The sequence below is a fragment of the Narcine bancroftii genome, chromosome 1, assembly GCF_036971445.1.
Source record: "Narcine bancroftii isolate sNarBan1 chromosome 1, sNarBan1.hap1, whole genome shotgun sequence".
Classification (NCBI taxonomy): Eukaryota; Metazoa; Chordata; class Chondrichthyes; order Torpediniformes; family Narcinidae; genus Narcine; species Narcine bancroftii.
In genome coordinates, this window is record NC_091469.1 from 133,390,856 (window position 1) to 133,633,307 (window position 242,452).

Here is a 242,452-nt window from a genome sequence, read left to right on the forward strand (position 1 = left end):
GGAGGGGGAGGACGTGGAGGGGGAGGACGTGGAGGGGGAGGACGTGGAGGGGGAGGACGTGGAGGGGGAGGACGTGGAGGGGGAGGACGTGGAGGGGGAGGACGTGGAGGGGGAGGACGTGGAGGGGGAGGACGTGGAGGGGGAGGACGTGGAGGGGGAGGACGTGGAGGGGGAGGACGTGGAGGGGGAGGACGTGGAGGGGGAGGACGTGGAGGGGGAGGACGTGGAGGGGGAGGACGTGGAGGGGGAGGACGTGGAGGGGGAGGACGTGGAGGGGGAGGACGTGGAGGGGGAGGACGTGGAGGGGGAGGACGTGGAGGGGGAGGACGTGGAGGGGGAGGACGTGGAGGGGGAGGACGTGGAGGGGGAGGACGTGGAGGGGGAGGACGTGGAGGGGGAGGACGTGGAGGGGGAGGACGTGGAGGGGGAGGACGTGGAGGGGGAGGACGTGGAGGGGGAGGACGTGGAGGGGGAGGACGTGGAGGGGGAGGACGTGGAGGGGGAGGACGTGGAGGGGGAGGACGTGGAGGGGGAGGACGTGGAGGGGGAGGACGTGGAGGGGGAGGACGTGGAGGGGGAGGACGTGGAGGGGGAGGACGTGGAGGGGGAGGACGTGGAGGGGGAGGACGTGGAGGGGGAGGACGTGGAGGGGGAGGACGTGGAGGGGGAGGACGTGGAGGGGGAGGACGTGGAGGGGGAGGACGTGGAGGGGGAGGACGTGGAGGGGGAGGACGTGGAGGGGGAGGACGTGGAGGGGGAGGACGTGGAGGGGGAGGACGTGGAGGGGGAGGACGTGGAGGGGGAGGACGTGGAGGGGGAGGACGTGGAGGGGGAGGACGTGGAGGGGGAGGACGTGGAGGGGGAGGACGTGGAGGGGGAGGACGTGGAGGGGGAGGACGTGGAGGGGGAGGACGTGGGACGTGGACCTGTCCTCGGGCCTGCACAAAGGAGCTTTTAGGTGGAGTGCAGTGTGCGCAGTACTGGCCCCACCCTTTACACCCATGGTTCGTGTGCCGTGGCCAAGCAAGCTGGGACGTGGCAGCGAGGTCCTTGGTTCGTAGGTTTTATATCGAGTGGCCTTCTCCTATGCAGGTTTCTTACGGGCTGGAGGGGTCTGCCTCCCCTCCTAGGTCGGACCATATTGCCCGGACCGAGGCCGCCGCTGCTCTCCCTGTGCCCTGACTGGGGCCGCCGCTGCTCTCCCTGTGCCCTGACTGGGGCCGCCGCCTCCAACTCTGCCCAGACCGGGGCCTCGGCCTGCCTCACTTGACCGAGGCTGGGGCCGCCGCCTCCCTCTTGCTCCTGCCCGGATTGGGGCCGCCGCTGCCTACCCTTCGCCCGGACTGAGGCCGGGGCCGCCGCTGCTCTCCCTGTGCCCGGACTGGGGCCGCCATCTCCCACTCTCTGCCCAGATCGGGGCCTCCGCCTGCCTCACTCGACCGAGACCGGGGCCGCTGCCTCCCTCTTGCTCCTGCCCGGATTGGGGCCGCCGCTGCCTACCCTTCGCCCGGACCGGGGCCGCTGCTGCTCACCCTGTGCCCGGACTGGGGCCGCCGCCTCCCACTCTCTGCCCGGATCGGGGCCTCCGCCTGCCTCACTTGACCGAGGCCGGGGCCACCGCCTCCCTCTTGCTCCTGCCCGGATTGGGGCCGCCGCTGCCTACCCTCAGCCCGGGCCGGGGCCGCCGCTGCTCTCCCTGTGCCCGGACTGGGGCCGCCGTCTCCCACTCTCTGCCCGGATGGGGGCCTCCGCCTGCCTCACTTGACCGAGGCCGGGGCCGCCGCCTCCCTCTTGCTCCTGCCCGGATTGGGGCCGCCGCCGCCTACCCTCAGCCCGGACCGGGGCCGGGGCCGCCGCTGCTCTCCCTGTGCCCGGACTGGGGCCGCCATCTCCCACTCTCTGCCCGGATGGGGGCCTCCGCCTGCCTCACTCGACCGAGGTCGGGGCCGCCGCCTCCCTCTTGCTCCTGCCCGGATTGGGGCCGCCGCCGCCTATTAGTTTGTTGCTAAATGATGGTAGACAGTAAGCAGTGAAGCAGAGGAAATTAGTTAATGCCACCACTTTCCAAATATGCAGCAAAGGGCGAGTTTCCCAGCTCGGCGTGCACACCCTACACTAAGACACCTATGCTGCCCTGCTCAATGAATTTCCTAGTGTGCTCTCTTAATTTGAATACTTAATTTGAATACCTCCAAAAGACCCCATGGTGTGTCCCATTACATTGACACCTCAGGCCCACCAATTTATGCCAGGGCTCGTCATCTCCCGCCAGATAAGCTGGAGCAGCCGAAGGCAGAATTTACTGCTATGGTGGAATTGGGAATCATTCGACGTTCCAACAGTCAATAGACAATAGGTACTGGAATGGGCCAATTGGTCTGTCGAGCCAGATTTATCGGATCATGGCTGATTTTTCTCTTTCAATAACCAATCCTAGCCTTATCCCCATAACCCTTAACTCCTCTGCCCACAAGAGCATTATCCAACTCTCTCTTAAATATATCCAGCAGATCCGCCCCCACTACCCTCTGTGGCAATTTCTTCCACAGATCCACAACTCTGGGTAAAAAAAATTCTAATTTCTGTCTTAAATGGCCTTCCCTGTATTCTTAAACTATGCCCTCTAGACCTAGTCTCTCCCATCATTGGGAACATGTAGTCTGTCATGCCCTTTGATAATCTTAAATACCTCAAATATGTCTCCCCTCAGCCTTCTAAATTCCATTGCATATAATCCCAATCTTTCTAACCTATCTGCGTATGACAATCCTGCCATCCTGGGAACTAACCATGTAAATCTGTGCTGCACTCCCTCCATAGCAAGTATGTCCTTTCTTAAATATGGGGACCAGAACTGGACGCAATACTCCTGGTGAGGTCTCACCAGGGCCCTGTAAACTGCATGAGGGCTTCGCTACTCCTATACTCCAATCCCCTCTTTATGAAAGCCAACATACCATTTGCCTTCTTCACCGCTTGCTGAACCTGCATGTTAGTTTTCAATGGTTGGTGAATAAATACATCCAGATCCCTTTGCATTACCCCACTCCCTAGCTTAACTCCATTTAAATAATACTCTGCTCCTTTGTTCCTGACTCCAAAATGGACAACCTCACATTTACTCAGATTAAACTTCATCAGCCATTTATCCACCCACTCCTCTAACCTGTCCAAGTCCCCCTGCAATTTCCTGACATCCTCCTCTCACTTCACACTACCACCCAGTTTAGTGTCATCTGTGAATTTGCATATGTAGTTATTAATCCCCTCATCCTTGGGCATCGCCATTATACATGGTACCCAATAATACTGATGGATGGAGACCCTGAGGTGATTACTCCAGGCTCAATAATATAACTACGCCCGACAAATACTCCATTCCTCATATACAGGATTTTGCTGCCTATCTGTACAATTACTGTGTTTTCTCCAAAGTCAATCTCATTAAAGGACATTATCAAATCCAAGTCCATGTGGATGACATTCCCAAAACAGCAATTATTATTCCTTTCGGACTGTTTGAAATCCTTAGGATGCCATTTGGATTGAAGAACGCTGCTCAAACATTCCAGTGGCTTATGGACGTTTTGAGCAGGGATTTAGAGTTCACTTACATCTACTTAGATGACATCTTCATCGCCAGTCAGAATGAGCAAAATCAGCATGAAGCGCAAGGAATTTACTTGCACCCCAGAGGCAGAGCTTGTGTTCACAACTGCCAAAGATGCTCTGGCCGGTGCAGCAATGCTCGCACATCCTAATCCTAGCGTTGCCCTGGCACTCACCACTAATGCCTCAGATACAGCAGTGGGCGCAGTTCTTGAACTGTCTGTCAATGGCCATTGTCAATCCCTAGCTTTCTTTAGCTGCCACCAGAGGCCATCGGAAATGAAATACAGCACATTCAATCGAGATCTGTTTGCATTGTATCTAGTCATACAACACTTATATGTTTTGGAGGGTCGCCATTTCACCGCTTTTACAGACCATAAGCTGCTCACTTTTGCCTTCAGCAAAATACTGGACCCATGGTTGGCCAGGCAGCAACGTCACTTGTCGTACATTCTCTGTCCCTAAATCTGTATCTGACTTACAAGTAATCGTTATGCACTTCCTAGAAACAGCTAAAGCCAATTGTAAAAATTCAATTTGATACATAGTTAACCTTAATTTAAGTCTAATCACTTTAATATTACTCAACAAAAATAACATTGGGTCCTGTGGGAGTTTAACCCCTAAATTTTCTCCAAAAAATTCCTACCTCTAACCAAAAAGGTTTTACTCTAGGACACTTCCAAGTAGAATGCAAAAATGAACCCACATCCTGACCACATCTAAAACATTTATCTGATAATGTTTACTTAATAAAATTAAAGAGGTGGAATAACTTGCCTATAACCCTAGTAGGTAAAGAAAATTGTATAAAAAGATGAGTATTTTTCCTGGGGCTCAATATCTTTTTCAGTCATTTCCCTGTTGGATTTCTCAAAAAATACTTAAGATTTATATTTGAGTATTAGATCATTTTTTATGGAAAGGAAAGATGGCAAGAGTGTGTTTGGAAAAATTGACCTGAAAATTTGAATGGGGAGGTTTGTAATTTCCCCATTTTAAGAATTATAAACCATCTTAATTGAAATTTATTAATGAGATGTTTGATGTAGATAAATCTCCAGCCTGGGTTAAAATAGAAGTAAAATAGGCAAAAACAATATGAAGGACTTTATTTACAAATGGAATTCAAAATTGTTAATAGGAAGTAGAGATATACTTGTTTTGAAACATTTGATTGAATTATGGAATAAAATAAATTATGAAATGGATGGAAAAGATTAGATTTCTCAAAAATGCCTTTATATCAAAATAGACCCCTTCCTTTTTTATGGATAATCAATTTTTTAGGATTTGGAGTCAAATGGGGATTAAGAAAATAAGACTATTTTGAAGCTGGTAAATTTATTACTTTTCAACGAATGAAGGAAAAATTTAATGTCCCAAATAATACTCTTTTCTGTTATTATCAGGTTAAGGCATTCTTAGTTGATAAGTTTGGCCCTAATTTCATACCATCTAGGCAGAATGAATTAGAATTATTGATATGTAAGGGTGGCATGAATAAGTTCATTTTGGTGATTTACAAGTCACTTCAAAAAGAAGTTAGGAATTCATAAATCAAGATTAAGATAGGAGGTTAATTTAAATAGACAAATAGATGAAAATGATTGAATGCAATTATGTAAAGAAAATATGACCTAAATTATTAATGTTAAGAATAGACTGGTTCATTATAATTTTTTGCATCAATTATACTTAACCCCTCAAATTTTTTTTTTAATTGAACCCAATATTGGATGATTTTTGCAGTTCAGCGGTCGGAGGGTCGTGATTCTGCGGGGTCGTCACCAACCTTGAGGAGCGGGTTCTTTTCTCCATGACGTTTTCTTTCTTTTCTCCACACCTTTATCTGCTATTTGTTGTGTTTTGTGTTTTCTTCTTTTCTGGAGAGGGATAGTATTCCCCTTCCGGCCAGTACTCCATCACACGACTCCTCCCCAACATTGGACGATTGATGCCCTTTTGAAGCAGGTGGGAATCTCTGATGGCAGCAATGAGTGGTTGAAAATGTCCATGAACACCCCGGCTAGTTGATTAGCGCAGCTCTGCTTCTTTACCTCCAGATGCTGTCTTACATGCTGAATCTTTCCAGCATTTTAAGAAGGGTTCTGGCCCTACATGCTGACCATATTTCTCTCACTAATGCTGCTGGATGGCTGAGTTGCTCCATCAGAATAATTGTTGAGTGTAACTTTTCAGAAGAAGTTCCACTGCAGCAGATTAATCAATTGAAAATTAGCATAGGTTTATTAACGTGTCAAGAAATCTGTTGTTTTGTGGCCTCTGTATTGTTTCATCAAGGTACAAAATTACAATGTCATAAATGAAAGATTTTTCAAATTAAACAAGTAGTGCAAAAAAGAAGGGGGTGGGGGGAAATGAGGTAGTGTCCATTCAGAAATCTGAGCGCAGAGGGGAATGAGCTGTTTTTGTAACGGTGAGAAAAGGCCAGGCATGGCCTGGGTGGTGAGGGTCCTTGATGATAGAGGCTGCTTTCTTGAGGCACTGCCTTTTAAAGATGCCATTAATGGAGGGAAGAATGTTTCTGGAAGCTTCGGTTCTGGTTTTTTTTTTGGATTGTGTATGGCCTTGTGGCAACAACTTGTGCGTGAAGACTATGCGTCTGCAACTTCTGTTTCACTGTAAGATTATCTGTTTAGAGTCGAGAGGTCTTGGTTATGGAAAGTAATTTCAACGTGGGGAGCAACTGAGAAAATGCTCTTTGGCATCGTAGTTGTAATTTGAACCATCGTCCAGGGTACTGTGAGAAACAGAAGTACCTTCACAGAATTTGCTCAAGACAAAAATTGAGAACAAAGAACATTTATTATACAACAATGCAAAATTGGGTGCTTTCCCCTTACCCTGGGAATACACACATACACTGGGGCTCACCCAACTTTTATACAGTTTATTTCAGTATAGAAGTACCCTCCCCCTTACATTCTCCTGCCTCCAGGATGAGTTTGGCATTAGGCAATCCTGTCTGCCTACGTGCTGTTTCTGTGAACTTGGAGGACCAGGGGGTATCCTGTCGGTGTCCCATCATGTCATTGTCCTTATTCACACCTTCCCGACTCAGGGCTACAAACTTAATTCTTATATGCAGAACTTGCTAATTCTGTCTAAAAGGCTAGAAGACCCTTATCTTATTCAGACTAACTTTACTTCCTACATTCTAATATTCTTATCCTATTCATACTGGCTTTATTCATTACACATATATCCATACTAGTTTTCTTCATCTTTCATATTTTCATATTAGTTTTATTCATCTCTCACAGTACCAATTGCTTATGAGTGCAGACATTCCCGTCGTAAATCCACAGCGGCGATGAGAGGTCCCATCGTACTGCAAGCCGGGTCGTTTACTCGCCTTTTTGGTGGGTTGGCAGTGTGAAAGGGGCTCACAATTGATTCACTCTTAGGACATCGTTTAAAATGCTCCGCCGATACTTCGTCCACCAGTTCCATATTGTGCATTAGCTGTGTAATGTTACTTCATGACATTTCCATGAGGATAATTGATATTTAAATTAGTTGATTATTTGATTTCAACAATGTGTTTTTTTATATATAAATAACACCAAACTCGTCAGTTAAACAAGTGGGGTTTCTGCTTGTCTTTATATCTCTCTAAATATTCCAACTGGCTGCAACTGGTAAAATGTTTATGAATTCGTTTATCACATCCCCAAAATAGAACAGTTTCAATGTATGATTAAAACAGGCCATTCACTCGCCAGAAAGCCGGGCAGCATTTGTGGAGAAAAGAATCAGGTCAACCACTTGATCAATGAAGTATCATTGGGAGTGGGGTTTTTTTTAGTTAATGGGGGTATATGGTGAACTAAACGGTACAGTCTGGATTTAATATTCGAGTTTGGTCTTGCATCCTGATTCGGGGTCGCCACACGGAATGTCCACAATTCTCTCCCACCTTAGATGCTGCTCGACCCGCAGAATTCGTGTTTGTGCACACCGTTAATACAAAAATAATTAAGCACACAATTAATTAAAACTTTTTAGACAAGAAGAATGAAAGTGTGCCTTTGATGGTGTTTCTACCTCCTGGGATGTACAATGCCATTAAATTAGAGCAGGGTGAGGACAAAGAACATTTTAAATAACTTCAGGATTTTGAGATGTGAAACAGTAACTCTGACCTGATGTTCAACATTTTATGTTTTTTGTTTTAGATTTCCAGCATTTGCAGGGATTTTTTAAAAAGTATTTTATGTCTCTGGCGAACACTGGTGCCATCCATTTCTCTTTACAAGACTCGTTCATACAATGTAAGCAATGCATGCAGAACTGTTAGAAACAGAAGTACCTTCAGAGAAATTGCTCGAGACAAAAATTGAGAACAAAGAACATTTATTATACAACAATGCAAAGTTGGGAGCTTCCCCTTACCCTGGGAATACACACATACACTGGGGCTCACCCAACTTTTATAGTTTATTTCAGTATAGGAATACCCTCCCCCTTACATTCTTCTGCCTCCTGGATAGGCATTAGGCAATCCTGCCTGCCTAGTGCTGTTTCTGTGAACTTGGAGGATCAGGGGGTATCCAGTCGGTGTCTCATCATGTCATTATCCTCATTGTCATTCACAAACCTGTCTTTGTTCTAATTTACACCTTCGGGCTACAGCCTCTTCATATGCAGAACTTGCGCTAATACTTACTAATTTCATATGCAGATCTTGGTAATTCTGGGGCTAGGAGACCCTTATCTTCAGACTATTGTCTATCCTTATCTCATTCGGTGAACTTGCTGTCTGTCTAAAGAATTAGAAGATTCTTATCTTACTCAGACTGACTGCTTCCTACATTCTAATATCCATTTCTTATCCTGTTCATACTGGCTTTATTCATTTACCCATATATCTATATTAGTTTCCTCATCTTTATATTTTTATATCAGTTTTACTCATCTCTCACAGAACGAAAAGAGGATTCTAAACTGGGCAGCCGGGGGATCCGAATGCCGCGCTGTCCCTAACATGCTCCCCTTTCCCCCCCCCCCCCCCCAACCCAACCCCCGGGGGCTCCACTTTCTTCCCACCGTGGGCCTCTTATCCTGCTGAATGTCTAACAAAGGAGAAAGAGCGGAGTTGAATGGAAAGTTCGGCGAGGAAAGGCTCCCGTGGTTGAGAAGATCCCCGCGGTGTCAGCCCAATCACTCCTTGATCAATTGGAGGTCGGCTCACGTCTCCTGCTCGACCTTGATCGTCCACCACTTGTAAACGAAACGAATGGGTGGGGACCCAAAATCCTTTAAGAGTGGAAGGATGAGACCTATCGCAACAGGACCAAGTGGCCGCTGGAAATTCAAGGCTCAGACTGTATCCTTTTCATTACTGGCTGCAGGAGGGGTTTCGTTTCGGTCCACGCTGCGTGGATTTGGTTTCTATGGCGATCCTTCTGACTAGTTCACAGACAAAAAAACTCTTCGACCGTGTCTGCCCCTCCTCCCCACAGTTTGTCCGCGCTGCTGTCCGCAGCGAGTTCGGGATCCGCTCCGATGTGATCCCAGCGTCGCGGGGATTCCCAGACGCTTCTCTCCCGGGAAGTGGCCCTCCGACTGGGAGCGCACGTTCATGTTCCTGCTCTGTCCTTCGATGAGGGGAACTCGTCTCAACTTCTCGGTCGTGGATGGTCGTCGCAGGGGGCCGCTGGGGTCGATGTCCCAAGGTAACTGCTCTGTAAAACGCATCAATCCAAAACACATGCTGGATATTCCGATCCGACCAAGGACACACGTGAAATCCGATGTCGACTGTCTTGGTGCGTTTGTTTTGCAGGGAACTTCTCTATGTCAGTGGTTTGCCAACACGGGACTGACACTCCATATTCCATCGTGAGAGATAATAGAATAGAGGAAGTAAAGCAATGAGGAAGACTAGACTAGACTAGAGTAAGTTAAGTAAGTGCTGAGTAGGGATGAATTCCGATAAGAGTGTGAGGAAGGGTTCCGCAAGTATAATAGAATAAGGGTCTTATAGTGATAGAAAGAATTAGCAAGTTCTGCATAGAATTAGTCCTGGGGGTTGAGATGTGTGAATAAGGACAAAAGCAGATTCATGAATAAGGACAATGACATGATGGGACCCCAGACAGGATACCCCATGGTCTTTCAAGTCACCGTAGGCAGACAGAATTACCAAATGCCAAACCAATCCAGGAGGCAGAAGAATGTTAAGGGGTTGGGGGGGGGGGGGGGGGGGGGAAGGTACCTCTACACTGAAATGAACTGTATAAAAGTTGGGTGAGCCCCAGTATGTGTGTGTATTCCCAGGGTAAGGGGAAGCACCCAACTTTGCACTGTTGTACCACACATGTTCTTTGTTCTCAATTTTTGTCTCGAGCGAAATCTGTGAAGGTACTTCTGTTTCTCACAGTAAGTTCCAACATTTTTATATTCAGTTTGACTGCGCATCGGCCCGAGATGATTCACCGAGGGGGAGAAGGGGGCAAAGGTCCAGTGCTTTGAATCTGAGGAGGGAGAACCCCATCCCTAGTTTTTGCGGCATGTGGCATCAATATTCGTGACATCTGTCAGAAACACAAATTCTCACAAATGAGTCTCTTTAAGATCGGTGACACGACAAGCTTTATTCACAAGTCTGCAGAGTTGGACTCAACCGGCTTCTTGCCAAGTCAAGCCCTGATACATACAGTGCATTGTTTTTTATACAATTTGCTTGTCCTTCGGCATCTCCACTACACTGCTTTAATTGGTTAGTTTTTGCAGAATCATCCTGATTACTGTTAGTCACGCACACCACGATCATTCATGACCTCTGCTCACACCAAATTCTGTTTTTCACTCTTTATCAATCTTTGGCTCCTGCATGTCTCTCTGTAGTTAAATTTGTTGCAAGTCTGTTGTAACATTTTCCAGCTAAACTCTAGTGGTTAGCCCCCTTTTATGACTAATCATCACATTTTAACTTAAACCCTTTTTAACCCAAATTCTCTATCTATAGCAACATCCTTGCACAGGGACCACGGATAACCTCCGTGTGTTGCAACTTGACTCTGAACACGTGCGCGTGTTTCCCTGGGTTATCAATGGACCTATTGGGAAACTTTCAGTGCCGAATGTGGGACCAGGAGATCTTTAATCTGCAATATGGGGAAGGGTCATGGGTTTATAAATCGTGGTTATCAATCTCAGGGCATTGGCAATGATAATTTGTCATTGACACGGAAGTTTGAATGGACGCCGTTGGCAAAATGTGGTACCATGAAGCATAGGAGCAGAAATAGGCTATTCAGCACATTGAGTCTGCCCTGCCATTCACCCATGAGCTGATCTACTTTCCAACTCATCCCCCCCCCCCCGCACTGCCCAGCCTTCTCCTTGTTAGAAATAGAAGTACCTTTAAAGAAATTGCTCGAGACAAAAATTGAGAACAAAGAACATTTATTACAACAACAATGCAAAGTTGGGTGCTTCCCCTTACCCTGGGAATACACACATACACTGAGGCTCACCCAACTTTTATACAGTTGATTTCAGTATAGGAATACCCTCCCCCTTACATTCTTCTGCCTCCTGCTGGAGAGGTTTGGCATTAGGCAATCCTTCCTGTCTACGTGCAGTTTCAGTATACTTGGAGGACCGGGGGTATCCTGTCGGTGTCCCTTCATGTCATTATCCCCATTGTCTTTATTCACACCTTCCTGATTCTCGGGGCTACAGTCTCTTGGTATGCAGAGTTGGCTCATCCTGTCTAGGGTTGGCTAATTTAATATGTATAAATCTGTGTAAGGTTAGCTAATTAGATATGTAGGACTTGGTACTTCTGTCCAGGGCTAGGAGACCCTTATCTGATCCAGACTACCTCAACTTCCTACATTCTATTGTTCCTTACCACTCCTTATCTTAGTCTTATGGTGGCTCTTGTCACAAAGACTAGAAGATTCTTATGTTAATCGTGCTGACTCTGCTTTCTGCATCCTAATCCCCAAGCTCATCCTGTTTGTACTGGTTACAGCCATTAACTGATGTATGAATTTTAGTTTCCTTCATGTTCATAATTTTAAATCAGTTTTCCCATCTCTCACATCCTCATAACCTTCTGAAGCCTTGGCTAATCAGCAACCTATCAACAAGGAAATAAATACTCTTATGTTTTTACAAATCTGGCGCCCATACATTCAAATATTGGGATTAAATTTGTAGTGATCTACTTTCTATCCCTCTGTATGTTTATGTTACAACTGATTAGTTGTACTGCAGGACATCTCTCTCTCTCTCTCTCTCTCTCTCTCTCTTTCTCTGTGTCTGCAATCCAAAGATTTTTTTTACTTACTCTTTTCTTTTTATGCCTATAATTTTTTTCTCTATTTGTATATTTTTTTGGGGGGGGGGAGGTTGGGTGGGAGGGAGGGGTTTTGGAGTGGGCTGAAAATTTGTTCTTTTTTTGATATGTGTACTATTATAAGAATTGTAGTTACTGCATGTATTGGAATATTAAATAAAATATTCAGAAAAAAGGAGCCTATTAATTTCTGTCTTAAATACACCCAATGACCAGGCCTCCACAACTGCCTGTGGCAACAAACTCCACAGATTTATCACTCACTGGCTGAAGAAATTCCTCTGCATCTCTGTTCTAAGTGGATGTCTTTCAATCCTGAAGTTGTGCCCTCTTGTCCTACACTCTGCCACCATGGGAAACAAGCTTTCTACTTCTATTCTGCCATGCCTTTTACATTCTCCTAACTTCCAATGAGTACAGGTCAAGAGCTGTCAAACATTTCTCATATGGTAACCCTTTCATTCCCAGAATCCTCCTACAGCACCTCCTTTGTACCCTCTCCAATGTCAGCACATCTTTTCTTAATGAGGAGCTTGAAATTGCTCACAATATTCCAGGTGAGATCTCACCAGTTTCATATAAAGCCTCAACATCACATTCCCACTCTTGTATTCTATTCCTCTTGAAATGAACCTCAGCATTGCATTTGCCTTCTTCACCACTGTCTCAGCCTGCAAGTCTACCTTCAGGCTTTCCTGCACAAGGTCCCTTTGCATATGGGACAATTCAATCAAACTTGGAAAATTTCCAAGGGAAGCAGAGCTGTTTGAGGAGGGGGGGTTAATGGTTTTAGCAACTGAAGGCAATTGATAGTGTGGTAAGAGGAGGAAAGGGGCCCTGAATTGAAATCCCAGAGAGAAAGTGACACTTCTGGAACTGCTGCGAGCATTTGCAGCCAAGTTTTATTGGGAAGAGGTTTCAGTATTTTGATGCTGCAGCAAAGCAACTATTAATGACAAAAATCTATGGATCATTCTAAGTTCAGGGCAGGGAGGTCAATTCAACCATCAGATCACCAGATGGGTTACGGAGGGAGACGAAAGAGGACTTGACCATAATCTTCCAGGGGGAAAAAAAAGTAACCTGCTGAAGGTGAATCAGGCAATATCTCTGGAGGAAAGGAATTGTCGACCTGTCCGGTCAAAACCCTACATCAAGCTAAGACCTGAAAGAAATGTCAATAATTCTTTGCACCCCACATACGCTACTCAACCTACAGATCAGAGGAAAACAAAAACTGGAGATGCTTGAATCATGACTGAGCAAAGAGAATCTGAAGGGAGTCAATGAGCTGTCAGCATCCAGACGGTCAATGTTTCAGGTCCAGCTTCCAGCATCCGCACTTTAAAGATTCCTTCGTTGTCAAGTGCACACGTTTTTCCTCTATTTGCCCTGTAAAGGCACACAAGGAGCTGCCACTGGACCAGAGCCACCATCAAGGTGAGGGAAAAAAAGCTTAGAAAGACCCTTGTGTCTCCATAATCTACTGTGTCTGTGTCTGTAAGGGTGATCCCAGAGAATCGAAAAATTGCAATGTTCCACCCCTGAAGAAAAAAAAAAATTATTGAGACTAACGCAAAATCCATGCTATAATTAATTTAACTCCATTGGTGGAGAAAATTTTAGTTGCAATGATTAGGGGCAGGATTAGTAATCATTTGGACAACTGTAGATGATGGGGACTTTCTTATTTAACGTAGGTGGATTATAGATGTTTTAAAAGGGAAAGCATGTTTCACCTAGCCCCTTAACACCAGATCCATAGCCAAGAAAGCCCAGCAGTGCCTCTACTTCCTGTGAAAGCTGAGGAAAGTTCATCTCCCACCCTCCATCCTCACTACATTCTACAGAGGATGTATTGAGAGCATCCTGTGCAACTGCATCACCACCTGGTTTGGAAGCTATACCACCTCGAACCACAAGACACTACAGAGGAAAGTGAACTCCGTGGAAAAGATTACTGGGGGCTCTCTTCCTACTAGGAAGGACATCTACAACACACAATGTAGACAAAAGGCAATAAACATTGTGAACGACTCCATATACCCCTCATGTAAACTGTTCTCCCTTCTGCCATCTGGTAGGAGGTACTGTTGCACTTGGGCCCTTATGTCCAAATTGGGCAACAGCTTTTTCCCCCCCCCCCAAGCCATCAGACTCCTGAATTCCCAGAACAGATATAGGTAGGGTACCATCAACTTTTACTGTATTCGTCGTAATATTTTAATGTTTAACTTCTATTCTAACCTATATTTAGGTAAATGTGCTCCGTGGTCCTGGAGAAATGCTATCTCGTCTTTACTGTGCGAGCATGGTATGAACAATAAATAAAGGAGACTTGGACTTGTTTGGGTTTTTTGATCAAGTGACAATGAAGGTCAATGAGGCAAATACAGTTAATGTGATATACATATATATATATATGTATATAAAAGGGACATGATCACATTATAACTGCACACTACTCGTTGAAATAAGACATAGTGTAAGCAGGTTAAGGTCTGTGTTTTGGCTCAGACCCAACTTTTATACTCGCTGTGTTCCCGCCGTTTCCCCCTTTTACTCACGTCACAGTCCGCATAACAAAAGCAGCTTTCCCGTGCATGGGTACTTTTCTGCATAACAATCCTTTCTTCCCCATGCACTGTCCCTGACCATTTTGGGGTCACTGGCCTTTAAGCTGCCGTGACGTCTGCCCACTGGTTTGCTTGTTGGGGCCGGTGCTGTTGCATAGGCTGCTGGCTTTTAGTGGCAGTCGCCACCCGAAGCGCTGGCTTGATCGCAGTGGCGGTGTGCTGCCACATGACTCCCCCCCCCCCCCCCCCCTCACCAGAACCAGCGGTATTGTCCTTGGTGACCAGAGTCTCTGCAGGCTTCGGTGGCCTGCCTCTCCAGTGTGGTGCTGGTATCTCAATCGGGCATATCGGGTCCAAGTATGCCAGCTTTAACCTGTGTGTGGTGAAGACCTCCATCTTGCTTCTGACCTCCAGCTTGAACGTGGCTCCGTTGTTACCGATGACCTGGATCGGACCCTAGTATTGCCTCTGCAGCGGTGGACAATGTGGACCCCTGCGAATGAAAACATACTCACAGTCCTGTAGATCTGGGAATGGTGGTGCTCGCATGTCCGTGCCTGGAAGGTAGAGTCAGGGCCAGGTTGCTGACTCTTTCCCTCAGTCTGCGGGGGAAAGCGGCTGAGTCATCCTGCTGTCCACCTGGGGACGGTACAAATATCCCTGGGACCACCAGTGGAGCTCTGTAGACAAGTTCAGCCAAAGAGGTGCTGAGGTCCTCCTTGGGTGCCATGCAGATCCCCAACAGTGCCCTTGGTAATTCATCTACCCAGTGAGGTCCTTGGAGTCTGGTCATGAGCACAGCCTTGAGGTGCCTGTGGAAATGTTCCACCAACTCATTTGACTGTGGGTGGTAGGCTGTTGTGCGGTGCAGCTGGGCATCCCACAGGCTGGTGAGGTCAGATCACAGGCTGGAGATGAACTGGGCCCCTCTGTCAGATGTGATGTGGGCTGGTAACCTGAACCGTGCCACCCAGGATGAGGTGAGGGCCCTGGTGCATGAGTTCTGCCAACAGAACTGCCTCTGGCCACCTGGTGAAGTGGTCAACCATCATGAGCAGGTAGTGGAAACCCTGAGATACTGGTAAAGGTCCTACGATATCCACAGGGATGTGGTCAAACATTCGTTCTGCGGGCTCAAAGTGCTGAGGTGGGGTCTTGGGGTGGTGCTGTTTCCACAATCCATGTCACATGTATTTGTTGGCCACCAGCTGGACCATGGTCCTGATGGATGGGTGAGCCAGTCCGTGAATGGAATCGAAAACCTGCCATCTCCAAGCTGCCGGGATGATAGGTCTGACCTGACCAGTTGCCACATTGCACAGGAGGGTGGTGTTACCTGTGGCGACTGGGATGTCCTGGAGCTGCAGTCCTGATATGGCATTCCAGTTGGTGAAGAAAGAATTCAAGAAACTAGAAGAGCTCGGACTCGTACAGCGGTCGGGCAGCCCATGGACTTCTCCCTTGCATATGGTGCCAAAAGCAACTGGAGGCTGGAGGCCATGCAGCAACTACCACCATCTAGACGTTCATATTACCTATTCTGTTTGTGACACAAAGATCGATCAAAAGTCACAGGTAAAGATGACAAGATTAGGGAACCAGCTCAACATGGCCACAACACCGGATCGATACTCCATGCTGCACATCCAGGACTTTGCGAATGGCCTACACAGGTCAAAAATCTTTTCCAAAGTGGACCTTGTGCGGGGATATCATCAAATCCTGGTGCACCGCATGATATCCCCAAGATTGCCATCATCACCCTGTTCGGCCTGTTCGAATTTCTCCAAATGCCGTTCGGGCTGAAGAATGCTGCTCAGACCTTCCAGCGACTAATGGACGCAGTGGACTGAGACCTGGATGGCACCTTCGTATACCTGGATGACATCTTGGTGGTGAGCAGGAACCAACAAGAACACATGATGCACCTCCGCAACCTCGACTGAGCGAGTTCAACCCAGCCAAATGCCAGTTCAGGTGGAGGCCATCAACTTCGTGGGCCCCAAGATAAACAGGGAAGGAGCCATGCCACTACCCAGCAAAATGGAGGCCATCCAAAAGTTTCCTAGGCCCAGCTCAACCAAGGGACAACAGGTGTTCATGGAGATGATCAACTTCTACCACGGGTTCATCCCCTCAGCTGCCCAGATCAGCTTCGCCCCAGTTTGTACCTTAATGACCAGTCTTTCTCCATATCTATTTTAAAACTAAGAGTTGTGAACAGTGCATCCAAAGTGCTTCAGTCATGTCCTATCTTGTTCCCCAGAAGAAGGCCGGTGTTGCACCCTCTCCCTAGCAGGACCTTCAATATATTGATTGAGGAAGTTGTTTTGGACACACATAAAGAATGTGATTATGTTATACGTACTAAATCACCATTATCACCTCTCTGTATCAGATTCCAGCACAGGAAGCCTTTTTTTCATCTTATCACCCTCCATCTTGCAGACTCCAGTTTCACCTCTATGACTCATCTTCCTCCATTTGATCCCAGTATTTTTCTTTTGTCTCTTTCTCCCTCTGATGGCACCTGCCTATCAACTGCCTCTCTCTCCCAACTCTAAATCTCACCTTCCCCATCAGTCCCATCTCACTTCACTTCTCCCTTGTTCACCAATCCTCTACCAGCCACTCTTCAACCCCTCCCATTCTGGCCTCATTACAATGGCTGTCTCCCCTCTCCACTCTCTGTCCTGATGGAGGGCTTTGACCTGAACCATGGACCAACCTTTTTCCCCCAGTGATGCCACTGGACCGGCTGAATTCCTTCTGGACTTTTTGCTCCAGATTCCAGCATCTGCTGTCTCTTGTGTGTCCATTAATATCAACATTTTTTTAATAACAGACTAATATTTACTTTCTAAAAATTCTAACTAATGTCAGTAGAAAGTTGTTTGAGGATGTCAAATCTGGTGATTTGAAATGAAATGATTGAATAGTGACAGAAGGCCATGTGAACTCTGATAACAAAATATTATCTTTGCAATAATTAAATGTCAATGTGTATTGATTAAATTGCAGCAGTTCCTCATCAATGACAAGAAAATAAACAGTGGTGTAAGTATCTTGTTTGAATGCACCAGCTTTGTCTGATTTTATGTTTACTTTTCATGATGCAAATATCCTTCCTTAGAATCTCTAACGATAAACAGACCATCACTACTAAGGGTGTACCTTGGCGTTCAACTTCATCCTCACTTATTTTCATGGGATAATTCTGTTCATGGTAAAGTCAGTTGGGCTTTTTAAGACAGTGGACTGGAAATTAGAATTCTGGACAGCCAATTTCGAAACCTGAGTTTGAATCCCACATAACTTCAAACAACAAAATAAATTTGGAATTTAAACAAACCTGGCATCTACAATAACCACAAAAGTATCCCCTTATCATTCAAACTCATTGAGTTAATTCACTAATGTCCTACAGTAAAAAAATATACCTTCCCTACTCAGACTGGTCTTTAATTGTCTCCAGACTCTCAATGTGGTTGGCCTTTAACTGTCTACATTCGGGGGCTATTTGTCAGAAATACCCAAATCCACTTCTATCAACATGAATGGATAAAAACATGGAGCATTTTGACCTGGAGAGATTTGTTCCCATGCAGATCTATGATCTTCAGTTTCAAGAGGTGGGAAAGCATGAGAATTAATTGTGAGGGATTGACTATTGCTAGCAGATCATCAACTCTGAAGTGGCCCGCCAGTATAAGGTGATATTCATGCGCAAATGCTGGCAAGAACAGGAACACTTACTGAAGGGCTCACTGAAGCTTGCAACAGCTATCATGATAGTTCTGGGATGAAGGTATTCTGCTGCTGGGTTATTGGGAGGATGCGTCCAGAGTAACAGCCTCTCTCGTGCTTCAGGAATGCATTATTGAAGAAGAAAAGATCATTCACTCTGATGCATTGTGAATGAATGTATTAGATAGCTGATACTTTGAATGGAGATAAAGACGTATCCAGGGAGTCTTTACTGTATGTTTTATGAAATAAAGTATATCTTTGGGGGAAAAGGACAAAATAAAATGGGAGTTTAACCTCCAATTTTCTAAATCAACATTTTAAGTCAAATTGAGTGTGAGCTTACATTGACATAGAATCGTCCAGAGGGAAACCTGACAATGATTTTCAGTTGTACATCCTTTTTATGAACCACTGATGAATTTCTTTTTAACACTGAATTTATAGGGAGGCAGCAGACATGAATTTCATGAAGTAAATCTGCTTTTGGAAGTGGATTGGATCAACGACTTCCACTCCCTCTCCCTGGTGCTCCATGGAACTGGTGCGGAAGAATTACACGGGTGCCAAGGCATCGGGCAGGAAGAAAGAAGTCAACTTGAAAGTTTGTGGTCAGCATGCTGCAAAAAGAAGTTACGCTTCAAGCATGGTAAAAAAAAAAGCTGGTAATAGTGAATGAACAAATAATTAATGGAAGAACTTAGCAGGGCAGGTTACATCCATAGGTAGAAATGGTCTGTCCGTGTTTTGAGCCAAAGCCTTTATCAAGACTAAGAATAGGTAAAATGATGTACATGTTGAAGCTGGGGGAGGGGCCCAGTGGTGGTAGAGTATAGGACAGAAGGTGTGAGAGGTGGAGAGATGAGTAAAGAGAATAACCATTGGGGGGGAGGGGAGTGACCTGAAAAGCTGGAGAGAGAATAAAGCAGTCCATGAGCAGGTAATGAAGTGGAATCAGATGGGGTGGGGGTTACCTAAAATTAGAAAAATCAATCTTCATGTCGATTGGTTTATGGCTGTCCAGGAGGTATATGGTGTGCTGTTCCTTAAGTTTTTGTTTGGCCTTATCTTGACAATGAATGAGACTGAGGACAGACATGTCACTTAGGAATGGTTGAGGGAGTGAAAATAGTTGGCTCCAGGAAGCTCCGGTTTAGACCCATAAACTGAGAGTAGGTATTTGAAGAAGAGATAGTAAATGCTTCGTAAACTTTACTTGATTGATTGATGACCCAAACTTTTTTTTAAAAATCAAACCTGTGTAAATTTTCAGAGAAGAGGGAGGAGTGGAGAGGACACAAAGGATGTTTGTGATAGCTGATTGCACTGGTGTAGATATGAATAGAATTCATGGACTAGTACAACAAGAGACAGAATAAAATGCTGAAACTATGGGAAGGAACTTTGACTTGGAATGTTAACGCTTTCCACAAAATCTGCCAGACGTGCTCAGTATTTACAATCTTGTTTTTATTTCAAAGTTTCAGCATCTGCAGTATCTTCATTTGAGTTTGACCATACCTTCTGTAGAGGAGCATACGGTTAAAAGTTTCTTAAATACCAGGGCTGAAAAATGAACTAAAAGACATTGAATGGCATCATTTTATATTTATGTGGAATCCTGTTTTATTACAGACATATAATGTACCAATTTTAAAACATTATATAACCATATAACAATTACAGCACAGAAACAGGTCAATTTTGCCCTTCTAGTCTGCACTGATCCAAGTACCCTCCTCTTATCCCACTTAACAGCACTCTGCCCATATCCCTCCATCTCCCTCCCATCCTTATACTTATCCAACTCTTTCTTAAATGACAAAATTGACCCTGCCTCCACCACCTTTCCCGGAACCCCATTCTACACAGTAACCACTCTCTGAGTAAAGAAGTTCCCCCTCATGTTACTCCTGAACCTTTGCCCGTCAACTCTCAACCCATGACCTCTTGTATCCATCTCTCCTACTCTCTGGGAAAAGCCTTTCCACATCAACTCTATCTATCCCTCTCATTATCTTAAACCCCTCTATCAAATCCCCTCTCACCCTTCTACATTCCAAGGAATAAAGACCTAATTTGCTCAATCTTTCCTTGTATCCAGATGCTGAAACCCAGGCAACATTTTTGTAAATCTTCTCTGCACTCTCTCTATTTTGTTAATATCCTTCCTATAAATCGGTGACCAGAACTGCAGACAGTACTTTAAATTTGGCCTTGCCAATGCCTTGTACAGTTTCATCATTACTTCCCAACTCCTATATTCTATGCTCTGATTTATATAGGCAAACATACTAAAGGCCTTCTTCACCACCCTATCCACATGTGCTCCTACCTTCAGGGAACAATGCACCATTATTTCTGCTCCACTGCATTCCTCAATGCCCTCCCATTTACCACCTATGTCTTGCTTTGATTATTCTTTCCAAAATTAAGCACCTCACACTTATCAGCATTAAACTCCATCTGCCATCTTTCTGTCCACTCCTCTAAGCAGTTTAAATCCCTCTGCAATCTTTGAAAACCCTCTTCATAATCTACAATTCCCCCTATTTTAGTATCATCTGCATATTTACTAATCCAATTTACTGCCCCATCCTCCAGATCATTAATATATATGACAAACAGCAATGGACCCAATATCGAACCCTGAGGTACACCGCTTGTCACCGGCCTCCATCCTGACAAACAATTATCTACTACTACTCTCTGGTACCTTCCTTCCAGCCACTGTTGAATCCATTTGACTATCTCCAAATTAATACCCAAAGACCTAGCCTTCCTAACTAACCTCCTATGTGGAACCTTATCAAAGGCCTTACTGAAGTCCATATAGACAACATCCACTGCTCTACCCTCATCAACATTCCTAGTCACCTCTTTAAACAATTCAACAAGATTGGTCAAACACAACTTTTCACGCACAAATCCATGTTGAGTGTCTCTGATCAGACCCTGTCCCTCCATATACTTTTAGATACTATCTCTAAGAACACTTTCCATCAATTTACTACCACAGATGTCAAACTTACAGGCCGATAATTGCTAGGCTTGTTCCTCGAACCCTTTTTAAAGAAAGGAACCACATGCGCAACACGCCAATCCTCTGGCACTATACCCGTCTCTAATGACATTTGAAAAATCACTGCCAGAGCCTCCGCTATTTCCTCACTAACTTTTCTCAAGGTCCTGGGGAAAATCCTGTCAGGACCTGGAGACTTATCCACCTTTATATGTTTCAAAAGCTCCAGTACTACCTCTTTCTTAATCACTATAGTCTCCATATTTACCCCTTTTGCTTCCTTTACCCTACACAGTTCAATATCCTTCTCCTCAGTAAATACTGAGGAAAAGAAATTGTTCAAGACCTCCCCCATTTCTTTTGCCTCCACACACATTTGTCCTTTCTGATTCTCTATTGGAGCAATTTTATCTCTCACTTTCCTTTTGCTATTTACATATTTGTAGAAACCCTTTGGATTTATTTTCACCCTGCTTGCTATAGCCACCTCATACCTTCTTTTAGCTTTTCTAATTTCTTTCTTAAGATTCTTTTTACATTCAATATAGTACCCAAACATCTCCTTTTTTCCCTGTTTCTTATGTTTATTGTAGTACTCCTTTTTTTGAACCAAGTTTCCAATATCCCTTGAGAACTATGGCTTCCTCAAACTTTTGACCTTACCTTTCAACCTAACAGGTTTATAAAGATTTTATACTCTTAAAATCTCTCCTTTAAAAGACCCTCCATTTCTCTATTACATCCTTCCCAGAAAACAAATTGTCCCAATCCACCCCTTGTAAATCCTTTTGCATCTCCTCAAACCTAGCTTTTCCTCACTCAAAAACCTCAACTCTGGGCCCAGACCTATCCTTTTCCATAATTACCTTGCAACTAATGGCACCATGATCACTGGACCCGAAGTGCTCTCCCACACATACCTCTGTCACCTGACCCATCTCATTCCCCAACAGTAAATCCAACACAGCTCCCTCTCTAATTGGTACTATAAAAACTATCCTGCACACATTTTACAAACTCCAACCCATCCAGCCCTTTCACGGAATGGGTTTCCCAATCAATAATCGGAATTAAAATCCCCCACAATCATTACCCTGTGCTTATTACAAATATCTGCTATCTCCCTACTAATTTGTTCCTCTAATTCGCATTCCCCATTCGGTGGTCTATAATACACCCCTATAATTGTAATTTCCCCTTCCCCACTCCTCAATTCCACCCAAATAGCTTCCCTGAGATTTGGTATAAAAGGAACCTTATTATAGGTACAAAAGGCAAAATATCAATTCAGACTCCTTTATATCAAAATAAATTGATCCTTTTTTCGTTGAATAATAGATTTTTAAAGAAATGGCATATTAAAGGTATCAAAGTGTTGGAGAATTGTTTTGAGGAAGGTAAATTTCTTTCTTTTAATCAACTTAGGGTAAAATTTGGAATTTCAGCGAATTCTTTATTTGTGTATTATCAAGTTAGAGCATTAGTGAAAGATAATTTTGGAAGTTAACGAAATTTGAATTTTTGATTTTTCATTAATCAGGTAAGGGTTTCAGATATGTATACATTGTTGCAAGACACTATGGGTAAGTAAATTTGGATAAATCTTGGATTAAATGGGAAGGAGACTTAATTTGGGACATTGATCAGGATGACTGGGAGATTATATACCATGATGGAGTAACTAAATTGCTTAATGTAATGTAATTATAATTTTTTTACATCAGTTGTATCTGATCCCTGAGAAATTGAAGAAATATAGATTTAGTAATTCGGAATTGTGTTTTAGATGTGGATGTTGTATAGGAACATTTTTACATTCAGTTTGGCTTTGTGATAGGGTTCAACCATTTTGGCCAAAAAAATTAGAGAATTTCTTCAAAAACTGTTTAAGATTAAATTTTTATTAGATCCGGAAAAAAAATTTTGTTGGGTTATATTGCTCTATTTAATGATTTGGTGTTGGATAAGTTTCAGATCGCTTTTTTTCACCTAGCATTGGCTGTAGTGTGTAAATGTGTGGCGATTTCTTGGAAGGATGATGTAGAAGTGAATATAGCTCATTGGCATAATGAGTTGAGATCTTGTATTTATATGGAAAAAAATAACATATAATTTACATGATGATTATAATTTTTTTTTCAGATGTGGTCGCCTTATTTGAAATGTATGGGTTTAGTAATATCTTAAATCATTGAATATTTTTTTCACTGTTTTTTTTAATGCTCCTCTTGCGGGGTTTGTTGAGGGTGGGGGGGTGGATGGGTTCAGGCTATTTGTAGTTCTTTTTTGATTTTTATTCTATGTACTTTTTTATAAGTATTTTGAAAAATGTTAAATAAAGTTTGGAAAAAAAAAGAAATAAACCAGTAGTATGTTCACTGGATCCTAGAAAGTAGTGGAATCGATCAGTATAAATGAGTTAAACTGGCAATGTTACTCTTCCCTTGTCTAAAAGTCCAGACGTTCGTATTGCCTGTTATGTTTGTAACACAAAGATTGATCAGAAGTCACAGGTAAAGATGACAAGATTAGGGAACCACAGTTGATAAAGGATATTGAAGATTTGATCAGAAAAAATAGAAAACATATGGCAGGTATAGACAACCGGAATCAAGAAAGTCTCTTAAGAATATAATGTGGGAGAGCACAAGAAAGAAGTTAGGAGGCCAAAAAGGTGCCATGATATATCTGTAGAAAGTAAGATTAAGGAGTTCAAAGTTCAGATGTATTGTCACATACATGACATCATATACAACCCTGAGATTCTTCTTCCTGTGGGCCAGGTTGAATTGCTACTTATCAGTACCGCAAATAACTGTAGTCAAGAAAAGATACGTATGCAAAAGAGAAATATGTGAACAAAAAAAGTGCAAACAAGCCATTCAATACAGAAAATAAATATTCAATAATAAATAATGTCCAAAATGAGAATCCTTAAATGATTCTCTGATTGAGTTTGTTGTTTAGGAAGGGTAGCACCTATTCTTGAACCTGGTGGTGCGAGTCTTGTGCCACCTATAACTCTTTCCTGATGGCAGCAGTGAGAACAGGAAAGGTCCTCCGAAATAGTGACTCCCAGGAATTTGAATTTGCTCACCCTGTCCACCTCTGATCCGCCAATGATCACTTGATTGTACACCACTGGTTCTCCCTTCCTGAAGTCAATAATTAGCTCCTTGGTTTTGGTGACGTTGAGTGCAAGGTTGTTGTTCGTATAGCATTCAGCCAAGTTTTCAATGTCGCTCCTGAATGTTGACTTGTCGCCTCTTTTTATACAACCCACTACCATGGGATCATCAGCGAATTTGTAGATGGTCTCATTGTCGTCCCGAGCCACACAGTCCTAGGTGTAAAATGAGTAGAGCACGTGGCTAAGAATGCAGTCTTGTGGTACTCCGATCCTGATGGTGTTTGTGGTCTTGAACTAAGGAAATCCAGAATCCATTACAAAGAGTGGTATTGAAGCCCAGGTGGATGAGTTGTTGATTAGTTCTGAGGGAATTATGGTGTGGAATGCTGAAATGGAGTTGATAAAGAGAATCCTGATGTATGTATCTTTGCTGTCCAGGTGTTCCAGGGCTTGTGTATAGGTCCTGTGACATTCTATTTATAGTAGGTAGGGAAAGATCCTTAAGGATCACAGGATAGACATGTATGGAGCCAGACAATTTGAATGAAACAATAAATGAAAAGTTCTCATCTGTATTCACTAAGGAGAATGTGACAGATTATGTTGTGTTTGTTTTGTATATAGATATGTTTTTGGGAGATCAATTGGGGCCAGTTTTTTAGAGTAGGTCACATACAAACACTTTAAAACAGATCTTATTTAAAATACTGCTCATGCTAGACATGTTAGATCCAGAGCCTTTGAAAAAGCTTTGGAGAGTGCCCCAGAGACTTCACTAATGGATTGTTGTTTGCAAAAAGGCAGCAGATGAAAGAACTTGACAGAGCCACAGACTGCCTGCAGTGGAACTTGCTGTTCCAGGAGGGTCATGTGGTTTTGCAAGCAGAGGGAGTCAAACAGGCTATTTCTCAGAAAGAGAGAGAGAGAGAGAGAGAGAGAGAGAGAGAGAGAGAGAGAGAAAGAGAGAGAGAGAGAGCGAGAAGCTGCTTTCAGGTGGAATCACTCGGAGAATGTGGCTCCAGAGCAGGCTGCAAATGTCTGTGAAAGGACGTTCAGGTGGCAGCGCTGAAGGAGGTGTCCTGCCACCTGAAAGGTCTGAAGCAGAGAGAGGGACCACAGAGCAAATGCCAGCTCCTGAGTCCGGGCAGGGGCAGCCTTGTGACAGCTTGCCTCCCCGCTGCCTGACAACCCCCTCCCCAGTGCGGACACCTACCCTCCCCGCTGCCTGCAGCCCCCTCCTCGCTGCCTGAAGCCAACTGGTGCAGCACTGAATGGCTGGGGCGGCTGGTGGGGGAGTACAGGGCGGGGGCGGTTGGTGGGAGAGTATGGGGCTGGGGCGGCTGTCGGGGGAGTACGGGGCTGGGGTGGCCGTCCCCGAGAATCCTGACTTATCGAAAGCTCTCAACTTTTAAATTTAGCAGGATTTTGTGTGCGTGCTTAAGCCTGACTCTCCCCTGCCAGCCGCCCCAACCCCTACTCCCTCGTCCGCCGCCCCAACCCCATAGTCCCATGCCAGGGGACTGTCAAGCAGCAGGGAGGGTAGATGTCCGCAGCAGGGAGGGTAGGTGTCCGCAGCAGGGAGGGTAGTTGTCCGCAGCGGGGAGGGTAGCTGTCACCAGAGGGGAGGATAGCTGTCACTAGCGGGGAGGGTGGCTGTCTGCAGGTCGCCAGCTGACTGTCAACAGCCAACCCACTGCTAGGCACCTGAAAGCTGCTAGCAGCTTTGCTGGAGCTGTTTCAGGTGCAATGGGGGAATCTTGGAGCAGGATATTATTCCTACAGGAGAAGGGTTGGGTAGGTAAACCTCCTGGCCGGGTTCTCCACATTCAGGTGGCCACCTGACAGCCGCATAGGAGTACAATAGGCTGCTTTACAGTCGGGTATTGTGGCCACCTGAATGTGGCAAGAGAGACAGAGATTGGTTCTACAGTTCTTCAGTCAGCAGCAGCTGGGACTGGAATAGGACAAGCTGGCAAGCTTGTAGAAAAAACCCATTTGGAAGACGGATTATGAGTGCTTACACACACATAACGTACACATGCGCTTAGAATTGGAAGGGGGCTAAGTTAGGTTAGTTAAGTCATTAATGATAATTTAAAGTATGATTCTGTTTTCATGTTTAAAGATAATTAAAAACAACTTTTGTTTAACTAACCATTTGTCTTGGTGAATATCTATTTCTGCTGGGCTTTGGGGTCCTCTCAGCACGTAACAAGAGGATGTGTAAGATAATGTGTTCAGGGAAGGGTATGCAGATAATCTGGAGCAGGTCAGTACTAAGGTGTTAGATGTCTCAGAATACATAATGAGTAATAAATCCCTAAGATGGATGAGATATGTTCTAGATTGTGATGGGAGACAAGGGAAGGGAAATTTAGGGTCCTGCTGGAAATACTTGCATCTCTTAGTTTCTAATGTTGTTCCTTTATTTAAGCAGGGCAGCTAATTACAGGTTAGAAAACCTGAATTCAAAATGGTGAGAAAATTACTTAGGATTTATGTAAATTTGGAAAGGTAAGTCTGATTAGGGATGGTCAGTATCACATGCAGGAGAGATCTTGCCTCACTAATCCGATTGAGTTTTTTTAGTTGATAACTAATAAGATTAATGAAGACAAGGAGGTGTCTTCAAGGACCTTAGTAAGACATTTGACAAGGTCCCAACATTAAGTTTGAGATCCAAGGTTAGCTGATTACTTGAATTTGAAATTGCCTTGTGAAAGGAGGCAGAAGTAGTACTGGGTGTTTTTCTGTTCAGAAGTCTGTGGTCAGTGGCATACCACAGGGAATGGCTCTGAAAGTGTGGCTGTGTGTGGTATATAATAATTACTTGCTGGATGCAAATATAGCAGGTAAAATTTGTAAGTTAACAGATAACTAGAAGTTGGAGGTTTTGGAAATTCTTCAAGGCTTGAACAGGATGGATATCAGAAAGAAAATAGGTCATAGTGTTCACAGTTAGAATTTAATCCTGACAAGTGTCAGGCGATGCATTTTGGGAAATTAAATACAGGTCATATTTTTGGAGTAAATAGGGTGTGCAGGGATGGTCATGAACAGAGGGACCTTAGGGTTCAGGTTCTTTGTTCTCTGAAAATGGTAACATGATGGTGAATATGGCACACTTATCTTCATTGAATTGGGATATAAGACAACCTTACAACACACTGGTTAGACCACACTTGGCGTATTGTGTGTATTTCTGGTTGTCACACAATGGGAAGGATGTGGAGAAAATGGAAAGGAATTTCTTCAGGATGTGACCTGGATTGCAAGATTTTAGCTTTTGAAAGAAATTGGATGGGCTGTCCTTGTTTTCTGTGGACTGAAAGAGGCTGGGGGATGACCTGAGAATCATAGAAACTTGCAAGATGGATAGATTAGGTGGATGAAATCTTTTATCCATTGTAGGGTTATCAAAAACAAGAGGGCAAAAATGTCAAGATGAGAGGAAGGAGTTTTAAATAGGATTTCAGATTTTTTTTATATACTAGAATGTTTTGTATTAGTAACTCACTGCCAAAGGATAAGTTCAAAGTTCAGGTTCATTGTCAGAGTACATACATGACATCACATACAACCCTGAGATTCTTTTTCCTGCGGGCCAGGCAGAATTTCTACTTAGTGGTAGTGCAAAAATAAACTATACTCAACATACAAATGTGAACAAAGAAATGTAAACAAACTGTGCAATGCAGAGAGAAAAAAAATCAATAAAAAGAAAAAGAGTCAATAAATGAGCCCCTAATTTAGCTTGTTGTGGAGGAGTCTGATGGTAGAGGGGTAGCAGCTGTTCCTGAATCTGGTGATACGAGTCTTCCGGTACCAATGACCCTTTCCCAATTATAGCAACAAGAATAGAGCTTGATGATCACTGCTGCTCTCTGACAGCAGTGTTCCCTGTAGACATTCTCGATGGTGGGGAGGGTTTTGCCTCTACTGTCCTGGGCTGCATCCACTGCCTTTTGCAGGTCTTTATGCTCAGGGGTATTGGTGCTCTCATACCAGCCTGTGATGCAGTTGGTCAGCACATTTTCCATTACACACCTCTGCAAACTCCCAAGGAAGTCAAGGATGTTGAACAGTCATTACTCAAGAGATATTTAGACAGTCACTAAGTTAGTAAAGATGTGGATAGAAATATGCAAACCTGGCGCTGACAAATGGGATTAGTGGAGATGGGAAAAAAAGGTGGCATGGACATAAAAGACTGAAATGACCCATTTCTGTATTGTACAACTAAGACTCTTTGTTGGCAAGACATTCCTCATAGTAAAAACATAAAGGGAAAACCTGCTTCCAAAATCAAAAACTGATGAAGGTTGTTAACATATTTTGTCATATTTTGTTGCAAGTCAAAGAGGTGAAGAAAAGTTGAGAAAAGAACAAATAAAAACACAATGCTGGAGAAACTCAGCAGGTCAAATAGTGTACTTTATATAACGAAGATAAACCAACTTAAAAACCTACTGAAATGCTGGAGGAACTCAGCCAGTCTTTTCAGCATCCAGAAAAAGCAAAGCTGACATTTCTGGCCTGAGCCCTTCTTAAGATAATAAGCCAGGAAGTAAACAAAATGTCTTATGGCCAAATACAGTGCCAGCACTTCCCTGTCGAATGGTCTGTATTGTATTTCGGGTGGCCGCAGGTGTTTACTGAAGAAAGCTAGAGGTCTCTAGTGTCCATCAATTAATTGTTCTAATACTCCTATGACTGCAATATTGGAGGCATCAGCTGTGAGGGCTGTGGGTGCCTCTGGTTGTGGGCGTGCCAGGAGAGTGGCATTTGCTAAAGCAACCTTAGCCTTTTGGAAGGCCTCTGAGGCTTCTGCATTCCATTTGAGATCTTTTTGGGTGCCTGACATTAGGGAGAAGAGAGGACGCATGATGTGGGCTACTGCCGGTATGAATCTATGATAAAAATTAATCAGCTCTGTAAATTTCTGAAAGCCTTTAACTTTTGTTGGCTGTGGGAAGGATTTAATGGCCTCTACCTTTTCGGGTAGTGGCCCAGGAAGTTGATTACCTCTTTTCCAAACTCATATTTAGCTGGCTTGATAGTCCATGTTCACTCAGTTTATTGCACAGTAGCTTTAAATGAGTGGCATGCTCAGCCCAGTCGTGGCTGGCATTAGATTATCATCTAAGTAGACAAAAATAAAGTCGAGGTCCCTGCCCACAGCGTCCATTACTCGTTGGAATGTTTGGGCTGCATTTTTCAGTCCAAAAGGTATCCTTAAAAACTCAAATAAGCCGAATGGGGTGATAATGGCTGTTCTCGCGATGTCCTCTGGGTGGACCGGGATTTGGTGGTAGCCTTAGATTAAATTAATCTTCGAAAAGATCTGTGCCCCTTGTAGATGTGTGGTGAAGTCCTGAATGTGGGTTACCGGGTAAGCGGTCAGGCGTTGTGGCCTCATTGAGTCCCCGCATGGGCCTCCACCCTCCTGTGGCTTTAGCGACCATGTGGAGTGGGGAAGCCCAGGGGCTGTCAGAGCGGCGTATAATGCCCAGCTCCTCCATTTTATGGAACTCCTTTTTTGCGAGGCTGAGCTTCTCTGGTGGGTGGGTGGGAGGTGGCACGTTCTGGAATGAAGGGATAGTAAGAATATGGTTGATCAATTGGCCTTGGACGATGTAAATAATGGTGTTGTAATGGTGGGAAATTCGGATAAGATTTGCACAAACTCATTGTCAGCCTGCATCACTGAATGCACGTGGTAGGTGGCAGGTTCCTTCCCCTCTAGTTTGAGGGTGTGGAATGTTGTGCGTGCCTTAATCTGCAGCCTTTAACGTCCACTAGCAGCAAGTTGGCTCATAGGAAGTCTGCGCCCATGAGTGGCTGTGGAACTGCTGCTAGGGTGAAGGTCCATCTAAAATGGCTGTTCCCAAAGCAGAGGGGGATGGTGTGAGTGTCATAATTTGGTATGTCTGAATTGTTGGTGCCCTTTAGTGGCTGGGCTGCTTTGCCATTGTGGACATCAATTTTGGTCGGGGGAGCATGCTTATCTCCGCTCCTGTGTCCACTAAAAAATGGCGGCCGGATAGGGAGTCTTGGACATGGAGGTTGTTAAGGTGGCTGGCCGTCGCAGCCATTAATGACGGCCGGCTTTGGCATTTACTGGGAATGTGCAGGGGAAGAGACTCTCAATGGGCCTCTGCTCCCCACCACTGATGATAACGACAGTATTGCTCACTGGGGTGGACTGTTGTCCTTGTGGCTGGTCGGTCGGCTGGTCGGCATTTGGGTCATTGCTGCCGTGGCCTGCCCACATGCTCCAGTGCTGGGGTGGCGACGTGTTTGATGGGCGTGGTCGTCTCGTGGAGTGAGAAAGCAGTTTCATCCTTGGTCATCAGGGAGTCCGCCTTCTGTGTTACCTTTTGTGGATCGCTGAAGTCATCTTCCTGGACCATCATCCAGATGTTTTGTGGCAGCCTTTCCAAGAACAGTTCCTTTAAGAGTGAGCGGGGGCATGGCCATCATGTAGAGCGAGCATGTCGCCCATTAGTCAGATGGGGCCCTGTGCCCTCAAACTGTCCATATGATGCAGAAGGGCTGCGCACTTCCGCTCAGGCAGCCCGAAAGTGCGGGTCAACAGTTCTCGGATGGCTTTGTACTTGCCCTCCCGTGGCGGCTTTCTCATGAAATCTGTGATCTTGGCGGCTGCAGCTTGTTCGTGGCCGCCCTCCACGTGGTAGTAACGGGTGTCGTCGGAGGTAATTTTCCTCAGGGCGAACTGTGCCTCGATTTGTTGGAATCATACTTCGGGCTGCACTGCCCAGAGGTTCGGCAGCTTCAATGGACCGTCGGGGTCACCACTGTCGCTGACTGCTACAAGCTATGGCTCTACGGAGCTCATAGCACAGGATAAGTTATAGCTGTATGCAGGTTAGCTTAGAAAGAACAAGCTGTTCCCAGAAAGAACGACATGAACCCCAGTGGGGTATAGTTAACACACTCAGCTCTATTGGGCTCACAGCCCTGCTTTTATTCTTGAGCTAAGGGGTGTGGTCAAAACCCTCTTAGCACTGATTGGTGTGTTTCTGATCCACTTTCCCTGATAGACCAGTTAAGCTCTTTTGGTTGTGGCCAGTTGGAGGGCAGTGCTGCGGACCTTGTGCAGCCTCGTCCTTCATTTTGTGAGGCCCCGTGGGGGAGCTGGGAAGGGCCGCCACAATAGATCACTTAAAGGACTATCTCAAAATATTATTTTTTTCCCCTCAGTTACATCAAAACTTTTTCCATCTGATAATACATTCAAGTATCAGCATCCACCTTTTGCAGGCAAAAAAAATCGGCATACACCTTTGTCTCATTAGGTTCCGTGAAAAACCTATTTCTCCCTTCTGGAACAAAGACCTTCAAAATTGCTGGATATCTTAAGGCATAACTTTCCTTCCATAACACATTTTTAACTGCAATGAATTCTTTCCTCGTTTTCAACAACTCAAAACTTATATCAAGATAGAAAAAAATTCTTATTCCCATTATAACCATATAGCCATATAACAATTACAGTATGGAAACAGGCCATATTGGCCCTTCTAGTCCGCACCGATTTACATGAAACTCCAACTAGTTCCACCTACCTACCCCCTGCCCATAACCCTTCAACCCCCTCACATCCATATACTCATTTAACCTCTTCTTAAATGACAGAATTGACCCTGCCGCAACTACTTCTTCCGGTCATTCCACAACCATCCTCTTATATTACTTCTAAAGTTTTGCCCCCTAACCCTTAACTTATGATCCCTTGTTCCAATCTCCTGTTTTGGTTATTCTTCCCAAAATGAAGCACCTCACATGTATCTACATTAAACTCCATCTGCCAACTTTCAGCCCATTCTTCCAAGCAGTCCAAATCCTTCTGCACTCCACAAAAACCCTCCCCCTATTTTTGTCATCCAAATCATTAATGTAAATGACGAACAACAAAGGACCCAACACCGATCCCTGAGGCACACCGCTCATCACTGGCCTCCATCCTGACAGACAGTTGTCCACAGAGCACCTATTGGCATAGGGATTACTTAAAGTAGTATGTGAGTGGAAAGAAAAAGGTTGAGAACCACTGATTCGGTGTATGTTTACTACAATCACAGAGTCTGCCGAATTCTGTGTTTCAACCAAAACTCGCTTCTCTCACTGCGGTTTGTAAGAGCTAACGAAGTGAAAATGGGCTGCAGGTTATCCCAACAGCCGCGACAATGCTTTAACGATGGCACTTTGGGATCACCCAAGTCTGAAAGGAAATTTGAACAACAAGAGATGTTGGAATCTGAGCAGAAAAAAACAGACCTACTGGTGGAACTCGGTGGGTCAAGTAACATCCATGCAGAGAAATGGATAGTCGAGTGGAGGCCCTGTATCAGGTCTCGTCTGTGAGCTGCGAGTGAGGATAACCAGTATCGTTGAGAGAGAGAGAGAGAGAGAGAGAGAGAGAGAGTTGGGGTGGGGGTGTGGGGATGAGGTAGGGCCCTATAAGTGACGAGTGGGCGGTGGGTGGAATTATCTGATCTGAGGTGGTATGATATCACATGAGAGTTTATTGTCATGTGCATCAGTCCAATGTGCAGGGGCATCACAATTCTTATTTCCTGATGCCACACAAAGCTACAGGTATGCAAGATTATGAAAGGTACATAGAGGCTAGATATCCAGTGGCATTTCCCATGGTAATGCCATCCAAAACTGAAGGGCAGAGCCAGAGGACAGAGGGGGGAGAGACGCAGCAATCATCAAGGATCCACACCACCAGGTTCATTGCTGCTACTACTGCTCCATTATCAGTGTCCTCAACAAGAAACTCAACCAGGCACTCATTTATGGACTCTTACTTTTGAGCTTCATTGTTTTTTTTCCTCTGTGTGGCAATTTGTTTACATTTATTTGTTTATGTGTGTATGATGTGTACAGTTTTTTTTATACTACCAAGAAGCGGTAATTCTGCCTTGCCCACTGGAAGAAGAGTTTCAGGGTTGTTTGTGATTTCATGTACGAGCTTTGACAATAAATCTGAAATCATGAGTGGAAGTACATTTAAAGAAAATCTAAGAAGTTTTTTTTATTCCACACATAGAGTAGTTGGCATCTGGATGGAGCTGCCAGAGGGAGTGTTGGAGGGAGGAACAGTAACAACTTTTAAGTGGCATCTGGACGGGTACTTGAGTGAGCTGGGCAGAAAGGGATACAGAATAAATGCAGGGAAGTGGGATGAGTATGGATCGACATAGACATGATGGGCTTAAGGGGCAATAGAACTCTATGGCTATGATCTTGGAAGGAGAATTGGCAGTCCATTTTGTCTAAAATCTATTGAAATCAATGTTAGTCAGATGATGTTCCCATGTTAAATGCTGTATAGGACTAATGGCATCACTTCTACCATTCAGTAGTGGTTTTAATCTTTAGTTCACTGACCACTCCAGTTTCAAGTGGATATCAAGGATCCAAAAGCAATCTCAACTGGCTTCCTCTGTTTATTGTTCAAGATGCATGGAGATCATGTTAATTTCACTCTCACATGCATTCATCCATCTCCTGCCAGCTGATTTTGAATTCTCCCTTGTTCTAACCATTAAAAACAGAAGATGCTGAAAATACTCAGCAGGCCAGATAGTGGCTGTGGAGTAAATGTAGGAATGATGTTTCACGTCAATGACCTTTCATAAAATCTGGACTAAGGTTGAAGTTGTAGCAAGCTACTACAAGCTATGGCTCTGCGGAGCCTATAGCACAGGAGAGGTTATAACTGCATGCAGGTTAGCTCAGAATGAACACGCTGTTCCCAGAAAGAACGACATGAACCCCAGTTGAGTGTAGTTAACAATGAACTTCATTGGGCTCACAGCCCTGCTTTTATTCTCAAGCTGAGGGGCATGGTCAAAGCCCCCTCAGCCCTGATTGACGCATTTGTGATCCACTTTCCTTGATAGGCCAGGTTAAGCTCTTTTGGTTGTGGCCAATTGGAGGGCAGTGCTGTGGGCCTCGTGCAGCCTGCTGGATTGTCGTGTTCATCCTTCAGTTGTGGGCACCCCGAGGGGGCTGTGAGGGGCTGCCACAAAGTTTCACAGATTTTAAGACGTGGGCGAACTCAGGTAGTAAAAGAGGAGGCAAGAGACAATGATAGCACAGAGCAAAAGGATTGTGATGGAATAAGTAAAATGGCTAATGATGTGTCTAGAGGTAATGTAAATGGAGGGGACAGAATCAGTTACCAAAATTGTAAACCTGCATTATCAGAATAAAAAATGCCGAGATAAAAGATGAGGAGTAGGAAAGGCTCAAAACTCTGATCTCGGTATAAGTCTATATCACCTGTTATCATTTCTGCACTACCTCGTAGTAAATGCTAATTACAAGAAGGAACTAACTCAAATCACAAGAGTAAAACAAATCTGACTATAAAACTTGAACACAACAAAATATGGTGCCAATAGTTAAATGCACTTTATGAGAAAATTATATTCAAAACAATTTCTTTAGATTGAGTTTCAATAACCAATGTTACTCAATTTTAGATGTTTTAAGATGAACGATAAAAGTAATGGTTATAACAACATTGAGATTTATTGACGTAACTATTTGCAGGAAAACAATCGACTAAAAGAAGCCATAGTTTTACCCGAAATTGGCAAAGATCTGCTGGGAAATTCATTGTCTCTTGTAACGCAGAAAGTAAGTTGAAAATAAATATTTATTGTACTGATTTGTTCATGTAATAGGAAATAAATGTAGCACCAACTAAGAAAACCATTTAGTCAATTTTTCTGTGCCAGTGCATTTTATCCTTTATCTAATATTTATCTGTAGGCACAAGAATGATCAAATGGAAGGTACACCAAGTAAGACCAATGATACCAGAATCCCTGGTATCTGATTTTGAGCCTTGCTCTTCCTTTTAGGGATTTAGAGATTTAGATTTTTATGGCACTCATCTCCAGATCAAAATAAATGGCATGTTGTTGAAGAAAAACACATACAAAGTTGGATATACTACAGCTGTTGTCACCAGCATTGAGACCAAATTATTACCCTGTGGCATAACAATTTGTGTAATTGAGGACGATGGGATTAGTGCAGGAGCTGAGGTAGAAGATCATCCATGATCTCACTGAATGCTACAGCAGGCATGACATGCGGCCGTGACCTTCTTTTCTACTTGTGAAGTTCAACTGTCAATCTCTACTATCATAACCTAGCACAAATGGCAACAGTCACCTCCTTTATTTGATTTATTGGTACACAGTGCTAGGAGGGGTGGTAGAGCTAGTTTAGCTGCAGCAATGATCCAGGTTCAACCCTTACTAGTACTTTACATGTGGAACGTACATGTTTTTCTTGTTACTACCAGGAGTTTCCTCCAGGCGATCAGACTTCCACCCACATTCCCAAAACGTACAGGCTGGTGGGCCTGGTATATAGATAAATTGTCAAATCTAGAAGAGTTGGTGGCAATGTAGGGAGAATAGGTTATAGAGAAAAATTAGGGCCTTCTCAGTTAGCATGGACCTAGTGGGTCAAATGACCTTTCTAAGTTATAAACAAGTATGAAAATGTGGAAATTAGCAAACGTTCCTTGAACCTGGTTATTTCAGGATTGCCTCTGCTGGGGGGAAATGCTGGAAAGTTTCCACGTGATGCAACATTTTGTTTTAGCGTGAGAATCTTGAATGAAAACAAGATTTGGCGAGGTATTGGGTTTGGATCTGGCTGATGAATCTTTTAAACAAACATAAAGTTATGCAAGTTGTTAAAGCTTACGTTAAGCTAATGACCAGCAGGGAAGATGCCTGTGAAATGGAGTACTGGATCCAATTCTCGATAACTTAGCAATAAGTAGGCAACATAAAGGCAGAAGAACATGAAGGAGATGGTAACCATTAAAGTGAAAGTCTTCAAAAATAAATAAAAAATCTACTAGCAATAAGGAGGTGTGTTTGGAAATGAGCTCATTTCAAGAATGTACAAGAATATAGAAAATATGACAAATATGAGTTTAGATCAGTGGTTCGCCACCATTTTCTTTCCACTTACATACCACTTTAAGTAATCCCTATGCCATCGGAGCTCTGTGATTAGTAAGGGATTGCTTAAGGTGGTATGAGAGTGGGAAGGGAAGGTTTAGAACCACTGCTCTAGACCCAATTGTTACAGAAATATTTTGCTTGAGAAAAATTGTAATTGGCCCACTTCTTTTGGAGTTATGAAACCGTGCACATAATGAGTCAATTAGGTACAATTAACACAGTGATTTTTAATTTTTTTCTTTCCACCCACATACCATCTTAAGTAATCTCTTGCTAATTATAGAGCACCTATACCATAGGGAATACTTAAAGTGGTATATGACTGGAAAGAAAAAATCTGAGAACCACTGGTTTAGAATTTTAGAGAAGTAATTCCTTCCCTGGTTATCCATTTGCAGTGCAGTGAAGGGACTGAAGTAAGATGGGTAATACAAATTATTCCCTTGTACGTGTAATGGGTTTCCATAGGACGTAGAAGAAGAACCAACTCATGGAACTGTTTTCCAGTATTTATTCGCTCCCTTTTTGAGGACAAAATAATATAACTATTGTCTTTTGAGTTTTGTTTTCCTTTTCTCCCTCAGCAAGGTAACAGCAGTGTTAGAGACAGGAAGGGAGGGGCTTAGGAGTTGCACAAGAGGTGTGCACTGCCAAACTCTTTCCCATCGGTGACATTATTAAAATCGCTAACATACAATTGGTTGGAATTGAGCTACCATCAGTTTTACAAGAGTTCAAGGTAGGGATTTAATAAATAACAGCAGACTAGATTTTCTATTTTGTGATAAACTGCCTTCACTTGAGTTAAGAGATTACAGTAACAAATATTTTGGTTACTCTCCAATACCCTCTGTCTGCCTCTTTTAACCTCTGAGCTAAAAATAGGATGGTCACACCTACATCTGAGGTCAATCCATCAGCAGTCTAATGAAACGTGACTTCTGGTGCAGGTCATTCATTTTGACTAGTTTTTGTTTCAATGGTCAACCAACCAATGCCTTTTGCTGACTTACATGATGAACCCTCCCTGACTGCACTAAGAGAAGTTAATTTGACATCAAGCTCTGCTAAATGTCAACTGTCATCCACCTTCCCTTTTGATCTTCAACTAAGATTTGCATTTTCTTGACCTTGACAATAAAGGGATTTAGCCCAACTGTCCCTCCATTTCTCGGTCTGGTATCTGATGCCACCTTTGCACCTCTCTTGATGAAAATTTAATAGATGACATATTTAAAGTGAGATTAAATTTCAGATGGAAAAAAACATTTAGGGATACTGCATATCTTTTTGCAGACAACAATCTTCAAATTGAAATGGTCAATTTAGTGAACTAATCTATTGCCGTCAAAAAGTCTTATTGTGTATGTTGTTCGACTACAATTATAATTAAAATGTATTAACGCAGAATCATTTTGGTTTCTGCATGACTAATCTGTGAGTTTTATAATTTTGATGTTTAATACTTTCAAAGGTTGATGCCAACATATCGATAGTTTTTTAGAACCATAATTATTTCTCAAATGTTGCCATTTAAATCTTGTAATAGCTACCCCAGAGTTCAGAGAAGGAATGTATCAGTTAAATTCCTGTTTGTGTTTTGATGAGTAGGCTCGATGTTCCCTTCAGTCCTCAGCTTGCTGTTTAAACGCTCTCTATTGAGGCTGAGAAATAATGCTTGGTTGATCTCCATACTGCGTGAACTACAAAACTGCTTTCACCTTTCAGCCATCTGCTAATGCCTGGGTCAAAAATACATAGGGTTAAGCTTTGTGTTGGGGGGTGGAGGGGAGAGAGAAATCTCTCAGATCCTAATAAGTGGCTTATTATCTGTCAGAAGAGCAATGATGGGCTAGAGATCAAACAGTTCACAAAAGTGACCACCTAGAAAATAAATCAAACAGTTCTGTAAAATATCTAAAACCATTCACAGAAACCAGGCCACTAAGGCTAAATTTAGCAGCATCCCCACATTATAACAGTCTACATTTAAATTAGATGATTCCCAAATGTATCTTCATACTCCAAACGTATTGGAAAATTGGAGGAATCATGGGGTCAGCAAGAGCAGTATGACATGAAGGGTGAACACTTTCTGACTAATGGTACAAGATTTACCCTTCTGCATGTGCAAAGACATCAGGGAATAATATCAGAGACTACATATGCTGGAATCTCAGGCAAAATACAATCTGCTAGAGGAACTCAGCAAAGTCAAGCAGAATGAGGAGAAAAAGAATTGTCAATATTCCAGACTTGAACCCTTCAACTCAGTCACCCACTTAGTTCCTCCGGTGGATTGTGTTTTGCTTCAGGCTAATTCCAAATCTCATCCTCGAGATCTTTGAACAGCATATAATTGAGAACCGGCATGTTGTAGTCCTTTGCCTGATCTGCACCATCTCTGATCACCACAAGACTGAATTATGTGTGATGTCTTTATGCACCTCAAATGTCATTGCATTAATGTCCAGCTATTTTGTTCCCAATGGAGATTGGCTCCAAACGTCAGTCTATCTCAGACAGCCTGCAGGATCTATTCTTCACTCCTCGGATTTTGGATTCTCACAGAATTTCATATCGAATCGTTGACCTTAAAGGCAGTAAAGTAAGTTCGTGTAAAATATTCAAATTGTATTATTTGCAGAGATCTAGCAAAGCCAATTTCTGTTCAATATCATTTATTTTCAGGCAGCAGAATGGCATTGGAAAGTGCCTTACAGAAAACTCAGCAATGATACAGACTCGAAAATTAAGACACATTTAAAGGTATTGTCCATTTACTAACTTTTAAACTTAACATCTGTATGAGAACATGGAGTTTTACCAAATAGGTTAAAAAAAATCCATGTTAAAAAAAATGCATTGACCTGCTTTTTAAAAATGGGTTCTTATTTTTATATGCTAGATTTGCTGTGTTCTAATCTTCCCCATTTTTAATAGAATTACAATAAGTGGCACAAGAGGAAGCCATGTTGTCTCATGCTTGCACTTACTTTCAACTTATGCAGAACACATCTGATCCCACTGGTGTACTCTCTCCCATCTTTGTATCTTCCCACTGGTTTGGATTTCATTAAGATTTTCCCATAAATAATTCAATGGCCACAGCTCCAATGGCAAAATATTCCATTACCTATCTTCTTTTGAAATTTCTCCTCAGCTCTCTCCTCAGTGCCCTGTGACAATTTTAAGTTGGCAAGCATTTGTCCTCAACCATTCTACCAAAACCTCTTCAAAATCTAAGAATCCTTTGTAAAAGGTCACATGAGCATTTGCATTCCAGGGCAATAAATCCCATACTGCACATCTGTCCTTCTGGTTGTCTATTCTTGATATGATTAATAAAATGTACATTCATGACAATTAACATCAATTTGTATGCTGCCCTAACATATAAAAAGCACATCGTAGGAGTTTTAACGTACAAACAGTCAAATCTGGGGCCCAATAAATCAATAACCAAACTCTTGATCAAAGAATTACACAAGAAGCAGAGATTAGCATGACAATTCATTGATTTTAGATCTACTCCTGAGGTAATAATTAGAGAAGCAAGGATATCAAAGAAGATTAAAAGTCTGGAGGAGATCATTGAAATACAGAAGGGCAAGACTACACAGAGGATGATATATAGTTCAAAACATACATTGAGGCCAAAGATGATGCCAACACTGCAAACTGGTTCAGTTTCATACATCGAATTGGGGAAAGAATAAAGTTGATGAGTTTGTGAAGAGAAAATATGTTGTTGCTTCATTGCTCTCAATATTCAGTTGGAAGCAATATCGCTCAACCATGTTGGTCAGGCAGTCTGACAGCTTAGAGAAAATGGTGTCAAGATCAAGATAGGAGCAATCAAAAATAAATGCAATTTATAATAACACTAAAAGGTATTAGATTTTCCATTCCACTTTATTGCCAACACATAATATAATAAGTCAAAGGGCTAGAGTTTGCAGCTCCAAACTGACCTATCAGAACTTACAGTGTACCCCACCCATCTCAATCAGCCGTCCCTCCCCCAACCCCATATTATTAATTGTGTCTGGCAAATATGCTAATAATTTGGCTGTGCTCCTTCTGTGGACCTCATGAAGCTCACCAATGGAATCCAAACTTGCACAATTTCCTGGCCCTTACACTCTTGATTCTGCTCATTGAATCCACCATTTGAGGTCCTGTCCATTTGAATGAGGTTCAGGAGTAAATATGAGGCTTTTTTAAAAAAAAATTAATTAGGGTTGTGCTAACCTTTTAAATTATTCGCAAGTGACTTAAGTCTTATTTTTAAAAAAATGTTAGTGCACTTTTAAGTTGTTCGTGACAGGTTTTGATTCCAAAGTCCAAGAAAGCTTGGGATATGGGTTGGCCCATTGTCAGTTTAATGAGGGGCTGCCCTTGGTTTGATCCACCCATGTGATGGTCTTACATGATGGCCACCCCGCAATCTTGCAGTGTCTCACTAATTCATTTCAGAATGAGATTCCCAACAGGTCAATGGAAAGTTGGAAAGCTCTGTATACCTATAGTGATACACAACAGAATTATTCTGATATTTTGAGATATTTGGGCTACAAGGTACATGGATATTTTTTCGAGATTCTGCTCCTATAAAATCCCAGCTGATAAGCACGTTTCATAATTTACTTCCAATAATCCACGTTGTACCAAATGTGCTCCATTGGTTGCAGACTGAATATTTTGCTCATTTCAAATGGGATGGTTGAGGTAATAGGGAGAGCTAGAGCTAATTGAGGATGTAATAGTGAAGAGAATAGGAAGGTAAAATAATATTATTTTAAAAACAAGTTGTTTTTTTAAAAGACTATGTATGTGGCTTTAATTTGCCTAAATGTTTTCCTCATGTTTGGATTTGCTGTTTGCATTCAATACTCATAACCTTCCATTAACTTTCTAGCATCACCTCCATCAACAGCATTTGAAGGAGATCAGTCAGCACAAGATTCGAGACTCAGCATCAAATGAGGATGAAGGAAGCCACTCGGGCAGTAAACAAAGCTCTGTGGAACTTGAACAGGTTAATGGAGATACAATTGCCACCAAAGTGTTTTTAATAATTTTTTTATTTTTCACACTATGAACCATATTAACCAAAATACACACAAACATTTCCCTCTTGAATATACACAGGGTCATTTTCTCCCCTTTTTCTCCCCTCCCTTCCCACCCCCCCTCCCTCCAAACCCACTAAATGTTCAACATATACAATACAATAAACCCATTAAACAATGTCATCACACAATGAAAATAAACAAGAAAATTGTGTCATCAACTTTTACACACTGGGTCAGTTCATTTCGTCTTCTTCTCATTCTGTCATTTTAGGGCGGTGGAGGTCTGCGGTAGGCCCTCTCTGTTGTGTTCCATGTACGGTTCCCAAATTTGTTCAAATAATGTGACTTTATTTTTTTAATTATATGTTATTTTTTCTAATGGAATACATTTATTCATTTCCATGTACCATTGCTGTACTCTCAGGCTCTCTTCTGATTTCCAAGTTGACATTATACATTTTTTTGCTACAGCTAAGGATATCATAATAAATCTTTTTTGTGCTTCATCCAGTTTGAGGCCTAATTATTTACTTCTTATATTACTTAGAAGAAAGATCTCTGGATTTTTTGGTATGTTGCTTTTTGTGATTTTATTTAATACCTGATTTAGATCTTCCCAAAACTTTTCCACTTTCTCACATGCCCAAATTGCATGTACTGTTGTTCCCGTTTCCTTCTTACAGCGAAAACATCTATCTGATACTGTTGGGTCCCATTTATTTAACTTTTGGGGCGTGATATATAGCCTGTGTAACCAATTATATTGTATCATGTGTAACCTCGTGTTTATTGTATTTCTCGTAGTTTCAGAGCATAGCTTTTCCCATATTTCATTTTTTATCTTTATGTTTAGATCTTGTTCCCACTTTTGTTTGGGTTTACAGCTTATTTCATCATTCTCTTTCTCTTGCAGTTTGATGTACATGTTCGTTATAAATCTTTTAATTATCATTGTGTCTGTAATCACATATTCAAAGCTGCTTCCTTCTGGTAACCTCAGTCTGCTCTCCAATTTTTCCTTCAAGTAGGTTTTCAGTTGGTGGTATGTACCGTAAGTTATTTGCCACCAAAGTGTTGAGGCAATACAATCCTGTTATTTGTTATTACCACAGGGGCAAAGGAAAATGGAAATAATTTACTATTAAATAGGATCAGAATGCTAGGTGACAGAGCAAGGTAATGGAACAACGGATCAGAGTCAAGGACATGTCATGGCCCCTTTTGGCTTTCCTAATGCCCTGCTTGAGATCTTTCCTGCTAGTTAGTCAATCCTCTAAACATGCTAATGAAATTATTTCAAATGCCATGAGTTCTTTTTTGTTTTAAATTTTTTATTTTTCACACCATAAATCACATTAGCCATGATATACACTTTTTCTTTTTCACACATATACAGTGACTTTTTCTCCCACCCCCTCCCTCCTCCCAAGCCAGCCCCCCACCCCCCCTCATCCATTTTAGGTATACAATCTAGGTTGCATTAAACCCGTCAGACAATGTTGTCATTCAACAAAATTACACCAGAAATTCTACTGAGTCCATTCTTTTCTTTCCTTCTCCTTCCATCAACTTAGGTAATGTTTGTCCCCAGTAGGTTTTCGCTATTGTATTTAATGTAAGGCTCCCATATTTGTTCGAATATTTCAATATTATTTCTTAAACTATATGTTATTTTTTCTAATGGAATACATTTATTCATTTCTATATACCATTGTTGTATTTTCAAATTATCTTCCAATTTCCAGGTTGACATAATACATTTTTTTGCTACGGCTAGGGCTATCTTAACCAATCTTTTTTGTGCATCCTCCAAATCAATTCCAAATTCTTTGTTTTTTATGTTACTTAGGAGCTGACATTTTATCATAACATATCTCCCTGCTGGATCTATTATTTCCTCTTCTATTTTAAATGGCACATTTTTACTAATTAATATAGCCACTCCTCTTGCTTTTGAATTATACGATGCTGCTGTTACATGTCCTACCCAATCTCTCTTTAATTTCTTGTGCTCCAATTCAGTTAAGTGTGTTTCTTGGATAAATGCTATATCAATTTTTTCCTTTTTCAGTAAATTTAGTAGTTTCTTCCTTTTAATTTGGTTATGTATTCCATTAATATTTAAAGTCATATAGTTCAGTGTAGCCATTTTATACTTTGTTTATCTTCTCTTTCCATTTTTCCATCATTACCTTTCCTCCTTTTCCATTTCTGTTTTCTTATTTTAAACTCTTTATAAGACAACATTCCTACAACATCAAACATTTTCCTTATTCTCCTATTTATATCTTCTTTATCCCCAATCTCCCCTTCCCCTCCTGAGTTGTCCTTTATCCCTTGTCGGACAACCACATCTCCCCTCTCCATTTGAGTTTGAGAATTCACTCGCAAGCGTCAACTGATTTTGCAGTGACCGCTATTCCCCCCCACCCAGCCCCCCCCAGAAAAGATTTTGCTTTTCATATGTAACAAAGGTCACTCTTTTAATTCCCTCCTTATTCTCTCTATTCCATTACCTTCCCTTATTAATTCTTGTCTATACTATCTATATTTTCCTCTAAGTACAGATACATTCACGTATGCACATTGTATCTATTCACTCTTATACCTCTTTACCCACATACATATCAATCGTGATCATTTTTACTCTCATTACCCGTCTTCATCCCTCAGTCTATTTTTGTAATTGTTCTGCAAATTTTCGTGCTTCTTCTGGATCCGAGAATAGTCTGTTTTGTTGTCCTGGAATAAATATTTTCAATACCGCTGGATGCTTTAGTATAAATTTATACCCTTTCTTCCATAAAATCGCCTTTGCTGTATTGAACTCCTTTCTCTTCTTTAGGAGTTCAAAACTTATATCTGGATAAATGAAAATTTTTTGCCCTTTATACTCCAGTGGTTTGTTGCCCTCTCTTACTTTTTCCATTGTCTTCTCCAGTACCTTTTCTCTTGTAGTATATCTTAGGAATTTTACTTAAATAGATCTTGGTTTTTGTTGTGGTTGTGGTTTAGAGGCCAATGCTCTATGTGCCCTTTCTATTTCCATTTCTTGCTGTAGTTCTGGACATCCTAGGGTGTTAGGGATCCAATCTTTTATAAACTCCCTCATATTCTTGCCTTCTTCATCTTCCTTAAGGCCCACTATTTTTATGTTATTTCTTCTGTTATAATTTTCCAATATATCTATTTTTTGAGCTAACAGTTCTTGTGTCTCTATAGCTTTTTTATTAGATTCCTCCAATTTCTTTTTTAAGTCTTTTACCTCCATTTCTGCTGCTACTGCCCGCTCTTCCATCTTATCCATTTTTTTCCCCATTTCTGTTAAGGTCATATCTATTTTATTCACTTTCTCTTCTGTGTTGTTTATTCTTCTTCTTAAATCATTGAATTCCTGTGTTTGCCATTCTTTAAATGACTCCATGTATCCTCTAACAAGAGCAATATAACCTTTACCTTGCCTTTCCCTTCTTCTATTTCACTGTACTCTTCCTCCTCTTCTTCCTCTGGGTTGGCCATCTGTTGTTTCTTTGTTGCCCTTTTCTTCTCTTCTTTCTTGTTTCCATTGTCTTCTGTGTTCCCTTCTTGCTGCAGGTGTTCTGCAGCTGTCGTTGCCGGCTGTGGAGATCGACTCCCCAGCTGGTCCCCCCTCCCGTCAGTGTGTTTTTTTTCATGCGCATCGCGATTGCGCACTTTTACTCGACTCAGCGAGCCATTTTTGTAGTTCTATTTCTACCGACCTGAGGAAGCGGGCTTCTCTCTCCACAGCGGGCCTCTTCAGACAGGTAAGGCCTTTTCCTTCTTCCTCCGTTGTCTTCTCTTCCTCTCTTCTTACCGTTGATTTTGATTTTTCTTCTTTTGTCGCCATCTTCTTTCCACCTTTATACTCACGTTTCTTTAACTTTTATTTCTGTGCCTTTGTGTTTTCCCTTGTTTTTCCCGACTTTTCTGGAGAGGGCTGGAGTTCACCGTCCGGCCACTACTCCATCACGTGACTCCTCCCTGCCATGAGTTCTTAATATGTGGAGTGACTTTCCATTCTGCACCATGTCAAATAATTTTTGTAAATCCAAATATTTGACATCTATGGTTTCCCTTTTCTTTAACTTAATATCAATGAGATGCCCATAATATTTTCTTCAGAAACAAAGATGCAAGATATCTGTTTAATTCCTCTGCCATTTCCTTGTTGCCCACAACTATTTCCCTGCCTCCTTTCCTTTAAAACTCCACCTTTCTTTTTACATACTTGAATAGTCCATTTTCAAATCTCTTGGTAATTTATTCTAACAGTATATTGGTTCTTATTGAAGTTTTTGCCCTCTTTGTTGAATTTTCTTTCTTTTTCAATTTTTTATCAACATTGAAATTTTGTATCCAAAAATACAGAGTACATATGTTACAATTCAAAAAGATACATTACACTTAAATCATATCATTTCATCCAAGGTTCTCCACATTTTAATGAAACAGATTAGGTTCTTTGATATCATATTATTATTTTTTTTTAAAAAGAAAATCTAAACTCACTACCAAGAAAGAAGCTGTTTGGCCAAAAACAAAAGAAAGACAGAATTCTTATCTGAGTGATAAATTACCTCATTAGTCAACACTTCTACCTTCATAACAAATCAAAGATTATAAAAATAATTCAAAAAGGACCCACTGTGTTTGAAAATTTACATTTATATCAGAAATTGAGCATTTAATTTTCTCTAAGTTTAAACATGACATGACATCATGTAGCCATTGAGCAAGATTAGCCAGGGTTACATCCCTCCATCTGAGCAACACCACCCACCTTGCCATAAGAGAAATAAAAGGTAATACATGTAGTTCAGATGCCATTAATGTCATATAATTCTCTCCAACAATCCCAAATAAAGCAGTTAAGCGATTTGGTTTAAAATTAACTTTAAAAAGTGCAGAGAAAGTTTGAAATACTTTGATCCAATATTTCTCAAGACTCTGGCATGTCCAGAACATATGAATTAAAGAAGCATCTCCATTGTTGCATGTATCACAACAAGGAGATACATCCACATAAAAATTAGGTACTTTGACTTTGGACATGTGAGCCCTGTGGACTACTTTAAATTGTAGGAGAGAGTGCTGGGCACATAAAGAAGAGGTATTAACCAATTTGAAAATTACATTCCAAGTTTTTTGAGGAATTAAATTCTGTAGGGCCTGTTCCTAGACTTTTAAAATTTTTATCTGAGTGAGTCTCTCTTATTCCTAACAATGCACATAAATATTAGATATTGAACCATTATAGAAAAGTTGTAAATTAAAAATTACATCAATTAAATTTTTATCAGTTCTCTTAGGAAATGTATGTAATTGAGATCGTAAAAAATCTTTAATCTGTTGATAATGAAAAAATGAGTATTTGGTGGACTGTATTTAGCTGAAAGTTGTTCAAAGGAAGCAAGACTCCCCTTGACCAATAAATCTTCGTTGTATTTTAAATTTATTGTAATCTTCAGCTGTACCATTGAATTTTAACCTATTATTTGTTTTTCTCTTACAATTTAATATCTCCATAATTCCCTTTGTTAGCTATGGTTTGTTCTTTCCTCCCCCTGCCCCTCACCACCCTGATCCCTTATAATCTCTTTCTCGTGTTAGGATAAATGTTTGCAATAAATCATAAATTACACCCTTATATGTCTACCATTGTTTGTTTACGGTCTCATGTACTATTTTATCAGCCCAGTGCCTGTAGCCAACTCCCTCCTCATTCCTCAGCAATTCCTCTGTAATTATTTAAGTGAGCTTAGTTGTTTGAGACCAAGTTTTTCACATTCAACTGAATGCTAAATTCTATCACATAATGATCACTACTTGATGAAGGATCTTTTATTCTGAGATCATTTATTAAACCTGTCTCATGCCACATTATTAGGTTCAGGCTAGTCTAATCTTCGGTGGTCCCATAATGTACTGTAATGAGCTATGAAACTATCGCTGATGCATTTAATGAATTTAGCCTCATAGTTACCATTTCTAATTTGATTAATAAAATTTAGATGATGATTAAAGTCACCTGTGATTAATGTACTATTATTTATGTATACTCTTTGCTGCATGGTGAATACTATCTGGCAACTTGTACATTTCTCCATTCACAGACTTCCCTGAGCTCATTTTTACCTCTATCCAAATGGACTCAACATTATCTGAGCCTTGATCATCTATCACAACTATATCTGTTCCATGCATTATTAGTAGAATTATCCCATCAATTTTTTTTGTGATTTTCCCATCCATATAACTCTTTCAATTTTGTTTTACAGTCCAGTTATATTTCAATATCTGGACCTGGCAGCTGCCTATCATCTTGGCTCCAGGATAGTCCAACGGATGATTGTGAGACTATATTGTCCTCGAGTTTGGTGGATGAATTGATATGCGGAGGTGAAACCAAGATGATACCACAGTTGACCCAGAAAGATAACTATAAGGCCTACAGTCAAGCTGAAGATTTTGCATTGGTTTCTAGTAGTGATCTGGAAAAAGACCAGGACTCCAAATCACAACAAACTGGAACTTCAAGAGCAGATTTCTCAAGTTATTCAGAGACCAGGCAGTCAATGCATTCTTGGGTTAATGAAGGCAGATCCATATCAGCCTGTGCAAACCAACATCCAGTAATACAGCCACGAAAGCATCTCGGACAAAAGAAAATGTTCAGCTTGGATCAGATGGGAGCATCCAACAATCGACAGGATTCAGAAGCAGAGGGAAACAGCCCTCCAGCTGATCACAATCCTGTAAATGAAATAATGAAAGGAAACATTAACTTCACCTACTCACCCAAGAAGAAAAAGATTATGATTTACATTTGTGGTGGTTACAAAGGTAATTGGAACAGCCCCTTCGATGCTGTGCTCACCTAAACCTGCTCTACCCTTCCCTCCCACATACTCCTATAACCCTCTATTTTTCTTGCAGTTTTGTTCTTAGAATAATTGTGTCTAAAATACTTGCTGCACCCAACACATAAAAGCAGCAGATTAATTTGATATTGCAGTAGTGTAAGATGTGTTTGTCGTCAGCAGCCCAGCTACATTACTTCCTATTTTAATTTTGCTGAAGTGAAAGGGAATAAAAATCGAGAGCTGTAAAATTGACCTCAGTTTACGCTGCAAAAATGTCTCCAATAATGGAAAGGCAGCAAGTATAGCCACTTGATAATTATTTGGGCCATTTTTATTAATTGCATGTCTATTTTCTTTCAATAATTAGTGCAAAGAAGGCAATAAAACATGAGGAGTTCATATCCTGAAACTACTTACCTGGGCATTCAATATTTCATCAATTTCTGACTGGTACCAATGAAAGGCATTCTTTTTGAATTGACTTATATTTCATTCAGTTTTGTAGGGCACTTTGGAGATATAGAACATAGAACATTACTGAGCAGTTCAAGCCCTTCAGCCCACGATGTTGTGCCAACCTGAGTAAACCTATTCCACAACAATCTAATCCTTCCCTATCTCAATACCATAACCCTCTATTTTCTTGCGTCCATGTGCTTATCTTTTAAATGTCCCAATTAAATCAGCCTCTGTCACCATTCCTGACAATGAATTCCAGACATCTACCATTCCTTGTTTTTAAAAAAAAGCTTACCTCTGTCATGTCCCCTAAACTTTACTCCACCCACTTTAAACCTCTGCCCTCTGGTATTTACTGTTATCACCCTGTGAAAATGATGCTGGCTGTCCAGTATCTATGAACTTAGAAGTAAATCATGAAAATCTATAAACACCATGCTAGAAGTAAAACACAAAATGTTGGAGAAACTCAGCAAGTCAAACAACATCCTTTATATAGCAAAGGTAAAAATACGTAACCATTGTTTTGGGCTAGAGGCCTTCATCAAGGTAAGAGAGAATGACCCCTTTCTCCCTTTTCCATCTATCACCTCCAGCCTTTGCCACCCCCTTTCCACCCCATCTTTTTGTTTGGCCGCCTGCCTACATTCTCTCATACCTTGATGAAGGGCTCTAGCCCAAAATGTTGGTTATGTATTTTTTACCTTTGCTACATAAAGGACACTGTTTGGCCTGCTGGGTTTCTCCAGAATTTTGTGTTTTTACTATTCATGACTTTGTATATCTCAATTAAGTCACCTCTTATCCTTTGTCGCTTCAAAGGGAAAAGCCATAGCTAGCTCTGTCAGTGGTTTGAGTTAAAAACGATTTTTAATCCATTCATGGACTCATTGGTTGTACAGCTCAGAAATGGTCCTTTTCCGCCATTACACGATGTGATAGTACGGATACTATCACCAATGTGTATATGTATATATTGTGGTATAGGATGGTTGTGATTGGCTGAGAGCGTAGCCACGCCTACTCGCAGGTCTTAAAGGGTTGCTCCTAGCCAGACCCAGATCATTCTGGACTGGTCGACCTACATGTGATACGCTCCAGTCTTCTAGTTAATAAAAGCCTTGGTTTGGATCAATAAACCTTTGATTCTTTCGACGTGCACTACAATTTTATTAACTAGAAAGTTTTCAAGGGATGGAGCGTATCCTGCGACTGGAATGCTTTAACATCGACCCGCAGTCGGCTACAGCTCCGAATGACTTTAAGCAACAGGTGAGATGTTTCGAAGCTTACCTACAACTCTCTGACCCTGCCATAGTGGAGGACGGCCATCAGCTACTAGTATTGATGTCTATGGTGTCCCTGAGAGTCCATGCGAGCATCCAGGATGCAGCCACTTAGCTGCAGCCATGAAGGTGTTGAAAGGACTCTACAAGTGACTGGTAAACAGGGTCTACACACGGTACAAACTAGTGACCAGGAGGCAACTGCCCGGTGAGTCCTGTAGAGCTTATAGCCAAGCACTAAGGGCAATGGGCAGAGCCTGTGCCTCCTCAGACAGAACTGTTGCTGAGACCACTGACAATCTCATTCGGTATGCTTACGTGGCCGGGGTCCAATCAAATGAGGTGAGGCAGTGCCTGCTAGTGCACGGGGGAGAAAACCTAGAGGACCTGATCTGGATCGCAGAGACAATGGAGGATGAGGTCTTAAGTATGGATGCTTATTCTCAGGGCTGGACCCCACACTATGAAGTGAGTAGGATGCCCTCCCTCAACCCTACTACCCCACAGCCCACCAACGGCCTATCGGCAGCCGCTACACTGCCTGATGCGACCCCGAAGTGCTACTTCTGCGGGAAGGACAAGCACAGCAGGTCCCAGTGTCCGGCGAGGAAAGCTAGGTGCCAGACGTGCCTTAAAAATGGCCACTTTGCTGTAGTCTGTCGCTCCAAAATGGCCACCGTCAAACACAGTGCCTTGTGTGAGGCCCAACTGTCACCCTCCCATTCAAGCATCTCTTCTTCAGAGCTCTCGTCCAATGAGAGTGAGGGCTCCAACGCGTGGCAGTGCCTGACGTCACGGGGCAGGCACCGAGCGCAGAAGGTACAGCCCACCCTCGCCGCGATGACATTGGCCTGCTTGGACCTCCCACACGGAGCAATGACTGCCCAGGCCCCAGCCCCGACTTCAACGACTGCTGCCGCCGCCATCGCTACTACCGACGCTGTCGACCAGGGACCCGCTGTCACTGACCCTGCTGACCAGATACCCGTGGCCGCCGCTACTGACGCTGCCGCCACCACCAACGCTTCTGACCTGATACCCACTGATGCTACCGAACCGGTACCAACAGCCACTGCTGCCAACAACTGCCCGACTGACCACCCCACCACCGCCGACTGCAAGCAACAACCCCCAGCACTTACCATTGGCTGGCCGACACCCCCAGCAGGCTGTAGGCAGCAGCCCCAGCTCCTCGATGCTGACAGCTCCAGCCTGACTGCTTCTGTGACATCACCACACACACGTAGTGCTCTTCAGGCCCAACGCTGCATGACGTCATCATGTAAGACTCCACTGTTCCCAGCACAGGTCACTTCATCAGTGACTCTGGACCAGAACTGCCCCCATCCCCTTACAAAAGCAATGGAACTGATTAAAGTGCATGGACACCATACCAATTGCTTATTTGACTCAGGGTCAACCGAGAGTTTTATCCGTCCAGACCTGGCCCCCTGTTGCACACTGGTTATTCTCCCCACTGACCAGAGGATTTCATTGGCGACCAGGTCACACTCAACAGGGGTAAAGGGGTATTGAGTAGTGACCCTGAATGTCCAGGACATCATATTTACCGATTTTAAACTATTAGTCCTCCCCTAACTGTGTGCTCCCATAGTGCTGGGACTGGATTTTCAGTGCCAGTTCTGAACTGTTTCCCTGCACTATGGGGGGCCCCACACCCCACTTTCTGTCTGTAACCACTCCACCCCGGAGGCCTCCTGCCAGCGACAGCCCAGACCACCAGCCCCCATGCCCCGGCGTCCCACGTGTAGCCTCTCCACCCTCCCAGTTGCTCCTCCAGCACCAAAAGCCGGCAGTATAGTTATGAAGACAGGAAATTCATCACAAGCGAGGTGCGCAGACTACTGGACGAGGGCAATATTGAACCCAGCTCAAATCCCTGGAGGGCCCAGGTGGTGGTGGTTAAAAACGGGGAGAAGCCGCGGATGGTGGTTGACTACAGCCAGACAGTCAACCACTGCACCCTTCCGGATGCGTACCCCCTCCCATGGATCATGGATATGGTGTATCAGGTCGCCCAATACCGTGTGTTCTCCACCATTGACTTACTTTCGGCCTATCACCAGCTCCCGATCCACTGAGAAGACCGACTTCTCACAGCCTTCAAAGTGAATGGGCGGCTGTATCAATTCCTCAGGGTACCTTTTGTGGTCATGAATGGTGTTGCGGTTTTCCAGCGGGAAATGGACCAGATGGTAGACCAGAACGGGCTAACAGCTACTTTCCCATATTTGGACAATGTCACCATCTGCGGCCATGACACGCAAGACCATGATGTCAACCTCGAGAAATTTTTTCAGACTGCGATTCGGCTGAACTTAACTTAACCTACAATTTAACAAGTGTGTCTTCCAGACCACTCAGCTTGAAATTCTAAGTTGTGTGGTGGAGAACGGGGTGGTAATGCATCCCCTCATGGACTTGCCACCCCCCCCCCCCCCCACACTCAAAAGGCACTCAGACACTGCCTGGGTTTCTTTTCGTACTATGCCCAATGGGTTCCACACTATGCCGACAAGGCACGGCCACTTATCAAGACCACCTCCTTCCCCCTGTAAACCGAAGCCAGAGCGGCTTTAAACCACATCAAATCGGACATCGCTGCTGCAACGCTGCATGCCATCGACGAGTCCATTCCATTCCAAGTAGAGAGCGATGCATCCGATTTTGCACTGGTGGCCACTTTGAACCAGGCCAGCCAGTGGGTAGCCTTCTTCTCCAGGACCCTCCAGGGCCCTGAGAGCCAACACTCCTGTTGAGAAGGAGGCCCAGGCCATAGTCGAAGCAGTACGTCATTGGAGACACTACCTCACTGGCAGGCGCTTTACACTGCTGACCGACCAATACACGGTCTCATTCATGTTTAGCAATACCTAGCGAGGTAAGATCAAGAACGACAAGATTCACCTTCAATTATGACATACTGTACCGGCCTGGTAAATTTAACGACCCGCCAGATGCGCACTTCAGGGGGACTTGCGCCAACATACAACTGGACAGGCTGCAGAGATTCCTTGAGGAGTTCTGTCATCCAGGGGTCACTAGGTTCGCACATTTTGTTAAGGCTCGCAACCTGCCCTACATGGTCAAGGAGATTTGCTCCAGAGCCTGCCCGGTGTGTGCTGAGTGCAAGCCCCACTTCTTCCATCCGGAGAACACCCACGTCATCAAAGCCACCTGACCCTTTGAACGTCTAAGCATGGACTTCAAGGAGCCCCTACCATCAATCAACCGTAACACCTACATTCTTATGGTGATCGACAATTATTCTCGCTTCTCGTTCGCTGTTCCCTGCTCGGACATGACCACCTCCTCAGTCATAGAGGCCCTGCACAGCATCTTCTCCATCTTCGGGTACCCCAGTTACATCCACAGTGACCGTGGGTCCTCGTTTATGAGCGCCGAGAGGCGGCAGTACCTTCTGGAGCATGGTTTTGCTTCGAGCAGGACCACCAGCTATAACCCACGCAGTAATGGGCAGGTCAAAAGAGAGAATGCCACCGTCTGGAAAATGGTTATGCTTGCCCTCCGGTCCAAAGGCCTCCCCACCGTTTGCTGGCAGGGCGTGCTCACTAGCGCACTACACTCCATCCACTCCTTCCTATGCACCGCGACCAATGCCACCCCCCATGAAAGGATGTTCTCTTTCCCGAGGAAATCCAAATTAGGAATAACCATGCCAGCGTGGCTCACGGTTCCCGGGCCTGTCCTCCTGTGATGCCACGTCCGGTACTCAAAGAACGACCCTTTGGTTGACCGAGTGATACTGCTCCATGCAAACCCGCATTATGCATACATTGAGTACCCGGACAGGCGGGAGGACACACTCTCGGTAAGGGACCTAGCCCAAGCCGGATCAGACCCAGCAGTGCTCCCAACCCAACCTCCTCCAACTCCTTCTCCCCTGGGTCACATGCTCGAACAGAGGGATCAGCAACTCAGGCCAGCCTGTTGAGCGAAGCGGTGGACGCACCCAACGAGCCCGCCAGTGACACGACTCCAGCGACCCCAATCCCAGCACCACGGTGGTCATGCCGGATGATCAGGCCCCTGGACCGTTACAGCCCCTAACCTCACACCAGTTCCCCCTCCCCCTTTTTTTTTTACAGCCTTCCATTCACCCCGGGGTCAGTTCTCAAAGAAGGGGGTGAATGTGATAGTACGGATTCTTTCACCAATGTGTATATGTGGTATAGGATGGCTGTGATTGGCCATGCGAAGCCATGCCTACTGGCAGGTCTTAAAGGGTTGCTCCTAGCCAGACCCAGATCATTCTGGAATGGTCAACTTACATGTGATACGTTCCAGTCTTCTAGTTAATAAAAACCTTGGTTTGGATCAACAAGCCTTTGATTCTTTTGACGTGCACCACACACGAATCATCCCATTTGCTCATATTAGAACCATATATCCTCCATCTTGCCTATTCACCTATCTTTCAAAATCCTTTAAACAGAATTATACCAGATATCAACCACTATTTCTGCTTGAAAAAAAGACCTGCTTGATCTGTTTTAAAACACTTTCCTTTCACCTTAAAACTATGCCCAGCTAGTTCTGTTTACCCTACCATGGTAAAATGATTCTACGGTCCAAATATTTACCATATTGATGCTTCTCATAATCATTTATAGTACTACTGAGTTACCTCTTTGTCCTCCAATCCAGGCAGCATCCTGGTGAGTCTCCTCTGCACTCTCTCCTGCCATCCTCATCTTTGGCTTGGCTTCGCGGACGAAGATTTATGGAGGGGGTAAAAGTCCACGTCAGCTGCAGGCTCGTTTGTGGCTGACAAGTCCGATGCGGGACAGGCAGACACGGTTGCAGCGGCTGCAGGGGAAAATTGGTTTGTGGGGGTTGGGTGTTGGGTTTTTCCTCCTTTGCCTTTTGTCAGTGAGGTGGGCTCTGCGGTCTTCTTCAAAGGAGGTTGCTGCCCGCCAAACTGTGAGGCGCCAAGATGCACGGTTTGAGGCGTTATCAGTCCACTGGCGGTGGTCAATGTGGCAGGCACCAAGAGATTTCTTTAGGCAGTCCTTGTACCTTTTCTTTGGTGCACCTCTGTCACGGTGGCCAGTGGAGAGCTCGCCATATAACACAATCTTGGGAAGGCGATGGTCCTCCATTCTGGAGACGTGACCCATCCAGCGCAGCTGGATCTTCAGCAGCGTGGACTCGATGCTGTCGACCTCTGCCATCTCGAGTACTATCTCGAGTCCGTGAACTACTCCTGCCATCCTATACTTCTCATATGTGGCAACCAGAACTTCACTCAACCTTTTGAGTGTGGCCCAACTAGTTCTGCAAAGTTACTGTTCCAGAATATCAGTCCATCATTGCTTATAATATCCAGGTGAACCAGTGTTCATGCGATGATATAGTACTTTGCGAACCAGAATTAAGATATTTGGGATCTTTAAATAGCTTTCTTCAATGCCACTATTCTTTCGAGGTGTGGTTGATAATTTTCCACGCATTAATCTATTCTCCTTCATAATAAATTTGTGATTCTGCTTTTATTATCGCTACAGTATTATAATCTTGATTTCTTGCTTCATAGATGTATATCTTATTTTAGTTTTCTGCATAAACAACAGCATGAGTTAAAAAAAAAACAGTTCTCACTCAGTGTTGTTCTAAAGTATTTGTTTAATTCAAAGCTAGAGGCAGAAAGACCAGACTCCATACATACTATAAAAATATGTTTTTATTAAGAATGTATTTATAAAGTATCTTGTAAATCTGGGGGAGTCACCATAAAGTTCTATGTAGCCAAAGATATATTATAGAGTAGAAAGTATACCATGCAATCTGTACAAAGAAATCGCCCACAGGCTGCAATGCGATAAGGTGCACATCATCTTGGGGATATTGCACGAGAGCTGAGTAATGGAGGAGAGTGCCCTTCTGTTTATGTACACATATTAATTATGCTTAAAAGATAAATGTTTCAATCCAGAAACAACACATTTTAGTGAATTTTTATAAAGTGGAATAGAATTCTAATAATGGAGTTTTAAAATTCTAGATACAGAGCATGAAAGAAATGCACTAATGAAGAGAGCATACCCACAACTATACACCTATTGCAAAGAAAGGGGTTATGACATCATGATGGTAGATCTCAGGTGGGGAGTGAAGGATGGAATTAGTGACAAGCATATAATGACCCGACTGCACCTCGAGGCTCTTAAGGAATGCCAAAAATCGGAAGGTGTCAACTTTATTGTAAGTATTCAGTGTGAAAATTATCGATCGGGGTAAATATTTGTTCAGGTGTTTCATTACTCTCGACGAAGACCTGCTTTGCACAGCATTGGGTTGGTATTTCCACATTCTCTCCAGTAAGGCAAAACAATATCATGGAAATATTCTATTTAAAACTGTCCCTGTAACTTCCTAATGGGGTTATCGCATACACAATGTAAAATAACCTTGTGAATGACTCTGGTGTTCTCCATTGTCATGGAAGGAACATACTGAGCTGGGACAAGCTAATTACACTGAACAGCAAAGATTTTTGCTTCCTGAACATTTTTGGGTATATTTTATGGATTTTGTGCTGCTGATCACGAAAATCACCTTGCAAATTTTCTATCACATACCATTTTTAGATACAGTGTATAACCTATTTTGTAATTTCCTGTCATATTTTAAGTCTACTAGTATATAGCCCATAAAACAAGATGTTTTGGTCAGTCTGCACATGCCTGGGCATGCACTCAATGCAAATGTTATCTTTGGCCTGGGCATGCTTAGTCTGGATAGATGCCTGTTTTCTTGGAAACTAGAGCACCAAACCACATCCAGTTGATTAACAACAAGCTTCAAGCAAACAAAACCATGAAGTGCAATATGTCGTTGAAAATTCATTTTCTGCATTTGCACTTGGACGTCTTCCCTGCTGATCTTGGTGCAGTCGGTGACAAACATGGTGAAAGGTTTCACCAAGACATTGCAACCATGGAAATGCAGTATCAGGGCAATTGGAATCCATCAATGCCGGCCGATTATTGTTAGACACTGACTTGAGCTGCTGAGTACAAATGAAAATCAGTAGCAAAACATGTTTAGTTAATTTGAACGAACACAATGTGTCAGCATCATTAAGCAATTAAACATGCTAAATTCAATAAAAGTTCATTTAATGCTTCTCCATGATTTAGCAGATCTGAAATGATCAAGTTGTCTATCATAATCCCCAATTGTTTTTCAGGAAGCAAACCTCTTGAAAAAAATTTGTCCAGTGTTGTCAGCTGATAGTTCACCAGCTAACTTCAGGATACAGTTCAACCCAGTGCTCATTGATGTGTCTGTGCATTGCAATTCAGAGAACAGGAATGAACTGGAGGACACATGCCAGTGTCTCAAATTTTGGCTGGAGGCAGACTGATAAACATAACGTGACTCTGTTCATTTTTAATTACATTTTAACACTTGAAAAGTGAATTTCACCTTTGATTTTTTTAAATTATTACTATCATTTTAAACTCTTTATAAATGTACCCGATTATTGGTGATCGTGAAAGCAGTTAAAAGACTTTTGACAGCTGTGGGTTGTCAAAAAAAAATCAACAGAACAGTTGGGGTCAAGTCAGGATCTAAGTTATGGTCACTGTTCATGCGCTGCTCCACTTTTCAGCATGGTCAAGGCAGCAAGGCAACAACACTTGACTGAGACTGTGGGAACTGCACAGGTTGCATTGAACATGCTTAAGCCCGGTGTTTTATTTTTAAGAAGGTAGAGGGAGGGATGTCACGGTGGGGATTTACTCCAGGGAGTTACTAAGTGCTGCAGAAAATGAAAGGGCAACACAATCATACTGAAAAGTAGCTTATCATTGCACAAACTGAAAGCATAATTAAGAATTGCAAGAAAGCCAAATGAAAACTGGGGCAAGGGATTGGATTTCCTGCATAAGGGTTTAATAATATAATGTAAAATGTTCAAATCACTATGTTTGGAAGAGTTTTCCTTTAATGTGAACGGCAAAGAACAAAATGGAATGTATATATTGTACTTTTTGCAACATCGGATCAATATGTAAATTAAAGCAGGAATGGGCCATTTGGTTCCCAGAGCCTGCTCTGCACTTCCGTAAGATTTTGGTGACCTGAGTGTAACCCACCTACACCCAGCTCTAATTTCCAATGTACTTTCAGCCACAATCCTTTCTTGCATAGTGAGCGAAGTGATTTCAGCTGCTGTATTGGATTTTTTGCATGAGGGAATTAGCATGAGTGAGAGTGTGACCGACAGATTAGTTTGGGTTGATTTGTTGGGCAAAGCATTTTTGAAAGCGTTTTGAAGATAATGACATGTTCCGTATCCTTATGATTTAACTTCGTGAATAGATTTGGCTCTCATTTTGAACACTATTGTTTATGAAGCTATTGAACAATAAAGCCTTCTTTTGCTCATGCAGCTTTTAATAGGACAAAAGCACGACTCGCCTTACCTTCCTGACTGTATCATTAAAGATGATTTTGAAGCTATTTTTAACTTGATCAATGATGAAAAAATGGAGGCAGCAAAACAGAGGCAAGTAACTCCCGAACCTCATCTCCACACTCTGAATGAAGAGCCTGGATTCCACAAGGAAAACCACTGTGTAAAATCTGACCTAATCAACAGTTCCAATCCACTCAATAAGGGATTACCACAAGTCTGTGTTGACAGTGGAGGTTTAACCCTTTCCGTGCATTGTGATCAGACCAGTGACACAGATGAACCTGCAGTGCAAGCACTACTGTCTGCATCATTCGAGCAGCTGCAATCTCCTGCGTGTCAACGGTCTACATCAGACCTTGGGAAGGCAAAGGAGCTTCTTCAGCAGTGGTACGAATTAGACGAAAATTGCATCCCCAGTGTTTACAGACTTCAACCAATCAGGTTAGTTTAAAAGTAATGAGTAATTACAATAACAATTTGAAAGATTACCTATGTGAGTCACAAATTGCCAAGTTCCAAGAGGTTCCTGGTATTAACAGGGTTTACGAAGAGTGTAAGTCTTTATGAACTTGTGCTTTGTGTATCCTCATTCACGCTGCACAATGTCTGCCCTCTAATTATTGAATAATTGCTGTACAGACCAGTCTGTTTTCGCATGCCACATATATATGTTTGTTTTTTTTTTAAAGGATCAGCAGATCATTAAAGAAAAATCAACAAACATCACACACCTGGGTATTTCTTGTGAATTGCTACTTACCTAACATTGCATGTAAATGGTGCACCAGTTCCTTACATGGTATTCATTTTATTCAGATAACTGACAAGCAAATCAATGACCGTGGATAAATATTTTAAAACAGTTTTCCAATACGTAGTTTAATCACCAGGAGTATACCAAAACAGGAGATGATATTCGCCTAATGTCCCTCTTGGCTTCTGGCCACAAAGCTATTCTGCATGGAAGAAATCTAGACCTTATCATGGTAATTCTGAAAGGGGACGTGGATCTTGTGAGTCAATAAAGACCAGCAGAGGAGTTACATATTTTCATTTTTTTTTCCAAGGATCGAATAAACTAAAGGTACTATTCAAGGGAGGCAAGAGAAGTAACTTTACCATTTAGGGATCTTAAAATAAATTAAGTTTGTTTATTATCATCAGATTGCACAAGTACAACCTGACAAAACTGTTCTCTAGTCCATGGTGCAAAACCTGCAGGGACACAACCAGATATAACACTCAGATTTCAGATTTATTGTCAATACATGCAGGTCATCACATACAACTCCAAGATCCCTTTTTCTTGCAGGCACGGCAGAATTGCCACTAATTGGTAGTGCAAAAATAAACTGTACATAACGTGAACATGTAAACAAACAAATGAAATGCTAACAGGTAACAAATGTAAACAACTGACTGTGCCAAACAGAGAGAGCAAAGAAAAATCAATAAAGTGCATAAGTAAGAGTTCTTAAATGAGTCCCTGATTGAGTTTGATGTTGAGAAGTCTGATATTGGAGGGGTAGCAGCTGTTCCTGAACCTGGTGGTGCAGGTTTTGTGGCACCTATACCTCTTTCTTGATGGCAGCAGCGAGAACAGAACATGTCTGCTGGATGGTGTGGGTCTGATGATTGCTGATGGCAGCGCTCCCTGTAGATGTACTCAATAGTGGGGAGGGTTTTGCTTGAAATGGTTGTGTTCACTACCTTTTGGAGGGCTTTATGCTCTGAGGTATTGTCGGGTCGGGTCAGATACAGCAATGAGCTCTCTGAACCCTTCTCCATTAACAATGGCGTGAAGCAAGGCTGTGTTCTCGCACCAACCCTCTTTTCAATCTTCTTCAGCATGATGCTGAACCAAGCCATGAAAGACCTCAACAATGAAGACGCTGTTTACATCCGGTACCGCACGGATGGCAGTCTCTTCAATCTGAGGCGCCTGCAAGCTCACACCAAGACACAAGAGAAACTTGTCCGTGAACTACTCTTTGCAGACGATGCCGCTTTAGTTGCCCATTCAGAGCCAGCTCTTCAACGCTTGACGTCTTGTTTTGCGGAAACTGCCAAAATGTTTGGCCTGGAAGTCAGCCTGAAGAAAACGGAGGTCCTCCATCAGCCAGCTCCCCATCATGACCACCAGCACCCCCACATCTCCATCGGGCACACAAAACTCAAAACGGTCAACCAGTTTACCTATCTCGGCAGCACCATTTCATCAGATGCAAGGATCGACAACGAGATAGACAACAGACTCTTCAAGGCAAATAGCGCCTTTGGAAGGCTACACAAAAGAGTCTGGAAAAACAACCAACTGAAAAACCTCACAAAGATTAGCGTATACAGAGCCGTTGTCATACCCACACTCCTGTTCGGCTCCGAATCATGGGTCCTCTACCGGCATCACCTACAGCTCCTAGAACGCTTCCACCAGCGTTGTCTCCGCTCCATCCTCAAAATTCATTGGAGCGACTTCATCCCTAACATCGAAGTACTCGAGATGGCAGAGGCCGACAGCAACGAGTCCACGCTTCTGAAGATCCAGCTGCGCTGGGTGGGTCACGTCTCCAGAATTGAGGACCATCGCCTTCCCAAGATCGTGTTATATGGCGAGCTCTCCACTGGCCATCGTGACAGAGGTGCACCAAAGAAGAGGTACAAGGACTGCCTAAAGAAATCTCTTGGTGCCTGCCACATTGACCACCGCCAGTGGGCTGATATCGCCTCAAACCGTGCATCTTGGCGCCTCACAGTTCGGCGGGCAGCAACCTCCTTTGAAGAAGACCGCAGAGCCCACCTCACTGATAAAAGACAAAGGAGGAAAAACCCAACACCCATCCCCAACCAACCAATTTTCCCCTGCAACCGCTGCAACCGTGTCTGCCTGTCCCGCATCGGACTTGTAGGCCACAATTGAGCCTGCAGCTGACGTGGACCTTTACCCCCTCCATAAATCTTCGTCCGCGAAGCCAAGCCAAAGAAAAAGAGAAAATTGTGTTCCCATACCAGACTGTAATGCAGCCAGTCTTACCCAATTGATTCGTGTGGAGGCACACTTTCCACCATACATCTGTAGAAATTTGCCAGGATTTCTGGTGTCATACCGAACCTCTGCAAACTCCTGAGGAAGTAAAGGTACTGATGTGCTTTCTTCATGATGCCATTGTTGTGTTGGGTCCAGGAAAGATCCTCCGAGATAGTGTCTCCCAAGAACCTAAATTTGCTCATCCTTTCCACCTCTGATCCCCCAATGATCATTGGATTGTACACCTCTGGCTTTCCCTTCCTGAAGTCAACAATCAGCTCCGTAGTTTTGGCGACATTGAGTGCAAGATTGTTATTAGTGCAGCATTCAGCCAAGTTTTCAATCTCCATCCTGTATGCAGACTCATCCCCTTCCTTTACACAACCCACTACCGAGGTATTGTCAGCAAATTTGTAGATGGTTTTATTGTTGTACTGAGCTACACAGTCGAAGGTGCAAAGTGAGTGGAGCAGGGGGCTAAGAACGCAGCCCTGTGGTGCTCTGGTTCTGATGGAGATTGTGGAGAAATTCTTATCAATCTTCACTGATTGTGGTTTGGAGGTGAATAAATCCATGATCCAATTACACAGTAGGGTGTTAACTCCAGATCTTGAAGTTTGCTGATCAGTTTTAAGGGGATGCCACACATACAAGTAAACAATACATAGGCAGAGCAAATATACAGATATAAGAATAAATAAATCAATGTTGTTTGATAAATATGAGAGTCTCAGATGGTTAGTTGTCAGTATTCTCACTGACGACGGGATCTGGAAGAATACCAGTGTTCTTTTAATCCAGATTGAAGGAGATGAGTTAAGACATTGATAGTGGAATATAGAGTGGCCCTCTAATTCCATTTGCTCTGGATGAAAGATTGTTCAAAGACCTGATGAAGCTGATGGACTAATAAAGAAAACAGTAGATGTCAAATAACATTGGCTTTGGATCATAGCCATTCAAAGGAGACAAAAATGTAAATCAAACTAGTTCAAGAATGGTGAGGTGGGATTAGAATTATTCAAGGTAACCACTGAGAGAGAGAATATGAAGATCACATAAGAAGAGGTATGTTGAACTGTGAACGAGAATGAAGAGAAGATAAAGGATAGATTAAACAGAACTTTGACATCAAATCCATGTGTTTTTGTCACATTATGCTTAGGGCAGTGAAAGGAGTTATTATGTGAGCTGTCTTAACAAGTTTTTATTTGAGATATAATTAGAACCCCATAATTGGAGGGACAAAAGCAGTGAAGCCAATTAAATATCAATGTCCACTGCTTTTGTCCTTCCAGTGATCCATTTATTTCAGTTAGCTCCCACCCATTTGACAATTATCTTTCATTTATTCTACCTGGTCCCACTCTGCACATGAGAAACCAGTAACAAGAGTAGGCCATTCAGCCCATCAAGTCAGACCAGCTATTTAATGTGATAATTTCTGACCTCAGGTATCTTCAAATCCTCTTCAATGTCAGTTCCCCAAAACCATCAATTGCGAGATCTCTCGCCACACGTTTAGCATGGTAGTTGGCACAATGGTACTACAACACCAGAGGCCCAGGTTCAAATCCGGCGCTGGCTGTAAGGAGTTTGTACATTCTTCTCGTGACCATGTATGTTTCAGTTTCAGAGTCAGAATATATCATGAACAAGTCATGAAATTCATTGTTTGGTGGCACCATCATAGAGCAAACATTCATATTATAACCATCTTACAACATTACTATAAATGAAAATATAAAAATAGTAGTGCATGAAAGGTAAGGCAGCATCTTTGGTTAATTGATTACTCAGGAATCTGATGGCAGCGGGGAAGAAGCTGGCCTTGTGCAATTGAATGCTCATCTATAGGCTCCTGTACCTTTTTCCTGATGGTAGCAGAGTGAAGAGGGCATGGCCTGGGTGATGGGGGTCTTTGAAGATAGAGGCTGCTTTTTTAAGACACCACCTCATGTAGATGTCCTCGATGGGGTGAAGTCTAGTGCCTGTGATGTTGCAGGCTGAGTTAACAACCCTCTAGAGTTTATTCTTGTCCTGAGAGTTGGCGCCTCCATACCAGGCAGTGATGCAACCAGCTAGAATGCTCTCCATGGTACACCTGTAGAAGTTTACAAGGGTCTTCGGTGACATACCAAAATTCCTCAGAAATCTCACCAAATATAGCTGCTGGTGAGCCTTCTTTGTGATGGCATCAACATGGAGGCTCCATGGCAGATCCACGGAGATGTTGACACCCAGGAATTTGAAGTTCTTGTCCCTCTCTGCTACTGAGCCCTCGATGCAGACAGGGTCATGTTCCCCTGACTTCCTTCTGAAGTCCACAATCATCCCCTTGGTTTTGCTAACATTGAGCACAAGGTTGTTGTCATTACACCATTCAACGAGCTGATCTGTCTCCCTTCTGTATGATTCCTCGTTGCCATTTGTGATTCTGCCAACAACGGTGGTGTCATCGGCAAACTTGTAGATAGCATTGGAATTGTGCCTGGCCACACAGTCATGGGTGGTGGGGCACAACTTCTTTCACCACATTGAAAAGTAGGTTAATTGATGTATTTGGACAGAACAGGCTTGTGGGCTGGAAGGGATTGTTGCTGCATTGATTCTCTAAATTTGAAAAAATTTAAATTTAAAATATTTATCTCTCCACTTTAAATATATCTGATAATCTGGCCTCCACCACGCTCAGTGACAGAGAATTCCAAAGATTTACTATCTTCTGAGAGAAGGCATTTCAATGCACCCAATTTTTAAATGACTGCACCCTTATTTCAAGCCTAGATTCACATATTACATCATAAAATTATATTTTCCCATTGTTCCTTACATAAGTTCAAAAGTAAACATGTTCATGTTACATTCCCTAAATCTGAGCTTTACTTTGTTTGCAGTGCACATTTTAGAGACTTTTATAGCAAGGATCCTTCCCGGAGACAACAATCGAGGAATAACTGGACAAATTCTTCCCAGAAGCTATGGAGCATTCTCCAGAAATATGCACCAATGGCCCTCAGCAAAGAAGCAGCCTCAAATCTCTTTGAAACAGGTAATTATGGAAACGTCAGCAGTGGTAGGTTTAAGTATAAAGTAACAATTCAAAATAATCATAACACTTCATAATTAGATCCCCCTACCATCCCAAATTCCCATTCAGGGTGGTTCTTGAATTATGTGGCCTGCCAATCCATAAATATGGAATAGAAGCAGGAGGAAGCCATTATCCCCTCACACCTGCATTCAATAAAGTGTTTTTTTTTTTAATATCTTCACTTTTCTGTACTAGCCCCCATCCCTTGATTCCTTTAATGTCCAAAATCTATACTCAGCGACTGTGTCTCCACATTCATCTTGTGTAGAGAATGCCAAAAGCATCCTCAGCTTATGGGTGAAGACAATTTTTCTCATCTGAATGACTGGCTCTTTATTTGTCACTCTGTCCCAACCAGTGGAAGTATCATCTCCGAGTCAATTCTGTCCAATTCTGAAAGAAGTGTGTGTTTCAGTGGTATCTATTTCTTGTTTCCTTAATAAAGATACAAGATTCAATCTATTGTCATGTGATACAATAGTGTCACGTTACATGAGATAGCTTTTGCCTGCTGTAAGGCAAAAGAGAAAGAGAAGCAAAAGAGAGTGGTCCCCCCCCCCCACCCAACCAGAGTCACTGAGTGTCCATATATTCTCTTCCATTGCTTCCGCAGCCTTCGCAGCCACACAGAGAGTCCAGTCTAAACCATTTGCAACCTGAGCTCTAAATCTGAACCTCTAACATAGTTGGGAACCCTTCAACATATTTGGCACCCCTTTGAATCCTGGTTCTGATACCTGGTACATTTTATGCACATTTTCCACTAACCTACTCATCTCCATGTTTCCTTTTTCAAAAACTTTGATAGACTACATTCCACTCATAATAATAAGACTCTTCTTGGTCAAATTAGTAAACTCATCCCTTGGCTACAGTTGCTACATAGAACAGAGAAGAGAACAGTTTGGAACAGCCACTTCAGCCAGCGTCTGTGCCAAATTAATGTCCAAATCATAATTGTTCTCGGACATTATAGATGGGAGTTTTCTGTTCAATAAAGTCAGAGACACCTTGATTTTTTTTGTCTCCCAGATGATCTCTTCTGTTCTAACTACCCTCCCAACTCACTCCAACACATTTGAAAGTTGTGATGCAGTTTATGGCTTCCTGTTATTTGCTTGATCAGCAAATCATTCATTCAATGTGTATTACAATAAAAATTGAATATTTCAACTGTTGTTTTCTTTTCACATAATTTAGTTATAGAAAAGGAGGTGAAACAGGGTCTGAACACCGAAGGAATTCCAGAGAACCACTGCCATTGGTTTAAAAGGACCATCACTGATATTCAATACAATCTCTCAAGTGAAAAAGCTTTAGATTACATTGACATTTTTCCTCGGAAGCGACAGCTGAACACACGATTGTGGAAAGCCCACACAACATTTCTGGAAAGCATCCATGCTAGGGTAAGAAGTTGTTCGTTTATAACTTCCTGTGTTATTAACTTGCACTATTTCTATGTGATACTAAATCGGATGCAAATATACTAATGAACTAAGATATCTTCAAAGATCTGCCTTTTATACATTTTCATGTTGCTTATCTTTTCACCATTCTCCACCCCATTTATTATTTCTATGACTGCATATGACTTCCTTTCGCTTAAATCATAACTTGGTTTATATTTATGCTTTCTTTTTGATTACTGCCAATCAAACTCTAGCTAATGAATAGTTCTGTAAGTCATTAAAGTTCTAGTATTGTGCAATGAGATACGGTAAAACAAACAATCTAGTAGTTAGGGACCCTCTTGGTTAAAGCGATCATAGTATAATTAAATTTCTCATACAGATGGAGGGTCCAACAGTTAGATCTAAAACTAGTGTATTATGCTTGAACAAGGGAGACTACAACAGGACGAGGGAGGAATTGGTCAGCGTGGACTGGGAGCACAGAAGAGTTGAGGAACAGTGGACGATTTTCAGAGATTTTTCACAGGGCTCAACAAAAATACATTCCTTTCTGTAACAAAAATACATTCCTTTCTGTAACAAAAATACATTCCTTTCTGTAATTGCTCTCAATAACTCTTCACTTAGTTATTCAACATTATTCAACATTAAGGGCAGTAATAGAGGGAAGAGTCAGCCTTGATTAACTAAGGAAATAGAGGAAGGTATAAAATTAAAAGCTCATATGTACAAAGTAGCCAAGAGTAGTGGAAAACTGAAGGATTGGGCAAACTTTAAAGGGGAACAAAGGACAACTAAATGGGAAATAAGGAAAGAGAAGAAGGATTGTGAAGGTAAATTAGCACAAAATATAAAAACAGATAGCAAAAAATTTTATAAATATTTAAAACAGAAGAGGGTGGCTAAATTCAACATAGGTCCCTTGGAAGATGAGAGCGAGAGATTGATATTAAGTAATGAGGAAATGGCTGAGGCGTTGAACAAATATCTTCTGCCTGTCTTCACAGTGGAAGACAGTTCCAGCATGCCAAAGAGTGGTGATGGGGATGTGAAGGGAGGTGAGGGCCTCGATAAAATAATTGTTACAAAAGAGAGAGCGATGAGCAAACTAATGGGACTGAAAGTGGACAAATCCCCTGGTACTGAGGGAAATGGCGGGAGTTATAGTCGATGCGTTGGTAGTCATTTACCAAAATTCTCTGGACCCTGGGCAGGTCCCGGCAGATTGGAAGACAGCAAATATCACACCACTGTTTAAAAAGGGATGTAGGCAGAAGATGGGTAACTCTCAGCCAGTTTGATTAATGTCTGTAGTCGGGAAAATGTTTGAAGCTGTCATTAAGAATGAAATAGTAAGACATTTAGAATGAAGGGGTTCCATCAGACAGACGTAGCATAAAAGGGCAGACAAACTTGCTGGAGTTCTTTGAGGATATAATGGGTGTGGTAGATAGAGGGGAACAGGTTAATGTTGTATATTTGTATTTCCAGAAGGCATTTGATAAAGTGCCACACTAGAGGTTTATCAATAAGATACAGATGAATGGAGTCGGGGGGGAGTATATTAGCATGGATTGAGGATTGGTTAACAGACAGAAGGCAAAGAGTCAGGATAAATGGATGTTTTTCTGATTGGCAGACAGTGGTGAGTGGGGGGCCGCAGGGGTCGGTTCTGGGCCTGCAGCTGCTCACCATGTACATTGATGATTTGGAAGACGGGACAGAGTGTCGTGTAGCCAAGTTTGTGGATGATACTAAATTGAATGGAAAGGAAAATTGTACAGAGGATGTGGAGAGACTGAAGAAGAATACAGTTAAGTTAGGTGAGTGGGCAAAGGTCTGGCAGATGGAGTACAACGTTAGCAAATGAGAGGTCATCCACTTTGAAAGGAAAAATAGAAGAGCAGGTTATTATTTAAATGGTGAAAAACTGCAGCATGCTGTAGCGCAGAAGACTTGGGAGTGCTTGTGCATGAATCACAAGAAGTTGGGTTGCAGGTACTACAGATTATTAAGAAGACAAATGGAATGTTGACCATCACTGGAGGAAATGAATTCAAGAACAACTGTATAATATACTGGAGAGGCCGCACCTGGAGTACTGGTACATTCTGGTCTCCATACTTGAGGAAGGGTATACTGGCCTTGGAGGCAGTCCAGAGGAGGTTCATCAGGTTGAGCCTGGAGATGAGGGGGTTGACTTACGAGGAGAGACTAAATCGCTTGGGATTATACTGACTCGAATTCAGAAGAATGAGAGGAGATCTTATAGAAACATATAAAATTATGAAAGAAATAGATAAGATAGAGGCAGGAAAATTCTTTTCACTGGTAGGTGAGACCAGAACTAGGGGACACAACCTCAAGATTCAGGGGAGTAGATTTAAGATGGAGATGAGGAAAAACTATTTTCCCCAGAGAGTAGTGAATCTATGGAATTCTCTGCCCAGGGAAGTAATTGAGGCTACTTCATTAAACATATTTAAGGTTCAATTAGATATATTTTTACATAAAAAAGGAATTAAGAATTAAGGGATATTGCACAATAACAGAAAATACTGGAAGTCCTCTGCAGATCAAACAGCATCCAGAAAGAGAAATTGTCACGCTTCAGGTTGAAAACCCTTCATTAGAACTGGGAATGAGAGAAAACAATTTGATTTTAAGTTGCAGAGAGTAGGTGGAGTTGAGTCAATGATCAGGTCAGCCATGATTAGTAAATATGATTAGTAAATATGGATTAGTAAATATGCAGACGATACTAAGATAGGTGGAATAGTGGATAATGAAGAAGGTTTTCAAGGATTGCAGAGGGATTTGGGCTGCTTAGAAAAGTGGGCTGAAAAATGGCAGATGGAATTTAATGCTGATAAGTGTGAGGTGCTTCATTTTGGTAAGAAGAATCAGAACAGGACATACGTGGTAAATGGGAGAGCATTGAGGAATACAGAAGAGCAGAATGATTTAGGAGTAACGGTACATCGTTCCCTGAAGGTAGAAACTCACGTGAATAGGGTGATGAAGAAGGATTTTAGTATGCTGGCCTTTATCAATCATTGCATGGAATATAGGAGTTGGGAGGTGATGTTGAGACTGTATAAGACGATGGTGTGGCCTAATTTGGAGTTCTGTGTGCAGTTCTGGTCGCCTAATTATAGGAAGGATATAAACAGAGTGGAGAGAGTGCAGAGAAGGTTTACCAGAATGTTACCTGGGTTTAAGCATCTAGAGTATAGGGAGAGATTGGACAGATTAGGTCTTTATTCTTTGGAGCGTAGAAGGTTGAGAGGGGATTTGATATAAGTATTTAAGATTATGAAAGGGATAGACAGAGTGGATGTGGATAGACTATTTCCGTTAAGAGGAGGAAAGATTAAAACAAGAGGACATGAGTTAAGAATTAAGGGGCAGAGGTTTAGAGGTAACATGAGGGGGAACTTCTTTACTCAGAGAGTGGTAGACCTGTGGAATGAGCTTCCGGGAGAAATAGTGGCGGCGGAGTCAATTGTATTATTTAAGAATAGGTTGGACAGGTATATGGATGAGAAGAAGATGGAGGGTTATGGGCATTGTGCAGGGAGGTGGGACGAGAGAGGGGTGTTTGGTTCGGTGTGGACTAGAAGGGCCTAATGGCCTGTTTCCGTGCTGTAAAATTGTTATGTTATGATCTATTGAACAGCAGAGCAGCCTCGACAGGCCTGCTCATATTTCTCATGTTCATCTTTCATTTCTAAGATTAAGCTGATTTCCTTTTGGAGTGTGTGGTGACACAATAATCACATTGACATGATGGAGTGATTAAATGGCTTTAATTACCAAAAACCTGACCATTACTGATACACTACTTGGCCAGGTTCCAGGTACAGGAGCAAGAGGGGGCAAGTCCAGGCATGCCAGTCTTAATTGGGAAATCTGGGGAGGAGTCAAGAGAGGGGTTAGGGAAGTTAAGGGAGGTTCAGACTGGCCTGTCCATGCATCTATGGAAATGCTTTTCAGCACAGTGTGATTTATCTGCAAGATTCCAAATGAGAAAAAAAAAACACATCAAGGGGAAAATATCCCACTGATTGGAGTGTATCTTGCACCACGGAATGTGTTTATGGTTGTTGGAGGTCAAACATTCCAGTCCCAAGAATTTGGATCACATTCCTCAGAGCAGTGTGTAGGCCCAACCAACTTCATCAATGACCTCTCTGAAGTCAGACATGGTGCACTCATCAGTGGAAATCCTACAGTTCAATTACTTCCATAATTCCCCCCCCCCCCCCCCGCCTCAAAAAATGGAGCATGAAACAAAATCTAGGCAACATTAGGCTTGCACAAAAACAGAAAATACTGGAAGTCCTCTGCAGATCAAACAGCGTCCAGAAAGAGAAATTGTCACGCTTCAGGTTGAAAACCCTTCATTAGAACTGGGAATGAGAGAAAACAATTTGATTTTAAGTTGCAGAGAGTGTCGGGAAGAGAATAAGTAAAGGGAATAAATATCTCCATTAAACTAAGGCCAGGGTTGCCATGGGGATGTTATAAACAGGGTTGTGCAGCCAATGGATTAATGGGGAAAGTTAGGGAGAGGGGAAATCTGAACAAGGGAATACAAAAGCTAAGAAATAAGGACATTTAGAGAGTGTAAATACAAGCAGAAGAACATAAAATCTACAAAATGTAGAGATATTGGGCGTTCCTGGCAGGTCAGTCTCTGTTGATGGAAAGAGGAAAACCAAAGCCACATCTCCATTGGATTGGTTGGTTCGGATACAAAGCAAGTTGCCTGAAGATATAAAAATTGTCTTTATGCACAAAAAGCTGCAGAATGAAGGTGAGATACTGATCCTCCAATTTATATCATTGCCTATTTGTAACACCACAGGAACACAAAAAACAGACAAGCCAGAGTAAGATTGGAAGCACAAGCAATTTGTTGCCTCACCTGGAAGGTCTGTTTGGGCCAAAGGAAGAGGGGAAAATACGGATGTTGTAGTTTCATGGGGAAATGCTGTAAGAAGGGAAACATTTGTGAAAGCTAAAGAGCAGAGCAGAGACTCACAAAGGGAAAAGATGAGCGGAGGGGAGAAACGTGTGATGGGGAAATCTCATTAAAGGTGGTGGAAATTTTGAAGGATGATTCATTGAACATGAAGGCTGGTGAGATGAGAAGTGACAACGAGAGGGACTATGGTCAAGCTAATATTAGACAAATCCCATGAACGCATCTGTTGCAGTAGACTTAATATCAAATTCAATAACCAGATCATTCATTTTGTCTGTATCAGCACTGGCCAATCCATCTGTGTGGTGCGCTGTTAGCCAGAATGAGACACACACAAGGTAAAGACTGTACAACAGGCTTTAATCCGCAAAGACCCACAGAGCCAGGCTGGCTGTAGCTGCAGTAACTCTGAGTGAGGCCTCAGGAGGCCGGCGCAGGCTTATATCCCGGAGGGTAATTGACAGCCGGCCAGGTGTTGTCCTGTCCCCTTACACTTCTGCAGGTACAGAGGTTCCCCCCTGCAGTAGGCCGGTGTTGTACCACCACATTCACCCGCTTCTTTATAAATTGTCCTGGGGTTTGGGGTGGCAGCAACAAAGGAATAGCACCCACTATATACATACAATATTTACAGGTTGAGATGATCAGGCTTCTGGTCACTGGTCGGAGGGGAAGTAGGGGAGCTGGCGGCAGGGGTCTGTGTGGCTGATATGGTGCCGTGTGGAGGGGTGGCCCGGGGGTCTAGGGTCAATGTATGAGGGTCGTATTGGATGGGTGGGGGGGCGAGTTCGTCTCCCAAGGCTGAAGCGGGCCCCTGGTGGTCAAGGAGGGCCTACGAGCCCCATAGCTGCCTGGGGACAGGGATGTATGCCCGGTCAGCATCGTCCTGGGCTGGAGGGTGGCGTGGTGTGGTGGGTGCTCCTGCTGGGGCCAGGTCCCTGGTTGAGACGGTGTCCTGCCTACCACTGCCGAACCTAACGTAGGTGTAGTTGTGGTTTGCATGTAGGAGGAAAATCTGCTTGAACAGGGCTTCGGCCTTGTGTGTCCATACATGCTTACGCAGGAGCACTGGTCCCTGGGACGTGAGCCATGCTGGGTGGGACATTTCAGTCACCAACCTCCTGGGGAATGAGAACAGACTTTCGTGAGGGATCTCGTTGGTAGCCATGCACAGCAGCAACCGAATGGCATGGAGCACCTCGGGCAGGGAGTCCTGCCAGTACTCAACGGACCACCCTTTTGACCTGAAAACCAGGAGGACTGCCTTCCAGCCCACCCCGTTCCCACATGCCACTTGCCCATTGCTTCTCAGGTTATAGCTCGTCGTGCGACTGCTCACAATGCCCCTCACCGTCAGGTACTGGCGCAGCTCACCACTCATGAAACTAGACCCCCGGTCACCGTGGATGAAGGTGGGGTAGCCAAACATGGTGAAAATCTGTCCCAGGGCCCTGATGATGGTGGCCGTGGAGGTGTCTGGGCAAGGGATAGCGAAAGGGAAACTTGAGTACTTGTCCACTACCATGAGGAAGTAGATGTTTCAGTCCATCGAAGGCAGGGGCCCTTTGAAGTCAATGCCAAGACGCTCGAAAGGCCGAGTAGCCTTTACAGTATGGGCCTGGGACGGGCGGAAGAAGCGAGGTTTACCCTCCGAGCAGACCCGACAGGCCTCGGTCATGTCCCTGACGTCCCTGATGGTGTACGGCAGGTATCGGGACTTAATGAAATGATACAACCGGGTGACGCCCGGATGGCAGAGGGACTCATGCAATGCCTGCAGCCTATCGTCCTGCATAGATGTGCAGGTGCGAGAGAGGGCATCAGGGGGAGTCATTAAACTTCCCAGGGCGGTACTGGATGTCGTAGCTGTAAGTTGCCAGCTCGACTCTCCAATGCAAGATCTTGTTGTTCTTGATCTTGCTCTTGTGGGTAGGTGTCTTGGGTAAACTTATACCTCTCATTTTGTTCATTTTAGATTGGTCACAGTGTTTGAGCTACCGAAAGAAAATAGACACACACACCGAGAGCAGTTCAGTTTATACAAATGTTTATTACTAATTCAAAAGCTGATTTCACACTACAATATGCAAGCCCTTCCCAACTATACTTATCAACGCTTGGACTGGTCCCAACTGCCGAAGCGAGGCAACGACTGCACACTTGTAGTAGGTTGTCAGGGCGCTGGTAGCAGCTTCTCCACCTCCCCCGACCGGGACGTTGCTCGGACTCTGGCTGTTCTTCCTTCTTGACAAGGGGTGTTCCCACCCCTCGGAGAGTCTAAACTTCAGCAGCAGGACCACAGGCTTATATACCCCAAAAACAATTAATCATGCGCCTACTCCTTCTAATATTTGTCAGTCAAAATCAAAACTGAACATTACATTCTACAATTTAGAAGATTAATTATTATGGAACCAGGATGTTATGATTTCCTGGTTTATCTCGTAGATACAAAGACTTATTAAAACTTCTTGAGCAAGACAGGTTGTGACCAATTCGTCAATTTCAGAGTGTTGCATTTGACAACTGCTTTCCCTGGGCCTCACGGTGGAATTCCATTTCAAAGTGTATCTTCAGATAAGTCCCCATGGCTGAGTTTAATTACATCTGCTAGTTCTGAAAGTAAGGTGACCTGCGTGTGGACCCAGTGTCGTCAGTTCCACATAAGCAAAAAAGCATCTGGGTACATGGTTTTAATCCTCCATTACATTCCACCCCTTGGTCACAATCTGTCATTTGCGAGGCCTAACCAGTATTTGAGTACAGAGGGAGCGAAAAAAGAGAAATCAAAACAACAATTACAAAGATAAGCAATGACGCGAGCAACCAACGGAGGATAGTGTAGCCCACTCCCCCAAATGTAGCAGTTAGCCATGAGAAAGGATTCCAACCAAGGCTCAAATTATCCTTGTTGGCCACAATACCCAGATATTGGAGCTCACGAACAGATTTTGAAACATGCTGAACAATAACATATTTATATAAGCTGCATTTGAGGCTGGTGACCGAGGACTTCCTTGGTGTAATGCATCGGACCGTGTTTCCCACGGGGAGCTCCCTTGGAACATCCTCGACATTACAAATCCAATTGCTGGCATCAAAGCAGCTGTTAAGCCAGATCACCAGGAGTGTAAAATGGAGAACCTGGAACAAAGAACCCTGACACATGTCACTCACGATACCATAAGCGTTCAGTATTTAAACAGACTAAATCATCCTGTCCTTCAATAGCTACCCACCGAGTGTTAACCTGGGCAGGTGTCACTATTTCTCCTTTTACAGGAGGGCCACTACCTGGTGGTGCCACCCATACCTTTTGTCCAACATTCTCTAGTTCGGGAATGGGGGGCAATGACTGTTTTTCCTCTGGAATAGGCTGTAATTCAGGAGCGTGAAGAAGTCGGTGGAAAGGTGTACCTCCTTTTAAAGGGCGATGATTCAAATTGTCGACTGCCTGCTGCAGCACATGGCACCATCCCTTCTGGGTCCCCAGTGATGTTAACAAACGAATTTGTTCCTTCAGTAAGCCGTTCATTTGTTCAACTAATCCGGCAGCCTGCGGGTAATAAGGAATATGGTGAACCCATAAAATACCGTTGTAATTTGCCAAATCACAGATTGCTTTCCCGGAGAAGTGCGAGCCATTATCAGAGTGAATCTCCTCTGGAACATCATAACGATAAATCAAATGGTTTAGTCCTTGGATAGTGCTAGCTTGGTCAGCCGTCTTGGTGGGAAAAGTAAAAACCAGGCCCGAAAAGGTGTCAACCATTACTAGGATGTAATGTTTACCCATACAGTCTAGCATGGGGCCTATGTAATCAATTTGCCAGACCGCAGCTGAGTGAGCACCCCGTTTTATTTGGCCATGCGGACCAGGTGGAACGGTATGGAACTTCACAAGCTGACATTCTGGGCACGTACGTACGACCATGCGGACATCATCCTGATGGACGGATAAAGCATGTGTACGGGACCACATAGCTGATCCCTTCTCCCCCAAATGACCACTCTGTTCATGTGCCCATCGAGCCAGGGGGACGGAATCAGCACAGCTGATAGTGGCAAGCTGATCTGCTACTGCATTATGTTGAGCCATGTTAGTCGCCATATTGGTATGGGCATCAACGTGATAAACGGTTATCTCACGATGGTGGGAAGCATCCCACAACAGCTGCCACAACTCTTTGCCCCATATTGGGCGGTCATGTATCATCCAGTTGTTCTTTTGCAAATCAGGCATCCATACCACAAGTCCATTAGCCACAGCCCAGGAATCAGTAAACAGGCGAAGAGGGTGATCATGGGGATCTAGTGGTAAAGTGACTACCTTCAACTCAGCATACTGACTGGAGCCACCATCCCCCTCCTCCGATAACTGAGTTCCTGACCTAGGATGGTAAGCCACCTGTTCGTGTACGCGGCCCACCCCTTCAGGCCCTCTGGTCGCACGACTCTGAATATACCACTTCCATTTAACAATAGAAGACTGCTGAGCCCGCCCGATCTTTAGATTAGCATCATTAGCCAGGACCCAATTCATCATAGGAAGTGCAGGTCGCAATTGAACATCTGCATCACCTGTCATTCTTTTAGTCTCCAGCAGGGCCCAGTTACAGGCTAGTAACTGTTGTTCAAAAACAGAATAACGAGCGGCAGCCTCAGGCATGGTACGTGACCAGAATCCAAGTGGGACTCGGCGACCCTCTTGTTTCTGCCAGAGGCTCCAGGAGGCCACATCATCAATATAATGGTGAGTTGAGAGGGAAGGCAATACTGGAAGGTGGGTGAAGGTATACTGGCGCCCCTTCCAGGTAAAGGCGAACTGATCCTGTGAGTCCTCAGCTATAAGAATACTGAAGAAGGCGTTAGCGAGATCAATGACAGCATACCATGTTCCTGAATTCCCAGTAGCAATGTTTTCAATAAGGGTGACGATGTCCGGAACTGCTGAAGCAAGTGGTGGGGCATGTTTGTTCAAAAAACAATAATCAACTGTCATTCTCCAGGAGCCGTCCGGCTTCTGGACCGGCCAAACAGGGCTATTAAAGGGCGACGTTGCGGGCCTCACTACCCCTTCTTCTTGCAGAGCATCGATGGTGGCAGTAATCTCTTCCTGCCCCCCAGGGAGACGATATTGTGGAATGCACACTGGTTTCATGGAAGCTGGCACCATCACAGGATCCCACTTAGCCTGACCCACTACTAGTTTTTTTGTAATAGTTCGAATTCCAAATTCAAATCCCTCTTGGCTAGTATTAAGGACCATACCGGCCAACATATTAATACCCAGGATACACTCGTCAGTAGCAGCCACCAGGGCATGTAACCAGACAGGGGAAGGACTATCACCCACCATGGCACAGACTTTTATTTCCTTTGCCAGGGTGACCGCTCCTCCCAACCCCTCTATTCGAAAGGCCGGTCCAGTCCAGAGGTCGGGATTACCAGGAATCACCGAGTGCTCTGCATCGGTGTCGACCAAAGCCAAGTATTGGCGATCATTACCCCCACCCCAGTGGATTGTTAACGGTATGTAGGGCCGCGGATCCCCGTGTGTGCGCCGTGTCTCGATGGAGTAGACACGGGAATCCTGCCCACACCTTCAGGCTTCAGAAGGGTTCGGGGGCTTCCAGGACCACATGCTATTGTTATCTTTAAGAGCCTGTTTAACCCATTGTTTTACTTCATGACGAGTAACTGGAGCAGGAGAAGCCAGCTCGATAGAAGCAGCAGTGGGAGCAGAAGGCACAGCTGGGCCAGGAGGACTCAGCAGCTGGGGATGATGTTCCCCTGATTTTCTCTTATAAAGGGCATAAAGGACCGCAGTAGGTTTCCCATCAATATCACTTTTAGGTACGCCTAACTTTAACAAGGTTAGAAAAAGGTCCTTCCTTGTCGGTCCATTATTACCAGCAGCCCTTCTCTTTTCATCCTGCTTGTCTGATTTAATCTGGGTTGTATGTGAATGGATTTTACCTCCCAGTTCTAATTCTCGAAGCCAAGATAAGGCGTGCACCGCCTCAGACACAGGATGCCCAATTAGCGAACTAGTTACGGACAGAACCAATCCCCATGTGGTGGGTTGGGCAGAACGAACCAATCTGGTATGCATTCCGGCAGTGAATATCTCTTCATCAGGACTCCCCCCATGTACCCACAGCCTCAAACTCCCTCCATACAAGGCAGAGGCCAGGGCCTGTTGACGAATTAATGCTATACCCTCCTCTGGGGTTCTCCAATTGTTTTGCAAATGTAAATCCCAATCTATTGGTGATGGGTATACTCGTAGCAGGGCATCCCCTAGAGTAGTAAGTAAGTAATCCATCTCTCTCCCTCTACCCCGCAGCTCAGCAGTGACCCTGATATCAGTAGATAATGTTCCTAATCCCAACAATTCCTCAGGGGTTAAAAATACATTACCCCCTCCTTGTTCCCAGACACGCAGGAGCCAGGCCGCCAGAGTTTCTCCTGCCTTTTGCCTAAATTGATCTCCAATGGCAGCCAGCTCTTTTACAGAGAAGTCACATATCATTGACTGTTTCCGACCCCTGTTCCCACTTTGGCCCACAGGGCCCTCCACCCAGTCTAGGGGAGGAGGTCGAGGACATCCAACAAAGGGAGTAGGCCATAGAGCATAAGCAGGGGTTTGGGTATTTTCCCCTGGGTCCACATGGGAAACTGGGGTATCTTACCCTTACATCATCCCCCCTTCTGTCTGTTTGGGAAATCTGCTGCCTTATAGGGCGGGTGTGAACAGCAGATGGAGAGGGTAGTATGTTAGACACATGCTGAGGAGAATCTGCATTATTACCATTCTCATTCCAAATATTCCCATCCCAATCCTCAATTACATCAGGATCGTCACCATTCCTTATCATGGCATGAATACGATATGGATCGGGTTCTACTCCATGCCTTTCCTTATCTGCACAGAGCTGCTGCCGGAGTTTAATATTACGGCAAATCATTTGGACATGCTTATCTTCCCATTCTTTGGCTCTGCCCTGACTGGTGCGAACAATCTCGCTCATCATGGAACAGCATTGTCGCAGGACTTCTAGCTCCTCCTCTAATTGCTTTCTTTTGCACTGAGATTCTACTTCTCTTTGAATTAATTCTGCTTCACGCTGAACGGAGTGGCGTAATGCTGTGGCCAGCAACCAAAAACCATTCGTCAGCGTTCCCTTTTTATCAGGAAATTTACTTTCTCGAAGGAGAGTGGCAACCCGCTCTCCCAGAGGTGCACTTGATGGGTCTAACTTCTCATCCCAACTAATGGGTGGTCCCAACAAAGACAGGGTATTGGCCAACATGCCAAACCCATCGTCTTTGGAAGTCCATCCAGGAATCAAGAACTGCTCAGGGCTCACCTCTTTCTTTCGGCGAAACATCTTGAGACCAACCCTGCTCGCTGCGCCAATTGTCTTGGGTAAACTTATACCTCTCATTTTGTTCATTTTAGATTGGTCACAGTGTTTGAGCTACCGAAAGAAAATAGACACACACACCGAGAGCAGTTCAGTTTATACAAATGTTTATTACTAATTCAAAAGCTGATTTCACACTACAATATGCAAGCCCTTCCCAACTATACTTATCAACGCTTGGACTGGTCCCAACTGCCGAAGCGAGGCAACGACTGCACACTTGTAGTAGGTTGTCAGGGCGCTGGTAGCAGCTTCTCCACCTCCCCCGACCGGGACGTTGCTCGGACTCTGGCTGTTCTTCCTTCTTGACAAGGGGTGTTCCCACCCCTCGGAGAGTCTAAACTTCAGCAGCAGGACCACAGGCTTATATACCCCAAAAACAATTAATCATGCGCCTACTCCTTCTAATATTTGTCAGTCAAAATCAAAACTGAACATTACATTCTACAATTTAGAAGATTAATTATTATGGAACCAGGATGTTATAATTTCCTGGTTTATCTCGTAGATACAAAGACTTATTAAAACTTCTCGAGCAAGACAGGTTGTGACCAATTCGTCAATTTCAGAGTGTCGTATTTGACAACTGCTTTCCCTGGGCCTCACGGTGGAATTCCATTTCAAAGTGTATCTTCAGATAAGTCCCCATGGCTGAGTTTAATTACATCTGCTAGTTCTGAAAGTAAGGTGACCTGCGTGTGGACCCAGTGTCGTCAGTTCCACATAAGCAAAAAAGCATCTGGGTACATGGTTTTAATCCTCCATTACAGTAGGGTTAAACATGAACGCCATGGCCCGCTGGTCCATGAGGAGGGTGAATTTCCTGCCGGCCAGATAATGGCGCCAGTGGCAGACCGTTTCCACAATTGCCTGATCCACAGCCTGCATCGTGGTGGATGAAGGCTGCCTGTGCCTTGGGTGGGAGGGGAATGGTTGTAGCTTGGGCCAGTGGGCGGACCTTGTCCGAGAATTGAGGGACCCACTGCAAGTGATAAGAGAACAGGCCCAGGCACCTGTGGAGGGGCTTTAGCGTTGGGGGGAGGGGTAACTAAATTAATGGGTGGATCCTTTCTGGATCTGGGCCAAAGACTCCATGGGCCACAATGTACCCCAGGATGGCGAGGCGGCTGGTGCTAAACACACACTTCTCCTTGTTGTAAGTGAGGTTCAGCTCCGCAGCCATCTGGAGGAATTTTTCCAGGTTAGCATCGTGGTCCTGCTGGTCACGGCCGCAGATAGTGACATTATCCAGATACGGGAATGTCGCCTTCAGCTTGTGCCGGTCTACCATGCGGTCCATCTCCCGCAGGAAAATGGAGACCCCATTCATGACTCCAAAGGGAACTCGGCAGAACTGGTACAGGCACCCATCTGCCTCAAAGGCGGTGTAGGGTTTGTCCTTCGGGTGGGTGGGGATTTGTTGAGACACCGACTTCAGGTCAATCGTGGAAAAAACCCAGTAGCAGGCCATCTCATTGACCATGTCGGTGATCCTCGGCAGGGGGTAGGCATCCAGCTGGGTGTACCGGTTAATGGTCTGGCTGTAATCCATGACCATCCTCTGCTTACTTCCCCCTTTGACCACCAGGACTTGGGCTCTCCAAGGGCTGTTATTGGGCTCGATGACGCCTTCTACCAGGAGTCGCTGCTCCTCTGCCTTGATGAAGTTTCTGTCTGCGGTGCAATAGTGCCGACTTCTGGCGGCGATCGGCTTGCAGCCTAGCGCAAGATGTGGGAAGAGCGCCGGTTGGTATGCTGTGTAATGTGAGTGGAAGTTGGGGCCCCTGAAGGCAAGAGTGACCTCTGCAGGTGGCACTGGAAATCTAGGCCTAGGAAGATTGGGGCACAGAGTTTGGGCATGACCAGGAGCCTGAACCATGTGTAAGGCTCCCCTCCCACAGTTATATCAGCTGAGCAGTGCCCAAGGGTAGCAACGGTTTTATCCTTGACGGCGAGGGCGATGGAGCAGGTAGTGGGGTGGACTTTTAATCCCAGGGAGAGGGCCACGCTCGGGTGAATGAATCTCTCAGTGCTGCCACTGTCGAACAGGCACTTCGTTAGCTGCCCGTTGACTTGTACATCCACCATCAAGCGCCCGAGGTTGTGAGGGATGTCCCTGATCAGTGTGGTGGCGGCCAGGACCATCTCAGAGTCGGAGTCATCGCTTTTCGGCTGTGCGCAGCGATTTATGGCTTCCGGGGACATAGGGAGCGTCGGTAGGGTGGCCTGCTTATTGCCTGTGTTGACCACATAATTGTTGGTCAATGGATGCAGCGTGCAGCAGCTGATGGCACCTGGAGGCGTGGGGAGCATCAGTAGGGCGGCCTGGTCATCGCCCGTGTTGACCACGTCGACATCAGTCATGGGATGCAGCGTGCAGTAGCCGATGGCATCCGGAGGTGTGGGGAGCGTCGGTGGGCTGCCTGGTCATCGCTGGTGTTGACCACGTCAACGTTGATCACCGGAGGAGATGAGATGAGCGTCGACGGGACAGCCTGGTCATTGCCCGTGTTTACCACGTCATTCTCAACATCGTCGGGGGCCCTCCGTGTTGGCTGCTGCCTGGCCCAAGATGGCAGCGGCGCGTGGGGTCCCGCTGCGTGGTTGGCCTCCTTCCTCAGCCATGTCCATTGCGCCGGGGAAGTGACGTATTCGTGGCCGCTGGCAGTGACGTCATTACGTCAGCCGGAAGTGACGTCATGCCGTAAGCCGGAAGCGATGTAGCTGTAGTTCTCGGTGAGCGGTGCTGGCGAGGCCGGGGGCTGGTGCAGGTGCTCGGGGCACACGCTGTGACAGTCGCTGGTGGGGCCGGATGTTGCACCGTTGAAGTCAGGGAAGGCAGAAGTCGTCACAGGGACAATGGAGCTGCCTGGCATGCGTACGTGGAGGGGACCACAGGGGAGGCGGGGAAGTCATAGACGGCCGCTGAGCTGCCAGCAGGTTGAGAGAGGCACACTTTTGCAAAGTGGCCTTTCTTGCTGCATTGGGGACAATACTGGTTCCTAGCTGGGAAGTTTCGGCGCGATCGTCGGTCTGACCCACACCAGGACTCACAGGGACGTCGGGCGCCTGCCACAGCGATGTTTTCCTCCCCACCTCGGTCTGGGGCTGCAGCTGCAGTGTGAGAGGGCCATGAGGGAGCCTGTCCAGGGCTGCCGCTTCCAGTTGTTTGGACCACTTCCACAGTCTTGGTTAGGGCGTAGATATTGTCTTCCAGCAGCTTCTGCCGGATGGCCCTCGAGCGTACCCCTCAGATGAAGGCGTCCCTGATCAGCCTCTCAACCTCTTCTGTACCTACCTTGGGTTCAGCCAGACACAGTCAGGCCAACTCTTGCAAGTGTCCCAGGTAAGACTCAGCCGTCTCCCTGAGTTGCTGGGCTCGGGTGTTGAGGAGGTACCTTGCACAGACCACATTCATGGAGGGCTTGTACAAGTTCTCGAGAGTGTCCATTGGAGCAGCCTTTGGTTGCCTGGAAGGCGTGGGGACCCAGCTTTGACCAGAGTAGGACCAACTTCTTTCGATCAGATTCCAGGATGCCACCTTCGTGTGCCTTGATGATTGCCTCGACCGTGTGCTGCCAGATCTCGAAGTGTGTCTGGGCTTCTGGGGTGGCGTGGGTCAACTTTGAGGCTCCCTGCGCTCAGGAGTTTTTCCATGGCAGCCGTGGAAAAATTTTGTGGATTAAATTGTGGTGCGCTGTTAGCCAGAATCAGACACACACAAGGTAAAGACCGTACAACAGGCTTTAATCCACAAAGACTTCCACAGAGCCAGGCTGGCTGTAGCTGCAGTAACTCTTGAGTGAAGCCTCGGGATGCCGGCACAGGCTTATATCCCAGAGGGTGATTGACACCCGACCGGGTGGGGCTTGATCCATTCAGGTCAACTGATTGGCAGCCGGCCAGGTGTTGACCTGTCCCCTTACTCTCCTGCAGGTACAGAGGTTGCTCCCTGCAGTAGGCCTGTGGTGGACCACCACAATCTGTGATATCTTCTCTTATTCTCTTTCCTTCAGCACCATTCAGTCTGCCGGGCATGTCCTACAGCTCTGCATTCTCACTTTCTTATTCTGTAATTGTTCTCAATAACCCATCACCTAGTTATTCAACAATATTTTTTATTGTCATGTAGTGAAATAGAAAATGTGATATTACACAAAATTTCCTTTACCGTTAGGCAGGCAAAGATTCACTATCAGCAAAAATTGTCTGCCGCCCCTTACAGCCAGAGAAAGAGGAGCAGAAGAGAGTCCCCCCAGGGTCACTGAATGTCTATGGCTTGGAGATCAGTGGTTCTGCAGCCTCCACAGCCACACAGCCTTCCATCCAAACCATCAGCAGCCTGAGCTACAGATGGACACCTGGCATGATCAGGAAGCCTCCAGCACCCTCTCGCACCCCATTTCCCCTTCAGCTTGTCTCAAGCCAGTCTCCAGCTGTCTGCAGCCTGGTGGGAGTCCCTTGACCACAGTCAACAGCAGCCTGAAGCCTGAGTGAGTTCCTCACCTCAAGTCACCTACAGTCCACCACCGGTGTGTTATTCAACCTCAGAGCCCCTCACTGCTCTGCTGCCATCATCAATGTCCCATGGATCATCTCTTCTGTTGCTCCTTCTCAAATGGGGTTGGGTAGGGAGGGGGGGTGGTCTCCCCTGTTTTCCGGTGCCCTGCACCAATCCTCCACTTCCCTGGAGTCTGCAACCCCTCGAGGCCTCTGCTGATCATAGGGGGCCAGTCCATGCAGTAGCGGGATTTAAAAATAAATTACAGTTGAGTCCTTTAACAGGACGTTTAAAGCTGTATGGAGCCGATGGCAGTCGGACTGGATGGTTGGACCCGCGGAGGGTACGCAGTCGCTTCACTCCTCGCTCCTCCTGGGTCCACACCAGTGGCAGCACTGCCTTTATGGCAACCCGGTGAGACTGGACGATTTCTTTCGGGTCCTGCACAATCTGGGGCGAGAATACAGGGGAAATAGCCCTGCCCCGGTATCGGCAGACCAGTATGTAGAAGAGCTGATCTGGGGGGCTTGCATGGTTGGGGAGAGGTCTGATCACATCCGCCAGCAACTGCTAGAGGAAGACAGGCTGCCGTTGCAGAGAGCCCTCCAGCTCGCTAAGACTTTAGATTCAGCCTATCACACTGCAGCAATCGAGAATGATGAAGAAAGCTAACTTTGACTAAAACTGTAAAAATATCCCTGCAGTGAAATGGAATTCACTGAGTGTTGTTCTCATGGCTGGCTCTTCCCCTGGCTCCACCCTCACCTACCCCAATATAAACCTTGGTTTTCCTGCCTTACCTCAGACTCACCTGAGGACTATTGTGTCCGCCGGCCATTGATTGTAAGCACTTAAAAGAGTGTTGTACTCCAGATGAGTGCAATCAGTCACGTTACAATCCCCTCTCCCCCTCCCCACCCTTTTATCATATTTCCTTCTGGCATGGAAGCCATACTTCAGCCCATTGAGTCTATGCTAGTTCACAACACTCTTAAGCAATCCCAATCCTGTAACCTTTTATCCCTACATTGCCTTTAACTGCCCCATCACTCATCACCACACTGTTGGCAATTTACAGCAAGCAGTTAACGTCCTGACCCATATGTGTTTGGCAGGTTAGAGGAAACTCACAGTCACAGGGAGAACCTAAGAACTTCCCAAGGTCAGGACTGATCTTGTGCCACTGGATCAACTGCAACCAAGGACAGGAGGCTTAATGAAATGATGATCTCTTTCACCTGGTGATCGTGAGTGAGGGAGAATGTCTTCTCAACAGTGACAGGAGTAATCATTGTTAATGGGTCAGGATGGAGATCAGGCCCAAAAAACAAAGACCATCTGGTGTGCTTAATTTCAGTTACATTGAAAGACAAGAATGACGGTGTTAAAATGAAGCAAGTGGCAGCAGTTTGTTTTTAGAAACAGTATACAACCTTGCATAATTTATAAGCAGCATACAGCAATTATATCAACACTTTATCCAAATTTTATATACTTTTCTACACTTAAACAATAGGCCATACATTCCAGTCTTTCATAATACATAGCTGTGGTGTTTCTTGTCTAATGCTCTGCTTACGAGATAAATATTCTAGTCAAACTCCACCAACTGCTGGCAATACACAAAAGTGCTGGAGAAACTCAGTACATCATGCAACATCCACTGGAAGTGAAAGTGGATGTTTCAGGCCTGAGCCCTCCCTCAGGAGTGCCAAAAATGAGGCAGATGCCTGACTGGAAAGGGGAGGAGAGGAGGGGGAAAGAGAGGAAGGGGGAGGAACACAGGCTAACAGTTAGGGTAGAAGAGAGAAAAGCTGAGGTGATAATCTCCTATCCTGAAGAATATGAGTGAATGAAATAGATCTTTACAGTAATTTTTTTTACAACATGTTAGAAGCTGATTCCGGCTATTGAGACTCAAGCCACCCAATTAACCTAGAAAGACCTAAGTTTTGGAGGGAGAGAGGAAACTGGGTCACCCAGGGAAAACCCCACACAGGACACGTGTGAAGGTACAAGCTCCTTACAGACAGCCCTGGATTCAAACTCAGGTTGCTGGCGCTGCAAAGGCGCCGCACTAACCGTTACGCTAACTTTGCTGCCACGCTAAAGTGGGATTTTACGGACAAGATCAAAAGTAACTTATTAAAGTTAATAGTTTGCTGACTAGTCTACAGACACTGTGATTGTAGTGCAATATGCAGAGGTTCATGCCACATCGGTAAAGGCTAACCAACGTTTCGGGCCTGACCCCTTTGTCAAGGTGAAGTGCCAGTTGATGACGTAGACAAAGACGATGTGGGCAAACAATAATCGTGGCTTTTATTAGCAGAAACTCATGGTACAATGATGGAATTAGGGGATATGGGGAGAAGGCAGGTAGGTGGAGTTAGGTCATAAATTAGATCAGCCATGATCTTATTGAATGGCGGAACAGGCTCGATGGGCCATTTTTGGCCGACTCCTGTTCCTACTTCCTATGTTCCCATGTTCCTATGAAAGACAATAGATGCATCTACAGTTATATCCAAGGGGAGTGTCCTCAACAGTAGAGATAATGCACAGCCAATGTTAGTACAGCAAGGCTCGCCAGAGGGGAGACAGGCAGCTTGGCACACATTCACCACAGTCTCCCACCCCGGCAGAAGAAGGGTTAAAATCAAAAGGACATCTGCTAGGAAAGACTGAAGCAAGCGATACATGGATACCATGTTTGACCTTGAGATACTCTAATAGCCAAAATACGCCAGTATCTAGCAAGCAATCGAAATATAATGAGATGTTCTATGAATATGTCAGCCTATCAGGTTGTTTACAAATTCTGGTGCTTCGTCTCAAAACAGGCGGCTCCTTTGCAACCCTGGGAACTGGTACAGGTCCTGGGTCTGTAGTGTGGGAAGGACTGACTTCTGGACTTCTGGAGGATTGGTGCAGGGCACCGGAAAACAGGGGAGACCACCCCCCCTCCCTACCCAACCCCATTTGAGAAGGAGCAACAGAAGAGATGATCCATGGGACATTGACACACCGGAGGCAGTGGAGCCTCTGCATGGCCATCTGAAAGCTTACGAGGGGTCACAGGCTGGGGGGGGGGGGGTGAGTCCAACCTCTCAAGCTCCCTCTGAGAAGGGGTGCGAGGAAGGGGGGAACCAGGCGAAGCCAGATCTCTTAAGGGTACAGTGTCACTATTCCCGTCTGGGAATTTAACATGAGCGTAGTTGGGGTTAGTATGCAATAGCTGAACTGGTTGGACTAGGGCGTCTGTTTTACGCGCCCGAGTGTGGCTCTTCAGCAGCATGGTTCCAGGCTTAGATAAACAGGCTGGCCAGTCCATCACAGTTCCTGATTTCCTAGGAAAGGCAAACATACATTCATGAGGTGTTTGATTTGTTGCAGTACACAGTAAAGACCGAATAGAATGTAGCACCTCAGGCAGCACCTCCTGCCACCGGGTAACAGGGTAACCATGTGTTTTTAAAGCAAGATTAACAGTCTTCCAGACTGTAACATTAGCCCTTTCAACCTGCCCATTGCCCTGCAGGTTGTAGCTTGTGGTACGGCTGGTAGCAATCCCCTTTCGTAACAGGGCTCGCCGCAGTTCAGCGCTCATGAATGCTGAGCCTCTATCGGTATGAATGTAATTGGGAAAACCAAAAATGCTGAAAATTCTGTCAAGTGACTAATGACAGACGCTGATGAGATGTCAGAGCAGGGTATCACAAAGGAAAACCTGGAATATTCGTCAATTACTGTAAGGAAATATACATTTTTGTTGTTGGAAGGTAACGGCTCTTTAAAATCTAAACTAATCCTCTCAAAAGGTCGGGTTGCCTTGATGAGAGTGGCCTCTGGAGCTTTGAAGTATTGTGATTTGCATTCTGCACAAATAGGACAGCTTTTAGTCAGTTTTCTGACTTCTTCCAGAGAGTAAGGAAGGTTGTTAGCCCTTATGTAGTGGAAGAATTTCATCACTCCTGGGTGGCACAGTCTGCTATGGATCTCTTTTAGTCCCTCCAGCTGAGCACCAGCAGCAGATCGTGACAATGCGTCAGAGGGATTATTTAACCTGCCCGGTCTGTACTGGATCTCATAATTATAAGTTGAGAGTTCTATTCGCCAGCGTGTCATCTTATCGTTCTTGATTTTACTTTTGTGTTTAGTACTGAACATGTAGGCTACAGATTTCTGATCAGTGACAAGAGTAAATTTTCTGCCGGCTAGAAAGTGTCTCCAGTAGCGAACAGCTTCAATAATAGCCTGGGCTTCTTTCTCAATGGCAGGATGTTTAAGTTCAGGTCCCCCCTAACGTGCGGGAGAAGAATGCCACAGGTCTGCCCTTTTGAGTAAGGGTTCCTGCCAAGGCACAATCTGAGGCATCAGTTTCCACTTGGAATGGGACATCCTTGTCAATGGACGAGAGTGCAGCTTTGGCAATATCAGCTTTAATTCTCTCAAAAGCCTTCAAGGCCATTGGAGAGAGAGGAAAAGATTTAGTGTCAAACAGAGGGCATGCCTTCGTGGTGTAGTGCCGAACCCATTTGCAGTAGTAGGAAAAGAATCCCATACACCTTTTAAGGACTTCTGCTGAGTTTGGGGGTGGTAACTTCTTAAGGGGGGCCATTCTTTCTGGGTCGGGGCAGATTTCTGGCTATAGCCCGGGTTTCTCATGTCTAGTCAACAACTGGTGTGGAGCAAGCACTACATTCTGTGGCACTGCATAGTCAGACGTCCCTGGGCTATAGCCAGAGTGGTAGCTCCTTGCTTTATGGCGAAAGGGACCTCACCCAGCAGAGAGTTCAGGTGGCCCCACTGTATCGCCTCTTCGACCACATTGTTTCGAGCCATGTAGTAATTGAAACAAGGAATACAGTGGTTGAAAATTTCTCTGGCTCTCGGTGCAGACTGGTCGATTATCAACCGCTCTGGCTTGAGGGCTGCATCCATTTCTGCTAATAAAATTGAAGTGCCAGTTGATGAAGTTGACAAAGACGATGTGGTCAAAAATTAATCATGGCTTTTATTAGCAGAAACTCATGGTACAATAATGAAAGACAATATGTCCATATATAGTTATATACAAGGGAAGTGTCCTTAACAGTAGAGATAATGCACAGCCAATGTTAGTACAGCAAGGCACGCCAGAGGGTAGACAGGCAGCTTGGCAGACATTCACCACACAAGGTATGACCAAAAATCAGACAGCACCTGAAGAAAAAGCGTTAATAAAATGTATTAAAATTCAGGCCTTCTTTTTGCTCGTACCTTGATGAAAGGCTCTTTAATAAAAGATATTAAAGCCAGTACCATGCACTTGATACAAAATGCATACTACATGGTCCACTATTTTATTAGTCCTGTTAAGCCTAATATGTGAAGCTCTTGCTCCCAGGTGAGTGTTTGTGTTTGTTGACATGTTGATACTCTTTTCTGATTGTATCCCTACTGTCAGTTTGTGCACTTCGGGAGGTCGATATTCTATCTCTTGACCTTTCATCCTTGGCCCCTCCAGTCTGAAGTTGCCAATTGATGCCGAGTTAACATTCAAAAATGGAGGAAGAAATCCTTCAGTCTTTACTTCCCAAAGTGGTTCAGTGAGTAACACCCTTGCTTCCGAATTCCAGTCCCAATACAAAGACTTGAGCACAAGATGACTTTGCCACTTTGGTGAAGTTGCACGGTTGGAGGTCCTGCCTTCTAAAACTAAATAATAACTGGCAGGCAATTTTTTTTTTTGCACATATTGTGTCGGGAATGCCCTGTTCCTCTTGTACCTTCCATCTGCCTCCTTGAAAATAATTAATCTAATTTAGAGATGCAGCACGGCAACAGGCCCTTCCAACCCACAAGCCCATGCTGACCAAATAAACTCATGTGACCAATTAGCTGACAAACCCTTTACGTCTTTGGAAGATGGGAGGAAACTGGAAACCCCCCCTCGGAGGAAATCCATGCAGATACGGGGAGAAAATACAAAGACCTTACAGACAGTGGCAGATTCGAACCCTGGTGCAATAATACACTAACTGCTACACTACCATGTCGCCCCTATGGTCCCTCAGTGAATTCTTTGTAACTTCTTTCAATTGATGGGTTCTGTTTATTGCTTTGTAATATTTCCTTGTATTTGATTTACCCAGATTGTAAATTAATGAATATTATTATGCCCAATAGCTTCGCCACACCAATATTTATGAGTACAAAGTAAGTTGGGGACGGGATGGAATCAATCCACACCTCAACAGATCACACTTCTTCTACATGGAGCAGCTGTGCAATGATTTTCAGAAGACCTTCACTGCCCATTTTAAGAGGTCAGTGCTTCTGCCTCATTCTACTGTAACAGAAGTTAAAGCCTTCAGTGTATTTCTTTCGGCTGTAACATAGATTTTGTTCTTAGCTCTGAATGAACACGGCTGGTGCTGTGGCGTAATGCTCTCCTTTGGTGTCAGTTCAATTTCAGGAATGTAGAACAGCATACAGCCATTCTACTGCTCACCTTGTTTGTGAATTGGCGAATAACTTCCTACTTGTGAATAATTTTCACTTTACATTAAATGTAAAGTTTATTGTGAACTGACAATAACCACACCAGCAGTGTGAGTATAAGACAGCTTTAATAAACTAATATGTACACTAAGAGGTCTTGTCTCTCTGCAAGACGAACCTGGAAGGCTAGACTTGCAGCTTTGGACTGCTTTATAGACAAGGTCACCGGGGTGACCCCTGGTGACCTAGTGATGTAATTACATATCACCACATTTTGGTCAAGCTGTAGACTTGCACTTAAAATGTTACATTTCAAATGAATTCCAAGGTGCAGTTGGATAAGCACACTTTGTAGAAAGATATAGATTCCACTGGTCAGATGAACGTGCATGAGCAGAGCAAATGTGGCATGTAAGCATCAACATGGTCATGTTTTAAATTTTTTCTTGCCTATTAACATATAATGGCAAAAACATAAAATCTATAAAATCCATCTAGTGCATGTGATATAGATAAAGGATTCAGAACTAAATGATTTACCATAACAATGCAAATATTGAGCAATTACAGATGAAAGGCCACTGGTATTTTTTTTCTAATGGTAACCAAGTAACAATTGCCCTAGTTGATAGATGCACAAATCACTTCAAAGTGAAACATGCTTCACTTTGTGCTTCACAACGTGTCGAGTCATTTTGACTGGTTTAGAGGAAAGCTGTCCTTAAAAGCGTATAAGACTATTTTTAATGGGTTTCCTTCATGAAATAAATTGCACTTCTCTGAACAAATTATTTAAATTAGCCACAATTTTGTTTTAAAAATCTTCCCACTGCAAGTGTACTTGAAGAAAGTTGTATCCTCACATTACACTTCCCTAGATAGGAAAGAAGATTGTCAAATGACACAGCAGGATATAGGTCATTTGGAGAAATGGCATAGAACATAGACCATTGCAGTACAAGCCCTTTGGTCCTCAATATTGTGCCGACCTATTGTTACGAGCCCAAAGGACCCCAAAACCCAGCAGCAATAGATATTCACCACGACAAGTAGTTACTTAAACAAAAGTTGTTTTTAATTATCTTTAAACGTGAAAACAGAATAAAACTTTAACTTATCTCTATGAACTTAACTCACACAACTTGGCTCCCTTCTAATTTTAAGCGCATGTGTATGTAACGTGTGTGTAAATTTAAGAAAAGTTCTTTGGTTCACTTTCAATCTCACTTCTCATTCTTCCAAGTTCACTGGTTGCAGGCAATTCTTATATCGTGCACAGAATTCAACATAAAGTTCAGCAGGCTTTGGTGCTCGAAAGGTAAATGGTTACCGCTCAGGAAGGTTCTTGTAGGGTTTGCAGAGAGAGATGTGTTGTTCCAGGATTTCCACAACTGAGGTACCACCATTAGTCATCTCAATGTCTCACTGATGAAACTTGCCCCATCAGGGTTCTCCAGATGATAACCTCTTTCTTTCAGGCTTTCACAGAGTTCCTTTCTGTTATTCCAAGAGAAACATCCCATCCGCCACTGTGGAGCTTCTGTTTCAGTTCCAACAAGCCTCTCCTGGCTTGTTACAACTTTCTGTGTCACACACACAGTCCAAGACTCCCTTCTGTCTGTCTGTCTGTCTGTCTGTCTGTCTGTCTGTCTGTCTCTCTCTCTCTCTCTCTCTCTCTCTCTCTATTTGAGGTTCAAACTGCCAGCAGCATGTTCTTCTCACTCTCACTTGAAAAAACCCTGACCTTCTCCAGCAAACAATACGAGTTAGTCCTCTGGTCCATCTGTTGTTTTAGGTAAACAATAACCTCTCAATGACCTCTGAGTGAGCACGTTGCAGAGAGGTCAAAAGCCTTGCAAAAAGGTTCAAAACAGACAACCAAGCTCTGCCTGTTCTTCCAAGACAATAGTCCATTCATTTCATGACATAATTTCAATTAGCACATACTTGTGAAATGATACCATTCCTCACAGTTCCTCTTCAAAGTACCGTGGATATGAGTTCTCCAATATTTCAAATAAGATCTGTTTTAAAGTGTGTCCATTTGTGTAACCTTCTCTAATTTTACCAATTTATCTCCCAAAAACATTCCCAAATATTCCATCACACTCTATATTCCTACCAAAAAATACTAAACCCTTCCTACTTTATAACCCTCATTTTTCTTTCATCCAATGTGCGTCTTAAATGCCCCCAATGTTTCAGCTTCCGCTACCATTCCATTCCAGGCACCCACAACTCTCTGTGAAAAACTTAACCCTGATGTCTCCCCTAAATTTTTTTCCCTACACGATGTGCAGATGTCTTCTGGTGTTTGCTATTCCTGCCCTGAGAAAAAGGCGCTGGCTGTCTAAACCCATCTATGCAAACTGCCTATGGGGTTTAATCCGGGCACGTGTAAGGTGTTGCACTTGGGAGGTAAAATGTAAGAGAAAGCGCCAAGGTTGCAAAGCATAAGTTTAGTATATTATACAAATAAAACATTTTTTAAAAAAATATTTTGAAAATGTGATTGGTCAATTTTTACTCATTCCAGTGGATAATGTGTGACTGGGTGTGTAATTTGATCCACACCATCTTTTTCTTCTCTCGAGGCAAGGAAGGCTGCCCATTGCAGAGACAGGAGTTCTCATTGAAATGGCAGTTCTGAGTTTCCATGCTCTAACCTCAGTGTTCTCTGGCCTACATGAAGTTCTTAGCATAGTAGGATTCTTGGTCTCAAGAGCCTCACATTTTGGATGGCAGCATGATGGAGAATAGGGAGAAAGATTGAGTAGACTGGGTCTTTATTCATTGGAGCGTAGAAGGTTGAGAGGGGTTTTGATAGAGGTATATAAAATTATGAGGGGAATAGATAGAGTAGATGTGAATAGTCTCTTCACCTTGAAGGTAGGAGAGCTTGGAACGAGGGGTCATAAGTTAAGGGTAAGGGGGCAAAACTTTAGAAGTAATATAAGAGGAAGCTTCTTCACTCAGAGAGTAGTGGCTGAGTGGAATGACCTTCCAGAAGAGATAGTTGCGGCAGGGTCAGTTTTGTCACTTAAGAGGAGGTTGGATGAGTACATGAATGTGAGGGGGTTGGAGGGTTATGTGCAAGGAGCAGGTAGGTGGAACTAGTGGAGTTTCACTTAAATCGGTGCATAATAGAAGGGCCGATATGGCCTGTTTTCCGTACTGTAATTGTTATATGGTTATATCACTCTACTCCACATAACCAATTCTGGTCTCCATTTAAATCAGCCTTTAAAAATAATATATTATGGTAGTTCAGATAGTTATTTTTCTGGATATAAATCTAAGTGTGCTTTACAGGTGATATTTATCATTAAATAAAAATATTTTATTTTGTCTTTAGGAAGAATACTTGGTATGGCACAATAGGTTGGCTCAATATTTTATTTTGATTAATCAAATGTGCCAAGTATTCAACCTTGGTATATTCTCTCCAAAGGATTGCTGGTTCTCAGGATGCTAAGGGAATGCCAGAGAAAGAAAGTAGGTGGAACACAACTAAGAGTTGGGTCCAGGAAGAGATACTGGAGCATGTGCAGCATTGCCACACACTGTGAGTCTCACCAAAGTTTTACCGATTTATATCGGTGACAAATAACTCCTTAATGCTTTGTCTCCAAAACAGGGCAGGTTCACAGCTCAGGTACTGAAAGAACTTCATAGAAACATGCAGCACACAATGGCAGTTAGATCTTTATTTGATTTTGAGATGCAGCATGGTGACAGGCCCTTACAGCCAATACCACCCAAATACACCCACATGACCAATTAATGTACTAAACCTCATGGGTCTTTGGAACTTGTGAGAAAACCAAAGCACAAGGAAGAAACATACAAACTTCTTACAGTGCCAGAGTCAAACTCGGGTTGTTAGTGCTGCAATAATGTTGTACTAATTGCTAATCTCTTGGTGCCTGCCACATTGACCACCGCTAGTGGGCTGATATCGCCTCAAACCGTGCATCTTGGCGCCTCACAGTTCGGCGAGCAGCAACCTCCTTTGAAGAAGACCGCAGAGCCCACCTCACTGACAAAAGGCAAAGGAGGAAAAACCCAACACCCAACCCCAACCCACCAATTTTCCCCTGCAACCGCTGCAACCGTGTCTGCCTGTCCCGCATCGGACTTGTCAGCCACAAACGATCCTGCAGCTGACGTGGACATTTACCCCCTCCATAAATCTTCGTCCGCGAAGCCAAGCCAAAGAAGAAAAAAAGAATGTTGTACTAATTGCTAATGGTGCCATTTTACATCTGGGAATCCAGAGATATGTTTGAAAGAAACATGTTCTGTTCTCTCGTATTTGATAACAAATTAGCCTTTGCCCCTAATTGAACATGATAGAAAGTAGAGTTGAGGTATAGTCTAAGCTTGGAATCTATCCAAATATAAATACAGTTATAACTGGCACATCAAATGTATTTGGTACTGTGGAAAAGGATAATTTTCAATATTATTTGTAGCAGCTAATTCAGATTGTATGTTTATGAAAGCTAAATAATTATATTTGATTTATTTAATGTAATTCCATACAAGATGGTTTAATTTCATTAAAGCATCTTATTCAGATGCCATCATAAACTTTTGTTTACTTCATGCTGTAACTTGCCAAGTACCAGCCTAAACGAGCATATCAAAAAACTCAACTGTGACTCTCTCTGTTTTCATTGCAAATTTCCTTGAACTTTTTCCACGTGAAAGCTCCAGCACAGATGGTGTAAACTGGAGAGATTTTAACGCTTGAAGCAGAATGAATTCACAGCCGTAATTTCCACCTGTGGAAAGAGGCTGACATGACATAGGACCATGGAAATGTTGCAGTCAAGAAAGGAGTCAAATCTGATGTAGATAATTACTGGCAGATCTCCTTACCTTCTGCCTCAGGGAAAATGATTACAAGAGTCCTATTTTAATAATATTTTTATTGAATTTTACAAGGGTAATCAAAGCAGATAGAGAAAATTTGTAAAGTTCTTAATATAGATGCCAAAAATTAAACACAACAAAATTGTCAAACTTATAACACACACCCATGTTATTCAAGCACAACATATAAATTTATCTCAAAAAGCTTTCAACTCTCTCCAGCCCCATCTATAAACCGGAATTTTATATTTAAAGGCATGTTTTGTTCCCGGAGTAACACACTAAGTTGCTAGAAGTCAGGTTTTATATTTAGGAAAGAGAAAAGAAAAAGGAAAAGAGGAAAAATGAATGAAAAACATAGGCCTTAGTTTATCTAATGTTCTGAAAATAATTCAGGAAAGGTCCCCACACCATTTGAAACATTTCGTTTGTATTACTAATTGAAATGAGTCCTCCTCAACTGCATCCTTTGTGTGGCCAAGGAACTTCTTGCAACCTCAGTATGGATTCCATCCACCAAAGCCATGGAAATATCCTTCAAGCATTTTACTTTGGAGGATAATTATCAGCATTATTGAATACCATGAGTTATTATTTTTAAATATCTCCTGGTGGAATTCAGATATCATTCATTGTCAGGAATAAGCTTCTGTTTCTAAAGCATAATTTAAGGGGAATGGTAGCCCAGGATCAATAGAGGACAGTTTAATTTCAAACCTAGTTTGGCTTAACATATTAATTATACCAAAGCTGTATATTTTGCATTACTGTTTAGCTGAAGAACATTACAAAGCTCAGTGCAAATTTATTATTTGAAAAAGGAATGTCCAAAAATCAAAGAGTCATATAGGAGATTATTGTGCTTTCTCTCAGAAGTTTTGGTTCCATATTGTCGTGACTGAAAGGATTATTATCGTTAATCTTTTCAAAGAGCTTCATTGTTCATTGGAAGAGAAACGTTTTTGCTCACCCTGAAGGAATGTTTGCAGCAGGCGAAGCAAAAACCGATTGTACTTCTTGGAGAGACGGGATGTGGCAAGAGTGCTCTTGTGGCGAAGGCATCCATCCTGTCCTCTGACTGGATCTCAGGGTAAGTGCTTAATCTTCAATTTCTAACATTGTTTCGCCTGCAATGCAGACAAGAAACTTGACATTCAATTTCAGCTCATTAGAACGATTGGTCTTCCATTGCCTTGCCAACCAAAAGATTGGAACTTCCTCACGGTACATATTTGTTACATTTTCTTATATTTTAAGTTTAATAATGCAGCAAGGACCTACTGACCCCTGAAGCGTGAGCTGCCAATTACACCCATATAACCAGCCAACCCTGTACCATTTGCAGGGTTGGAGGAAACCAGAGCACCCAGAGAAACCCCATACAGGTCAAGTACAAACTCCTTTCAGACAGCAGCGGATTCGAACCCGGGCCACTGATGCTGTAATAGCGTGGTGCAGTAAAGCCCCTGTTATTTGGAATTCAAGCAACCAGCAGCCTCAAGCAACTGACAAAAATATAGCGGAAAATAAATAGGTAAAAAATACAAGTTTAAGATTAATACGCCTTCCCGTTAGTTCGTCAATCCAAGCAACATACAATCTCAAGCAACTGGAATTGTCACTTATCTGGGAAATACAAATCTGGTTAAATGCCAGATACCAGGGGTTTAACTATAGTTGACATTATCAACTATCAAAACAATTGCTCAATTAATTCTGTTGCCATTATGGACTCTATGTAACTAAAACCTCATCTCAAATAATGAATATGAGACAATACATTGTAAATTATTCATTGAATGTTATCCCTTGGACGTAATTAACTTCAAGGATTTTTGTGTCTATGGTTACAAATTATGTTTAAGTGAAAACATGAGCTACACTCTGTGGTGTGAAATGCACAAGACAGCATTGATCTAATGAATGTGTATTCACACATCAATATTGACATAGCTTGATAAAATGTAATTAAAATTGACCTTCACAAACACTTTACAAACAAAAGATAAAGATGTGCTTAAGTTAGTTGGAGCACGATGTAGCATATTTTCAGTTTCTAACCTACTTATTTCTAATCACTAAAACTTAATTGAAAGTTGCCATAATAATTCAATGTTTATTTAAACATTTCATTCTGAAAGTGGGGCATACTTTAAGTATAATTTTAACATAATTTGTAATCAAATTAGATACCAATTAATTAAAGACATTTTGGCCATTTAGTTCTGTGGTAGCACATTTTTTCACTTGCGTATTGCTTGTGATGGTGGGCTCGAGACACCTTGATTTTCTATTATATTGGATATTGACTGTGTTCTCCAATCTCATTCACTCTGCTATCACATCTCTGTTCAAGTTGTACCAAAACGCAATGATAGAGTTGTTCATGAACGTATCCTGATCATTTGCTGAGAAGGTCTATAAGTTATGCTTTGTCAATATTAGTGTTTGTTTTAAATTTTGTTAACCATCATTTCAATGGCCACATTCATTTATTTAAACCATAGAATCATAGAACATTACAAAACAGAAACAGATCTATTTGGCCCGACTACTCTGTGCCAAACCATTATTTTTTTTTGTTTAGTCCCACTGACCTGCACCCAGTCCATAGCCCTCCATAACTCTTCCATTCATACACTTGTCCAAATTCCTCTTAAATGTTAAAACTGAGCCTACATTCAACACTTTGACTGGAAGCTTGTTCCACGTCCCCACCATGTTCCCCTTAAACTTTTCATCTTTCACTCTTAACCCATGTCCTCTGGTTTGTATCTCACCTTGCCTCAGTGGAAAAAGCCTATTTACATTTACTCTGTCTATTTCCCTCATAATTTTGAATATTTCTACTAAATCTCCGCTCATTCTTCTACACTCCAGGAAACAAAGTTCTAACCTGTTTAACTTTTCCTGTAACTCAGTTCCTGAAGTCCAGGCAACATCCTAATAAATCTTCTCTGCACTCTTTCTACCTTATTGATATCTTTTCTGTAGTTAGGTGACCAAAGCTGCACACAATATTCCAAATTTGGCCTTACCAGTGTCTTATACAACTTTAACATAACATCCCAATTCCTGTGGGATGTTATGAAGGCCAATATACCAAAACCTCTCTTTACACCCCTATCCACCTGTGACACCATTTTCAGGGAATTACATATTTGAATTCCCAGATTCCTCTGTTCTACCACATTCCTCATTGCCCTACCATTTACCGTGTACGACCGTTCTTGGTTTGTCTTTCCAAAATGCAACACCTCATTAAATTCCATCTGCCATTTTTTAGTCCATTTTTCCAGCTCGTCCAGATCCCTCTGCAAGCTTTGGAATCTTTCTTCTCCCTCCAATCTTAGTGTCATCTACAAACTTGCTGATCCAATTTACCACATTATCATCCAGATCATTGATAGAGACGACAAACAACAATGGCCCCACACAGATCCCTGAGGCACACCCATGGTCACAGGCCTCCAATCTGAGAAGCAGTCATCCACCACTACTCTCTGGCTTCTCTTGTCCAACTGTTGTCAAATCCAATTCACTACTTCATCATGAATACTTAGCTTCTGAACCTTCCTGACTAACCTCCAATGTGGAACCTTGTCAAAGGCCATGCAGACAACAACCACAGCCCTTTCTTCATCAACTTTCCTGGTAACCTCCTCGAAAAAACTCTACATGACCTACCATGCAAAAAGCCATGTTGACTACACCTAATCAGTCCAGGACTATCCAAATAATTGTATATCCAATCTCTTAGAACACCTTCCAATAATTTACCTACTACTAACATCCGGCTAAATGTCTTGTAATTTCAAGGGTTACTTTTCGAGGCTTTTATAAACAATGGAACAATTTGAGCTATCCTCTAATCCTCTGGCACTACACCCATGGCTAAGGACATTTTAAATATTTCTGCCAGAGCCCCTTCAATTTCTACACTAGTCTCCCTCAAGAACCAAGGGAGTATCTTGTCACTTCCTCTGCTTTAATCTGTATAGGTTCCATGACCTCACTGCTTGTTTTCCTTACTTCCCATGATTCTGTGCCCTTTTCCTGAGTGAATACTGATGAAAGAAATCATTTCAAACCTCTCCCATCTCTTTTGATTCCTTACAAATCCAACTACTCTGATCTTTAAGGAGACCAAATTTGTCCCTCAGGATTTTCCTTCACATTATCTCCCAAAGCAACCTCACGTCTCATTTTAGCCTTCTTTCTTGAGGTTTTTCTTGCAATTTTAAACTCCTCGAGTACCTCATTTGCACCATGCTGCCTATACTTGTTATACTCCTCTCCCTTCTTCCAAACCATATCTCCAATATCCCTTGAAAACCAAAGTCCCTATGCCTGCTAACCTTGCCTTTGATCCTGACAGGAACATACAAACTCTGTACTCTCAAAATGTCACTTTTGAAGGTCCTCCAGTTACCTTGAACATCCTTGCCCAAAAACAACTTATTCCAAACCTCACATTCTAGATCCTTTCTCATTTCCTCAAAATTAGCCTTACTCCAATTCAGAATCTCAACCTGAGGACCAAACCTATCCTTCTTTATAATTAACTTGAAACTAATGGTATTATGATCACTGGACCCAAAATGTTCCCCTACACATACTTCTATCGCCTGCCCTGTTTTGTTCCCTAATAGGAGATCCAGTATTGCACTTCCTCTAGTTGGTACTGCCAAAACTTACCTGAACACATTCGACGTACTCCAAGCCAACCAAACTTTTTACAGTATGGGAGTCCTAGTCAATATGTGGAAAGTTAAAATCCACTATCACAACCTTATGTTTCCTGCAGCTATCTGCTATCACTTTACAGATTTGCTCCTTGGATTCTCGCTGACTATTGGCCATCCTATAATAACAACCCCATGAGTGTGGACATACCTTTCCCATTCCTCAGCTCCACCCATATAGCCTCAGTAGATGAGCCCTCTGGTCTGTCCTGCCTGAGCACAGCTGTGATATTTTCCCTGACAAGCAATGCCACCCCTCCCCCTTTCATCCACCTTCCACCCTCCCCCCCCCGTTCTATCGCATCTAAAGAAATGGAAGCCAAGAATATTGAGCTGCCTGTTCTGCCCCCCCCCACCCCCGCAACCAAGTTTCACTAATGGCCAGCCCAAATGTCATAATTCCACATGCCAATCCACACTCTAACCTCAACTGACTTCCCTACAATATTCCTTGCATTAAAATACACCTGAGAACATTTCCACCACATTCAACCTGTTGATTTCTAATGGTGCACATAATTTTAACATAATTTTTTTCCTCCGCCACTCGTTTATCCTCTCTGGCACTCTGGTTCCCTTCCCCCGCAAATCTAGTTTAAATTTTCTGGAGTATCACTGGCAAACCTTCCTGCAAGGATAGTAGTCCTTTATCATTTCAAATGCAAACTGTCCCATTGGAACAGGTCCTACCTTCCCTGGAAGAAGGTCCAATGATCCAGAAACTGGAAGCCCTCCCTCCTACACCATGTCTCTACTCATGTGTTAAGCTGCATTATCCTCCTTTTTCTAACCTGGGAATCCTGAGATCACAACCCTGGTGGCCCTGTCCTTCAACCTAGCACCCTCTGCTTCCCAAATGATCCAGAGTTCATCCAACTCCAGCTCCAATTCCCAACTCGGCTTGTCGTGAGCTGCAGCCGGATGCACTTCTCACTGCTGAAGTCTTCAGGGATACTGCTGGCTTTCCTGACAACCCTCATTTTGCAAGAGGAGCATTTCCCTGCCTTGCCTGCCATTCCCATTTTATATGACAATATGAAGATATAACAAAATGTATGATATCTCAAAAACCTGCCTACCTGCTGAATCCATTTTGTTCCTCAATAGTGTGGCCCTTCCTGCCTTCAACTCCGACTATTCCCCACAGGATTCACGTGCTGATATTCACAAAGAAGCAGTACCCTTGCCACTTCAATCATCACCACGTAGTTTTTAGTGAAGAAGGATCTAAAATTGGCAGATGTGGTGCAGGCTGTATTATTTCTATCACAGATATTAACAGGCTGATTTTAAAGCATATAGAAAATGGTTCTCAATTATTTTTGAGGATCCTATCTTCATTTCACGTGAATTAAAGTTAGAATTATAATTATTTGCCAATTGCAATTTTCACTGTAATGTTGGAAATATGAATTTAGATCCCCAGGAAGATTCACCTGATACAGTGAAAGTGGTGAAGGACAATGCAATTTTAAATCTCGACATGCAGCATGGTAACAGGCCATGCTGCTCAATTTACATCCCATTAACCTAGATGTTTGGTATGTTTGAACAGTGGGAGGAAACCGGAACCCCCAGAAAAACCCGTGCAGACACGGGGAGAACGTGCAATCTCCTTACAGACAGCGCTGGATTCGAACCCCAGTCTGGTCCGGATTGCTGGCGACATAAAGGCGTTGCACTACCGCTATGCCAACCGTGCTTCCCCTAAATGTTCCAGTTGGATTTGGAGAAGCACAAACAGATTGTCACCTCAAAATAGAATTTCATTCATTTCACAATGAATGTCCTGCTTATAACTTGGTTCATATGTCATTTTCAGATCATCTGGGTTCAAAAATTGAATGAGAACATTTTTGATTGTGCATTAAGGCAATTCTTTCTTTTTTTTTCCTATCGTACCGTAGCAATTAAAAACTGACAATTCTTTTCCATTTCAGAGAATTGCGTAGAAGTGTTCGCTTTGTTGGTGTCACTGGAGAAAGTAGAAATATTCGCTTGCTTCTTCAGAGCTTATGCATCCAACTTGCTGAAATATATAATAAAACAATACATTGCTCAGAGGTATTTTGATTAAGTAGAAAACAATGAGTTCTCAACTTCAAAGCCTGGGCAGTGATCTATTTGGATGGGGTTTGCCAACTATTGTTGAACCAGTTCAGTTTTCATCCCCTTGTTTTCAAAAGGTGGGCCATCAGCTCTCATCGTAATTAATAAGAGGGGATTGTATTGAAGTAAAAACACAATGTTGGAAAATGTCAGCAGGTCAAACAGTATCCAGTACAAGTCCAATTATCTCAAATAGATGTGACCAGGCTTATGTCAGATAAATGGTTTATTTGGGGAACTGGTCATTTTTTAAAAAAAATACAGCCCAGCAAATCATTTGTATCAATGTATAAACAACAACAAACAACAGGAGAAGGCTTTTTAAGCATGAAAATAATGCTTAATTCTCACCAAGAAAATGCTGGCCTCAACGCCACCGCCGATCACTGAGACCTCCCAACTGCCGCAGCTGATCTCCAACACGCTGTCACCACTGCAGCTGATCCCTGTGGAGGCTTTCCAGGCCGGTGGAACACTCACTGGCGAGTCGGCGGGCTCCTGTCTCCCAGGTCACCGGATCTCCCGAGTCCCGACTTCAAATCCTCCCTTAGGAGGGGTCCGGTGTGTGGTAGTATGCCAAGGGGAGGGTTCAGTGTCCGGTGTTCCAGTGTGCGGAAGAGAGAGGGAAGGAAGGGGAGGAGAAGGAACGCCACTGAGGCCAAGGTCCCACTCCTGCCCAGGAGGCCACTCTCCTTGATGGCACCAGGACAAGGGATTCTTCTGGGCGTTGACAGCTGGGAGATAGTGGCACACAGTTTGAGAGGGAGAGTGGGAGAGAAAAGTCAATGGGGAAGGTAAATAAAAAATGGAAAGAGAGAGGGGAAGGACTTACCTTAAACAAGGACAATCGTTCTAATTTCATATCGGGTGATTTGTTTCAGATATCCTCATTTATCTGAAATTTTTAAATTTTTTCAAATAAATGAGGATTTTGACGAATCCAATTTTGGATCATTGGAGTTGTACTTCTTTATAGGTCAAAAATAAAGATACATAACCAACATTTCAGGCTGAAGCCCTTAATCAAAGTATGAAGAAAATGTAGACAGGCACCTGAACAAAATGTTGGGGGGAGGGGCAGGGGGAGAAGGACAGACACACAGTCAGGAGGTAACAGGAGTATAAGGGAGGGAGGGCACAGCAGCAAACCGATGGCTCTGTGAATATAGAGGGAAAGAGATGGAGAGCTGGAGGAAAGAAACCTGGGAAGAGAGGGAGAATGGGGAGTGGGCTAGCAGAAGCCGGAGCAGATAATATTAATGTCATCCAGTTGGACAGTATCCAGTGCAGGCAAAACTCTGCCAGATGGGATACAGGGAGAATGTTTGCCTGGCTGTAGAGTGGAGGATGCTTCCGAACAAGAGTTTAGGATGCATATAGGTCTCAGGTGAGGAGAAAAACTTTGGCTGGGGTAGTGAATCTTTAGAAAAGAATTCTCTACCACAGAAGGTGGTGGAGGAGAAATTGCAGACTGTGCCTAAGGAGGAGGTAGGTAGATACCTTGGCACAAAAACAAATCAGGGTATGGGGAACCAGGAAGAAAATGGTGTTAGAGGATCAGCCATGATTGTATTGAACGGCAGATCAAGCTCAATGGCTCATTGACCTACTATGGCTACTTCCTTCCTTTGTTTACTCTGTTTTCTATACTGCCGAGGGGAAGTAAAAGTGACCCTGAGGAACATAACTTCCAGAGATGAAGCTAATGGAACCTGAACCTCGAAAGTGGATGACTGCAGAATATTGTTGTCAAATGTTTTAGAATTAATTTACCAAAATGCTAATATATGGCCCATTTTTTCAGTTTAATTACACCCTTGAGTCCATTAGCTTCAATGGTGACAGGTTCATCGTTTCAAAGAGAAACCTCATTGGGTTCATTCTTCATGATCATATCTATTGCCCACAGGTTTCAATTAAGCTCATTCTGTAGGACTGTTGTCCTCACTGCCAATTCCAGAATGGTCATGCTAATCTGTCTCCAATTTCTTCATTGAATTTTGGATCTTAATTGATTCATAACCGAAGTAAAAACATCAAGGAATTTGTTCCAAGCTGAGCTGATGAAGCTTTGAACCTTGAACTAGTTAATGTAGCCATGGAAAAGCTGTGAAACATTAATCTGCAGATAAGAGCTCCTTGCTCTTTCACTGGAGATTGAAGCCAATTGCATACTACACACTTGGATTTAAAGTTCAAAGAAACAGTATCTTTGCGTCTTTTCTGTATACTAGTGGATGAAGGGGAGGAGAGTTTGGTTGATGAGCAGTTATGTGAGGATTGGACTGATCAATATAGGGTACAATCTGATACAACCCGTTGGTTCGGATTGCTGTAACATCAGATGGTGAGATGAAGCTCGACAGAAACCCAAGTCAACAAGAAGAAGGAAGATGTCATAAATTGTGTCAGGCCTGGATTTGGGAGAATAGAGGCATCAGCAATGGCCCTCAAATGTCAGGAGATGCCCACCTCCTGGGGTTTTCTTCCACCTATAGCTAATAGATACCCTCATAGCACATGGATTCATAGGACCTTGTTTTGATGAGTGAGTGCCTCCTTCAAATAGCTGTTTGTCTCGTCCTTTTAAGGTCACACAAAAAATGGAAGCAATGATTTGTTAAATTTTAAGCCTACATTTTCAGATTGCTCCCTTTTCTACCAAGCTTTAAAATTCAGAGCATAGGATAGACTACAAACAATGGGATTAATCTGCTCATAACTCTATCCAAACTGCTTTTGTCTTGTTCTATTATTCAGGAGTTCTCAGGCTTGGTAAATGAGTTTACTTCCCTGCTGGAGCTTGCTACTGAAGACAAGGCTCTTTTGATTAGTTTGGATGGTTTAGAAGAATTGTCCGATGACTACACCGCTCAAAATCTTTCCTGGTTTCCGAGAAAACTGCCAAAGAATGTATATATGATTGTATCCATGACAATTGTGGAGAATCAGGCAGCATTAAAGGTAAAAAAAAACCTGCATTTGGTAATGATTTATTGTATAATTTTCACAAACTAACAGGGGCTTGTTCATGCACATGTGACTTTGTTTGAATCATTGATAAGATTTGATAGTTGCTGTTCAATAAAATCATCTGAAGGGTTTTATTCTGGCACTTATTTTCCAAATAGCATTATAGTACAATTAATGCTACAGAGCTGAACTGGTAAGTCCAGAGGGAGCTTTTCTTTAATAGCTTGCTTACAAAATTAGTACTTATTGGACGTGTTCATCATTTGTTCGGCCAATTGATACTTTGAGCCACCTTAACCATTGTCAAAGACTTGATTGTAGGCCAATCAAATTCATGGTGAATGTAAGAGTTGCAGAAGTTCTCACAGCTGCTCTTCTTTCACGTTTCCTTATGAATCACACATCTAACTCATGCTGTGGCAAGATCATGTCTATAGAAGTAATATTTCTGTTTACCAGATCTGAAGAGAATGCCCTTTTCACAAGTATACCTGCCAGCCCTCTTACCCTACTGCACCTTCCAATATCCCGAGAATTCAAACGCAGTTTGGCAAAGCCAATGAACATGGAACAATGTGGCACAAGAACAGGACCCTCACCCACAATGTCTGCACTAAACACAATGCCAAAATTAAACCAAATCTTTACACTTGATCCACACCCCTCCATTCATATTTGTCTATAATCTGAAAGTCTCCAAACATTACTCTGGGGTCTGCTTCCACCACTACCCCTGGCAGCCTGATCCAGGCATCTCAAGTTCAAGTCATTCTACCACACTTTTAAACTTTTTCCCTTCCCCTCAAATGAATATCCTGTAGAATGTGATATTTTCTCTTCACTATCTACCCTATTTATGGTTCTCAAAATTTTATACATTATTAGCAGGTCTCCCCTCACCATTGGACACTCCAGAGAAAACAACATAAGTTTGTCTGATTCTCCTTGAGCTCATCCATTCTAATATAGGTAGCATCCTGAGAACTCTCTCTGTAGCCTTTCCAAAGCCTCCACAAACTTCCTGTGGTGGGGTGACCAGCATTGTAATGGGGTGCTGGAACATGTGCAGCTAAAATTGTAGAATTTACCTGAAAAATTGTGTAGCTAGTGTCACCCAACCCATTGGTTTGCATGGCTTTCCAAAGCCAAATGAGCAACAATGGTGTTGTACCCACACCATATACAGCTCACCCTATTCTACCCAGTCAATCAACAATTGAATCCTCAGTCTATTGAACTAAGTCAACAACATATTGATTTAATTCCTACCTTGCATCATTTGTCATGTCACCTTGAACTACCTCAACTCCAATAGAACTTAACATGTCTCCTGACCTGGACATTTTGCTCCATGAATTCCCACTATGATATCAGTGACAACGCCCCCTGCAATGGATTACTCAGGTCCAATGTCACTTCAAAGACAAAACTGCAATATTACCCTAACACTATTTCACCTAAGATTATGCTACTGTTTCATTCTTATTAACTGCGATACCCTGAAGGGCAAGAATTATGGTTTATTCAGAATTTTATAGCATAATATAAATTCAGGTACAAAATAAATCAGCCTCCCTTTGGGGTGAATTTTAACCCAGTTAGTCATTTCTCTCATATTCTATTTTCTACCTCTTCATATTGCACGCTGTCTTATGATACAGTTATTTGAAATTGGTAGAAGTTGGAGCAAAAGCAGCCTGACCTGACTTTTATTTCTGAATTCTTCCTCAGTGTTATACACAATTAAATACAGGTACACAGTTTCTGAGATTTAGGACTATTATTTGTATAATAATAATAATAATATATTCTACTTATTTGTCTTTACACTCCAGTTGAGTGTGTCAATAATAACACAAACTAACGATGCTTCCTTGTGTTATGTTCTTGCATTGAGATTTCAGAAGGCAGTGAAGTAATTTGTAATAAGTCTGAATTCTTTGAACAGATTTTAAAGGACAATGGGAACATTCTTCTTATCCCACCGCTCACCTCAATGGAAATAGAGAAAATTATCAACTCTTGGTTCAAAGAAGACAATCGAAAACTAACAGCTGACCAATGGAATTTACTACTGGAAGCTTGTATTGCCTGTCCTACCCCTCTCTATCTCCAGTGTGCATACCAGGAGTCTCTGAACTGGCAATCCTCCACCCCAGTCTCAGACATTTATCTACCACAAAGTCTACAGCAGTTGTATTCAGCAATACTTAGTAGACTGGAGCAAGAACACGGGGAAGAGCTTGTGAAGAACGTCTCAGGGTTACTGTCATTGTCGAGAAATGGTATCACATTTGAAGAAATGACTGATCTTCTCTCTTTGGACCGGATGGTCATGCAGGAGGTCCGACTGTTCCAAAATGTTTCTCTTTCCAAGATCCCTGTAGTAATCTGGATGAAACTTCAGAGAGACTTGAAAATCCACATTGTGGAGCGGAGGACTGACAATACTCATACAATTAACTGGGCACATTCAGCGCTGAAACTTAACTGTCTGAAGAGGTACCTTGCATGTAAAGATGATCAGTTTTCACTTCACTTGAGTATAGCAAACTATTTTCTGGAGAAACCATCTGTTCTCTTCGGAAAGTCAAACATCTGTAAGCCCAAGGACCTCAGTGGTCAGCCCCTAGCCTGGATTTGTAGGGAGGATTCGAAAGTGAGCTATATCTGCAATCTACGCAAACTGAATGGAATTCCTTACCACTTACTCCAGGCGGGGCAAGTGCCAACCCTGATAACAGAGTGTCTTTTTAATTTTGAATTTCTGTTACACAAGGTGTGGGGTTTGTCTGTTGTCAGTGTGGAGGAGGACCTGAAAGCAGCAATGATACTAGAGAGGTGAGATGACAAGTACCAGGTGAGATGAGTATGAATGAGTAGATCAATGAATTAATGAATGAAGTTTATTGTAATGGGCACAAGTACATTATTCAGATGTGATAAAAGTACTGGATTATTTGATGCAGATTCCCAGCTACACCAACAATACTTTAAGTATCATTAATACATAAGAAGAGGGAGAAAAAGTTAATAAATATGAAAGGAAGAAAAAAAGTAAATCAATAATAAACAGTCATAGTATGTTTCTGTTATAATCAAATCAAGTTTATAGTCAGCTGACAGTGTTCTCCGGTCCTCGGTGCAAAACACGCAGACACACAACTAGACATAATTCACATACAGACAAACAATGCTCATCAGGACAAATATTTAATTTATACAAACGAATAAATAAATATCGTTTCATGAATATGTGAATCTCAGATGGTTAGTGTGAGCAGTTCCTTTGGTCATTTAGTATACTCTCTGCCCGTAGGAAGAATCTGTTCCTCAACCTGGTGGTTCTGGCTCCTAAATCTCTTTGACAATCAATGTCAAATCAGGTTCTTGCAGATAGAGAAAATTCATTTCTATGAAAAAAAATTTAAATAAAAATACTCTTCTCAAGAAATCAAAGCACTGTGCATTTCTGAATGGAAACATTGAATACAAATGCTTACTTTCTCCTGGGAAGTGAAGTGCCGAGAAGCACAACAGAGCAGTTCCACTAGCGGTCCAGGACCAGATGTGACCTTCTGAGTGGCAGTCCATCCAGTGCCTACCTGCTGTGCATCATTGGTCACGTTTCAATTTTTTTTTATACATTTATGATTCCAATATTATTGCCAAACAACTGAAAATTTTCATTGTTATTATTTTACAAACTAAATATTTGAAGACTGCAGATGCTAGAATCTGGAGCAACAACTATGTTGCAGGAAGAACTCAAAGGGTTAGGGCAGCAACTGTGGAGGCTAAATAATGGTTGACATTTTGGGTCATGACATTTCATCAAGATTGAGACTATAAAGGGGAGATAGCCAGTATAGAGGGGTGAGGGAGAGGGTTGAGGTGGGAGCTGACAAGCGATTGTTAGATCCGGGAAGAAGGAATTCGATTTAACTTTTTAATTTCAAATGTAGACCTACAGTTCGGTAACAGGCCCTTCTGGCCCACAAGCCTATGACGTCTAATTACATCCAATGGACCTACAACCCCCACACATTTTAAAGGGTAGGAGGAAACCGGAGGATCCAGAGGAAACCCACACAGACATGGGGAGAACGTACAAACTACTTGCACACAGCATGGAATTGAACCCAGGTCACTGGTGCTCGATGGACAGATTGAGCCTCGTAGGGGAGGGAAATACCTGGATTGTTTTTTGAAAATAACTCCTGCACCAGGTAATATATGAAAGAGAATTAAGTGCCATTTAAACATCTTTTTATATTTTCTAAACAGGAATGCTGGTGAATTGAATGTACTGAGTGAAGCCATCCAGTTGTCCAAAAGAGTCTTGCTTCAGGATCCGTGTCAGCTGGCTTCACAGCTCCTTGGTCGCCTTCAACAGATTGTTGCAGAGGATAAACCAGTGGCTCCAGGTATAGATATTAGGGGGAGCTAACGGACAGAACATCAAATCCAGAGCAATCCTCTTATTAGTTAATTAACGATAATGGGCAGTGCGGATCGAAGTTCACAAAAACAGACTAACACATATCAAAATAGAAAAAGGTGAGAATAATGAACTGTACAATCACTCAGTTCTATATCGTCAGTGAAAACATTTCACTGTTCCATGCAGAGAACTTTGGTCAGGTTATTGAGAGTTGGAAAAACCCCACTGGAGACTGAATTGGATTATGTGACATTAACCCTGGTTAGATCCCTGGTCTGGGCTGTTATTATTGCTTGTTGGAATGACAGCAATGATTACACATCCAGTCAAGAGATTCTTCAGCTGGGGATGAGAAAGTGCCAGGTGAGTGTGTGTGTCCTGTCAGGTGAAGTCAAAATCAGATTTGGATGAGGGTGCCAAGAGAAAAAGAAACAAAAGGAGTAGTGGTGAGAAGAAGGGAGTTGCTTTATCATTGAGAAAAAAAAGACCCAGTCAACAAGAATGTGTATTCACCAAGTCCACCATACCAAATGGTGTGCAGCAGATCAGTGGTAAATTCCTGACCTCGGACACCAATGATGTATGTTTTGAGTTAAACAAGGAAGAAGAGATCTAAAATATAATTTGGTAAAACATTTTGAAAATAAAAATGGATTATTGGGAATGTCAGGAAAAATTTCTAAACAGGAATAATTTTCTTCCCTGGAAGGAAATGTTACAATCAATCAGCACTTGCCAGACACTGAGGTTTGACACTGGTCTATGAGCCCAGCTTTTTAGTTTGACCCTAATGTTGGACAAGTGGGGAGTTTTAACACAAAAGAATGGTGACTTTGCTCTATTCTCTTAATAAATCCAATAAGATGAGCAGTGTGAAACTGTATTACACCTTAAATTATATCTTATGTATGTCTCTAAAGCCATCATTTAAATGAGAATCGCATTATCTTCAGATGACCCAAGAAAATATCCTTATCTCCTGCGTTTACTGAACCAGTGTCGAAGATCTTCAATCCCTTTCCTTGTGCCTTCATTTACCTGTCTCCTACCCCCAGGTGGTTTGCTGTACAACACATTGAACGGTAAGAAGAAATTTTTTCATTATTACCACACAAAATCTATGTAAAACAATTTTTAAGAAGTATTGCAGAAATATGAACAGAAAAGTCTTTCTTTTTGGATGCTTCCTGACCTGCTGAGCATTTCCAGTGCTTTCGGAACATTTTACCTCTGCTCAGGGGTGAGCCTCAGTCACGTTGAATAACAGGTAATGTATTCATTTTTTCTGAGCAGAACAATGTGCTTGTTTTGTTTAATCCATCATGAAACCTTTATTTCCTCACCTATGCAATTTAAAAATTTATCTTCCTCAAACATTTTTGCAGGTATAAATATGAAGGTGGTCATTATTAAGCTAGATGCAAGGGACACAAAGCAATGTTCGAACCTCTCAGCGAACATCAGTTATTAAACTGTAAACATTAGCAGGACTTTTATTTCCACGGACCTGCTAAGTCTTTCCAATGTTTATTCTTTCACTCTCCTTTCAGTGTAATCATGAATGTTTTCAATATAGACAACTATAATCCAAGCAGACTTTAATGTGAATTTGCCTTTAATTTTGGATTCTGTACCCAACATTCTGTTTGCTTTCTCTTCGCCCCCTTGTAAGTTTCACTATGGAAATCTGTGGAAGGTCACTGCAGTGTGAGAGGTGATTTGTAAACACTCTCTGTCCCTCGGCTGACAATGGCACTTACAGAGGGCTGAAAGTGGGCCTTCAAGCTTTTTATTCTGGAGGGGAAGCTGCCTGACACAGACATTGTCGAAGAAAAGAGGGTGGATTGATAGCTCAAAGAAGCAAGGTGTATTTCATATTTTGCATATCCAGTGCCCAGATCATTTTTCTTCTTAGGCAGTCCCTTGGAAATGAGGATGACTTGCTTTCACTTGGTTTTGTGGGTTCTGAGGTGTCTCATGAAGCCAATATGGTACAAGACTGGGGTGACAGGATGGGTGGGGGGGGGGGGGTGGCTAGTTTGTGATCGTCTTTCACTGCTTACACAGGTTTTCACTGATGTGCTTTTGATACATCGAGTCATCTGAACAGGTCCTTCATCCCAACTTGTTGATACCAACTAAGTTGGCATTCTGGGCTAGTCCCATCTGCCATATCCTTCCAAACCTTTCCTATCTATATATCTCTCCAAATAACTTTGAGATTCTCTATAATGTCCAAAATGTACTTTCTTCACATATTTTACAAAGGTTTGAAGGGGTAAATGAGGATGCTACCTTGAATCTTTTTCTGACTGCATAGAAATCTCTTCCCATAGCAGAGCTTCAAATAGAGTGTCAATTTCAGGAATCTGGTGTTGGGCGTGCAAAGTATGTGGGTGCTCAATGTTACCATCTGCTCTATGGTGGCATGGAAGCCATGATACTAATCAATGGATGAACAATGGAACCAATCTCAGTGAAGACTAGTGTCAAACAAGGCAATGCCGTTGATTCAGAATTTGTCCTGTACAATGCATCTTACCTCCATCAAATGGAAAATTCTTCAATTTACAGGAATTACACTCCAGAAACATGGTACAGAATGGAACCAGTAAATATGAGGTCAGCAAAATTAATAAAATTGACGATTTCATCATGGGTGCCGGAGGCAGCACCAATGTAGTCATCAATGTAACAGAGAGTTGAGGAGCCTTGCCTATGTAGGCTTGTGGCATGAATTGCTCCACAAAGCCAACAAAAAGACAGACGTAGCTAGGACTTCCGCTGTAACCTCAAATTCACTTGGTCCATCTCTGGCAGCTCTCTCTTTTTTTCAAAATCTCTGACTTGGGAGACAAACTCCCTATAGACATCTTCTATGTACCCACTAACTCTCAGAGCAACCTCAACTGCACCTCTTCCCACCCTGTTTCCTGTTTGTATTCTATTCCTTTCTCTCAATTTCTCCATCTCAGCCTCTTCTCCCAGGATGAGATCTTCCATTCCAGGACTATTGAAATGCCCTCCTTCTTCAGAACATACGTTTTCCATCTACTGCCATTAATACAGCCTTTACCTACATACCCTCTGTTTCCTGCACATCAACCCTGGGCCCTCCTCCCCACTCCCCCCACCCCCCACCCCAACTCAGACTCAACAAGGTCAGGATTCTCCTTGTCATCACCTACCACCCAACTGCCTCTGCATCCGACACATTATTCTCCACAACTTCTGCCATTTACAATGGGATCCCAACACCAGACACATCTTACCCACCCCTCCCCTTTCTGCTTTCCGTAGGGTTTGCTTCCTCTTCCACACTCATCCCTTCCCATCAATCACTCTTTTAGAGAGGAGGAGTCACGTGATGGAGTAATGGCCGGTAGGAGAATACCAGCCCTCTCCAGAAAAGAAGAAAAAAGTGAAGAAAAAGCAAAGCCCCAGACACACAAATCACAACAAATAAATAAAGGTGTGGAGAAAATGGCACCTAAGAAAGAAAAGCCAAAAACAACAGGAAGAAAAGAAGAAAGAAAGATGCTGGAGGAGGAAGGTGAAGGCCTTACCTTCACGAAAAAGCAGGGACCCACCGTGGAAAGAGGAGCCCACTCCTCAAGGTTAGTGGAGTCCCCGCAGGGTCACGACCCACTGACCGCAGGACTGCAAAAATGGTTCATGGAGCCAAACAGGGATGCGTATGACAAGAATAACACTGACGGGAGGGAGGACCAGCTGTGGAGTGAAACTCCACAGCACTAACAGCTGAGAGAGACCTGACAGCAGGGCTCCCAGCTGGAAGATAAAGAAAGCAATGGGAATGGGAGGGGTGAGAAAGAAAAAAGGAAACTAGAGACACAACAGATTACCAATCCAAAAGAAGAGGACCAACATCAAGACACCATGGAAAAAAAAAACCAACAAACTGAGACAAACAGCTCAACAAGAAAGTCAGAAAAGACACAGATACAAGGAAAAGAAATAGAAGACACAAACCCAAGAGCAGACACAGAAGAAGAAGAACACCAAGCTCTGACAGAGGAATAGGAGGTAAAATGAATGGACAGTACATAGATTTTTTTAAAAATTCAAAAACAAATGAAAGCATTAAAAGAATGGTTGACACTAGAATTTAGTGAAATGAAAAGAAAAATGAAAAGTACATAAGAAAAAGTGAGTAGAATAGAGCTGGTCATAACAGATGTAGGGAAAAGATTAGAAAATGTGGAAGAACATGTAATGGCGGTAGAAATGAAAGTGAACAACTTAAAAAGAAAATTGGAAGAAAGTGACAAAAAAGTTAAAGAAACACAAGAGTTGTTAGTTAAGATGGATATAATGGAAAACAATAGTAGGCGAAACAATATAAAGATAGTGGGCCTTAAGGAAGGTGAAGAAGGCAAAGATATGAAAGAATTTATAAAAGAATGGATCCCAAAAGTCCTGGGAATGCCAGAAATGCAGGAAGGAATGGAAATAGAAAGGGCACACAGAACATTAGCCCCGAAACTACAGTCACAAGAAAAACCAAGATCCGTTTTAGTAAAATCACTCCATTAGTAACTATTCCTGTGACTGTAAGAAATGCTACATTTGCACTTATACCTCCTCCTCACCACCATTTGGGGCCCCAAGCAATTCTTCTGTGAAGCCACACTTCATTTGAGAAGCTGTAGGTGGTCATTTACTGCATTCGGTGCTCCTGATGCAGGATCCTCTACATTGGGGACACTAGATGAAGACTAGGAAGATTGTTTCGATAAGCAACAGTGAGGACCTCCCAGTGCCAACCAATTTAATTACACACACTACAGCCACACTGACATGTCTGTCCATGGCCTCATGTACTGCCAATTAGAGGCCATCCACAAATTGGAGGAAGAACGTCTTCTATTCCATCTGGTCACTCTCCAACCTGACAGCATCCCTGTCATCTTCCATTAACCCTCTTCTCCTGATCTTTCTCTTTCTTTACCCTTCTGTCTCTTGTCCTCCAGTTCCCACCACTTTCCCTTATCAGAGATACCCTTCTCAACCCACTTCCCCCTTTTCCCTTCACTTCTCAGCATCTTCCTCTTCTTCACCCTCCCATCTCTTACCTTTTGATCCTACTCCTGCCCCCTCCCCTTCCCACCCCCCCTCCCATTCTCTCCTCTTCCACATTTCTTCTTATTCAGGCATCTGCCTGTTTTCCCGAAAGGCTCAGGCCCAAAATATTGGTTGCTGTTTGCTTCCAATGGATGCTGCATGGCCTGTTGAGTTTCTCCAGCACTTTTATCTATTTAATTTGTGTTAGCATGTTTCATGTACAGTATCTGAGAAGTTGCACCAAGCAAGATCTTCATCGCATCTGTACATTGTACTTACTTTCTTTGACAATCAACTCTCATTGAGAGTTGCTTATCGAAACAGATGCCCAAATAAACCTGCGACCTTTCAAGTATATGTATTAACATATTGTTGTCATTTTATCTAATATGCAATTAGACTGATTTTAAACATGCAGAAATTATTTTTTTAATTTTGAAAATTATTAATTAAATAAATAGATGTTATGTTTTAATAGTCGCCATTTGCAATCACACAGGTCACACTGACAGTATTACAGCTGTAACAGGTTTCCAGAAAGGACTTCAAGCAATCACTGCATCTAGGGATGGGACTCTGAAAATATGGGACCTCAGCCATGGCAAAGTTCTGCATACAGTTCACGGAGTTGGCAAGAACATAGATTCCATAACGATGTGCATGCAAAATACACTGGTGGCAGTTACTGAGGACAACTGTCTCCAAGTTTGGGAAATCCATTCTGGAAAACAGATATACACAATCAGTGGCTCTCTAGACCTTCCCATCGTAAGGTCAGCACTGGACGGACAACATTTGTTGGCCTTTTATGACGGAAGCCATTCTGTTAAGGTACAATCTAAACACAGTCAGATTTTAGACAGCTTCATTGTAACTCCAAAATGTGACTTGTTGCAATGCAAGCCATTCTTGTGATTATTTGCAGTTTTTTGGCTAAATCCTGCAAGAAACCATTGGTGAGAATTGTAAAGAGATATGCACAATTCTGAAACTTTATGAGGCTATACTGCGCTGGCCTGAAATCTGATTCCAGGCCAAATCTCACAAGCAGGGAAAATGGGGGTGGGGGGGGGGTATTTGTATCTTAATTTCACCCCCATCTACTCTTAATTTTGCTACTGCCTTAGCTTTACCACCACAGGAGACAATGGGTTCAGTTGGTCTCAGACGTGAAACATTATGAAGCATGAAGCCATTGGTGATTAGGTTACCTTCAACCATGGTTTCTTTTTCTCTCTCTCTTTGGCTTGTCTTCGCGGACGAAGATTTATGGAGGGGTAAATGTCCACGTCAGCTGCAGGCTCGTTTGTGGCTGACAAGTCCGATGCGGGACAGGCAGACACAGTTGCAGCGGTTGCAGGGGAAAATTTGTTGGTTGGGGTTGGGTGTTGGGTTTTTCCTCCTTTGTCTAACCCTGGTATCTAACACCTGTTGGATTAGTCGATGCCGGTTAAGTGTATTTTACAGTTGCTTGAGAGTTACTCTCACAATAAAAACACACAGAAATGCTGGAAGAATGCAGCCTGTCCTGAGGTGTCCAGAGAAGTTAAATATATATTACTGATGTTTTGGGCCTGAGCCCTTCTTCAAGGAATGAGCAAAGAATAAGCAGTGAACAGGAAGGCTCAGAATAAGGACAAAGCTGGGAAGGGAGGAGTCCAGTCCAACAAAAGGTGTTAATTGGATATGATAAGAGGTGAGGTGATTTTGGCTCTGTGAAAAAAGACAGAGGGAAAAGTAAAGGGAGAGAGACAGACAGAGCTGAAGAAAGATAATGAGGAAGAAGGGGGGAGGGGAGGTTTAACAAATGCCTGAGAAGTCCATGTTAATGCCATCTGGTTGGAGGTTGCCCAGACAGAGATGAGGTATTGTTCTTCCATTTTGCGAGTGACCTCAGTCTGGCAGTGCATGAGACTATGGACGGACATGTCAGCAAGGGAATGGGACGGGGAATTCAAATGAGTGGCCATTAGGAGATCCACGCTACAGTGGCAGACAGAGATGAGATGTTCAACATAGCGATTTCACAGTCTGCACTCAATATCTCCGATGTAGAGATCACAATGGGAGCACCGGATACAGTAGATGACCCCTGCAGATTCACAAGTCAAATGTTGCTTCACTTGTTTGGGGCTCCGAATGTTGGTGAAGGAAGAGGTGTGGGCACAAATGGAGCATCTCCTGCAATTAAAGGAATAGGTGCCAAGGAGATGATTGGTGGGGAGGGAGGAGTGAACAAGGGAGTCACGGAGGGAGTGGTCCCTGCAGAAAGCAGAGAGGAATATGAGTCTAATGGTGGGATTACGTGATAGGTGGCAGAAATAGCGGAGAAGGATATGTTGAAGAAGGGCTCAGACCTGAAACGTCAGTAATATAGTATCTTTACCTCTTATGGATGCTGCAAGTCCAACTGAGTTCCTCCAGCATTTTCTTTGTGTTTTTATGACAATCACTGTATCTGCAGACTTCCATTTTTCACTCTTACAATGCCTAACTGCATTAAGAATAAATAGTTTAAAAGACGAAAGACAAAAATACTCTACTCAACTTACTATGAACTTCACTTGTACGAATATATAAACCTTAACACAGTTTACTTTATTTTCAGTCACATTCTTTGTAAACATTTAACTGTTGCTGCACCTGTAGGTTCCTTTCCCCCTCCAGGGAGCCGCCCAAAAGAGGACCAATAGCATTATGGATAATTAACCACCCCTCCCTAAGTTTACAGATGTGAGAAACAGAAGTACCTTCACAGAAATTGCTCAAGACAAAAATTGAGAACAAAGAACATTTATTATACAACAATGCAAAGTTGGATGCTTCTCCTTACCCTGGGAATACACACAGTTTATTTCAGTATAGAAGTACCCTCCCCCTTACATTCTTCTGCCTCCTGGATGAATTTGGCATTAGGCTCCTGTCTGCCTACGTGCTGTTTCTGTGAACTTGGAGGACCAGGGGGTATCCTGTCGGTGTACCATCATGTCATTGTCCTTATTGAAAACACCTGCCTTTGTCCTTATTCACACCTTCCCAACCCTCAGGGCTTTCTTAACTTGCAGAACTTGCTAATTCTGTCTAAAGCTAGAAGACCCTTATCTTATTCAGACTAACTTTACTTCCTACATTCATACTGGCTTTATTCATTACACAGATATCCATACTAGCTTTCTTCATCTCTCATATTTTTATATTAGTTTTACTCATCTCTCACACAGATAAAGCCTTTGAGTGGGGTGACTTTACTAAGCAGGGATAAGGAGACACTTTAAACGCCAAGCGGCATCAACCAGCCCTGGGCGACACCATTGCTATTTCACACAACACCCAACACCCAACACCCAACCCCAACCAACCAATTTTCCCCTGCAACTGCTGCAACCGTGTCTGCCTGTCCCGCATCGGACTTGTCAGCCACAAACGAGCCTGCAGCTGACGTGGACATTTACCCCCTCCATAAATCTTCATCCGCGAAGCCAAGCCAAAGAAGAAGAGAAAGAAGAAGATTCAAGTAGATGCTATGAGCAAAGCACGACCAAGGCACTCCGCTGGCTGAATATTTGCTTCCATCTTCACCAAAGGTTTATATATTACTTTAGAGAACATTTACAATTTTAAACTTACCTATTATTTTATTCTTATTTATTTAATTTTTTAAAAATGTATTTTCCTAGATTTTCTTACCAGTTGCTTGAATTCCAGATACCAGGGGTTTTACTGTGTAGGGAGCATAGTTACTTGTTAAAGATTGAACAGGAATTTGGATTCAGGTTCATCTTTGTGAGACAGGTTGAACTGGAGGCATTTCCTTCCACCAATGAGGATAGTTTCTGTTTTGGTGTTTTATCTATCATTTTTGGTTCTTCTTATTGCTTGGAAATAATCTACACAGTGTGCTTGGTCTTAAAACAACTTCTGTTTCACTGACGAAGGCAGATCAAAAACAGACAGTGACCGATAAACTGTTTGTGATTTCAGATTTTCGATCTGTCAAGCTCCTGCAGACTTCTGTACCATGTGAACATCTCACCAGAGAATGACCCCATACACAAGGATCACACTGTTTTGGTTTCTGAGAATTCATTGAATGATCAAGTTCTTTTTGCCTATCGGTTAGTATTCAGCCTACATTTTCTTGTTGATTTTCATGCATGCCTTGAATATATAAATATATGAGAATAATAGAACAGAAGGAACTGGTCAGGTTTGCAACTGCACACTTCTGATTCCTTAATGCATCACAATATGTTCTCCACCCACCTAGTGCCATGAGTTTCAATAGGCCTTTTCACACTGCTGAATCTAGACAACCCTCCAGGGCCCGGGTAAAGTTCCCGGGAAGGCTACACCTCCTGGGCTTTTTGCACCGCAGCCTCACTTACCTGGTAAATCAGCAATCGGGCATTTTAAAGGGGTCCCGCCCCCAGCAATGCTGTTGCAAGTGATACGTTACACACTCACAGGAAGTCCAATTGGAAGTCCAATCGAGCAATTGAAATGTCGAACGGGATGGATTGACAGATGTTGGCTCTGCAATTCTGTGCCTCAATTACAGAGCAGGAAACTAGCATAAATATAGTTGTCAATGGAATGTTGCCAACACTGGAGGAACAAGATCACATATTTGCGGGCGCCAATGGGATGCACGCACGCAGGCGCTGATGTCAAGAAGCTTTCACACCACCAGAAGGGGATTGGTGGGTGAACTTGGCCAGGCTCCGAGAGTACCCCCCCCCTCCCCACCCAGGTCTCAGAGCCCAGTGGACTTCGACCAGCCCTTGTCCGGTCCAACCTTATCACCCAGCACAATTCCCAGGTAGGTAACCTGGTAAATTACCCTGTTAACCCACTTGTATACAGTGGTGTGAAAAGCCTAATGCCAGGCTGAGGAAGGTGAAAAAATTCCTTTGGATCAGTATTTCTTAACCTGTGGTCTGTGAAGTTGTTTTAGATGGTGCAGTGACAAATATTACTGATATAATAAACAATTAGTATTAAAAACAAGGTTGTGTGTTGGATGTCAAGATCCCCTCCACCCTCCACAAACAGTCTCAAATAATATCCCACCAACAGAACAGAAATCCTGTCGGTGGTCTAGAAAGGGCTCAAGTTCACCGGCACGCCTTTCTTCCCACTGGTACTCCTTGGGATTGTCTGTGGTGAGTAAAGGAATAATTAAGGTGAAAAAATAGAATTATTTTAGGGCAGCATGGTTAAGATAGTGGTTAGCACAATGCCGTTACAGCGCCACTCACTGGGGTTCGGTTCTGGTGCTGTCTGTAAGGAATTTGTACGTTCTTCCCGTGCCTGCATGGATTTCCATCGGGTGCTCCAGATTCTTCCCACTCTTCAAAATGTTTGAGGGTAGTAGGTCAATTAGGTGTAACTGGGTGGTACAGGCTCTTGGGCTGGAAGGAACTGTTACCATGCTATACGTCTAAATTTAATTTTAAATCTAAATGAATTCATGTGTGCCGAGACACAGTGGAAAACTTGTATGTTATCCAGGCCAATCAACCCATATGTAAATGCAACAGTTAGTGCAAAATAATCACTGCCTTCGGTGTTGCTAAAGCACTTTCAAAGCCCACACTGTAGATAATTTATGTTACAGGATGCCTATCTCTTCCATAAGGTAAAGTACTTCCAGCTAGAAGTTTGTCAGATTCCAGCTTAAGGAAAGTATTGAATCTGTTTAAATATTCTTTGGGATAATATTTAATACCCTTCTGGCCTTCTATTACTTATAAATGTGATCTGTAAGTTCTCTCTGACCAGTTCAGTTAAAATGTCTCATTTATGTAAACAAACCTTGGTTCCATCATTATTTGTTCAACCTCCTCAAAATCACTTCTAAACTCTAGATGTTCAGCTCTATATTTAGACAGTAAGCAAAACAACTTCATGATTGCATTTAAAATTTGAATTATCCAACAATGTTATTCCACTCTGGGCTTTGTGCTTCAGCATTGTCCAATCACACTACCCTCCTGAATTGCATTTTAATGGTGTAGTTGTTACATTGAGAAGCACAGGTAGAAGTGAATCTGATCCTTATCAATGTTGTTTCCTAATTTAGATCCACATGAGTGCCAAGTAAACAGTAAGCTATCACAAAAGAAATGTGAGAAGTGAAGATGCTGGAATCTATGAGCAAACCATGGGAGGCCAGGGAGCAGCATTTGTGGAGAGAAATGGCGTGTTGCTAGCTCTTCTCACACTGGGTGACCAGTAAATTGGCCATTCATTGAAGCTGTTTTTGCCATTCACACTGGACCACTGTTAACTGGTTCTCTGCATCCTTTCACACTCATCACAAGGCATCCCAGGGGATAGTGGAGTCTTTCCTCCACTGGTGACGTCAGAGTGATGCATCAAGTGATGGTGGACCTACCCTAAATCCTAATCAATGTTTTATGATCTTGTATTTAAGCACAATTAATCATGTCTAATTATAACATAATTAAGCATTATGTACAGCACAGTATCAGCCCTTCAACCCCTGTTATTGTGCCAACCTATATAAACCTTTATAAATTTATAAAGGACCGTGGGAAAGTGGTAGCGGTAACAGCAGACAATTTATAAAGATCATGGGAAAGAGCAATAGTGGACCTGCCCTCCCAGAATTCCATGCAGCAGAGGCTGTATGCACGAAGCACTCATGGAGAGGTTTCTCTGACACTGAATTCTGGGAAGGCAGGTTCACCATTATACTCTCTCACTCCCCCCCCCCCCCAACTCCTCCCCCTCCCCGTCCCCCCACTCCCGGTCCTTTAGAAATTTTAAAGGCAAAGTTTTTAATCTTTTGTTTCCTTCACATTCCTGCACTCATGCAAAAACGTCATCATTGCATAACTGCTTTATCCCTGGATAGTCCGTGTCCCTTTCACACTGGGCTAATCGGCATGCAGGTGTCAGGTGACCCTGGGAATGATACAACCTACCTAGGCGGTCCGTCCACGCCACGATTTGATGCCTGCGTGCCGATTAAGGGGATTTCACATTGGACTCTTAACTGACAATTCATGATATCTTATTTCTTAATTGGATTATCATATTAATTTCTCCTGTTTAGATATGGAGACTTTCTTTGATGGATTGTCAGTAAACTCGTGGTCATTTGCTAACTTAAAATGGCTTAATTAATATTGAATGCGTGACTCTGAAGAATATTTTTAAGTTACTACCCAATCCATATAAATGTTAATTTAAAAAAAAATTAGACATACAGCACAGTAACAGGCCATTTTGCCCCATGAGTCCATGCTGCCCAATTAAACTACAACTCCAATATGTTTCGAACAGTGGGAAGAAACCAGAGCACTTGGGAAAAATCCATGAAAACATGGGGTGAACGTACAAACTCCTCACAAACAGTGTGGGATTCAAACCCCTGTCGCGATCGCTGATGCTATAAAGCTGTTGTGCTAACCGCTACACCAAACGGGCTGCACTGAAGTTACAGAATCATAGAGTTTTATAGCATGGAAACAAATTTTCAGATAAGTTGTCCACACCAGGCAAATTGCATTTGCCTCTGACTGACCCATATCCCCCTGAATCAGTGGTTTTCAAACTGTCCCCTTAAACTCATATTCCACCTTAAGTAATCCCTATGACATCAATGCTCTGTGATTAGTAAGGGATTGCTTAAGGTGATATGCAAATTGAAAGCGAAGGTTGAGAATCACTGCTCTAGACCCAATTGTTACTGAAATATTTTGCTTGAGAAAAATTGTCATTGGCCCATTTCCTTTGAAGTTATGAAACCGTGCATATAATGAGTCAATTAGGTACGATTAAAACAGTGGTTTTCAAACTTTTTCTTTCCACTCACATACCACCTTAGATAATCCCTTACTAATCTCAGAGCACCTATGGCATAGGGATTGCTTAAGGTGGAATGCAAGTTTAGGGGAGCAGTTTGAAAACCGCTGGTCTAAACCTTTTCTATCAATATACTTGTCTAAATGTCTTTCAAGCATCGTAATTGTCCCTCCCTCTACCACTTCCTCTGGCAGCTCATTCCACGTACATACCACACTTTGTGCAAGAAAGTTACCCCTTGGGTCCCTTTTAAATCTTCCCCCCTCACCTTAGATCTATGCCACATAATTTAGACTCCTCTTCCCGGGAAAGACACCACGACTATTTATCTTACCTATGCTCTTTATAATTTTATATAGGTTCGCCTTAATTCAGTGTTGTCTAGGATAATATTCTTTATTATATTTATGTTACCTTCCATGGTGGCAAATCTCCCAACACCCATCATGGCTCAAGTCCGGCCCTCCTTTTCTCCCTCAGATTCTGCATTTATCAACTGCTAACCTTAATGACTATGTTCCACCCAGCACCCAAGCAACATGAAGACATCTCTTGACAACTGCCACATGCATCTTAAACCAAATAGATCAGTTTACAGTTCTTAAGGTAATTGAACTGAAACTGCTCAGCTGTAAATAATGCATCAATATGTTGCTGTTTGTGGCCTTTAATTGAAGTAGCGTCTAACAAATAATTTCCTACAAGTACTGGGGCTGCTATCTGTAACCTATCCACTAACAAATCAGTAAATAATTTATCCTTATTCTTACACTCTTATATCTGCAATATTTGGCAATAATCTCTTTGAGCAAGTCTGTCCATGACCTCATGTACTTTCCCACCAAGACCAGCCATAAATTGGAGCAACAATACCTGTTTTTCTGTCTGGGCACTCTCCAGTCAGAAGGCATTAACATCGACTTTTCCGGTTTCTGATAACCTGCTATCTTTTCCCCTGCTCTTCCATTCCCCCTGACTTCTTTCCCTCAGCTCTCCAACCCCTTCCCACTCTATTCACCCAGCCATCCCTCCTTCCCTTGTTTGCTGCTGTGTTCTCTCCTCCCTTCTCCACCTGCTATCTCTTGCCTTTGCAACCACACTTCCCCTTTACCCTTTTATATGGACGCCTGCCGATATTTTTCCATACCTTGGTTAAGGGCTCAAGCAAGAAACATCCGTTATATCTTTTTACCTTTGCTATATAAAGGACACTAGTTTGACCTGTTGAGTTTCTCCAGCATTGTGTTTTTACTTCAACCATGGTGCCTGCAGACTTTCATGTTTTACTTCTTCCTGTCTCTTCGAGCATATTGAAAATCTGTCTTGCTTTTCCTTTCCTTAATATATTTGAATTGTAAATTGCCTCTAATTGCTTCATAAGAACAGACTGAGAAGGCCATTCATCCCCTTGAACCTGCTACACCATTGAACATCAACGCTGATTTGACCTTTGGCTTCATTTGCCTGCCCAATTCGACCTACCCCCCATTTTAGGTCACTTTCTGTCAATCTCTGTCTTGAATGGACACAATGTCTTTGCATCATCCAGGATACTGCGTTCCAATGATTTTAACGATTTTTAAAAACATATTTGTCTTCATTTCAAACTTAAACTGTTGTCCCTCTAATCATGAGACTATCACCCACCGTATTTCTGAATACTTGGCCAGAGGAAGCATCCTGACACCAGCCTGACTTTCCTTAGCTTCACCACCCACTGGCTGAAGAAATTTCTCCTCACCTCTGATCTTACCCTAATGTGCATAAACCAGGAATTATTAAATCTTAATTTAGAGATACAGCATGGTAACAGGCCCTTCCGGCACAGGAGCCCATGCCTGAACATCTTTGGAATGTCGGCGGCGCCCAAGCCTTCTAAGTACACCCACATGACCAATCAGCCTACCAACCCTGTACATCTTTGGAACATGGGAGGAAATTGGAGCTCCCAGAGGAGACACGGGGAGAATGTACAAAGTCCTTACAGACAGAAGCCGATTCGAACCCAGGTGACTAGCATGTAATAGCACTGTGCTAACCACTACAGTAACCATGCCATCCAAATTATAATTGTAAATAGATTGGAAGTGTTGAAAAGGCCAAATAATGAACAGCATCTCCTGACTCCAGCAAATGGATTTTTCTACAAGCCATAGGCAGATTTAATTAAAAGCAGATCATCCCATGAGTTACTACAATGTGTGTTAATGAGGATGTACCTGGCTAGATAATAAAATATACCTGATAAGTGAGAACCCATTCCATAAAAGCTTGCCTTTTGTACTTCAAAATGAATGCATGAGAAGTGTTTTCTATCTGAAAGTTGCACCGAGAGAATGATCATTTAACCATGCTGTGCAAGATGAAAGATTGGTTTGTGAACCATCATTGTGAACATAGATATTACTACAGTGAGCTTCTAACTGTTGCATAAACCATAGAACAGTACTGCACAGAAATAGGCCCTTCGGCCCATCTAGTCTGTACCAAACTATTTTTCTACTTAGTCCCAACCACCTGCACATGGACCATGGTCCTCCACATCCCTCCCATCTATGTTCCAAATTGTTGAAATCAAACCACCACTTCCACAGGCAGTTCGTTTCACAATCTCACCACTCTCTGAGTGAAGAAGTTCCCTCAATTTCCCTTTTAAACATTTCACTTCACACCCTAAATCCATGTCCTCAAGTTCTTTTGCCACCCAACCTCAGTGGAAAAAGCCTGCTTGCATTTACCCTATCTATACTCCTCATAATTTTGTATACTGTACCTCTATCAAATCTCCCCTCATGCTCTGACGCACTAAAGCAGTGGTTTTTAAACTTTCTCTTTCCACCCACATGCCACCTTAAGTAATCCCTTACTAATCACAGAGCCCCTATGGCATAGAGAACACTTAAGGTGGTATGTGGGTGGAAAGAAAAATATTGGACACGACTGCTCTAAAGAATAAGGTCTTAGCCTATTTATCCATTCCTTGTAACTTCTCAAGACCTGGCAACATCCTTGTAAATTTTCTCTGCATTCTTTCATTCTTATTGTTATCTTTCCTGTAAATAGATGTGCTAGCCTCACTCCCCACAAGCAACAGTGTAGAAATGGGTGTCCCCTGCTTGTTAGCACCCTCCTCCTCTTTTCTCCCCCAACCAACCACCAGTTTTCACAGCATTAGTGGGCAATATATTCAGTATTTGGGGCCAGTAAAACCCTTGGTATTTGGCTCTTATGGGGATTGGTAAATGGCGGATAGTGTATTTCCCAGTTGTTTGAGATTTACTCTTGTAATGCCTTAAATAATTCACCTACATTAAGAATAACCAGTTTTAATAAAAACTACTATATAGTACTTACACTTGTTACGGGGTATATTATATTTTATATTATATATTAATATGTCTTTAAAAGAGATAGATTGTGAGCATTTAGCGTAGGTCACTTCACAAACAGAGTAACACTTCACATCTCATTTAAAATGCAAGAGTGGTCATGCAGGCACCAGTGGCTTTGCAAAAGACAATGGAACTATTTTGGAAGGAATTTTTTAAAACAGGTGCAAATAAACAGTCCAGGTTCAAAGTGCTGATACAGATCTTTCAAGGATGGGGTTAGCCCCTGTGAGAAGTTTTGGTTTTTACAAGCAGAGAGAGAAAAGACCAAACAGGATTTCTCTTACAGAGAGAGAGAGAGAGGGAGAGAATTCAGTCAGTTCTGCAGTGACTTTTGGAAGCTGTAACATGACAAGCTGGAAGTTGGTTGAAAACCTAATTTTGTGAGTTCTGAGTTCAGCCCACTGAAAACCCCTTGTAGTCCTTACAAGAGGAAATGGCCGGCTAGAGAAATACAAAGTGAAAACTTATTCTTGAAATAGAGAAACACGAGGAACTCTGTGGTGACCTGGAAGAAGAGGTTATCATTTAGAAAACCCATGATGGGGCAAGTTTCTTCAGCAAGTAGCTGATCAGAAGAAATCGGTTTGTGTGTGTCCAACGAGGAACAAATATCTCTCTCTGAAACCAGCAAGAATCTTCCTGTGCAGTAACCAATTACCTTTAAGCACCAGAGCTTGGTGAAAATTCATAAATGTCAAATTCTGGGCACAGTATAAGAATTCCCTGATACCGATGAACTTGGAGGAGTGAGAAGTGAATGATTGCACTGTGAATCAAAAAAACTTTCTTGAACATATACATATTACTTAGAATTAGAAAGGGATTAAGTTAAGTTAATAGTAATAAGTTAAACTTTGATCCTGCTTTTATGTTTAAAAAAAATTTAAAACAACTTTTGTTTAAAAGTAACCATTTGTCTTGGTGAATTTCTTGGGTCTTGGAGTCCTCTGGACTCATAACACACTGAACAAACTTGACTTGCATGAATATGTGAACCTTAAAGCATTTTACTTTCTTTTGGATCACAATCTTTGAAAACATTTAACCGTCACTGCATCTGCAGGTTCCTCCCCCTCCACAGAGCCGCCCGAACGATGAACAATAGCATTATAGATAATTAATCTCCCCCCCCTCCCTTACCTAAGTTTACAGATAAAATTTCTAACTAGGGCGACTCTGACTAAGCATGGACACTTTAAAAAAGTCACCTCAATGGCGAGCGGAATCAACCAGCTCTTCATCCTGGGCGACGCCAATGGTGTTTCACACAACTTTATGAGCAAAGCACAACCAAGGCACTTCGCTGACTGAATATTTGCTCCCATCTCTTATGATTTTAAACTTTTTTACCTAATATTTATTTATTTTTATTTTATTTGTTTTGTTTTTTTTTGCCTTTTGATGAGGCTGCCAGTTGCTTGAATTCTGGATACCAGTGGTTTTACTGTTACTTGCAAGTACTTCCTACGTTTGATCTAAATGCTTTTTGTGACTTTGTCAGGAGCGGAAAAGAAGCAATGGTACTGAGTTCTAAAAAAGGCAAAGTAGTTGGAAAACTGCCAGCCTGTGATGCTGCCACGTCCATCCAAGGGGTGGCAGTAACTAAGGATTATTTCCTGATAGTCTGCAGGTATGTGGTGGTTGCAGAAGGGTCAATTTTGTCATTTAAGAGGAGGTTGGATGAGTACATGGATGTGAGGGGGTTGGAGGGTTATGGGCATGGGAGTGGGTAGGTGGAACTAGTGGAGTTTCACATAAATCACTGCGGACTAGAAGGGCCGATATGGCTGTTTCTGTACTGTAGTTGTTATATGGTTATATGTCTTGTATCACTTATTCAGTAACAATTAAACAAAAGTTAATGGAAAGTAGATTTTAGCTTTCCTTTGTTTTCACTTTGTATTGTGATTTTAAGGCATACAAGACAAAGTGCAAAACTCAAAAGTGCGAGAGGAAATCAACAAGTCGCATAGCATCCTTTGGAAGTAAATGATAACCAACGTTTCAGGCCCTGGGCTCTTCATCATGAACATGAATGTACAAGTAGATACTTGAATAAAAGGGTGGGGGTTGGTGTCCTGGGTAAACTTGTACCTCTCACTTTGTTCGTTTTAGATTGGTCAGTGTTTGAGCTATCGAAAGAAAACAGAGACACACGCCGAGAGCACTTCAGTTTATACAAATCTTTATTACTAAATCTTAAGCTGATTTCAAACTACAATATGCAAGCCCTTCCCAGTTATACTTATCAACGCCTGGACTGGTCCCAACTGCCAAAGCGAGGCAACGACCGCACACTTGTAGTAGGTTGTCAGGGCGCCGGTAGCAGCTTCTCCACCTCCCCCGACCGGGACGTTGGTTGGACTCTAGAAGTTCTTCTTCTTGCTGAGAAATGTTTCCACCCCTCAGAGAGTCTGAAACTTAATATAAACCACGGCTTGTATTACCCAAAAATTGCTTACTCAATCACCTATTCCCTGCACAAAAAATAAGATAACCGAGCACGCCTAGGCTTCTATCAAATACCAGAACTTTCTAGCTTATCACTTTGAATACACTGATTTACTTAGCTTCAAGGCCTCGCCTGACAGTCTGCGACCAACAATCCCATCAATCTCAAAATTCAGCAACTGGCTAACAAGCAGGAAGATTAAACGTTCTTGGTACCAGATGCCTTTTTGTCAGATAACTGCATCTCTGGGCCCCATGGTGGAATTTAGCTTATGTCTGCTGATTCTTATATTATTCTCAAAGTAGGTTACTGATACTCAGCCTTGCATAAGCAAATGCATGGTCTAAATCCTTCATTACAGTTGTGGAGGAGGGATGAAGAGGAAGGGGAAGAAGAATAAGTCAACAATGCAGGCTCAATTTTAACATTTAAGAAGAATTTGGACAAGTACATGGATTGGAGGGGTATGGACAGGATGCAGGTCAGTGGAACTCAGCAGAAAAGTGGTGCAGCACAGACTAGAAGGGCCAAAGGGCCTGTTTTTGCACTGTAATGTTCTATGGATCTATGATACCGGTGGGAGAGTGGAAGGTTTCCCCATTTCTCCATGGGCTTCCCCCCAGGAGCTCCAGTTTCCTCCCAAGTTCCAAAGAACTAGGGTGAGTGGGTTAATTGATGAATGAGTATATTTGGGCAGGGCAGGCTCATGAGTCAGAAGGGCCAGTTACCATGCTGTACCTCTAAATTTAAAGTGTTAACATTTAAATTAAGAGAAAGAAGCTGAGAAATGATGGGTGGAGAGGGAAGAGGGCTGAGAAAGACAGGTCTCTGATAGCAGATGGAAGGGAAGGGGTAGGAAGCTGGAGGAAGGGAGACAGAAGGGTAGGGGGTTAACAGAAATTGAACTATCAATATTGATGCAAGGTGGTGTTCCTCCAATTTGAAGATGGCTTAAATTCAAAGGAACCTGGTTATGATATAACCAAACAATAAACAGTTAAAATATTCTAATTTTAATGTGCATAAACATGAATTGCTTAACTTGACATATAAATTCTGGTTATCAGGGTCAAAAATGAAAAACTGGGCTTTCAAACCAGGGTCCTCCATATCTAACATGCTTGATGTTTTCATAATTTTAACAATCCTCCTTAGGACAGTTGCATGATTGCAAACTATTTTACTTTGGAATGGCATGCTGTGCATATGCGACATGTTCCATATTTTTCTGAATGGACAATCCTTATTTCCTGAACATTAAGCTATTCTCTCTACCATTTTTCTATTATGTAATTTCCAAATGAAGGATGTACCGTGCACAAAAAGTGAATGAAGTTGCATTATGAAGTTTAATGAAAATTAAACCACAATCCAAAGAGCCATGTTAATTCTCAAGCATGGTTAATTTGAAATAAATTAGTATTCTTTTTCATGACCATTAATGTGCCAATATTTCAAAATGGAGCACCTTAATTCTTGTGAACCTAATCCCTCCCCCCACTCAATCCTTGGGTATCATCTTCTGATGAAAACCGCACTGCTATGGGGCACATGAACGTTTACCAGGTGAAATTGGTATTTCTTTTATTGGTTTAAAGGTATAAACTTATATAACCATATAACCATATACGGAGCGGAAACAGGCCATATTGGCCTTTCGAGTCCACACCGGTTCACTTCTTTTTTTCTTTCTTATTCTTTGGCCATGTGGTCACATTGTGAATTATATTGGAATTTTATCTGGCCACTTCCTGGCATTCACGTCAAACGACCTTTCCTTCCATTTTTTTCAAACTCTCCTGTTTGGAGAGTTGAATTCATGTGGTGCAAATCTCAATCACCAATGACAATATTAATATTTGGTAGGGATCCACCAAATTTATTCTCTATGGGTGATATCTGAAGAGGCTTTTTCCATTTTCCCAGTCCAAAGATGAATTTATAAAATTTAGTGACTACAGAATAGCTGTATGTTTAATTTTATGTGGATCTGGCTTAGCATCTATCCTAACTTCATTTGCAAGATCCCAATCTTATAGATATCAAAATATGATCAATCTCTATTCATTCATGTGCATTTGCAAATTCCTGGCTTGCAACCAATTTCCAAATGAGCTGAAAACCAAAATCTGAATTCAAAATGCATAAATTTGTATTTCTGAAATGGAATAGGATGGATGTATTTAATTCTCTTTAAATGAGGTCACTCTACTGTGTTCATTATTGCTGTTTGTTTACTCTTTGCTGCAATGTTATTTCAGGTATCCATGCTCAAGGATGCGTGAAACACTCCACATTGAACTTTTTGGAGTGAAGACTTTTGCTTATGTCCGGACAGTAAAAGGCTGTTGTAATCATAAACTTTCCTTTCTATCTGTGAATGATTTGGGTTCACATCTTGTGGTAATCTGCTGCTCTCTTAAAACAAGAATCTCAGAGATTATCTCCTGGAACCTGGAGACAGAAGACCACAAGCACTTGGCCAAGTTCTCCTCTACAGCAATAGGAGGCAAGTGAGCTCTCCCCAACAATGACTGAGCAGCCCTTTCAGAAATCATGCCAGATCGATGGCTCCTGACAAATTAAAATAAATTGAGAAATGAACATTTTCTAACAAGTGGAAATGTCCTCGCATTTTGTTTTACATCTGTTGTAGGAGGTGGCAACCATCACCACCATCAAGATTCAACATCAATTATATGTTGTGATTAAACAAGGAAAGAACAGAGAGGGTTATCAAAGACAGAGTTGATGAGCCACCTTGATGAGTGGCTGCTGTAGACCAGAGGTTTTCAAACCTTTTCTTCCCACTCACATACCATCTTAAATATTCCCTATGCCATAGGCGCTGTGTGATTAGTAAGGAATTGCTTAAGGTGATATGTGAGTGAGAAAGGATGGTTGAGAATCACTGCTCTAGATCCAATTTTAACTGAAATATTTTGCTTGAGAAAAATTGCCATTGGCCCATTTCCTTTGGAGTTATGAAACCATGCACATAACGAGTCAATTAGGTACGATTAAAACAGTGGTATTCAGATTTTTTCTTTCTACTCACATACCACCTTAAGTAATCCTTTACTAATAACAGAGCACCAATAGCATAGGGATTACTTATGGTGGTATGTGAGTGGGGGGAAAAGAGTTTGAAAGCCACTGGTGTGGACCCTGCCTGTTGTTTTGCAATTAACATGGTAGTTTTTGATCACATGAAAAGAATGGTATATATTGAGCAGGCTAGTGGATGGAGCTCCACTCCCTTACTCTCCTCCACCCACCCCCCACACCTCACTCGGGACATCAAACCCTAGTAACATCCAGGATACTCACTGGGAACCTCATGGGCTTTACAACTGGGGCCAAATCTTAACCAAATCAAATGCAACAAATGAAGATGGGCACAGATAGAGGGAATGGCAAGAATTATTTTTAAGTAATAATTTATTGACTCCATTTATGAAGAACATTTCAATCTTCCCTATATTCCTTTCTCATTCAATATTTGAATGATGAGGCATTGGAGTGATTGACTGTTTTCAAAAACATAATGTAGTGAATAGCCCTGCATAGCCTGCTCAGAAAGAGATACCTGTCTTATTTTGGATTGTTATCTGGCTAGTTACATTTAGAACCATCGAACACTACAACATCATCTGGTCCATGCCAAACTATTTACCTTGAAGTAGGGCTCAGACCTGAAATTTCAGTAATTTTTTTTATCTTCTATGGACATTGCAAGACTGTCTGTGTTCCTCCAGCATTTCTGTGTTTTGAACACAATCACAGCATCTTCAGTCTTTCATGTTTCCAACTACTTATTCCCATCGACCTTAACCCGGAACATAGTTTTCCAAACCCTTCCTATCCATGTACAGTCAAATCCCCATTATCCCTACAGCGATCGCAGATGCCAGATATGCAAATTTTCTAGTTGACTGAGACTCGCTCTTACAATGCATAACTAATACAACTGCATTAAGAATACACCATTTAAAAGTCAAAATGCAATGCAAAATGTAAAGTAATTTGAAAAAAAAATCAGTATTGCAATCTTTACTTATGTAACATTCACTTTAATGAAGTAACTTAAATGGGAACAGTCACTCGAACTTTATTTATTTCCTCAAAAAAAAATTCTGGTTATTTGAGTTTCCAGTTGATCAAATGCAGGATAATGGTGATTTTATTGCACCTATCTAATCTTCTCTTATACGTCAAAATCAAATGCACATCCACTACTTCCGCTGGTGCCTCATTCCCCACTCTTTCCATTCTCTGACTAAGGATATTTCCCCCTAATATTCCCCTTGAACATTTCATCTTTCAGCCTTAACCCATGTTCTTGTCTCACCCATCCTCAATGGAAAGAAGCTTGTTTGCATTTACTCTATCAAATCTCCCCTCACTCTCTGACATTCCAGGGAATAAAGTCCTAACCTATTGAACCATTCTCTACAACTCAACTCTTCAAGTCTGGCCAACATCCTCGTAAAATTCTAACCAGTTATTGGGGTAACAAATAAAGAGAACTGGTTCCCACTGTGCTCGAACAGGCAAGTTTAGATTGGATTAGCAGGAAATAATGTGGGTTTATGGAAGAAAAAATAAATGATTTTTGAGGTTTGAACTGAGAGAATTTATAAGGAGGAAGTACTTGATGTTGTGCCTTTGAATGTTTTGGACTCCTTTAATATGATGCTCCACAAAATTAGAATAATTTATCGCCCTGGCATTGATTGAGGTTTTGCTTTCAAACTGAAACCAGGGAGTTGGAATAAATGACTCATTGGGAACCTGTAGACAGTGGAATGCTGCAGAGATCATTGCTGGGACTCTGGCTGCTTGCAATCTATACCTGATTTAGATGAGGGGTCCAATATTACTTAGGTCTCAGAGTAGGTTGCAAGGAGGATATGAAAGACTAAATGAATGAGCAAGGACATGGCAGGTGGAAAATAATGTGTAAAAAATGTAGGCTCATTCATCACTGCAGGGAAAGTACAAAAACTGAACTTTTATTTTTAAAAATATGGTGACAGAATTAGTTATTTTGGTGTTCCAGCCCCTCTGCTTCAACCCCTCTGTTTCAGCCCCTCTGCATTCAATCCCTTTGCTTCAACCACATCTGTTTCAACTGGTCTATATCAACCCATCTCTTTCTACCCCTCTTAACAATGAAAGCAAGTAGCTAGGAGGGTATATGATATGTGGGCAAGAATATTTGAGTAGAAAAGTAAAATCATCTTACTTCAAGTGATTGTGTTCAGGATTTGTTTCCTTACCAAAAGGAGAATATATTTGCACAAGAAGGATTGCAATGAAAGTTCACCAGATTGATTCCTGCGATGGGGATTGGGATTATCCTTTAAGGACAGGTTAAGGATACTAGGTTCATGGTTTTGAATTTAGAAGAACAAGTGGTGCTTCATCGAAATATATGAATTCTAACAGGGTTTTATAAGGTAGATGCAAGGATGATGTTTCCTTGAATTGGGAGTCATTGTGATATAACACAGAACTGTCCCTTTGGTCCACTTATCCATGCTGGCCAAGACTAGAACATTTTCTAGCACTTCCAAACCATTTCTATCCATATATCTCTCCAAATGCCTTTTGAATGTCAGAATTGTACCTACTTCTATAACTTCCTTTGGCAGCTTGTTCCAGATATGGAACACCTTCTGAGTGAAAAAGTTGCCCCCCAGGTCCCTTTTAAATATCTCCCTTCTCACCTCAAACTTGCAGCAAGTTCTCAGCGAGTCTTAGGGAACAAAAGAACAATTGCTGAAACCTGCAAAGTTTAAGGTGAGAATGAAGAGCTCTACTCATCCACCCTGGGAAAATAAAAGATTGTGAGCTTTCACTTTATCCATGATTTTATTTTAAATTGTAAATTGTCTGGAATCATGAGTCATGGTTTTCAAAATATATTTAGGAGCAAGCTGTGAAAAACTGTTTTCACCCCAAGACACTAAATATGAACTCCTTAACCTGAAGCTTATTTGCTCAGACAAGAAAGAGACTGATAGATATTTGGATATTCATGAAATCCAGGTTTATGGGCATAGTGCAGGAAAGGGGCATTGAGGTAAAAGATCTACCATGGTCTCAATGAATAGGAGTGCAGACACGAGTGGTCAAAAGGCTCATTACAAATGTTCTTAAGGTATTGCAGGTAGTTGTATTCCCCGGTACTTACCTGTTAAAGATTTCTTGTAGCTTATTTACTTCCTGCACACAAGAAAGTCCATTTGTAAAACCATGAATTTCTCCTGTCCAGATTGTGTTAATTTCCGTTTTTTAAAACTTTATTTAAAAAGATTTTTGACCAGCTTACAATCAAACAACAGAAAGAAATCAATTTTTATATATCTATAAAAAAACAAAAACCCCTCCCCACCCTCCCACCCCTTCAGCCAGCCCCCTTTTAAGGGGAGCCAAATATAAAAATAAAACATAAAATATATACAATATTTCAAAGTATTTCCAAATTCATATACTCCATATAGGAAGACCACATTTTAACAAAAAAAAAGGAATAATTATCATGCAGGTTACATGTAATTTTTTCCAACAGAATACAAGCTCTCAATTCATTATGCCAACATGCTATATTAATCTCCACATTATCTTTCCAAGTACTAGCTATACATTTTCGTGCTACAGACAACACTAAGCGTACAAATGCAATTTGAAATTTATCCAACCCCAATCCCTTCAAAGAAACCATATAGCCCAACAAAAAAATTGATGGTAATTTAATTTTAAATAATTTTTCCAAAACCAACCTAATTCCTTCCCAAAATGGTTGTACTTTAACACAAGACCAGACAGCATGTAAAAACATTCCAGTACATCTCTCTCTTTGGCTTGGCTTCGCGGACAAAAATTTATGGAGGGGTAATGTCCACATCAGCTGCAGGCTCGTTTGTGGCTGACAAGTCCGACACGGTTCATAATCCACATCTAAAACAAGAGTCTGACTTATTAAACCCATATTTTTTCAACTTCTCTGGAGTCAAATATAATTGATGTAAAAAGAATTATAATTGACCATTCCATATCTTACATTCGTCAATTTAGTTACACTTTCATGACACTTAACTTCCCAATTCTCGTGAGGGATTAATATAAGTTAAATCACTTTCCCATTTAGTCCTAGATTTCTCCCATTCTGGTTTATCCATACTTTCTTGTAACAATTGGTACATATCCGAAATATAGCCTTTCTTTGGTGTAGAGGAAATCAAAGATTCAAATTTTTTCAACTCAGGTAAATTCATCTCTTTACCATAATTATCTTTTATCAAAGCTCTTGAGTTGATAATACACAAATAAAGAATTTACAAAAATATCAAATTTCTCCCTCAATTAATTAAAGGAAAGAAACTGTCCTTCTTCAAAGCAATCCTGAACTATCTTTATATCCTGAGAATTCCATCTCTTTAAATGATTATTGAACATTGAAAAAGAAATAAGCTGATTATGATTTAATGGGGTTTGAATTCTCAATACGACAGAGTGATAAGATTAAAGGGATGAGAATTGCGGATGTTGCTTACGAGATTAATTTATTTGCAGATGATGTGTTGGTGTATTTGACAGACCCAGAGCAGTCTTTGAAATATTTACAAGATTGTTTGTTGAAATTTGGGGAGTTATCTGGATATAAGGTAAACTGGGATAAGAGTGAAATATTGCCAGTTGGGGAAGGAGATTATTCAGAATATAAAAATATTATAAAATTAAAATGGTCAGATAGAATTAAATATCTAGGAGTAATAGTAAATGCAGATTATCAGTCTTTATATAAAATAAATTATGTTCCTTTATTAAAAAGGATTTGATTAAATGGAAAGATTTTCCGTTAACGTTAATTGGTCGAGTAAATTGTAATAAAATGAATATTTTCCCTCGAATCCAATATCTATTTCAGTCGATACCATGTTTACTTTCAAAGGGCTTTTTTCAGGATTTGAACAGAGTGGTGCAAAAATTTTTATGGAAGGGAAAATTAGCACGAGTAGCCTTGCATAAACTTACATGGAAATATGCATTAGGTGTACTTCAGTTACCACACTTTCAAAATTATTATGAAGCTGCTCAGTTGAAATTTGTCAGTAGATTGATGGATATTGATCAAACCCCAAGTTGGGCGAAGGTAGAAATGACTTTTATTTCTGAAGTTGATGTACACCAGTTTATATTTAGGTGGAATATGAACTTATTGTGGGAATGTAATATGCCTGTATTAAAACATTTGTTAAAGATATGGGTTAAAAGAAATATAGTTTTAGGATTGAAGTGTTAATTTCCTGATGTGCAAACTATTTGATAACATTAAATAATTTATAAATATACTCGCTGACAGCCAGAAATCCCCTTATTTGACTGGAATGTTCTAGGAAGGTTGCAATAATATCAAATAAAATATCAAGGCTTTTAAAAAGACTTTGCTAAAGTATATAGCTCAGCCAACTGAAAACATTTTATTATTATCCATGGAGATTTATGAAGACCTTGATAATTATCAATAAAGATCAATCAATGCACATCCCTCAGTGAATGTGTGCAGAGATCAGACAGGTCTAGTTGGCTGTCAGAGACAACTGTCCTCTATTTTAATGATGTTGCAAACAACTCCTGTCAATGGAGCCATACCCCAGCATGAGTCCTGATGGCAAGAGGGAATTGGTAAGGGAAGGTGAGGGAAGAGAGTGTGGAAATCAGTTTCAGTTGGAAACAGTTCATTAAATATTGTGAAGTGCATGTTCAAATTAACAATGGTCACCTCAATATTTCAGGGACATGCCTTGACCTGCACTTTTGCCTGGCAATATGTAGTGGAGAGAACTTTCTACGAGTGTGGAACTTAGCTTCAAGGATAAATGATCAATCACTATCCATCAGTACAAATAACATGAAGAATGCTGAAGGCATTGTGGACATCACTCCTATGAAGAGTAATCCCAGGTGAGGTATCAGTGTCTAGGATTGGATTCATTGATGAAATTACAATTCAATTATTTTGCAAAGGATAATTTATTGATTGATTTGTTTCTCCATCCATTGAAAATGAAAAAGTGAAAAATCAATGAATCTGAGGGAACCAAAGCACAATTGCTGGAAACTGCAAAAAAATTATTGACTAGTAATAATCATGTTTTGGTGGAAGGATCATATTCCACACTCCCTTTCGGCAAGGTTTGGATGAATATTCTTATAGGTACAAAGTGCATTCCTCTCCCATCCATTTTCACCTCTTGTATGTTGCTTTTTAAAGCCCAAGTCATTGACCCAACTATTGGTGCTCTGGCCTTGCACAGTTTTGACTTATTGTCTGAATGGTACTCTTTTGTAAGTACTCACTACAAGTTCTTATAAAAAGGCCATGTTTAAAAAAAATATTCTGCTGTTTTCTGAATGTTGACCATGTATTTATCTCCGAATCATCTTTTGCCATTGTTGTCTTCTCCAAATTGATTCCACCACCAGACATATATTCCGTTCCTTTCCTTTTAGCATCCCAAAGGGATTGCTCCCTTCACACATCCCTTTTTATCAATACTCCCCCCCCCCCCACCACTCCTCTTATGCAACAATTGGACGCATCACACCTGTCCATTCGCCTCCTCCCTTTTCACCATCCAGGGTTTCAAACAGTATTTCCAGGTGAAGCAGCAATTTAAGTTTAAATTTAGACCAATAGCACAGTAATAGGCACTTCCGGCCTACAAGCCTATGCCACCCAATTACACCCAATTAACCCTTAACTCCCATACATTGTTGGAGGGTGGGAGGAAACCAGAGCACCCTGATGAAACCCACACAAATACAGGTAGAATGTATAAACTCCTTACAGACAATGCCGGATTCGAACCGCTCGGCTAACTGTGCCGCCCTAAGTCCAAATTGAGAATGTTGGCAAAGATCCCATTCCCTCTTGCATACTAGGAGAGTGCTCTACCATTTGAGCTAATTTCCCAGTAATTTACTTGCTCTTCTTCCCATCTAGTGCATTGCATTTGGTGTTCACAATGTGGCTCCCTCTATATTAGAAAAGCCTAATGCAGAATGTGTGTGAGTGATTTGTGAAGCCCCTGCACTCAGTCCACAGGAATGACCCAGTGCTTCTGGATGCCTGCCACTTTAATGCGCTGTCCCACTTCCAATCTGATCTGTTGGTGGCCTTCTGCACATTTATGACAAGGCCCATCACAAACTCGAGGATCCACACGTTGAGGATTGCAAAACTCAAGATTGAACTCTCCAATTATAGATACCTTGTGCTTTCTTTCAGTTTGTATCAGTACTGGCCACTTTGCCTTCCATTCCTTTTTTTATTTTTCCTTCCTTTTGTTTAGTCCAGTCCATACATCATGACTCAAGCTATACGGTATTTTCAACACTTTGCCAACACGAAGTGATGGGAGAAATTTCCTTTGTCATTCTCCACCTTCCCTGCCTCCTAGCCTAGCCTGATTCTCTCTTCCTCAGTTCTGATGAAGGTTCCCTGATTTGAATCGTTAACTGTTTCTCTTTCCACAGATGCTGCTTGATGTGTTGAGTTTGTCCAGCTTCTCTGTTTTTACTTCAGATTTCCATGCCTGTAGCATTTTTTTTAACAATATGTTAGAACCTGATTCCAGCATTGAAACCCACACCGCCCAATTATACCCAAGTGACCTATGAAACCCGTATGGTTTAGGGAGGGTGGGAGGAAACCGGAGCAACCAGGGAAAGCCAATACAGGTCACGTGGAGAATGTACAAGCTCTTTACAGTAGCACTGATTTGAACCCTGGCCATTGGTGCTGTAATAGCATTGCGCTAAATGTGCCGGCCAAATTTCAATGACTACTGAGTGTGTGGCGACAAAGTAGTCAAATATTGCTTCTGATCATACGTGGCCTGACTTTGCTAATACTTACTACTAGTATGTTCACAAAAACTGGATACAACATGCATTTCAGTCTACAGAAATCTACAAATCTACAGAAACTGCATAAATATTTGAGAATATGTACTTGACCAGAGGATGGGGAGAAAAGAATCTACTTCCAATTCCTACCTCTAGGAACCAACATTAAATCACACTCCAACTATTTTTTAAAAAGGGATAAAAAAAATGTTTTAGCAACAAAAAAAGGTTTATTCATTTTGAATTTCATATTTCGATCTGTTACTTTTTCCAGTTATGCTGTATGTAGGAGCTTAAATTCAGAAATTATATCGATTTGGAACTTAAGAAAATCCAAGTATAAGGGGCAGGCAGTCCAAGTGGAGCGGGGCCTGGTTGACAGTACAGACATTGTACTGGCAAGGGATACAAAACTCTACATCCTTTCTGATAAGGGCACTGCCACTCATGCTGAAACACCGAGGCCTATTTTCCAGGTAATTATATGAACCCTTTGATCTTTTATGTCCTTCGTTGATAAAGCAAAATTATGAAGATGATCAACTCAGATAAGAGCTTATGTGAAATATTAGAGCTTATGTGATTCACTTGTTGTTATTTAAAATGCTAAAAGCAGTGACTGTCCAAAATGAAAATTAGAAGAGAGGTATGGAAACTATCAAATTTATACAGAATTCTGTTTTCTTTGGTTTTGATTGGATTCATATTTCTCCCATCCTTTGGTTATCTTATGGGAAATGTGGTAATTGTTTGGAAGATAGAAATCCTAATCAAGAAGGGTTGATGGATGGTCTCTGGACAGAAGTGGCCTAGATTGTTTGTGCAAACACTGGCACAAAGCAATACTTGCTTTTGCTAGGCTACTTCCTTTCTGTCAACCTACATTACCCAATCCCATGCAGTTTCTATCCAAACTGGGACCAGGGTGTAAATCATAAAATCCCAAACCTTCATATGAAAAGGATGTTCCTTACAAATTGACAAAATTGACTAAGCATTTGGTCATAGGTAGTAACTCTTTCCAATGTGGCAATGTTGTCAAATTTGGATCGATTTTCTTCATTGAATATGCAATATAAATAAAACCTGTCTTCAGATTTAAAATTCAGATTTCAGTTTTATTGTCAGAGTACATACATCACATCACATACAACCCTGAGACTCCTTTTTCCACTTCTTGGTAGTGCAAAAAAAAACTGTTCAAATGTAAACAAATAAAGAAATGTAAACAAACTAATTGTGCAATACAGAGAGGAAAAATTAATAAAGTGCACAAGTAAGAGTCCTTAAATGAGTCTCTGATTGAGTTTATTGTTGAGGTGTCTGGTGGTGGAGGGGGAGCAGCGGTTCCTGAACCTGGTGGTGCGAGTCTTGTGGTACCCATACCTCTTTCCTGATGGCAGCGAGAACAGAGTGTGAGCTGCGGGGTGTGGATCCTTGATGATTACTGCTGCTCTATGACATTGGTGTTTCCAGTAGATGTTCTCAATGGTGGGAGGGTTTTGCCTGTGATGTCTTGGCTGTGTCCACTACCTTTTGCAGAGCTTTATGTTCGGGAGTATTTGTGTCCCCATACCAGACAGTGATGGAGCTGATCAGCACACTTCCCACTACAAATCAATCGAAATTTGCCAGTATTTCTGATGTCATACTAAACCTCCGCAAACACCCGTAGATGCGCTGATGGGCTTTCTTCATGATGCCATTAGTGTGTTGGGTCCAGGAAAGATGCTCCGAGATAGTGACTTCCAAGAACTTTAATTTTCTCCACCTCTGATTCCCCAGTGATCACTGGATTGTATACCTCTGGTTTTCCCTTCCTGAAGCAAACATTCAGTTCCTTCGTTTTGGTGACATTGAATGCGAGGTTATGGTTAGTGTCCCATTCAGTTAAGTTTTCCATCACCCCTTATTATACAACCCACTTGCCGTGGTATCATCCGCAAATTTGTAGATGGCGTTGCCATCATACTGAACCATATAATCATAGGTTTAAAGCAAATAAAGAGGGGACTAAGAATGCAGCTCTCTCTGGATTTTGTGGAGTAGATGTTCTTAATAATCCTCACTGATTTTGATCTGAAGGTGAGGAAATCCAGGGTCCAATTAGTTAAAAAAAATTGCCTAATAATTTATCCTTATTAATTAGTGTTGAATACTATGACAATCCAGAATCTTGAAGCCTATTCAGCTCCAAAAAGATGAGATTTCATGATTGAGTGTACTCATGAAGCATTTATAGAGGCTCCTGTCAATTTCTTCTTTATGAGGTCATCCCTCAGAGCCATCTCCCGAAGATTATTCAAAAGTTGAGATTTTTTTTAAGGTACCCAACCATATCATTCACAAATTGATCTTGCCATTCCACCACATAAAAGCTGCTTGTGTAAATCTCAGTCTTTGTTGAATCCCATTATCCTCCTATTGAGGAGACTATCCCATTGTTCCCAGACCTCGCCACAATGAGTACACTGCTATCCTCTGCAATTATTCCTACCAAACTCCTTTTACATATACAGATGGTAGATTATTGAAACATTTGCTCTCTTTCTCCAAATTTTAGCTTGACCAAACTTACTATTTTCATTATTTTCTATATTTTTCTGATTTCCAGCATTTCTTTTTGTTACTTTATTATCCTTTGAGAAGGGACGGCAGCGCTGCCAGAGCCACTGTAGCAGCAGCCCTACAGGGCCCAGCCACCCAGTTGACTGCCGTCAGCTCTGCACGGGTGTTGAGCAGCCCACTGAGGGAGCCGTCGGTGGCTTTTTTTTTGGGTTTTTATGTGAGATCGGGGTCTGAGCCCAAGATGGCGGTGCCTATCAATCAACAGCAACCATGAGAAGCTGGAGACTCCGGAGAGTGGAAGACTAGAGCAGGGCACCAAAAAAACAGGAAGACTGAGAAGAAAAAGCACGGGACTGTGACCACGGAGGTGGACCTGTGAGGGGGATCTGCGGTGGGCTGCTGGAGACTTGCACCAGGCTGTGGACTGCTGGAGACTGGTTCGCACCAGGTCTCAAAACCGAGGCACGAGTAAGTGGCGAGGGCACTGAAGGGTCCCTAACCGTGTCGGAGGTTCGGATCTGGAGCTCGGGTTGCCAATGGTTTGGACTGGATTCTCGGAGGCTGCAGAAGCACTGGAGGCGAATCCACAGACACTTGGTGACTCTAAGGGGACTCTCTTTTGCTTCTCTTTCTCAGACTGTAAGAGGCGCTTCAGGCAATTTCTGCCAGTGGCGAATCTGTCTGCCTTGCAGCAGGCAAAAGGGAATTTCATGTAAGAGGACACTGTTTTATTACTAAGACAATAAATTGAATCTTGAATCATGAATTTTGAATCTTTGCTTTGTGTTTAGGCTCTGTTGATGTATGATCTTCTAAAGAAAAAATACACCACAAAGTTGACTGGCCTGTACATTATCCCTTGTCCTAAACATGAATACAGAATTCTGGCAGGCAATCTGCTCCTTGGGTTATCTGAGTACAGGTAAGGATACACTTATGACAAATACAATTAAAGACTGACAATATTAGCATTCTTCTCATCAGAGTTATAATGGGAAAAATGTAATGATCAGTTAGCCTCACTGAATTGGAACTTATTATGTGAATGCTTTGGAACTATTTGTGCAGCAAAAATACAAGAGTGAATGACATATTTTTTAAGGTAATGCATTAGTAATTAGATTCAGTGAGAGGAGATTCAGCTTTCATCTTCCTCATTTCCATTGTTTTACCCAGACAATGTATTTCCTTTTTGTTTTGATGCTCCATCGGATATGAGTTCACACTTACTGTGAAAGAAGTCCTGAAGATTTGCATTTACTTTCCTTTATTGCTTAAATTCCAGGCAAAGGGGACCAAGATTATTACTAATAAGAATACCTCACAACAAATATTTGAAAGTAGATTGACTCCATCCTGCATCAATAGAGAAGCTTTAGATATTTATTGCCATCTAATGCATGTTGTGCATACTGTTAGAGCCACCATGCAGGGAAAATGTCCCTTGCTCAACTCATCCATGCCAGACAAGTTGTCATTCTTTGCCAGTCCTATTTGCCTGTATTTGGTCTGTATCCTTTAAAACTCTTCCTCTCCGTGTATCTGTCCAAAAGTTCTTTTTAATGTTGTAATTCTATCACTTTTATAGCTTCCTCTGGCAGCTCATTCCACGTATTAGCCTTTGAATGAATAAGTTGCTTCTCTGGTCCATCTTGAATTTTTCGTCTTTGGTATTAAATGTGGTCCTAGAATTGCCTACCCTGGGGGGAAGAAAATCTGTGGGCATTCACTCTATCCATGTCCATCATGCTTTTATAACCCTCTATAAGGTCATCATTCATCCTCTTACCTTCCACAGCATATACCACCTCTCCCTATAACCCGGGCCCTCCAGTCCTTGGTGAATGTCCTCAGCATCCCTTCCAACTAACTGATATCCTTCCAATGGCTGGGTGACTAGAACTAAAAACAGTAGTTAAAGTGTGGCCTCACAAATGCCTGTACAACCATGAATATTTGCCAACGCATAACCAACTTCTCAGAATGGATTTTAAGGTTGTTTTTATCCTAGAATCTTGGAGCTAGATTAGAGTATATGTTAAATTTGTGGCCATGCCACTGTGTAAATGGCTGGTGGATTAGTTGGCCACTTGGTGTAAGTAGATGGCAGCAATGTTGGAGCATGTGAGAGAAAATACTATATTTGAAGGCCTATAAGACCCCACCCACCCCCATTTCAGCAGAGAATATTAATAAATTTTTTAGTCTATATACAGGCAAGCATTTAATGCTATTGAAATATGTAGCTACAGTATAGCAGAAATAAAACTTGGACAAAACATGCAACTAGGACAACTTGAAAAATCTTTTTTAATATTAATACCAGAAAAAACAAAAGCAGCTTAGCTTTCTTTTCTTTTTCAATCTTTTTATTATTATTATAATTTATAAACACATACAGTTCAAAGAGATATAAAAAATACATAGTAAGTAATGAATTAATACAGAGATATTAAACAATAATATTACAGAATAAAAATATATCATTAAAAAAAAAATTTAGATCAGTTTAGGGTGTGAACTATCTCTAAAAAAAGATATAATTAATAACAATATATGAAAAAAGAGAAAAAAAAACCCCAAAAAAGAAGAAAAAACAAATCTGAATTAAAAAAACTTAAAAAAAAAACCTACAGATATAGCTAAACCATGCCGATCACTCTGATCTCATCTTACAGCCCAATTATCATACATAATCATAGAAAGAAAACAGAGCCAGATCAACTCACCACAAATGAAAATATTGAATAAATGGTCGCCAGGTTAACTCAAACTTAGAAGGGGATTCATAGACAGAGTTTCTAATTTTCTCTAAATTTAAACATAGTATAGTTTGGGTAAACCATTGGAAAACAGTGGGAGGATTAACCTCTTTCCAATTCAATAGTATAGATCTTCTAGCCATTAGTGTAAGAAAAGCAATCATACGATCCGCAGGAAGAGATGCAGCTTAGCTAAACAGAAAACATTTTGTGAAAGCAACTACCGCTGTCAGTCCCCGTATTGGTCCCGCTGCCCAGCTCCATTTTGAACAGAGGGAGGGAAATGGAGCACTCAGACGAAACACACACAGTCAAGAACATGCAAACTCCTTACGGACGGCACTAGATTTGAACCTGGGTCACTGGTGCTGTAATAGCATTGTCCCAACCGCTACACCCTTTTTTAGAAGATAGATAGTTTGATTTCCCACTTGTCAAGCCTATGCCTGAACACTGTCCAGGCATAGCTGCTTCATTCACTGAGGATTTGCGAAGGGAATTAAATATTGCCCAGTGCCCACTTCTGATCTTCGGATAGAAGGAGAGTCATTGATGAAACAGCTAAATGGTCTGGTGCCATCCCCTTGAAATGGATCAAATTGGCTGAAGACTGGCTTCTGTCTTGGTGGGAATCTCGGGAGGAAGCCAAGCTCATTTGACATTTCTGACTAAACGTAACTTATCTCTCCCATTCACATGGTGGAGCCTGCTCATGGTGAGAATGAGCATATACTCCTCCTCCACTGCCTGCTGGCATTTCTAAGCAGATGTGACAGGACTGCAGAGCTCTGATCTGATCCATTGGTTGAGAGATTGTGTAACGCTGTGTATTGCTACTTTTTCTGTTTCACGTGCAAGTTGCAGCTTCATCAGGATCAGTATTAGGCATTTTTTGTTATGCCTTTGCTGCTCTTAACCGGCTCTTCTGCCTTCCTGCTCGAATCATGATAACATTGGTAGAGTGATGCATCTGCTGGGCTTTGAGACTGCAGTGGTGGTGCGGGTCCATGGCATCTCATGGTCGCCCAGTTTTGTGCATACACATGGAACATAGAGAAGTGCAGGGACCGAAGGTCCTTTAACCCACCATGTTCTCACCAAACGAGATGCCAAATTGAACAAATCCTGTGTCTCCACCCCTCCCTTCCCTTCCTGTTCTAGTGTCCGTCATCAGTGTTGCTGTCATATCTGCTTTCACTTCCTCCTTCATGTCAGCGCACTACAGGAACCTACCATTCTCTTTTTAAAAACCTTGCATCACACGTCTTTCCCTCTCCACCGACCTTAAATTTATATCCTCTAGTATTCGACAATTCTGCCCAGGGATCTGCTTTGATTCATTCTGTTTTAGATCCAGCAGCAGGGCAGATCAGATGTTCCCATCTGAGCTGGCTGTTTGGTGCTTCTTTGTTTGATGATCCAAGATTATCTGAGCTGCAATTTGCTGCTAAATGCCAATTCCCTTCGCAACTGTTGCCAATTATCCAAGATGCATATTTTTGTATCTTATGGAAACAAAACTATTAAAAAATGATTATTTATGAATAAAATGGAAGAATAATGATTTTTTTTGCTTGTGGAAAGAGATCACCTTGTTATCTGGAACCTGAAGACTGGCGTTATAAAAGAACGAATGCGGCCTACGTATAAAGACCAACTTTCCTTGTTAAATGGCTTTCATTCTCACTCAAAGGATGAGTTCTACAATAACCTTCTGACCAAGAGGAAAAAGGGAGGAGTGTCAAGTGGTTCAGAAGGTAAGAGTATTCTAAGTGGTGCTGTGAGTTTAGATGTCTTTTTTTAGACATACTGCATGTAACACACCCCTCCAATTGAACTACACCCCCAGTACGTTTTGAACGGTGGGAGGAAATCGGAGCACCTGGAGGAAACCCTCACAGACATGGGGAGAACATGCAAACTCCTTACAGACAGTTCCGGATTTGAACCCTGGAAAAAAGGCCTGCTTTCAATGTGGCATGTTGGGCCCTCTTACAAACTAAAGTGAAGAATTTTGAAATGTTCCTTTTGTATAATTATGGTAAATATTGGAAGCAGTTTGTAAATTTTAAGCTGATTCAATACTACTGCATGAATGGAATTTTGTTTAAAGGATATTCAACTCATTTTCATTCAGGGAGGGAATACTGAATGAGTGTGAGTTATAAATATGTACATTAAAAATTTTAATTAGATATACAATATGGTAACAGGCTCTTTTGGTCCACGAGCCTGTGCTGTCCAATTACACGCGAATGACCTACAACCCCCGGTACATTTTTTAAATGGGTTGTTCCGTTTACACCATAAGCCCACAATTTGTGAATACAGATGTTTTATACAGATTATTTTTCTATGTTACGGTATATTTGGAATGATAATCTCGGATAAGTAGACAATGTGGTATTATTTGAGAAAGGAACTGAATGAGGGATTTGTTTGGATGAGATGGAATATTAAGAATAATTAACCATAGATTTTCTGAGGCAATTTTTTGTGTACCTGCTGTGGAAAATGATTGGAGAAAATGCTCTTCTACAGTCTCTTTGACAAGTATCTTACAGGTGTGAACTAGGTTGAACTATGAAGAAAATAGCAGAGAGTTTAAATAAAATAATTTTCCACAATTATCAATGTTATAATGATTAGATAATCTATATATGTTGAAATACATATTGTCCAGGACACAGGGAATAATTCCCTTTTTCATGCAGTGACATGAAATCCGTGACATCCATCCGCGAGAGCCTCAAGTTAATGGCTCATATGAAAGACAACACCTCCAACAATGCATTACCTCCTCTATTCTGCACTGGAGCACCTGCCCATCTATGTGCTCGAGCATCTGCACCAGAGCTAGAACCCAAAACCTCTTCACGAAAGGACATGAGCTCCTCCATCTGCTTCACCTGTAAAATTCTATATCAGCAAGTATTGGAAATTAAAAGAAAATAGTAGTCAAGTTCATTTCTAATTTTTGAAGAGTCCAATGGTAAATATAATTCCAATATTCTTATTGGAGTAAGGGTGGAAGCTGCTCATTATTAGTTCAGTTACGCAAACAATCAAGGTAGGGTGAACTATATGAGGGCATTTGTGAACATTCCTACAATCTAACAAACGCGGTCAAAGGATAAAAGATTGCTGAGAATTTTTTTTAACAGACACATATATTCAAATCTGACACAGAAAGGTGTTTGGACACAAAATGAAAGGGAGGATTTGAGATTAGTGGTTGAAATTTAATGAAGTAGTCACTGAGTCACAGAGAGTGGCCCTATTGCCCAGCACGTTCATGCCAACCTTTTGTGACCACGTGTACCAATTGCCTTTGCCTGCATTACGTCCATATCTTAATATGCCTTGCTTATTCAAGTTCTTGTCCAAATGTCTCTTAAACATGCTGATTTCTGTCTGATTCAACCACCTCCTCTGGCAATCCATTCCAGGTAACAACTACACCCTGTGTTTAAAAAAAATACAATTTTGCCCTCAAATTCCCCTTAAAATCCCAATCTTGTTCCTTACATTTTCCTTTATTAAAATGGGTAGATTCTCATTGAAAAATCTTCATTTTGGCAACCATTAACTCGCTTAGGAGTTACTATACATGAAAGGCAGTGAGAGGAGATGAAGGAGGAACCTCAACAGGAATCAACAGCGGATGAGAGGACCTCTTCGGCAGCACTGAAACCAAAGTTTCTTTCAATTAAGTCTGGTTGCGCAGAAAACAATAACCTCCTCCCCTTTCACCTCAGCTTTTTTTCCTCTTCTACCCTCCCACCCATATATATGTATCACCTCTTGCCTGTTGGCCTGTGCACCCTCTCTCTGCCCCTTCCCACTTCTCCTCTCCTCATCCCACATTATTTTAATCAGGCACTGCCTGCTCTTTGCTCATACCTTGACAGAAGAGTTCGGGCCCGAAATGTTGCTTACTGAGTTTCTCTTGCACTTTTGTGTCTTGCACTATGATCACAGAATTTGTAGACTTGTTTACTAGAAAGCAATCAGCATGCATTTGTTTTCCAAATTGTGTATTCCTGATTTAACGAACCTGTTTGATTTCAGCATTTATGACCCCCTGGGAAAAACGTAATGAAACCAAGACTGCACGGAAGAGAAGGCTAGAAAAGGACGTGGAACAGGAAATCACAATATTACAGCAGTTCTATAAAGAGAAGTCCAACCCTATTGATCAGTATCTGCTGAGCGGGGATGAGAAGGTGAGAAGCTCAAAACAACAATGTGTGCTCACCCAAGTGAAACACTGTTGCACCATCCAAATCTGTAGCTTCTATGCAGGATCCCATCCCCTGAGACAAATTCAGCTGAAGATCAATGAATACGAAAGCCTAATAGCCTGAATAAGCCTGATCTCGGAAGCTAAGCAGGCTCAGTACATGGAGGGGAGACCACCTGGGAACACCAGGTGCTGTAGGTCTCTGCGAGGGGCGCTGGACAAAGTGGCGACTCTCCGTCCGCCTTACGGTGGACAAAAGTTAAAGAATTTTGTGTATGTTACATTCTAAATGTAGTATGACATGACAATAATGGAACCTTTACCCTTTATCCTTTACACCTCAGAGAGATGATTGCCTATCCAGATTTACTGAAAATCAGATAACTACAATGCTGGAAATCTGAAATAGCAGGTCCAGGCAACGTTCTATGCAGAGAGAAACTGAGCTAAACCTTTAGGATGAAGATCCTTCATCAGAACTGAAAGAGTTAGTTTTAGAATGGATGTTCTTTTATAAAATGGATAAATGGCAAATAGAAGAAGGTTCACGTGACCTTGTTCTCGGCACATCCTGAAATCCCCGCTTAGCGCTTTGAGTCATTGCATTAATGCTCTTGATCTCTCCCTGCAACAGCACTGACTTATTCTTTCTCAAAGCCGTCCTATTTGAGTAGAGGGAGGCCTTACCCATGTCTCATTTACTTCCTGTGTTTCTGCCCCCTTGACCACATCAAGGATGGAGCTCACTTCCCATCCCACCGGCCTCTTGATTCTTCAGATCATCCTTAAATATTAATGTCGCTTTCAGTGACATCCACTCCCCTTTTGGCATTCTGAAAGGACCATCCTCTGGTCTGCTGTTGCATCCCCTCCAACTATTCCCAATATAGAAGTGCTTACCAATGCAATTGGAGGAGATGCAGTAACTACTCTTTTACCTCATCCCTTCTTACAGTCCAGGGACACAATTCCTTCTTGGTGAAACTTTTGCTTAGAGCATAGATCATAGAACAATACCGCACAACACAGCCCCGTCAGTCCACGATGTGCGGCTGATCTATATGAACCTACTCTGCATTAATCTCATCTTCCCCTTCCTCATTGTCTATAACCCTCCATTTTTCTTACATCCTTGTGCCCGTCTGAGTCTTTTAAATGTCACTATTGCACCAGCCTCCACCACCATCCATTCCAGGCAGCCACCAGTCTCTGTTTTAAAAACCAACTTCAGACACTTCCGCTAAACTTTCCTCCACTCACCTTAAATAGATGTCCTTTGGTATTGACCATTAACACTTGAGGAAAAGGTGCTGGCTGTCCACCCTATCCATGCCTCTTATAATTGTATACGCCTCTATGATGTCGCCTCTCATCCTCTGACACTCAAAAGGGAGCCTTAGATTGCTCAACCTTTCCTCACAAGTCACGTTCTCTCATCCAGGCTGCATCCTGGTAAATCTCCACTGCACCTTCCGCATTCTTCCTGTAACGAGGCAATCAAAACTGATCAATTGGATTCCCATCAGGGGACTTAGCACCAAACTGGTTAGGATTAGGGTTACCAATTCAGAATCAGTATTGTCACGGACAAGTCATGAAGTTCGGTGTTTTACAGCAGCGTCAAAGTGCAAACATTCATATTATAACCATTTTACAACATTACTATAAATATTAAAAAAATAATAATACTGCACGAAAAGTAAGGCCGTGTCTTTGGTTCACTGATTATTCAGGAATCTGATGGCAGTGGGGAAGAGGCTGCCCTTGTGCCGCTGAGTGTTGTCTTTAGGCTCCTGTACCTTTTTCCCGATGGTAGCAGAGTGAAGAGGATGGGGCCTGGCGGTGGGGATCTTTGAGGATAGAGGCCGATTTTTTTTAAGGCACTGTCTCATGGAGTGAAGTCTGGTGCCCGTGATGTCGCAGACTGAGCTAACAACCTCCTGAAGTTTATTCTTGTCCTGAGAATTGGTGCCTCCGTACCAGGCAGTGGTGCAATCTGCAATTTGCAGATTGAAAAAAAAATCAAAGGGCACTGACAATCAAAGAACTAAAGATTTTGCTTTACTCAAAAAACTCTAAGACTAGTGGTTAGCACAATGCTATTACTTGGTGCCTGCCACATTGACCACCGCCAGTGGGCTGATATCGCCTCAAACCGTGCATCTTGGCGCCTCACAGTAACCTCCTTTGAAGAAGACCGCAGAGCCCACCTCACTGACAAAAGGCAAAGGAGGAAAAACCCAACACCCAACCCCAACCAACCAATTTTCCCCTGCAACCGTGTCTGCCTGTCCCGCATCGGACTTGTCAGCCACCAACGAGCCTGCAGCTGACGTGGACATTTTACCCCCTCCATAAATCTTCGTCCGTGAAGCCAAGCCAAAGAAGAGAAGATTATATGGCCAGCAACCCAGGTTTGAATTTGGTGAACCATTCTCCCCATGTTCATGTGGGTTTCCTTTGTGCGCTCTGGTTTCCTCCCACATTCCAAAGACATTTAGAATTAGTAGATTAATTGGTCATAAAGCTTGTGCTGTATCTGTTTTTTAAAAAAAAACGCTCCATTAGGGGTTATTTCCAATGTAGGAACAGAAGGGAAACTATTTTACAGCAATATATTTACTGTAGTCTTTGTTTCAGATAATCATCTGCTCCTACTTTGCACACCATCTCGCTGTCTTTAGTTTGGAGTCTGAGTCTCACACACACACCCTCGAAGACAGAACATCAATGCTGTTCTTGCACAGTGCAGCTCTGACGAACAGCGGCAGCTATCTTGTGCTGTCAAACTATAATGAAGTGGAAAAAGTTAGCTATGTCACTTTGTGGGATTTGTCAGCTGGCAAGGTAAAAAAAAACATTCATTTTGTTGTAGTAGTTATCCAGCGTAAGAGGAAGGGCATGATTGTCAAGTTTTAGAAATAATGGTAAGCAAATTTCTTCAGAGTGTGACATTTCAACTACAATCAAACCCCTAGTATCTGGCTCCTATTGGTAGATGCCAGATAAATGTATTTTCTGGTTGCTTGAGACTTAACTCTTAAAATATCTAACTAATACACCTGCATTAAGAATAAACAATTTAAAGGACAAAAGACAAAAATGCTATGCTCAACTTGCACTGAACAAACTTCACTTGCTTGAATATATAAACCTTAAAGCATTTTACTTTATTTTCATTCACATTCTTTGAAAACATTTAACCATCCACCGCATCTGCAGGTTCTTCCCCCTCCACAGAGCCGCCTGAAAGAAGAACAATAACATTATAGATAATTAACCCCCCCCCCCACCAATTTATAGATAAAGCCTCTGACCGAGGCGGCTCTTACCCCAACAGTGAGTGGCATCAACCAGCTCTTCATCCTGGGTGACGCCATTGCTGTTTCACACAGCTGCTACGAGCAAAGCATGACCCAGGCCCTCCGCTGGCTGAATATTTCCTCCCATCTTCACAAATAATTTGTGTGTTACTTCAGAAAACATTTACAATTGTAGACGGGTATTTTACCTGTGATTTTATTCTTATTTATTTAAAATTTTTCATTTATTTTCCTTGATTTTTTTTTTGCCAATTGCTTAAGGCTGTCAGTTGCTTGAATTGAAGCTACCAGGGATTTTATTGCATTGTGGTGGCAATGACAATGGTCGTCCAATCTTCACATTGCTGGATCTTATGATGTACTATGCTCATCAGAAGCACCAGACTGGAATGGAGTGGGGGAAGAAATAAAGGAAAGTTTTGAGTGTGTTTCTGAAACTCAGGTTTCTGGAAGTGAGATGCATACATAGGAAAGGAAAAAGTAGATATCACTAATGGTCCTAATTAGAGATCTTCAATGAAGGGGGGAACAGTTCATGCTTCAGGTCCAAAGACACAACCACACAATCGTAAGTGCATTTGTAAAGAAACAGATCTTTCCATGAGCCATAACCAAGGTCTGATCAGCTCTCTCAATTGATTATACAATACTCCATGGCATTTTTTGCTGAAGCATTTTTAAAGCATCCAATGAATATTGATCCAATGATTCACAATCCTAAAGAAAATTCCCTAACCACTTTATCTAATTGTTCTCCCAAATTTTTGAGTCTCCTTGGAGTGTTTAAATGATGAGCTGCTCATACATATCCCCAGAGACTCTACCATTTATATATGCACTGAATATGAATCATTTGCCTGTATGTGTGCTTTGCATGTATGTGTGTTTGCTTGTTTTTGAATAGAGGACCAATCCAGTTACGCTTATAGAATCGGATGATAATAAACTTGAACTTGAAAATACAACCATAAGTATTCTTTTGAACACAGTATCAAAACTTTAAATATTTAGTAAAGTTGTTGATATGTAGTTAAACAAGTCTTTATCATATAAATATTAATATATTTTCATGGATTATTCTGCAAAAATCGATGTATTTGGCTATATAAGCTTTTTAAAAATTGTGTTTTATATACAGGTTAGAAAACGTTTAAAAAATGAACCAAATGTCTGTTGCATTGCCATAACGAATACTGCTGACCGAATTGTGTTTGGTGTTGCGGAAGTAAGCAGGTAATGTAGCTCAACAACTCTTTAGCTTTCAGTGACAGAAAGATGCTGACGATATTGAGATCATTACATCCATATCCCCTGGCATAGAGCCAGGGTACTGCTAACAGACAAGTTCACGAAGAAACCACCCCTTTTACAAAGTTAAAACAGCTCTTCAGACTTAGAATCAGAATTCATTGTCATGAACAAGTCACAAAATTGACAGGTGAAAATATTGCTATAAATTACATTAAAAAAATAAATTAGTGCAAAAGAAGAGAATATGATGTCATGTATGTGGTTTATTGTTCACTCAGAAATCTGATGGCCAAGGGAAGAAGCTGTTTTGTACCGTTGGGTGCTCGTCTTCAAGGTCCTGTAGCTGTTTTCTGATGGTAGCAGTGTATGGCCTCAGTGATGAGGGTCTTTGAGAATAGAGGCTGCTTTCTTAAGACAGCGCCTCAGGTTGATGTCTTTAATGGAGCACAGACTGATGCCCATGATGGCACTGGCCAACTTCACAAGTCTCTGTAGTCTTTTCCTGCCCTGTGCATTGGCACCTTGTAGAGCTCGTCGAAAGAATCAAAGACTTGTTGATCCAAACCAAGGCTTTTATTAGCAAAAGACAGGAGCTCTTCACAGGTGGCCGACCAGTCCGGAATGATCCGACCTGGCTAGGGACACAACCCTTTAAGGTCCAGACAATAGGCGTGGCTTAGCTCTCAGCCAATCGCTGTAAGCACAGTCTAGATACAGTAACTATATACACTCTATACATTGGTGATAGATCTGTACTATCACACACCTCCAAACCAGACAGTAAGGTAACCAGTTAGAAATTTGCAAGAGTCTTTAGTGACATTCCAAATCTTCTTAAACTCCTCACAAAATATAGTCGCTGGGTTATCATGAATCATGTTGATGCAATCTTCATGGAGGCCCCAGGATAGATCTTCAGAGATTTTGACACTTAAGATTTAAATTGAAAACTAAATAGACTGGTGAACCATTCAGCAATTTAACTATCATGTTTTTTACAAACCAGGCACCCCCATGCATATTATTTGTATGTTGGCATCATATGAGAATATTTTTACATGTTGAAAGAACACGCACAATTAATAGCGGGCGTGAGAAAGTCAAACCAGCAATTTATAGCAGGCGTTGGAATATAATAGCAGCAATGAAAAAATGCACACAATGGAAAAGTCACAAATTTTAGCGAGTGTGGAAATGCTATAGTGGCAATGAAAGAACGGGCACAATTTATAGCGGGTGTGACAAATTTTGATCTTGGGAATATTTCTTTGTACTGAATGCCAAGGTATTCCTATCAACAGGACATTCTGGCCAAGGCACCTGCATCTTATCAATATTCACATACCTTTATAGTTTCATCCATCTCTAAATCTATAATCTCCAGTCTATGTGTATGTACAGTCTATGTGTATGTGTACATACTTGTGCCCCTTGCACATCTCATTTCAAACCATTGAAACTCTATTTCTTTATTTCCCAAAGCCCTAAGCTCTTACAGGCCTTCCCTAAATCTCCCAACATTCCTTAAGATATTTTTGAACACACATTCTAATATTTCATAAGATGGCTCATTACCTTTTTTTCTATAACTTATATGTCTTTTAGAATCTGGCATTAATTGACCATCCTTAAATTCCATTAAGGTTGCAGTGTGAACAGCATTTGTAAACGGTTGCTGTGCTTCAGGTTAGGGAGTTCCAGATTTTGACTCAACAGCATTAAAAGGTATGGCTATGTGGTCACGCTGATCTCAGTGAGTGAAAGCAACATACTGAGTCGAGCAGGGTCAAATTGACTGTTCATTGTTTGAATCGGTGTGAGCTTAAGAACTCGCTCCCAGCAACCCCTGTGCTTTGCAGGGCAGAAGTGACATCAGCTTTTGGCCAAGGTCTGCCCCACACTCCGAGCCCTCCCAGTCACCGCTGGCTGCGGACTCGCCCGCGACTTCTGGAGCTGGTTCACTTGCTGTGTGAGAGAGCCGCCGCAGCTCATATTTCCAAGTCATTTTGGAGTTCCCATGAGCTTGCTGCTCTTGTCCTTCTTGATAAGATGTGGGTTTAAGAGCAACTGCATCACATTTTCTAGATGGACCAGCAGCTACTCTGTGAGTGGTGAAAGGAATGAATGTTTAGGGTGGTTGATAGTGTCCTCAATCAAAAAGGCTGCTTATTCCTGGACAGTCTTGAATTTCTTGAGAGTTTGCATTACACTCATTCAGCCAGGTGGGGACTACTCGTCGCACTCCTGATTTTATGTTTTGCTAATAGCAGGAAAGGTTTGTGGTGTTGGTTCCCTCAGGATTCCCAGCCCTGACCTGTTCTCCTCTCGTAGGCACACATTTATATAGCCAGACTAGCTGACGTTATGATTAATGATGACCCCTAGGGTATTGGTGAAGGTAACATCATTGAATGTCAAGGGTCTGGAGCAGATGGGTAGTTACCCAGCACTTCTATGGTGCAAAGACATGTAATGTTTTGGCATCTTTTACAATGTATTTTGTTTCTGTAATTTCATGGATCGGCATTAGACTTGCTGAATTGGGTTGTCCATTGCTTCTTTCCAATAGGGGTGCATTCAAATCACCAATGTTATAAATAGTACATCTGGAAATTGACACAAAAGGTGTTGACAACAGTCAGATGTCAATCATCATGCAAACCACCTGGCAAAGATTGAAGCTTGAAGCTTCAGGAAGCACCCAACCCAGAGCCCTACCCAAGATTTAACCATTCTTCTTCAATGAACCACCCTTTTTTGTGTTACTGTTTACAAGTTAACTGAAAGAAAATAAACAAACATTCACCAAATTTATATCAATAAAAGAAAAATAAATTGAAATAGGTTCAAATCAGAAGGGACATAAAAGTCTTTATTGCTTCTTACAGGTTCTGCATTGATTTGAATGTTTTTTTAATTCATTTTTGGAAAAGACCATAAGAAGTTGAGTGAACAGAGAAGTGGATCACGCAGATCCAGAGGGAGAAATGGTCAGGACCCTTTATTGAGACTAAATAAAGCAGAACCAAAAAATACTAAAAATAGACTTTATTCAAACTATTTACAAAAGGAAACCCATTCAAAGTCCCTCCCATCTTGAGTTGGCGCCCATACATTTCCATCATCGTACATTGGAACAGTTGTAAACACACATTACAAGACAAGTAGCACCAGGGATTGTTCCTCGTTTTCACTGAACACATATATTAGAAGACGACCAGCAGCAGGGATTGTTCCTCATTCATTAAAGTTGCTTAAAATACAATGCTCTAGGTTTTGTGAAATGGATGCTGTGGTTTGGAAATATGTACCAGTGTTAAATTCATTCACACTGGGAATGTTCAAAAAGAGACAATTGGAAAATGGAAATGGTTTAAGGATTTAATTGAAATCCACATTCTTCAGCTAAGGCCTGCAGTGAAACATTAAATCACTCCATTCAAAAGATCATTTAACTGGCATGCTGTACAATTTCTTCTACTGTGATACTATCATTAAGATTTTGCAGCCATTGTAAGAATCCATTTTACCCACATAACTGAATTTGAAAGCATTATTTAACCACACAGCAGAATCTATGAAAAATCACATCAGGAATATTGAGTGTTGGTTAATTGTGGGAAACTTCAGTTTATAATGGAGCATGATTGATGAAGTTCTGTGTGAGCAGCTATGGCTGTGCACAATGAATAAGTATTTCGGTTTACTTTGATAAGCATTTCTCCAAATAGAATTTGCAACATGATCTTGAATATTAATAATAGGATACGCATGTCAAATAATTCTATTGAACGACTTAATTATGTAATTTTATACGCTATTTACAAATTGTTTTTAGCAAAGTAATCCCTCTTGAACACAATGGTGAACATTGATTAAATTAGCTGTCATTGTACAGGAATACTCAGAAATGCATTATTAGCTTTTCAGATCAGGTGTCCAACAACTGTATGTCACATTTCTGTCAATATCTGTGTAATTATTCAGGTTCTATTTCTCAGTGCTCCTGGTAATAAGAGCAGCTTTGGAACATTTTGATAACTTGTAGATTATGGCATCTTGACAGTGTGTGTGTGTAATATATATATATATATATATATATATATATATAAATAATGTGGCCCCCGCCTCCATAAACAGAAGGAAGCTTATTTTTAATAGAAAACCAGTCAGATTTAAAATATAGGGAAATCACCTTACTTGATGTTGAACCAGCAGTACTTATTTCTAAAAAATGCAAGTGTGTTCAGTAGGTTTCTGACATGGTAAAACCCCATGTTAGACCCCATAGGATCTAAGACGCAAATTGAATCCAATAAGGTGTTGGTAATGGGAAACAGAAGGTAGCTTTTGATTTTAATCTTGTGACTAGTAATGTAACTCAGGCCTTGATTCTTGTATCCTTGCTGTATGTATATTAATTATTTGTATATGGATGGAGGTATCTGATTAGTGACACTGCACAGAACATGAAAAGTGGTGGTGTTAATAGCGAGGTGAGGCATAGGCTAGACCAGCCATTCTCAATCCTTTTCAGCTATGCCCCCTCCCCAACCCCCCAGGACTCTGCTTAAAGTTTGACCTCTTCCTTCCCTGAGAAGGTCAAGTTTTGTTTTCTTCGTACTTCTCTACTGACAACATTTAAAAAATTATGTAGCATCAGTTGAAAAGAAAACAAGGCTTTTATTTAAATGTACTGTGGTCCCCATTGAGAATTGCTGGTCTGGAAGATGATATTCATTAGTTGGTAAAATGGACAGAGCACTGGAAGATTGGATTTAATCGTGATACGTGCAGGATGATGCATTTTTAGAGAACGAAAGGACTGCCATTTTGGAGGACGGAAAAAGGAAGATCATACATGGAGAAGAAAGGTCAAGAGAATCCCTGAAGATCATCGTAAGAGGTAGATAAGATGGTGAAGGCAGTATACAGGACAGTCACCTACTATCTGGAACATAGAATAAGAACAGGGAAGTTATGGTACAATCTTATAAAACTTTAGTTAAGCCACAGCCAGAGTTCTGATCTACTGGACTATACTAAGATAGTATAAGGGAAATTCACCAGGATCATGGGTTTTTCCAGGATCAGGCCCTTTTGACCCACGACCCCATGACACCCAATTACTCCCAAATGACCTACAACCCCCCCAGAACATTTTGCACAGTTGGAAGAAACCCACGCAGACATAGATAGGACATATCTACGCTCATTAAAGATTATCAGAAAATGGGTTAACGGGCTTTTCTCCCCCCTTTGGAACAGAGGAGGTATGGTGGAGGGGGGAAAAGAAGAACATGGAGAGTTATTTAAAACTAGAAGGCAGGGGCTAAGGGGATCTGAAGAACATTTTCACTGGAGAATGGTTGGACTCTGGAGCACATTGCTTGAGGGAATGTTGAAGGCAGGCACTCTTACAATATTTAAAAGAGACGTGCACAAATTTCCAGACGCTAAAGGCTACAGATACATGCAGGTAAAATTGGATTCAATGAGTCCTTGAGAGTTGACATAGACTCAGTGGTCCAAAGGGATTGGTTCTGAACTGTGCAACTATGACGCTAAACAAAAAACACAATAGCAAAGCCATTCATCTGCATCTCCAGAGGTGCTAGCCCAAACTGTACAGCTCTCTGTGCATAGTTCTTTATCAACTTAATGTTAATAGTCGGTTTGCATTTTGTAGTCAGTATGTTTTAACACAGTATCGCAAATTCATTTAGTGTAATGATATTAGTATCTCCCACCTGTGCTCTATAGTTTTTGATACTCACTCGATCAATATATCAAAAGTTTGCATTTCTTATTTTACTTTATTAAAAGACTGAAAGTATGGGATCCATTCAGAAAAGGCCACAAGACCATTCGGAGTTACAAAAACCTTAACTTTGGGACAAACAGTGCAGTGCATTTGACGGATGGTGGATCAAAAGCCATCGTTCTGGCAGGTACGTGCAGTCTGTATCGTTGAATTTATGAGGGTAAACTGCTTTAAGATCAAGTTCTTCTTTTCTGCTTTAAGCCTCCCCACCCATTTAAAAAAAAACACAATAAACTGTAGCTTAGGATTAATGCTGAATTTAGATCACAGAGGTATGCAAAAACCATTCAGAAATAGTAATAAAGACCAACTTGGGGGCAAAAGAGGGATGGCATGGAAAAGTTGGCCAAAGAATAGCTGACAGAATGCAACTCTGACAAGTGCAAGGTCAGTGACAGACAGGGTCAGAGGATCATTGTGTAGGACAGAGACTTGGGATACAAGTACATAGTGCCCCAAAAGTGGCAATACAGGTGGGTAAAGAAGCTGTTTAACACACTTGCCTTTAATAGGAAAGGCAGTGAGTAAAGAGTGGAGACGTTCCATTACACCTATACAAAACATGGGGGAGGCCACAGAATTTTGTAATTCAGGTTGAGTTAACATTACATTGGAAAGGGTGCAGAAAAGATTCACAAGGATGGTAATAGAATTGGAGAGCTTGAATTTATAGGGAGAGACTAATAGGCTGGGGCTTTCTTCCCCAGGAGGGTAAAAGTTTGAGGGATAACTTTAGAATCACAAGAGGGATAGTCCTTTTCCCAAGGAGGGCGAGTCTAAAACTAAAGGGGATAGATTTAACATGAGAGGGAAAAATGTTTCAAGGGTATCTGAGGGGCACCTTTTTCCATTTTGGCAGTGCTGGCTACGTGAAACAAGCTGCCAGAGGAAGCGGAAGAGGCAGGAATGATTAGAATTTTAAAAGACATTTAGAAAGATACATAGGTTTAGAAGGATATGGGACTATGTAGACAAAGTGCTGTAATATCTACATGATCAAACCAAAATGTATACAAATAACTTTGAATAAAATCTTGAACATGCACTTGAATTATGAGAATTGTTTGATTACAAATTTTAAACTGTGAAGCACAAGGGTAAATAATCCCAAACATTATGGAGAGCACTGTATCTCAAAGCCCCTTCAATGCTACTCTCATATGTACACCTTGCAGTCCTTTTGAGGCAGTCTCTGTAAATTATTTCCCACACACATTTCCCTTAAACTTTCTTCCCCTCAACTTAAAAGGCATGTCCTCCAGTGCAGCTATTCTCCACGGGGGGCCCACGGCTCCCCCCAGAAGCCACAGCACTTTTAAGTGAAAGCCCACTTTTCTTTTCACCTCAGGTAACAATTTTTTTTAATATTTTTTATGTAGTCAATAGAAGTACAGAAGAAACCAAAACAACTGCTTAACAGGGAAGGGGGCCCATAAACTTTGAGCAGAGACCGAGGGGGGATGGGGGGGGGGGCGCATAGCCAAAAGAAATGTTGAGAATGGCTGCAGTAAGTGTGATACTTCTATCCTGAGGAAAGGATTCTGACTGCATTGTATCAATGCCTCTCATCCTCCTACAGTTTAGAGAAACAAACCAGGTTTGTCCCAACTCTCCCCACAATTCACACCTTCTAAATCAGGCAGCATTCTGGTAATGGAGTTCTGTGCACTTTCCAAAGCCTCCACATCCTTCCTGTAATGGGGCATCCAGAATTCAAAAGTGCAGCCTAACATAAGTTTCATAGAGCTGCAACAGGATTTCTTTGCTTTTGTATTCAATGCTTGTCCTATAAGCGAAACATATCACTACACCCTTTGTTAACCACACTATACACTTATTGGCCACTTTCAATGTGCTATGGATTTGGACCCCCAGATCCCTCTGCATATCAATGCTTTTAAAAACCCTGCCATGTACTGAATTAATTCCCCTTACATTTGACCTCCCAAAAGTGCAACATCTCACACTCATCCTGATTAAACTGCATCTAGATCCTGTTGTACGAGTTGATAGCCCTTGACACTGTCCACAAAACCACCAATCTTTGTATCATCTGCAAACCTATGTTTTCATCCAAGACATTTATATATACTACAAACAGGAGTCCCAACACCATGATCACAGGCCTCCATCCCAAAAGACAAACCTCCCATTACTGTACAAATTGGTGATCCAACTGAAAATTGTATCAGTTCAGACTGGAGGTAAATGGACTACCCTAGGTGTCAGTATAATTCTGCTTTACTTAACAGATTTAATTCATCACAAATAATTTCCATATCTGCAAATACAAAACCTAATTTATTGACTTGTGAAGATATTAGAGATTTCAAGAACAGAAAGGTCTTGATCAACCTTTATAAAAACAATGGTTTAGCCAATAATTGGAGTAGTGGAGACAATTCTAGGCACCTTTTAATAAATATGTAAAGGCTCCATAGAGGGTGCAGAAGAAATTTATCAATGTGATTCCCAAGTATGAGTGATCTCCTTTGAGACTTGTATAGTTAAGGTGGTTCTCCTTGGAATAGATTAGGGAATCAGACAGAGATATCCTAAATAATCTCAGGGTAGATAGAGGGAAGGAGGGAGTCAAGATGAGAAGAATGAATGTAGGGAATGGCAGAGGAACCAAATGAAGTCAAAAAATAAATAAATGCAGCAACAGTTTAGGGTCTGGAATGTAGTGACAGAGAGTTGTGGCAATGGATTCAATTGTAGCATTCAGGAGAGCTGGATAAACATCTGGGAGAAAAAAAAATCAAGCCTAGGAAGGTGAGGTGAGCTGCTCTTACAGAACCTGAACAGGTCATATGGCCTCCAATTGTGCTGACATCTGCTTAATTCTCAGTTAATACCTGGGTATAGAATGACTTCTTGGCTGAACAAGTCTTCTGAACCGTACAATTTTCTTCATTATTTGCTGTCAAATACACAATAAGATTTGCTGTTGAATGCAACCCAGAGAACTACAAGCACCAACTTGCAATTCCTTACCAGAAAAATATAGGCTACAGCACATTGCACAAAAATACCACTTCCTCCATTTTCCATACCTTGATGAGGGGCTCAAGCCCAAAACAGTGGTTATGTACCTTTATCTTTGCTATATAAAGTATACTGTTTGACAAGTGGAGTCTCTCCAGCATTGGGGTTTTTACTTCAACCAGACTTTCAGGTTTTACTTCCTTACCAAATTTTTAAACAATCATTTGCATCTCATTAAATTTACCAAAGACAATTGGGATTGTACTCGCTGGAGTTTAGAAGATTGAGAGGGGATCTCATAGAGACCTATAAAATTCTGGCAGGACTGGACAGAATGGATGCAGATGGGATGTTTCCAAGGATGGGGAAATCCAGAACCCGGGGCCATAGTTTGAGGATAATAGGCAAACCATTTAGGACCGAGATGAGGAGGAATTTCTAGACCCAGAGGGTGGTGAATCTGTGGAATTCAGAGGCAGGTTCATTAAATATATTTAAGAGGGAATTAGATCTATTTCTTCAGTATAAGGGTATTTAAGGTTACGGAGAGAAGGCGGGGACGGGGTACTGAACTTTAAGATCAGCCATGATCTCGTAGAATGGCGGAGCAGGCTCGAAGGGTCGAATGACCTACTCCTGCTCCTATCTTCTATGTTTCTATCTTAATATGGGGACACACAATGTGACAGAAATTAAGTGGTTATAGACCATTAAATTATAAAAGTGCAATTTTAAAAGGATGATTCATCGTATAGCTCCAACTATGCTCCATTCACAAGGAGCAAAGGCAAGCTGCCATCAGGTAACTAATTATCCACCTGAAAAGAGCCAAAAGAATACTAACAGTGAATTATTAAAGTACCACCTCACATGGAAAGGATGAAAGTCAGTGCCACAAAGAGGAAAATATGATTTTGTTTTAGTGAAACCTGAGATCATTATGTTCAAAGAAAAGTTGTCATCAGTTTTCCCTCAAGGAAGTTCTGTAACCATATCATAAACACCTATTTGAAATATTTCAATACATTAACTGCCCTCTCTTGTGCCTTAGGTGATGTGAGTGTATGGGATCTAGATGGTGGCACAGTACTGTCAACTTTTACTCCTGACAGTACCATTACAACCATGAATCTAGCAAATGACAACAACCTCATTCTCCTTGGCATGAGCAACAACCCTGCCCTCATCACCTTAAAGATGACGAAGAATATACTTCAACTAATTCCAGAAGGAGAAGATATGTTTGGAGAAGCATCTAGTAGCAGCGAAGATGATAATTACTATTAAAATCACTGGCTTAACTGAAATTCTTGGCATGCCTCTGAGGATCCGAAATGTGGAAGTTACCACTTAGCGCATATTATTGAATTTTGCCAAGTCTTTAAGCCCAGGAACTCTCACAAAACAAAAAGTAGTTTCATTAAAGCACGTTATCTTGTAGGTGCTTTCAAAACTGGAATTTCATGGTTTTTGAATAAATTATGACTGATCAGTATCTTTCATTTTCTATTCAGAAAGTTATTCCAAACAACCTGCAAATACTGTTCAGAATTAATGTCTCTATTTAAAAAAAAATTCAAATAGTTAATCCACTGATTTTCAACTTTAATAAGAGATCAGCATTCAAAGGAGATTGATTCACACTATTCAGTCCAGACACATTCAGATCATTTGATTACACAATGCCCTGTTTTTCAAAAATAACCAACTTTAATTCTATGGTTTAAGAAAATAAAACCCATTGTTCAATTTGTATTGTTCTCAGTACAGCACAAAAACAACAAAAATCTGTCAGAAATCACAGAAAAGTATTGATTTTATAATACTTTCTAGGTGCTCAGAAAGCTTCTTCCCGGAATATCCAATCTGAAAACGTTTCGAGATTCTGACATTTTTTGCAGTTTTTGTACACAAAATATGCATGATCAACATTTGTGTCCCTCACAGCACAATTTCACATCTGTTTAGCAACCATATAAAATGACACAATTTGCTTTGGAAATACAGCAGTAATTACCTTTTATATGGACGTGCGTGCTTCTTTTCTTCCTGCTCTGTTACATATCCTCAGCTAGAGGGACTGTTGAGCAAAGATGTTTCATATCAAGGCAACCCAAAAGATGCACTGAGCAGTCAACAATTTTCTGGGGAGACTATGCTGAGCTCTTAATAGCAGGCGATCCAAAATTGCCAACAGTCCATGACCATCAAAACATCAGCATTCCCTCTTTAACCTTTCCCTGAAACTCAGTTCCTGAAGTTCAGGCAACATCCTAATAAATCTTCTCTGTACTCTTTCTATCTTCAGAATCAGAATTTATTGTCGTGAACAAGTCATGAAATTCAGTCTTTTGCAGGCAGCGTCATAGAGCAAACATTCATATAACCATCGTACAACATTACTAAAGAGAAAAAATATATATATCAATAATAATGTAGGAAAAGTAAGGCAGTGTCTTTGGTTCATTGATTATTCAGGAATCTGATGGCAATGGGGAAGAAGCTGTCCTTGTGCTGCTGAGTGCCCATCTTTTCCCTGATGGTAACAGAGTGAGAGGATGTGGGCTGGGTGGTGGGAGGGGGTCTTTGAGGATAGACACTGCTTTTTTTTTATAAAGACACTGGTGTAATGGATTATGTTATATATAGGTATGTTTTTCAAAGATAGATCGTGGGGTTTTTAGTTAGGTCACACACAGATACAAACATTTCAAATCAGATCTCATTTAAAATGTCAGAGCTCTGCTCAAGCCAGACAGTCCAGGCTCCGAGTGCCTTTGCAAAAACTTTGAAGAATGCCTATAAGGACTTCACAAGTAAGTGTTAATTGGACATACTATGGAGTAATGGATTATTGTTTTGGAAAGCAACAGATGAATCGACTCAAAGATTAGGTCTGGTGCTGCAGTCTGACTGAATGCAGTTTGCTGTTCTGGGAAGGTCATGTGGTTTTGAGAGAGAGAGAGAGAGAGAATTCAGTTCTACAGTTCAGCAGCAGCAGCTGGGACTGGAACAGGACAAGCTGGCAAACTGGTGGAAAAAAACCATTTTGAAGTCCTTATTTCATCCTGGTGAAAGCCCTTGTGGTCCATATAAGAGGAGATGGCTGGCTGTATATAAGGCAAATAAGGGAAACAGAAAAGGAACTGTGGTGACCTGAAAGAAAAAGGTTATCATCTGGAAAAACATGATGGGGCAAGTTTCTTTGGCAAGACACTGAAGTGGAAGGAATCAGTTTGTGTCCAACAAGCAACAATCTCTCTAAAAACCAAAAGAACCTTCCTAGAACAGCAAACTGCATTCAGACAGACTGTGGCACCGGACCTAATCTTCAAGCCCATTATTCTGTTGCTTTCCAAAACAATAATCCATTACTCCACAGCATGTCCGATTAACACCTACTTGCGAAGTCCTTATAGGCATTCTTCAATGTTTTTGCAAAAACACTCAGAGCCTGGACTGTCTGGCTTGAGCCAAGCTCTTGCATTTTAAATGAGATCTGTTTTGAAGTGCTTGTATCTGTGTGACCTAAAAACCCCACAATCTATCTTCCAAAAACATATCTATACACAATATAAAATATAACAATCTATCACACCGCCTCATGTAGATGCTCTCAATGGAGTGAAGTCTGATGCCTGTGAATTTACAGGCCAATTTAACAACCAACTGGAGTTTATTCTTGTCCTGAGAGTTGGTGCCTCCATACCAGGCAGTAATGCAACTAGCCAGAATGCTCTCCATGGTACACCTGTAGAAGTTTATTAATCTTTGGTGACATACCGAATCTCCTCAAACATCAACGAGGAGGCTCATATTTACTATCAATAATAATATCCAAATACTTAATACGATCAGACCATTTAAACTTCACAATCTGTCTACAAGACAAATAGTCCACTTCAGCTAAAGGCATAATTTTACTTTTTTCCCAGTTTATTGCACCATACTGCTCTAATCATTTATGCAAAATCTCCAAAGATTGCAAAGGATGTGTTCAATATATCAAAACATCATCCGCAAACAAATTGATCTCATATTCACCAGAATTCACCTTAATAGCTTTAATAGCACTATCCTGCCTAACCATCTGTGCCAAAGGTTCAATGACCAAAGCAAACAAAGCTGGTGACAAAGGAGAGCCCTGTCTGGTCGATCTAGATAATATAAAAGGTAAAGACATCTGCCCATTTATCACCACTCTCGCGGTGGGATTTTTATACAAAGCCTTAATCCAACCAATAAAAAGAGGCCCAAAATTAAAAATTTCCAAGACTTTAAACAAAAATCTCCATTCCACTCTGTCAAAGGCCTTTTCTGCATCCAAAGAAATTACCATTGGTTGATCTGATTGCAGCAGAGAAATATTAATTAATGAAATCAACTTTACCACATTGTTTGATGAATAATGGTTCTTTATAAAACCCGCCTGATCTACATGAACCAAATCAGGTAAACATTTAGCCAATCTATTAGCCAGAACTTTGGCTACAATCTTATAGTCCACATTTAACAACGAAATAGGTCTACAAGATCCCACCTTCGCGGGCTCTCTATCTTTCTTAAGAATAACAGTAATAATTCTTGAGAAAAAGAATCTGGAAAGAACCCAATCTTTTCCGCCTGATCTAAAACCTCTAATTCCTTATAAAAAATTTAGAGGTAAACCCATCATCACCTGGAGACTTACCACTCGGCAAAGACCAAAGTGCGTCAATTAATTCTTTTACAGTAAAAGAAGCTTTCAATTCCTTGATATCCTTTTCATTCAAAGAAGGCAAGTCAAACCAGATAGAAAATTCTCAATATTAGCCTCGTCTTGTGATACCTCAGAAGTATACAAATTCTCATAAAACGTACGAAACTCATTATTAATCTCTTGTGGTTTATACATAATTCTTGAATGATGCCTAATAGCATTTATTGTTCTAGACGCCTGTTCCATTTTTAACTGCCATGCTAACACTTTATGAGTTCTTTCCCCCCAACTCATAATACCGCTGCCTCGTCCTCTGTAATAGCTTTTCAAATTTATAGGTTTGTAATGAATTATACTGTAATTGCAAACTATCTAATTGCATTTTTTTAATCTTCAGTAGGACTACATTGTAAATCTTTTTCTAAAATCTCTTTCTCCTTTTCCAATTTATTAAGTTCAGACATGTCACTTCTTAACTTTAACAGTATAACTAATAATTTGTCCTTGCAAATAGGCCTTCAAAGCATCCCACAAAATAAATTTACAATCAATTAATCCTATATTTATTTTCAAAAAGATTTCAATTTGGTTTCGTATAAATTAACAACATTCAGAATCTTTCAACAAAAAAAGTTAAAACGCCAAGAATAAGACATTCTCCACTTTTTCTGAAGCGGTACAAGTAATTAATAGCAAAGAATGATCAGACAAAATCCTAGGCTTGTATTCAGCCTCAAAGACTCGACCTTGCAATTGTCCTGATACTAAAAACAAATCTATTCTAGAAAAAGAATTGTCTAGGATTAAATGTGACTTGAATCGGTGGAAGGATTTACCTATAACATTGATAGGATGGATTAATTGTATTAAAATGAATATATTTCCTCCGAATTCAACATCTTTTTCAGTCTATTCCATGCAAGATACCTCAAAATATTTTAGAAAGATTTGAATACTTTGGTGCGAAAATTTTTGTGGAAAGATAAAATGGCGAGGGTATCATTGTGGGCAACCCTTTGATATGGGCTAATATTGAACAATCTCAGATTGGGGGAAAGAGGATGGATCAATTTATTTATCGATGGATTCGGGAAACGAGAACATTTACTTAGGGATCTATAGTTTTACACTTTCAAGTTTCAACTGAAAGCCTTATTTTCAAGAATCATAATAGAATTTTGAGAATGGAGAAAGACCAAAAAAAATAATGTAATCTATATTTGCTTCCTGTTCAAAGCCTTACAATTTTAAACTCTCTCAAAATTGAATGTTGTTCCAGAATCCTTCACTGTTTCACTCTGTATTCAGCCTTCTGAACCATCCCTGTTCAAGGACTGGTAACTCGCTTGAAGAATCCATCAAAATTTTATTGACTTTTCTTACAGGGCAAGATTTTAGCACAGCATTCATTTAAGTACTGTGCTTTGGTGAAGAAGTGCCTTGGACTCTTTGTCCTTGATATCTTCTGAGCGTAAACTATCATTTAGCAAATTTCCCAATCAGCTTAAGCTCAAAAATTCCTGACTCAGTCCCTAGATTCAAATTTACATCTTTAATGATGTTCAGCCTGTCAAAAACAAAACAAATCCGAACTTGAAGCTGTAAATTCGGCAAAATTCTGAACCAGTTTTAAGCAGAATACATTGTAAAACTTTTAAAAAGAAAAATCCTTTAAAAGTATTCACATTATGACATAATATCCTTCACATTTTATGACACAAAAGTTGGAGGTTTTGTGGCCATTCTCAACTTTTATTTTGGCTCTCGCCCTTTAGGCCTCTGCCCTTCCCTCCAATGCAGTCATGTTTAGTTGGTTTCTTCCATTCTTCCATTCTAATTCTTATTAAAAAAAATGTTACAGTTTCAAACTACGACCCTATTTAAATGTGTTGGGGGCTGATTAGCTGGTGTAGAAGGTTGTCATAGGTTTCAACAGAATATAGACAGGATGCAGAGTTGGGTGGAAATGTGGCAGACAACATTCATTCTGGATAAGTGCGAAGTGATGCATTTTGGAAGGTTAGAAGTAAATCACAATATTCTGTAAACACTGTGGTGGAAGTTAAAAAAAAAACACAATGCCGGAGAAGCTCAGCAGGTCAAAGAGTGTCCTTTATGCAGCAAAAGTAAAGATACATCACTGACATTACGGGCTTGAGCCCCTCAAAGTATGAGAAAATGCTGGCAAGCATCCAAACAAAAGAGTGGTTGGGGGAGGCTGATGGCAAAGGCAGAAGATAGGGGGAGAAAGGAGGGAGGGGACAGCAGCATTTGAGGGGGAAGGAGGGATGCCTGGGTGGATAGAGGAAATGGAAAGACAGGAAAAGGGAGAGGGGAAGGAAAAGGCAAGCAGATTTAATGGAAGGCAGTAAACTCAATGTTAATGCCATCTGGCTGGAGGGTGCCCAGATGGAAAATAAAGAGTTATTCCTCCAATTTGCAGGTGATCAGGGTGGGATAGTACACAAGACCATGGGAAAACATATGAGCGCAGGAATATTATTCAGAATTGAAATGGTTGGCCACTGGGAGGTCACTGTAGCTGCGAAAGAAGTGGAAGTGCTGAGCGAAGTGATCTCCCAGTCTGCGACCGGTCTCTCCAATGCCATGAAGGGTGCACCAGATGGAATAAACAAGTCCTCTGGATATACAAGTGAGGTGGGGAGGGATGAGTGCAGGAGGGAATCGCGGAGGGATGAGTGCAGGAGGGAATCGCGGAGGGATGAGTGCAGGAGGGAATCGCGGAGGGATGAGTGCAGGAGGGAATCGCGGAGGGATGAGTGCAGGAGGGAATCGCGGAGGGATGAGTGCAGGAGGGAATCGCGGAGGGATGAGTGCAGGAGGGAATCGCGGAGGGATGAGTGCAGGAGGGAATCGCGGAGGGATGAGTGCAGGAGGGAATCGCGGAGGGATGAGTGCAGGAGGGAATCGCGGAGGGATGAGTGCAGGAGGGAATCGCGGAGGGATGAGTGCAGGAGGGAATCGCGGAGGGATGAGTGCAGGAGGGAATCGCGGAGGGATGAGTGCAGGAGGGAATCGCGGAGGGATGAGTGCAGGAGGGAATCGCGGAGGGATGAGTGCAGGAGGGAATCGCGGAGGGATGAGTGCAGGAGGGAATCGCGGAGGGATGAGTGCAGGAGGGAATCGCGGAGGGATGAGTGCAGGAGGGAATCGCGGAGGGATGAGTGCAGGAGGGAATCGCGGAGGGATGAGTGCAGGAGGGAATCGCGGAGGGATGAGTGCAGGAGGGAATCGCGGAGGGATGAGTGCAGGAGGGAATCGCGGAGGGATGAGTGCAGGAGGGAATCGCGGAGGGATGAGTGCAGGAGGGAATCGCGGAGGGATGAGTGCAGGAGGGAATCGCGGAGGGATGAGTGCAGGAGGGAATCGCGGAGGGATGAGTGCAGGAGGGAATCGCGGAGGGATGAGTGCAGGAGGGAATCGCGGAGGGATGAGTGCAGGAGGGAATCGCGGAGGGATGAGTGCAGGAGGGAATCGCGGAGGGATGAGTGCAGGAGGGAATCGCGGAGGGATGAGTGCAGGAGGGAATCGCGGAGGGATGAGTGCAGGAGGGAATCGCGGAGGGATGAGTGCAGGAGGGAATCGCGGAGGGATGAGTGCAGGAGGGAATCGCGGAGGGATGAGTGCAGGAGGGAATCGCGGAGGGATGAGTGCAGGAGGGAATCGCGGAGGGATGAGTGCAGGAGGGAATCGCGGAGGGATGAGTGCAGGAGGGAATCGCGGAGGGATGAGTGCAGGAGGGAATCGCGGAGGGATGAGTGCAGGAGGGAATCGCGGAGGGATGAGTGCAGGAGGGAATCGCGGAGGGATGAGTGCAGGAGGGAATCGCGGAGGGATGAGTGCAGGAGGGAATCGCGGAGGGATGAGTGCAGGAGGGAATCGCGGAGGGATGAGTGCAGGAGGGAATCGCGGAGGGATGAGTGCAGGAGGGAATCGCGGAGGGATGAGTGCAGGAGGGAATCGCGGAGGGATGAGTGCAGGAGGGAATCGCGGAGGGATGAGTGCAGGAGGGAATCGCGGAGGGATGAGTGCAGGAGGGAATCGCGGAGGGATGAGTGCAGGAGGGAATCGCGGAGGGATGAGTGCAGGAGGGAATCGCGGAGGGATGAGTGCAGGAGGGAATCGCGGAGGGATGAGTGCAGGAGGGAATCGCGGAGGGATGAGTGCAGGAGGGAATCGCGGAGGGATGAGTGCAGGAGGGAATCGCGGAGGGATGAGTGCAGGAGGGAATCGCGGAGGGATGAGTGCAGGAGGGAATCGCGGAGGGATGAGTGCAGGAGGGAATCGCGGAGGGATGAGTGCAGGAGGGAATCGCGGAGGGATGAGTGCAGGAGGGAATCGCGGAGGGATGAGTGCAGGAGGGAATCGCGGAGGGATGAGTGCATGAGGGAATGGCACCTGTGAAAGGCCAAGAGGGGAGAAGGAAAAAGTTGTCTGGTGATGGAATCCTGTAGTAAGTGCTGGAAATGTCAGCAGATGTTATGTTGGATCCGGAGGCAGAGGGATGAGGATGAGGGGGATTCTATGTTTGTTGCATCTGGGGGCAGAGGGAGCCGGGGCAGATGAATGGGAGATGGAGGAGATGCAGGTGAGGGCTGAGTTGATGGTGGTGGAGGAGAATGTTGAAAAAGGCATTTCAGAAGATTGGGAACAAATGCGTCAGAGACAGGAAAATTGAGAGAAGGGGATGGAATCCTTGCAGGGGACAGGGTGTGAGGAGGTGTAGTCCAGGTAGTTGTGCGAGTTGGAGGGTTTGCAGTACATGTTGGTACCTAGCTTGTCTCCTGAGATGGAGACAGAGAGATCCAGGGAGGGGAGTATGCTATCAGAGATGGACCAGGTGAGTTTGAGATCAGGGTGGAAGTTGTACATATTAAGCTTGAAGGCAGAGTACATAGTTAATGGCAGTGTGGAGGAGAACAGAAGGACCTTGGGGTCCAAATCCATGCATTTCTCAAGGTTGCCACACAGGTTGAGAGGGTAGTTAAAAAGGCTTATGGTATGCTGGTCTTAATTGAGCAGGGGATTGAGTTCAAGAGTCACGAGGTTATGTTGCAGGCTCTATAAAACTGGTAAGACCACTCTTGGAATATTGTGTTCAGTCTGGTCACCTTATTACACAAAGAATGTGGAAGCTATGGCGAGGGTGCAGAGATTTACCAGGATGATGCCTGGACTGGAGAACAAGTCTTATGAGGCAAGGTTAACTAGGGATTTTCTTTTTGGAGTGAAGGATGAAAGGTGACACAATAGAGGTCTACAAGATTATGAGAGGTATAGACGGGGTAAAAGGTGCTTGCTGTCCACCCTAACGTAAGAGTAGCAAATAACAGAGGATAGTTTAGGGGAGGCACAAGGCTTTTTTTTTTATAAAAAACAATAGTGTTTGGAATGTATTGCCAGGGTTAGTAGTGCAATTGGAACTTTTAACGCTCTTATCGACAGGCACATGGATACAAGAACATAAAGGTTTGTGGGTGTTAGGTATGGAAGATTTACTCTGTTGAGAAGGGTTCTATTGGTTGGCACAAAGTCATGGGCCAAAAAGGGCTTGCACTATTATGTTCCATGTTTCCACAATGGCACCAAGGATTTCACTCCTGAAGAATCTTAAGAGCACAAGATAGATCTTGAGTAATTAAACACATTGAAAGGTCAAATGAGATAAATTGGCAGTTTAATCTATTTTTTTTTGATGGTGGTAGTGAGGTATTCATGTTGGTCAGGATACAAAGATCTCTCTGCTACAAGCAGAACATCATTAGGCTTGTGCCAAAAACAAAGATACTCTACAAGTGTCTTTATTACAGTACTAAAATGTTAAATTACTAAATATGGCTTTAAAATCTATAAAATGTTCTAATACTGAACCATAAGCAGTACATCTGTATTTTTATATAAAGCTGAAGGACAAGGCTGTACTGCAATTTGCAGATTATGACTGACCACCTACGCTGCTGCCGTACTATGCTTTTATAATTAGCTTAAGATATTACTATTATTCCCCACATTCTATGCTTTAATGCAAAAATGGTAGCATCATTCTGGTTAGCTGCTCAACTAGACCCCTTTTATACACTGGGAGACCACTCACACCAAGAGACCAAAATTGAACCAAATATTTCTGCTTGCTTAAAACCTATTTCAATAAGGATTTGTTTCACTATCTTGTGTATGAGTCAAAAATGCATAAATGAAAACCAGCAATGTTTAATACCACCGTAAAATTGCATAGCGACACATACAATTTAAGCCAAAATGCTTATACATGATAGGAATAAGAAAATTTTAAAATTTGAGGCAAGCACTATCTTGATCTCCTATCTTTTTTTGATTTTTCGATGCATTTGTCCATTGTCTTTTCAGTATCTCCTCTGCATTTTGGACAGTACCATTTGCCTTTTGGTTTGTATGTTAATCCTACGCATGAAAAATGAAACCACTCGATTGGACACTCTTCATTATCGCATCCTATCATTTCACCGTAAGAGACCTGGTTGCAGAGGCAGTAAGTAGGTTCATTGGGATCAATCGGAAAATCAATTGGAGAGACTTCTCTTTCTGGCCTAGCTTTAGACCGTTTCTTTTTTGCAGATTTTGATTTTTTCTCTTTGGGCTGTTCCTCTCCTTCCTCAATCTCATTACTAATGTGACACAATTCACGGTTTTCACTATTGTGACACAATTCACGGTTTTCACTATTTTTCTGCCTACGTGGCCTTCTAGAAGCCCGTTCCATTAATGGAACCTCTGTTTTGATCTTCTCTATAGATTTATCTTGTTCGCTTGCATCCTCAAAGCAATCCGAATGGCTATCCATCTGTCTTGCACAATTTTCTACTTGCTCACTCATTTGCGAAACAATCTGAATTTTCTCATCACCCAGCTCTTGGCTATTAATTAGTGCTCTCTGGAGATGATGCAACAGCCGTTTCCTTTGTGTGATGTCCATTTCTTGCTTATACTTCTCGTAAGCATCATCGAGTTCCTTTAAAACTTCTGGAAAAGGGAAACGAAAGCTACATTTGCAAAGGAATTCGGATACTTAAAAAATTAATAATTTCCCAGGGTAAAAAACTCAACTCTATGAGCTAGCTCAGATACAGCGAACAAATCCTTTTCAGAAAGTGCTTTCATTTTAAGATATGAAATCTTAACGTTAGCTGACCTTTTGTTAGTTAGATCAAATATCCTTTCATACCAAATTAGCAAAATTGTAGCAAAGTAAACAAGATAAAAACTGGAATTAGCAACAGGGGAAATGTTAAAAAAAAAAAATTCTCATGGGCGAGGTTATTGGCGGAGACTCATTCTTTGAAAATCACAAGTGGACTTCAAAGTCATGATTTAGTCATATGAAAACAAAAATCAGACCCTTTGGCCCAACTTGTCCATTTCCAAACAAGGCACTGCTGGAGCCAGTCTTATTTGCTTCTGTTTGGTCCTTACCTTTCTCAATAGTTCCTGTCCATGAACCTGTCTTTTAAATATAGTAATTGTTCCTGCCTCTACCATTTCCTCTGATAGTTCATTACATATATTCTGAGACAGGTTATATAGGTATTTGAATAGTCATGGGCTGATTTAAGGATCGTAAGGATGGCTTTATCTTGTAGAGTTTTTCGAGGAGGTTACACAGAAGGTGGATGAAAATGTTGTCTACATGAAATTTAGCAAAGCCTTTGTCAAGGTCCCACATGGGAAGTTAGTACAGAAGGTTATGACTCTAGGTATTCAAGGAGAGGTTGTAAACTGGATTTGAAAATTGGCTGTGTGGGAGAAAACAGAGGGTGGTGGTGGATGGTTGCTTCTCAGATTGGAGGCCTGTGACGAGTGGTGTGCCTCAGGGATCCACATTGGGACCATTGTTGTTGTATATATCAATGATTTGGAAGATAATGTGGTGAATTGGATCAGCAAGTTTACTGATGACACAAAGATAGGAGGCGTTCTGGATAGCGAGAAAGATTTTCAAGGGATCTGGACCAGGTAGGAGAATGGGCCAAAAAAATGGCAGATGGCGTTTAATGCAGATTAATGTGAGGTGACGCATTTTGGAAGGGCAAACTAATGTCGGAGAATATAGAGTAAATGATAGGGAACTAGTATTCCCTGAAGATGGTGTCGCATGTGGACATGGTTGTAAAGAAAGCTTTTGGCATCTTAGCCTTTATAAATCAAAGTATTGAGTATAGGAGTTGGGATGTTTTGTTGAAGTTGTTGAAGACATTGGTGAGGCCAAATTTGGAATATTGTGTGCAGTTCTGGGCACCTAAGATTGAAAGAGTACAGAGAAGATTTACTAGGATATTGCTGGGTCTTTAGGAATCAAGTTACAGGGAAAGATTAAACTGGTTAGGATTTTATTCCTTGGAGCGTGGATGGGAGATTTGATAAGAGGTCTAGACAGAGTGGGTGCTAGTAGGCTTTTTCCACTTAGATTGGAGGATATAAATAAGAGAGGTGAAGGGGAAAGTTTTAGGGGAAACATTAAGGGGAAGTCTTCAGTCAAGAGTGGTGGGTGTGTGGAATGAGCTGCCATCTGATGTGAATGCAGGCTCAATAGAGTGTTTTAAGAATAAATTGGATAGGTACATGGGTGGGAGAGGCCTGGAGATGATGGTCAGCACAGAATAGAGGTTAAATGGCCTGTTTTCAGTGCTGTAGCATTCTATGGTTTTACTCACCACTTTGTAGTTGCCCCTCAAGATCCCCTTGCTTTTCAGCTTTAAAACTATGTCATCTTCTACCCCTGGAAATGGATTTGACAATTTACCTCATCCACCTCCCTAATGATTTTATATACCTCGAAGGTCATGCTTTAGTCTTCAACACTCCCTCTTTACAACAAAACTTTGCCAGCCCCAGTCATATCCTTCAGAATCTTTTCTGCTCACTTTGCAGCTTCATGACATTTCCTATGGCCAGACAACCACAACTGTGCACAATATCATCGGAAAAGTGGCACGCTTTGCTCCCAAAACGGATCTTGCTCCCAGAGTTCAAGAGAGCTCAATTGTGTAGGTAAAATGAGAGTGATGACAAGGGAACATTTGACTGAAGTTTTAATTGAAGTCTCCCACTCCTCCTACTAATCCTTCCCCTCCTTATTCCCTCCTAGCCCATTCTCCCCCCTTCATTTCCCCTATGACCCACCTCACTCCTTCAAGCCCCCTCCCTCCTTCAAGCCCCCCTCCCTCCTTCAAGCCCCCCTCCCTCCTTCAAGCCCCCCTCCCTCCTTCAACCCCCCTCCCTCCTTCAACCCCCCTCCCTCCTTCAAGCCCCCCTCCCTCCTTCAAGCCCCCCTCCCTCCTTCAAGCCCCCCTCCCTCCATCAAGCCCCCCTCCCTCCTTCAAGCCCCCCTCCCTCCATCAAGCCCCCCTCCCTCCATCAAGCCCCCCTCCCTCCTTCAAGCCCCCCTCCCTCCTTCAAGCCCCCCTCCCTCCATCAAGCCCCCCTCCCTCCATCAAGCCCCCCCCCCTCACACCTCACTCACCGCGGTACCGGGTGTCGATCTCCCTCAGGCGGGACACGCTGCGCTGCAGTTCGAGGGGCAGAGCCTCCACGCTCTCCAGGTAATCCTCCACATAGCCGGACACCCGCGGCCTGTGGCACTGGGCGAGCATCATCCACACCGGCTCCACCGGCTCCGCGCTTGCGTCCTCGTGCGTCAACTTGAGCACGTGACCGACCCCCCAACTTGGCGCCTGCGCACTCGCATTTCATTCGGTTCCTTCAACCATGAAGCAAGAAAAGAAATGCCGGGAGGTGATCAGGGTTAGGCCGTGATGAGGTATGATGAGTAAAAGAAGAAGCATCCTGAGAATGAGCCCCGTTCTGTTGATGTACGCATGTACATTACCTGCGTAACTATTGGTTGTGACAAGTGCTGGTGCGTTCTCGCGCGCTCAGTCCAGGGACGTCTTAGCGCAAAGTACGAGCGGGCATTGAGGTTCGATACACAGCTACTCGGCCAGTTACGGCCGGGCACTCGCTGCCCCTGGTCCAGGGACTTTCCCCTAGGCGCTGACGAGAAACCACGTTCTCCGTAGGTAGCCTAGAATGCAGGTCTTCAGAATGCTCTACTCGGCTGTGTTAGATCAGGACTTTATATATCACCAATGGGAGTGACACTTTTAGATTGTAGTTCAAGGTTGCATTGTTGATATTGATAACTGAGTTCATACTGTTTATACAATATGTTCTCTGTTGTACTCATTTGTGGTTTAAGACAATATATTCATTTGAAGATTTTCAATTTATGAATAAATCATGCTAATTAGATCCCACTGTTAACCAATCAATGGTAGGAGGAGGGATTAAAGGAAATTAAATGATTATCAATTAATAGTTTACCAGCAAGTGTGTGTAACATATCAAAGTGTCTGAAATAGACCATGAATAAGCAGAAGAAAGGATTACTTCAACACTAAAGGCCAACTGAATGGAGAAGTTATTAAAATGTATTTATGGAGTTATGAAAAGTTTATTTCCATGAATTATAAATTAATTTCTGAACAATGTCTTCGAGCACTCTACTAAATCCTGGATCACCTGGACTGCGAAAATGCCTACAGTTCGATATTGAACGTTATCATCCCCTCAAAACTGATCAGTTAACTCATCTACCTGTGCAATTGGATCCTGGATTTCCTACCTCCAGATGCTAATCAGTGCGGATTGGCAAGAACATCTTCTGCACAGCCTCCATTAGCACCGGAACACAACAGGACTGTGCACAACAACATTTCCAAACTTGCTGACAATTCCGCAACAGTGGACTGTATAAAAGGGGTAATGAGTCGGCATACCGAAGGGAGATTGAAAACTTGGCTGAACGGTGTACTGACCACAACCTCTTGCTCAATTTCACCAAAACCAAGCAGCTGATTTGTGGAGTTAACGTTATGGGTGGGGCATCCTGCGGGCTGATGATGTCACGGGACTTCTGCATCTGGGAGAGTTATGTTCTGGCTGGCTCGGGAGCAGTATGCAATACCTGCACATGTAGATATTCACCAAGGGTATGTTAAAATAAAGTAAGGTAATGAACGCAACCCTGGGCTCAAGCGTGTTTGAACCCAACACGACGTGGTGTCAGGAGTGGAGCTTTGAGGTTCGATACACAGCTACTCGGCCAGTTACGGCAGGGCACTCGCTGCCCCTGGTCCAGGGACTTTCACCTAGGCGCTGCGAGAAACCACGTTCTCCGTAGGTAGCCTAGAATGCAGGTCTTCAGAATGCTCTACTCAGCTGTGTTAGATCAATGCCTTAAATATCACCAATGGGAGTAACACTTTTAGAGGAGGATGGGCTGCGAAAGAGTAAAAGTGAATGAGACAAGCTACGATGGACAGCGGGCCTGAACACGTGGAGGTACCCCGATTGGGAGTGGCGGCACCTCCAATGGCTCCTTTCGCAATAAAACCTCCAGAACCCTTCGACTTTTCAAAGCCACAGAAGTGGGAGAAGCGGATAAGAAGATTCGAGCACTTCAGACTGGCAAGTAATTTAACTAATTCCTCTGAAACTAACCAGGTGAATACACAGATATACTGCATGGGGGACAAGGCTGACAACATACTACAAGGCCTAGACTTAACGGCCGTGCAGCACCAGCAGTACGATGCAGTATGAAGAGGGTTCGATTATTATTTTGTGCCTAAGAAGAATGTAATTTATGAACAGGTGAAATTTAATAACAGTGCAGCAGCCTGCAGAAACAGTAGTTGCGTACCCATGCAGAGTCTCATTTTTACTAGGGAATGATTTGGCGGAGGATAAAGTTGGGTTAGTTTTGAGATTAACAAATAAGCCTAGTAAGGATGAGGTTGACGAAGATTGTGAGATATATCCTGCATGTGCTGTACAAGGTCTTTGTCTACGAAAATAATGAAAGCAGAGGAAGATCCAGTTGATAGAGTTTTGCCCAGTACTTCTGAAATAGTCCAGAAGGAGGAGGTTAACTGTGAGAGTCTGGATTTGTCTTTGTCAAGGAAATAATTAATTGAGAAGCAAAAAACAGATTTTGATTTTGTTGACTTAAGGGAAAAACATGTGAATGAGGAAGAGAGTAAGGAAATCCCCTGTAGTTAATTATTAGAAGGGTAAATTGTTAACGAGGAAATGTAGACCTCATGATATTCCTGCAAATGAAGAGTGGTCATTCCTAAAATTTACCAGAATGAAATTTTAAATTTGGCCCATAGTACACTTTTGGGTGGTCATCTTGGCGTAAAAGAAAACCATGAATAAAATTTTGAAACAATTTTTCTGGCCTGGTTTGAGGAAGGATGATATAAATTGGTGCTGGACATGTCACCTTTGTCAGGTTGTGGGGAAACCTAACCAAGGTCTGCCAGTAGCTTCATTGCAACCTATTCCTGTTGTTGGGAAACCTTTCACTAGGGCTATTGTGGATTGTTTGGGTCTCCTGCCTAAAACAAATGCTGGGAATCAGTATTGTTAATAATTATATGTATGGAGTCAAGATTTCCAGTAACGATACCATTGAGGAATATTAAAGCAAAAACAGTGGTAAAGGCTTTGGAAAAAAATTTCACAGTTTTTGGGTTGCCTAAAAAGATCCAGAGTGATCAAAGAACTAACCATGTCCGGGTTGTTTCAGCAGTTGATTTATAAGTTGGGAATTAAACAGACCACTTCATCATCCTGAAACTCAGGGAGCTTTGGAAAGATTTCATTCTACACTTAAAAATATGATGAGGATTTATTGTCTGGAGAATGGGAAAGATTGGGATGAAGGTATTCATTTATTGTTATTTGCAGCAAGGGAGGCTGTTCAGGATTCATTAGGTTACAGCCCTTTTGAAATTATGTTTGGACATCAGGTTAGAGGATCTTTAATGTTGTCAATTGTTAGTGGGTTAATGAGGATGTACAGTTGGACTTGCTGGATTATGTTTCTAAATTTAAAGATCGGTTACAAAAAGTGTGGACTTTGGCTCAAGAGAATTTAGAAATGGCTCAGGGTAAAATGAAGCATTTATTTGACAGGAAAGCTCAAGTGAGGAATTTTAAGGCAGGAAATAAAGTGTTAATTTTGTTCCCAACACAAGACAATCCTCTGGAGCAAAGTTTTCTGGACCATGTAAAGTGAGATCAAAACTGAATGATAAACACTCCAGATTGTAAGTATATAACTCAGGTTTGTCACATAAATATGTTGAAACCTTATTATGAGGATAAATGTAGTGGAGAACAGTCTGCATCAGAGCTGTTGGTTGTTGACAGGGTTGAGGAAGTCATAGATTATGATTATGGAAACAGAATCTTGTGAGGGTAACCTTAAAGAAACCATGGTTCCTGCTTGCCTGTCTAACTCAACAATTTTGTAAAATCTGAAGGAAAAGTTAGGCCATCTTAAATCACAAGAACAGAAGCAGTCGAAACAATTGCTTTTGAAATATACAAATTTGTTTCCTGATGTACCAAATAGATGTCAGTGATTTGCCATGATGTGGATGTGGGAGAAGCAAGTCCCATAAAACAACACCCATACAGAATAAACATTCAGAAGTGTAAAATCATGGATCAGGAGGTGGAATACATGTTGGAAATGATATTAGACCTTTGAAGTCAGATTGGAGTTCTCTTTGTGTTCTGGTACCTAAAACAGATGGAACTGTTAGGTTCTGTACAGATTACAGGAAGGTAAATTCAGTAATTAAAATGGATGCTTATCCTATTCTGAGAATTGATGATTGTATTGATAAAATTGGGAAAGCTAAATTTCTTACTAAGGTAGATTTGTTGAAGGGTTACTGGTGTGTGCCTCTCACTGAGAGAGGAAGGATTATTTCTCCATTTGTGACACCATCTGGTTTATATGAATATAATGTGCTACCTTTTGGTATGAAAAATGACCCTACAACATTCCAAAGGATGATAAATTCAGTAATCCAAGGTTTGACACATACAGATGCTAATACAGATGTCACAAAAAGTGAGACATGGGAAGAACATCAAAGAGAACTGGACAAATTGTTTGCAAGACTATCCAAAGCAAACTTAAATATCAATTTAGGTAAAAGTGAATTTGGACATGCTACTGGTCATACTTGGGTCATTGTTGTGAGTGAGGAAACAGGTTTGGTAGACCTCAAAGGCAAGGACTCTGAACACAGTTTTGATGGGGAAGGATTTTATTTACAGAAGGCAAGAGTGGGAAATGATAACTGATGCAGCACACACACACACACACACACACACACACACACACACACACACACACACACACACACACACACACACACACACACACACACATACAGAGTTTACAATAGTTGTGGGAAATAAATAGCAGACAATTATGAACAAATGGAAAATAGCATGGGTACATACAATGAACGGGTACATACAATGATCATGGAAAAATTACTACGATGCCCCACCATCCCTTAACTCAGTGCAGGCACGGATCTATGCTACAAGGGACAATAATTAAATGTTCCCAACTCTTTTAACAGTGTACATTTTACCAACAGTTTCTCCAGCCCCCTTCCATATTTCTAGACCTGGAGTGAAGCAGGGTGGTCCCAAGCTGGCAAAGAGAACAAAGAGCACATGGGACCTTTATAGTGCTGGAGGGACAAGCCCAGATCATTTACAAAGAGCCAATGGCTCAGTGTCAGGGTGGTTAATCCAATTACAACAGCCAATGGCCCAAGGACAAGTACAGGCAGGCTGGAGAGTGCAGTCCAAGTAATTTACATGAAATCCATGTAACATACCTCTGATATCAGAAGTCATACAGAACTGTCTATCATCCCTTAGGCACTGCCCAGCCTCTCCAGCCTGCCAATCACATGTGTGCGTGCCCATCAGTCAAAGCACGCACTGTTATTGACTGAACCCCGTACATCACAATCCCTGCTCAGCAGAGTGGGATATTTAAACCAGAGCACACCATTGTTCATTTTCTTTGCCATGTGGTCAAGTCCTGCATTTGGTCTGAGTTGTTGTTGGCACGGTGAATGCCGTCCAGAGGGGAAGGCAGGTAAGGGGCTAGCAATCCTTAGACTGAGCAGGTTATTACCGGCAACCCAGTAGATACTGGCATTGTATCCACAGTCCTCTGTTTACTTGGGGTTATAGGCTGCGTTTCTTCCCCATAGGTGGCCAGTTAGGGCACCTCAACAGGAGTCAGAATCTCCTGCCCGCAGATGGTTACTCTCGAGCTAGGTGAGAGTTTGTGCACACTCCTTTGTTGCTTTCCCCCTTCCCTTGGGTAGTGAGCCAGTAACGTCTACCTGTGTGTGTATGTGTGTGTGTGTGTATGTATGTGTGTGTATGTGTGTGTGTGTGTGTGTGTGTGGGTGTGTGTGTGCGTTTGGGGCTCGCGAGTAAGGCTGCTTGTATTTTCTTTTTTAATTTTTCACACTATGCACCATATTGACCAAAATACATATAAACCTTTCCCTCTTGAATTTACTCAGTGTCAAGGCTGCTTGTATTTGAACTTGTTTAGCTTAACCTATGTTTAGGTGTTGTCATTGATTAACTATGTTTGCTCTGGGACTGCCCCAGAGCCCTTTTTACTGTGCACTGTTTTAATAAAACACATATATTGTTGCACCGTACTGTTTGCGGACTCGCTTGCCTGCTGTACCAAAAAACGAACCCTTTCCACACAATGCAGGCCAACAGCAAGATGTGCACTAATGGGTCCTCCAACTAGGTAGGGGGCAGTGCTGTCACATGGCAGCCACAACCCTTCCCACTACAATCCACCCCTCGGAGGTCACACCACTCACCAATCATGAGACAATAAAAACTCTATGTTCATGTTATAAGTAAAAACAAAAAAGACATGTCTAAAAAAACAATACTAATCAAGTGGGCCAATATATACTCTAGTGCTTTCAGAATGCTGGACAAGGCATATAGACAAATTCAATGACAACACCCCACTAGCCCCATCACCCCTCACTAAACAGGGTCATTGTGTTACCGATGGGGCTGGGTGCTGTGGGAACTGCTCCCCAGTGACAGAGGGGAGGGTAGAACAAGGAATTTGTTTGTTCACCGACTCATATGCCTGGTTTCTGCGGGTTAGCTGGAAAATGTGAGCACCCTTACCACCAACGTCTGTGAGCAGGCAGTGCAAGGCCATCCATCAGGTGCCAGAGCCCTCTCTTGGCTTGTGCATCCTGCGCCTTGGCCTCATGCTTTGGCACTCCCTATGCATAGAGCCCAGATGCCTGTCTCCTATGCTAGCCCATGGTGAGGCAGGGAGCAGGACAGCAGGTATACCTGGGTGTCTGCTTTTCTGGGCTGACATTTGACGCCAGGATGCCATTTCTGCTTATGTCCTCTTTCAACAGATGCCCCAAGTGCCTGTGGTGGATCCCTGTAATGATAGCGAGGAGGATGGAAAGTTAGCCAATTTAGTGTTTTTACATAAAGGGTCCCACAGCCCCCTACCCCATGAGGGCTTTTTCTGTTAATGGGAGTTCTGGGTTGATCCTGTCACTGTGAAACAAAATATATACTGTTTCCTACCATGATCTGATCAATGCTGGTCAACTTAAAAACTGTAATTTTGCATCCACAGACTGCAATTATGTATCTATAAATTGTATGTTCAGTTTCCTGGAGTGTGCTTAGCGATATTATGCATAGTAAAAACTACAGCTAAGCATGCCATTTTAAAAAAAATTACAAAGGCTTTATAAGATAGAATGTCCAGTGATAAAGTTGCCATAGCCACAGCTGATCTCTTGCTGTGACTTTTTGGCATAATACATGACAGTTGGTCAGTAGTCAGTTCAGTCTCGCTGTACAGGTGCAAGCAAAATCATAAGTGACCCTGAGGAAGGTGTTGGCCGATGTCCTGGTATCGAATTGCTTGTAGCAAGCAGTGGCACCAGGCAGAGATTTTGACCAGAAGACTAATAGGACTCTGCACCCTTGGATCTTCTGCCAGAGATTCCATTCAGCAACTACCTCACTGGCCCGAAGCCTGTAATTTAAAAGGAATACCTGCCTGGAGGGAGGTGAGTGGTAGGGCTTGTTCAACAGCTTGCTTTGCTGTGTCAAAAACACCCTGTTGTCTTGTCCCCATAGGAATGTGGCTTTCTTACAGGAGACTCTATAGGGTGGTTTAAAGAGTGTGGTAAGGTAGGATAACTGCTGCCGCTAATAACTTAGGAGGCCCATGAGGCTCTGGGTGTCTGTTTTATTTGAGGGGATGGCAAAATTCAAAGTTTAATTCTTGGCAGTCTCAGAAATATCACTTTGGCCTGAGCACCATTGTACCCCCAGAAACAGGACATTCAGTCTGGGGCACTGCACCTTTTCAATATCAATGAACCAGCCTCATTTCCTGAGGGAGATTAGCATGTGAAGGCCGCCTCTGAAACCCTAACCCTAACCCTAACCCTAACCCTAACCCTAACCCTAACCCTCTGGGAGAGGTTGAATAGGTTGGACATTGCAGCAAATTAAGCTGTGATTAAAGCCGCTTTAAGGTGGCCAGAAAACACGAATGTAAAGCCGCCTAAAATACCCGAATGCGGCTGTTGGGAGGCCACCTGAAAGTGGAAAACCCGTCCTCGAGGAGCACTTACTCAACCCACCTTGGGGAGGTATATTCTCTGCTTCGGAGCGGTCCCCCTAGGCACCTGAAAACAGCAAGGTAAAGCGGCTACCAGCTTTCAGGTGCCTAGCAGGGGGCGGGCTAATGACAGCTCCCTGGTGTGGGACTACAGGACTGGGGCGGCCGGTGTGGGATGTCAGGGCTGGGGTGGCCGGCACAGGATTACAGGGCTGGAGCGGCAGGCATGGGACATCAGAGGTGGAGCGGCCAGTGCCGGGAGCTGTCACTCAGCAAGGAGGGGGCTGTCAGGCAGTGAGGAGGGGGGTTGTCAGGCAGCGGGGAGGGGAGCTGTCAGACGGCTGCCTCTTCCCCGACTCAGGAGCCGGCATTTGCTCCGCGGCAGCTCTCCCCGCTGCGGACCTTTCAGGTGTCAGAACCTGAACAACTGAACATCCCTTCGCAGACACCTGCAACCGACTCTGGAGCTGCATTTTCCTGGCGATACCACCTGAAAGTGGCTTAAGTGTGACTGTGGAATGGGCCTTGTCTCTTGTCCCAAGTAACTGCAAATTGCTCTTGTGAGTTGAATTTGAGGAATGGAATGGAAAGCATTCTTGTTGCAGGGCCTGTACTGTGGGCTACAGATATTCTTGGAGGGAGGGGCGACAACAACTGGATCCCCTTTGGCTGTACCATCTACAATTGTAGCCGGTGCAACCCCGAATGTAAACGGCCCTGTTAGCATAAAGGGACTTTAAAACCTTGATCCCAAGAATGCATTCAGGGAAAGGCTGTTACAGATATAGGTGATGTCAAGTGCCCTGGGCAGGAGTGGGCAATGGAACAAATGTGCCAGGGGCCCTGGCCTTCATCTTATAGGAGAGGGGTGGGGGTCTGCCACCCCATGGGTGAGGTTTCTTGCTGGCGCAGATGGGACAGTTCCTGTATCAGCAGGTTTCTGAGCTCAGCCTTGAGGGCAGGAGAGACTGTTTCAAATGGGGGAGGAGCAGAGACAGTGTCAGTGTCGGCAGGGGCAGCCCTAGGCTTTAACCCAGGGTGGTTGTAGGTTTTACCCCAGCTTTTTTCCTCTCACCAAGCACTTTCCACAGGGCGTTAATGTCAGAGATCATGATCCCATCTATGCTGGCATGGTCAACCCCTGTGCGCAACAGATTCAAGAACAGCTCCTGCACGTAAAGCAGGAAGGGAATGTATTTCCATTCCACACTGATGCCATACGGACCTGTGTAGATGCCCCCCATTGCATGTATTCTAGCCCTTCCAGGAGGATGATGGCTTCCTGCACAATCTTCCATTAGGCGGTGCCATGAGGGATAGAACAACTGACTTGAGGTCAGGGCTGCAGTGGTTATGAGGTGCCCCACGAGTGCTCTGGCCACTCTTGTATTTTCAATAAAATTTTGGTTGATGGCACCCTCGTAAATCCCATTGATCAGGCCTCATTCCCTGATGACCTGGGTACCCTCCTCTACTGTGGTCCAGTATGGCCTCCTGTGAAAGTTCCACTTCAGGCGGGTGAGATACCGATCCCGTATGGCTGCGACCATGAATTCCCAGAGGGATGACCCATTCCGGTTGTGCCTGCAGGGCATTGTTGATTGTCTGGGAGTCAGAGGTTCCCCAGGGTGCTGGCTTCCTGATGGGAGAGGGCAGTGTTGGAACCACCCTTGTCCTACAGTCTGAGCAGCCACGTGGTGAGGTGCTTGTCTGGCTGCTGGTGGTGGCGGTCCGCCAACTGAGTGAGCTCCTTCGGGGAGAAATCCCGGGTCTCAGTCGTCTCCAAGTGGCCCTTGGTGTGCCTCCCAGCTACCTCCACCTTTTCCTCTGCAGAGGACCTGGGACCGCAGAGTGACAGCTTAGACTTGCAAGGGTCGGTGTGGGGGGGGGGGGGGGGGAAGAACAGGGCAATCATGATGGAACCCTCACTCCCTGGGAATCCCTTCTCTGTCACTGTCCATCCAAATGTCCCCATTCCCCAGCTAAGCGTCCAGCTGCTCCCCATGCTGGACCGAGACTCTGATTTTGATTGGGTCTGGTCACCAACCAGACCGACAGGTTGCCTGTGCCTGCTGGAGCTGCACCAGTTGGCAAGTGACCTCCATTCCTCAGGGCTCCAGGTCATTTGCTCTGCATTGGGCTGAAAGAAGTACCTCCTGCAGCACACTGCAGCTCCGCCCCAGGGCTTCTGTTTCCCTGTCCTTTTGGTCAGAGACGGTCTGCAGCTTTCCCACCAGCTGATTGACAATCCCTATGTGGCATCTTAGCAGTGATGCCAGCAGCCAGTAAGTACCCCTCTGACTCTCCTTTACCTTGGGGAACCCCAACTCCTTAAGGAGTGCTACCATGTGGTGCCCCATTCACTCACCACGAGGGTTCAGCTGTTCAGACCAGTCCATGGTCTGAAGTTTACTAGCATGCTGTCCAGACTCGTGAATCCCTCCCTGTCTTCGGTCCACCTGGGAATCCTATCCTCGGTGCCTGCACTAGCTATTTTTTGCCCCTGTTTCAGAACATTTCCCCACACCTGCGTCCAGCCAAGATCCCTGAGATCCTGCTCGCAGCGCCAATTGTTGTGAGTGAGGAAACAGGTTTGGTAGGTCTCAAAGGCAAGGACTCTGAACACAATTTTGATGAGGAAGGATTTTATTTACAGAAGGCAAGTGTGGGAAATGGTAACTGATGCAGCCACACACACACAATTTATAGCAGCTGTGGGAAAGAAATACTGGACAATTAATAATGAACTTGGGGAAAATAGCTCTGGAACTAAATACACACACTCACACACATACACAAACAATGAATATGAACATACGATGATCAAGGATCATGATGCCCCACCACCCCTTAACCCAGCGCAGGCACAGCTCGATGCTACAAGGGACACTAATTAAATGATCCCAACCCTTTTAACAGTGCACATCTTACCAACATTTCTCCAGCACCCTTCCACATTTCGAGGCCTGGAGTGAAGCAGGGTAGTCACAAGCTGGCAAAGAGAACAAAGAGTACATGGCACCTTTATAGTGCTGGAGGGACAAGCCCAGATCATATACAGGAATCCAATGGCTTGGTGTCAGGAGGGTTAATCCAATTATAACAGCCAGTGTCCCAAGGCCAAGAACAGGCAGACTGGAGCGTGCAGTCCAGGTAATTTACATGGATACAACAAGATGTGCACTAAGGGTGGGGCAGAACCAAACCTTGATTGGCCACTGGTGTGTCCTCCGACTAGGTAGGGGGCAGTGCTGTCACATGATAGCTACAATTCTTCCCAATACAGTCATTTAGTTGGTCATGGCAAATATTCAAACTAAAGTGCATGCAATTTCTGAATTTCCTATTCCCAATGGCAGAAAAGTAATGAGAAGGTTTTTAGGAATGGCAAGATATTATAGGAAATTTTGCTGAAGTTGTTCTTCCTTTAACCAGTCTTTTGAAGAAGGAGGAGAAATTTGTGTGGATGATATTTTTTCAGAGATCTTTAGAAAATTTAAAGGAGATGCTATGCCATGACCCTGTTTTAAAATATCCTGACTTTGACAGACCATTTTCGTCAGCAGGTCGATGCCAGTGACCATCCAGTTGGTTACTTTTCAAAAAAATTCAATGTTCATCAAAGAAACTATTCCACTATTGAGAAGGAACTGTTGTCTATAATACATACTCTGAGTGTTGGAACCAAGGGGTTAAGGAATCATGGAAAATATGCCTATGCACTATTCATTATGTATTCAATAATCCATTACTATGTAACAATTTACTATTTACTTCAATTATACTGTTTAAGGGAAATATTAATGCAATTAAGTAACAGCCACAGTATGTAGCAAAGTTGGCTGATTATAGTATGTGTAGAATTTGCTGCCTCCAAATACAAAGAGAGAAAATACTTTTATCCCCAAGGCTACACTGCTCATTATAAAGCACAAGACTGGAGAGAAAACATCAAAAACACACATGGGAGTAACAGGATAGCAGATAGGAGAAGTTAGACAGGATGAGGTTGGAGGAAACATAGGGACAGTGATTTATTCTGAAACAGGCCAGTGACAGGAAGATAAGTGGATTGCAAGGATAAGTGATAAGAGTACCATGACTGAGAAGGTCAGAGACAAATAAAATGGATAAACCAATTTAGTAGGAATGATAAGTCATAAGGGTACACGGGAGGTGTTGATTAGAACAGAAGACTATGGCCAGACGAGAGCAAAGAAATAATTAGAAATATCTGGGGTATGAATTGACTTCTGATCAAAACAACAGGATATTCTGGCCTGGGGGATTAAGATAGGAGGTCTACACTATAGATAATTGCAGAGCAGGAAATTGCTTGAGATAAATCTTATGCAATGAGTCTATCAAAGAAAGCCAACTCTTGGTCAATGTAATAATGTTGATCTATAGAAACAGAAGAGACTGGACAGTAGGAGTCAGTCTTAGGGAATAGCTCACCGAGCAGGTGACCTATGAACTAACGACTGAACCAGAGCTCTGTTAAGCTTTATTCTTGTACTATATAATAAACTGATTGTGAAACTGAATACCTTCTTCTATCACTTCATTCAACGAGCACGCTGGACTCAGATGACACATAGTCCAAATTGAGGGTGGGGTAAAGCCAGAGTCTGACATGAGGAATTTTGATGTATATCTCGGTACCTCTCATGAACCAGTTGTGATATTTACTGAACACAATTCTCTGGTGTTTTTGAATAAAATGAAGAATAAAAACAGAAGATTGTGAAACTGGAGTTTAATATTACAAGAATATAATCTGGAAATTAGTATCAAAGGTACAAATAATGTAATAGTGGATTGTTTGTCAAAATGTTAAAAATTGAACATGTAAAGAAATATAAACTCAAGATTGGGATAACATGTTATAACATTACACACACACATATAGTAATGGATTATAAATATTTGGGAGAATTTTGGTAAGATTACAGTAAGGTTACATACATACATACACACATTTTAAAACAGATCTTATTTGAAAGACTTAAGAATTCATATTCAATTACATTGCAGGATCTCTGGAGAATGTGATGCACATTTCACAAGTAGGTGCTAATTGAAATTTTTTAAATTTTTTTTATTTTTTATTTTTCACACCATAAACCACATTAACCATGATACATACTTTTTCCTTTTCAAATATATACAGTGCCATTTTCTCCCCCCACTCCCTCCTCCCATCCCACCCTCCCTACCTCACCCCCCCGTCCATTTAAAGTACAAAATCTAGGATACATTAAACCAGTCAAACAATGTTGTCATTCAATAAAAATAAACAAGAAATTCCACTGAGTCAATTCTTTTCATTTCCTTCTCCTTTCGTTAATTTAGGTAGTGAATGTCCCCGGTAGGTTTTCTCTATTGTGTTTCATGTAAGGCTCCCATATTTGTTCAAATATTTCAATATTATTTCTTAAACTATATGTTATTTTTTCTAATGGAATACATTTATTCATTTCTATATACCATTGTTGTATTTTCAAATTATCTTCCAATTTCCAGGTTGACATAATACATTTTTTTGCTACGGCTAGAGCTATCTTAACAAATCTTTTTTGTGCATCCTCCAAATCAATTCCAAATTCTTTGTTTTTTATGTTACTTAGGAGGAAGATCTCTGGATTCTTTGGTATATTGTTTTCTGTAATTTTATTTAATATTTGGTTTAGATCTTCCCAAAATTTTTCTACTTTCTCACATGTCCAGATTGTATGAATTGTTGTTCCCATTTCTTTTTTACATCGAAAACATCTATCAGATACTGTTGGGTCCCATTTATTTAACTTTTGAGGTGTAATGTATAGCCTGTGTATCCAGTTATATTGTATCATACGTAACCTCGTATTTATTGTATTTCTCATCATTCCAGAACATAACTTCTACCATGTTTCCTTTTTTATCTTTATATTTAAATCTTGTTCCCATTTTTGTTTAGTTTTACCATTTGTTTCCTCATTCTCCTTTTCTTGCAGTTTAATATACATATTTGTTATAAATCTTTTGATTATCATTGTACCTGTAATCACATATTCAAAGTTACTTCCCTCTGGTAAACTCAGACTGCTTCCTAATTTGTCCTTCAAGTAGGATCTCAATTGGTAATATGCCAGCACTGTATCTTGAGTTATATTGTATTTATCTTTCATTTGTTCAAAGGATAATAATCTATTTCCTGAAAAACAATTTTCTATTCTTTTGATCCCTTTTTTTCTCCCATTCTCTAAAGGAAAGGTTATCTATTGTAAAAGGGAGTAACTTATTTTGCGTCAATATTAGTTTTGGTAATTGATAATTTGTTTTATTCCTTTCTACATGAATCTTCTTCCAAATATTGAGTAGATGATGTAATACTGGAGAACTTCTATGTTGTACCAATTTTTCATCCCATTTATATAATATGTGTTCAGGTATCTTTTCCCCTATTTTATCTAATTCTAATCTAGTCCAATCTGGCTTTTCCCTTGTTTGATAAAAATCTGATAGGTATCTTAATTGTGCGGCTCTATAATAATTTTTAAAGTTTGGCAGTTGTAAGCCTCCTTGTTGATACCATTCTGTTAATTTATCTAGTGCTATCCTCGGTTTCCCCCCTTTCCATAAAAATTTCCTTATTATTTTCCTTAACTCCTTGAAGAATTTCTCTGTCAAGTTTATTGGCAATGCCTGAAATAGGTATAATATCCTTGGGAAAATGTTCATTTTAATACAGTTTATCCTTCCTATTAGTGTTAGTGGTAAATCTTTCCAATGCTCTAAATCGTCCTGTAATTTTTTCATTAGTGGATAATAATTGAGTTTATATAGTTGGCCGAGATTTTTATTTATTTGTATACCTAGGTATCTTATTGCTTGCATTTGCCATCTGAATGGTGATTCCTTCTTAAATTTTGAGAAATCTGCATTATTCATAGGCATTGCTTCACTTTTATTTACGTTAATCTTGTAACCTGACACTTCTCCATATTCCTTCAATTTCTTATATAATTTTTTTATTGATAGTTCTAGTTCTGTTAAGTATACTATAACATCATCTGCAAATAAACTGATTTTATATTCCTTGTCTTTTATTTTTATCCCTTTTATATTATTTTCTGTTCTTATCAATTCTGCTAGTGGTTCTATAGCTAACGCGATAGTGGGCATCCCTGCTGTGTTGATCTTCTTAAGTTAAATTGCTTTGATATATATCCATTTACTTTCACTTTCGCCAATGGTCCCTTATATAATGCTTTAATCCAATTAATATACTTCTCTGGTAAACTGAATTTTTGCAATACTTTGAATAAATAATTCCATTCTACTCTGTCAAAGGCCTTCTCTGCATCTAAAGCAACTGCTACTGTTGGCGCTTTACTCCCTTCTACTGCATGAATTAAGTTAATAAATTTACAAATATTGTCTGTTGTGCGTCTTTTTTTAATAAATCCAGTTTGGTCTAGATTTACCATTTTTGGTACATACTCTGCTAATCTGTTTGCTAATAGTTTAGATATTATCTTATTATCTGTGTTAAATAATGATATTGGTCTATATGACGCTGATGCGAGTGGATCTTTCCCTTGCTTTAGTATTACTGTAATTATTGCTGTTTTACATGAATCTGGTAAGCTTTGTGTTTTATCAATCTGGTTGATTACTTCCAGGAGGGGAGGAATTAACAAATCTTTAAATGTTTTATAGAATTCTATAAACACCTCTCCTGGTGTTTTATTATTTGGTAATTTTTTTATTATCTCTTGTATTTCTACTATTTCAAATGGTTCTGTTAATTTATTTTGTTCCTCTATTTGTAGTTTTGGTAGTTCAATTTTAATTAGAAATTCATCTATTTTCCCTTCTTTCCCTTCATTTTCAGTTTGGTATAATTGTTCATAGAATTCTCTAAAGTTTTCCTTGATCTCCTTTGGATTATATGTGATTTGTTTGTCTTTTTTCCTTTATGCCAATACCATTTTCGTAGCTTGTTCTGTCTTAAGCTGCCATGCTAGAATTTTGTGCGTTTTTTTCCCCTAGTTCATAATATTTCTGTTTTGTCTTCATTATATTCTTCTCCACCTTGTATGTTTGTAGTGTTTCATATTTTATTTTTTTATCTGCCAATTCTCTTCTTTTAGTTGTATCTTCCTTCATTGCTAATTCTTTTTCTATATTTACTATTTCCCTTTCCAACTGCTCAGTTTCCTGATTATAGTCCTTCTTCATCTTGGTTACATAACTTATTATTTGCCCTCTAATGAACGCTTTCATTGCATCCCATAGTATAAACTTATCTTTCACTGATTCCGTATTTATTTCAAAATACATTTTAATTTGTCTTTCAATTAATTCTCTAAAATCCTGCCTTTTGAGTAACATGGAGTTTAATCTCCATCTATACATTCTTGGAGGGATGTCCTCTAACTTTATTGTCAATATTAAGGGTGAATGGTCCGATAATATTTTAGCTTTATATTCTGTTTTTCTTACTCTATCTTGCATACGAGCTGATAACAAAAATAGGTCTATTCTTGAGTATGTTTTATGTCTAGCCGAGTAATATGAATATTCCTTTTCATTTGGGTGTTGTTTCCTCCATATATCCAAAAGTTGCATTTCTTCCATCGATTTAATTATAAATTTGGTTACTTTGTTCTTTCTGTTAATTTTTTTCCCAGTTTTGTCCATATTTGAATCCAAATTCAGGTTGAAATCCCCTCCTATTAATATGTTCCCTTGCGTATCTGCTATCTTCAAAAAAATATCTTGCATAAACTTTTGATCTTCTTCATTATGTGAATATACATTGAGTAGATTCCAAAACTCCGAATATATCTGACATTTTATCATTACATATCTCCCTGCTGGATCTATTATTTCCTCTTCTATTTTAATTGGCACATTTTTACTAATTAATATAGCTACTCCTCTTGCTTTTGAATTATATGACGCTGCTGTTACGTGTCCTACCCAATCTCTCTTTAATTTCTTGTGCTCCAATTCAGTTAAATGTGTTTCTTGCACAAATGCTATATCAATTTTTTCTTTTTTCAGTAAATTTAGCAGTTTCTTCCTTTTAATTTGGTTATGTATTCCGTTAATATTTAAAGTCATATAGTTCAGCGTAGCCATTTTATACTTTGTTTATCTTCCCTTTCCGTTTCTCCATCATCACCTTTCCTTCTTATCCATTTCTGCTTTCTTGTTTTGAACACTTTATAAGACAACATTTCTAAAACATCAAACATTTTCCTTATTCTCCTATTTAAAACTTCTTTAACCCCATTCTCCCCTCCCCCTCCTGAGTTGTCCTTTATCCCTTGTCGGACAACCACATCTCCCCTCTCCATTTAGATTTGCGAATTCACTCGCAAACGTCAGCTGATTTTGCAGTGACCGTAACTCCTCCCCACCCAGCCCCCTCCAGAAAAGATTTCAATTTTCATATGTAACAAAGGTCACTCTTTTAATTCCCTCCTTATTCCCTCTATTCCATTTCTCTCCCTTATCAATTCTTGTCTATACTATATATATTTTCCTCTAAATACGGATACATTCATGTATGCACACTATATATATACACACATATACCCCTTTACACACATACATATAGATCGTGGTCATTTTTACTCATTACATGTCTTCATCTCTCTGCTTGTTTTGTAGTTGTTCTGCAAATTTCCTTGCTTCCTCTGGATCCGAGAATAGTCTGTTTTGTTGCCCTGGAATAATTATTTTAAGTACCGCTGGGTACCTTAACATAAACTTATATCCTTTTTTCCATAAGATCGTTTTCGCTGTATTGAACTCCTTCCTCTTCTTCAGGAATTCAAAACTTATGTCTGGATAGAAAAAAATTTTTTGACCTTTATATTCCAGTGGCTTTTTGTCCTCTCTTACTTTCTTCATTGCTTTCTCCAATATATTTTCTCTTGTTGTATATCTTAAGAATTTTACTAAAATGGATCTTGGTTTTTGCTGCGGTTCTGGTTTTGGGGCTAAAGTTCTATGTGCCCTCTCTATTTCCATTTCTTCCTGTAATTCTGGTCTTCCCAGGACCCTGGGGATCCAATCTTTTATAAATTCTCTCATATTCTTGCCTTCTTCATCTTCCTTAAGGCCCATTATCTTTATATTATTTCTTCTATTATAGTTTTCTATTACATCTATCTTCTGAGCTAACAGCTCCTGTGCCTCTTTAGCTTTTTTATTAGATTCTTCTAATTTCTTTTTTAAGTCTTCTACTTCCATATCTACAAATATTTCTCGTTTTTCCATATTTTCCACTCTTTTTGCCAATTCTGATATGGCCACTTCCATTTTATTCATTTTTTCTTCTGCATTCTTAATTCTTCTTTTTATCTCATCAAATTCTTGTAATTGCCATTCTTTCACTGATTCCATATATTCTTTAAAAAAAAGATACATCCATTGTCTTGCTTTTCTCTTCTTCTTCCACTTCTTTCTGTCCTTCTTCTTCTTCTTCTTCTTCCTCTGGATTGACCATCTGTTCTTTCCTTGTTTTCTTTTTACCCTCTTCTTTCTTGTTGTCGTTATTGTCTGTGTTCTGCACCTGCTGCTGTGCTGCAGGTGTCTCTCTCAGCTGTGGAGAACGACTCCGCAGCTGTTCCCCCCTCCCGTCAGTGTGTTTTTTTTTCATGCGCATGCGCGGTTGCGCACTTTTACTCGGCTCTGCGAGCCATTTTTGTAGTCCCGAGCCCGGGACTTCCACTGACCTATGGGAGCGGGCTTCTCTCTCCGCGGCGGGCCTCTTCGGACAGGTAAGGCCTTCACCTTCTTCCGACGTCTTTCCTTCTTCTTTTCTTCCCGTTGTTTTTGGTTTTTCTTTCTTCACTGCCATTTTCTCTACACTTTTACTTTCACTTTGTTTTGGTTTTTAAGTTTGTGCCTTTGCTTTTTCTCTATCTTTTTTTAACTTTTCTGGAGAGGGCTGGAGTTCCCCTACCGGCCACTACTCCATCACGTGACTCCTCAGGTGCTAATTGAAATGAATGGACTGGTGACACTCTGGCTGTTGGAAGCTCTCCAAAGGTTTAGACAGAGTGCACAGAAAGGTCACTCCTGGTTTTTGTTTATCTAAGATAACAGTTTGACCAAGGAGAACTCCTGTTGTTTGTTGAAGAAGGTGGGGGTTTTGCAAGTGAGAGAGTCACATGGGCTTTCTAGCAGTTGGAAGTTCAGTTGGAAAAAGGGAGAGCCCTCTCAGCTAGTATGTGTGACACTGAAAAGAGACTGAACAGTCATGGCTGAACCAAGCCAGGAAGAGCCGGTTGGAAACAGCAAGTTCCAAAGCAGTGGATGGCTGGAAGTTTCTTTTGGAATAAGAGGAACACAATGGAACTCTGTAGTGGTAGCCTGAAGAAAGAGGTTACCATCTGGAAATGAGTCAAGTTTCATCAGCGAGACCTTGAGGTGTCTTATGGTGGTACCTCAGTTGTGAAAATCCTGGAAAAACAAATCTCTCTCTGCAAACCCTACAAGAACCTTCTGAATGGTAAATACTTACCTTTTAAGCACTAAAGCCTGGTGAACTTTATACATGTTAAATTCTGTGCACAGTATAAGAAATGCCTGCATCCAGAGAACTTGGAAGAAGGAGAAGTGAGATTGAACTGTGAACCAAAGAATTTTTTTTAAATTTACACACATATTACATACATGTGCACTTAGAATTAGAAGGGGGTTAATTTGGGTTAGTTAAGTATAGAGATAAGTTAAAGTTTGATTCTGTTTTCATGTTTAAAGTTGATTAAAAACAACTTTTGTTTTAAAAACCACTTGTCTTGGTGAATGTCTGTTGCTGCTGGGATTTGGGGTCTTTAGGCTCCTAACTATATATATATATATATATATATATTAGTTATAACTAAACTGACTTTACAATCACAAGTGATAACAGAATTTTAACTCAAGAATTTAAATACCTTTGTAGGGGAGAGTGTTACAGATTATATTACATTTTGTAATATATATAAATGTTTTAAAAAGAGATAGATTGATACTTACACTTCACATCTCATTTAAAATGCAAGAGCTTTGCTGAAGTTAGACATGCAGGAGACAATAGAACTGCTTTGGAAAGATTTTCAAAACCAGATGCAGAAGGAAGAAAGTCTGGGCTCAAGTGCTGCTAAAGATTGGTTTTGGAGCCTTGGGAGGGGTTCTGGTTTTTACAAGCGGAGAAAGAGAGAGGGAAGAAGGAACAGGATTCTTGTGAGCAAGAGAGTGTATGTGTATGTCATGGCAAGCTGGCAGGCTTGTTGAAACCCCCATTTTAAAGATGGGTTGTGCATTCTGAGTTCAGCCTGTTCAAAGCCCTTGTAGTCCTTACAAGAGGAAATGGTTGGCCCAGAGTATTTCTCCTGAAATAGGAGAAACAAGAGGAACTCTGTCGTGACCTGGAAGAGGAGGTTATCATTTGGAAAACCCATGATGGGGCAAGTTTCTTCGGCAAGACACTAAAGTGGCTGATTGGAAGAAATTAGTTTGTATGTGTCCAACTCTGAAACCAACAAGAACCTTCCTGAGTGGTAATCATTTACCTTTAAGCACAAGAGCCTGGTAAAATTTCATAAATGTTAAATTCTGTGCACAGTATTAGAATTGCCTGATACCGGTGAACTTGGAGAAGTGAATGATTGGACTATTGAAACAAAGAACTTTCCTGAACATAGACACATTACATACACGTTTACTTAGAATTAGAAGGGGGTTGTTAGGTTGATAGTAATAAGTTAAAGTTTGATTCTGTTTTTATGTTTAAAGAAAATTAAAAGCAACTTTTGTTTAAGTAACCATTTGTCTTGGTGAATTTCTATTGCTGTTGGGTTTTGTGGTCCTCTGGGCTCGTAACACAACCTTAGTCCATGTATTTTCTAGTGATCTTTCCAAGCTATAATGACTTCCCATTGATGATTTTCATCTTAAATTTAACATCTTTCAACAGACATTTTTTTACTATACATTGAACCTGGTCAAGTGATAGACCTCTTGGTGGATGAGCATTTTGGAGACAGTGACCACAGCTCCCTGATCTTCATTCAGCATAGCTATGGACTATAGGAGTAGACAAAATGAGAAAGTGTTTAATTGGGGAAGGGGTAATTACAAGGGGATTAGGCAGGAATTTGGGAGAGTAAATTGGGAATAGACAGGGTAGGGTAGGGTAAAGGAAACTTACAGGTATACAAGATTATGAGGAGCATAGTGTAACAGATTATATAGATATGTTTTTGGGAGATAAATTGGGTAAGTTTTGTTAGAGTAGGTCACAAACACTTTAAAACAGATCTTATTTAAAATACTGGAGCTCTTCCCCCATGCTAGATATGTCAGGGCCGACAGTCTTTGCAAGAGCTTTTAAGAGTGCCCAAGACACTTCACTAATAAACTGATGTTTAGAAAAAGGTAACAGATGAAAGATCTTTTTGAGGCCACAGATTCTCTGGAGTTGTTCTAAGAGGGTCATGTGCTTTTGGAAGCAGAGAGGGACAAACAGGCTTTCTCTCAGAGAGAGAGAGATCACTTCTACAGTGTTACAGTCAGCAATAGCAGCTGGGACTGGAACAGGACAAGCTGGCAAGCTTGTGGATAACCCCATGTGGAAGTCAAGTTGTAAGTGCTTGATTCAGCCTGGTCAAAGCCCTTGTGGTTCATGCAAGAGAGGACTAGCTGTCTAATGCTTCACTTGGATTAAGTGAAACAAAAATGAACTCTATGATGACCTGAAAGAAAGACATTATCATCTGAAGAACCCTGAATGGGGCAGGTTTCGTCAGCAAGACACTAGAGTGGTTGGGTGTCCATCGTACAACAAATCTCTCTCTGAAAACCAACAAAAAACTTTCTGAGCAGTAACCATTTACCTTTCAAGCACCAAAGCCTGATGAACATCATAAATGTTAAATTCTGTGCACAGTATAAAAATTGCCTGCAACCAGTGAACTTGAAAGAATGAGGTGAGATTGGACTGTGAACCAAATAACTTTTACATACATGTGCACTTATAATTAGAAGGGGGTTATTAGGTTAAGTAAATAGAGGTAAGTTAAAGTTTGATTCTATTTTCGTGTTTAAAGATAATTAAAGGAACTTTTGTTTAAGTAACCATTTGTCTTGGTGAATAAATGTATTACTGCTGGTTTTGGGGTTCTCTGGGCTCATAACAATAGAAAAGGTGGACAATCAGCACCTTTTTCTCCAGGAAAGCAATTGTAAATATCTTGATACATCTGTTTAAGGTGAGTGCAGGAAACTTTAGGGACAGACTGGTATAGCAGGGACAAAGACTCTTAAATATGCACATAGATTCAAGAAAAAGATAGAGGGCAAGGTAGGGAAACATTAGATTGTTGTTGAGGTTTACACAAGTCAACACATCCTAGACCAGAGCTGTTGTTTCATGTAGTAAAATGCTGCAAGTATTCTGCACCAGTAAGGAAGAAATTGTTTGTTTCAGATCAAAAGGTTCTCATTCAACTCTCTTCACTGATGCTGCTTTGCCCTGCTGAGTGCTTCCTTGATTTTCCAGCATTTCAGATGTCTAGCATTTGCAGTCTTTTGTTCCAATCATCTATGATTTTGTGCACTGCATTCATCTTCTCCTTCTGTTGTACACAATTCCTCCATTTCTACTGTCAAGATCATTATTCTTTACCTTCTAAAACTCAATCTGTGGTTCTCAAGATAGCCATTTGCAAAACCACCAATTTCCTTAGGAAGTTTCATCATCTTTTTCTTTATTCTTTTCTTTAAAGTGTCTTACTTACTGTAAGAGTATTTTTTTTAGTGTAGAAATACAGAAATAAAGAAAAAAATCGAACACAGCCACATCAGAAGGCAGAAAGCAAAGATTTTATTAAAAGGTATAAAACAAAAAGAATGGATACTTTGCATTTGTTTTATAAAAACATCATTTTCAGAACCAAACTTGAAGAAATGTATAAAGCAGTTTAGAAACATCCATACTAGCTTTAAAAAGTTAGGTGACAATTACAACTGTGTAAAAGACTCCAACTGGATCAACTGAATTCACAACATTGTGATAAATATGCTTCAGTTGTTTGTTTTTGTTTTAAAAATTATTGCAAGCTATTGATGGTAATCTAGTACAAATAAATCATAACCTGGAAGACTCAGAGGTTTTTTTCAAATCCATGGGCAGGTTAAGTGAACCAAGATCAGCTGCCCAACTGAAGCCATGGCATCATGGCTTACTCAGCTGGCTCTGGTGGGCACGTCATTTAATTTGAATGCCAAACTTCATACTCCCAAGAACAGGCATCCTACTTCAAGCACTGTCACAGCAATGAATTATCAGGTCAGATGAAACCTTTCAAGGATGCTTTCAAAGTCTACTTGAAGAAATCTGGGCCCACAATTGCTCAGAGAGGAGCAGCATTCAGTTTGACAATCAGAGCCCGAAGTCCCTTTGTTGAAAACACAAGGTATTTCAGTGAAAATGGAGTAAAACCCACTCACCTACTTCATGCTCTACTTGTTCAAAATGGTGGATTTCAAAGGGAAACAAGCCGTTCTCAGCATCAAGTGAGAGCACAGCATACAACAGATCCAGGAAGTGCAGGTGAAGAGAAATAATTTGTGTTGAATGACCAAGGAGCTCTCTGCATCAGATTTAGCTCCACCATGGCAGGATAAGAACATTAGTGATTATGCAAGATAATATTTTAATACTTGCTGGCCTCTGGATCCAAGCACAAGACACAAAATCTACTTAGTTGGAAATGGGCAACTCTCACTTTGTCTCCCCTTGAGGAGTAACATTTGAGTTCATTTACAAAAGCTGCATGAATGCAATAAGGCAGATATTCTGCCATTATTAGTCAGTCAATTGGCTACAACATGACATTAAATGCGCCCAAATTTGAATCAAGAAATGTAACTTTGAAATATCATTTCTTCTCATGTCACCATGGCCTGAAGTGGAATAGATAATGCAAGAAATACATTAACTAGCAACTTACACCCACATTAGTGTCACCATGAGTATTTAAATGCAAGTTTTTTGAAAAAAAATTGAACTCTAACATGAAAATTTTAAAGATTCATTGTTTGCGTACAAGCCTTGCTTCTAGTGATTCGTAGAGAAATTTTACAATTACTTTTCTTTCCCAGTATGATTTGATGTGTGTACAGAAACTTCCCACAAATTGCTGATAATGGCTAAAAGCTAATAACTGCCAATGTGTGATAAATGGCACAGCAGATAAAACGACCATTCATTTCGTTTACTGCCTCAGTCTTTCTATTAACACGGATGGGTATGTTTTGCAGCTCCACAATTTAAAATGTTTTAAATTTTAATTTAGACATACAGTACAGTAACGGGCCATTTCGGCCCATGAGTCTGTACCACCCAATTAACCTACACCCCTGGTACTTTTTGAAGGGTGGGAGGAAACTGGAGCCCCTGGGGAAAACCCAGACCTGATCACTGGCACTGTAAAGGCTTTGCACTAAAAGCTCCGCCAACTGTGCTGCCCCTATAACTTGTATTTACATTTTCCATTGTCATTATTTCAGAACTTTTACATTCTTATTTGTTTGGTCCCATGAAACCTGTTTCTAGGACATCTTTCGTCCTATCCACCCTTCCCATCCTTTCTGCAACTTAAAAAACAAAATTTTGTCCTTTCCCAGTTCCATTGAGTTCCTTATTTATTTTCTGCATCTGCAGTTTTTAACATCCATTTGATACACTGTCTGCAATGAAATACAACGTATGACCACTCCAAAAATGTATCACTTCCTTCATTTTACACACAAATGTCAATCTCAAGTCTTGCGGGGGGGGGGGGGGGGGGGGAAGAAACATTAACCTAGTTGCAACAGCACTACCAAATGAATCCTGATGGAGACAGCTCTATAACTGGATTTGCATGGAGGACCAGCTGCATATTGAGCACATCAGTAATCCTTTCACATGTCGAAACATTGCAGTGGCAACTTCAGTATAAAATTGATACACCCAACAAATGATCAAATGAAATGAACAGGAAAAGGACTCCATAATAAAGACCTGCTTAGGTTAATTGTTCAACATCATCCCAAAAATACATTTTCAATAGCCCAAGTTATAACTTCAAATGTGATTACACTCAGCAATCCACAAAAGACAACCGGAGTCCATTGATTAAAATATTTTATCAAAGCTTGATATAACAATGTATTAATACACTGCATTTAGAGATGTTTTAACACCACCGTAACAGTAAATACTGGTACTGGCCATTTCCAGATTGCTAAATAAATTTGTAAATCTCCAAAGTACCAAAGAATTCTGAGAAACACCGTTTAATGATAGAAATTAATACTGCACTCTCTGAGGTACTTTTACAGATACATTGCAACCATACTTCCTTTTGAACACCCTAATTTTCTTTGGCCATTATTACTTATGGTTTAAAATAAAACTAAAGCATTTTTATTTGAAATAGACAGATATGTGTAAATTAAAACATGCAAAGCTTTACCATTCCAATACAGAAGGGATTAAAAAAAGCTGTTAAGTACAAAAGGTCTACCGAAGGACCTTGGGAGCCGAAGGCTTCCTGATCGAATCAGGTTTTGATCTAGAGCTCGGGTTGCCAATGGTTTGAACTGAAGTCTGTGAGGCTGCAGAGGTGCAGGAGTGTTGGAGGTAAATCCGCACATCTCCGAAGGGACTCACTTTTGTTTCTCTTTCTTCTATTGATAGCAGCACTGGGAAATACTCATAGGAACTCCTTGCCTGCCTTATGACAGACAAAAAGTTGAAGTACATATGCGGACAATACAACAATATGGGGAGTTGTGGATAGTGAAGAGGATTTTCATGGACTGCAGAAGGATTTGGATGGCTTAGAAGAGTGGGGTGAAAGGTGGCAGATGGAGTTTAATGTAGATAAGTGTGAGGTGCTTCATTTTGGGAAGAATAACCAAAATAGGACGTATGGAGTGAAGGGGAGGGCATTGAGGAATGCAGAGCAACAGAGAGATTAACAGTTCAGCGTTCCTTGAAGGTAGATTCCCATGTAGATAGGGTGGTGAAATAGGCTTTTGGTATGCTGGCCTTTATAAATCATAGCATAGAATACAAGGGGCTGGGAGGTGATGTTGAGACTGTTTAAGTCATTGGTGAGGCCAAGTATGGATTATTGTGTGCAGTTCTGGTCTCCAAATTATAGGAAGGATATAAATAAGGTAGAGAGGGTTCAAAGAAGGTTTACAAAAATGTTGCCTGTATGGCAGTATCTTGAATATGGAGAAAGATTGAGTAGACTGGGACTTTATTCGTTGGAGCGTAGAAGGTTGAGAGGGTATTTGATAGAGGTATTTAAAATTATGAATGGAATAGATATAGATGTGAATAGGCTCTTTCCCCTGAGAGTAGGGTAGATTGGAACAAGGGGTCATAAGGGGTAGGGGGCAAAACTTTAATATAAGAGGATGCTTCTTCACTCAGAGCATGGTGGCTGAGTGGAATGATCTACTGGAAGAAGTAGTTGCGGCAGGGTCAATTCTGTCATTTAAGAGGAGGCTGGATGTGAGGGGATTGGTGGGTTATGGGCATAGGAGTGGGTAGGTGGAACTAGTGGAGTTTCATGTAAATCGGTGCAGACTAGAAGGGCCAATATGGCCTGTTTCCGTACTGTAAATTGTTATATGGTTATATAACAAGGACTGCCTAAAGAAATCTCTTGGTGCCTGCCACATTGACCACCGCCAGTGGGCTGATATCGCCTCAAACCGTGCATCTTGGCGCCTCACAGTTTGGCGGGCAGCAACCTCCTTTGAAGAAGACCGCAGAGCCCACCTCACTGACAAAAGGCAAAGGAGGAAAAACCCAACACCCAACCCCAACCAACCAATTTTCCCCTGCAGCCGCTGCAACCGTGTCTGCCTGTCCCGCATCGGACTTGTCAGCCACAAACGAGCCTGCAGCTGACGTGGACTTTTACCCCCTCCATAAATCTTCGTCCGCGAAGCCAAGCCAAAGATATATCATGTGTATCACATTTTAATGTATTATTAGATGACAATAAAAGGAACCTTTAAATCTTTGATATAATTTGTAATCAATTCATTTGATTACATACTCTTGACAAAAAAACCCCCGAGGCATTACTCATCCATGGTTTGACTAACTGGAAAAATGATCCAGGCATCAGTGTGTGGAGCAGCATTGTTCACAAATTTGGACTTGGGCAGTCAGCTTCACAATGTGCAAACATCCCCAAATTAAAGGCTGCAGTTAATACAGAGGAAGAATGCGACAAAATACTGGAGGAGAATATTCAACATACAAAAGTTTGTTGAACTTCTATTTTGTAAGTGTCAGGTGGCATATTTTGATTAGAAAAACAAGAAAGTCACTGTCTAAATGGAGGTGGAAGAGCAGAGGAACCTGGGACGACAGATCCACAACTCACCCGAATTAACAACATAAAAATCACTCGGTTTGTTTCTACAGTTAGAAATAAGCAGAAAAACATTGTTAAACATGTAAAGAACTTGAATTGCAGCACACTTGCAATACTGTAAACTATCCAGGTCATTAAAAGCGCACTGGAGAAAGTTACACACACACACACACACATATAGACACACACACACACAAACACAATATATATATATATAACAGAACAGGATCAATGAGACATCCAACATGAAAAAAAGCAACATTAGATGCCTTCTTCTAGAAGAACAGAGATTGAGGGATGACATACAGTGCTCCCCATAATGTTTGGGCCAGACACTTTTTTCCTTTATTTGCCCCTGTGCTCCAGGTTTTAAATTTTTAATCTAACAATTCACTTGATTAAAGTGCACTTTCCAGATTTTATTCAAGATTATTTGTATACACTTTGGTTTGACCATATGTAAAAGTAATGTTTTATATATATGTTTATTAAAGTAGTCATGTTTAATACGTTGTTGCATATCCCTTACATGCAATGACTACTTGAAGTCTGATTCATAGACATAGATGATCCTGATGCTATGCCAGGCCTTGACTGCAGCCATCTTCAGCTCCTACTTGTTTTGGGGACTTGTCTCCTAAAGTTTTCTCTTCAGCATATGAAGAGATGTCCAATTGGATTTAGACTGGTTGACAGACTTGGCCATTCAAGAATTTTCCAGTTTTTAGCTATGTCGCTTTAGAGTTGATGAAATATTTACATAGTGATCAAAACAGAAAATTGTCAAGGAAATGGCAATAAAAATAAATACAATGCAAAATATTAAACCAACTAGGGCTGTATTTTTGAGATTGTTATTGTAATGCTACTAATTGTACATTTTGAAAGTACAATAAAAACTAAAATTAGGTCATTATAAACAAGATGAACATAGTTTTACATTATGTGGTGGATGTAGTCATCTGAGAACTGGGTAAAGGTTAAAGTTCTCTTATTTTTAAATTATTCAACATGACTTAACTTCAAAATAATCCCCATTACTGTTAAGAATTAGTGGTCTTACACAGATCATGACTGATAATTTACCAAAATGTGCAACCACAAGAGCAATGTTGGCTTCAAAATCTGGATCATTATTGTCCAGATCGATTTGAAATGACGAAATATTTTTTCTTCCCTCCCCCCCCCCCCCCCTCAAATGGAAAGGATTCCAGTTTCACATCAGCATGCTCAATTAAATCTCCATTCACAGAGTTGGATCAGGGAATTGCCCTCCAGTTCCAGAAGACCAAAGTTGGGAACTAAGCATGGTATTTTGCTACCTTAGCATGCAGATTGCATCACTTTCCTAGCCAGGCAAATGTGACCATCCTGAATGGCATTTCAGACATGTTGTCATTTAGGTCAGATGTTCTTTTTAAAACCAGTATGGATTTGCAACTCTTAGCTACCAGGTTCCAGCATCTGCAGCTTTTCTGATTCTCTAACAAGCAGTTGTATGTGATGACGTTTATATACTCTGGCAATAAATCTTAATCAGTGTTCACCTTCTCTGAACTTGCTTTCCAATAGTACAATAAATCATAGCAATCAGGGCAATCCTCATTTGGAACACAACACAAAATGACATTTGCATTGTGACACTGCTCCATCCTGAATTGACTTTTTGGAAACTAGATTCCCCCCCCCCCCCCCCCAAAAAAAATCGTATTCTAGCCTGACACGTTGTCTGAAATATTCTTGAAGCCCTGTTACATTTGTCAGAAAGATAAGATTTTAAAAAAATTTATTCTTTTAAATTTCTCCTTAGAAACATTATAGCAAGTTGAAGGGGATTTCAAGATCAATGCTTATCGACTGAATAACAGATTTGCATCAATAGCATTCTACAGAATAATCTCGACCAAGTATTTAATTAAATTTGACAAAACTGTAGGGAAATGCAACTTTAACCTTGCATCAAACAAAATTCAAATAACTGTGACTACAACTGTGGTATACATCTTTTACAATCAAGTCAACTGACAAATGGGCATATACAGATTCAGATATACAACATATTTTCAATTAACTCAGGAGGAGAAAAACTTATATAAATTTACCTTCCAAAAGATTCTGAAGGATTTATTAACGCAGGGGCTAAGTTTAAGCGATGTGTATCTTCACTCAAAAGTACCAAATCCTCAATTTCACTTCCTTTGTATTTTCTTTTACACATCTTCACTGTAACCCTCAGTTTCAAAAATAATTTAACTGCCTCCTTTGCAGCCATTTCTTTGGCACTCACTTTGCATTTACCATACCCTGTAGCCAAATACACAGACTTGCATCTTAATTCACAAACAATTCCTTCACGGGCACAATTTTGTGGTAAATGTAGTTCAGAAATGTCTTTCAAGGGAACACAGACACTCTCAAGCATTCCCTTCGTTGACTGGATGCAGTTACTCAAAATGGTTAAGTGATCAAGTTCATTGCTGAAACCACCAGCAGGAACTAGCTTCCAAGCTATAGCCTTGTAGAGTTTATTGTAATAGGCTTGTTTCTCCTTTATAGCTTGAGGAGTTATAATGACGACTGTTATTGGGGGCTTGGAACTTTGTGAAACAGAAGGCTGCACTGCTTTCTGGGAACTTGTTACGGAGACAGGTTGATCAGTAATGTCTGGCTGAATAGCTGGCTTAACTTCTGCAGAATTAGACGAGGAACTCTTGGTCTGTACTGGAGGTTCAGAACGAGGTGGCCCTGTTTGCTGATGAGTAACTGGAGCCTGCATGGGTGTAGCAAGTTTCTTCACCTCACTCTCCTTTGCAACCTGCTGAACCTCCTTATCGACCTGCTGAACCTCCTTATCGACCTGTTGAACCTCCTTATCGACCTGCTGAACCTCCTTATCGACCTGCTGAACCTCCTTATCGACCTGCTGAACCTCCTTATCGACCTGTTGAACCTCCTTATCGACCTGCTGAACCTCCTTATCGACCTGATGAACCTCCTTATCGAGTTGCTGAACCTTCTTGTCATTTGTGCTGGTGGGCGGTACAGAAGAGACAGGTGCCTCCACCTTGGTTTCAGGCAAAGGAGATGGTGGCTCAGTATCAGGAAAACCATCCAGACCTGGTATTTTGTTGGGATCAACATTTTTGCTGCCATTTCCAGTCGATTCAGTCAATGATGGAAATTCAATGCATTTATCTTCTTTGACTGGTTTTTTCTTTGCACAAGGTTCTTCTTCAATCTTTTCTGCAAAGACAAATATAGTCAAGTGGGATCGATCATGTACTTCAAATCCAAGCACTTTTGTTTGAACTTTGTTACAAATTATTAGTGTCTCAAACATTAAAAAAATATTAACAAGAAATCCATAAACAGAACTCCACATTTGACCAGCATGGATACAATTCAATCCAACAAAAAATAAACTGCTACATAAATAAAACATTCTAATTGTCAGGTCCACTGATTTACCACAAGTGAATAAGCCAATGAGAGAAAACATTTAGTGTAGAGATCAAATTCAAGACAAGTTCATTGTCATCCGATTGCAAGTACAACCCGACAAAACAGCATTCTCCGGTCCTCATGCAAACATAGACACATAACCAGACATAACACACATCGAGACAAACGATACATATGTAGGACAAGTATTTCATCTATACAAACAAATAAATAATGCTTCATGAATGAGTGTCTCAAATGGTTAGTGTGAGTAGTTCCTTTGGTCGTTCAACATTCTTACTACCCAAGGGAAGAATTCTTCAGGTTGCACTCAATTAAGATCACCAATTTATGGAGAATAAGGAAGAAGTCTGTTTTTACCACAAGAAGATTTCCTGCACCTCAAGAGGAAATTCTGACAATGAAAGTAGTAAGAGGTATTTCACTTGACCTTAAGCACGTATTTTCTTTAATTGAAAAACTTTTCTGTCACGTCATTTAATATACTGCATGTATAATAAATGGCAATAATAAATAGCCTCTTAATGAGGCACAAAAGTTCCCTTTACTTTAAGAAATTTCTGAAATAAGGAAAGGCAAAACTAATAGCTCACAAGTCGTTCGTAATCAGAAGAAAGTCTCCTGTCCTTCCCTGTTTAATTGATAGAAATAAAAAATGATAACTTCAAAAATCTATAAACTGATGTTTCTAAATTACTGGAAATTTTCTAGAATAGCTAATTTAACAAAAGCTTTTTTAATTTTAGTTAATTTTGTTCAATTCCAATGTAAGCAATTTCTTGAAGGTTCAGATACAGCTAAAATCAGTTTATACATTCTAAAACAGTGGTTCTCAACCTTTCTCTTTCTATTCACACACCACTTTAAGTATTTTCTCTGGTGCTTTGTGATTAGTAAGGGATTGCTTGAGGTGGTATGTGGGTGGAAAGAAAAAGTTTGAAAACCACTGTTTTAATCGTACCTAATTGATTCTATAATGCACGTTTTCACAACTCCAAAGGAAATGGGCCAATGACAATTTTTCTCAAGCAAAATATTTCAGTGACAACTGGGTCTAGAGCAGTGATTCTCAACCTTCCCTTCCCATACCACCGTAAGCAATCCCTTACGAATCACAGAGCACCGATTTCATAGGAATTACTTAAAGTGATATGTGAGTGGAAAGAAAAAGATTGAGAACCACTGTTCTATAACATTGATTAATCAATAGAAGGCAGAGTTGGGATAAATGGGTGTTTCTCTGATTTGTAATGAGTGGTGGGCGAATACTGCAGCAGTCCATGCTAGGGCTTCAACTGTTCAAATGATCTGCAAGAGGAAACCTAGTCTAGAATATCCAGGTTTGCTGATAACACTAAATTGAGTGGAATGGGAAACTGAGCAGAGGATGCAAAGAGACTGCAGCCAGATTATAAAGTATCTGGCAAACTACAATGTTGGTAAGTAGGAGATCATTCACTGGAAGGAGAAAATGTCGATTGGATTATTAAATGTTAAAAATTGCAACATGCTGTTGTACAGAGGGAGTTGGGAGGGCTTGTACAACATTCACTTCAGCTAGCAGCTCGTTCCACACTTCCACCACACTCTGTGAGAAGTTGTTTTCCCTCATGTTCTCCCTAAACTTTTCCCCTTTAACCATTCACCCATGTCTTCTGGTTTGTATCTCACCTTCTTCTTTCTTTGGCTTGGCTTCGCGGACGAAGATTTATGCAGGGGTAAATATCCACGTCAGCTGCAAGCCTATTTACATTTACTCTGTCTATACCCCTCGTAATTTTAAACACATCAATCAAATCTCCCTTCATTCTTCTATACTTAAGGGAATAAATCCCTAACATGTTTAATCTGTCCATGTAACTCAGTTCCTGAAGACCAGGCAACATCCTAGTAAATCTTTTCTACACTCTCAATCTTATTGATATCTTTTCTGTAGTTAGGTGACCAAAATTGCAGATTTCATATGATTTCATAATAAAAGATCTTCCCCCTCCTCCCCCAATCTTTCTAACTCAGGCTATTCAATTTCTCATAAGTTAACACCCTGAGTAGGAAATGCTCATCCTAGAGAGTAAATCTGTGAAAACCTCTGCCCAATGAAACAGTAAAGGTCTCCTCATGAAATGTACAAGGCACAGATAGACATATTTTTGAATAATAGGGAAATTATGGGGAAAAGGCAAGAAAGTGTACCACATCAGCCAAAATGTTATTGAATAGGAGAGCAGGCTCAACAGCCCAAATGGCTAACTCCTGCTCCTCTTTCTTATTGTTTAATGCTTCATTAAGTTCTTGTGAAGTTTGCTATTTTTGAGGATAAAATTCTTCATTGGTGTGTCACGAATTGAAGGTGAGGTAATCGGACTATGTAGTGAGATTGGACAAGATATCTGGTTGTCCTAGAATTTAACATCAATAGGCAAATTCAAGATTTCCCCTTTGTGTCTTTTCAACCTTTCAAAGTGAAATTAACTTGGCAGGTTTCAACTTTGATTTGGTAGATCCAGATCTATAAAGCTGAAACGCTCACATGCCAGCTATAAAGACACATGTTATGAAAAATGATATCATACAAAAAGATTAAATATTCTTCAGACCAAGTTCACAAAAATAAAAGTATTGCTCAGTAGCAGTTCTCAACATACTCAACTTGATAATACTTGATGATCACAAAGGATGTTAAAATATAAATTTCCTTTCCTGCCACTAACATCCCATCACTGTCTCAGATGTGCAGCTACACTAATCCCATTTTTCCTCTCACCTTACCATCAACTATACCCTTCATTTAGGCAGGAATAGGAATAGGGAAAGAGCCAAATGTGGGCAACTGGGATAAGCTGAGGTGGGCAATTTGGCAGATGCAGACAATTTCGTCAAAATGGCTACACAATCTTAACTCTCTGCTCAAACTCATCTGCTACACATCTACATTTAGAGTAATCATTTAACCCATCAATCTTCAGCATGAAGAAAGCAAAGCACTCATATAAACCCATGTGATCACAGGAAGAATGTGCAAACTCCACATAGACAGCAAACAAGAGCAGGATTGAACCCAGCTGTCTAATGTGCCACCAAAACCAAAAATGAAAATCCCTGGTATCCAGAATTTAAGCAACCGGCAAAAAAAAAAGAGGAAAAAAATTTAAAAAAATTAAAATAAATAAGAATAACATAATAGGCAGAAAAAAATAAACAAGTGTATAATTGTAAAAGGAAATGCTCTCTGAAGTAACACATAACCTTTGGTGAAGATAGGAGCAAATATTCATCTAGTGGAGTGCCCTCATAGCAGCTGTTTGAATAAACTTGTGTGAAACAGCAATAGTGTCACTTGCCCACATTGGAGAGATGATTGATGCCGCCCGCCATTGGGGTGATTCTCTTTAAGTGTCTCTTTAACCGGGGGGCGTGGCAAGATGGCGTAAGGATCAGACGTGCCTTACAGTCCTCTCCTGACTCTATCTTATTGTTTTGTCTAGAAATGCCCGTTAAAATTCTTTAAAAGTTTAGATAACTTCAGTGCTGTTAATTTAACTTATGATGGTACAATTGGTGGAAAAGAGCAAAAAAAAAATGACAACAGATTATCAAAAAACTACATTTTCCAAAAGTTCAAGTTTTGGAGCCTACCTACAGGAAAGACATCGATACTCACCCTGAAATGGATCCCAGGAGAAAGGTACAGCTTTCGGATGTAGAGTTCAATATTACATCAGTAGAGCCCTCTAAAGAGGGCGCCAAACAGCCTTTAGAACAAAGAGTTACTCAGGTTCGCACATGTGCAGTAGCATCTGACGGCAATGTTATGAATGAATCATTTGTAGTAACATCAGTTGAAGTACCGGCTGGGGAAAGGCATTTGTCAACTGTAGGGGTGGCACTGCAAACTGCACCTTTTGAGATAAAAGAACCTATACAACTTGATGTACTGGGAGAAATTAACACATTATGGACTGGGGAAAATCCCGGCCAGCATCCTCCAGTCATTGCTGGAGAGGCTGTGGCTGGGGTTTCCACACGCAGCTATACTACAAGGAAGGCAACCAGAATGAAGGAAGCAACAGAAGACCCTTTGGTTATGCAGAAGAAGCAGGAATCTGTTGAGCCAGAATCTCTTCCAATTGAAAAGATTCTTGTGAATCTTGAATCTAAATTATCTTATACAATGCAGGGATTATCTAAGATTATGACTGAATTTGGTACTAGGTTCAATACTCTGATGGAAATAAATTCTCAACAGATGGCCGAGTTTGGAGCTTTTAAGCTTGAAGTGAGAGATAAATTTAATTCGTGTGAAGAAGATATAGACGAAATACGAGATCAAGTTTCAGATGTGACCAAAATGGTCGAAGATTTACAAACTCAAAATAAAAATTTGGTGAAAAAGATTGATTATTTGGAAAACCAATCCAGACGGAACAATATAAAGATTATTGGTTTGCCGGAAGGAATGGAGGGACCAGACCCAAGAAAATTTTTTACTGAATGGATTCCGCAGGTGCTGGGTCAAGAACATTTCCCGGAAGGTATAATACTGGAACGTGCTCACAGAGCCTTGCGTAGAAGACCTATTTCAGATCAAAGTCCAAGACCTGTTTTGGTTCGTTGCTTGAACTATTACGACAGAGAAATAATTTTACGAGTGGCTATTAGAAATGCACAACAGAGAAAATCACCCTTGATGATTCAAAATAATTGAGTTTTCTTCTATGCGGATTTGAGTCAAGAAGTTATGTTCCAACGACGGGAATTCAACTCTGCTAAAGAGTTGTTGTGGAAGAAAGGTTATAAGGCAACCTTTAGATATCCAGCTGTTTTGAAGGTTTTTCAAGATGGTTACCAACCAAAGTTCTTTGATTCTCCAAAGGAAGCTATAGCATTTGCTCAAGAGCTGCCAATTACTCAGTTTCAACAGAGACGTAGTCCGCCGCGATCTCTAAGGAGACAAGAGATGGAAGAAAAAAGCCGTGCTCCAAGAAGGAATGGTTGTAATGATGACTCGGCAGTTGGAGTTGATTAAAAGAAGAGTTGTTCTTTTTTTTTCTAATTTTTTAAAAAAAAAGGAATATTAAATAATGATGATGTTAGTTTAAGATGAAGTGAGAGTTGGGGGAGAGAACTGGATGGGCACTATTTCCTGAAAGTCATCTGCTATCTGTGAGTTATCTCACACCCATTTTTATTTGGGAGTTACCGCATTGTGCGGTTTAGACGGGAGGGGGTATTTTTAACCTCCTACCCATTTTTTTTTCCCTTTTTTGGTATTATTAGATTAAAGAGTGAAGGGTTTTTTTTTGTGTTTATTAAAAAAAAGCATAAGAAAGTATTTGATTGTTTAAAAAACTAAAAATTGATGTGGTTTTTTTGTAAAGTTTATTCAGTAGATAAGGAATATTTGAAATTTAAATGTGAATGGGATGGATAAGTTTTTTAAATATTTTTTCTTTAACTTTAAGGTGAAAGGAGTGGTAATTCTGGTGTATATTATTTTGCTATTTTAGTTATAGAACGAAGGGAATAATGGTGAAAGTTATAAATTGAATTGTACAATTCTTAATGAGGCTTGAATTTTGTTTGTGGTTTATGCTCCATTTGTTGAAGATATAGATTTCGTTGTAGATGTGTTTTTATTATTTGGATATCTGAATTTTAACGTAATAATTGGGGATATTTAAATGTGGTATTGGAGCTTTTATTGGATAATTATTCAAGAGCAAAAGGGAAAAATGGTGGAAGAGTACTAAAATTGAATTATACAATGTTTAATGAGGTTTGAATTTTGTTTTAAGATGGTAGTTTATGTGACTAATATGATGATAGATGTGAAGTTAGTTGATATTTGGTGAAGGTTTATCTCTATAGAGAAAGTTTTTTTTCATCTTTTTTTTCTCATGCTACAATTTTTTTAAAGAATTGATTATTGTTTAAGAATTTTTAATAGACAATGTTACTAACTTTACTAATTTTTTATATTAAGTTTGAGTTAAATATATGTTTCATCTTAACTCTGTTTGTTAAATATATGCATTTAAGTTTGATTTAAATATGTTTTTTAAGTCTGATATCTTAGTATTAGCTACTTTTCTTTTTGTTAGTATTTTAATCGGTTATGTTTTTGTTTTTTTTGTAAGTGGGTTTTTTTTCTCACATATATTATTAACTTTATTAATTCTTCACTCTTTATTTTGGGTGGGGAAAGAGGGGGTTGGACTAATTTGAGTTGGGTTATTAATGTGTAATAATTATTGGGGAGGGTATAGTTTATTTAGATTACTGATACTGTATTGTAATTTTATTATTTTGTTCTTAATTTTTTTAAATGTAATTCTATATGTTATTCATGTTATAAAATCTTAAATAAAGTTAAAAAAAAAGTGTCTCTTTAACCCTGCTTAGTAAGAGTTGCTCCAGTCACAGGCTTGATCTGTAAACTTGGGGAGGGAGGGAGGAGTTAATTATCTATAATGCTACTGTTCATCTTTTGGGCAGCTCTAAGAAGGGGGAGGAACCTGCAGATGCAGTGACTGTTAAATGTTTTCAAAGAATGTGAATGAAAATAAAGTAAAATGCTTTAAAGTTTATATATTCATGCAAGTGATGTTTGTTCAGTTCAAGTACAGTATAGTATTTTTGCATTTTGTCCTTTAAACTGTTTATTCTTAATGCAGGTGTATTAGTTAGGTATTATAAGAGTAAGTTTCAAGCAACTGGAAAATACTTATCCGGCATCTACCAATCTTCAATAGGTGCTGGATACTAGGGGGTTTTACTATATTTGTTCAAAACAGTCTATTCTCTGAAGTTAAAACAAAACACAAAGAACTTGAACTCTGCAGAAAACTCTGTATAGAATTGATCATTGTAAATTGTATTCAATGCGGATACTGTTAACATTAACCTTGATGATGTTGATAACTGTTTTAGTTTGGAAAATCATAAATAAAATATTTTTTAAAAATTAGAAAAAAACACCTCATCCCACTAACACTTAACATTTTGTTAAGCAGACTGGTTTAAATACCAAGAATTTATCATGGAACTCCTCAGTTTACCTTCCACTGAATTACATCAATAGTGTGAATAGATGAAAGAGTCAATAGATGGCAAAATAGGACAATTAAAAAAAAGCTGACATTCTAATTTACATGATACCTTGCTGAACCTCACACTTGTAGGGCTCAGACTGATGTTTTATTTTCCATGGATGCTGCATGTCCTGAGTCTCTCCAGCAATTTTGTGCACTGAAATAGACCCTAGCATCTGCAGAGTTCTTGTTTACTTCCTGTTGAGCCTCAGCTCTTCTTGACTAATCATAGTTTAATTACGGTTAGGGAAACATGACAACCATTTTGTAGATTGTTAAATCTCATTATTCACAGCAAAAGAAATGAACAGAATATCTGTTTCAGGGTCCTATAGCATGGAAAAAACCCCACAGGCTCATCTCAATCATGAGGAACAGGCTTCTCCCCCTGCTTTAGTCCCACTTGCTTGCATAAGGCCTCTACCCCTCCATTCCCAACTCATCTATGTAATGACACTGGACAACAATTTTTTCCCCCCAAAAGGTAAGCTTGCTGAAACAAAATTAGGGGATTATGAAAAACAACTGCAAGCTGAACACAGAAATAATTTCAGATTTGCTCTATTACATAGGTTGTCAGAGAAACATTAAACAAATTTTTATAGAATTTAGCATTAAGCGTGTACTTGCCACAAATGTAACAGATGAGAAAGATGGCAGCACAGGTATACAGAGTAGTGAAGAGAGTATTTGAGATGTTTGCCTTCATTGGACTGGGCACTGAATACAAGTGTTGGGATTTAATTTAGAGATACAGCATGGTAACAGGCTCTTCCAGCACATAAGCCTGTGTCACCCAAATGCATGCTTGAGCATTTGTTGCAACATTGATGAGACATTCCTGCTGTATTGAATCTTCCTGAAGAGAATAACTGCTATTAAGTACACTCACTATGCTCTTGCATGAAGAACATGTGCATCAACATGCATTTGATCTATATCAATGTAATACACAGCATCTGTATGTGAGCTGTTTTTATAGCGTGTCTGCATCTATCCTGACGAAGCATGTCCAGGCCTAAGACAACATTTGTATAGTACCTGCACTGAGTGCATGCCCAAGCATGCTTGGACTGACCAAAACAGCTTGCTTGGTGGGCAATATACTATGAGACTTAAAATATGACAGAAAATCATTCAATAGATTACATATATTTTTAAAAAAACATTAAGTAATAGGAAAGTTTCATGGTTATTTTTGTGGTCAGCAGCACAAAATCCATAAAATACACCCAAAAGTGTTCAGGAAGCAAGATCTTCATTGTCTGGTGCCTCCACCATTTTGTCTGGCAGCTTGTTCCATTACCCTGAGACAAGAATAATTCACATTCACTAGAGACAGGAAGTACTGGAGGATTGGATGTTGCAAGTGTTGTTCCCTTGTTCAAGAAAGGAAGTAAAAATAACCCAGGAAATAGACTAAGAGTCTTACTTCAGTGGTAGACAAGCTGTTGGAGAAGATCCTGAGAGAGAGGATTTATAAGCATTTAGAGATCTGATCTGGGAGAGTAAGCATGGGTTCATCTGGGGAAGGTCATGACTCATGAGCATTACTGAATACTTTGACCATATAACTAAGCACGTTGATGAAGATAGAGTGGTGGATGTAATACATATGGATTTCAGTAAGGCACTTGATAAGGCTCTTTCAGAAAGTAAGGAGGCATGGAATCCAAAAGGTGTCTTGCTTTGTGGATACAGAATTGACTTGCCCAGAGAAGACAGAGGGTGGTTGTGGATGGATTGTATTCTGCAGCATGTTGGTTGGTGATAAGTGATGCTCCTCAGGGATCTGTTCTGGGATCCTCTATGGTTTTTATAAATTAGCTGGGTGAGAATGTGGGAGGATGGGTTGGTAAGTTTGCAAATGACACCAAGTTTGATGGTGGTGTGGATAATCTGGAGGGTTGCCAGAGGTTACAGAGGGACAGTGATGGGACACAGTGCTGGGCTGAGAAAGGGCAGATGGAGTTGTATCGTGCCGTCGATTTCCTCTTGTCTTAGATTCTTGTGCTCTAGGAAATAGACTATTACCATTCACCTTATCTATGCCCCTCATGATTTTACAGACCTCAATAATCTCCCCTCTTAACTTTTGTACTTAAAGAAAAACAGGCCGAGTTTTTCCAGCCACTCACAACTCAACTTCCCCAATCCTTCACAACTTCATAAGCTTCTTCTGTACCCTTTCCAACTTTATAATATCCTTCCCTTAGCTAGATGACAATATTTCAAGTGTGGCATCATCAAAATCTTTTATACCTTCAGCAGGACATCACAGCAGTGTAGCAGTTACAGCACAAGTGACTCAGGCTCAAATTCGCTGCTATCTATAAGGAGTTTAGATGTTCTCTCTGTGTCCGTGTGGGATTCCCTTGAGAGCTCAGAATTCCTCCAACATTCCCAAGATGCAAGGGGTTGTAGGTCACTTATTCTCAAATGAGCATTTGAGTGGCACAGGCTCATGTGCTGGAAGAGCTATTACCATCCGGTACCACACGGATGGCAGTCTCTTCAATCTGAGGTGCCTGGAAGCTCACACCAAGACACAAGAGCAACTTGTCCGTGAACTACTCTTTGCAGACGATGCCGCTTTAGTTGCCCATTCAGAGTCAGCTCTCCAGCGCATGATGTCCTGTTTTGCGGAAACTGCCAAAATGTTTGGCCTGGAAATCAGCCTGAAGAAAACTGAGGTCCTCCATCAGCCCCCCCACAACTCCATCAGGCACACAGAACTCAAAACGGTCAACCAGTTTACCTACCTCAGCTGCACCATTTCATCTGATGCAAGGATCGACAAAGAGGTAGACAACAGACTCGCCAAGGCAAATAGCACCTTTGGAAGACTACACAAAAGAGTCTGGAAAAACAACCACCTGAAGAAACACACAAAGATCAGCGTGTACAGAGCCATTGTCATACCCACGCTCCTGTTCGGCTCCGAATCATGGGTCCTCTACCGGCATCACCTATGGCTCCTAGAACGCTTCCATCAGCGGTGTCTCCGCTCCATCCTCAACATTCATTGGAATGACTTCATCACCAACATCGAAGTACTCGAGCTGGCAGAGTCCGCAAGCATCGAATCCATGCTGCTGAAGACCCAACTGCGCTGGGTGGGTCACGTCTCCAGAATGGAAGACCATCGCCTTCCCAAGATCGTGTTCTATGGCGAGCTCTCCACTGACCACTGAGACAGAGGTGCACCAAAGAGGTACAAGGACTGCTTAAAGAAATCTCTTGATGCCTGCCACATTGACCATCGCCAGTGGGCTGATCTTGCCTCCAACCGTGCATCTTGGCGCCTCACAGTTCGGCGGGCAGCAACCTCCTTTGAAGAAGATCGCAGAGCCCACCTCACGGACAAAAGAGGAAAAACCCAACACTCAACCCCAACCAACCAATTTTCCCTTGCAACCACTGCAACTGTGCCTGCCTGTCCCGCATCGGACTTGTCAGTTACCAATGAGCCTGCAGCAGACGTGGACATACCCCTCCATAAATCTTCATCCGCAAAGCCAAGCCAAAGAAAGAAACAGTTGCCTAACCTTTCATCTAGAGTTCCAACAAATGGTAACCTCCAAAAACCAGCATTTTTTTTTTCTGGTAGATAATATCTGCTTATCAAATATAGAGTTTGGTGCCAAACGTGACCCGATGCGACCCTTGCTCAACTCCCGTGTATCCTGTCGCATTCCACATCGCTAATTAGTGGTATCATTACTTTATAAGTACCCTACCCATTAAGCATGACCCTTGCTCAACTCATGTTGGAATATCCCATGTCGTTTCACTACTTTATAAGTGCCTCCAAATTGTCATATACTGAAGCCTGTCCAGCATCACTGCGCTTTTAGTCAGCCTGGCAATGACTCAATGCAGGATCAATGGCCATCATTGCTACCCATAATCCCCCACGCAGCTGAAACCACTGTGCCAGTGCAGGGGAACCTGGGGGGGGGGGGGCATTCTCCTGGCACTGGTATAGCAGTGGGGCTGTGGGGGAGAGAAAGAGAGAGAGGCAGTGTAACTCAGGCAGGGAGAGACAGCAGCACGACTTGGGTGAGTGGGCAAGGGGGGAGAGATGGCAGCAAGATGGGCTGGTGAGTGGGTGGCGGGGGGAGATGGCAGCACGACTTGGGCAGGCAGGCTTAAAGTGACTGCCATTTAAACAATTCTGAAATCCAGAAGATTCTGAACAAGTTTCTGGTCCTGACGATCCAGATAAAAGATTAGGTGCCTGCATCTAAATTAAAGCCAAACACTTGATTTTAATGCCAAGTCTGATGAAGGGAAACATCCCAAACCCTCTCTTCAATACTCTGTATACCTGTGCTGCCATCTTTAAAGAGATATATCTCTCAGCTTCCCAACACACTTTAAGAGTCCAGCCATTAACAAGCTAGCCCTGCTGTGGTTTGATTTACCTAAATGTCGTGCCTCACTTGCCCAAGCTGAAATGTATCTGCTAATCCTTACTCCAGATCATATCTGATCTAGAACCTGCTGGAAACCTAGGCAACCTTTTTCATTGTCCACCATTGCACATATTTTTATGACATCAACAAAAATTTCCTCAACTTGCCACAAACATCCTTGTCCAAATAATTAATGTACTTTACAAAACACTCCACATCAATAACAATGCAGAAGCAGTAAGTGGCTAGTTCAACCCTGGGATGCTATGAGGTACTGTAACAATATTAATATCTGAGGATAATTTATAAGATTTAGAGAAGGTCACATATATACACACACATTTTAAAACAGATTTTGTTTGAAAGACTGAAGAAACATGACAGAATATCTTGGTGAATGTCTGTCTATTGCTGCTGGGTTTTGGGGTCCTTGGGGCTCGTAACATTTTATGGGGAATCGTCCAGTCAATTGAACACGAGTTTTGTGGGTTACTACTCGATTGGTTGTTTTTTTTTTCAAGCTAATTTAAAGCTTGAGTGTGGAAAACAGCAGCAATGGATGTTGGTAAGTTTTTGTCAAAACCGTCACTTGCAGAGCTGAGAAGCAAGAGAAAAGAGGAACTGATGGTTATTTCTAAGGCATTAAAACTGACTGAAGTTAAATATTGGATGAGGAAAGTACAAATTCAGAGGATTATAGTGAAATATATAGATGAGGGTAAATTTGTTCAGAAGGACTTAGAAGATTTTCCAGAGGATCGACCTGGTGAGTTCCAATTGGAATTGGAGAAATTGAGGATAGAAGAGGCCGAGAAACAGAGACGGTATGAGGCAAACCAAGCTGAAAGGCAGAGAGAAGAGGCTAAAAGGCAAAGAGAAGAGGCTAAAAGGCAAAGAGAAGAATAAGGGAAGAAGCTGAAAAACAGAGGAGACATGAGTTAGAGTTAGCTGAAAGACAGTATCAATTAGAGAGAATGAAAATTGAGAAGGAGGAAAGAAAGAGCTGAAGATGTAACTCCTGGGGAGAGGTTTTTGCCTAGTAAAGAGGTAAATCTAGTGTCTCCTTTTGATGAGGGAGATATAGATACCTATTTTCAGCTTTTTGAAAAGGTTGCTGAGAGCTCAAAATGGCCAAAAGAGAAGTGGACTTTGATGCTCCAAAGTGTATTGAAAAGAAAAGCACAAATTGCATCCTCTAGCTTGACTACACAAGTGTCTAATTATGATATAGTTAAAGAAGCTGTTTTGAAAGCTTATGAGTTGGTTCCTGAAGCGTACAGACAAAAATTTAGGAGATTGATAAAAACATGGAATCAATCTTATATGGATTTTGCTTTGAAGAAATCTGTATGGTTTGCCTGTTGGTGCACCTCCAAAGGAATGATTTTAAAAGATTGAGAGAATTGATTTTGATTGAAGAAATTAGGTGTGTTCCGAAGGAGATTAAATTATACCTGGAAGAGAAAGATTTGGCTATGTGGCAGGATGCAGCTAGATTCGCAGATCAATTTGCATTAATTCATAAAAATACATCTCAAAATGGTAGACATTTTCAAAAAGTTAATGTGGAACAGAGTAATAAGTGTGTTCAGGGGATTAATGTGGAGCAGGATAGTAAGCCTCAAATTAAATCTGGAGAGGTTAGAAAGGTCAGAACTTCTGGATTTGTATATAATTTTTGTAAAAAAAACCTGGTCATGTTATTGCAAATTGTCTAGTATTGAAAAATTAAAAAAAAGAAGGTTTTTACCAGAAGGATGTATTCAAACAGTTGAATTTAGGCAGAGCAAATGTTCTAAATCTGATAAGGGTGTCATGGATGTTTTCAAACCTTTTGTTTCAGATGGTTTTGTTTCAGTGAAGGAGGGAGAATCACACATTCCAGTTAAAATTCTCTGGGATACTGGTTTAGCACAATCACTGTTAGTACAAGGAGTTTTATCTCTTGATCAAACAACTGACACAGGGGAGACAACTTTGAAGTGAAGTGGAGTCGATATCGCTTCACAAAATAGTGCTAAATTCAGAGTTAGTTAAAGGACCTGTTGTGGTAGGAGTAATTTCAAAGTTACCCATGCAGGGGGTCTTAATTCTATTTAGGGAATGATTTGGCAGAAGATAAAACAAGCAGGCCTAGGAAAGATGAGGTGGAAGAGAATTGTGAGATATATCCTGCATGTGCAGTAACAAGGTCCATGTCTAAGAAATTATTGAGAGATGAAGATCCAGTTGACAGAGATTTGCCAAGTGATTCTGAAATGGTTTTGAAAGAGAAGGATAATTGTGGGAGTAAGGATTTTTCTTTGTCAAGGAAAGAGGTTAATTCAGCAGCGGAAAGCAGATGCAAGTCTTGCTGAATTAGCAAACAAAGCAGTAACTGAACAAGAGAATTTAGAAATGGCTCAGGGTAAAATGAAGTGTTTATTTGATAGGAAAGCTCAAATGAGGAATTTTAAGGTAGGAAGTAAAGTTTTGATTTTGTTTCCAACACATGACAATCCTTTGAAAGCTAGATTTTCTGGTTCGTACAGTTAAATCAAAATTGAATGATGTTAACTATGTTGTCAACACTCCAGATAGAAGGAATAAAACTCAGGTTTGTCACATAAGGTTTTGAAACCTTATTATGAGAATAATGGTAGTGGAGAACAATCTGGATCAGAGGTGTTGGCTGTTGACAGAGTGGAGGAAGTGGTGGATCATGAGATTATGGAAATAAAATCTTGTGAGGATAACCTTAAAGAAACCATGGTTCCTGTGCCCTTGTCTAACTCAGAAATTTTGAAAAAATTAGAGGAAAAGTTAGTTCATCTTAATTCACAACAGATACAGTTGAAGGATTTAATTTTAAAGTACACAGATCTTTTTCCTGACGTTCCAAAAAGGACATCATTGATTCATCACGATGTGGATGTTGGAGAGGCAAATCCCATTAAACAACACCCGTACAGAATAAACATTCAGAAAAGTAAAATTGTGGATCAGGAGGTGGAACATATGTTGAGATATGATATTATTAGACCTTCAAACTCAAATTGGAGTTCTCCTTGTATTCTGGTACTGAAACCAGATGGAACTGTTAGGTTTTGTACAGATTACAGGAAGGTTAATGCAGTAACTAAAACAGATGCTTATCCTATTCCAAGAATAGATGACTGCATTGATAAGATTGGAAAAGCTAAATTTCTTGCTGAAAGGTTACTGGTGTATGCCTTTAACTGAGAGAGGAAGGAATATTTCAGCTTTTGTTACTCATCTGGCTTATATGAGTACAATGTGTTACCTTTTGGCATGAAAAATGCCCCTGCAACATTTCAAAGGATGATTAATTCGGTAATCCAAGGGTTAACACATTCAGATGCTTATATTGATGATTTGGTCATAAAAAGTGACACATAGGAAGAACATTTGAAGGAATTGGACAAATTGTTTACAAGATTATCCAAAACAAACTTAACTGTTAACTTAGCGAAGAGTGAATTTGCAAATCCCACTGTGACATACTTGGGTCATGTAGTTGGTCATGGCAAAGTTGCAAATGTGAATGCAACTTCTGAGTTTCCTATTCCCAATGGTAAGAAGGCAGTGAGAAAGTTTTTAGGAATGGCAGGATATTATAGGAAGTTTTGCAGAAATTTTGCTGAGGTTGTTCTTCCTTTAACCAACCTTTTGAAGAAAGGGGAGAAATTTGTGTGGACTAAAGAGTGTCAGACAGCTTTAGAAATTTAAAGGATATGCTATGTCATTATCCTGTGTTAAAATCTCCTGACTTTGATAAATCTTTTTCTGTAGCAGTGGATGCGAGTGAGGTAGCAGCAGGGTTAGTTTTATTGCAAAAACATAATGAAATTGACCATCCAGTTGTCTACTTTTCAAAGAAATTTAATGTTCATCGAATAAACTATTCTACCATTGAGAAAGAACTATTGGCTATTGTGTTATCTTTGCAGAATTTTGATGTGTATCTCAGTACTTCTCAAGAACCAATTATGGTACTTACTGACCACAATCTTTTGGTGTTTTTGAATAAAATGAAGAACAAGAACAGAAGATCGTTAAACTGGAGTTTGATATTACAAGAATATAATCTGCAAATTGTTCATATCAGACGGTTAAATAATATAATAGCTGATTGTCTATCAAGATGTTAAATTTTATCTTGTATAGAATGCTGTCAACATTATTACTTTATTATGACATGTATATATTGTGAATTGTTATATTTTTAGAGGTTTTAAAGACAGTTTTGTTATTACTGAATTTTAACTCAGAGTTAAAATTCCTTTAAAGAAAGGGAGGTGTAACAATTTTAATGTTTGGGGAGAATTTATAAGATTTAGAGTAGGTCACATTTTAAAACAGATCTTGTTTGAAAGACTGAAGAAACATGACAGAATGTCTTGGTGAATGTCTATTGCTGCTGGGTTTTGGGGTCCTTGGGCTCGTAACAGTTCCACATTAAAATATCATTGCAATAGTGTCTTTCAGATAACGTTAACCAAAACAAAGCATTTAAGATGCTGGCTGTACACATCAATCCGCAATAAGAAGCAAGAGATCCACATACTGAACGTTCAACTCGGAAATGCAATCAAAACAACACAGGAAGCGACAATGAGGCCCTTTAGAATAGCACTTTGATAGTGATCCCATCCTTGGAAAATATCAGTGCATATTTAAATAAAAAAATAATTTTTGGTCAAAACAACCACAAAATATGAGGGTAATTATGTTTTAAAAGACATTGTACAGGTATTGAGCACTGAATAAATTGCAGTTCATTTTAATGAAACAGACAAGCAAAGTCAAAAATAAATCTTTCAAAGCTTTGTTATAAAGATAATCTACTAACCATTGCTTTTTGGAAGCTCCCTTTTCTTTTTATTAGCTACTAATTCGTCTCTTGTCGTGTGAACTGGAGGATCTGCAACATTGATCCCTTCTCCCATTTCCAACACTTTATCCATCACTTTCTTTGAGTATCTGAATCATAAAGTAACAAATGGTCACCAATTACAAACTGAATACCTAGTAATGCAAGTAGATACAGTAAAACCTTTGGTGTCTGGCAACTATGGGGATTGGAAGATGCCAGATAAGCATATTTTCTGGTTGCTTGAGAATGTGTGTTGTGTGGATTGGTAAACTAATGTCAAGACATGCCAATTTTGAACTTCCGTATATTTTACCTATTTCTTTTATGCAATTTCTTTGCCAGTTGCTTGAATTCCAGATAACATGGGTTTTACTGTACATGAACAGCAATTTCAGTGGCAGTTACCAGTAGTTAACTCGATGATACATGCATTCCACATGTTTGATTTAATTTATTCAAATTAGCTTGAACTGCGTAGCTTTTAAAACATCCACTTAATCAAATAGGTCATGCTTTATTTTGAACAAATGTACAATTTCTCATTTTTCCTTCCTCTCCAGATTATTTCAGATTTATTGTCAGAGAACATACATGACATCACATATAACCGAGATTCTTTACCTTGTGGGCGATGGAGAATTACCACTTATTGGAAATGCAAAAAGAAACTGTACATAGTGTACACATGTAAACAAATAAAAAACTAAACAGGTAACAGATGTAAATAAACTGATTGCAATACAGAGAGAAAAAAAGTCAATAAAGTGCACAAGTAAGACCCTTAAATGAGTCAATTGAATTTGTTGTTGAGGAGTTTAATGGTGGAGGGGTAGAAGCTGTACTGAACCTGATGGTGTGAGTCTTATGGCACCTATACCTCTTTTCTGATGGCAGCAAGAATCAACTATGTGGTGTGAATCCTTGATAAATGCTGCTGCTGCTCTCCGACGGCAACATTCCCTGTAGATGTTCTGAATAGTGGGGAGGTTTTTGCCTGTGATGTTCTAGGCTGTATCCACTATCTTTTGGAGGGCTTTGGTGTTGGTGTCCCCATACCACACCATTATGCAACCGCTCAGCACACTTTCCACCACACATCTATAGAAATTTGCTAGGGTTTGCGATGTAATACCAAACCTCTGCAAACTCCAGAGGAAGTAGAGATGATGACGTGGTTTCTTCACAATGCCATAATGTATTGGGTCCAGGAAAGATCCTCAGAGATAGTGACTCCCAAGAACTAAAATTTGCTCATCCTCTCCACCTCTGATCCCCCAATGATCACTGGATTGTATACCTCTGGCTTAGTTCCTTAATTTTGGTGATATTGAGTGCAAGATTGTTGTTGATGCACCATTCAGCCAAGTTTTCAATCTCTATCCTGTATGCAAACTAATCACCTTTCTTGATACACCTTTCTTGGTACCATCAGCAAAGTTGTAGATGGCATTATTGTTGTACCAAGTGTAAAGTGAGTAGAGCAGGGGATTAAGATCTCAGTGCTTTAGAACTTATGCAGATTGTGGAGATGTTCTTACCAATCCTCACTGATTGTGGTCTGGAGGTGAGGAAATCCATTATCCAATGACACAGTGGGGTGTTGAGTCCCAGGTCTTGGAGTTTGCTGAACAGTTTTGAGGAGATAATGGTGTTAAATACCAACCTGATAAATGCATCTTTGATGTCCAGGTGTTCCAGGGTTTTGGGTATAGCCAGTGAGATGGCATCCGCCAGACCTGTTGCTACAATAGTCAAACTGGAACGTATCTATGTCGCTGCTCAGACAGGAGCTGATATGCTTTAACACCAGTCTTTCGAAACACTTCATCACTTTGACGCAAGTGCTTTCTGGTCGACAGTCATTAAGGCAGGTTAACTACTACTCTCTTCTTGGGCGCCTGTTTGAAACAAGTTGGTACCACGCCCTGCGTGATATACCACGATATAAAGGTATATCCTGCTTTACGAATATTCGTTTTTAAGAAGAAACCTGTGTTCGTTATCCGAAAGAAATTGCATAATGTTGAGTCCATTTGGGTAGAGATAAAGAATAACAAAGGGAAAAAATTATTGGTGGGTGTTATCTATCGCCCACCAAATAACAATAGTTTAGTGGCACAGGAAATAAATAGAGAGATAAGTGAGGCATGTAATAATGATACGGCAGTAGTCATGGGGGACTTTAACTTCCACATAGATTGGGAAAATCAAGTTTGTCGTGGGAGTCTGGAATAACTTTCTTGAGCAGCATGTTAAGGAACATTCGCTCTCCTGGATCTAGTGTTGTGCAATGAGATAGGTAGAGTAAATGATGTAATAGTCAGAGACCATCTGGGAAATAGCGATCATAGTATGATTGAATTTCTCATTCAGATGGAAGGGGAAATAGTTAGATCTAAAACTAATATATTATGCTTAAACAGGGGTGACTACCATAGGATGAGGGAGGAATTGGGCAGAGTGGACTGGGAGCACAGGCTAATTGATGAAACAGTTGAGGAACAGTGGAAGATTTTCAAAGAGATATTTTGTAATGCTCAACAAACACATATTCCGGCCAGGAAAAAGGGCAGCAAGGGAGGGAAAAATCAACCGTGGTTAACAAAGGAAATAAAGGAGAGTATAAAATTGAAGGCGCAGGTGTACAAGGCTGCAAAGAGCAGTGGGAAACTGGAAGATTGGAAAAACTTTAAGAGACAACAAGGGGGTTACAAAGCGGGTAATAAGAAATGGGAAAAAGGATTATGAAAGTAAATTGGCACAAAATATAAAAAGAGAAAGCAAAAAATTTTATAAATATAAAAACTTGAAGAGGGTGGCCAGAGTTAACATAGGACCCTTGGAAGATGAGAAAGGAAAACTGGTAGCAAAAAATGAGGAAATGGCCGAGGCATTAAACAAATATTTTGTGTCAGTCTTCACAGTGGAAGACACGTCCAGCATGCCCAAGTGCGGAGTTAAGGATGCGAATGTTGGGGAGGGCCTTGATAAAATAGTTGTTACAAAGGAAGTAGTGATGGAGAAACTAATAGGACTAAAGCCAGACAAATCACCTGGTCCTGATGATATGCATCCAAGGGTTCTGAAGGAAATGGCAGAAGTTATAGTTGATGCATTGGTGGTCATATATCAAAATTCCTTGGATTCTGGGCAGGTCCCGGCAGACTGGAAGACAGCAAATGTCAAGCCACTTTTTAAGAAGGGATGTAGGCAGAAGATGGAAATTATCAATCAATTAGCTTGATGTCTGTAGTTGGAAAAATGCTTGAAGCCGCTATTAAAGATTAAATAATGAAACTTTTGGAACGTAAGGGTTCAATCAGGCAGACGCAGCATGGTTTTAGAAAGGGAAAATCTTGTTTGACAAACTTGTTAGGATTCTTTGAGGATATAATGGGTGCGGTGGATAGAGGGGAACAGGTTGATGTTGTATATTTGGATTTCCAGAAACCATTTGATAAGGTGCCGCACAAGAGACTTCTCAGTAAGTTACAGCAAAGTGGAGTCCGGGGAAGTATATTGGCCTGGATTGAAAATTGGTTGTCTGACAGGAAGCAGAGAGTCGGGATAAATGGGAGTTTTTCAGGTTGGCAGAGAGTGGTAAGTGGGGTGCTGCAGGGGTCAGTGTTAGGCCCAGAACTGTTCATCATTTACATTGATGACTTGGAGGAGGGGACAAAATGTGGTGTAGCCAAGTTTGCAGATGACTCCAAATTGAGTGGAAGAGCAAATTTTAATGAGAATGTGGAGAGTCTGCAGAGGGGTATAGTTAAGCTGGGTGAGTGGGCAAAGGTCTGGCAGATGAAGTACAATGTTAGTAAGTGTGAGGTTATCCACTTTGGCAAGAAAAGTAAAAGAGCTGAATATTATTTAAAGGGTGAAAAACTACAGCATGCTGTTGTGCAGAGGGACTTGGGAGTGCTTGTGCATGAATCGCAAAAAGTTAGGTTGCAGGTGCAGCAGGTTATTAAGAAGGCAAATGGAATGTTGGCCTTCATCGCTAGAGGAATTGAACTGAGGAGTAGGGAGGTAATGTTGCAACTGTATAAAGTACTGGTGAGATCGCACCTGGAGTACTGTGTCCAGTTCTGGTCTCCATATTTGAGGAAGGATATACTGGCTTTGGAGACAGTCCAGAGGAGGTTTACTAGGTTGATCCCTGGGATGAAGGGATTGACTTATGATGAAAGATTAAATCGTCTAGGATTGTATTCGCTCAAGTTCAGAAGAATGAGAGGAGATCTTATAGAAACATATAGGATCATGAAGGATATGAATAGGATAGATGTAGGAAGGTTTTTTGAGCTGGCCGGGGAAACTAAAACGAGGACAAAGTCTCAAGATTCGAGGGAATAGATTTAGGACAGGGATGAGGAAAAATAGTTTTTCCCAGAGAATGTTTGGAATTCTCTAACCAGGGAAGTGGTTGAGGCTGCCTCATTAAACATATTTAAAATTCGGTTAGATAAATTTTTACATGATAGAGGAATTAGGGGATATGGGGAGAAGGCAGGTAGGTGGAGTTAGGTCATAAATTAGATCAGCCATGATTGTACTGAATGGCGGAGCAGGCTTGATGGGCCATTTTTGGCCTACTCCTGTTCCTACTTCCTATGTTCCAGCTTCTGTCATCTTAGTTCACACCTTCTGCAAGTGTTAACCAGGAAATCAGTAAAGTGAATTATTTAAAGATTCCAGGATGTGTGCAAAAGATACCAGTTTACTGTATTTTCGCTCCTATAACGCGCACACCCATATTCCATGCAGAAAATTATACGATGAGATATAGCACATACTAGTATCTGCCACAGTTAATCTCTCGCAATTAACACCCAATCAACTTTCCCCACGGAAATCTTTAGATAATATCCTGCCGCAATACATTAACAATCTTTGGAGAGGAATAAATTAAATAGATTGAAGACAGGCTTCAGAGTTGAACAGGATTTTAATTCTAAAGTTGTCTCAAATCTGAGACATTTGATATGTTAATCTCCTCCCTCAGGGACAGGTCTAGACAATTAACATTGATAATGTGCAGTTGCCGAGCCAGAATGTCCTGTTTATAGGAATAGCATGACATTCAGTACAAAGATCAAAAATGCCGCTATTACATTCCCATACTGGCTATAAATTTCCGACTCACTTTTCCCAAGGCGGCTATAAATTGTGCACATTCTTTCAATGTCACTAGTATATTCCCACAGCTGCTCTAACTTCCCATGCTCATTACAAATTGCTGGCACGTTTTTCCCCTATCCACGATATATTGTGTGTGTTCTTTCAACATGTAAAAATATCATCATGCAGTTTGCACACACATATAATGAGGGGGGGGGGGGGGGTGAGAACACCTGGTTTGTAAAAATATACATATACTTTCTGTTTCTTTGGCTTGGCTTTGCGGACGAAGATTTATGGTGCTGCAGGCTTGTTTGTGACTGACAAGTCCGATGTGGGACAGGCAGACACGGTTGCAGCGGTTGCAAGGGAAAATTGGAGGGTTGGGGTTGGGTGTTGGGTTTTTCCTCCTTTGTCTTTTGTCAATGAGGAGGGCTCTGCGGTCTTCTTCAAAGGAGGTTGCTGCCCGCCGAACTGTGAGGCGCCAAGATGCACGGTTTGAGGCGAGATCAGCCCACTGGCGGTGGTCAATGGGGCAGGCACCAAGAGATTTCTTTATGTACATATATACATATAATGTGCAGTTATATGCATAAAAATATGGTAATCTGTTTGCAAACAGTTCTAAAATCCAGGTGTACATTTACAAATGGTTACCTACATCTTGTTTAACAATGATAAATCTGTGTTTCTGCATTGTCAGCATTAACCCTTTAAGAGAAAGAAACCTGTTCATTGATGTCCACTACATTCCAACACTTACTGCAGCAGCAAATCAAAATAATCTAACTTCAGAGATTTTAAAAGTTTATTTTACAAGAACCACTTCCAAAGTCGAGTCACTTCCCCTAGTTCCTTGACTGTGCACAAACCATTCATCCGTGACAAAGTCTACCCTCTGTTAGCTCCATTTCCTTACTAGACAGAGGACCATAATAAATAACCTTCAACACAACTTTTGGAAATCTGTTACAGACCACCTTAAAGGATCAGAGATTTTATAGCAAAGAAAAATACCAAGTTACATGAGAGTCACATATGCATGAATTTGGTACATACCCGTCCAAGGCGGAACTCCATGTACTGATCTATGTCTTTTAACAGTCATTATTGTACCTTCCCCTATTACTTTCTCTCGCACCTTGTTCCACATACCCACCACCCGCTGTGTGAGAAGAGTGCCCCTATTATCTTTTCCCCTCCTGCCATAACTCTAGCCATCTAGGATAAAGATTTTACCAATCTTGGAGAAAAGGCAACAATAATTTACCTTATCTGTGCCTCCCGCCCCCCTTGTGATTTTATATCTCAGCTTTTTATGCTTCAGGAATAGTCCCTGTTTATACAGCCTCAATCTATAACTCAAGTTCTCTAGTCCCGGTAACACCCTCACAAATCTTTTCTGTTCCCTCTCCAGATAAATGGCATCTTTCTTCAACTGCGTGACCAGAACTGCCCACAATACTCCAAGTATGGTCTCACCAACACTTTGTATACGACGTCCTAACTCCAAACTCTACTTGTGCCAAGTTCCTTCTCCACCAGTACTTTTATCACTTTCAAGGACTTGCGTATTGCATTGCTCCAGGTCTCCCTTGAAATTAGTCAGCATGGATTTACAAAAGGAAAATCATGCTTAAGTCATCTGGAGACTTTGCAGATGAAACTAGTAGAATCAATGAGGGAATGTGGTGTGGATTGTGGAGTGTTATGTGGCCTCTCCATCTGGAATCTGGTGGGAGTGTGAATTGTGGAGGGCAACGTGGCATCTCTATCTGGAATCTGGTGGGAATGTGGATTGCGGAGGGTCATCTGACCTCTCCGGCTGGAGCCTAGTCAGAGGTCGCCTCACCTGCCAATCAAGGGTTAGATCTGCCCACCTGTGGTTGACATACTTGCAGGTCACGTGGACAGGTCCTGCACTTAAAATAAAAAACGAGCACATGCAGTCTCTCTCTCTGCTTTTGCTGCTGGTTCATGGGAACCATCACCGAACTCCAGGGTGCAGGCCACAGGCAGCTCTGGAGTGCTGAATGCAATGGACCAATCCCAGATTCTGAGTCGTGGCCAACCGTGCAGAGCTACTGCATGGGGACCATCACTGAATGCCAGGGAGCATGCCACAGGCAGCTCTAATGCAATGGACCTATCCCAGATTCTGAGTTGTGGCCAACTGTGCAGAGCTGCTGCATGGGGACCATCACCGAACTCCAGGGTGCAGGCCACAGGCAGCTCTGGAGTGCCGAATGCAATGGACCAATCCCAGATTCTGAGTCGTGGCCAACCGTGCAGAGCTACTGCATGGGGACCATCACTGAATGCCAGGGAGCATGCCACAGGCAGCTCTAATGCAATGGACCTATCCCAGATTCTGAGTTGTGGCCAACTGTGCAGAGCTGCTGCATGGGGACCATCACTGAACTCCAGGGTGCAGGCCACAGGCAGCTCTGGAGTACCGAATGCAATGGACCCATCTCAGATTCTGAGTCGTGGCCAACCGTGCAGAGCTGGTTCATTTGGTGGACTTGTTAGTTGTAATTAATTTACTGTTTGTTAGTGTGCTGTGCCTGCTAGAGGATTAATGTGTACTGTGTGTTTTAACCCTCAAGTTCCCAATCAGATGTTTAGCAGTGATTTATTCATATCCGATGTGTAGTTAGTTGTATATTATTGCTCTCTATGTTTGTTATTTGTGACCATTGCTGAACTCCAGGCTGCAGGCCACAGGAAGCTCTGAAGGGCCAAGTGCAATGGGCTTGTCTCATCCTGGATCCTGAGCAGCAGCAACACTGGAGATTAGGTTCACGTGTATGTACTCGTTTAGTTATGCGGTATACTGAGCCTGTGAGTGATGGGTGCTGAAGGGGTTAAATCCTCATTTCTCGGTCCACCATACCTGTCGATGATGGGTTCATAAGACGTTAAACCCTCATTTCTCAGTATAGTATGCCTGTGTGCTGTGTACTATGTCTGTTTGTCAGTGTGTGCCCATTTTGTGAATTCCCTTGTGTGTAATAAAGACATGTCCAGCCTTGATTCCCTTTGAACCCATCAAACCTATTCTTGATCACACAACAGGGAAATCAACAGATGAGGTGCATCAGGATTTTCAGGTAACTTTTGATAAAACTCCACAGGCTGGTCAACAAGACTAGAGTACATGGAACTGGAAGCATGACACTGACACAAACTGTGAATCGGTAGCAAGATTAAGAAGCTAGGTGCCGCCATAAACAGATCCTTGTCAGGTTGTTCAGGCTGTGATTGGTGGATTAGTGTAGGGATTGGGTGCCTGCATACCAGCTATTTATGATCTAAATTCAAGAGATACATACTCATGAAGGATAGAGGAAGTAAAGAAACTTTTAAGAGGCTATGGAAAAGGAGAGTAAAAGAATGTACAAGATCAAGGCAGATGCCATGTTATTCACAAAAAAAAATAAACTTTTCACTTCTGTGCATAAAACAGAACAGCAAAAGTTGAGAGACAAGACACAGTTGATGTTTCATACGTCCTTGTATACAAATCACAGAAAACCAACATAAAACAGGCAATAAAGAAGGCAAATAGTGTGATGGTTTTTGTTACAAGTAGATTTGATTGCAGCAAGCAAAGATGTCTGACTGCAGTAACATAGAACCTTGATACGTACATTCTGCACTGTGTAGTTTTGGTCTCCTTACTGAAAAGGAGACTATAGATGGAATACAGATTTGATTCCTGGTATAGTGGGTTTCCCATGAAAATAAATTGAGTAGACTACACCTACATTTCCTTGAATTAAAAACTAGAGATTTTATTGAAACTTTAAAATTCTTTTAGTTTGTTACAGGCTGGATGGAGGAAGTATGTTTCCCATGGCAGAGGAGTCTTATATTGGATTACAATCTTAGCATTAGCTGTAGGACATTTAGGACCAAAATGAAGATTTTAAAAAAAAAATGAATATTTGGAATATTTGACTCTGGAAGACAGCAGAAACCAAATCATAATTCAAGCAAAAAACAAAATCAACCAATCTCTGGATATTAAGGGAATACGGATGGTGTAGCGGTTAGTGCAATACGTTTACATCTGCAGCAATCAGGACCGGGGCACGAATCCCGTGCTTTCTGTGAGGAGTTTGTACATTCTCCCCACATCTGTGTGGGTTTTCCCGGGGGCTCGTTTCCTCCCACTGTTTGAAACATACTGTGGGTATAGGTTAGTTGGGGGTCATGGATTCGTGGAAAAGGAATCAAAGAGATGGGCTATCTCAGGAAAATGGTTGATGAATGTTGAACTAGATTTGATGAGTAAACTAGCAAAATCGTATGCCTATTTGTGTTAACTGCACAATTACCTCTGGATTCCCAACTACCACCTCAGCTCCTTTCTTTATCAAATAAAATTACAAAGTTCTGCAGGACAGGTGACGTCCTGCTGAGCACTGAGTGGCATGTTCATGATGCAAAAACACAAAGAAATATTGGAGGAACTCAGCAGGTCTTGCAACATCCATAGGAGGGAAATATATATTACCAAGATTTTGAGTCTGAGTCCTTCTTCAAGAAATAAGTAAAGAACAGGAAGGCGTCAAAATAAAATACTGAAGAGTGGCAGGGGAAGGAGTCCAGACCAAGAAAGATATTAGTTGGATAAGAGGAGAAGTGAGAATTGATGTTGGCTCTGAAAGGAGACAGATGGAAAAAGAGATTAACAGAGAGGAAACTTGTTAAATTCCCAGCTCTATAAAACACAACTCAAAAACATCCTGATACAAATAAAACCTAGCTCTTGTCAAACACCACCAATCATATCTCTAGTCACAGCATTTTCTTCAGCTTGCTCATGTTTTCTCCTTTTAAAGGTGCTCCAGAAAGCTCTCCTTCACCAGCTTGATCCCAACTAATTGCTCATGTGAGGCACAATGGAACATTCTGCAAGACGCTGCACAGTAACAAGTACAGGATGCAAAACTCTCTTCCTAACCTCTCTCATTAGGAATGAGCCGGCTTAGATCATGTGGCTTCTACAGAAGAAATTTTTGGTCTTTGGAAATTTTTTTTTCTGTGACTATCCAATAGTAAAATATTGGAAGTACTACAGTCTGCAGACATCAAGGTTGAAGTTAAAGGACAATGCTGGAGAAATTCAGCAGGTCAAACAGTACAAGATACTATTATGAGCTCCCATTTTAGTAAAATGGGATTATCACTGTAAGGGATAGTATAGACAGCAGGAAATCAATGGTCATAGTTAACATTTAACACAAGCACTATCGCAATAAAAGTTACAGCCCAGCAACCATTCGATACATTGAAAGAACTGAGGGAAGGCTTGTCATAGTCTTCCAGATTCAATACATTTGCAAAGACATTGTGACTTTGCAAGGGAGAACCATGCTGACGGCTGAAAAGAAAGCAGTTTTTTGAAGCAGCTCTTGTGGCCGGTCATTGTTATGGAATTCAGAGCAAAGCCTTTTTGGTAGATTGACCCATGCCAGGAGGGTCTTCTGCGAAGCAAAATGCTTCCTTTTGATTGTGACCAACAGTGAAAATCACTTGGAGACTCTGGTGCCAGGGTCTAGGAAGCTTTGTTCAAGTCTTGCCTACAAAAGGATCAGGAGTGTTATAACCACAGCTTTTGTGATGGAAACGACTTCAAAAGCAACGCAAGAAAAATTTGTGAGTCTATGACAGCTACAACTCTAGTCTTCCCAACATTGACATTAATTCTGAGCATCAAATTTAAAATGCCTACGCTTCAACACTGAATTTAAAAGTCTGAACTTTGAAGTAACTTTCTAGATTTTGGCCTGAACTGTAATGATTTGGTACACACACACATACTACACCTGTGCATTGTTGGGGATAGATTTAGTGTTAAGGATAGTTTAAAAGTTAAGATTTATAGTTTATGATTTAGCAATAAAATAATGTTTTAAAATTAAACACTATTCATTATCAATTCCTGCTCATAGTGTATGGTTCGTATCAAAATATAACCAACATTTCGGGCTTGAGCCCTTCATCTAAGTTAGAGCAAAATGTAGGCAGAAGCCAAAACAAAATTATGCAGGGGGGGGGCATGACTCCAAAGGCTGGAACTCATAGGTTGATAGCAGAGCGAGGGTCAGCAGCAAGCAGGAGGAAGGGGGATGCCTCTGGTGAATGGTGAGGGTGGAGAGCCGGAGGAAAGACAAAAGGAAAAGGAAGGGAGAATGGAGAGTACATTGGTGGGATTGTACATGAGGCTATGGATGGAGGTATGAGCATGGGGTCTTGGTGGGAATAGAACACGAGGAACGACTCTTGGTTTTTTTTCTGGGCCCTCTCCAACTGAATGGCATTTTAACATCGACTTTCCTGGTCTCTGCTAGCCCACTGTTCTCCCTACAGCTCCCCACCCCCTTTATTCAGAGCCATCCCTCCCGCCTTTGGGCCCCCCCCCCTCCCTCCCGCCTTTGGGCCCCCCCCCTCCCTCCCGCCTTTGGGCCCCCCCCTCCCTCCCGCCTTTGGGCCCCCCCCTCCCTCCCGCCTTTGGGCCCCCCCCCTCCCTCCCTCCCTCCCTCCCTCCCGCCTTTGGGCCCCCTCCCTCCCGCCTTTGGGCCCCCCCCCTCCCTCCCTCCCTCCCGCCTTTGGGCTCCCTCCCTCCCGCCTTTGGGCCCCCCCCTCCCTCCCTCCCTCCCGCCTTTGGGCTCCCTCCCTCCCTCCCGCCTTTGGGCTCCCTCCCTCCCTCCCGCCTTTGGGCCCCCCCTCCCTCCCTCCCGCCTTTGGGCCCCCCCTCCCTCCCTCCCGCCTTTGGGCCCCCCCTCCCTCCCTCCCGCCTTTGGGCCCCCTCCCTCCCTCCCGCCTTTGGGCCCCCTCCCTCCCTCCCGCCTTTGGGCCCCCCCCTCCCTCCCTCCCGCCTTTGGGCCCCCCCCTCCCTCCCTCCCGCCTTTGGGCCCCCCCCTCCCTCCCTCCCGCCTTTGGGCCCCCCCCTCCCTCCCTCCCGCCTTTGGGCCCCCCCTCCCTCCCTCCCGCCTTTGGGCCCCCCCCTCCCTCCCTCCCGCCTTTGGGCCCCCCCCTCCCTCCCTCCCGCCTTTGGGCCCCCCCCTCCCTCCCTCCCGCCTTTGGGCCCCCCCCTCCCTCCCTCCCGCCTTTGGGCCCCCCCCTCCCTCCCTCCCGCCTTTGGGCCCCCCCCTCCCTCCCTCCCGCCTTTGGGCCCCCCCCTCCCTCCCTCCCGCCTTTGGGCCCCCCCCTCCCTCCCTCCCGCCTTTGGGCCCCCCCCTCCCTCCCTCCCGCCTTTGGGCCCCCCCCTCCCTCCCTCCCGCCTTTGGGCCCCCCCCCTCCCGCCTTTGGGCCCCCCCCCTCCCGCCTTTGGGCCCCCTCCCTCCCGCCTTTGGGCCCCCCCCCTCCCTCCCGCCTTTGGGGGGCCCTCCCCTCCCCCACCTTCCCCCCTCTCCCTACCCTCCCCCTCGGCCCTGTGGTGTGGACCGGAGAGGCCCGGCCTGCCTCACTCACCGACAGCCCAGGAAGACGTGATTGGCCCAGACCATGGAGAGGGCGAGCAGCCGGTCCGTGTCGATGCCCGGCTCGGCGCCGCTCGCCTTCTGCTCCTCCCGCATGTTGCGGACGATGAATGCGCGACGGGCCTTCCAGTGGTTCTCCGCCTCGCTCTCTCCCTTCAGCGTCTGCAGCCAGTCGGCCAGCCGCTGGTTCTGCTGCAGGAACTCGGACACCTCGTCCACCGCCATAATGGAGGCAGCGTCGACTCCGCCGCAGCAACCAACCCAACCTCCGGCACGCAGCGCCTCCTGCAGGGCTAGCGGGGTTACTGCAGTCAGCCCGTCCCGCGGGGGGTGGGGGGGGGGGGCGGAGGGAGGGGAACAGGCAGGTAGCGCCGCCTGCGGGGATGAGAAGAAGCGCCGTCAGCGCCTCTTGCTGGGGTGCGGGATCAACTGCACCTCTGCAGACAGCGCTCTCTGCGGAGCTGGGTGAAACTGCAGCAAGCGCCACCTGCAGGGGCTGAGGGAAACTGCAAGCAGCGCCACCTGGTTGATCCCGGAGATGAGGGGGTTGACCTCCAAGGAGATGGGGGAAAGTGGAGTGAAGACCCATGATGTTGCCCCTCTGCAGTTTTTTTTATTTCCCTGACCTGGGCATTGGCATCTCTATACCAGACAGTGATGCAACCAGAATGCTGTAGAAATTTTTAGGGAGTCTTTGGTGACATGCCAAATCTCCTCAAACTCCTCGTGAGCTTTCTTCTGAATTCCTCCCAAAGTCCACAATCAGCTCCTTGGTTTTGCTAATGTCTGTAGTCGGGAAAATGCTTGAAGCCATCATTAAGGATGAGACGTTTGGAATGAAGGGGTTGCATCAGGCAGATGTGGCCTGGATTGAGAAAGGCCAGGTCTTGTTTGACAAACTTGCTGGAGTTCTTTGAGGATTTAATGGGTGCAGTAGATAAAAGGGAACAGGTTAATGTTGTATATTTGGATTTCCAGAAGGCTTTTAATAAGGTGTCACACAAGAAACTTATCAATAAGATAAAATGAATGGAGTTGGGGAAGTATATTGGCATGGATTGAGGATTGGTTAACTGACAGAGGCAGAAAGTTGGGATAAATGGGTGCTTTTTTGATTGGCAGACAGTGGTAAGTGGGGTGCCACAGTGATCGATGCTGGGCCCACAGCTGTTCATCATTTACATTGATGACTTGGAAGAGGGGACAGAGTGTAGTGTGGATGATACAAAATTGAGTGGAAAAGCAAATTGTACAGAGGATGTGTAGAGACTGCAGAAGGATATAGTAAAGTTAGGTGAGTGGGCAAAGGTCTGGCAGATGGAGTACAACATTAGTAAATCGGATGTCATCCACTTTGGTAGGGAAAATAGAAGAGCAGATTATTATTTAAATGGTGAAAAACGGCAGCATGTTGTAGTGCAGAAAGACGGGAGGGCTTGTGCATGAATTGCAAAAATTTGGGTTGTAGGTACAGTAGGTTATGAAGCAGGCAAATGGAATGTTGGCCTCCATCACGAGGGGAATTGAATTCAAGAGCAGGGAGGTCAAGCTGCAACTGTACAAGATACTGGTGAGGCCGCACCTGGAGTACTGGGTATAGTTCTGGTCTCCATAAATGATGAAGGATATACTGGCCTTGGAGGCAGTCTAGAGGAAGTTCACCAGGTTGATTCCGGAGATGAAGGTGTTGACATATGAGGAGAGACTAAATCATCTGGGATTATACTCGCTTGAATTCAGAAGAATGAGAGGAGATCTTATGGAAACATATAAAATTATGAAAGGGATAGTTGAGGTAGAGGTAGGAATATTGCTTACATTGGTAAGTGAGTCAGAACTAGGGGACACAGCCTCAAGATTCAGGGGAGTAGATTTAAGAAGGAGATGAGGAAAAAAACTCTTTTTCCCAGAGAGTAGTGAACCTGTGGAATTCTCTACCCAGGAAAGCGGTTGAGGCTACCTCATAAAACATATTTAAGGTTCAGTTAGATAGATTTTAATATAAAAAAGGAATTAATGGATATGGGGATATGAGTTAATGATCAGATCAGCCATGATCTTATTGAATGGCGGAGCAGGCTCGATGGGCCGGATGGCAGACTCCTGCTCCTATTTCTTATGTTCTTATGCTGAGTGAAAGGTTGTTGTGACACCACTCAACTCCTGTTCACTTTCTCATTGTTGTCTATGATTTTGCCGACAACCATGGTGTCATTGACAAATTTGTAGATGGCATTAGAATTGTGCCTAACCACACAGTCATGGGTATGGAGCAATGGGCTAAGCATGCATCCTTGAGATGCACCTGTGTTGATCGTCATCGAGGAGCAAATATTTCCAATTCATATTAACTGTGGTCTTCCAATGAGGAAGTCAAGGATCCAGTTGCGGTGGGGGAGGGGGTTAGTGGTGGGAGTGCAGAAGCCCAGATTTTTGAGTTTATTGACCAACATTGAAGGAAATAGTGTTGTTGAAAGCCGAGCCATAGTCAATGAAGAGCAGCCATATGTATGAGTTTCTGTTTTCGAGGTGATCCAGAGCTGAGTGGAGAGCCAGTCATATTGCGTCTGCTGTGGAGCAATTGTGACGATGGGCGAATTGTAATGGGTCCAGAACTTCACTAATTCTGGCCATGACCAAACTCTCAAAGCATTTCACCATGGTAGATGTTAGTGCTGCTGGGCGATGCTCATTGAGGCAGCTCTCTCTATTCTTCTTGGACACCGAGATGATTGATGCCCTTTTGAAGCAGGTGGGAACCTCCAACTGCAGCAATGAGAGGTTGAAAATGTCCATGAACACTCCAGCCTGTAGGTTGGCACAGATTATCAGTACCCTGCCAGATACGCCATCAGTGTCTGACGCCTTGCGAGGTTTCACCCTCTTGAATAATTTTCTGGCGTCCGCCTCAGGGACAGATATCACAGGGTCATCAGCCACTGCAGGGATTCTCATTGTGAACATAAAAGATGTTCAGCTCTTCGGGTAGTGAAGCATTACAGCCATTCATGGTTTCTCCCTCACCTTGTAGGATGTAATGGCCTGCACTCCCCGCCATAGTTGGCGACTATCTGACTCTATTCTCTAGCTTTCCTTGGAATTGCCTCTTTGTTGCTGAGATAGCATACCACAGGTCGTACCTAGAGTTCCTGTAGAGATCTGCATCACCGATCTTAAATGTCCTCGATCTCACTCTCAGAGGTTGTGAATCTTTTGTTTTATCTATGGTTTCTGGAGCTCCTGGAATGTGCACACTCATCCACTCAGGTCTTGAAGTCGGTGATAGCCGTGGCACATTCATTCAGGTCCAAGGATGAGTCCATGACTATGTCCAGTCGACCAATACAAAGCAGTCCTGCAGGCACTCCTCCGCCTCCCTCAACCATACCTTCACCATCTTTACTCACTGGTGCTGTGCTCCTCAGTTTCTGTTTGTACACTGGTAATAGAAGTACAGCCAGGAGATCAGACTTCCCAATGTATGGCCGTGATTTGGCTCAGTAGGTGTTCTTCATGGTGGTGTGGCAGTGGCTGAGGGTGTTGGCTCCTCTGGTTTTGGAGGTAACATGTTTGTGGTAGTTCATTCGAGACTTCTTCAGGTTGGCCTGATTGAAGTCCCCTACAATATCCAGTGCTCACCTGATGTTAGCCTGTGGTGGAATGTATATTGCAACCAGGATGATGGTGGTGAATACCCTCAGCAAGTAGAATAGTCAAAACAAAACTGGGAAATATCTGTCACGTTGATGAACCTCAAACTTCTAGCAGGTTTACTTTTCCTATTACGAGCCCTTAAGTCCTCAAAACCCGGCAGCAATAGATATTCACCAAGACAAATGGTTACTTAAACAAATGTTGCTTTTAATTATCTTTAAACATGAAAACAGAATCACACTTTAATTTATTACTATTAACTTAACCCCCTTCTAATTCTAAGTGCACGTGTATGTAATGTGTGTGTGTAAGTTCAGAAAAGCTATTTGATTCACAGTCCAATCTCACTTCTCATTCCTTCAAGTTCACTGGTTGCAGGCAATTCTTATACTGTGCACAGAATTTAACATTTATAAAGTTCACCAGGCTTTGGTGCTTGAAAGGTAAATGGTTACTGCTCAGGAAGGTTCTTGTCAGTTTTCAGAGAGAGATTTGTTGTTCGCTGGATACCTACAAAACTGATTCCTTTTAATCAGCCACGTCAGTGTTTTGCCAAAGAAACTTGCCCCATCAGGGTTTTCCAGATGATAATCTTTTACTTTCAGGTCACCACAGAGTTCCTTTTTGTTTCCCTTATTTCAAGTGAAACATTAGGCAGCCAGTCCTCTCCTCTTGTATGAACCACAGGGGCTTTGACCAGGCTGAACTAAGCACTCATAACCCGTCTTCAAAATGGGGTTTTTCCACAAGCTTGCCAGCTTGTCCTGTTCCAGTCCCAGCAGCTGCTGCTGAACTGTAGAAATGAATTCTCTCTCTCTCAGAGAAAGGCCTGTTTTACTCTCTCTGCTTGCAAAACCACCTGACCTTCTTAGAACAGCAAACAGCACTCCCAGACAGTCTGCGGCTCTGAATCTACTCCCCCGAGTTCTTTCATCTGTTGCTTTTCAAAACACAATCCATTAGTGAAGTTTCTTGGGAACTCTCCAAAGCTTTTGCAAAGGTTCTTGGAACTGACCAGTCTGGCTTGAGCAGAGCTCCAGTATTTTAAATGAGATCTGTTTTGAAATGTTTGTAAGTGACCTACACTAAAAGAAAACTGCCCCAATTTATCTCCGCAAAAATATATCTATATACAATACAAACACAACATAATCTGTCACACTCCTTAGCCTTTCCCACTAACCTCCACACCCCTCACCATCGGTCCTATCCATTTATGCATGCTACATTTCCTTCCCCTATGGTCTCAAAATATCCTCCTGACGTAAACAGTAAATTGTCCACTTATCTCCTCAGATGCTGCCTGTTGTATTTGGCAGCAGTTCATTTTCCACTTGGTTAGGCCAAAGCTCAATGGAATGGACATTGGATTTTCCAATTTCATATAACCCCAGTATTCCTTTCCAATGCCGCCAGACCGCCAAGATTCCCTCTCCCTTTGTTTCTTTCCATCCAACGATACTAAAACTTGGTTCCACCTGCCTAACACCCATGACGTGGGTCTTTTCTTCATTGTCTCACCTTTCTGATCCCCTCCTCCACCTTAGTCTCATGATCATGGTCCCAAGGGACGACAGTGTGGTCAGTGGTGTGGGGACACAAATCTGTGCTGGATTCCAACCCTGATGGTGGACGGTGGAGGGATCGAGCCGCAGTTCAGCCTCTCTGCCTCCTACCCTATACATCCAGGTTGTCTCTGTGGGACAACACTGAATGTGCTGTGGGGGAGACAACAGCACTTACAGAGAGTAAGCGGAGCAGTTCTGGTGGAAGGGGTCAATGCAACCAGAGAGTGCCAGGCCAGAGGGAGAGAAGATCTGACCAAGGCGATGTCAGGAGGTCTGGTTTTGCTGGATTCCCATTATCAAGCCTCTTGCTTGTTGATTTAAATTTGATTTGCTGATTATATTAAAGTTAATGCCATCAGTGATATGATATCATCTTCTGTGAAAGATTTTTGTGGCTCCAAAATGACGCTGGAGTGTGGTTTATTGTATGTTTTTATTATAATGTATGTAACACTATTTTAAATTCTGGTTGATACTGATTTGGCTGGTCTACCAGCATAATGACAATGAAGTGTATCAATATCATCATCTGCTTTCTCCCCATAACCTTTGACACCCTTATTCATCACAAACCTATCAACTTCAACTTTAAATCAACCCAAATCCTGGCCCCCACAACTGCCTGTGCAATGAATTTCACAGATTCACCTCCCTCTGTCTGAAAAAAAATCTCTCCTGATCTGGGTTTTTAAGGGATGACTTTTTATTCTGGGCCATGCCCTCTGGTCTTTTACATTCTCACCACTGGAAGTATCCTTTCCATGTCTACTCTATCCAGTCCTTTCAATATTCAGTTCATTTCAATGAGATTCCTCTTCATCCTTCTAAACTCTGGTGATTACAAGCCCAGAGCCATCAAATGCTTCTTCTCTATATTAATCCTCTCATTCCCAGGATCATTCTCGTAAACCTCCATTGGACCTTCTTCAATGCTAGCACATTCTTCCTTCGATATGGGATAACAAGGTTAGTGTAGAGGTCAGTGCAATGCTGTTACGGTGCCAGCGATCATGGGTTCGAATCCATCACTGTCTGTAAGGAGTTTGTTCTCCCCATGTCTTCATGAGATTCCTCCAGGTGCTCAGGTTTCCTCTCACTGTTTAAAAATGTACCGGGGGTTGTAGGTCAATTGGGTGTAATTGGGCAACATGTGCTCGTGGGCTGAAAGGGCTTGTTTATCGTTATGTTTACATTTAAAACTGCTCAAAATACTCCAAATGCGGTCTCACCACAACCTTATAAAACCTCAGCTTTACATCTTTCATTTCATATTCTAGACCTCTTGAAATGAATGCTAACATTGCGTTTGCCTTCCTCACTACTGACTCAATCTGCAAGTAAACCTTTATGGGATCATGTCATTGGGGGTTGGCAGGATATAAAACCATGGATATTCTTTCAAAATAAAAGGGTTGCCCCATGTAGAATGGGGATGAAGAGTAATTTCTTCTCTTGGAGGTTTGAAATACACTTTTCTAAGTGAGCTGAGGTAGCTGATTCATTGAATGTATTCATGGCTGATACAAACAGGTTTTTGTTGAGGTCAGCCAAGATGTTATGGGATGGGAGAACAAGCTCAAGGGGCCTCATTACCCATCCACACTTCCATTTAAGTTAAATTCATAAAACAACCTTCACTGCACAGCAACCAGAATCTAAAAGTA

General features: G+C 41.9%; 3 protein-coding genes and 1 long non-coding RNA gene across 7 annotated transcripts; 2 read left to right on the forward strand and 2 right to left on the reverse strand.

The window, feature by feature from the left end:
• The first annotated feature begins 8,883 nt into the window (after positions 1-8,883).
• LOC138764485 (uncharacterized) lies at positions 8,884-162,865 on the forward strand. 4 transcript variants are annotated; one of them, XM_069940472.1, is made up of 33 exons: positions 8,887-9,314; positions 17,548-17,583; positions 18,721-18,922; positions 35,019-35,105; positions 38,952-39,065; positions 39,149-39,226; positions 41,379-41,498; positions 47,835-48,399; positions 56,211-56,410; positions 58,609-59,075; positions 64,557-64,711; positions 65,954-66,162; positions 89,261-89,400; positions 93,027-93,140; positions 95,385-95,543; positions 101,139-101,262; positions 104,068-104,271; positions 106,229-107,121; positions 108,568-108,707; positions 109,678-109,806; positions 114,309-114,640; positions 117,791-117,924; positions 126,536-126,664; positions 129,748-129,995; positions 136,291-136,459; positions 138,681-138,882; positions 141,766-141,896; positions 145,321-145,493; positions 147,808-147,962; positions 150,620-150,826; positions 152,441-152,535; positions 158,380-158,504; positions 162,417-162,865. In XM_069940472.1, the coding sequence occupies exons 3-33, from the start codon at positions 18,809-18,811 to the stop codon at positions 162,650-162,652; spliced, it is 6,348 nt and encodes a 2,115-aa protein (XP_069796573.1). In that variant the 5' UTR covers positions 8,887-9,314; positions 17,548-17,583; positions 18,721-18,808; the 3' UTR covers positions 162,653-162,865. The 4 variants fall into 4 exon arrangements, with proteins under 4 accessions (XP_069796604.1, XP_069796573.1, XP_069796593.1 ...); XM_069940492.1 differs by having other exon boundaries at positions 109,780-109,806; XM_069940503.1 differs by lacking the exon at positions 150,620-150,826 and having other exon boundaries at positions 8,884-9,314.
• Positions 162,866-171,745: 8,880 nt separating this feature from the next.
• Positions 171,746-176,162, reverse strand: ing2 (inhibitor of growth family, member 2). The gene is made up of 2 exons (XM_069940531.1): positions 175,582-176,162; positions 171,746-173,084 (listed from the first exon to the last, which is right to left on the reverse strand). The coding sequence occupies exons 1-2, from the start codon at positions 175,712-175,714 to the stop codon at positions 172,393-172,395; spliced, it is 825 nt and encodes a 274-aa protein (XP_069796632.1). The 5' UTR covers positions 175,715-176,162; the 3' UTR covers positions 171,746-172,392.
• A 24,666-nt stretch (positions 176,163-200,828) lies between these two features.
• On the reverse strand, positions 200,829-235,839 carry cdkn2aip (CDKN2A interacting protein). Its single transcript, XM_069940519.1, has 3 exons — positions 235,559-235,839; positions 222,929-223,059; positions 200,829-206,348 (listed from the first exon to the last, which is right to left on the reverse strand). The coding sequence occupies exons 1-3, from the start codon at positions 235,789-235,791 to the stop codon at positions 205,204-205,206; spliced, it is 1,509 nt and encodes a 502-aa protein (XP_069796620.1). The 5' UTR covers positions 235,792-235,839; the 3' UTR covers positions 200,829-205,203.
• Positions 218,259-223,717, forward strand: LOC138764500 (uncharacterized). The gene is made up of 3 exons (XR_011358172.1): positions 218,259-218,347; positions 222,555-222,799; positions 223,513-223,717. It is a non-coding gene; the product is annotated as an uncharacterized lncRNA (long non-coding RNA).
• Positions 235,840-242,452: the final 6,613 nt, after the last annotated feature.

Excerpts from the sequence above, each read along its gene's own strand:
- LOC138764485 (XM_069940472.1), top strand. The coding sequence starts at position 18,809 with ATGGAACTGGTGCGGAAGAATTACACGGGTGCCAAGGCATCGGGCAGG. Across the intron at positions 41,499-47,834 it reads GCTCTGTGGAACTTGAACAG|TCCAGTTATATTTCAATATC; the intron begins GTTAATGGAGAT and ends TTTGTTTTACAG. Across the intron at positions 138,883-141,765 it reads CACCGAGGCCTATTTTCCAG|GCTCTGTTGATGTATGATCT; the intron begins GTAATTATATGA and ends CTTTGTGTTTAG.
- ing2 (XM_069940531.1), bottom strand. The coding sequence starts at position 175,714 with ATGATGCTCGCCCAGTGCCACAGGCCGCGGGTGTCCGGCTATGTGGAG. Across the intron at positions 173,085-175,581 it reads GATCGACACCCGGTACCGCG|AAGTTTTAAAGGAACTCGAT; the intron begins GTGAGTGAGGTG and ends TCCCTTTTCCAG.
- cdkn2aip (XM_069940519.1), bottom strand. The coding sequence starts at position 235,791 with ATGGCGGTGGACGAGGTGTCCGAGTTCCTGCAGCAGAACCAGCGGCTG. Across the intron at positions 223,060-235,558 it reads CACGTCTTCCTGGGCTGTCG|ATACTCAAAGAAAGTGATGG; the intron begins GTGAGTGAGGCA and ends TTTATGATTCAG. Across the intron at positions 206,349-222,928 it reads GGAGCTTCCAAAAAGCAATG|AAAAGATTGAAGAAGAACCT; the intron begins GTTAGTAGATTA and ends TTGTCTTTGCAG.